Source organism: Pocillopora verrucosa, chromosome 3 (genome assembly GCF_036669915.1).
Source record: "Pocillopora verrucosa isolate sample1 chromosome 3, ASM3666991v2, whole genome shotgun sequence".
Taxonomy (NCBI): domain Eukaryota; kingdom Metazoa; phylum Cnidaria; class Anthozoa; order Scleractinia; family Pocilloporidae; genus Pocillopora; species Pocillopora verrucosa.
The window spans coordinates 19,833,712-20,113,186 of record NC_089314.1 but is presented as its reverse complement, the minus strand read 5'-3'; the positions used below and the strand labels follow the sequence as shown (position 1 = coordinate 20,113,186).

Sequence of the window (279,475 nt, the reverse complement as noted above, 5' to 3'; positions counted from 1 at the left end):
TGCAGTCTTTCCCTACGAAAACGCATTGCGAAACTTGAACGAGCTAACCTTAAACACATCTTGGGATTGTACAGGGCAATCCCTATGCAAAAACCTCTGGATGCTCTGTTAATTTTTTTCTAATTTGGATCCTAAGACGAAATCGAAACTTTAAACTACATTGATTTTGATTTTTCTTTTCAAACGTTGAAAATATCTGCAGTCATCAATGGTAAACTTCACAATACGTGTGATTGTGTTTCTCTGTCCAAAATACAGGTGAAGAATCACTAAAAGGCCCAGTTCCCCTAGGTATGGAAAGTGGAGTTATTACTGACTCGCAGATCAGTGCATCGTCTGTGTTCAGTAATAAACATGTCCCACAAAATGCTAGGTTACATTTCAAGGGGGCCAAAGCTCCGTTGGCGTTTGTACCTGCTGGCTGGCGAGCTGGTGTGCGAAACACCAACCAGTGGCTGCAAGTGGATCTTCAGCAAACCACTAGGGTAATAGGCATAGCGACGCAGGGAGACATGATTTCGATCAGCGGATTATTAAATACAAGCTACAATATGGCGATGATGGACAAACTTACAGTGTCTACCGGCGAAACGGTGACACATCAGACACGGTATGAATACGAATGACTTTCTGAACGAGATGTTTTTTTTTCTTGCTGCGAGGGTGGGAAAACGAAAAACAATTAAGAGTTCCCATGAGTTATAGAACCTCAGAGATTCGAATTCTGCGCTTCAATGCCCTAACGCTACGCCACAGCGACTTTACGGGCAGCTGAGCCATTACGAGGTTCAGCTGAGCTATTACGAGGTCCATCATATGTTCAAACATGAGCTTTTTTCTTTTTGCTTTTTGTGAAGTCGAGATACTTGAGAACGCTAAAGAACGAGAATTTAGTAGAATTTAGTGATATCAAACTGTATTAGTTTATTTCTATATTTATGTTGCTGATAAACATGTAGAAAAGCATCAACTAAGGTTCTAGGTTTAGAGTTAGCGCTCCTGTGTAATGCATACCTTCGTCAACTTTACATCCCACAATATTCTACTCAGGTTTTCCCAGGAAACACTGACAGGGACACAGTTGTGTATCACGATATTAACCCGGTCATTGATGCTCGCTTCGTTCGAGTTCTTCCGATGGATTGGTTTGGCGCCATCGGAATGAGAATGGAGCTTTACTCTTGTCAAAGTAAGTTACTGGCTGGATTATTGTGCTTCACTCTAAGAAATGATCAACATAAAACTTCTCCCTTTAATATAAAGAAAAACACCATTTAACTTGGCGAAATGCGAGACAATAGCGCGCGTACACGACGCGTTCTATCCGCTTACGCAGGTTTCACGTGTTTCTTATAACATCCTCTTCAACTGTCCTATTACACTGTCCAATTACAAGCATGATGCGTACACTGTCCTCTAAGTGATCAAATAATGCTAGTGATAACGAAATACCTTCAAACATTTTTTTCATTCTTTTGATTACATACGTAATTGCAATATGGCAGTGAAGCTCAAACATTTTATATGGCATCCCCAACCCTAACCCTAAACCCTAAACCCTAAACCCTAGCCCTAACCCTAACCTAACCCTTACCCTGAGCAATTTTTTAAGTAATGAACATGTAACTTCTTTTTAGCGTTTATTTTCAGAATACGTCATCCAGCGAGCATACAGATGAAAAGATGAGATGAATCTATCAGCTGATAGGTACTTTTTCTGATAGAGCACCAAATTTTCTGAACTTGCACTATGTCTACTGGTAAACGTATAATAGCTGAAAGGATGAATTTTCAATAAAATCTTGAAAGTCTAACGGTTAAGGCGGGGGAACTGAAATAAATGGTATTGAACTATATTGTGCGTGCTCGCTTATGATGTTTTGTCTTCATATTTTCTTATTTGTAGACGAATAACAGAAGTTTACGAAGAATATCACTGTGATGTAATCCCTCCTTTGCTGACACGATGTAATCCTTGTTTGTGGGCTACAAAGTGCAACACCTACTTGACTGATGCACCAATTAATTATCGTTATTAATAACAGATTGAATAGTAGTTTAAGCGTATAAGTCATTATTATTAATGATGTGAGCGAAATGCACCAATGGCAGCACATAAAAACGCACCTGTGAAAACGAACGAACGAATATTCTCTTTTTGGAGCCTCATGTTCAATTAACCTCAGTGCCTGACGAAGACCAAAGGTGTGGTGTTCGAAATGTAGCTTATGTTTGGATGGCCTCGATGAAAACCAAGGTAGTGTCTTGTAATAAAATATGTAATTTTTCATGGTCTCTTAACTACTTCAACAAGGTAATTGGTTTTGTTTCGTTGGAAATGGAAACATAAGTCAGTGTTAATTATGAAAAGAGCGGCAAGGAACCTCTGATGAGTTGGCATGCCGTTAAAACGTGTTTACCAAGTGTTTTAGTTAAACCTGCCAAAATGCAAATGAATATCGCGTGTGAGTGTATACTCAGATAGCCAGAGATATTATGCTTTGGAATTGTTGAAAATTAATAGCACAATAAAAGAACTTTGTACAGCTGTAAAGGTTCAGAAACTGGTATTACACTTCTTAGGGCGAAACTGGTATTGATTAATAATTATAATAATAATGATAAAAATATTGATAATAATAATAATAACATGATTAAAAATTGGCATTGAACACCTTGGCTCTTCTGGTCCGCAACAGGAAAATATTGAAAGTCCTTAATTTTTCGCGACAGACGAATCTGAGATTAATATGATAAAAATACTTCATTTATATAATGCTATTTCTATCGCTATCCAATAGCGCTATGCAATTATTTGAAAATATCTCACGTAGAAATATCTAGAACATGAGTACGATAAACTAACTAATAAAATAACTAAGCTGTCAAAATTAGTATAAAAACTAAGAATAATAAAACCTCGTAATGAAATTTACTAACTAACTAACTACCTACCTACCTACCTACCTGAAGAACTATTTAACTGACGAACCAATAGTAAAATATCTGGTTAAAAAGCTTTCCTAAAAAGATGTGTTTTAAGATTGCGCTTGAATTGCAACAAATTGACGCTTGAACGGATTTCCAGCGGCAGCGCGTTCCAGAGTTTAGCCGAGGCTATAGAAAATGATCTTGAACCATATCTGGTAAGTTTGTAAACAACGTCAACCAAACGATGGCCATTAATTGATCTTAAATAGCGTCTGGGCACATATTTTGTTATAAGATCGCAGAGGAATGTTGACGCTAAGCGGTTCAAACATTTAAATGTCAATAAAAGAATCCTAAAACAATGCGCTCTTTCAATAGGCAACCAGTGGAGTTTACAAAGTACTGATGTTATATGATCACATTTACGCGTATGAGTAACAATCCTGGCTGCTGCATTTTGAACGCGCTATAGTTTCCTGAGTGATTCCTTTGGTAGACCATACAAATATAAGTTGTACAGATGATGTACTGATATATAATAATACTGATAAATATTGTAATAAAATACGGATACTGTATCAGTGTTCTCCCTTATTTTAAGCATGACAGGTAAAATAAATTTTCAAACCGGTAAAGCAATCCTTTTACTTGTTGAATTTCAAGAATTCCAAGCAATTCTAAACGGTACTAAGAGGCACTACAGGCGGTAAATGTTACCGGTTACCGCCTGAAAAGGAGAACACTGGATACTAAAATAGACTGACACTAAATTAAAGAATAGTTCCCTTGTTTAAAGTCCCTGAACTGACCTTAATGCTCACACTTAGCGATTATAGGAGTTCACGCATTTTACATCGCATAACTTAAACTTTTAGCAGTGATAAAAATGAAACTTATCCCTAGGTTCTTAATACATAACCTTAAAGCAGGCGAGAAAATGAGATGAATCTATCAGCTGATGGGTTTTGTATCTGATTGAGCATCAAATTATTTGAACCTGTTTACAAATAAAAGTATAGGAGCTGAAAGGAAGAATTTTCAATCGGATCCTGAGAGTCTAACGGTTAAGGTAGGAGAATTGAGAAAAACGGCCAAAACTATCTTGTACGTTCTTATTAATACTGTTTTTTTTCTTATTACTTTTGTAGCCGAATAACAGCACTTTAAAAAGAATGTCACGGTGATTTAATCCCTCCGTTACTGACACGATGTGATTGTTGATTTTGGTTTCCGAGAATAGCAGCTGCTGGACTGATTAGCTAGTTAATTATTGACAGTTTTAGCTTAATAGTCTTTCTGATTCATGATAGAAGCAAAACGCACCTGTGGCAGCACATTAAAACGCACCTGTAAAAACGAATGAAACGCTCTTTTGGAGTCTCGTATTCTGAATCGACATCAATTTCCAACTAAGACATCATTTCAGTCTTCTATTTTGCGCAGACATTAACCACTGTGTAGAAAACCCTTGTCTAAAGGGTGGATTGTGCAGGAATATTGCTGATGAGTACAAGTGCACCTGTTCTGATGGATACACCGGCAGCCATTGTGATCAAGGGGGATGGACGGCTTTTTTATACTAAACGGATATACTACCGCCATTAGAGCGACAACGTTAAGGACGCTAGATCGTTGTTTTATTTTTATCCATCCTTTTGTTTTTATCCGCTTCTGCAGAAATACCACAATATTCTCTGATATGCAGATGTTGTTGGGATATTTTCCGTATAGATCTAATCTTTTGAATGTGTTAGTTAGCAGCACGAACTGCTGCGCCATGTTCAACTTCTTGACAGCTTACATACTGTGATTGAAAATAACAACATTGCTTACATAAACTTTTTAAAATTAGTTCAGTTTCCGACTTGGGCATACAAAGGCGACTTCACTGAAAGCTAACCTAACCTAACTTCTTTGACATTGCAAACTCAGTTGGACGCTAAGCTTACAGAATGAAAGATTTGAAGGTGAATCCTGATAGTCGGCTAACATGTAAGTTAAAGCGATATGAGACAAAAGATTTTCATTTTCGGCAGATGTCGAGAGTTAAGAGAGATCAGCCACTTATTTTTGCAGAGTTTGATTGGGAGTAGAATCGCATTTATCCTCGACTCAAGTATGACTGGCTATGTGTAGTTTACTATAAAGTGTGTTTTATTTATGAGAATAAGTGTTGGTTACGTAGAGAGTTTTTATTTTAAGACAATAAGTGCTGAATAAATTATAAAGAAACTGCCGGATACCAATTATCATTCCAACAACTGCATCGAAGTTTCCATAGTTTACAACAACAGCATTTGAATGATAACAATTGATAAAGTGGATCTGAAATTTTAACCGGGTATCAATTATCATCTTCACAATGGCAGTAAGGCCTTTCGAGTTAACCAGAACATTTAAATGACAACAACTAATAAACTAGATTTGAATTTTAAGGGGAGGCGAAATTCACAGTTTTGTTTTGTTTTTGATTTCTTTCCTTGAATAAGATGATATATTTCAGTGTTTATTAAGACAGAAATGGCTGACGAAATTAACACTTCACACGGACAAATATATTTCTCTTTAACATTTACTTAACGATTACAATATTAATTATTCTGTTATTCAGCTCTCAGAGCATCCTTTCAATTAGCCCGTCCATTGTCATAATTGGAAAGAAATGTATTAAATAAACATCTATGGACTCCTTTTAAATTAATTAAAATCTTCCCGAAGCTGTTACAAAGTTGACTATATGCACCGAAGGCCGAATTATCGACCGAAAAAAATCTGAAATGAATTTTTTTCTGTGTGCTGTTTTAATTGTGTTATTATTGTCCGAGGTCATAGCATCTCAAGCATTTCTTTGTAAGGAAGCGTCTCTTTCTTGTCCTGTGATAACTCGCAATCATCGCCGACTCAAAGGCTTTACGCTCAAAACATTTCACTTTGCAAGCCTGATATCCTGTGGTTTGCTATGTCAGAGAAACCCTCGATGCGTTTCAACAAATTTCAGAAAAGTTTCCAAAACTGAGGGAACCTGTGAGCTGAACGACAGAGGAGTCTTCCCTCTTGAGGAAGGAAAAGAACTGGAATATGACGAAGAAGCTATTTACACTCAATTATATGTCAAAAAGGTAACAAAAATTTGTCTTATCTATTTTAAGTAATGATCCATGCAAGAGGTGGGCATCTTAAAAAAGTGTGTATGTGTCTATCTACTGGAACACATCTAAATAAAAGACGGACAAGCTACGATCTTCTCTTTGTCACGAGAAGGGAACTAGCTTACTGATGAATTCTCTGTTAGAGGAATATCAGAACACGAAAGCCTCTGACCTGAGATTTTATTTTATTCTTGACATCTCAGTCTGGTAAATACTTATCTTTTCGACGTTAGAAGTAAACATTTATCATCTGTCTCAGTAATGCGTCTATCCCTTGATCCCTGTCAAGTTATAGTATGGTGCAATGTCGGGTTTTCGTCTCTCTTTATAAATGCGAGTGGAGAATGATTAGCGGCGTTACTGCGAATGTTGACTTAAAAAAATAAAATAGGCTACTTTCCAAATTTTCTGTATCTTTAAAAAAATGATACTTGCAAAGTGTTCCGAAGCACTATAAGATTAATTGTGTTGAGTCTTCTCAAATAATTTTGTGGATTGAAAGAGGGTAACATTTATTTGAGACACAAAATTGTAGTTTTGGCTTTAGGCTAAAAATTTAAAGATGAGTTTCTATTTGATTATTAACAAGGATGACTAGTTGATTTCCTGATTAAAAAAAAATATATTTTCATGTCTGAGCAGCATAACTGTCAAGTTTTCAAGGAAGAGTTTAAAGTCGTCAGCTACAGATGTAAGTAAAGCTGAGTAGAAAAATAATCTTAAAATTAATGTCTAAGATCCTGTACTTACACCACTGAGGAGTTACTCGTCTCAGCTGCCTCTTGTCCTTGTGTCAAGAAGCCTCCCGTCAATGAGTGTCCCATCGTGATGAACCTCCCCGAACCATTTCTGGACCTTATCTGCTTCCTTCAAAAAAAAAAGGTTGAAAATAATAAGAAGCTGTCTAAGACGTTGAAGATCTGTATTTTCCCAATTAAGTCATTCATAATTTCAAATGCAATTTGTGCTTACGGCAACGCATTAAGCACATCTGGGGATTTTAAGAGACAATCCCTATCCAAAAACACCTCAGGATACTCCGAAGGCGCCGCGGTATTATATACCGTCCGGGGGTACGAGATGACCTTAACCATGACTTGAAGTTTAGAGACTTTTAACATACGGAGAGTTCTTACCTGTTAATTTTTTTCTTATTTAAATCCTTGAAAAGAAGTCGAAACTTTAAACTGCACTGATTTTTATATTTCTGTTCAAATGTTGAAAACATCTGTAATCAGCGGTAAACTTGTCAATATGTGATTATCTTTCTCTGTCTAAAATACATGTGTGGAATCACCAAAAGGCCCAGTTCCCTTAGGTATGGAAAATGGAGTTATTACTGACCCGCAGATCAATGCATCGTCCATGCATAATTATAAGCATGGCTCGCAAAATGCAAGGTTACATTTCAAGGGAGACCCGTTGACGTATGTATCTGCTGGCTGGGCAGCTCGTCTGCTAGACACCAAACAATGGCTGCAAGTAGATCTTCAGCATATCACAAGGGTAATAGGCATAGCGACGCAAGGGAGACATGATGCAAATCAGTGGGTTACTAAATACAAGCTACAATACGGCGACGATGGACAAACTTACAGTGTCTACAGTCGAAGCGGAGACACATCAGAAACGGTATGAATACTAATGACTTTTTGAACAAAATGTTTTTTTTTTTTTCTTCTTGCTGGGAGGGTGGGACAACGAAAGAAAATCAAGAGTCCCTAATAGAGCAATAGAACCTGAGACCTTAGAATTCTTCACTTCAATTCACTAACGCTACACCACAGCCACCTGACAGGCAGCTGGACTATTACGAGGTCCATCATATATTCAAATATGAGCTTTTCTTTTTTGCTTTTGGTGGGTCTGAGACGAAGTCGATTAGTAGAAATTAGTGAGATCAAACTCTGTTAGTTTATATCTATATTCATTTTTGATTGCTAATGAACATGTAGAAAAGCATCAACTAAGGTTCTCGGTTTAGAGTTACCGCTCCTGTGTAATGCATACATTCGTCAATTTTACATCCCATAATATTCTACTCAGGTTTTCCCAGGAAACACTGACAGAGACACAGTTGTGTATCACGATCTTTACCCGGTCATTTATGCTCGCTTCGTTCGAGTTCTCCCTATGAAATGGTCTCTTCACATCGCAATGAGAATGGAGCTTTACTCTTACTCTTGTCAAAGTAAGTTACTAGTTGAACATTTTATCCCTTGCTGGATTATTGTGCTTAACTCTCAGAAATGATCAACACGAAACTTCTCCCTTTAATATCCTTACATTATCCAGCAAACAGGCGATGAGAATATTCAAACTTATCAGGTAGAAGTTATCTTGATCTTACACCAACTTCTCATGACTAATTTACAAGGATATGTGTAGCTGCTAGAGGGGAGAATTAACAATCAGATCTTGGGTGTTAAACGGTTAACGGGTTTTACGCAGAGACGTTCAACCCTCACAACGACTCCTTCCAACAAGTGAAATCAAAGGATCAGTGTACCGGCAAGGGGGGGTGGGGGAGAGAAATGGAGGTGGGGCAAAGGGGAAACTCAGCGCAATGGACTGGTTTTCATTAAAGAGTAGTCCCCAGGTCTAAGGCCAGTTATAATGGTAATTGGACTGGGTGGAATTCAATACGGTCGCTAATCATACAGGTGATAATTAAAATCAGACGAACGCGAAGCAAGAGTTCGATTTGTCAATTACGAGTATCATTACCAGAAAGAATTGGACGACTCGAAGTCCTGTTACCAATTAATCAAAACATTTTGGAAAGAGACTGGACCTTTATATTAAAAACAACAGTTAAATCGGCGAAATGCGAGACAACAGCGCGCGCACATGACGCGCTTTGTACACTTACGCAGGCATGTCAAGTTAATTGTCCCTTTAACTGTCCCATTAAACTGTCCATTTACAAGCATGACGCGTACACTGTCCTTCAGTGCTCAAATCGGGTTGGTGATAACCAATCACGTTGGAGAATTTTGTTATGGTTTTGATTACATACGTAATTGCAATATGACAGTAAAGCTCAAACATTAAATATGTCATCCTTTCAATTTTTGCAGTAATGAGCATGTAACTTCTTTTTAGCGCTTATTTTTAAATACATTATCCAGCGAGCATGCAGATGAAAAGATGAGATAAATCTATCGGCTGATAAGTATTTTTTCTGATAGAGCACTAAATTTTCTGAACTTGCATGTTTACTGGTGGAAGTATAGGAGCTGAAAGGAAGAATTTTCAATCAGATCTTGGGAGTCTAACGGTTAAAGTAAGGGAATTGATTGGCATCGAGCTATATTTTGCGTGCTTGCTTATGTTGTTTTGTCTCCTTATTTTTCATTCTGTAGACGAGTAACAGAAGTTTACGAAGAATATTACAGTGATGTAATCCCTCCTTCGCTGACACGATGTAATCCTTGTTTGTGGGCTACAAAGTGGAACAGCTTCTTGACTGATGCACCAATTAATCATTATCATAACAGATTAAATAGTAGTTTAAGCATATTAGTCATTATTATTCATGATGTTAGCGAAATGCATTGATGACAGCCCATCAAAACGCACCTGTAATAAAAACGAACGAACGAATATTCTGTCGTTGGAGCCTCATGTTCAATTAACCTCACTGCCTGACGAAGACCAAAGGTGTGGTGTTCGAAATGTAGTTTATGTTTGAATGGCCTCAATCATACATGTCCAATAAATCCAAACCGCTACAATTCGTCTATGGTCGCTGACGAATCAACACACCGGAAGTCGAATCGTGCGTCAACATACTGGAAGTGGAGGGTGGCAAGCAATGTGTGAAAATGAGTAGCATGGTATACCGGAAGTCCAATCGTGCGTCAACATACCAGAAGTCAAGGGGCGTGAGCAATGTTTGAAAATGAGTAGTATGAAAAGAGAAAATGACAACATGAACCTTCCACGTTCTTAAAGCGTGAAACGGCCGGAGGTCCATTGTCAGAATATTATCAATATTAAAATGAACCTTCTTCCTTCCTAAAGCGTTAAATAGGGGCATTGAATGTTGACGAATCGACACGATTCGTACGGGTCGACACGACTCGTCATCAGTAAAGTCGATCCGTCTCACCGGAAGTCGATTCGCAAAAGAAGACAATACATACTTATGCGTTAAATTAGGGTATTCGTTCGATTCGAGAAAATCTGCAACCCCCTTTTGTAACCACTTGCGGAATATTTTCTAAGTATCTTGCAAATCGACTTCCGCTGTGACGGGTCGACATCAACTGTGACGAGTCGTTCGATTCGAGTCGAATCGAGTCGATGCGACAATATCTCCAACTTCCTGTCGTAGTTACTCGCCGAATATTTTCTAAGTGTCTTGCAAATCGACTTCCGGTATGACGGGTCGACATCAACCGTGACGAGTCGTTCGATTCGAGTCGATTCGACAATACTTGTAACCCCCTTTCGTGGCCACTTGCGGGAAATTTTCGAAGTGTCTTTCAAATCGACTTCCGGCATGACGGGTCGACATCAACTGTGACGAGTCGTTGGATTCGACAACATTTTCAACGACCCTTGGTAGTTACTTGCGGAATATTTTCTCAGTGTCTTACAAATCGACTTCCATTGAGACGGGTCGACTTTAACTGTGGCGAGTCGTTCGACTCTATTCGAACTTGAGATATATATGAGATATATATGGGTTATTAACAAGTGTGAGATTAACAGGGCCGGATATTGACTAATTTTCTTCTGTTGTATATTCGTTTTCGAACCTCAATTTCGTTTTAGTTCATAAAAATCCAAAAAGATTGAGAGCAGATTCAGTCACTTGGTAAGATTTCTTCCGTCGGAATGGCATTCTCACATAACTGTTACTGTTGAACTTTACATGTGTTATAATGAGAATCTTTAGTCTACTCTTTTACACTTTTAAAAGTTATTGGAAACTTTCGAGCCCCCATTTCCTAAAAGTTCAGTTGCGGTGTCTCTGTTTGACGGACTGACGATTTGGCAGGACAATTTTAAATAACAACTACGGTCCCGTGGTCCCCCTTCCATTATCGCCACTGGAGATCTGGGAACTAGGTTGAAAGGAGAGGTCACAGAAAGAAGACTGCTTATATAACTTAAGGGGTACTTCAAGCTGGAATTTGCAGATTGAGGAAACGGAAGGAGCGGGGGACAAGTTTCCTCTATTCCATGTTAAATTTAAAGTCCCTCCTTCTTAGTCACAGCTACTGAGATTAAAGTTATTTATCAAGCATCATCATAAACTCCACTGGTCATACAAACTGGTTTCATTTTCGGTAGGGATTGAAGGTCAGAGGTACCTGGGACAATTTAATCATCAATTCTGTTGGTACTTGATTAAGCGGGCAAGTTCGCGGAGGATGCAAGAGTATAGTCTCCTCTGAGCGACCGAGGAGATTGGTCCTTGAAGCTTAAGAAGAGCGACTGTTGTCAAAGGAGATTCGGATAGCTTCGTCACTTTTCAAGAGTTCTTACCAACCTTTAAACTGCGAATCAAAACAAATCGGGGAACATTTGTAACTCTAGTTTGTAAGATTTGTCATCGTAAGCAAATTCTAATGGTCATTTAGTCTCAGAGCGAACTGAAGAATTGTAACGAAAGCAGGACGGAAACTGTCAAAGGTTCAATTGCTAAAAGCCTGTTCCTGTTACACGAGATGGACGGCAATAATAGTGGGAAAGGTGTACTCTTAAAAGAATGTATATCAAGTAACAGTTGTTCGCCAAGTGTGAGGTTAACTATCGGGCATAATTGTAACAAACTGAAGATAAAATAAACACGCACTTTTTCTGAGAGGAATACCGGTTTTTAGATGCTAATTGAGAGAGAAATAATGACGCCCATAGTTTTCTTTTAAATAAAAAACTTCGTTTAGTATACTTAAAAATTCTGGGGCGTTTCCAGCTTTCTACTGTTGTCTCATGATGGGGTTTTTGTTTTCCATTTTTTTCCGGTCGAAAGTGGTAAGTGATTTGACCTGGGGGGTGCATCCCAGAATAACCCCTCCCCTGGCAGAACATCCCCAGAATACCCCTTCTCTCCTTGGGAATTAATCACTATCAAAATCTGAAGTGAACACACTTTACTGCGTGGCATTCGAGATAACACCACAGGAAAAATAACTTACAACAACCCTTCTATGTCGGCTAAGATCATAATCTCAGCCAGAGGGGCTAATTATCATGGCCGAATTTGAGAAGAATTTCTCCTATGAGGCTTCCAACAGCCGATCCTTCTGCGCTGGAGGAGTCCGACGGCAGTTCTTGCAGAACATGAATGAGTCTTTGCAAACTGTTTCCTTCCAAATAATTGCTCTGTATATTGGGAGAAACTAATCGTTTGATAATTCGTAAAAGCTGTTTTTGTTTCTTAACGTCAGCGGCGCTCAAAGCCTCCGCAAAGCACTCCATGTTTTCCGAGCTTAGAGAGTCCTCATAAATCCCTCCAAAAAGTTCCACCATTAGATACAAGCACCTACAAGAACTGTCTCTCACATCCAGGTCCTCGTGACAGAGAAAGTTGATAAGCAAGCCAGTCATGTCGACCAGCGGTTTACTCTCCACAAGGAGCTTCTCCGCCAGTTGCGTCTGAGCCTCGTTGTCTGGTCTCGCCTCAGTCTTCGCCTGCAGAGCTTTGCGTACTTCTCTGGAGACGAATTTCAACGTGTTATTCAAAGCATCGAAAAGGGGAAGCAACAGCGCCACTGAGGGGTCATTTCCAGTAAAATTTTCCTCGTTTTGTGCCGACGCAACGTCAACGAAAACGGAAACGAGGATATCGATTAAACCTTGGTCGTATAACAAAGAAACGTCAACATCTTTGGCAGAAACCAAACAGTCCAGTAAACCAACTGTACTCAGCACCATTCCCCTGTCGACTCGGTCGGTGTGGGACTGTAGGATCTGGGACATGGTAAGAAGAAGCTTTTGATCCACAACTGTGTGGATGATGTCGGGGCTTCTTTCCAAGAAAGATAGCAACAGTTTAAGACCATATGCTGGTAAAGGATCTTGGTCTTGCAGGATGAGATGATACTGAGGCAGTAAGTGATTATTAATAACCTACGAGAAATCAATGACAACAAGTACATTACCACTTAAAAAGAGGCCTTCTTTAAAAATGCCAGACGCAAAATGTTTCCACTAGATGAATTTAAGGCTTGGACTAAAAAAGGAAAGTAAAGTAATTAATTACAATAAAGAACTCTTCCATGCAGAAAAACTCTAAGGAAGAGAGAGCATCTCACCTCATTTAGTTTGCTGGTACTTTTCAACACATCTTCAACATCACTGGAGGAATTGTACACATTATGGTTATCAAGATACAGCGACGCTACATCGGCAAACATTCTGAAGCTTAACACTCGTGTATCTCCATTTGTACTGCTCATCAGAGCAGCCAGATGAGGCAGGATGTGTTGTGTGACAACAGCGTGATACTCCAGCAGTATAGGAGGGTGTTGCGTGATTGCTTCCGCAATAGACAACACCACGCTGATAAGGTCTTCTGCTGCGTTCGGTCCCGCTGCTGATCCAATGCTGGTGCTTCCAGAATCAATTGAAGTCACATGCGACAGAAGCAAGCCGACATTGACGAGAAATTCTTCATTTGTTACTTGAGAACGAAAAGCGTGACTTGTAACGAGGTGCAGAATGATGGACAACAGTGGAAGGTTTGTCCGCAGCTGCTTGGCGTGACTCGCCGAGGGGTGCTTCCTTCCTTGAACCGCATCCAGAGACGCCAACACATCCAACAGGATCCCGGGTACCGCTTCAACGATGGCGGACATGCAAATATTCTGACACTGCACAAGATAGTCTCGATTCTCCCGGCTCTCGCCTTTAATTGGGGTACCTCTCTTTAGCTGCCGCTCGATGTACACGACCAGCCGGGACTGGCAGCACATGAGGAGGGCTTCCGGGCTGGACTGGATCAAGGTTAGGACCAAAAGGAAGGCCTTTCCCCGGATAACCATGGATGGACTCTCAAATAGATGAAGACCCTTGGTAGCCAGGTCTCGTTCTTGAACAAGCCTTCGCATCTGAGGTCTGTTAGAAAGCAGCACAACGAACATTGTAACTAAACCTTGCTGGATCTTAGGAATGCTGCTGGCCAAGGCTGTGCTTACTGCTTTAAAACCTGCCTTCTCAATCACATGTTGGAAGACTGTAGGTGATTTAATTGTCAAGCGACTGAGCGCTGAAATCGCTGTTACCTTCTGAGCATCAATGGTACAGTGAGTGAAGAAATTCCAAAGAAGCTGCGCAAAGATAACGATAAAATAAGATATGATTTGTAAACCTCACTTCTATCAGGACAACACCATCTACCTGATTTTTTAGTTCATTCTCATGACCTCTTTGTTGATAACGCTCTATCATCATAACTATTTCTTTAAAGAAAATTCTCCCAATTGTACCTTTTTGCGATTAAATTGTTTTCTCTAGCAATTAACACAAAATTGCTCAATCGCCACTCAGTTCTCGAGGAGTAAATTAGTTAACTCCGAATCTTGATTGGCTTTCGTAATTACTTCGGTTCTGATTTATTCCGATGATCAGCCATGACTGGTTCTAATCCTCTTAGTTTCAACGTTTATTTAGTTTTTACCTGAGCCGTGTCATTTGTGGCAAATTTCGTGCAATGTCTGCCATGGGTTGACGCCACGTTCTCAATGGCTTTAGCAGCAAAGTGCTGCACCGCGATATCTTCTCCCTCATGTAGACATCTGGTGACAATAGTGAATGTGACTCCTAAAGGAAATACAACCAAGTTGTAATTGCAAAGTACATTTGCCGCCTCCATATATACCTGGAAGTAAAACTACGACATACTTCCAAGTTCCACTTCAAGGGCATCGTGAAAGAACTGAGTAATGAGTACAGCATGAGTTTCGCTCAGAACGATGGATGTCCATCCCAGAGGCTTAAAGTAAGTAAGTTGAGATTCATGTCCGTGTTTATGCGGGGTTGTTGTCTGCAGATTTCAACCACTAGACTATGTCCGTTAAGTTTCAAAATTTATTTATAGGCACTTGACGAACATCATGTAGAACAATACTACAAGATGAGAAAAGAACTATGAACATATGAAAATCATATAATTTATTTGAACTGCGGAATAATAAATGAAGATGAAAGTGATCTTCCCGCTAATGAACATTACTGAAGCAGTAGTGAAAATAAAAGCCTGAAAAAAAATTCAGACCAGTACGGGATTTAAACCCATGATCTCTGCAATAGCGTTGCAGTGCTCTACAACCTGAGATAACAAGCCAGCTGGGAGCTGGTCATTTTGTTGGTTTGTAATAAACCCCCGATGGAAGATTTGGTTTGTTTGCGTTGCATTCAATCGTTTGCCTACACATCCTTTCAAATTCTTTGTCCATCTGTATGTCATTATTTGAACACTGGACTAATAAAAGTGATTGCATTTCCATAATCAGACGTTTACACACATGTACCTGACAACTAAAAACTACAACACCTAAATGCTTAAAGAAGGCCTGTTGCAATTACCTTATCTGTATGAGGCTGACCCTCTGAACACATTACCTGGAACGTCCCATTGTGGAATTTCACCTCCTAAATTTTCCTCCTGAGTCGCAGCATAAAACAGAAACTCGCCCAGGGCAGGCAAAAGATGTTGCTTGAGCTTGGCATTCCGAAAGTTGTCTCTGATCACCTCTGTTAATACTGTGAACACTTCTGTCATGTTGAAGTCCTCAGAAATCATTGTAGCATTACCAGCTAAAAGACTGAGAGCATATCCTTTCAAATAACAATAAAAAATGATCAATTCATCATTTTAGGAGTTTTGATACCTTTTTCCATAAATGGCTGCCAATGATTTAATAGGTACCGATGCCCTACAAAGGCCCCAAAAGCAAAATGCAGGCATGAGAGCCTGCTTGCAAGCTAAACAGACCGCAGTAGGCGGGCTTACAGGCCAAGGAAGACACAGCCAGTAACCAGCTTTCATGGAGACCCCTGCATTTAGTGCAAATCCTAGGAATTTGGTGTGAACCCAAAAAATATCCACTGGCTTGAAATTTTTCTTATCTCTCTACCAGTCTGTTTGACATTGTACTACAATTCATTCATCCGATGCTATTGAAACTGGGGTTAAGTAATGCTTCAATAAACCACTTGGCATTGGGTACATAGACTAAAACTTTTAATCTCTGTTATGCAGAAAACTAACAACTGTATGCCTCTATTAGCTGATGGCCAGGGCAGGTTGTTCAAAGCTAGGCAGACAATCCTGGGTTAATGTTAGATCTTAATTCAGATCAGGAGGTTTTCAAAGAAAATTCAATACAATTCTTTTTGTCTAAACTTTCATTACAGTATTAGGTGCTTTAAAAGGAATACAGAAAAATATCCTGAAAAGGCTTTTGAACAAAGGAATAAAAGAAAGCTGAATGAAAATTTAACCTTGGCTTTGCCCCAATTGGCCTTTGAACAACTGGGCCCAGGAATATACTTGGCAGAGTTTACAGACCTTAGAAACATACTATCATACTCAAGATGGGGTATGGGTAGCACATGTTGTTCATGACACTTACCAAGTCTTGATTTGAAATCAGCTGAAAAACCAGACTTGATCTGTCTCAGCATCACTGGTATAAAATCTGAATCAAAGACTTCATTAACAATCTCTCCATCTCGGCACAGTGATGCCAAATAAGATGCTGTGTGTAATTTGCTTCGGTGAAGAGAGGCAACAGGGCCAGCATTTGCTCTGTCATTTTGACTCAACAAACTGCTAATGGAAGTTAAATGCTCTTCAAATTTTTCTCTTGGAAGGTCCACAAGCTCTCCTGGTTTTAGAGGTTGACAAGGTAGTGCCTTTGAATCCCATTTGGGAAGGGAAAATTTCTTTATGCGAGGGTTATCAGCAATTGGTGTCACGATAAAATCTGATGGATGACTCACTAAATCTGAAATTTTGTTATGAGTTGGACTTCTGTTGTCTTTAACCTGCTGATCCTGAAGTACTGAACTTGTAGATTCCTGAGCTTCACTTTGATTAAGTCCATTCTGTTTCAGCTTATTGAAGTCAGATTTTTTGAACGTTCGATTTTGTTTCACCAGGTTTGACTTATTGTTCTTTGATTCTGAAGTTCCAAAAACTACGTTTGTTGAATCTCTTTTTGCATTTTTAGTTGAGTTGGACTCACTCTCATCTTGATCATCTAATGTTTTTCTTCTGACCACTGTATGGGTTTTGCCTAGAGATTCATTTTCCTTACTACTTGAAGCAGGATCAGTCGTATGTGGCCTGCTGCTGAAGGTGTATGTTCCCTGCCTGACGATCTGTGCTGGCAGATGTAATTGATCACTCTTGGTTTTGACATGTTCTTTCTCTTCTCCAACATTTCCACAGTGTAACTCTTCACTCTTTCCTTCATCATTTAATTCTTGCTGATCTTCAGTTTCTGCTTCCCCTTTGATTCCATCAGCAGATTTAAACTGATTTTCTAATTCACCTTGCCAAAAGCTGTGTACTATCAAATCTTTCCAGTCTAAACGCTGTGTAGGATCTTTCTCTAACAGTCTTTTTATTACATTGTCAAGATCATGTAATGCCCCATTTTTTGCACCTTCCATGTCTAATCTCAGATGAGGGACATTTTCGTGAAAAATTTTTGTGACAAGTTCTGCAAAAGAATCTGCAACAAAAGGTTTTTCTCCTGAAAACAATTCATACAACACGCACCCAAATGACCACAGGTCACTTTCTTTAGAATGAGGACCCCCACTGAGTACTTCAGGGGCCATATAGTGGGGTGAAGGTTTGGGTCGCTGGCTTTGATCCTTCTCTGTATCTCTATAATTTTTGTCCTCGTCGTCAGAATTTTGTTCTTCTTGTAAACTGTCATAGAAGTCGTCCTCTCCTTCAACTCTGGCCAGTGCAAAGTTACTGAACTTCAAGACACCTGCTCCATCGAGCATTATCCTTGATGGTTTCAAATCACAATAAAGAATTCCAAGGGAGTGAATGTAGTACAATGCTTTTGCAATTTCAATTCCAAATTGCCTGACAGTTTCCACTGGTAGACATTTATCTTGAGACAGGACGGCGTCCAAACTGTCTCCTGTACATAACTCCACCACCATCCAGATGTGATTTGTTGTCTCGTACCATTCACGAAATTTGACAACATTTAGATGATCCATCTCGTGGGTCAGTCTGACAATGTTTCGAAGCTCCAGTCGCTTGCATTTTTCAACACAGTGTATCGCTACAAATTCAATTGTTCCTTTCTTACGACCTTTGTAAACCACAGAGTGTTCTCCTCTACCAACTTCGTCGTACAGTATGTAATTCTCCATGTTGATAAAGGTAGCAGATCCCGCCTTTTTAATATATTTGTCCCCTATAAATATTTTAAAATTTGTAAACAACCGTTCCCCGAATCGACCGCCATTTATTAACTCAATGATACTGTTGTACTATGGGTAATGCCGTGACCATTCTCCCTTCCTCTGGGGGGTGATGTGCAATTTTCAAGAAGAAAGCATGGCGGACGATCACGGGTAAAGTTGATGTAATTCAGCCAGGACAGTTTTTTGTCGACAATGTCGGAATTCGCGCAAATATCACGCTTTAAAGAAGAAAATAAAAGGGTAAGGACATAATTATAGACTGCAAAAGATAGATAATGCGTTCATTTTAAATAATTTTTCGAACTATCATTTTAGGCTTTGCTGGAACGCCAACAACGGCTGCTCACGTGGTATGGAATTTACAAGACACTTTCCTTATTCGGGACTCTTTTCACTGGTTTGACTTCTTCTACGCGATTTTGTGCATATATGTATCAGGGTTGTGATCAATTTTTTTTTTATATGTCATGCAGTGAGAGATTTAAGGAAGACTATGAAAAACTCGAGGCTCTATTGCAGACTCTTCCAAACAAAACATCCCACGAGGTTATGGTGAGTTTTGGTCGTGGGAGGGGAGGAAGCGTTTGAATATCGTAGTAAAGTTTTAAATTCTTTGAAACCACGGGAACAAGGATCTCTAGTCCATAAAGTACACACCTCATTGACTTGCACTCATACCTGTACCTTAAGCAAAATTTATAGAAACCTGAAGAAGCACTCTATATTTAACAAGGTAATTTGGTATTATCAACTAAGTTAATAACATAGATTGGCTATGGTTAAAAGTGTCAAAGCTGACTTTTCGAGCGTTAGCCCCATGTCTTTTGCTCTGATAAAGGGCTAATGCTTGAAACATCAGCTTTGAAAATCTTTACAGTTGCCAGTTTATGTTATTAACTCAGTTGATGAAACAAAATTACCTTGTTATACTCTCCCATCGATCAGCGCAACAGTCTTTTTAGGAACTTACCCCCTTTTTTACTTTATTTTTTGGTTTGCTCATGCTTTTCAGAGTGTATGAATTAGGCTATTCATAGAAGAGACATTCATTTTCTCAGCAGCTCTTAGGCTTCTAAGGGTATTGATGGGGTTAATGCATGCAAGTCCTGAGGTTACATTTACTCTGACAACAGAATGTTAGGTGAAAATGATATAGACTATGATGAATTTTAAAAAAAAAATAATTTTGTCATCAGGTTCCATTTGGATCTGTGGCTTTTATGCCAGGAAGACTTATTCACACTAATGAGATTATGGTGCTTCTTGGAGACAACTGGTTTGCTGAGCGTTCGGCTAGTCAAGCTCTTGAAATGGTGGAGAGACGAAAAAAATGTACTGTTTTTAACTTCATGTACATGGTAATGTTTTGTGATGACGGAGGACTTGTAGAAAATTGCATTTTGTTAGTCTTGCTTTTTATTTGGTCTGTATGTGAGCTGGGATGTTGCATGGATAGGTATATACTGTATTTCTCTTTAAACCCTTAAACTTCCAGAAGTGATTCACATGCAACTTCTCCCTAAAGTATCCATACAATACCCAGCAAGCGGGTAATGAGAATACTCAAACTGATCTAACACCAAACTTGATCTAACACCAAACTTGATCTAACACCAAATTCTTGTAACTAATTTATATGGAAATGTCTAGCAGCTAGAGGGGAGAATTAACAAACAGATCTGGTGAGTTAAAGGGTTAATGATTTTGTGGTGCAAAGGACTTGGTGCTATAAGGTCTTTATGGTTTGATGATGACTTTGTAAGGATTTAGCCAACAGAAGGTTTTGCACCTAATGATGTTTGGTCTGATGAACTGAAAACCATTCAACTTTATTGCTCAACTGAAAAGTGTCATTTTCTTATAAGGTTACATAAAGATACACAGTGCGTGAAATTAATTTTTTTTTCTGATAGCCACTTGACTCCTAAATTCTTCAAAGTGGTAGCCAATTCAAAAAAAGTTGGTCGCCATTTTCAAAGACAAACAAAATCTTTTTTACGCTGCGTTCTAGAGAGACCCTCCAAATTTAAGTTAGAGGAAAGATCTTTAATGTGCTACAAAGTGGACACTAGGAGGGATGATATACAACTCTCAAGCTCACCTAAATTCAAGATGGCGTCTAGTCATCGATCAAGATGCACGTGCTGCATTTTGGAAACAAACTTAACGAGGAAGTTTGCCACGGATTTATCTTTGAAAATCTTTTTAATTCATGATATCTCTTGGTAAGGTTATGATGAAACATTCTAGTCGCCAATTTGGCGACTAATTTTCAGGATTTGGTCGCCAAAGGGAAAAATTTAGTCGCATTGGCGCCTGTGTTAGGCGCAATTTTACGCCCTGATACATAAATGTGCCATCCAAGTGTGTTTTTAGTTCACAGTATTAGTGAAACCACTTTATACGCTTAACCCTTTAACTCCAGGAGTGACCAAGACAGAATTTCTCCCTACAATATTAATACAATATGAATCAGGCAAGGAATGAGAATAAAGAAAAATATCAATTAAGTGACTATATGTTAATCCAAATCCAAATTCTCCAAAGTAACATCATAAGTATTACATAACAGACAGTAAGGAGATTTTCTAATGAGATCATGGGTTAAAATTTCATATTATTTTTTTTTTAACTGGTCTATCTCAGAAGGAGAACAACACCACATTGTTTTGTTTCTTCTTCTGGTATATTTGTATCAGTTTGTTTAGATCAAGACCAAATGCCATGCAACTCCTAGAGGCTTCACTCGCATTGTATTTACGGTGATCTTTCCTTTGTTAGATCTGGAGAAAAATATTGCTGGGATCAAGGAAGACCTGAAGAATTTTGAATCAGCAGTAAACTTTGCCTCAGAAATTCAGTCCGTTGCAGAGGTAAAGTGCAATAATTTATACACTTTAAAATTACATTGAGATGTTATTTTATTGAGTAAATATTAAGATGCAGTGCTAATTCAGTGGAACTTGGATATGGTAAAGTCTTTGTGGGAAAATACATGTTTATTGCATACAGGTAGGTTGCATAATTTAATGATGACAAATATTTCCATGCTTATCCTGAAATTCAGTGTTGAACTGTTCACATTCTGAAAATTATGCAACATTGATACTTGCTGTTTTGCTCAAATAGCCATTCTATCTCTGTGAATAAACAATAAAAATAAATTAGTCTGAGGAAATTGTGCTAGAAATGCATGAAATTTTTCCTTTCACTTATTATGGTTTCTCAGGAAAATGCAGATGTAAGAGAAATCAAAGAAGAGCTTTCATCACAAGAGGAGGAGAGATTTTCAAGTGAGATTTTTTTCTTTTTTTTTTTCTCAAGAAACTTCTATATTCATTTTTAAACTTAACCCTTGAACTCTCAATGTGATTGTTAACCCTTTAACTCCTACGATCTCATTAGTAATTCTCCTTACTTTCTGCTATACAGTTCTTGTGATGTTAGTTTGGAGAATTTGATATTGGATCAACTTATAATCCCCCAATTGATATTTTTATTTATTTATTCTCATCACTTGTCTGCACAATATTGTGTTGATATTGTAACGAGAAATTCTCTCTTGGTCACTCATGGGAGTTCAAGGGTTAATCTCCCCTCTAGATGTTACACATTTCCTGTTGAATTAGCTATAAGAATTTAGTGTTAGATGATAGTAACACCTTCTATGTGATAAGTTTCAGTATTCTCATTAACTGTTTGGTGGATAATTTTTGGATCTTGTAGGGAGAAATTTCATCTTTTAAAATCAATTCTGGGAGTTAAAGGGTTAATTTGAGAGCTGTTGATAAAAATAAGTTTTGGTTATTTGATGGGGCTTGAATATTTGAATTCCACTGGTTCACATATTGGGATTACGAGAGGGGAGTCTATTTCAAATGCACCCCATGATACCTTCTCAGTTACACCTTTGATTAAGTGAAACTTGAAATAAGCTTCACTCTTTAACCCTCAGAAAGTGATCAACTTGTAACTTCTCTTTGCAATTCCAATATGTTACCTCGCAAACAGGTGAGGAGAGTAGCAGTGATTTCCAGCAAGAGGGTGCCATGTTATCATTACACCAAATTGTACTGTCTAATTTACAAGGAACTGTACAGTAGGTAGTAAGGAGACTTGAGGTGGATGACTTTATGATGAGGTTCTAAAGATTTAACCCAGAGGGCACAAATTGTACCCCATGTTGGTGTGGTCTGATGAACTGAAAGTCAGAAAATAAACCTGGATGAAAATTATTTATATCATGCCAGTAGGTGGGCAGGAACTTGTAATGTCATGGTTGACTCTTGCTTGCTGTTTGTTTAGAAGTCACTCTTTTATTTATTGGTAGCTCAGCATTTACGAAAGGCACACCCTAAGGCTGAAAGATTTGGTGGTACAAAGAAAGTTCAAGGACTTAAGAGTGATCAAAAGGATACAATAACAATGAAAGGAAATAAGGTACAAAAAGTGTCTTTAGAAGACTTGTCTTTGCTTGCAAGACTAGATGAACTGGAAGAAAAGGAAACTATGAATGCTGAACTAGACCAGGTCGGGAAGGATGATTCTGGTGATGAAAAAAGCATAACCACAGGCGAACACACAAACATACAAGGAGATGCAAGATGGGGACTTCATCATAAAGACAAAACAAATGAAACCAAAAAGAAAGTTACTTGGGAGATACATGATGTTAAGGATGAGACTGTCGTTAGCTCAACGGATTCCACTACAAGTGAGGATGATGATGAGAATCATGATAGTGATGATGTACAGACCATAATTTCAGTCAAGTTTAGCTCTTCATCAGAGCACTCACAAGGGCAGGTTAGTATAAGTTTTTATTGTACTGTGTTGATGTTTAAATACCTGTTATCACTTTCACTCCAGAGATCTAAATTTCAATTCTCTACATTGAGCTGTACATTCATACAATTTTAGCTCTGAGTATTGTGTTAAATCTGATGGTATGCACTACCTGATATGTTTCTTACTGCTCGACATCCTTCTGTCTGCAACTTTATCAAAATTGTAAGGGGAAATTCGGTTTTTGTTACACATGAAATTGAAAGGGTTAATATACGATGATAATGATAATGATGTACAGGTACAAGTACAGTGTAGCTCTCCGATTACAAGTACAGTGTAGTGCTCTAACCACACACTCATGTTGCCTCTTGAGTTGGTATTTGTGTTGAGAGGAAAAGATGTAAAAAATCTAGTTGTTCTGACCTTATGCTGTACTGGAGTTGGTGCTTTGACTTTGATTAAATTATTTTCTCATATCTTGCAGTCTCCAAAGGATTCTTGTGAACAACTTACTGTTACAAGCCCAGCAGACATCTACTCACAGTTTGCTTCTAAAAAAGAGTTAAAATCCATTTTGAGAAGGCCTTCTGCTGAAGAAAAAGACAAAAAAAACTTTGAAGAAGAGACATCTGTTACTACACAGCAATTTCCTTCTGATATTGTCAAAGATAACACGCAGGTAGCAGACTTTGACTCTCAGAAGGTTAGTTGGATCAATTGGAGCAGTTGGGAGGGTGTTAACTCTTTAGACTTAACATCATAATGCATATTCTCCATACTGTTCTCTATACATTTCCTTGGTTCTAACAAGGACAATTTGTTAAACCATCACAAGCTTTGTTAGTTGCCAATCATTTCCTTTAATTTGATACCTTAATTTGATTCAAGGGATAGATTGTAAAGAGAAATTAGAACCTTGTCACTCTGTGGGATTAAAGGGTTAAACTTTTAATGTTTTGTTGTTCAGTGGTAAATGAGCTCATACACTGGGAGATTGCACAGTTAATTCAGAAAAGGGTAGGAATACAGCCTACAGTGGTTGTGGTACATCTTTCATCAGTACATGATTCAATTTTCAAAAGGTTTACTGTTATGAAATTTCATTCCACTGTAAAAGGGCTGGGCAAATTGATGGATCCAGTCCCTTCACACCCTCAGTGTGAAGGGACTGGATTTACATGTGAACCTGTGCTGGGGCAGTTATGCGTGACACAATTTTCACAGTACCCTCTCCACCCAAGAGTATAAAATGGTATTGGTGAGAATGTGTGCATGTGTGTGTGAGATGGGGGAGGGGAGTGGAGGATGTAATGTTATTCCCAGTTGACTCATTCTACACCAAGTGAAAGAATCATCTACGGACTCTATGGGGTTAAGTTTTTACAGCTGGCACATGTAAGTGATGATGTGTACTTGCCTGGTTTAATGATGATTCAATTCCATGCTTATGCTGAGAACTTTGATATGAGTTCAAGGCAGATATTCTTGATTCTGAAAACCAAGCACCAGTGTTTCTAGAACCATGGTTTTGTGATGGATGACTAAAGAACTAAATCTTAATTTTCCTTGCCAATATGTTGGTTTGTTGAAGTGCATGTTTTTAAGTATGCATTGATACCAAATTTCTAACTTACTTTTTTTGCCTGTACCTTGATCAGGCATTTACAGGGAGTATAATTGAAAAGCCTGCTGTGCAGATGATCAGACAAGAGAGTTCTCACTTGCAGGTATGATAATATTCTTCTTTTGTCAGGAAGAATGGGTGAAATACTTCAGACTGTCCAATATATCTCTGAAGGAGATCAAATAATAACAGCAACAATTTTTGTTACTGTCAGTTAAGTTTAATCTACATATGGTTGCCAACATGATTTTATATGCAAGTCGATTTTGTAGACTTCCACTTACAGATCAATTTATATTTACTCTTCTTTTATGAACAGTCAGGCACATCCCAACCTGGAAAGAAGCTTTCAAGATTCAAAGCCACAAGACAGAAGCAACAATAACACATTCCTAATTGTGATAGCAGTCAAACTGTTTTTTTGCCTGACTTTCCCCAGATAAGGGGGAGGGGGGGAGGAGCTGGAAATACAGAGACCTCAATTCCTCCCTTCCATTATCTACCATGCTCTTTAAGAGTGCAATGCTGCCCTATAAAAATATTTGAAATAAATCCAATTTTGTGTATGTAGCCTTTGATTCCACCTTTGATGTGTCCAGTCAAGAACTATTAGTGATTAGGATGAAAACCACATGATCATAGTAATTTGATAACTAATATGATTAAAAGCTGCACAGCACCACCTTCTACCCTACTGGAAGTACATCTCAGGCTCTATGTAGCCCAAGCCATGCCATCTTTGCCCAGTGTAAAACAGACCCAACACTCTTTATGATCTCCTTATCAGTTCTGACAAAAGCCTGTAACCCTTGGTTATAAGGTCATAGGTCATAAGGTACTGGTTCCCACTAATTAAGCCCTTATCCAACTAACAATGTTTTTTGCTCCTCACCTTGCACTGATCTTTTTTTTCCTTGAAAATGCCATACAATTATGCCTGTTCAGCATGCTAAAGAAACAGTAGAGCAAAATGTGGAAGGTCTAGAATCAATAATAATACTACCAGGCACAGTCAAGCTTTTAGATTCTTAACCCTGTAACTTCCAGAGGTGACCAAAACAAAATTGCGTTTTAAGAAAAAAATGCATGAGTCATCAGAATAACACGAACTTTACTTCACATCCATTGTAAGCTGCTTTTGTATCAGTAACAGCACTATAAAAGTCACTTCAATCTATTACTGCAAGTAAACCAGCTAAAAACTCATTTAAAGGGTCTTAAAAGGTAAATCTAGTGTTAGAGGATGCTGGCAACTTTGAGAATCACAAGTCAAGGAGGAGGGGTGATCAAGTTTTTAGCGTGAAACCAAAATCAAAGGTGACAATTTGAGTAGGGCAAGTCGTCTCGCCCAAAGTCACGTAACCCAAAATTTTCAGTCCTGTTGGTTGAAATCCTTTGAGGAGCATGGTGGCCAAAGAAAAGGGAAACTGTGCACACAGGAGTGACAAATACGTTGAACACAAGTTACAACAAGGAAGATACTTCAAACTTCCTATCTTCAAAAACTTTATTTTCCATACTTTTTCCAACTATTAAAATTTACTCAGCAAATGTCAATAGGTCAATAGTTTTCCTAGAGGTCAAGAATTGGTAAAAACCCTGCACAGATCACACTTGCAGTTTTTTTTCATCCATGCTTGTATCATTCTTAATTGCAGTGACAAGGTGTTGTTTTTTCCTTCCCTCTGAATGAAAACCACACATAGACTAGGTAAACCACCTGTAAACTATAGTTGTATATCTTCAAGCATTTTCCTGTGCAGCTTCACTGGCTTGGTCCTGTTTTGTGAAAAATATTGTCTCATCAAACTGTTGTACATCATCTGCAAACATATCCTCAGGGAGGGGATCCTGGGGATCTGGGAAATAAGTAGGGAAGGGAGGAGGGTGTTCGTGTGGCTTGTAAGAATCCTGAATTGTAATGAAGCTTCCCTTTTTGCCTGGACAATTTCCCAGGAGGTAAAGGATGTTGTACTTGGTGTTGATACGAAGAATCTGGAACAAAAAAATGAAAAACTTCTTAACACAAGGCCTATGATTTGTTCAGTCATTGTACATTTTATTTGGATCTACAGCAAGGTACTATTTTAATTTTAATTTTAACAGTTTCCAAATGAACATTACTTGTTCAAATTACCTTGACAGCAAGGAATGTACAGCTATTATTTCCCATGTGACCAGGCATCCTCTTTCCTGGCCAGATTCTTCCAGGATCCTTATTTTAAAATCAGAAAAAAAAATGAATTATGGAAGAAAAATAGTTCACTGCTCCTTGCTGAGTGGTTACCGCTACCAACAAATGGTCACAAACATATCTTGTAAAAAAAAAGGCTTCAATGCCATCAGGGCATAACCTGATGGGAAACAACTAAATGTCAAGCTCTTCTATAATAGAGGAAACAGAAAAAGCAAGAGCAAGTTTCCTTCCCCAACACAGGCCATATTTGCTTGCTTCATTCTTTAATCCTCTTTACTAACAGCTGGCCCAGCTGTGATAGACTTGCCATGTTTTTATCCCAAAACTATCTGTATATTCAATGACCTAGATTACAGGATTTGTCCGTGTTTCATACCTGCCCCCCTCCTGTTGCTCCCATTTTCCTGTGTGTTTTTGAATGGCCATGAGAAGCTGGTTGGCCTTTCATCTTCCACCTTTTCATCACACCTTGAAATCCCCAGTCAATTCTTTGTTCATAAGAAAAAAAGAATGCATTATGTTACCAGAAACTGAAATCCAAGTAGTATTTGAAAGAGGATCACTAAGCAGCAGTTGCTAGCAAATTTCCTAAGCAGGGAAAGAGCACATAGACCACCAGAAAAATTTAAAGACCAATAAATAAATGCTGAAAGTTACATCTCTGGCTAACTCTTTAAAAAGTAAGTTATAGATGTTTTAATGGGTTCAAAATGAAGATGGAAGAAAGTAACCTACGTGACTCCTTGAATTTTAACATGCTGACCAGGATAGAAGTGAGCTGCATAAAGGGGTGTTCCTGTTAAAATTAAAACAAAATATAAACAAAACAACTCAAACCAAATATCAATTATGGAATAGCCTCATTTGCTTGCAGAGGGTAATTTTCACTTCCAGAAGGTGACTTTTCCTTGCTTTATCAGTATTTTATTATCTCAAAAACAGCATTGAAACCAGACAAATTAGTGATCAACTTTAAAGATCTATTTTCCTTTTTCATACCAGGATGAAGAAGACCATTTTCTGTAACAGGAAAACTTGCCACCTTTTTCTTTGGATTGATGCCATATTTCTTGAAGTGTCCATATTGAGATTTTCTGACCTATATGGCAAAAAAGGGGAAGATTAATTTGATAATACTGTAAAAGAGGGAGGTATGATGACCAAGACAGGGTCAGGGCAAAATTTTTCAGCAGTGAATGCCAGATGTTTAATTAATTACAATGAATCAAGAACACTAATTTTTGCAAGTGCTTGAGACAAAGTTAAAGCTGGAGTTGCAGTTGCTTTGGTGAGAGGCCTTACAATCTAGTGAAAATTGGACGCTGGAATGGTAAGTACCATCACAGACTCAAAATGACTGCAGTTAGAAATATGAGAATATTTCCATTGTCTCCCAGTTCTGCCTATGTTAATGCAACACCTATGATTTGGTGAATAATTCATTGTCAGAGTTGGAAGAAAAGGGAAAACCTGACCAGCCAGAAATGCAGTTCTTAAGGTTCTTGAAATCTTACAAGTCCAGCAATTCTGTTTTCACTAAATTTTAGGCCAAAGAGTCATCAAAAGTATTGGCATTCCACTTTCAGTTCTGTTAATTTGATTTGTACTTGATTGTATCATTCTGGGCCCGGTTGTATAAAGGGCAGATAATACTATCCAACAGATAAATAGCTCTCCAGCAGATAAGTGATAAAAAAATGTATAGTGTTATCCACTGGATAGAGATTTATCTAGAGGATAGAGTTATCCGACGTTCGAACAACAAGGGCCTGCACTCCTGACTACCAGTCCCAAACTTGAACTCCAACATAACCGAAAACCAGCCTTAAACAAAATTTGTCTATATTTAAGAACATTTTATCTAAATTTGCTGAATCACTAATCACTCACTAATCACTCACTCTTACAAGTGATTAAAAAGAAAAAAAAAAAGAGGAAAGAGAAATGTATCAGCTAGAGTAATAATTTAATACCAGATTTCTGAACTTAATTATAAGGAAATCTATGGCACCTTGAGGGAAGAATTAGGAACCAGCACATGGAGGTTTATTTTACTCACATTATACAACTGAGTTTCTTCCACTGCTCCAACCTGAAGCTCTGTTGAATCATCTCTGCCACCAAGTTCTCTGCTGATTCTTGTTGCAACAACTTGACAATCCTTAATCTAAGAATTAATTTTTATAACAGTTAACCTGTAACTGTTATAATGATGACCTCGGCATTGATAATTCATGATATCATGCTCCACTTTATCCAATAATTGCTCATTATCATCATTATTAATATTATTATTAATCAGTTCTAAGTATTTTCGAAAATAAAAGTCAGAGGGGTGAAAAAAAGTAATTTGAACTCCAATCTTAAGCCGTTATTACCTCAACCAGGGTGACAGGCTTCCTTGTTCCATCCTTGAGCCACAAACAACTCATTCCCAACTTGACTCCTACCAACCCAACCCGTTTAGATTCAGGAGTCCATTGAGCATCCACAGGATTTATACACACTGGAACTCTGGATCGGATTTTTCGTGATTTTTCAATTTCTTGCTCGACATAATCTTGAGAAATAGGCTTTTTCCTGGGACCTTGCAGTAAAGTAGGTTCCACCTCGTAAACTTCTAGTAGATTCCTAGGTGAATCTCCCTTTGTATCAACTTCTTCTGGCTGTGCTTCTGCGCTATAAAATCGTCTCTGTGTCGAAAGTATTACTCTGAAGGTATTTCTGTTGAAAGCTGAGGTACTTATCTTACGTAAAGCTGAATGAGTGTTGGACAAAACCCGTAGAGTCCATCCCAGGCGAAGCGGACCACGAGAGGTCGCCATGTTGGATCTCCTTTCCAGCCTCTTTCATTCGGACCATTGCGAAGCGGTTGTTGCTGTAAAAGAGGGGGGGAGGGTGGTCTGTGGGGTGGGTTGCCTGGGTTTTAACATATTAAAGCGCCCCTAAAATGTTAGTTTTCCTCGTTCCTCGGGTTATTATATTTTTCCATAATTTGTTTTCTTTGTGACTAAAATCTCATCGTAAGTTGTCCTTTAGACTGCGATGTCCATTTTGAAAAATAAATAATTTTATGAATTGTAATCTAAGGTAAATTAATAAGTTAATATTGGCGCGAAGTGCGGTTACTAAGCGACCGCAGAGTTTCTAAATAGATACAAAAGTCGCTTGATCAACGTTCCGTGACTGTGTGGTGCTATAGTTACTGATTTGAAAAGGTAATTCTGCTACTAGTTGTACACAGAGCTTTGAAACCAAGATGTCCGCTGTCTTAGATGAGTTTTTTGTTCGATATGGAAAGCTCCACTGGGCAATCACTAACAGGACAGTCGAATGTAACGGGTATCATTGATTCTGGAATTTCTGTAAACTTGCTTCTGCACGGCGAAAATTTGGTGGAAAAGGCTTTTGAAGAAGCCTTAGAAGTGGTTCGTGAATACAACTATAGCGAGGTAAGTTTCAATGGTGCAGGTAACTTTGTTTGTATTTTGTGGTCACTGAAGTTCATAAGAATGGAAAAGTGAAGTGAAGTCGTAAAGTTGTCATATCAACAGAAGCGACCATTGGAATCCAAGTGTTTAGTAAACAGAGTATGTTTGCCAAAGGGAATATATATACTTTAAGTTTTAAAAGTTCAAAAGGCTAGTTAGGAAACCAGACAAACTACGGATACTGTGAATGAAAAAGTGATCATTAACTTTTTTCAGCCCCTATGAATTAACGGCTTAAACTGAGTTTTAGGACAAAAAATTGAGAGGGAACATCAGATGTGTAATCTAATCTTCTCCTCATTTGTGTTTGTGATATTCTGCATATTAGCTAATTAAGCCTGTATCAAGCACATCAAAAGCTTTATTTTACCACTTTTTTGTGTTACATTGCTACAAATCATTATTCAAATGCTGTTGTTATTTGTGACTTTAGTTTTGTATTAACTTTAGCCAATTTCAGGCAAATTATTTAATTTGAGTTGTAATAAGGTCTATGCGAACAATTGATATTGTTACGACCATGTTGAATCACAGTTAAGTGGGTTTATATGCGTGAAAGAGTGGAGGGTGGGGGAGGGGGGTGGGTTGAAGAGGGGAAATTTTCAGCTGTAGTTGTAGTTGTTAGAAATCTAAGCCCTGGAGCATAGGATAAATTAGAGATCCAGGACCTAAACACTTTTTCTTTTTTTCTGTGAGGAAAAATATGTCCTTAAAATTGTTTCCAAACTGTGGAGTTTGCTTCTGTCTTGAAGGGAGGTACCACATTGTTAGAGTCTCTCCTAGATGTTAAGATCCTTCAATCTGTGAAAATGATCCAGAATTTGATTTAATAAGGTTTGCTCCACCTTGCTCTGTGATTGGTCAAGAAAACTTGTACCACCTTCTCTACCAGTCAGCTGCAAAACTAAAACCAATCATGGCTTGGACACTTTCTTTTCCTTTTTTTTACCTTGAGTTCTCTGTCTGAATTCCTTTGATATTTGCTGTAATGATTACATGTACTGTATACTTTGGTTTTTGTTTTGCCACACTCAGGCAATAAGTGCTTTCATCTCTAAAGTACTGATTAAGATGTTTATGAATGGGTATGACTCAGTTGACAATCCTTTTTCACCAGATGTCTTATTTGCTTTCAGGTTTTATCAAATACCAGTAAACAACTTAGAGACAGTGAAGTAAATAAATCAATTAATGAGCCTGGATTGAATATGGACAACTTTAACGTTGCACAGACAGAAGAACAGAGAAAGGAAGCTACTGATGATGAGTTTGATGTAGTTGATGCTGCACAAATTTCAAACTTTCCTGCAAGCAACATAAAGATAAGTGAGAGCCCTTGGACAGGAATGCAGGATCAGTCTAAGGATAAAAATATTAAGGGATCAGACTCCATCATTCCCCAAATAGAGGTTGACACTGTAACTACACTAAGTGGTTCAAGTGCTGAAGAGGGCAATGGCAAGGAAGAGAAAAAGAGGAAGAAATTAAGAAAGAAAAAACAAACAGGATCAGGAGGATCAGAGCAAGATGATGATGACAAAGATGAGCTGAAAGATCAAATTGATAAACTGAAAAAAGAAAATGAGAACATGAAAAAGGACATTGAAAGTTTGTCAAAGGAAAAATTGTCTTTAGAGGAGAGACTGGGGGAGGAAAGTAGCAAGAGGGCAAATGAAAATGAGGAGCTGAAAAATGAGCTAGATAAATTAAGGAGAGAGAATGAAAGAATGAAATGGGAAAAAGAAAGTTTGTCAAAGGAAAAATCATCATTGGAGGACAAACTTGGAGAGGAAGATAGCAAGAGAGCGGATGAAAAAGATGAGATGAAGGTTGAATTTGATAAACTAACGAGAGAACATGAAAACATGTCACAGCAAATTGAAAGTTTGTCAAAGGAAAAATCATCTTTGGAGGCAGAACTCAATGAGGAAAGGAGGAAGGAAGAGGATAAAGACAAAGTTATCAAGGAACTTGAAATTAAATTAGACAGCTTAAAAAAAGAGAATGAAAACCTGACAGAGAAAAACTTGTCCTTGGAGAAAGGCATAGAGGAAAAAAAGGATAAAGTAAAGGTAAATTTAATTAAAGCTGATCTAGAGGTCTGTTGATTATCTAAAATATACACAGCCCAATTACAGTAGACTTTGTCACAATAACAGGTCTACTATATTATTTTAAACAATCAACAAAATAAACTCTGTCACAAGAAAATACCTCAACTAGCCCAGGTCTCAATCTCTTTTTTGATAAGTGGCTGCTGATGGTGTGATATAGGCTGCTGCATTGTAAAGCAAAACTTGAACATGATAGCCCACTGACAAACACTGAACAGCTGGTGGTAAGAGGTTTTGCTTTTACTAAAACCACTTTACAACCCTCAAATATTAAACTTTTTGAGGCAGTGGCAGGAAATAACAGATACAGATGAATTAGGAATTGGAGCTTTCACTTTAAAATAGTTTAATTGAACCACAAATTTGATTTTAAAAAACATTTGCATTTAAATTATGTCTTTTATTCTTTAAGGCACTTACAGATCAACTACAACAAGAAAGAGAAGTCCATGAACAAGCTATTACAAACCAGACACCTGAAAAAGATCAGCTTGTTACTCAACTAAAAGAAGAAATTTCCAAACTTCAAGTCCGAATTACAGAACTAGAAAATGGCCTAGAAAATGCTCAAAAAGAAAAGGAAGAAACAATTTCTTCGTCAAAAGAGAAAGTTAAACAACTTGAAGCTGAGAACAGAAGTAAGGAACAACAGCTAGAGGGTGCCAAGGAGGATGTGAACAGGTCAATGACTTCTTTGCATGATCAAGAAGAGATGGCTAGTGGCCTGAAAGAAGAGAATGAATTTCTTAAGAGTCGAGTTTCTTCCCTGGAAGAAGAAATTAAAAAAAGCAAGGAAGAACTAGAAAAAGCGCAGGAAAAAGAACAAAAGGTTCTTCTACAAGAAAAATCCAAACTTCAGAAGGAGCTGAACAATGCTAAAACTCACAGTAGTCATCTAGAGAATGCTGTTCAGAAGCTCAAGAATGAGAAGACTGAGTTGCAAGAGAAGAATGGAAAACTGGAAGATGAGCAGAGATCATTAGCTGAGCAGAAAATTACGAAAGAATCTCAGAGAAAACTGCAGGAAAGGATCCATGAGCTGGAGGATAAGGTGATCAAAGTCAATGAAAATAAAAAAAAGGTCAAAGCAGATTATGACGAGGCTGTGAAAGCTTTGGAAGCTGTAGACAAAGTGGTAAGTTGTAAAAGTTGTAGAACCTTATTGTAAGTATTAACTCTTCACACCTGAACATCAGTTAATATATGCAAGTTGTCTATACTGCTGTCTAAGTATACAGCTATGAAGAGGTTGAAATAGCTTTGGAAGTTGTAAACAAAGTGATAAGTTGCAAAAGTTTTAGAACCTTATTGTAAGTATTAACCCTTTACATTAGTAACATTAGTATATATTTGCAAGTTGTCTATACTGCTGTCTAAGTACATGGCTATGAAGAGGTTGTAAAAGCTGTAGACAAAGTGGTAGGGTACAAAAAATATTGTAGAATTCTGAACCATCTTATAAGGAACCAACTCTAATTACACCTAACACCAGTATGCTAGTACTCTATACTGCTGTCTATACATTTTCTTTGGTATTTACAAAGAGAATTTGGCTAACAAACAAGAGGCTCTTACAACCTTAATTTTTGATTCAGGGGCCTTAAAATGGTAGGTGCATATTTGTGGTGGGCACTATTTTGAGGTTGGGGGCTAAATTGAGTAACTATTGTCACTTAGAGTAATTCAAGTGTTGTGTGAATCAATCTGTCAAGAATAAATGTGTTGTGCATTTGTAACACTACTTTTATATTTTTGCCACAGTATCGTGTCAGAGAGGATACTCTAGAGAAATACAAAGCCGACTATGAAGATGCCATGGACTTGATTAAAAAAAGTAAGCTCATACTGTAGCAGTAAATAAATATTATTTAGTACAAATATTTTATCAAATATGATATTTTTGACCAGAGAATGGTATTCAATTAATATTAATTTTTAATATGAAGTAATCTACATACAATCATGCTTGCTGTAACCCACTTATAAAAGCACATAATAGGTATATGTGACTGGTGTGGATAAATTTACAAGTTGATGTGGAAATTTAGTATAATTGTATTATGTGTTCAGAGCTTTCATAATGTAAAAGATCACAAAGTTAATGGTTCAATCAATGGTATCCCAATTACAGAGGAAAAAGAGAATGCTAAGCTGGAGAGTGATCTTTCAAAAAATAAAGAGAAGCTTACAAGAGCTCTGGAATACAGAGCAGATCGAGAAGAACTCAAAGATCAAATTAGGAGAAGTAAACAGGCAATCGAGTCACAGAAAGAGGAAGTAGAGCAGGCCAGGAAAGACTTAGATGAGGAAAGACACACATTGAGGATGGCACAGTGAGTAGGGCACAAGTCTGCATTGTCTCACAGTTGATCAAGATAATTTCTTTACTTTGTTTCTACGCTTTGGAGCACACTGGCTTTTTCTTCCCCCCTCCCCCTCGGGAATTTGAACTTTTGAAGGTTGGTTCATTGAAATTCCTGACCCATGGAGCCAAAATTGTGCTCAAATGCCCCACCCAAGTACTGGTTTCATCCTCAATTTTTTCTGTTTTTGTGAAAGGCAAATTATTAGCCCCTGTAACTCTCTTGTAGACCCTTCCTTCTGAGCCATCTGCCCACAATGACAGTTAAATGCTTGTGAGTTGCCTAGGAGGATGTTGAAGCTTCAAATTGAATGGTGTGAATCTACAAACTGAGTGAATTCAAAGTGTATATATATTAATAAGAAAAGGTGTTGCATGATCATGCAATTTTTTATTCTTTTTGTTAAATCAGGGCCAGAGCTCAGGAGAAGGGAAGAAAAATTCAAATTTTAAATCTGGAGCTCACTGAAGTCAAGGACACCTTGCAGGTTTGTTTCTATGGTATATTCCTATTTAGATGACTGTGTCAATATGAATAAATTTGTATCATGCTTTTTAGATGTCATTGAGTGATTATTTCCTTAAAATATTTCCCTTTTTATTTTCCATCCACATTACTCATGATGTTTGTGTCAATTTTAGATTGCCAGGAATGTTATTGATGAAAAAGAAAAGAACATGAAAAGTTTAAGGGAAAGTTTGGAAACTGAGAAAGAATTAAGGGTCAAGCTGGAAAAGGTAGGTCTGAGGCTGACAACGAATTTATTTTTAAGTTGTAACAATGATCAGTCAATTTTAGCATTGAAAGAATAAAGCATCAGACCTTAGAGGACCTTTCATTTATTAGAGGGGAGAAGGCTGGTGCAAAATGGGTGAAGGGTCAATTATATTTTATACAACCAAAAAGGGGAGGGTCATGGAATTATTCCATGACTTGAAAAACATTTTTCTCTATTTTGTTACCATGCTAAAAATTAACCATCTTTCTTATTCTATTTATCTAAATATTGTTTAATAAAATAGATACTTATATATGTGTATAAGTATGTATATACATACATATGTTTCTTATTGGGCTTTCTATAAATCCAGCTGTTGTGTAATTCACATGCAGCTGCATGCAGGTATTGTAAAAAATATGATTAGAAAATATGTTGATTCTTGTAAGAGATCATAAGTAAAGAAATTCTTTTTTGTGAACATAAGAAACTTAATAAATATCAGTAAATTTACAATATTTCATTTTCAACAGGAACTAGACATCAAGTCACATATTGAGAAGAAACTGAAATTTACAGAGGAGGAGAAACATAGAGTTGAATGTCGGCTGAAAAACACTGAACTGGAGTTAAAGGAAAGTGAGACAAGTCTGGAACACTCAAATAGCAAGAGAAAAGTAAGTTAAAAGTTAAGAGAGTGTATTGAGTACCAAAATTGAAAACAGCCCTACCCCACTCAACCCCCCTCTCTCTCCCCTCCCCCCCTCCAAAAAAAAAAATGGAAGAACAAAGTGTTATGCAGCAGCCTCACAAAGTGCACTGCCAAAAGGCCGTGATGATCCTGTTCCTTCCATTTCAGCCTATTGCCGGCAGAGGCTACCTTATTAACGGTGTGGCATGGGTATGGTATTGTATACAGTTTACGAACCAGAGACATTTCATATTTTTTGGGAACAAAAATATTCAGATTCAAATGATAGCAATTTCTGCAAGGAATTTAATTTTTGCGATATTCTGTTTAAGGAGTCGGACATTTAAAAGAAAAGAAGCGTAATATTTTTACAATTATAAATTGTCTAATTATACAGAGTGGGCCTTTACATGGTAGGTGATGTATAGATAGATATTACGAGTGAGTCGGAGTGTAAAGACAATGAAGAGACACTTGATTTGCCCGCTGAGCTTTTTCTTAATTGGGCTGTAGGTCGTACATTCTTTAAGCGTATAATGTTTTTCTGAAACTTACTGCGCGGATCGAAGTGTCTCTGAAATTGGGAGCCGCAATTGGTTTTTGCTATCCGGTATTTATTTACTTGGATTTCTCAGCTTCATCTTGCTGTTCAATTCCATCTGTACAAAAATCCTGACAATCTCTTCGTCTGAATCTCTACCTTGCAGGAACTGGACCAGAACATAGAGAACTTACAAAATGACAAAAAGCAACTCAACAGTCAACTTGAAGGAAAATCAGCTGAAATATCAACCTTGACTGGACGCATCAAAGAGCAAGAAAAAAACTTGGGTGAAAAGTTCATGGAAATAGTACGGCTTCAAAGTGTAGTTGATGACCTTAAAGACCAGCTTGAGGACGTGTTGATATCTTATCAGAATGACCGTGACTGGTGGAAGCACAGAGCTGACAAAGTGTTGGGGTAAGTGTGAAGGCATTATTTTGTATCGCACATTATCTAAAATAAAACCTGCTAGTAAAAATTAATTCGACCATAATCTTTGAGCAAGATTTTCAGAAGCAATCTGCCTACCTTAGCCGTTAGCCTTATTCACTGACCCATTTTCGCTGTGAAGATTACATTTCAATTTGAATAGCGCAAAAGCACCTTCTGTCTTAACAAAAAATAGTTATTTGAGTCATGGACGCCTTTTTCGTGGCTCCCAATCATTCCAAGAGAAAAAAAAAACTAGAAAAAAAGGGAGCGAGACTGATTAGGAATTGGTTAGCGGCCTAGTTTCGAGGCAATATTCAAAATGGCGGCATTCTTATTCTCAATTTTACCACATTTCAAGACAATTTCAGAACGATAAGTATCCTTGAGGTAGGAATTTAAAACCCGTATTATAATATCTTATATAATTTTTTAACACGTAGACAATACGTAAATGCTTTTGGGACAGACTAGTTTTGGATCGATGTCAGTGGGTGAGCAACTGCGCACGTACTCCTCCCCTACCCCAACAGCAGTCAACTGATAACAAGTTTGGTTCGATGTTGTATTAAGATTTACTGAAGTAATGGCTGAATTTGAAAAAAGGGAAAGATCCTCGACCCTTCACTGTGATATGTAAGTGTCTCAGGGGTGATTTTACAAAAACACCTTTCCTTGCAGGAAGAGACCTAAAAGCGCCCCACCCAAGAGGAGGCCAGGCAGTGAATTTCAAAGTGGTGGATCAAGTTTAGTACGTAGACGCCTTGCGCACAAAATGGGTCCACCGTGTTTGAACCAAAGTTACATTAATAGCTCGCATAAGGTAGACATACATCAATGTTACTCAGACTTATCTCAGTTTGGTGAGCCATAGCTTGTAAATTGTACTCAAACGCTTTCAGATTGGGTCTTGAAAATCAACTCAAAATAATCAAAACGGCCAATCGGAGCAAATGTAATAATTTCACAAGGATTCCGTAAGAGCTCAAAAAAAATATTTGTAGTCTGCCCATGGCACGGTGTAACGCAAGTGGCCAATAAGCGATTGGGGTTAGTTTTGCATTTGTTTGTAGTAGAAGGTATCGTTTTAGATTGCAACTTTTCTAGACTAAACAGAGAGTGAAATAAAACAAAACCAGATCGATCGCGCATTTCTTTCCACGCTTATTTGAAAATCGGGTATATTTAGTCGGTCTGCTTGATTTTATTTTGGTTTCCTTGTGATCTTTCCTTGTGATCTTTTCCTGTCATTTTATTTCTGACGTGGTTAGTTTGAATTTGGTTTTGCTACAATTAATAACCCTTTCACTCCCAAGATCTCATTAGTAATTCTCCTTACTGTCTGCCATACAGTTCTTATAATGTTAGTTCTGAGAATTTGATATTGAATCAACTAATAATCCTCTAACTGATATTTTTCTGTATTCTCATCACTTGCCTGTTTGATGTTGTATTGATTTACTAAGAAGAAATTCTGTCTTGGTCGCTTATGGGAGTTAAAAGGTTAAGGAACGCTCCATCACAAACTTCGAGTTAAATAGTTAATTTTGTGACGATAGATTGGACGGATGAGACCTGTACCCGCAGGAGAAGAACAAACACCTCAAGTCACAAACGGTGATCTTGCTGATGGCGGGCCAGGACATCATTCAGCACCGGAGACCACCCCTAGACCTCCAAGTGCTTCTCCTTCAGACAGGCCGAGACCGAAACGTCCCATGTCGTCATATGGTGTAAGGTCACACACACCTCTCCTGACTTGGTCACGTGATACAGCGGGATACCACAGCGACCTGGGTGGTATTTCGGAGGGAACCGGTCTTAATGGTTACGATGCTGATGATGAAGTTTTCTCTTCGGGTAGTGTCCATAAAGGAGACAAAGTTATGATACAAAGTAGAGTAACTGGTAAGTAGTGTAAGAGTTATCATCACTATTTTCTGTCCCATGCCTCGTGAGGTTTCGCCGTTCGTTTTCACGGTTCCGCCACTTGATGCATTAAAGCGCCCACAAAACCGCAAGCTACATGTGTTAAGACGTTAAGATTCAATAGTACATTACGATTAGGAGTTTAAGATTTTCATAGCAATGTTTTTGGCTGACAAAATGTCGATGGCTTCCTGAAGCGCTTAAGCTAAATTACGCGGATACCAGGGGCCTGAACAAGGATAAAAACACAATTTATCTCCATCAGATTTCGCGAAAAACAGACCCATAACGTTTGACGGATAAGCAGCTCTCCACTTGACTCTGATGATAGCTTCCGCTTAGGTTGTCGAAACGTCTATCACTACTACAAGCAACAGTCCTTTTCAATACTATTCCCACTCGGACGACCCGAGTTCACGATCAACTATTTACTTATTTGTCGTCTCTCTTTTTCCTCAAAGGAGAAGAAAAGATGAACTTGACAGGAATGGTGAAGTACGTCAGCAAATTTGATAGCGGTGGGAGTATATTTGTAGGACTCAAAATTGATCACCCAGGTAAAGAAGCAACCATGAGTAGGATGGCTCCCAGGCTCTCTCTTCTACCTTGGAGAACGAGGCTGGGTTAAATGGCCGCAACCAATAGATTAATACTATTAAGGATGTTGAAACTTTCAATATATTTCAATATATTTCAATTGACAGCTCATGAACTTCAAATCTGTCATTCAGTTTTGAGGACCCCCTTGAAATTCTAGTCTGTAATCTTGTCCTTTCTTCCCATCCACTAGACCTACATTTCATCTGTCCACCCCATTCCTCTTTAAGAGAGGCCGCTTTTGAAAATGAAACAGAACGCAAGATCTGAGGTTATTTCAGCTGGCCTAAGACTTTTATGAGCAGAACATTATTGCCAGTTTTGTCGAGATTCAATTGGTCACATGGTAGTCGCATGGATTGATGGAGTAGAAAAGCAATGCCTCCATGTTTTTTTGTTCTCTTACAAAATATTATTCGAGCTTTGCTTACTATTTCTCTAACCTTGTAACCTTTTATCTTCAGGAGCTTTTGGTGGTCAGGAATATAGCAGAGTGAAGCTGTCAGACATACATGCTGTTATGAATCCTCGTGTAGGTACTTTTAAGTTTTGTTTGTCCGTTTGTTTGCCATCGACGATTGATTTTGAACACCGTGACCAGCTACTCTTTAATCCGTACCACTACCTTGAACTGCGAAGAAATACGAGAAGGAGGCTATAATTCGTCAATAGTGAATGGATCAAAAAAGCTCTAGGAAATAGCATCAAGTTCGATTTAGCAGGATGTTCGAGTTTTAAAGATACATTCATCAATGGGCTATAATTAACTTATAGGGTATAATTTTCATGTGCTCTAAACACGACAACATTTTTCTTTTCTAACACTTGGGTGTTTTGCGCATGTATTTTGTATGCTAGATATGAAAATTAAACGCGCGCTTGACGCGCGTGTTATATACGATTTCAATGGGGTTAACCGATAGCCTTAAAACGGCCAAACCTTTAACCGTTAGGCGTATAAACTGTCAAATTTCAACCGTTAATTGTAAAAAAAAGGTAACCGTTCAAAAAAATTCTGGTGACAACAATGGGATGATCTCAACCGTTAGTCATAAAATGGCCGTAAAAGCCGTCACCCCATTGAGACCCTCGTAATGGCGCAATATACGTGTAAGCAATTCTGTATTAAAAAATTAGAACTCCTAGTTATATGAATATTTGTCCTTTTTGCAGACTCGTAACTTCTCTCGCATCAGACCTATGACATTTGACTAAATGCAATACCCACACTGACGGCCAGTCATGGAATACTATTTTGCAATTGATGCATGAAGTCCCATTGCAAGAGCGCAAGTCGACCGAAGGAATCATCTGCCATTCAAAATAGTTAGTGTTAACCCTTCACACCTTAACGTCAGTATCCATATTCTCCATACTCGTGTCTATACATTTCCTTAGAAACTGACAAGGAGAATTGGTTTAACAATCAAAGCTACTTAGTTTGGCGATCATTTCTTCAATTCTCATGATCCTAATGAATGATTCACCAGTATTATTGCAGAGAGAAATTATATGCTAGTCACTCGTAGAGTTTAAAGGATTTAAGAGGCATTTACTGCTCTTCTCCCATTTCACTTTGACCTTCTTTACAGACGCTAAGCAAACAATTGTGTTCATCAGTAGATCCCAATTATTTCTTATATAAGAATGTTCTAACTATTCATGCATTTGAATGTTTTCTCACAAAAAATATTTTTTTGGTAAATCAAATTTTATAAAATCGACAAATCATTTCAATATTATTATTTTTTTTTTGGTATCTGATATTTTTACTGTGATAGAGCTTTCAATTATGAAATGACCAACGATTTGAACGTTTTTTTCACCAACTATATAGAGTGTAGTATTAAAACGAAAATAGTGTTTAATTTGTACGTGTATATAGTGCCGGATAATTTGATGAACTTATATAGCCGTGTGACAGTTGCAAATGTGTAAAGTATTTTTCTAGCTATTACAATTAGATATGCCCATAAATTTACATTTAATCTTTAACTTGATTTTATAATACCCTAGACGTCTTACTCAATTAAAAGATACTAAAAATGTTTTACGTCACTTTTGTGTACTGTTTACTTAATAATTTCCAAGGGTATGGTAAATTGAAGGTAATCGTGTGTAATGATCAATTATATTGTGTTTGTATATATCAAAACACAAACCCACTAAACGCCAATCTATTCAACTCCAAAGAGGCTCCAGTGACAATAATTCCTTCACGAGCTTGTGTTACGATAGAAAACAACTTGGCAATAGTAGTATTTACGTCGAGGAACTGTGACGAATACTGAGGAGTAACTTAAGATATACTGAGAATCCGTCCACGGTGTAGAAGCAGTAATCCTTATCGCTTAATGCTTAGTAACCGGTATACGCTCCGCTATTTTGCCTACTTTTTCTAGCCATGTCTTGCCGATGTCAATCATTTATTAACTGCGGAACAGAGGAAAGACTTCTGTTTCTGACAGATGATGTAACTCTAACAGAACACTGACATTAAGCAGAGTTTGATACTTTAAAGACAATGACACAAATTTTATTGACAATATCGTTCAGCACATGTAAAGTTATGGAGTGACATAAACTTGATTTCTATTTCTGCTTTTCTTCTTGAAATTGGTAATGAAGTTTGGCCACATCTGTTTGAGAAACCTTGATCCATCCATTCTGTCTCATATGATACACTGTTGAAAAAGGAGAAGAAAAAGACAATTTACATAATTTTCTAAAACCAAACTATGTAAAAAATTTGTTTCCAAAGATTCTTCAGAGCTTTGAGATAGACAAAACTGTTGTTTCTTTTGTTTATTTTTTGTTTATTTTTTTAAATTTATTTTTATTTGTGGGAAGAGTGCAATTCTGGTGCAGTTTCCTTAAAGATTTTGTTAGCAATGCTTTGATAAGCAACTGGTTTAAAAAATGGATTGTGGTAGGGAGAGTGATAACATGCCAAAAGTAATGGTGTTCAGAGTCAATGCTTAAATTCCCGGGTTGGTGCATTTTGTATGAGGAACTTTCAAGCAGTATTTTATTTTCAAATCAGTACATCCTCTTCTGTATACTCACAGTTCACCACTCCCCCACTGTATGCATCTCTGTGAGTGGCATGGTAAATAGCTCTCTGACCCAGGTCATAAGCTTCTTCAACACTCAAATCATACTTATAGCCGCTGTCCAACACACCATAAGCATAGGTGGAACCAGAGCCAACAGAGAACATGTCATTGGACAGGCGAGTGCCATCACTATCAACATAGTACAGACCTGGCCCCTAAGATAATGAAGTAAAATGTTTATTTGTTTTTTTTTCCAGTGAGCATTGTAATTAATCTTGCAATCTGCTTAGTTCTTCAAATGGACTAGATTTCCTATTGCTGTCTAGTCATAGCAAAACTTTCATAAGTTTTTGTCCATGCCTCAAAAAAAAATTGAGACAGTTTCCTGTACCCAAATTTATGTTAAAGAGGATGAAATTATTTACTTCACGGAGTCATAAAGCCCTGACTAGCATAGCAGGGGTGAATCTTATAGTAAAGTTGTTATGGTTTACAAAATCCACAAAGCACAATGATTCAGAGATATTGAGGGACAGAAATAACGGAGAAACCACAGAAAATAGAGTACACCACTAACAAAAAAAACAATAAAAAAAATTCAATCAACTCACTCTTTTATCCCAGCCACATATCATGGTTCCCTGCAAAATGAAGATTTCATCAGAAAATGATACAGTTATGGAACTGAACCATGTTCAAACTTAAAAAAAAAATCTAGAGAGGCATCTAAAACATCAATGGTTAAAATAACTAATTTACAAGACCAGTAACTCAGCTGACCATTGCAAGCTGGCTAACACTCACCATAGAGAGCCCCATGCCTTTGTAGTTATACACCATGTTGGCAAGAAGTTTAGATGCAGCAGCCACTGAGATTCTCTCTTTATTGCGCAACTCATAAATCCTGCATGGTTTGTATGAATTAAAAAAAAAATTATCTCTATGTTTCAAGATAAAATCATTTGCTCAAAATTCAATCCCAAGCCACTTTGAAAATAAAATTATTCCCATGTGTTTTCAACCTTCTTCAAAGTAATTTGTTAAATCAGTGCACTGAAAGTCTCTTTTTGATTAAATTTCAAGTTTGAAAAAGGAGGTTTGGAGGCTTTAAGTATTTCAACATAAATGTGCCTTTCCTAAGACTATTTGATCAATGCTATTTAATTTACATGGAATAATGAGATTCCTGGCTATTCAAGAAAATAAGAAATACTACCCAAAACATATGGTACATGCTAGAGTTATCACCTGCTGTTTGACTAATAGAAACTCAATTTAACTTCCACAATCTGATTGTAAATTCTCCCCTCTAGCTGTTACATATTTCCTTATAAATTAGTTACAAGAATTTGGTGTTAGATCAAGTTATCACATTCTACCTGATATGTTAAAGCATTTTCATTACCGGTTTTCTGGATAGTGTTTGGATATCAAAGAGAAAAGTTACATGTTAATTACTTTTGGGAGTTAAAAGGTTAACTATTTAAAGAAGTCTTAACAAACCCAATTTGGAACAAGCTTTATTACCTGCATTGTTTGGCAAGAAGTCTCTCCCAGAAAGAGCAGTCAGCAGCTCCCCCAGCCATTGTCCCAAGAAGATATGGGTTGATTTCAATCACTTTTTTCACCGTCTGTGAGGCTACACAACAGTACAAGTAATCAGTTTATCAAGAATGTCGTAAATTCTATCATAAGGATTATTGAGAACCAAATACCTGTTATGATATCTATAGGTGGTAATTGAGAATCAGTAAATTTAATCACATGGGACCAAGTAAAGCTTAAGATTAATATCACATGTGTTTTCAGGAGTTGCAGAAATGATGAGGGGAATTTCTGCTACTACTAAAAACACAAGTGATAGTAATCCTTAATTTAACAGGGAAACAAGCAATTACTTGTTTTATGAAGAAGGTCAAAAATGCATGCCGTTATACACTTAAAGAAAGCCATTTCAGTGTTCAGTTGGTATCAATGAACTGTAAAATGCATGAATCAGCAGACTGAAATTTTATTTTCATACAACAATACTAAAGCAATGAAATCAGCCCTACTATAAAAACAAACGCTATCAGCAAAATAACAATATGTTTAGACAAAGTTAAGCCTTTTTAGATGTTTCCTAAATTTTGGTGATTGTCTGGGCAATTACCAAAATCAAAGAAAGTTCCTCTCTGTCTCAGCCAAAGAGCTTAGGTAATTTTGCCATCTATTTTATAACTCTTATAATAACACTTTACAATGACTGGCCATGACACCCACTCAAGAGAGAGTCTTCAACTTGTGGAAAACCAACTTACCAATGTAAGATCCAGCCGTTGCTCTTGAATCAACGGCTACAATGACACCATGTTGGAATTTGAAGGCCAAAGTAGTTGTTCCATGGTCAAAATGGATCTTAACATCACTTTCTCCATTAGCAAAAGGTCTTAAAAACTCTATGGGCTAAAAATCACAAGTAAAGACAGTTACATGTCAGACTGGTTTGACAGTTGCATCTCTTTCAATTTTTTGTTCAGGAGATAGATTAAAGCTTGTTTTTATTGTTGTGTACTTTATTGAAACGTAAGAATAGGTCCAATTTGTTCAACACTGCTGTTATCTTGTCTGGAGAGTATGTATGAATGATTTTTCATTTCTTACTACACATTTCACACAGCAGAATCATCTTTGAAGTCATCAGAACTTGTCTGCCATACTCTGCAGCCTGGGCTGCAATGAACCATATTTACCTATTGCAGAGATGCCAACCTGTGGAGATCTCAAATCTAGAGATTTTTTTTTGTACCAGCACATCCCCCCCCATGTGACTCCCCTCCAGAAAATTCTTTTTGGACCACATACCCCCCCCCCCCCCAGCAATTCTGCAGGAAAAACGTGGATCTATCTGTCAGGGACTTCAATTAGTTGAATATTTATTCAATCAGACTCCTGCTTATATAGGTGTAACAAAGAAAAAACTCTGTTCTTTTTGTTTGCAACAACAACCGCACAATCGTGCATCACACTAGAAAATGATGCCAGAAAACATAATAAAAGCATAAGAAGCCAGATGATTTTGGAATTTTGGAACTTATGGAGCTTAAATCCTAGTTTTTTGTGGGCAACTGATCCAAACTTCCTTTTAAGCAGGAGTTTTGGTTACCCATACAGGAGAGCAGAAGATTGGCTCTGTATCCGGGAGAGTTGGCATATGTGCTACTGCATTTTCAAGAAAAGAAAGACTTTACAAAAGCTGTATCTTTCATAACAAAATTGGATGTATATTAAGAGTTTTGCCGGTTAATCAGGTTCTAAATGACTCAGTCACTATCCACAACAGAGTTAACTGACTGAACTTAAAAATCCTACCCCGACAAAATGAAATGCCATTTCAGTAAGATGTAGTTGCAATTGACGTTGAACTGATCACTTATACGCTGCTTTTAGAAGCTAAATACTTATCAAACGCTATAAAAACTATAACAACAGCCATGTTTTATAAATTAATGTGACAAATTCCTCGAAACTGCTCTTTAACTTGCAAATAATTCGATTTTTATCACGTCCCTCCGGCACGTGGACTTATGTCAGAAAAAAGCCTCTTTTAATTACGGACGACTTAAAGTAGGTATACACATAAATCACGAAGGAAATACCAAACCTCCGAGTGTAATAATAATTTATCATTCTAGAAGCAAAAAAAATCGTTATGAAATGAGTATTTTCAGGGACCACATAGACATAAGCTGGGACCCGACATTGTCTGAAGTAGATGACGAAGCATTTTCAAGATTTGCCAAGAAGTAAGAAATTATGGACTTACATCGGTTCCAGGAGGAACTGCAAATCGGCATTCATTCAAAAAATTTCCTGATAGATCCCTGGTTAATTCTTCATCTCTTGATGCTCCCCTCCTTTGTCCAAAAATATCATTCAAAGACAGATTTCTGTAGCTTTGAGCTGCTGCTTGTACCGCCATTTTGATCTACCCGATATGCTTTGCAGCCTCTATTCCAGGTAACATTAATATCCGGTAGGGGGTGGTGTTCGTATACGTTTGTGCTCCGTTTTAAATAGGGAATGTAGAATGAAATTTTATGAAAAAACTTAAATGACAAAAAAAAACCAACCAAATTCATATGAAACACCACAAATGATCCATTTTTATTGCGAAAAATTTTCATAGAGTCGACATTAAATGAGAGTGTTTCAGTTAAAACGCGATACCTTTATCTTCCCTTCCCGCCCCCCGTCAATAAGAGGGAAATAAAAGAAAGAGAAATGTTTTATGTGACATCACTTGAAACTACATGAGTGCGGTGGGAATCATCATGGGAGACGGCAACAGTACCTTATGGCCGTTCAAAACTGTTTTCATAACAGGAGCCAATCGGGGAATCGGATTAGCACTCGTCAAGCGATTTTTAAGCCTTTGCCATCCTCCAGAATATGTCTTTGCCACTTATCGAACTTTAGAGACAGCCTCAGAGCTGAAATCGCTCAGCGAAGTGAACACGAATCTTCACATGTTAGAATTGGACGTCAACAACATCGAGAGCTTCGATAAAGTTGTTTCAGAAGTGGAAAGTAAATTAGAGAATCGCGGTTTAGATTTGTTGATAAACAACGCAGGAATTATGGACAGGAGTAAGTTGGATGCTGTAACCGCTGAGGGCATGATTCAAGTTTATAAAACCAACGTCGTGGCTCCGTTGATGTTGACTAAAGCGTTCTTGCCTCTTCTTCGCCGTTCTGTATCTCAAAGAAACAAGGACGATTCTTCTAAGACTTTCATTGTCAATATGTCATCTGGAGCTGGCTCCATAACAAATAACACGTGGAGTACGATGTACCCATATCGACCGAGCAAAGCGGCATTGAACATGATTACGAAATCTTTAAGCGTCGACCTAGCTGACGAGGGGATCATGGCAGTTGCGTTACATCCAGGATGGGTTCAAACGGACATGGGAGGTTCAAATGCTTCGCTAACGATTAAGGAATCGGTTGATGGGCTGATTACAGTCATCGGCTCTTTAGACGAGTCAAAGAATGGAGGATTCCTGGATTATACTGGCAAGACATTACCTTGGTAGGGCGATTTAGACAGGGCAGCCCTCCTGGGAATGAGTGTTGGTTAAACTACTAGACACAGGAGAGCCTTAAGGCGTCTTTAGGAGATGATGTATTTACCAGCCGAACCGACGAAGATACTTTCTTCTGGAACTCTAGGCGATAGCTAGATGATGAGAGGCTTCAATGATAGGCTTTGAGCCCTACTTTTATGTGAATTTAATCGCTCAATAAAATGATGGTCTCTCGATTTATATGAATCTCAACAGTTTATCCTTCCATCCTTCACACAGGATGGAAAAAGGGAGGGGTGGCTCTTTCGGGCATCACTTGAGGAATTTGTATGATCGTTAAAATGCTCTGTTTTTCTCTTAGTGATTGTGTAGTAAAAAACACGTAACTTGTGCAACCAGTCATGTGATAGACTATACCAATTGCAACAAAACCAAAACGTACTTAAATTTCCTGAGCTTCAAGTAGCTTGTTTGAAATTGTGAAACTCGTCTATTTTCAGATTGGCTGTTGAAACTTCTTGGTAAATTCATTCACCAAAGTTTGATATTTATCAGTGGTTACTCGTGAGTGGTGTGCAATTGTGCGAGGTGGTTAGGAAAGTCTTCAGAGTGTATCTGTATTAATGCCAACTGAGGAATTATAACTTTATAACCTGTGTCAAAAATTTCCCAGCATTTCTGAAATTTGTCATGATCGGGGAGAACTGGAATCTAGTCGCCAGACTCCTTCGAGTGTTACCCGGTTTCACTTTAGCGTTCTGACATGGCAAGTTCGGGAAACTACAGCGATCAGGAAAAGGCTCTAGAGTACGTTAAATCACTCATCAGACCTTTCCCAGACTTTCCTATACCTGGAATCATTTTTAGGTAAGTTTGTTCCTAAATTAAGATATGCAAATTTGCTGGGAGAAGATCACTCATGCGGCAAACAGCACATGTCTAACCCATTTGGTGATTGAAGAGTGGTACTGTTCTTTTAAATGTTGTCACGGATATTTCCACGTTTTGTTTCGTTGGTGTAGTATACCTCATGAGCTGAATTCTTTGCAGAATACGATGATTTAGCTACACAATCTTTAAATTGTCAGTCTCGAAACAAAATTTTAAACTTACTCTCGATTGTGTCCGACCCGCTCAAGACGGGCTTAAATTTGTTTAGTTAATGGCAGTAACATATATCACACATTTGACGTCATGCGATCTCCTCGTGTGACGTGTAGATGGGGTTTTCCGCGCAGGAAAAAAAATCACGGAAACATTTCCGAATAACATCATACTATTCCCAAACAAAGCCGTAATCTCAAAGGTAGTCTATTGTTTTCATTGTCGTTTTTGTTATCCAATAATAGTGTGCATAATGAAGAATGGGAATGAGCGGGAACCTAACGAAAATCACATTTAGTCTAATCCTGAATGTTTTTTTCCCTTCAGGGACATCTGCCCTGTTTTATACGATTGCAATGCATTAAGGACAGTTACTGACATCTTGACTGAGCACATAAAGGCAAACTTTGCAGGCGTTGATGCTATTGTGGGTTCGTGCAAAATCTTCTTATGTTAGAACTAAGTGGAAGTTTTTCCAGTGCTCTAATTGCACAGTGTCAGGTATCAGGGGATACATCACTTACAATATGGAAAGTTCAGACAAAAGACAATGGGTATTATGACGGTCAAGTGTCTTTCTGGCACACACTGAGAAAAGTAGCCTGTTAAGAGGACATTAGTATCTGGGATTGAAATTATATTCTGATATAAATCTCAGAGAATGATACAATGTTATTTATGTGTGATTTTATTTGTAATTTTGGTAATTTTGGCAATTTTAATTGTTTGTTGGGAGGCCAACCTGAAACTCATCAAGCCTCATGGTCCCTCAGCAAAGCAAGTAAACATGGAATAAAAAATTTGTTATTTCCTTTTTTTTTTTTGCAATGATCTAAATTGTCTTTATAAAGTTCTGTTGTAATGCTCTTAATTCTGGTTTATAAGGAGATGAGAACAAAAGGGAACTTCCAAGCCAAAATTTTTAGATTTTGTTATGCTCTTATAAACTTATCAGAGATATTTTCTGTTTATCTTTTTATGATTTTTGCGGCATATTTTGCAGGTCTTGATGCCAGAGGGTTTTTATTTGGGCCTATTTTGTCTCTGAATCTAAATTTGCCTTTTGTCCCAGTCCGTAAATCTGGGAAATTGCCTGGGCCAACAGTGAAGGTTTCTTCAACAAAAGAATATGGCAAAGTGAGAATTAAAAAAAAGAAATTTTAATGTGTGCTGTCAAAGGTTTTTGTAACCTATGTTGCTCATGACTGGTAGGACTAGTCTATGTGTCAGTAACACTAAGAAAAAAGAAAGAGAAAAGAAAAACATTGACATTTTTATTGTGAGTTGCTATTTCATCATAAGAGTTTGTAGGAGTCTTGCCGGGAACCAAACAAACTCACAAAGGCCTTAACAAAGATGTGTGTAGCAGAAGTCTGGAAAGCTAACCACCACACCACACTTCTTACACTAGACGTAAAGTGATTATCACTTTCCTATGATTGAGAAATTGTCATCCAACCAAATTCATGCTAATATGAATATTTATTTAATAATCAGTTTTCATTTTTAGGATGTTCTTGAGATGCAAGTTGATGGCATCCAGAAAGGCCAAAAAGTTGTCATAGTTGATGACCTGCTTGCCACAGGGGGTAAGGAATGAATATTTCATAAAGAGTACATTTGGAGTAAGTGTTGTATCACCAACACAAAGTAATCCGATAAAACCCTTAGGTGTGGGCAAACAAAAGTGACCATGCGGTGAAAGATCTAAGTTTTAATTCTGATTTTTTTGAGACTGGTAGATGAGTTTTTTCAGACCGACAGAATCATAGAGTTAACCCTTTAACTTCTACGAGTGACCAAGAGAGAATTTCTCTTGACATTGTCAGTGCAATATCAAGCACACAAGTGATGAGAATAACAAAAAATAGATATAAGGGCATTTTAGTTGATCCAATACCAAATTCTCCAAGCTAACATTGTATAAATTTTTATGGCAGATAGTAAGGAGAATTAATGGTTAGATCTCGGGAGTGAAAGGGTTAAGCATAGATTTCATTTGAGTGAAGAACCTTAACCAAAGTAAAACCACAACTGCCAATCAGAATGAAGGAAAATAGCACAAGGAGCCAATCAGAACTGAATTTGAAACAAGAAAACTGACCAAGTTGCAAATTAGTTTTAATTTTAAACCTGATTGTTTGAGAAAGTGGTGCAAGCCTTTTGGACCAATTACTGAGAAAAGTAAAGAAAAGCCAAAAGCAATCATGTTTGGTATTACTTTTGAATTGCTCTTGTAACTAAACAAGACAGTAAACAAATTGATATAAGAATTTTAAACATTGTTACAGGCACTCTACAAGCAGCTTGTCAACTGGTGAAAGATGCTGGTGGGGAAGTGTTAGAGTGTGTCTTGATCGTTGAACTGGAGGAACTGGATGGAAAAAGCAAGGTCCCTGCTCCTTGCTACTGTTTGTTGAAGTTCTAGAAAGCAATAATTGTGGAGAACAAGAGGTCAAATAGATTGTTTATATTCAAACTAGAGAACAGGATACCGTTTTTAGAAAACGAATGATTGATATAACAGGTATTCTCCAGTAATCACAGTGCACTTTTTTCCTATGGTTTGGTATGTTTGGTAATCATGTTCAAGAAAGGAAGTGAAAGGAAATGAGTAGTGAATAGAAACGTTATTAGAGATGAGGAATTGGATTTATTTCTAAGTATTTCAACAACGTTTTGTAACAAACCGTCCAAACGATAGGAAGAGGGACGGTACATCGTTAAGGCAATAAAAGGGAAGGACACACTTAACCTCCTCTGTGGACTTTTCAAATGAAAGAAAGGTTTCTCGTATCTGCCACAAAGAATAACTTGCTCTTCACATCAATTCCTGGAACTATTTTGTCTTTTCGCAGCGCAATTTTCTTTTTTTGGAAGGATTCAAGTCTGCACACAAATTTCGCGACACAAACACTTTCGTTAACTTCCACGGTAATTTAAAGTTAAAAAAGGTATTTTTTGGTCCTTAACTACCAATGATCGATATTTCCTTTGTTGTCACGTACCATTTTGTCCACTCTTTGTACATGATTGGGCAAGTCTTAACTTGTGATAAATGGTTTAACCCCAGGGGTAACATTTGATCGCATTGTTTGATTGTCTGGTGAGGGTGGTCCTGAGAAAGACGGTTGTCGGTAGTGATGACTGACGTTAAAACTAAAAGCCAACAAAATGATGACTTCGTTGACAGAAAATGCAATTGTTCTAGCTTGTATAGCTAAGGGTTTTGACTTTCATGGGATTTGCTCCTTGGATGTGCAACTTTAAGATAGAGAATTGCGCTTTAACAATCTTTGCAAGTCGCCCGAGAACTGCCTTGCTCTTCTTTGACACTTTATGTAAACGGTTTGGCCAAATTTTTACTTAAAGCGAACGATTCCAACAGTGACACACGGGCTATTAACGTTGTTACTTTTTTTCTTGACAGTAGAGGAGAACCGCTTTCCTTTCGAAGACTGCGTATGCACACTAACTATTTCAGTCGGTTGTCTCTGCCCCAAGTCCCTCGCTTAACTGAAATATGTGAATTTCGGATGGTAGCTACCGCCAGTCAGTTTTACTGTTAGGTCGATTTTCGATGATCTCTCGAGAAGCACCTTCGTTCCTTGTGGAAAATTGGTTGCAACTATTTTTTTTCTTTTGCGCACTTAATTTTTGTAACTGTCCGTCAGCTTCGCTTTTATTTTGTAATTAACTCCTCAGATTAATTTGCTCCTCTGTAATAATTAATTTCGGTCTGGAGCTTAATGTGATTTTAAAGAAGCGCTGCGGCTGCTTGAAACACAACTTGTTTGAACTTTTAATCAAATCGCAGAGAATTAAAAATCTGTAATAATGCTCTGTGCCAGAACAAAAGCCGAATGAAGCAATAAAATTCAAATTAGAGGTGGCTTTCAAAACTAGAGCCGACTCCATTTGACAGCTTCAAGATAATTTCTCTACACTTATCACTATTTTGCCCTATTTTGAAATTAAAGCATTCTTTAATGCTTGTGGGATCCTACGCTGTTGTGGAACTAAAACATGGTGCTGATGAAGTGTTTTGCAATCAGGCGAGGAGTCTTAAAAAAAGGATGTGAGTTCATATGGGCGACGAACTTGGCATTTGCTGTCATTTATATTTGTTCACTTAACAAACAACTCTTTTGATTTTTGTTTAAGGCTTTGTCAATCAATCAAAAGCGAACATTTACGCGCACAAAAGAGCAATGTGTTAATATATTCGAGAAAATCAGGGACAGTGTAAACTTGTGCATGGCTTTATTTCCGATAGCTACATTCTTCGAGTATTAATCACCTGATGTTGCTCGCGAACTAAGAAAAACTCCTTTGAATGTTCGCACTTGTCCATTCTGAGTTGCACCAACGACTTGTCCTTTTTGCCATCGCAGTGGATAAGATCGAACAGCTAGCTCGTTAATTTCCTGCGGCCAAACGAAACATGAAGTTCGAAGACGTTTACGAAATCAAGGAGCTCATCGGGAAAGGGTCGTTTGCTGAAGTGAAGAAATGCGTCAATCGTAAGACACTACAGCTGTACGCGGTGAAGGAAATTCATTATGAAGATGCAGAACACAGAGAGAAAGTAGAAAATGAGTCGGAGGTAAGAGTGTTTTAGGCTGTTCATTTATACTTCGCTTAGTAGACATTTATAGGTATCGACTTAAGAAATGGCATCAGTGTGATGCAATCACAGATAGTGGTTGATCGCGTAATAAACATAGTATTTCTCAGATAAAACTCAAAACTTAGATGGGATGCGGCAAAACTCTTAGCAATTCGTGCGCCCTCTTCGTTTCTGTTGTTTATTTTAGCGCTAAAATACCGTGTGAAATATTCAGTTGTATTTTGAGGTCTCTTACAGTTAACTGACACTGCTTTGTTGAGATTCCGTCCAATTTCTAGCCGTTAGCTCAGTTGAATAACTATGTACACTTGATTGATGTGTCTAAAAAACTTCACCATTTTTTTGCCTGTCAGCTAACGCATCATTAAATGTTTCTTGTGACAACAGCTTTTGCTTTCTACACCAACATTTTTTAAACCAACAGGCATCAGGTTGTTTTTCTCAGAGTGATGCTAAAAAATATATCAACTTGAAATACCATGAAACAAACGGAATATGACATTATTGAGACATCAAAAGTAGTCGCTTTTTTATGGTAAAATGTAAACTGAAAATGCAGCTGTTTCTCCACATTTTAAATTTTCTCTTATTTTTAATTTGGTTCTCTCTCATCAGTTGGCTCTCTTTGTGACTTACATTTTTTGGTGAGGCTGTTTAGATTTTGCTGTAAAGATTGCCAATTATTTTCTTAAGTTTATTACAAATAGGATTAAAACATTTGGAAAGCTTAAGTACGAGGAATTTATGTGAATTGCTCGGGAAAACAGGGTGTATTATAGATCGATTATTCAGAACCCAGGGAAAAAAGATGAAGATAGTTGATGTCAAAATACTAAAAAAATTCGCTAGAGTTTTTCATCGCCTTCGAAATAAGCCGATTTAAAAATCATTTGGATGTATACAAACATACTATGCTCCTCGCATTCAGAAATTTTCACTCCAAAAAATATTTACTCCAAGAAAATTTATCTTAAAGAGTTAATTGAATCGCGTGCGTTGCAGATCATATTCTTAATCGACGCAACCGCTGGACTCTCATGATACAATATTATTTGCAAAACGAGTGAAAGCAATCTTCATGTAATTTTAACCCAATTAGCACTAAACTATCAGTTATGGCACTGATAATTGTGGGTTTAATTTCTCCTATACTTTTAACGTTACAATTTTAATTATTTCTATTGTTCTTACTTCATCACGTTGTACAGAAACATTTATTGCTCGCCGCACATATCTGTTTTCAAAGTGTTCATACGTCCATGACGGATACCTCCCTTGTGCAATTTCATTCGGCGGTCTCTTTGTTGCGGCAGGCAGACGCCGCGTCAGGTGTGCCGCATTGAAAGACTGGACGATCATATTCTTTCTCGAGCTTATCCTATTTAAATACTGTGGCTTTTTCCTCTTCCTGTTAGTTTGTAGGGCCTTGCGAAAAAGCGGGGCGATCAAAAGAAAGATCGTAGATCTTTTACCACAGGATCTATCAGATCAATAGTAAAAACATTCGTGGACTCGTCTGGCAAGCTTCCGCTACTAAATGGCTGACTCGTATCCATAACCTTTTGTTTTTGTACGTATCTGACGACAGATCTTAGAAGAGCTAAATCACGTGAGCATAGTTCGTCTGGAAGAAGTGTTCTACGCTGATGGAAAAGTGCTCATGGTGCTGGAATACTTACCTGGAGGGGACCTTTTCGATGGACTCGTATCTAGACCCTTTTACAGCGAGAAGGACGCATGCGCTTGTGCCCAACAGATCATCAGAGCACTACACTATTTGTCAAGGAAAGGGATTATTCATCGGGTGAGGATTGTTATGATCTTGATTCTTTATGCCTTAAGATGAATCCCTAAAAGTTAAATATTCAACCTCTTTACACTAGATTCCATAAAAAGAAACAAAGAAGCTTAATTCATGTGTACGATATCTCTCGTGCAAAAATACTGTACAATATCAGTGGATTGCAGAGAAGGACTCAGGAAAAAATTATTACGATCTGCGTAAAGCGCTGGAAAGACGACATTCGCGGTTTGTTCCAAGTGCAATTGGCCAATGAGGTCACAGAAATTGTTAGCTGCTCAAAGGTTCTTTAAAACTATCCAGTTTGAGGATTAAAAGTTTAATATACGACCCGACCCCACCCTAAACTCTCTGTTTTCTTTTTTTAACTCCTCCGCTACAAAAACGCAGTTCACCATGGCGGTTTTTTTTACCAACCGAAGGCCTGGAACTTGCTTCAAGGCCTCGAGCTCTTAGTCGAATTGTTTCCCTCTTATTTTGTAGGATTTGAAACCAGAGAATCTCTTGTTGGCCGAGAAACCAGAAGTGGACCGTCCACCGATTATCAAACTCACAGACTTTGGAATTGCAAAAAGGATACAAGGTGAATTAAATATTGCTTTCATGAAATAGTAAATAAAAACTGTATTCTGTTATTGAAAACCGCAGTAAAACAAAACAGACCGCAATGAGAACAAAGAGCCAATCATAGATCAAAATACATAGATGCATATGGCCTAAAGCGCGGGAAATCGGGTGTGACCAAGTCGCGGTTGGTTTGATTTTTCTTCTGATTGGTTAATGGAATGCTTTCCTAGACCAATCACAGACGGTTCTGGGGTAAAACCAATGCAATCCCAGATTTCTTTGGACACTCAGTTGAATATAACTGCAAACTGTTTTTTAAATTTCTCTTTAGACGGAAGACAAATGGTTGATTGCCACGGTAGCGGCTCACCAATGTACCTTGCACCAGAGACTATAATGGAGAGGCCAGTAAATGGTGCTGTAGACATTTGGGCCTGCGGTGTCATCCTTTATTTACTACTTGTAAGTATCACGACCAGCAGAAATCACATAGTGGTCGAGAATTGACGCATTTCATTATAACAAACTAAGTTTTCAAGGTTCCTGAATATTGGCCTGGCTCTTCATCTACGTTTTCATGAACCAAGACTTGTTAGCTGTAAAAACACAGGGAAAAAAGAAATAGGCTTTATGCAGCCTGGATAAAGGACAGTAAAGAATTTTTGACATACTTTCACAAAATTTCCTTTTGTCACGTTTTTAGGTTGGGTATCCCCCATTCTGGAATCAGAGAGTCGAGTTTCTCCTTCTTAGCATTTTACAAGGGAACTACTCGTTTCCTTCTCCATACTGGGACTCAGTCTCCGACTCGGCCAAGGATCTCATAAGCAAAATGGTAAGACGGCTTCTGAAAAGCAAATCTGCTCATGCCAAGCACAGTGCATGTTTATTGATGTGCGGCTGTTCAAGACCTGGTCGTTCCGACATTAAACAGTCCGTTTAAGATGTACATGTAAGCTTTCGAGATTTAAGCGCGATATTCTGCCTCTTTGTAAAAACTTCAGATCCAGATAACTGCGAATTTTAGTATAGGGCCTGGCCTTGAACCTTGTATAGTAGAGCTCACCAGCAGGTTCTCATCGAACAAATTAAGGCGAAGTATAACAGGCGCGAAGAACTTAAGGCTTGATTACTCAATTTGTCTGTTTTTAACACTATATTCGTTCTAACATCTTGAATCCAGATTTGTCATTAAAATCAACTTGCCATCTTTCAGTTAACAGTGAATCCTGAGGACAGAATAACAGCTTCTCAAGCTCTTCGTCACGACTGGATTTCTCAAGGTGATTTCGTCCCTTCTCTTCATAAGGAAACGACATTCGTCCGACTCACAGCCTTTAATGCAAGAAGAAAACTCAAGGGAGTGGTGCTGGGGCTTATTGCCAGGAATAGGTAAGTCAGCAGTGGACCTTTTGTCGTCTGCATGCCAAATCTCTTCATAAGCTAGGTGCTTAGATCCACAATTTTGGGAATAAGGAACCAGTCTGAGGACGGGGGGGTGGGGAAGGAGGATTTTTAGAGGGATCATATGATCTTCAGGGGTGTAACTCATGAGTTTAGTTGATTCAATACTAAATTCTCCGAAATGACAACATGAGAATTGTATGGCAGACAGTAAGGAGAATTACTGATGAGATCTTGGGAGTGGAAGTGTTGAAGTTTTTTTGCAATCATGTTCTCTACTGCAGGCTAACTTTCACACCTAACCAAAACGTAGTTCGTTTAACGCGGAAGGTTTCATATACACCTGACCCAGAATTGGAACAAGAGGTGCAAGAAATGCTGTCAAATAAAGAACACGAGGAAGAAAGAAGACTTGAAAAAATTAACGAAACTGTTAATGGAGGCGACAATGATGTAGCTAAATCGCCAAAGGAATACCTTCTAACAGACTTGAAACCTAGAAGATCGCGAATGTTCAGAAGCTCTGTGTACATTAAAGTAAAAGCTGGAGAAGGAAGGGCAAGAGATAGAGTGGGGCGAAGAGTGTCTGATGACGATTCTTAGGGACGGTTTATTTGTTCGGACATAAAGAAATAGTTGAAGTATTTTTGTAATTGTAAACCTCTCAGGTCGATGTTTCGCCGAAGAACGTTTCTTAGACAAGAAAAGTGTCGACTATTAACCAAGAAGCCGTAGCTAACTACGTCGTCATAGACATTGTGATACAAACATATCTTTCCAATTTTTTAACTTAGTTAAAAGGTTTATTTTATTAATTGTTTTTAAGAAAACTCGTTGAAACCGTATCATTTTGCTAGGGAAGGATTTTCATAAATTAAACACAAATTAGTAAAAAGAGCTTGATTTCCGTGAAAAATATGCAGGCGATATGTGCGCGCATGGTTAGTGTAGAGAAAGATAGATTTAGGAACGCTCTATTTGACTCTAAATGAGATGGGGTTTGAACTATTTGTTTTGTAAATTTTCAACCCTTTCAATTTTCTAAACTTAGTAATGGAATGTACTCGTTTCTCTCTTTCTCTCTTTACCCTGCCTTACCTTTCTCCTCTTCCTTCTCAGAACTTTCTATCGGTTTTAATGGAAAAACACGAGAATCATTTGTAAATCACAGGGGTTTACCAGAGTAAAACGATGGGTTTTTTACCAATCAGGGCACTCGTAGAATCTCATTTTTTTTTTTTACATCATACTCGTATATACCCTTATACATGCCCTCAGAAACTTTCATATACTCATCTAGATGAACTTGTAAATACATGAATTTATTTGGCCCAGTGGAATAGTTAGTAGGGTGGTAAGAAATAGGAGCAAATGGCCTGTATGAGTGGCGGAGAATCTCACTTGTGGCAAATCTAGTCGTAATGGAACAATCATGAGAGCTATACAACTCTCAGAATTATTTAGTTTTCATAAAACAAAATTGGGCCATTACGTTGCATTGTTGTGTCTTCCGCACGTTTCGGGCCGGCTTTTCATCAATATTGTGTCAAGTTGATTACACTTACTGCGTAGTTAGTATACTGCATAGGTAAAAAAGTGAAATTCAAAAATTTTTCGCGCATCAAAATTCAAGTTTCGCGGATGATGACTGCAAAAAATGGATTTCATTTTTAACCTGTGAGAATGAGAACTGGCTCTGTAACTTCTAACGACGGCAAATATTAATTGTTCAGCAAAAGCTTATGAAAAAACTTGCCGTCGTGGAAACAAGATACACAATGACGCCATAAGACGTCACCAAATGATGTAAACCACGCGTGACACTCGTGCAACCTCGTTCCTTGAATCCTCTCTCTTCCTCCCTCGAGGAAGGGAGAGAGGGGACCATGGGAACGAGGTTAGCACTCGCGCGGATATGCAACAAGCGTAATATCAACTTGAAATTATCACTCAATATGTTCCTCCGATGATTGGAAAGAAACTATTTCAGGCCGCCCTACTTAGCTCGTTTTAATGAAAACCTGAGTAGATTTCTATTTGAAAAATACCACCTGCAGCGTCGGAGCTTCGACAACCAGCTATGTAAGCAGCAACCATCTATCATCTCAATAAAAACGAGCTGTTTATGCTAAGTTTAAAATTTCATTGTACTTAACTGGTGAACCAAATCAAATATTATTTAGTACTTCATTATGAGTTGTGGTTTGACATATGGTTTTTGAATGACTATTAAATTAGCTCGCTTTAACAAGTCTGTCGGCGGCGCACGTTCCTCCTTGGACGAACGATCGCAAGAGTTAATTCGATAGAAAGCAGAAACATTGCGAACCACAGTTTGTATTCTGCCTTCCATCGTTAAAAACAATAATCATAAGTTAATCTTCGAGTTTTCAATCTTGAATTAACCCGATAACATCCTTATGCATGGAATTCATTTGAGATGGAGCGACCGAATTGAAAGACTGCAAAAGGAGGCAAGTTATGGAATTCGTCTGTCAGTTTGATGTTAGGGAAATCTTGGGCCAGGGATCTTTTAGTGAAATCAAAAGATGCATCGATAAACGGACGAGACAAGCTTTCGCCGTGAAGGAAATTAGCTGTGACACGCAGGAACAGAGGGAGAGAATTGAACATGAAATCGAGGTGAGCATCAGAAGCGGTGCTTAACCGCGGTGAGTACAGAATCGACGCCTTCCTGGATATACTTACTTCGTTTATCGTAAGTGTAATCAGAAAGAATGTACGAGAGAGGGCCGCTTACAATGACAAAGGATAGCGAAAAAAAAAGAAAAGAATTTCTTCGAAGCTTTGAGTCTACGTAATTGTTCTGGCGGTTATACCTGAAGTGTTAGCCCTTCGCTCTGACGGATGGCTAACGCTCGAAACGTCATCTTTACAATATGTCCGCGGTGGCCAATTCTCATTTGATAAAACCAAATCATTTTACAATATCCCCCACCAATGCTACACCACAGTTTCTTATGAAAAAAAAACCTTTATTCCTGAGGTGCCAAATAGACTCAATTCGTTCAATTGTTGTACAAATTTATTTTTCTATGTTTGCATATCGATAAATGGTAAAGCCAGATTTCTTTGGGTTTAGTTATGACGTTTAGTTCTCATTCTTCTACGAACTCGTATGACTTTCGGGTTAGGATCGGACTTGTTCATAAAATACCTTGTATGGACCACAAACTTAAAAAGTTAATGCTTTAAAGCGGTAACTTAACAGAAGTTTTTCACCATGTCTTAGTGTAATTAGGTCTTATTGTAAAGAGCGCAATAATACTCACAAACAACATGCAAGGTCAATTCATATATTTTGGTTTGACGCACGGCACAAAACCGGAAAATAATTAACAGATGAGTGCAAATTTCCGCATACACTATTAAACTACATTTCAAACACTGCTAACTGATTTTATGATTGACAAGTACGTGAGCAATATCAGCAAATTAAACAGCGCGGAAACTTGGCCTTTTGAACTCGAGTGATCACTGCAGTCATTAAGAGTGAGTTGATGTTTATTACGTCTGACAAACCGGTAATCAAAATATGCTAACAAGATCCGCTTCATTTATGAAAAATAGTTCTCGGTCACGAAACGTGAGGAGGATCCAATTTGTGCGTAGAGCTTTGTACGACTGCTACCTTTTTTTTTTTTTTTAATGATAACGAGTGAAAACCACACCGCACTTAAAATCATGACAAAAACTAGTGCTGTGATGAATTTCAACAATCATATTTTTTTCACCTCTTGATGGCAAAACGCCAGTGAACGAATTGGCCGGATCTACTTGGATTAAAATGGTCTGTATTGGGCGGCTTTGTCAGTAATAACCACTATAAATTTAAGACCTCAGTAAATATAGAAATGTCGCTGATGACTCTTCTATCGGATACTGATGTCTTTGTACCGCTCAGAATCAGGAGTGGACGACATTGTTTTAATTAATAAAGGCTGCCGTCCCTGAAAAAAAGGTTGTATTATCAAGAGACACATGTAAGATAGATGCAGAATTTGGAGATGGAATGAGAAAAAAGAGTAAATGAGCCCCTCCTTCCTCTCTTAACTCTGACTTGTTTGTTTTTTAATTGAGTTAAAAAGCCAACAGACAAGAACAAAATATGAACAACTGCATTGGCTTCTCTGAACTTGTTCTTAAAGCTCGTTGCTGTTTCCAATACGGCCTTACACATGCCTTTTTACATATTTGGCGCTGTGGTAGTGTGCAGTTCCTTCTCTCTCCAGTTTAACGTGTTCATTATACACTTAATGTATAGTCCCGAGGGAAACATCTAGTTTTGTTTTCCCTCGAGTCCTGATGTTTCCCTCAACTTCGTCCCGGGAAACATCAGGACTCGAAGGAAAACAAAACTAACTGGTCTCCCTCGGGACTATACATTAATTGCTTCGCTATATATTTAGACTTTACCTTAAACAATCATGTGCTGTTGTATTCGGCGCGCGGCCAACAACTGCGCGATTGTATCCTGGTCGAGATACATTTGAATTTGATCAAGGGCACGTGACCAAGAATCAACCACTCACAGTGCTCGTTTTGTTTAGTGAAAGTCTAGGTATATAACAACAGCTCTTGTCTATAGATTTTATAGATTCTAGCCTCCTAGATTTTAAACCGATAAAGTTTTCAAGTTTTGTTCCTTTTTACTTAAAATCGAATTCTTTCGCAGATTCTCCATGAACTTAATCATCACAACATTCTTAAGCTTCATCACTGCTATCCTGCTTTTGACAAATACTACTTGGTCTTAGAACTGGCGTTTGGAGGAGAGCTTTTCGAGGACCTGGTATCCAGAAATGCCTTCTCAGAGAGCACGGCACGTGAGGCGATGCTACAGCTGTTTACTGCTGTGGAATACATCCACGGGCTCAGAATTGTACATAGGGTATGCCATTCAGTTTTCCGCCATCAACTTTTTTTTTTATTTTTTATTTTTTGTAAATGTTCTAAGTTGTGTGTATAGAGATGAAACCTTTTAAACAAGAACTTTCCTTGCAGAATATCAGACCTGAAAAACTTATTCTTACCTGGAGGTCAGCGGAAAACAACAATCATTTCCCTCCACTGAAGCTCAGCGGATTTGGTTTGGCCAAAAAACTACCAGGTGTGAGAAACAAAACCTGAAGAAGTGGATTAATCGCGATCGACTTGTATAGCTTACTGCCAAGAGAATTTAATCTCTTGTTACCACATAAGTTAAGTGAAGGACAACTCTTGTCACAGTTTGACAGAATGGCCTCGTGAAATTCTGTCTTGAGCATAATTTTATTGATTGTACGCCAAAGCTCGGGGTCATTGTGTTTTCCACTTTTAACGAAAAAAGGCAAAGTATAGGGTGACGTTTTTTCTCGAGTTGAGTAGAGATTTTGTCAACATTTTTAAAACGCATGAACCGACTATTCTCTTCTTGGACGAGGCGTCAATAAATCACTGATTGTAAGAGATGAGAAGCACTAAGCGTGTAAAATGTCTCAAGTAAGATCAAAACACAATGAGCCAAGCAGGGCTCGAGCCTGAATCTCCCAATCCAGAGTTTTACGCGTTTACCATCCAACTCCCTAATTTCCTTCAAGAGACTTGATCAACGTAGTATTTGGATGTCTGAGTCCCTGATACAAGCTAAATTCTTCAAAATTTGGTACACTTTCTCAGGTCCAATAGGCGTGTTCATTTTAATTTAGTCACTCGTAACTCTTTCTGTGCATCTGCACTCTCGTAGATATTAAGCCTCACATATTCAAAGCTAAACTTGATCTTCATTACATGACGTCCAAATATTAACGTGGTGCTTACTTTATTCAGTGTAGTACTGATTTTTTTGGTTGTTATTTTTTGCCTTCCAGAACATTCCGACATCATTTCTTGTCCAATAGAGGGATCTCCATTATATCTTGCCCCCGAAACAGTGACTAGACAACCAATTGGTAGGGAAGTAGACATTTGGGCTTGCGCTGTGATATTCTATACAATGCTGGTTAGTATTCGAACCTTAATCAGTACTTTAACAAAATTCTTGAACGTGATTGGATTGGTTATCACCAGCCCGATTTAAGCACTTCTAGGACAGTGTACGTGTCATGCTTGTAATTGGATAGTGCAGCAGGATAGTTGACACGTCATTTCTGTGTAAGTGGGCAGTGCGTGCGTCATGCTTACTCGTTGCCAATTTCGCCGAGTTAGCTGTCTTTGTTTATGAAAGCGTATGGCTGATGTCTTATATCTTTCTCATATTTCGCCAAAGTTTTGATTAATTGGTAGCAGGGCTTCATCTCGTCTATTTCTGTCTTTAATATTACTCGCAATTAACAAATCGGACTCCCGCTTCGCTGTCGCCCGATTTTGTCAATCATTCGTATGATTACAGACCAAATTGAACTCCATTTGTAGTCCTATTACCATTATAAATCGAGAGGAGTGTGGATGTGTAAGATTTCTTCTTATTTAGCTCGGTCATGAAAAGTTGAGCTTGTTCGATTCGTTGGACTAGAAGAAATCGTCTTTCATTTTAGACTGACTACTGTAAAATAGGAGGAAATGTTTATAAATAAAATATGATTTTATATAGTTTTTGGATAACACTTGTATGATTTGTAGCATTTCCTACTCCACGTATAGGCATACATTAAATCAGTAAAGATATCTTTGATAGTTTGTCAACTGATTAATGTAATTCCGTTGCCGTTGTCTTCAATATCTGGTTGACACTGCCCTGAACATATCTTAACTTATTTTAATACCAAAATGTTTCTTTGAAGGCTGGTTACCCTCCTTTCTGGAGCACAAATCGAGGTGAACTCTTCGGAGTTATTGCGCTTGGAAAATATAATTTTCCAGATCAAGAGTGGAAATCTATATCTGATGGTGCTAAGCGGCTGCTAAAAGGCATGGTAAGAGATCTTGATCGAATCTTGATTCCAAGCTTTGCGGTAATATGTGATGATTACTATTGCAATTTTTTTCGACGGCTTGCCGAACGGTTATTCACGTAATAATTACTAATGCCGGGCGATAGAATCTTAACTTCGACCTCTTGACATACGCTCTTACTTCTTTCTTAACAGCTCATGGTCGATCGAAATGAACGAGTGACAGCGACAGAACTTGTGAAAGATCCGTGGACCCAAAATAGAAAGTTATCTACGGCTCATCGGAAGGGGACTCTGGATCATCTAAGTGCTTTTAACGCCAAAAGGAAGCTCAGGGGGGCTGTGTACACAATCTTTGCCATGAAGAGAATGATGGAAAACCCAGAACCTTTGCCTCTGACAAATGGTGTCAAATCATAGAATAAGATTATTTAGATGTAAGCACAGTATTTTAAACTCAAAATATTTTCTCGTTGCAAATGGAAATGGACTTCATGAGTGATGTTAGTGCCTGGTTAGTTTGAAGATCTAGACTCCTAACAGTAGTCAGTATTTTGTTAGTTCTTGCGTCATTCTTACGATGTGCATTAATTTTGGCAATACATGGAAATTGCCACTTGAAGTAAGGTTCAATTTTGCCTCCCCTGATACCATTTAATTTAATGACTATGTAAACACCAAATACCCCAGTTTTAAGTTTATAAAGTTTGAAAAAGAGAAATCTTATGTCTCCTCTCGCAGTGGGGTGTGGAGAGGATTTTAGGGATGTTGAGGTGAAGGGCTAGTCTCGTCCCAGACCTTTCACGGTCAAGTGGTAGTTACACGGTAAGATCTGGGTACGAGATTAGAGAAGGGCTGTTCACTGGCGTTTTAATTTGGTTTTAAACGAGTTCTAAATTTTCGACTGTACCTGTTCTTTTCCTCGAGTTGTCGTTTTATTTTATTTCGTACAACTAGTATTTAAAGCTAAACAAATGGGAAATAGAAACGCTTTTCAGAGAATTTGATTGGAAATATTCGGTCTCTTTTTATCTAGTAGATGAGCAGAATTTTTTTCGTTTACAAATGAAAGAGAAGATTGTAGATTCTTGATAGAAGTGAAAACTTGCCGAATTGAAAAAGCTTTGTGGTATACAGTAAAGTTATTACTTAGAGGAGAGACGGAAATAAAAATAATTTAACAGTCTCGGCGTTTTACGTTTTGATCTGCGAGGACGGTTTAAATAGAAGAGTTGTTTAGTGTGTTAACCGAGAGTTTTATTGACCCTAAGTATGAGGAATTTGGTAAACATGACTCAAGTTGACAGATTCAATAAAAAAGTGTTTAATTTTCAGTCAAATAACCAGACTGTTAAAATAAGAGAATATCTGGATTAGTTATGAGGCTTTTGGTGTCCAGTCCTTGGGAAAGTTGCATTTTAAACAGTTAGTGGAGTTTTCCAGTTCTATTACATTGCTTTGGGACGACCAAGCGCAAATCTAATTGTTCGCAACAATCGTACCCGAAGGAACTGAGAACTAGTTTACGGCAAAGGCATATGGGTAATTAATCAATCAACATGGCGGCTGAGTTTATGTAAAACAATTTCCTTGGTTGCATTAGTTTGTTTCTATTTGTGAGCTCATTCTCAGACTTAATTGCGTAATTTGGAATTAATTGCTGATTGCAACAAGAACGGTCTGCAACCCTAAACGTAGTATAATGATAGAACGAGCAATCTAATCATTAAGATACCAGAGTTCGATATTGTTGACATTGTTGGCACATGGATTATAATTTCAAGACTTCGTAAAATACCTTAATGCATGAAAATGTGAAGTTTTTGGTGATTGCTGAACTAGCGTAATTTTAAAGTGGATTAGTTCTTTACTGCAAGACTTGACAAACATGTCAGCTATTTCGTCGATTACTGGAATCATTAAGAGACTTCCACGACCACCAGTCGTTCAACGTTCGAATTCGACGTATTTTTCAGAAGTCAAGAAGTCATTCTCTGGACATTTCAGTAGCATCAGAGTCGAAAGAAAAGCGAAGGATTTTTGGAGTCGAAGAGGACCAACTGTTCTTTCATATCGTGGGCTTGCTAATCATGGTGGTATAGCTTTATGGCAGTCTTCTTCGTGCATCAGACCTCAAGCCCACGCGAACTTCTTGAAAATGAATACTCGTAACAGTTACAAAGAACCGTGGATGATGTCTGATGAGGAAGTTAGGGATATCATAACAGAAAATGAATGTGCAGGTAAACTTCAGCTGGGAATTGTAAGCAAATTCGAATCAAACTTGTTGCCATCTAATAATCCAACAGAGGATCGAAGGTTTGTGACCAAATTACTGCAAGACAGAGATGCCTTTCTGTTTGGTGTTTTGGATGGCCACGGCGGAAGCAGCTGTGCTCATAATGTTTCTCAACGTCTCTCAGACTACATAGGACTGTCGCTGCTTCCGAATGAAATTCTTTTGGGACCAATGTTGAAGAAGTTTCTTTGCTCCGAGCACCTCCTTGCGTCAAACTCCCCAAGTAATTACCATTACAGGGAGGATCCTGTTTGTTATGAAAGCCTTAAAGCTTACTATTTGGAGCTGCGTAGGATACAAAAGAGACATGATGTCAGTGGAACCATGGCTCCTACTTTTGTGCACCTTCAGGAGACTTATGGACACAAGAGAGCAGTTGTAGATGCAAAAGAGGAACAAGTCTCTCAGACAATGGGGGCTATTTCTAGAGCTTTTCTGAGACTAGATGAAGATTTGAGTTATGAAGCATCGATTGAAGGGGAGAACAAAGAAGCAGAAGAACACAGATTTAAAGCAGCTACCTCAGGAGCTTGTGCTTTGGTGGCATATGTGAAGGGAACTGAACTTACTGTAGCCAACTGTGGAGACTGTCGTGCTGTACTTGGTGTACAAAGTGAGGATGGGCAGTGGTCAGCATTACAACTGTCTACTGATCATACAGCCCGTAAGTGTAATTTTGTTTTGTTGACAAGACTGCCATCCAGTCAGCTCATTGGCCTTTTTTGTCACTATGAGCTCTGAGATTACTTTAGTGATTAGGAGAGAGCCAGTCTGTGATGCAGAGTATCCATTGTAATGCTTTTTAATTTCATTATGGATCTCTGAGTGTGTTTTCTTTTTTTAGTCATTGACCCATGTTTGATGTGTGAAGGCCTGTTGCAATTGATTTGTATGGGTTAAACATTTCTTCTGTAGTTGTCTCTGAGAATTTGGTTTGAAATCAAACGATGTCCCCCAGATAACATTTGCACCTCATAATCTGCATGTATCTACTTGTTACTTCTAGGTCATTCATGCAGTGAAAGGGTTAAAGCCTTCTTTGCCTGAATGAATCACATTAGTACTCTATCAATAACTGTCTGGGTGATTAATATAGGACTTAACTTTTCATAATGCTAAATAATGAAAAAGTTTATTTGAGAGTATATAGGGTTGTCGTCTCTAACCCACTTGTTCCATCAGCTGGTCATAGAAACAGATGGTTTTTGGCCTTCTGTGCCAACAGCTCCCCAAAAGCAAACTACAATCTTGATTTTAAAGTGTTTTGTTGTACAGTTTGTTTAACCCTTTAACCTCAGAGAGTAATTAGCTTCTAACTTCTCACTAAGGTGTCACTGGAGAATCAAACTTAGGCTCATTAAAACTGAAGGTTAGAATGATTACAATTTTATACAGCTGGTGATTTTCAGCTTAGTTTTCCTTATCAGTGCTATAGGAAATGTGTAGAGAACAACATGGGGAATGCACATGCCGATATTAGGTTGTAAAAGCTTAATTCCTAAACATTAGGTAATTTTAGTCTGTAATTAATGATTTCACATTTGCTCTGTCAGGCAATCCGAGGGAAGTTCAACGAGTACTGAGTGAACACCCACCAGAAGAGGCTTCCACTGCTCTCAAATATGAAAGACTTTTAGGCCGCCTTGCTCCATTAAGAGCATTTGGTGATGTGAGATTCAAATGGAGCAAGGAAAAACAAGAGGAAATGTTTAATCCAAAAGGAGATAAATCATTTGCTGATATGGCAGAATTTCTTACTCCACCCTACCTTGCTGCTGAACCAGAAGTGACATCATACCAGCTACAACGCACAGACAAATTTCTTATTCTTGCCACTGATGGTTTATGGGATATGCTTAGCAATGAAGAAGCTGTGGAATTTGTAAAAGAAAATTTGCAAAAACACAATTTAGACCCTGAAATCCAAGACAGGGAACCAATCTTGGATTTGAAAAACTCAGCCTCTTGTTTGATCAAGGAAGCCCTTGGTGGTGAAGATCACTTTTCTGTGAGTATGAGCTTAAGTCTACCATACCCTGATGTGCGCAGTTACCGAGATGATATCACAGTTACCGTGGTGCATTTTGATTGGAGCAATGTTGCATTAGAGTAGGCATATGCTAAGGGACTGGGAACTGGGCTTCCAACAGGCACAGTAATTGAGCAGATAATAGGTGCTAGGTGTAATTTCAGGCAATTTACCTGTGAGCACTTATCATAAGTTGTGCAAACATCTTGAATTTCACAGTAATGACCTAATTACCTTGAATGTCTAAGATTTGATTGAAAATTCTCCTTTCTAGTGGCTGATTGTTTCAGTGTAAATTAGTAAAGAGAATTTGGTGTCATGTCTGAATAACACCTACCAGATGATCTGTTTGTTTTTCTCATCATCTGCCTGCCAAAATGTGTATTAGGAGATGTCTGGAGAAGATACATCTTGATCACAAACTGGAATGAAAAGGTTTAATAAGGACTTATAAAAAAAGGCAGTTCTGTTGTGGTCATGCAAATAATTTAATCAGAATGTTTGCTTCACCTCGGAAAGTTGGAAGAAGTTTGTGATGTTTTACAGATGTACTTCAAAATATTGAGAGAAAAATTTGATGTTGCAGACTTGCTGCTAAATTGTAAAGAAATTCTGGATTTATTTTCATGCTTGCTTGGAAAAATCAGAAAATGTTAATGATAACTTGAAACCAAGGAGAGCAGTTTTTTGCTCAAAGCTGTTTAAGAAGTTAAATCACTTATTTGCAGGTAGGGAATGTAATTTTTTGTATATACCTTGTACTCATCAATGATCACCAAGAACAGACAGGCAAACAAAGTTTTCGGTGGGTTCCAACAGATGGGACCAACGAAGAGGAGTATGGAAGAGTTTTAAGTAGTACATGTAACTGTAATCTTTTCATTAATAAAGGAAATGGAGATGAGAAAGAGAAAGGCAAGAAAGTCATGAAATTTCTTAGACGTGTTTATTTTATCATAGAAAAGTGGGATCAATATCAGTATCTGGGCAACTGCCCACCTACCCCTCCCGTAACTCAACAACAGTCAATTGATAACAAGTTAGGGTTAATGTTGGGTTAGGGGAGGGGTAGGTGGGCAGTTGCCCAGATACTGATATTGATCCGAAAAGTGTAGGAATTGTAGATTCATGTACCTGCAAGAACTTCAAACTTGACCTAACAGCGAGTCTGAGTCAATACTACAATTATATCATCTATTTCAGAAATCTTATCGGTCAATACAAAAGAGTTCCCTTTGTGGCAAAAACGTTTTAAAATTCAACATCAATTGTTGAGCAAAGATTCTTAGTTTAATTAATTAGTGTGAGTCAGACTCAATTCTACAATAACATTGTTATTTTACAAATGTTTATCAATACAAAACGATTCCCTTTCGATTGGGACAAAAACGTCGTGGTAGTCAACATCAACTGCTTATCTAAATGATGACCAGTTTGATTAATGAAAAGGTCAATTAATTTTTATCAATCAGATTAGGTTAGTTTATGTAACCATAGTACTATTACAGGTTTTAAAAGCAACTTTCTGTGGAAACTGCCGAGCTTCTCATTTCGCTGAAATGTGATTTTTACTATAAAGAACGAAAGGAAACTTGCGCGTAGTGTTCTATAGTGTGACAGAGTTGAGATCATTTTTACACATGTGAGGAAAAATTGCCCCAACTTACAATGTGTTGATAGTAAAGACAGCAAACTATTTGCATTGTTAGTTTATTTACTGTGCCCTATTCTACTACTTCAAGGTACTGGAGAAATCATTTCAAATCTTTAAAAACACAATTTCTTAGCCAGTCAGGTATAGTTGCGAGAACACAACTTTCCCCGTGCTTTCCATCTGTTGATATATTGTGCCTTTTTATGCGAGCTTCTTACAGGTCCCTTGTAAACTTTAGAAGTTGTCATCGAGACTTTGCCAGTAGGCTTTTAGGAAAATACGCTGATTAAAGAATAATGTGCACACTATGTACATTTTAAAAGACATTTTTGTGACGCTCAAATATCAAGCGTCAATTTTTGCTAAATGTTTTATTCAGAAGTGACGTGCGCAAAGATCAAATGTCGTTTGAGTTAACTTTCGCCGTGACTCCACCGAGTGCGTCTTTGCCTCTGCTGGCTTTGAAATCTTTTTTTTTTTCCCGTGGCTGTTTGTGACTCACAATTTGTGATTTTTAGTGTTGCCTAGTGATTTACAGCCATCTCACGATTGCACTATTTTCGTCCTAACTACCAATTATCGACAGCTGTTCAAAAAGTAAAAATCATGGACTACTTTGGGTCCTTGCCATTAAGTTTTGCATCTTAGCAAGATGTAAGTCACTATCAAAAATTTACTAAAATTATCGTTATTTACAACTTACTTTGCCAAATAAGTGCATTTCGACGTGGGGTAAAATCAATGGTTTAACCTTACTGCATAAAGTGAAAAACTGATCTATCGCCTCTTAAATTAAAATAAGTCAAGCATCCGTTGTAACCAAGCGTCTATTGAGACCATTTAAAAGAGCTCGGTTTTAACATAATCACAACTGTAACTACGCAAAATTGCATGTTAACAACACCGAAGTGTCTACAATTGTGTTTGTTCCATATTTAGGAACTGTTCGTACACCTCATCATCTTCTGTTTCGCTTTTCATTTTATCGATCATGTCGAGCAGCATTTCGTCGCTTCTAGCGTCATGTTTTTCGCTTTCCTCGACGAACGTCGTCAACTCGTCAAGGCGCTTGTTCAACGCCGACAGGGTACGAAAGACGTTTTGAGTTACGAGTTCAGTCGGGTGTAGTTCGGGTCCAGTCGGATACTCTTCGTCGTCGTATTCCATTTGGCTTTGCTCGGTGTTCTCCGAGACCGAGTCGTCTTCCCTGTGCTTGTAATCCGAAGGCGAGAACGGGGGAGATGACGGAAAACCCGAAGACGGATTCACGAACGGGCTCTTGCCAGCTCCGATTTTATTTCGATTCAGACCCAGATTCTCTTTAAATTTGGATAGGATGAATTCCACCATTTCGTACTCGTTGTCTTGCCCATCATTGGAGGACTTGACCTCCGAAAAGGTGTCGTTTATGATCGCCATAAACATGTTCAGCAGGTAGAAGACGCAGAAGTACATGAAAGTGAAGAAGTAGATGGGTCCGAGCAGAGGGTTTACACTCCGCATCTCATCGTAGTCGAAATCACCCAGAACGATGCTCATTTGAGTTTCAAGAACGCTGAAGAAGTTTCTAAATTTGTCGATTTGAAGACCAAACAACAGCCAAGCCATGAGTGCGAAGGCAATGAATACGATCATGAAACTGATGCAGAACATTCCAAGAGGCTTCGCAATTTCTCCGAGGGTTGATCCTAGCAGTGACATTCGCTTGTTGAATCTGAAAAGTTTCAGGAATCGGAGGGTCACAAGGAACACAAGAATACCCATAATTACAGAAAGCGACTCGTCCGCAGCCCCGGCATATTGGAAACTAACAAAATCCTTGGGGTTGTGGTGCAGCTTCATCAGATTCTTGTCCACCTCCCAGAGGCGTGCAAAGTACAGAATTACCATGGCAAACTCGCAAATGATCAGTGTCACCTCCATCCAGTTGAAAAATCCGCGGAAGTACGCCTTGCGTTGCTTGTACATCTTCTTCCCTTCGCGGTACATGAAATAAAGCATGAACAGAATCAGGAAGATTTGACATGCAAGAATGAAGTTGGCGAATGGTCCGACATAACTGTACAACCTCGCCACGGCAAAGTGCGCGTAAGGGAATCCTCCACCTGTCGGCAGGAACTCGACGAACATGAAGGCTATGCCAAATAAGTTGATGTTAGCGTTGTACACCGTAAATTCCACGAACACTGAACGCGTCTGTGGGTCCACCCAGTTATGTGAGTGAAGATCAGCAATTACTGTGAGTGCCGTAGGGTAATCGTATCCCAATTCCGCGGGATATCCACCTCCACCGTACAGGGTTAGTCGTCCCCAGAAGGGATACCCTCTGAGTTCTAACGCGCTTTTGTGCAACCAGCGGGAGGGACACGAAACAATTGATCCGTCGGGTAGAATAGCAGAGTTCAAAACGTAGTAATTTTTAGCTGTGCTACCGGGACGCTTCCGTTTTCTCTGCTGACGACCTGAAGTAGACGTATAAACGGGTTCGATTGTACGGCGGCGCCGAACTTTGGGTTGCTCTCCGAAGCCCTTGAGAATTTTATCCCCTTTGCGGAAGGCAAATTGTTCTTGAATGCTTCTTTTGCGGCGAGATTTCACATCGCCGGCACTTTTGTTTAGAAACTTCCAACCAATGTCGTAATCTTCTGTATCTTCATTTATTATTGAGTATTCTGCGAAGCATTTGTCAAAAAAGGACGTGAAGTGTTCGTCAACCTCGCAAGAATCTGTGAAAGGAATAAAGGAAGAAAGACATTAATTTTCAATTACGTCACATAAGAAGGGAATGTTCGTGTGTAGCTGCCCCTTGTAAAGATAATTTCCAGGCGATTCAGCGGGTATTTTTACCAGGGACTTTTACGTCAAGGCGGAAGTCTTACCTTTTTCTACGCGTGCCTGTCTTAACCTGGAGATTCCAACCAAGTAGTTATTTCTGTCATAGATGAACCCAGTGTACTTGTCCGATTTGTTGTTGTACAACAGCCCTGGGTACAAATTTGGTATCAGCGTCTCACGATTCCAATGCCAAAATAGCTCTAGATCACTCGCCTGAAAAGAAAGAGTAAAAAAGCTCTTGTAACATGAGGCTGGCTCGACGGATGGATTTTTGAAGGGATTCTTAGGTTATTTTCCCCTTAAGGAGAAGTGTACCTCAGTGTCCACATAATTTAAACTCAAACACCGAGAAGCATCATAAAGTTTTTTTAAGATTCCAAAGGGTGAACTGACCTTCCAAAAAATATCTTCAAATGTGCTTACAATTTGACCACAAACGCCGCTCGGCAACCTAGCTGCTTATTTTGAGTGAAAAGAGGCATTGTGCCAATAAAATGTCTCACTAGCTCAGAACGGCATGTCATTCATCCCGCTCGGTGCTCCCTAAGAATTGAGACCGTAGTATGTAAATACAGAATTATTTTTTAAACATACATCAGCCAAGTCCACACCGGTTTGGTCCAGGTCCACGAAAGTTTCATGGAGGGTCTTCCTCAGGAGGTACGTATTGGGGTCCTTGTTGCCATAGGCAACCAGCACGAGTAGCATGACGAACAAAAAGTAGGTGACGATTTCTTTTATGATTTCAGACATGCGCACTTCCTTCAGTCGTTGTGCTCGGGCAGCTTTTAAGAAATCCTCGTCCGGGGGCCTGAAGAACAATCGCAATGATAGAAAAAATATTAATTCAAAGATATTATTTCAATGGTCGATAATGTCTAATCAAGAATTCTATTATACATCCTATATGTCATTCGGACTGGTACTTTAGAGTCAGTTAATGTCAAGTGCATCTAGTGCAAATTGCCTCTGATAAAGGGAAAGAGTTGTATTTGACCAACAACAACCTCCATACTTTCCGATTCAGCCAGAAAGCCCCGAAAGCTATCTTAGTTTCTCTCCTCGTAGCATTGGATGGAATATGAGAGCATTACTGGTCAACTCAATGCAAATATTCGCCTCACAAACCCGGGATTAACTCCATTTTATTTTGAACAATGTATCCCTTGTTATTGCATTTCGTACCTGTATCTCTCGTCATCCTCATCGTAGTCAAGTAGAACGTCGTCCCCAGTCTCCTTACCGTCGGGACTTGCTTTGACTTCTTTTTTGTCGTGTCCCTCGTCACCTGAATCTATCGGCTTCCTGATAATCATCGCAAAAAGTAGGGCAACTAACACCACTTTCAAGGGCTGTATTATTAGTATTGACTGGAAGAATGACGTCACAAAGGCTAACAGCCATTTGTTTGCGATTTCTGGTCCCCAGGACAAACTGTAAAAGACCGTGAAAAGTGCTGAGGTGACAGACGACAAGAAGCATAGAACCCAAGCTACATAGACCAGCCAATGTGGAAGACCCTTTTTGGTCTTTTTCTTTTTGTCCTTGTCCTTTTTGCCGCCATCCTCTTTATCAATTATTTTCTCTTGACTAGACGCGTTCTGTAGCGTCTCTATGGAGGAACATCTGCTAATGTCAGCAAAATCTGTTTCTTGCTTTTCCACAGTCTCTATGTTTTTCTCTAGTTTAACTTGTTTCGGTCGCACGTTTCTGAAGATTTGAACCAATGCAAAGTTGACAGGGAACACAATGAAGCTCGCTTGTATTCCGATGATAAAGCCTCGGAGGTCAAACTCGAACGATCCTATTTGAATCATGGTCGCCTTTTCACCCTCTCCTCCCATCTGATAAAACATAGCGTTTGTGACCATCGTACAGCAGAGCAGCGAAAGACAACATGATACTCGCTGAACTCGTGTGAACGGGCTCGTTGCGGGGCGTGTCACGACTGAGAACCACAGATGACCATCGCCTAGTTCCCTTACGGTCTTACTCACAAAAAGATGTTGAAAATGAGTCAGCTCTTGTTCGCTTGCAACCGGAAGTACTCGCTCTACTTTCCCGTCATCCTCTTCAACAGCCAACCAACGTTCACAGATGAAATACCAGCGATCCTCCGTCCGGAGATCTTCCACAGACACGCGACTGAGGTACCAAGACGGATTGGTCCCTTAATACACAAAATAAGGTTCATAATGTGTAAGTGGGTTTTCAATTCCCGTGGTTTCTTTCGAGATTCAACAGACATTCTTGCAAACGAGTAAAGTAACTTGGATTAGTTGAACTTATCTTGGTTTCAAAGCATGACGGGACTTATCGCTACCCTCCACCCCTTCATAGACAGGATGCTTGCTCATTGCAGCTTACGTCCCAAAATTTCGTCAAGCTCTCCATAAAATCAGCTGGGACCTCTCTTTAACTGATTTAACCGTTTCCCTTTTCTTGGAAAAAGGCGGGTTCATCGATTTTTTTCTTCCACCAAGTCTTTTCTTATTGTCGAACAAGCAACTCATAAATCACCACCACCCTTTTATGATGAATTAGGTGTCTTCTAGGATTCAGTAAGTGTCTTTCTGCCTGTTATTTGTTTTTTTGTTTTTTTGCCCATTTATTTACCACCTTAAAAACCATTTATTATTTCACGTTTAACTATTCACATGTAATTGTTTATCTTTACCGTAGTTATCATGCCATATCCTGATATGGGAAAGGTTTCCAAGCCTTCTCGGAAGAGTAATCATGAAATTGTTTTCCTGGCCTCTCTGGAACACTTTTCGGTCTAAGTCTACCAGGGCCATCGGGGTGCTTTCCCACTCATCACCTGAGAGTACTATATAAACGCTGCTAGTGGTCCCTGCGTTTTGCCTCACTCCAGTGTGAACGCTTATCAAATATGGAAACGAAGCATCGTTTCTGTTCCTCACCGCTGTGGCCCCAAGCTGTGATGTCGATGAAATAAATTACTAATTAAAAATTCATTCGTTCTCAGGAAGATATTTCTAGCTTATAAATAACACTATTTTTACATGACTTGTACGGCTCTGTGCGCGATAACATAACTACCGACTGAATTCTTGGCAAATAAATCGTCATCGTTAGTCAAATTCGTTATTCGAATGATCCTTATGCAAATTTAAAGTTAGAACGATCAACTTCTCCCCATGTCTCACTTCCAAAAATTACTTGAGTGTGGTAACCGTGCGGTAAGCGTACGATTGCTATGCGGTATAGATGATAGACGGTAAATCTTTACAGTGACTAGATGTAATGTCATACCTTATCAAGGTCTCTCCTATCAAATCTTCGAGCAATGATGATAAGGACAAAGTACAATCCAAACAGGAGGCAAACCATTAACAAAACTGCAAAGTTCTTGCTAAGGTCAGCAGAAAAAACCTTATCAAAATCGATTGGATTTGGCGCCACAAGAAAATCACTGGCGAATGATGTGAGATGACTACACTTGCAGTGAACAAGTTCAGGTGTGGTTTCTTCTCCGACCTGTTAGGAAGTAATGATTCATCAAACATCATCGAAATCAACAGGTGAGCTGTCTCAAAAACTGACATCAAAGTTAAAGAAACAAAGAACAACGGATGGGCTGTCTTGAATGTGGGCATCAAAGTCAAAGAAACAAAGAAAATCAGATGAGCTTAAAAAATGGGCATCAAATTCGAAGAAACAAAGAACAACAGATGAGCTTAAAAGTGGACATCAAAGTCGAAGAAATAAAGAACAGCGGATGAACTGTCTTGAAAATGGACATCAAGGTCAAAGAAACAAAGAAAATCAGATGAGCTTAAAAGTGGATATAAAAGTCGAAGAAACAAAGAACAGCAGATGAACTGTCTTAAAAATGGACACAAAGCAAACAAAGAAAAACGGTTAACCTGTCCAAAAAAAGGGACCTCAAACTCAAAAGAAACAAATAAAAACGACAACAGAAACAAGTAAACGAAAGCAAAAACTCCAACTGGCGTTTGAAGGACCAGTCACTATCTATTGCTAATGTTGGGGAGGTGGAGGTGAGGGGGGGTGGTAAGGTGGTGGGGTGGGTAAAGGGGTCGGAGAAATTTATGGGCCATCACAAGGTTTTCAGAGGGGAACGGAAGGGGGATCAGTCGTCGCTAACAGAGTATAAAGGGTACTATAGAAAACTGACAGCCAATAAGGGGGATAAGATCACGAGCCCCCCCCCCCCTTCGAGACGATCCCTTAGCAGCCTGTAATCATGTACCTTGCATCCCTTGTTAATCCAGTTTTCACTTTTTTCATCCCAGAATAAACAATTGGATGAAAACACTCTCATCAAGTAATGCTCTGTGTCATTGGGGTTAAAGAGGTTCCCTTGGTAGTCGACATTTGCAGGTCTGGTTCCGGACAGCTGTGTGGAAGGAGTGGTTGGTTTTGGTGGGGGTGGTGGTATAATAACACATGACCTCTTCGTTCTCCCATGAGATCCCCTGCAGGCGATTGGAATATGTTCAACATCGATATCTCTTCGTCTGCGCTCAACATTTGGAGAGCTTGTTGCTTTCTCTGCCTCTGGCTCAGGTTCCTCGTAAACTATGGCTGGAAAAAAGGAAGTACGATTCCGTAGTAAGTTCGTTCCATTGTAAGGTATAGTGCACCTTCACAGCGTGCAATTTCCCCCACACTCAGACCCTGAATAGATAGTTTTTTTAAACGTACACTTACCAAGGTAATACTTGCCACTTTTAGTCACCACTTCATTACTGATAGAGACAGTATACGGATCTCTTTTGCAATCTCTTTCTACGTCAATTACAGTGATCTGTTCAATGCCAGATGAATTGCGCCCGGACGAGTTCGTGATGTTGCTTGCGGAACCTGGTAACGACGAATTGATAAGCCTGGAGACATTTTGATAGGAACAACTGCTGAGATCCGGTATTGTCCAGTTGTATTCAAAGTTTTCCAGGGTTGGTCTTTCGTTATACCGTAAAAGAACTGTAAGTTTTTCAAGAGACTCGTTTACGGGCCTCAGTTGGATGTGAACAGAGTAGTTTACAGAATTAACGTCAACTTGATGGTACTGAATGAATTTTCTGTCTCCAAATGGTTTCACATAGAAATCTTCATATTTAGCGAGGTTGCTTGCGTTGCGAGGTATGTAAAGTTCAGCGTCTCTAGAGAAGTTAGAGGTGTCGAGAGGCTTCCGACTTTCGTCCTTAATGTTGAGGCTGACCTGATAGGAATTGACTTGTTTGCTGGTGTTCGACCAAGTGTATAAGTTGTCTGGGATGGAGGTCATCTGAAAAAATAACATAAGAGTGTTCGCGATCAATCGGTACACGAAGAAAAAAACTCGAGTAAAGGAAAGGTATACGGATAAAAATTGCAGTGACGAGATGAATGCGTCGTTTTTTTTTTATTTCAATAACCGATGGAATAAGAGAAGGGATATATAAACTAAACTACTTATTTATATTTTTAATGGTATAAGTGACACGTGAACCGCATCTTGCCGGGATTAGCAATATATGTTGAGAGCTTCACGTGAGTGAATAAAATTGGAGTCCCTGGGATGGTCATGTTTGTAAAGCTTTTTCCCGCGTTTATATAACCTCATTTGAACACGTGATGGTTTGGGAGAGTTCTAGGCGATTGATGCAAGCCACAGACGCATTCGGGTGTTTGCATAACTTTCGAGAGATGTGAGGCTTTCTTGCAATATCATGCAGTACGTAATCCTTCCGTTATCAAACCGGTGATAAGGTTAGACTTATAAAACATTTAAATATAATCCCAATTACTTCAACTATGATTTTAAGGAATTCTAGAGTAATCTTATCTCAGAATTGAATGTTTTAAGGAGTATCGGGCGTTTCCTCTGTTTCTCCAACGACCATGGCCTACCTGTAATTCCACAGATGTGTACTGCCGTGATCCATTCTTATCAAGACCTAGCCCCATGTCCTCCAGAGATGGCAAGTTGAATTTAGCGTATTTGTCTGTGACACTGGTGTTACCCAAGTCTTGAAACAAGTCTTTCTTTACAGTTAGGTTGAAGTTGCGGGTTTTCATCACCAAGGAAGGCTCTCCAGCCACCATGTTTTCCATAACAGTATGTCCCAAGTCGTCAACTAACGAATAGAGTTTTGACGTTCGTTTTCGTGCCTTAAGTGAGGGGAAAAAGCGGAGGTTAAGAGCAGAGCGGAGTCAGTTCATACTTTCTTTTTTCAACAACCGAGAGACTTCTACAATTTTCCTCCGCGTGAAGGAAAATATGTATGAAATATCAGTTTGGTAGCTTCTCCAAAGATCAAAATTGAAATGATGAGCAAACACGGGACGAGAATGGTGGAGTGTTGAGAAGACTGACAAGAATTGCAAATGAAAAACTTTAATAAATGCTAACAAAGATGCAAAGAAGAGGAATAGGCTCGGTTAATTTTCTAAAAGTTGAACAACTCCCCACGATCGGGACATGCGCAAGCCTTAAAAGTGTTCGTCTTCAAAGGAGAAGCCAAGTTGCTCATAATTATCTGTGCTTTCACATATATCCCTGCACGGTTTTTGTTGCAAGGTGTAGTGCTACTCAGTTCTGGGTGGAATGCCAAACCATACGCTTTTTTTATTAAATTTTCAACTCCAGATATTGCTTTAGTAGAGTTCTGATTGGTTCACGTTCAGGATTTAGGGGCATTTCATTAAAAAATATATTTTCATTCGCGTTAGCTGGCTACGAGACTGGTCTTGGCCATCTCATATCTAACACACACTCATGGAACAATTGTTAAATTTTTAGTCTCATTTTACTGACAGTTTTCCGGTACCCACAGGGGCGTAGTCTTTGATTTTTCAAATGGGGGATTACACTGTGTCAAATAGAAGGTACTCACCAGTTTTCGCCACCTGAATATTGTAGGTTGTTTGTTTAAAGAAAGGCTTTCAAGGAGGGTGGGGGTCACGGGCACCCCTTGATCCCCCCCCCTAGCTAGGCCCTTGACTCATTCGTACTGAAGAAGTAAAGTATCATGCTAATCACGATACTTCCGGTAGGGATTGGATCCAGACCATTCCGATGAGTACTGGGTAACCGCGTCTCCCAATCACTCAGAACCAGTCCACTAGAATTTTGTCATTAAGCTAGTGGTCCTTGTGAGACATAATTTTCAGCACACTTTCATCGCTTACCTGTTTCTTGACAGAAACTGTTCCTCCAGTTGAATTTTTACCAGTAAAACCTGTTATGTTATCCCTTGAGTCCGCGTTTTCAACCTTCGCCAAGGAGGCCGAAGAAATAAGTACGTTTGCTAGTCCGCCTAGAAATGAGGTAACGGTTTCCTTAACAGCCTTGAATCCCGCGTTATTTTGCGATTCTTTAGTTAATACTAAGGCCATTTTCCGAAATGTGACCAAAGCCAGCTCCTAAAGAAAGAAGGATAGAAAACTTTTGAGACCCAGCGCCTTTAACCCTTTAACTCACATAAGCGACCAAGGCAAAATTTCTCTTTACTAAATAAATATAATATCAAACAGATAAGTGACGAGAATAAAGAAAAATATTAGTTAGGGGATTAATAGTTGATTCAATCAATATCAAATTCCCAGAACTAACATCATAAGAAGCGTATAGCCGACAGTAAGGAGAATTTCTCATGAGATCTTGGGAATGAAAGGGTTAACTATCTCACTCCAAAGAGTGACCAAAACATTCGCTTTCCCGGCCCGTACAAAATCAAGACTATAACACAATAAGAAGGAAGAAAAATTTCAACCAGCTGGGGACAGAGTCTGATTTAACACCAAATTTTTATATCTAAAGTTACAAGATATGCATTGCAATCATTATGGAGAATTGATGCTTAGATCTTTGTAATGAAATGGTTACACGATTAAAAGATTTGGTCTTATGAGCCTGATAGCACCTTAGTTTTCCTAGCAACTAACGACCAGGATAATGGTTACTTCACCCTGGATGGGACATGATGCTAGTTTGTCTCAATAAACCCTCAGCAATTCTGATTAAGGTAAGGTAGGAGATGCTTTTTAGAAGAACAAAGAAAAGGTCGAGAAAAATTTGTGGAGGGAAATTAAAGAAAGGGAGAAGGTGTTATGTACTGTCTGAACAAGCCAAGAAAATCAAAGAGAATCGTCTAGTTTACAAGAGTCTTTTAGTCGTAATAATCAATCTCACCTGAGATTTTGTATCTACTTCGTCTTTAACCTCAGTCGACACATCAATGGCTGATGCCAACAGTTTGACGTGACCCACTGTAGACATTTTAAACTCGGACAAATCTTTCAAAATTTCACGTCGAAGCTAGAAAACAAAGAAAAAAGAAATCAAGTTCCCTGGAGCGGCAATGAAAAATAAATTATCACTTCGCTCATAGCCGTTCAGACCGGCTTTGTTTTTATTTACTGGTATTGTAAGTGGTTATAGAACTGTAGATGGCATGCGTTATAAATTGGAAAAAAAAACTCGTGTTTAAAAGCTTCATGTAACTTAAAACATGTAACTTAAACAATCAAGGATCTTAGAGTGAAACTTGTCTGAGCGTCTGTTAACTTTTCTAAAAAGATGTTTGTGTTTGACCATAAAGGGAAGAAAGAAAGGAAAATAGAAAGTCTGAGTTTTCCGATTGGTCTTAAAGCAAACCAGTGGAAGGAAAATCAATGATCAGCGTCAAATATATTGTTTGAAAAAAGAGCGACCTTAAAATGGTCTTTGGCACGGCAGAAAAATGTCAGAGGCGAGGATGATACATAAAGAAAGTGACATGTGCGATTGATACTTTAGTATGAACGGAAGAATTGTTGAATCAGTCATACTTCTTTTCGAGCATCAACGCCTTTCTGATCTTCTGAAGTCATGTTTGCCCCGTCGTCGGCTTTCCTTCCTTGGTAGTTCAAAATCGAGCCAACAGCGTTAACAATTTCTACCATTTCCTGCAAGTTCCCTCTTTTCTTAGCTTCTTTCAACAAACCATCCTTGCCACCAATCAGCTCACCAAGTCTGTCACTGCTCAGGTCCGTAGGTTTTACCTTAAAAGAAAAAATAAGTCTTTTAGATTAGGTGTACGTTATAATTGAAGACTCTTGGTAAGCTGATTTATTAGGAGTAGGGAAGGTACAGTTGATAACAATAATAATAATAAAAACAACAATAGCAATAATAATGATAATAATAATACCAAGATGGGTAGAAATAATAATAAAGATACTGATAATGACAACGATGAAGATAATGATAATGAAATAGTGATATTGCTAATGATAATAGAATAGGTTCATGATGCGCACTTGGGAGTGCTAACATATGCGATGACCAGTTGTGCAAGGTTTTAAGGGAAATGAAAAATTTCACGCCGGTAGAGGGACAGGCCCTGCAGTACCCTAAAACGTAGAATAAATGATTTTAACATCACAAACTGAAACTGTTAATTCCCTTAACTTAACTTCACGTAGACCGTTCCTTTAACTTAGATGACTAACACCGATTTTTTTTTTCGCTATGAAATGTAAAGAGAGGGTATTAGAACAACGTGACATTGGAATCTGAAAGCAAAGCAAATTATTATGATTACAAATTATTACTTTTTAGTTAACAAGGTGGAGAACTAAACAGTCTCTGACCACCCCCCCCCCCCCACCCCCCATTAACGTTTTTGCAAGGTAAAATAGAACTAAAATGAATGTCTTCATTATGATGAATTAGCGCACTGCGTTATGGCTTCTTCGAAGCATTCCGTGTAATCTTATTTCAATCTGTTGTTGATGTGGCATCCTACCTGAATTGTAATTGGCCTAACGGTGGCAGCACCCAATCTGTCAATTATCTTAAGCCTCATTTCCAGGGTGAAATTATTAGATTCGTGTCCCATGGGAAGAAGTACTGACGACGAAGTGGGTTCATGCGACATGAAAAACACGTTGTCCTGGTAGTAGTTGACGTAAGCAAACTCGTAGGTCAGCGGTTGATCAGGATCCATCCAATCGGAGCAGTTTATCCTAAAGGACGTGTTCAGAGCATATCCTATCTTGGGGTATATTTCACAGGTTCCTTGGAAAAAAAAATAAGCCAGTAAACATTATCAAGGTAAACATATCATCAATACGGCGAGGCAAAGATGTCTCCTTGTTTAGCATTCGGAAAGTCTAAAACTCAAAATCCCGCTCACAAACATTCGATCCCCGTAGCTTTGAAGTTGCCCATGACTTTGGACTGTATATTTCAAATATAATAGATATTCGTTGCAAAGCACACAGGAATTGCTGTTATTAGTAAGAAAGAAAGATAAATCCAGTTTCCTGATTGTCTCTCGATTGAAAATATTTCAGTTGGGCGAGTCACTTCCGCTTCGGCTAAGCTTTGTCCAAAGGCGCGGTCCTCGTTATAAAATAAAATAAAAATTGTGCATTTAAGTGATTAGATACTATAGCTTAGATTTTTCTGCGGTACATCTAATTGTTCCATCGTAAGGAAGTTTCAACAACGTTAGAATTGATTAACTTACCATTTTCTGGTGGAGAATTCGTTACAAAAGTATGGATGTACTCCCCGTATTGCCCGCTAAGCCGATAAGCTCTGAATACAGCTGTAAATTCTTGATCTTTCGGTAGTATGTCTTTATTTAGTGCAAGATTGAGTGACGTATCACCCGTTGATGACTTTTCTTTGAGGTTCTCCACCAGCTCCATCTCTTCAGTCTTTGTAGGATCTGTATTTGGCTTCAAATGTCTAAACAGTTTCCATTCAAAATTCAGTTCCCCATAGCAATCTTTACAAGTACCCTTCAGGGGAAGTTTTTGGTCGATGTTTACTTTCGGCGGACAGACAGGACTGCATCTAATTGATTGAGTAACAAAAGAGACTCATTAGAAGTTAACTGGCTAAAGCAGGAGGTTTCCAAACTCCGTTGAAAACATCTACATAGACAACGGACCTAATTTTCTTAGATCCTGCTTCCTAATAATGGTTAACGGTGCAAATTTTGATCAAATCACGTGCATTAAAATTTAATAGAGGATTGATTAGCCGTCTGCCAGTTGGAGCCCAGTACCTTCAACAGTAAATGATCTTCCCTCGTGACAGGGAAAGCGTTGTACGTATCACTAGCTGAAGAAAGGAGGTGAATTTTCCATAAAAATGGTGTCTATTTTGGTTAAATACTGATATGACGAACAATCTTCACCATTATTCATATAAAACCGTGGAGAAATCTGTATAGATAACTAGAGGTGGATGAATGGAAAGAACCGGTTCTGCGTTACCTTTACTGAAGCCTATGTACTTGGAGATGCTTCCTCAAGAGGAAGGTATTCAAGTAGATATATAAATGATTAGATAAAGCTTTGAAGGTTCTTAATTTTTTCAACAAGAATATCTGATCGTCACTAGTAAATGACAAATACTTACTGCACTTCCACTTCTGGTGGGTCGCCAAAGACAATTTCCATCTTATGATTGAAGACAGCTCTGTTACTCCAAAAGGGGTTTTCGTCGATGACGACAAGTGTGATGAAGTACCTAGCAACACAATAGCTAGTTTTACGTCTCTATGCATCAGAGCTCTAAAAGTCGTTGACTTAGTAACTCGTACCTAGGCCTCGGCTGCATTGTTAGTCTGGTACTAGCGTTTTCTAGCATATAACGGTATCCTGCAGAAAAAGTCTCTATGCTTCAAGTAACCGCTGTGGCCAAAGAAGCGACACCTTATTTGATAGTCCTGGAATCTCCAAAAAAAAATTTCTATAAATAACTTAAGAAAGATTGTCCCTTACGAAAAATTCGCGACAGAAGAATGCCTCTTTTTGTCTTGATCATCCCCTATATTGGGGCTTTTTATTTGAGAGTTGTGACTGAAAGCGTTATTTTCAGAAGTAACTGAAATGTGAAGAGTGAGGTCGTCGTCCCCTCAACCGCACATATATTTCATAATCACCTCATGCCTGTTTTGTTATGCGCGGTTTATTCAATTCCATCATACTTACGTAGAATTTTCTGACATTCCCCGTCTGGAGTCAATGTACCCGACAGGACCCACGATATTGAGGCGACCTTTTCCAGTTTTAAAGCAGCCTCCACGGTTCTGAAATAAATCGACATAGAAGGTGATTATTAAAAATTAACAAGCCTCGGTGATCATCTTTTTAAGGTCTGCATTAAGACAAGAAATTTTTTTTTGGAATAAGGGTGCTCTTGAGAATACCAGCGACTTGAGGAAAAGATGATTTGATAGCCGTGGCTTGTCTGTCAGGAATGGTATGGGCAGCTTCATAAGAGCATGAATCTTCTCAACATCAAAAAAGTAAATTATTGGTTACCTCAGTTTTGTTTTGGCTGCCGCTACCATCAAGTTCTGGTACCTCAACAACTTGAATTTGGGTTAAATCTCCACTTGTGATAAATTCAGACTCCGAAGAGTTTCGACAAAGCCAATAATATTTCGGTGAAGCATCAGATAACCGCGGAAAATCTATATCTTTTGAAGACTCGGCGCTCACAGTAATCTAGCAAGAAAAGCAAGATAAATACACAAATAAACTTAAGAGAAGCTCTGGGTAAGTTTTTGGATTTTTTTCAAAAGTGTGAAATGCTGATTTAACTAGTAATTATCAACACGGTGTTTTTCACATCAAGTCACTTGAAGACGTCTTTGATCGTCTTCAATTTGGACTTCGATAGTAACTGATATTGATGAGGATTTAATTCAAAATATAACGATTTAAACATCGTGTCACCCAACTATATTACCTAAATTAATGGGGCCGAGGTTGATAGGTGAGCCGAGAAACTACTTATTTTAGGGTTTTTGAAACTGATGTGTTGTGCCTGTGAAAGATGATGATTTTGTTGTTCCTTCATTGACATCATCCTCCCCTTTCGGAATATTTTTTATCCTCCATCTTTGGGTTTGAATAAACTTACATTTTTCCCATACTTGTACCGTTTGTATGGTCCTCCATCGATGAAAGCCGTCAAAGAATTGTTGGTGGGAACCACTTGGATATACCCTTCCGCTAACCCAGAGACGCCTTCAATACCTCCCATGGAAATGGTGAACTCAAGTTTGTAGAAGCCGAAGTCAAGGCCAGTTTCAGGTATGTTTAATTCAGCCTGATCATCCACTGTTAAAGGTATCGGAATACCCTCGGCAAGTGGCGTGTAAACTTTTGGATCCGATGATATCTGGAAACATTTCCACTTAAAAAGAGTAGTTTTTGAAGCTTCACAATCAACCTCTGACTTGGTCCTTATTTGGATGGGTTCTGAACGTTTCTTCTCCGTAAACAGGCTCACGTTTGCACTCACATCTGATTAAAAATAACAACAACAAAACATTTTACGCTATTTAGATCCCTCCTGTCGCTCATCCGGGTGACATTTCCATCGAAGGGACACAGATTTTTGTGCCGGCTGGAAAAATTGCGCTCTAGCTACACTTCTTATCTAAAGTGAAGGTGAATCCTCCAATCAAGAGCTAATTTCTCTAGTTCCGTGGGTGTCACTAAAAACAAGGTTCCACTTTTATTCGTAAATGTAGTATAAATCCTCAAAGATAATTTTGATCTTCATTGGGGGAATTTGAAATTAAGCAAAACATAATTGTCCCGTGTCCAAACCTTCTTCCGAATGCTCAACGAATCTTTTCTAGGTATCCTCACCCTCCTGGCCTCTCTTTGTGACATGGTAGACATACTACCGCCCATTAGTTAGAATTTTTGGCTATTTTGTGTTCATTAGGATTGTTTGCGTCACAACATATCAGAATGCAAACGAGACTAAACCAACGCATGTCGTCGGAATCTCTTACACGCCACGTGAGCGTCAAGAACAGCAAAAAGGAAAGCAATGACCAGATTAACTGAAACAGTGACAGTAAAAGCAGCAAATCGACTCACCCAACATTGAGGCGTTAGGATAGAAGCATGAAAGTGCCACTATGACCGATTTGTACTCTAGCGTTTGGCGTGATACAGTGTTGGTGGCGTTGATTTTCACCCAGAATTCATCAATAGAGGAATAAATGTAGCTTTGAACATAGCTATTGGAGTTTTCATCTATGACATTTGCATTAGGCTGACAGTAACCCAACATGAATAAACCTTTGTTATCACCCATGTCCATACGGATACACGTTTTGGTTCCGAATTTGGAAAAACCAAGTTGGAAGGAAGTTGTTTGGTTGATCTTTACGGGACTGTTATCATCAATAGTGAGGCCCATGATACTCTTCTCGGTTTTGAGTAAAAACATCCTTGTCACGCTGCTGACAAGATTGAACACGGTTACGTTTGTCCAATACTCGCTCACACCCTCAGCGAACTTGTGGGTAATAAAAGCTTCACTAGTGTTTTGCTCGTTGTTATCATCGAACCTCCACCAGTAGGTCAGATTTGTTCCTCTATTTGGCGCAGCGGTAAAATTTACGGGGTACTCACAGGGAAATATGTTGTTATCGCTTCCAAATCCCGGAATGTTTGACCCATAGTCGCTGGTGGTTGTCCAAGTTTTGAACTCCACTTCTGTTACGTCAACTTGAATTATGAGGGTTATCGAGCGACTTGCCTCAGAAACTTTATTCTTGGCTCGAAGCTTGACGAGATAAACACCCGCTGTGCCTATGTGAGACGTGCTTGTGTTAAAAAAGTCTCCGGTATCCGTTTTGAACGAGGTATAACTAATTTTTGTTCCTTCTGCCTCTAAGACGAAGGTAACATTGGTACCGTTTGCCATTGTCCAATGGATAGGATTATAACGCCCAAGGATCTTAGGAGAAATCTCTGGTAGCACTAGTTCCTCTATTGGCTTTTGAACAACCGCAAAAGAAGTGAAGTTGATCTTACTCAATCTGTTTGAACAGTTAACATAAACTGTGTAGAATCCCACATCAGAGTAATTGTGTTTAGACTTGAACTCAAGGTTTATAAAAGGCGTTTTATCGGTGGTTACACCGTCTGCAAAGTATGTTTTATTATAGCAGTTCTTCCCGAAGAAGTCAAAACTGCCGTCTCCATAATTATAGACGCACTCGAAGTCGGAACCTTCTCCTAGATTAAGCGTGAACTCCACGTCATCGGTACGATTTGTTGGCGGGCTTGTAACACTGAGGTTGAAGAGGAGAACTACCGGTTTGCACACTGTTACTGTGCTAATCTTGACTACACTACTGATGCCATTAAAAGCTGTGATATTGAGTTTATAGTTCCCGTGAGTGATGTACGAGTGATTTCCAATAAGTTCACCCGAGGTCACGTTGTTTTTGTCGCCAAAATCGTAGATGAATCGAGGTTTGGACCCGTTTACGGTCAGATGGACCCTAAGTGTCCCATTTACTTCAAGACATGGGGTATCGTACTTTGGCTGTAAGAAAATAGTAATAGTAATAAAAGTTCACTTTTTACTTCAACTTCAACTTAATTTTGTCAAGCTTCTTTTTGCATTCGCGCTTCGACAGAGAAAATTTTCTTAATCAATGCATTTTTCGAATTATTTAATTACTTTTCATTAATTCTGTAAGCTTCATTTTACTTTCATTATTACTCATACATATATTTACCTCGATGGTAAGATTCCGTACAGGATCTTGTACCTCAGCTATGCTATTGGCTGTGACGGTGTTCAGTATATTCCATGCTTTGATACTGACATTGTAAAGACCGGCTGCACTGTAATTATGCCACAGGGAGATAACAAAGATATCTAGTACGTCGTCAATATTAACTATCCACATGGGTTCAGAACCGTCACCATAGTTAATGGAAACGTTTACACTACTTCCATTTCTTACTTCGATGCCAATATTTGTAGGATATCCTGTTTGCACTGTAGTAATATTTTTAACAAACCCAAAGCCATCTATAGCTGTTACAACCATCATTTTCAAACTGATTAGGGCCTCAGAGAAGAAGTTTGTCGCTGACAAGAGGACGCAATAATCGCCAGTGGAAGAAAACGTGTGAGTTATTGTTCGGTTGGTGCTGTTTTGGATGGTGGAATTGTCACCGAAATTCCATCTGTATCTGTAGAGCAGAAAGTGAATGGGAGAAAACATAAATTCGGCAAGTATTGATTTTTTTGGCACCTTGATGCTTCTTAGGGTCGGAAGGAAACTCGCCTCTTGAGGAGGATTATAAGCAAAACGCGCAGGGGAGAAGGAAAAGTAGGTAGGTCTGTTTAGAACTTGAAAATATTACTTGAAGAAGAATTTACAATACCGCTTTAAGTGCTTAAAAGACAGCATGAAAAAGTCCACCGGCGTAGAACTATTGATGCTCTTTATTCCAAGAGGAGCCTAGTTTACTGAATGTTATGTTTTTACGGTCATTTTTAAGAATCTAAGAAAGTGAACCTAAAATTCTACACGTCGTATCTCGTCAAAATCTCTTTCTACCTCGAGTTGTCGCTTTATGCGGACAGGGCTAGGGTTAGACTAATCAGACTACTGGTACTGAACAAGGGAACGAACAGATTGAGCGTATACTTACACGACACCATGCCCTTTGTGAGGTTCTATCACAAACTCGATCGGTTCGTTTTTTCCGCTGACATTTTTGTACGATACTTTGATGGGAGGCTCAACCGGTTCATACACTTTGATGTACTTCTGTAGGTGCGCTGCATGACCCTCCTGGTTGTAAATCCACAGTGTGACAAGATGACCTGGATCTGGGTTTGCTGTTGTGAAGATCTTCGAAATTGTTTTGTTGGGGCATCGAATGGATTCGTCTTCAAATTCCACGATGAACCTAAAAAGTTAGAATGCTGTTGATCTACCCTGAGCCTTTCTCCTTAGAGTGGGATCTGGGAGATAGGTTTATATTGAAGGACACGTGAAGATTCTTCTAATTTCAAGTTTGATGAAACTTTCAAGTCTAACGGGTTTAGGAATATTGGTTTCAGCAACCTTTATAGCATTTAGGATTTCAGTGAAAAGGCCGTCAAATCGATGGGTGTTTAAGATCATAAAGTACCAAAAAAGAGAATTAAATAGTTTCTCATTTCTGGCTAAAATAGAGCACAAACTATATTCATTTGTTACTGAGGAAGAGTCTGTTCTGTTCGTTCTTAAACCTAATAACTCATCAACAGATACAACTAAAATGAAATCAAAGACTGTAGAAATCATGAGATTAAGAGAAGTCTGTAGGTAGCATATCTCATCCCATGTTTTGAGTAAACTAGACTAATAAAGCCAATTTATTGTGGGAGTAGGTTCAAGCGTGAATGATGGTAAAAGATTTTTAATAGCGGCTTACGTGTAGTTTGTTTCATCCGAAATCTGTGCCACATCCGATCTCGTGATCTCCACGGTACTATTCAGAGCCCCAATCTCAGGATTGAAGGTAAAATTAAAATCAACAACTGAAAAGTAATGAAAATGGAAAAATGTAAGTAAACAAACAAACAAACAAACAAACAATATAAACCCATGCGTCTGAAAGCAAGATCATACTATACAACTTCATGCCAATACCTTACCAATGCGCCAGTGATAGCTGCAAGAGAAGATTAAATCTATAATCTCTTGATAGCTGCCATCCATAACAAGAATAAAATCATTGAAATCTCTCTCAATGCTTACATGATACCACGATATGATGCTGGGTTAAGAAGACGATTATACTGATGACATCAGTATATGTCATCATATTCCATTTTCTTGTAATGAATTCTGCACAGTGCAAAGTAAGCTGAGGTACGCAAAATTCCAATTCGTTCACGACCAGTGTGAAATAGAAAGTAGGTATTAATAATATTTTGATTTTACCTAATATCTCGTTGTAACACTCGCTGGATACTACACTGACAACATTTTCGACCATCACATGCATATCATGCCATCCCAGTTCTTTACACTCTAAGGGCCCCGATGTCCAGTTTTCTGTTTTGTTCCAGCGCCAGTAAACAGTGACCGGGGTGTCTGGGATGACTTCTACGCTGATATTCAGCTTTTGTCCAATTTTGCAGAGGGTACTGCTGACTTTTGCGGTCTAAAGGGTAAACAAAAAATATACAATCGACGCTTCCATAAGTAGATGCCATCACGAACAGGTTAATGTGATCGCGCGGAAAAGGTTCCGGCCGAGTACACATCTTGGCGTCGCACTATAGACTTATTCCACCCCCCGCCCTCTGACCGAAATGTAATTCTTATAAAGCTTCAAGTTTTACAGTATCATTCCCTCATGATCAGCGCCGTAATATACATGTCCTTTTAACACTGAAGAATGAATTTCGTACCATGTTTTTTATTGCATCCCTGACGGTCACAGACTTTGTAGATGACTGGCACGGTGCTGACTGATGGCTAGTCCCTGTTACTTGGATGGTATAGATTCCAGCGCTGGCATATTGGTACGATGCAATCTTTTGGGGACTGGACACATTTGTTTTTGCGCCATCTCCAAATGAAATTTCGTAATCACCATTACAAGAATCCCATACGGTTACATTTAGAGTCTGACCTGTTCTGAGGATGTCTGACGTTATGTTAAAGGAAGCTAGAAAATGGAAATAGCTAAAGTTACCATGTGCAGCAATAAGCGATTTTATGGCAGTAATGTAGCAAAACATTGAGACCTTCAGCCGATCTACACACCTCTTCTAGACACCATGACACCTCACTTCACTTCACGACTCTTATGAAATTCCCTCTATCAAGATCATTTTATTTACCTTTTTAACAATGCAAAAATAATCTATCTACAGAATTATAAGTTATAGAAGGCGAGAAGACCCAGAAAGCCACCTCGCTTATGAGAGAGGTCACCTCACTTATGGGAGAGGCCACCTTACGTATGAGAGAAGTCATCTCACTTATGGGAGAGGCCACCTCACTTATGAGAGAGGCCACCTCACTTATGAGAGAGGTCACGTCACTTATGAGAGAGACCACCTCACTTATGAGAGAGGTCACGTCACTTATGAAAGAGGCCACCTCACTTATGAGAGTGGTCACCTCACAACAATATGTTCAAAAAAGAATAGGCGCTGCGCGGCATTTAATTTCTATTTAGTAAACTTTGCCATCATGATGCACACTTAAAAACTCTCTTTACTGTAACGCTGCACAAAGCTCCATTGCTTGCACGATTATTGGGAAAACAAAACTTCAACACTGCATTACCCGGCTCTTTACCGAATCTCTTTATATTACTCTGAAATAACGGTTAGACCCTTTACGGAACATTTAACAAGACCAGACAGTTGAGGCATTTATCACCAAAAGCCTAGAAAGAAAAGACCATTACGGTGTCTGCAGTCGCTCTTTTTACCCAGCTGTTTGAATAACGACTTCTCTTTCATGAAGAAACATTACTCAGAAATAAAGCGACCTACAGACAATGTCCTAATCTCAGGGTTAAAGTTATCAGGTATTTTCAAACGGAAAAGTGGTAAATGAAGCCAAATTTCAACATGAATAGCGCTCATTAAGAAAAACTTTCATTCGTTACATCGAAGTTTCCATCCCTGCGCTCTCCTTGGGTGTTCTTGCGAACTCGTTTTGAAGTGCTTGACGAAGAAGTCAAATTAAAACGTGAGCGCGCAAACTATTCACGCGGCTTATTTAAAAATTACGTCTCCTTGAGGATATTTATTCGCTCTTCTTAGAACAATTCAAAAACCAGCCTGTTTGTAATTCATTATTTATGGAGAGACGACTTGCACATTATTATTATTTTCAAGTCGCTTTATTTTCTTCTATAATCAATAGACTCTTCAATTTTTAATTCGAAAAATTTGGAGCCAGTTCTCTTATTGTCTTTTCAATTGAAGGTGTAAATATTTCCTATTTAAAAGGCTTAATAGAGCCATGAGAAACGAGACTCTGATAGTATAAGTAGTAATAAATAAAAGTTTAAGTTCTGTATCAATGTTATATCGATTCTGAGAGGAAACAATTGTATAAGATTATATTAATGAATTGTATATTCATCGTTTTTAGTCTTGATTTTGCGCTCTATAAATTTTTTTTCCTATTTTCCTCTGCGCTTTTTATCATGAATAAGTATTTGCTTTTCTGCATTATAGAGTCTTTAGACCGTCCAAATTAGAGTTACAATATTGGTCACAGTTAACTACGCCTGCATATTCCATCTATTTATCGCTGGATCGAAAAGCAGTTTTTATCGCCCAACAATTAAGTTTTACCTTCAATGGTCGTTGTCCACTGCATTGCCTGTGGAAAAAAAACAAATAAAATGAAATGGAGACAGAATAAAAATGGAAGAAATTACTATCCCGTGAAGATATGATGAATACATTAGAATATTTTACATGAACTATATTTTGTAACCACAAATATCTCTTGATGAATAGTCAATAGAAAATGAAACTTCTGTCATCAGTAAATAACACAGCAGCTGCAATTCTGTTACGTAAGTTTGTATAAAGCGAATTGTAGATGAAAAGGAGCAATAGGAGTTTTTTAAATCCCCAGAACCGTTTGGATTAAGTAAAACATGAAGCTTGAAATTGTGGCTATTTACGATGCAAGTTTTTAGATTCCCATCACAAAACCCACATCAATTTGCTGCGATGATCCGTCATTGTCTATAGAATTTTTTGCCTGCTGCTTTGTTATGCAATTTTTATTAAGAGAAGATGAAACGAAAAGCTTCCTTAAAACTTCGCATTTATTGCGGAGGAAATTATTTTTAATGTATCTTTTAAGGTCGGTTTCCAAAATTACAGATTACGAAAAACTGCACAAAATAAACAGGACGTGTAAATGACAAGGCTCTGTCTCAATAATTTTACTCTGTGGCTAGATAGTTGAGGTTTGGCAGCCACAAGAGTTAGTTAACTTTTTACTTAAAACTGGATGTATTAAATGATGCATGAAGCTTTCAAAGACTGATTAAGGTAATGGAAGACGCGGACTCAAAATCGTTTTGAGAAACGATATAAAAAAGTTCAGCGCATTGGATGAAAACTCTTTGGCTTCTGAATGATTTTAAACACTATTCACAACTGATTAATTTCTTCCATATCCATGCAGTCAAACAATGATTTTCGTAATAATGCAACTAACGTTATTTGAACGTTCTGTTATATTGAAATTTCCAGTTATTTATCAAAACATCTATAGGTAAATTAGGACTGAAAGAAATCTGTAGATAAACTAAGTATTTCCAGGAAAAATGTCGAACAATTTCAAACACTGCGATGTAGACGTTTGGCATAAATTTTGTTGCATTTTGTATAAAGAAATCATGACTGGAAGTGTTTTTTGCAGGAGCCGAGAGTATCGTTTTATTTTGTGAATGTCGTGCCTTAAATACATTTTGTAAGGCTGTTAAATGACAGGTATCCCTCACTCTTAACTTTACCTTAGTGAAAAGAACAAAAATGTTAACTTACCAATAGACAAACGCATACTCTTACAATCAAGCTTCTTGCGATCCTCATTTTGCAGCGAAGGCTTTAAAATTCAGACGTTTTTAATTTCTTCCAGCATAACCTGAGGCAAAAATAGAGTATTGGAAAATTTTTAAATTGTAAAGACACTTGTATGGCACCACCCTAACGCAGCCAAATTCAATTCAGCGTGGAAGTGAGGAAATAATTTGTATTTTCGAGGCCCGATAATTAAACTGCATTCTGTAATGACTTTCTTTTGTGATTATAATAGCTCGATGCAGGTGGCTGCGAAAGAGAGGAATTCTAATTGACGGGATAAATAAGCAAAGAAACTTGCAAGGTATGTAAATTTTCTTATTGTCTTACGTTTCACTTTTGGGTAACTGAACTGACCCGAACTCATCGCAATGTTTGTGAAAAAGAAACACTCAAACCACCAGTAAAATTTAACCAAATAGCAATAGCCTATTCAAAGACCATTGCCCTTTCTTCTAGTCTGGATTTTAAAAAGGAAAAAAATATCACAACGTCATGGCAGAAAATTAAACATATATTACTAAAATGTTTTTAAACTTCTGGCGATTTTTTTTGAAGTGCAATCTTTCGTATTTGTGTTCACACATTATGAATGAATAAATCATTGACAAGTTGTAATGGTAAGTCAGTTCAAAATAACTTGAGTGCTAAAAAATATCATAAAGATACCTCTCGAGATTCCTAATCAACTACTTCTGCTGAATTTGCCTCTACAATGTTTTAGTAGGTCAAGATACTGTGATTGTCTATGAAGCAGGCGCTTGAAAACCAGTACTGCTGTTGGGCTCTTGTACTAGTTTCAATTTATCTTAACAAATCTACCATTTACACAACTCTTGTATCTAAATACTTACACTAGGCTCAACAATTGATTTATGGCTCACAGACAAGCTTCAGCACCGAATCAAGGCAGGAACAGCTGAACAGTTTAGGCAAATTTTCAAATTTGGAAGTATGATTTTACAATCATGTAATTTCATGTAACAAGCGTAGTTTCTCCTTTTGTCTGTAAAGTAGCTATGTTATCCCGAAAACCATACGAACCAGAATGGTCGACGAGGTTAGAATCTCCCCCAGGTCAAACTCATAATTGATCGTATCGCGCTATGTCCCGCTTAAACGTTTCTTTTGTCAATTTGTGAAATCAATAGATTCTGTTCTTGAGCCTCCAGTTTAACGAGCCTTCGCTAAATTGAACATGCCTTTATGGAAAAAAAAAATATATTACAATTTCCGCTGATTTCGCTGGTTTCGTTACCAGCAGGGATATCTTTATCGAATTGTTCATGAAATAATACTGGCAGTCGTTAGTGAAGTGACGAAACTCATCAAAATGAATTCACGAATTGTTTCAGAGTGAATTCATTTAAGTTGTCGGCGTCACTAAAAGCTGCGTTTTTTCAGTTTGAAATGATCCAAACTTTGCCACTATGAATATTATGAGTGCTTCAAGTAGCGTAAATGGATTTGGGCGACCGCTACACAACTTACAGAATTCAGTTGCACTTGATTACGTTTCTCTTAGCCAAAAGTCCTGCTCAAAATTTACTTTAGTAGGGGATCTGTGGTTAATTCCTTTATGTTAGAAGTTTTTAATCAACGAAAGAGCACAATTTCTGACTAAAATCGTTCGCGTTTATTGTCTCTAAGTCCACTGAATGGTTTATCTTTTCTGCTGATATGCTTAACCAGCCAAGAAGGAAACAATTAGAGAAGGATGCGCCACAAAAATTGCCGCGCATAACACCGATCAAATTAAGATTAATTGTTTGGTTAAAATTATTTGAAGAAAAAAAACATCATTCCCAAGTTCCACACACCACACTTACGACTTTGAAAGAAACAGAAACAGAGCATACAGTTCTTACCCTCAACAAAAGCGCTAGCAAGCCCTATCTCAACGAAACCACCTTTAATTGTCTCAATAAGAAAATATGTTATAATTGATCGCATGAATAATTATGAATGGAGATTTGCCATGTCCAGTTTCGCTGTTAAGCTGTTCAGAGCGGAATTCGAGCAGAATTTTTTCTTTACGAGTAGTAAACTTGTTTTGTATTAGTATTCTGTCGAGCGTCACGCATTAGTGAAAAAACACGGTGTAAACGTAAGTCTGTCGAATTTGATCGGGACTTACATCGAAAACTTTTTGCGAGTTTAAAACTTTTAAGAATACATTTGAAAAACTTTATATTATTATGAGAAGTGCAAACTTGCTACGATTAGCAGAAATGGTTGTGTTTGACTATGCATGTTTTTCAAATTATGTTTCTTTGTGAGCGATTCATTTATCATAGTTAGATATCATATATTCCTTGCAAGTTAAAATTGTCTTGGACCTTATGTTATATAGTGTTTAAAATCACGCATAGGCATGATAAGGGTGGATCTCCGACTGTTTAAATTCAGGGCAAAATTTTGTCCACAAATGAAACATGTTGCCTTGACATGTTGCAGAAAATTGCGTTTCTGTGGATAACGGAATAGAGGTGAATAATGCCCCAGAAGGCAGAATAGTTATGGTAGTAATTCATGTATATTATTTTTTTTTCTTCATAGTTTTTCAAGGCAGGAAATCCTACACCGTACAGTCAGTGCGCTCCTTCGTGCGCCTATATTGTCATAATCTGACCAACCTGGAATATTTCCAATTGCGCAAAAGATTGAAACGGAAGATGCTCTCTGTATCATACATAATTGAACAGAAAACAAACAGTGCAAATTATTTACTGGCTTCTGCTCAAATAGATCTAAATTTTTCTCGTTAAATTTTTTCTCATTTCGATGACTTTCGATGGGACGAAAGTTCATTAAAAAAAAAAAAAAGAATTAAAATACTTAACGAAGGGTTTAAGGTGATTTGCTTGTCTCAATTTGGCAAGTTTCGTCATAAGTTAAGTTCGAATTAAAGCCGAAGAGTTAAGGGTAATTTTAAGTCAGGAAATTTGGCAAATTAACGGCGCTGAAACCTTACGTGCGCGATGGTGTCAATATGAAATTTGACCTACTTGACAACATCAAGAGGAATTTCTAATTTCGTTAAGTATCAACTTCCATATCCCATCCGCAAACAATGAAACAGGAACACGAAAATCTTCAGCCGATCTCTACAACTTCTTTCTTAACCTTCTTTCTACCCATGGTATCGCGTAGAAATTCACTTTTTGAGCGCATTTACCTATGATTAGCATTTCATTATATCACAAGAGTTTAAAGGTTTTTAAGAGTCTCAACTATTCACAACCTATTCCGCTGGCCTATCAGATTTCTTGAGCTTCAAGAAAACGCACTCACCTGAAGTGGTTATTTAAAGCGTTCGTTTTGGCCAAAAACAACTTTCACCGCACCAGAAAGATTTTGAATATTTTCGAATGAAACATTTCCTTTATTGACCTCAGAGCGACGTGGGAAGCGCTTAAAACAGGGCAGTTGCTCCTGGAAACTGGTCGCAATAACCAATACATTATTGTTTTCTTAGAAGGAAGTGAATTTGCCTAAGGCCAAAAATATTATGACATAGTCAAACATGGGAACTGATCAATTTGATTCCTGGTGAGCCCCGAGTATATAAACAATTTTACGTTCTCTTTTTCATATTCACAGCTCAGTTAACTAAAAAAGAGGAAGCAAAACATGCATCGAAAGGTGAAGTCCTTATGCGCCCAGCTTTAAAATTATAGGAAACTTCTGAAACAATTAAGATTATGTGACATGAAGATGTTGTCTCAATGATAGGTATAAACCCCAACCTTTTTAGCGTATTTACAGGCCTCATCTTTCAAATTTTGGTATCCATACTAAGCGGGATCTTTACCAAACTATTGAAAACCGAAAAAGTCGTAATTTAATTTTCTTTGAAACAAATTTGTCTTGTGATAAACAAACATGACAGTTATTTCATATTCCTTCTTCTTTCGACAATGGAAAGCTCTGAGGATAGATTCCCTTTTAAGTCAGCGTAGTGAGTGAAGATTTTGCAACAAAAAGTATCTTTACCGTTTCTTTGTGGAAAAATATTTCCCTTTCAGGCTCCGCGATACATAACGAAAAGAATTCTTACATATTACGTAATACATTATACATGTCTTTTAAAATTTACCTCTAGGATAGAAGATATCTAAATTTTCTGTATTGTTAACCGCAGACTCAATTAGAGAAATTTTTTTCTCCAAAGATGTGTATATGAAAGTCATTTCATAACCCACCTTCGTAGACGCTGTGTTCAATTCTGCGGCAGTAGTGCACAAACGAAAAGCGCCATATAATAAGCGGAATCTCCTGCAAGTTTAGATCTGATTGCGCCTATATTTCAAAAAGTTGAAAGCAAGTTTTGTTGAAAAATTCATCCATTTTGGAAAGCATTTTAAACAGGATCTGAGAACATTTTCTGCCATACTTACTTAAGGTACAGTTTGCTCAGTTCAATGACTTAGCTCGTTCGTCGAAACAGATGTAGCATATGCCAAGAAATGTGATTTAAAAAAAACATTAAGAAGATATATTAACACCCTCCCCTGAATAAATAAGGTTGTTCGGTCCCTACAACCACGTGATTAAAATATATTGGTAAGTAAATGCTCCATGTCTTCTACCGCCCTGATGTACTCCAGGACTGATACGAGAGTCACTTATTTGGTTTCGTTGCAGATTCTGAAACAGATACATAAAGGTGTCTCCTTTGGGCAGATAGCGATAACGATAACATGCGATGTCTGACTGGTGGCTTCATACATACATCACAAGCCAATTTCATTACGTTGCAAATCGATATTTTGACAAACAATTAAAACCCGAGCGCGCTGCACAGTATGGCCTTTTACAGACTTATGCTTCAAAATAATGATTGCTAGTCGTCAAACGTAAATTTCAGTCAAAGAAAAATTAATGACACTGTAAAACTGACTGATAAATTGTCTCGTAACAATTGCACAATGACAATCGTTCGGATCATGCAAGGAACTGTTTGTTATTGCTTTCATTTGGATAGTTGGCTCAAATATTATTATATTGACATAGCTTTGTCATAAATTAGAACAACTAGTGTTCTTTCAATAAAAAAATAAGCACTTGCCTTTCTGGAAAAGCAAAACTGTTTTGAAATTTAACAATGAAATTCAACCTCTGATTCAGGCCTCTTCTTGGGTAATGAATGTTTTACTTCAAACCGATTCTCTCTTGTAAAATGTTCTGCCTCGCGGCGGAAAATTATTTCTAAATATTTATTGGGACGGTTTATACATGGATTGGAACTTGAATTTAATATTCTATCCTTTCGAATTTAGACCATGAATTTTCGGAAATCAAATCCAGCTCGGAGGATTTTAGTTGTGTCACGACTAAGTTTTAACTGATGTGCCCATGAGGCTTTATAAGCTAATAATAACAGTGATGGCAAAGCAAGCCCAAAACGGCAGAGATCACCAGAAACCACGACGGACACACAAAGAGTTTGTAAGTTTTGTTAATTTTACGTGTAGAACATTCACATATCGGAATATTCATCGTTGTAAATCGACCATGTTTCGCAGTTTCCTATACCATTTCTTATATAACGGGTTCAAATTGTCAGCGGTTCCTCGCGTAATCTAACACCACCTATCACAGCGCATGACTCTTTCATGAATAAATACATACGTATCCGATAGTTAATCGTTCGTTTTTCTAAGGACATGAACTTGGGACGTATGCTTAAACTCCCTTATTTCAAGCGCGACCTCGAGAAACTTCGTCTCAGCACCCCGGGGTTGTAAGACTGTTTGTAAACGCGGACAATTTCCGACCTCTGCTTGGCGGGTTACCTCGTTTACCTGAAGTTCCTCACCTCCATGTAAACAGGCCCTAATTCTTTACTCGCAGATTTTTCTTGGTAAAAAATTTACTCTGATTTTATTAAAAACAAAAATCGTAGGTGACGAACGCAGCCTTGATCTCCCGTAATTCGTTTCGTTTTGATTCCTATGACAGCTTTAAACTAACGAAAAGTGAAAAAGGATGTTTTTGGGTTCCCTCTTTTCGTAGTTTACTGTAACTGTTTAAGAATGAAAACATGCTGTGTGGGAACCCAAAACGTGTTTCTCATGAATAAAATCAAGTGATTTAGTCTTAAAAATCTAGATCATTTCTTTCTCATGGTGAAAGAAGGCAAGGAGAAAATTGCCAAAACCAACCCAGTGAACAAAGAAAAATGAATGTTTCCCAGGTGGTAATAAAAAACACTTTACTTTTTTTTAAACTAAGATGCTGATGATAAATGCCGTAATCAAGAAAAATACCCTGTAGAATGTACATGTTTGTACATATAAAACAAGAAAGGGGATTATCTACTTACATTACCCACCCTCATGTCTACTGTGGATGTCGACTCTGCGTTTCATTAAAAGTTATGTTTTTTCTAATGAGCTGTAAGTGATTCATACCGCGTAGATTCGAGCTTTTCATTCCCAGAATTTTTAAGTTGTTTATCTCAAAAGAGGAGTGGGCGTGGAGAACAGACAGTACAAGACCTTCCCAAGCTTTCCTCCAAGCTAACCCACTCTTTAGCCTTCCTTCGTTTTCATCACCGTCAAGACTGTTAAGTTCACAAACACTAATTTTAATTAACGGAATCTCTTAATTACTGATTCGGCTGTAACTCGTGATTTATTGCAAGAAAGCTTCATTCTTGACCCCCTTTTGATACTGAGGCGACAGTTTTGAGTTAAGCGTCGTCTTGGTTTGACGAGAAATATTTAGTAACTTAATTTAGGATTAGATGAAATTTACTCAAAAGATGAGAGGAAAGGTAATGTTCCTGTACGTTTATCAAACACTTATATGGTTTACGTAACGTACTCTACTCGATATAACATTTTTCATATGCAATTTTAAGTTTTCTGTTTAAGTTTCGTGCTCTACATATTGAACAAACGGAAGGTTAAATGCAGCCATTTTAATGCCGTGTAGCCATTCTGGCGTCTGTTATATATATATACACTGGAAAAAAAAGAAGTAATTCTGCAAAACTAATTAAACCTGACTTCCATTTATCAATGTGACTTCCAATTTAACCGGAAGATTTTTAAGGGATGAAGACGATTTTACCTTCAAAATGACCATACAATGCATTCTTTGGTTTAAGTTATTTTAACGTTTCAATCGAGTCCTTGACGATCTCATTTTTGTCGAACTCTTGTATATTATTTTAATGCCCTATAACATTTCTTAAATTTCTCAAAACACCTGCAAAAATTATTCACATTTTGGTGAGAGTCTTTTCGCCGAAAGTTAGCGTAAATTTGCAATTCTTTACGAAAATATTGTACAGCTCTCCTTTTCTGCGTTAGGCGTTCACAATTTCACGACTTCAAAAGAATTGAAATGTAGTTTTGGTAACGAATTTTACACTTCTGTTATTGTAGTCCCCCAGGAGGTTGAAAGTGAGTCAGCTAACAAGAACTCCTTGAAGAAATTATAAGACGAAATGCCAAGACAAATGAAAAGACGAAAATTGGCGGATCGATGTAGAATAAAAACTTACCAAATCGTTTAAAGTTTTTTTTTCCTTTTTTCTCTTAGCGAAGATGAACGTGAAAATTTTTAAATCTAGACGTCAAAATTGAGAAAACATTGTATCCAAAACAAATACTCACATTACTTAGTTTTTCCTCCCGCTTTCAACCTGCCTTAGATTTTGCACACCAGAAGTTAGAGTTACTTGTAAAGATAAGCCGTACCTTTTCTTTTGATACTCCGTGTCCCATGAATTTGAGTTTTTGGCTTTTCACTCAATCAAGCTTTCAGGATCACAACAATTTTGCATATATCTGTTGAAACATCTAGAATTGCAATTAACACCTGCGCTAGTTTGGCTATTGTGAGTGGCCAGATAAGACTCTACCAGATAACTCACAATAAACAACAAACAAAGGCGGATAATTTAAGTAATGGCTGCGTCAAGAGTGTCATGAAGCAAACGTTTAAACTCTACGAATCAAAAACTTAATGAAACAGTACATTTCCGTACGTGCTTCTCTGCCATCTTAACTAATGTACAAAGATCAACAATCGAACATAAAAAACGAACTTTACGTAACTAGCTACACTACAAAAGACTAACATGATAACTTTACGTGACAGGTTTGAATAAAAAACAAAAAACATGAAATAAACCAATGTGACAGGAACTAGTTGTAATATTGCGCAAGATAAATTTAAAAGGAATTAAAATGGTTCCTTAATATAACGTTCGATAATATCAAAATATCAAGAATTAAGGGATAGTTTTCCTGTTGTCTTCATTACGGAAAAACGTTGATAAATTTGCAATTTTCTTTTTTCGCACGAACTCCCGGAACCACTATAAGAATATCGATGTTGCATGCTATTCAGTCAAAAAAAATTGAAAGGAATATTATAGACTTAATGTTGTGGATGAACTGAAGAGAGCAAACACTGCATACATCAAAAACCCTACCATAAAATAAACAAAGAAAGAAAAGTTTTCTTTGTAGGGGAGAAATGCATTATGTGCATTTCAACTCGCAATCGTTGGTCATAAAGAAGGGACGAGCCTTAGGGGCATGCTGCGAGAAAGAAAGAAAATTAATTTTGAGTCAGATTTTGCGTTGAATGACTCGCCTAAAAGGAAGAAAAAGTGAAATAGAGGCAAACAGCACTTGTGTTCAAGAGTAATACACAAGACTAACCCTTGCATTTAACAGTCTTTTTAATATTTTCATTATTAGGCAATGCCGTTGTTTCTTCCTGTTTTTCTAAAAAAAAATATGTGTTTTGTTTCAGTCTTTTAATTGGAATCTTATAGTGCTTTACCCTCATCACTCTCTATCATAGATGTCTCAATCTCGACTTAGACCTCCGTAATAAAGCAATGTTTGGAATAGCCTTGTGCTGTAACAAATTACAATAAAGAAGAGTTTGTATGAGCCTTAGTGCAGTATAATATTCAATTCTGAGAAATGCGAGGGTAAGCCTGGCAACTTCAATCCTCTCCTATAAGGCAAAATAAAATGGTATTTATATCCATCGCGTACTGGGCAAGTGGTCACTCAGTCTACCAAGTCAGGAAATCAGGTTAAAAACAATCGACATAAACTACAATATTATTTATGTCTACTTGGATAATTTTTGTGGAAAAATAGAATTCATTTACTCGTCTATCTGTTTGCTTACAGATGACACGCAGAAGGCGTGAGAAAGTGGTGAGATACAAAAAAAGAGCTGACGGTCCGCTGGCGAATGGGCAACTAATATCATCAACTCTTTAACTCCCACAAGTGATCAACATGAAACTTCTCCCTACAATCTCCTTGCATCATCGATCCAGCAAACAGCTAATGAGAATATTCAAACTTACCAGGTAGAAATTGATGTCTTGATCTAGCATCAAATTCTCATGACTAAATTACAAGGATACGTGTTGCAGCTAGAGGGGAGAACTACCAATCAGATCTTGGGAGTTAAAGGTTAAGGACAGGTCATCACGGGGGGGGGAGGGGAAGATGGGGGTTTGAAGGAATTTGGAGGAATTTGGTTTTGTTACGACAAAATTTTCCTTATCTTCCCATAGGCTCTGTAATATTCGTATTTCGCCCCACCCCCCGTCCGTTCCCTCTGAAAGCATGTGACCCCCCCTCCCTCAAAGAAAAATTCCTACCCCCTCTTCCAAGGGGATAAATAAATAATGCCTGCTCCGTAACGTCTTTACCTTATTAGGGTGTTTCTTGTAAGTTAAGATGTGGAACTGGAATTTATCATATTTGTTTGATATTGCTGTTATATATAGGGAGGGCAGTCCCGAAAAGAACTCTTATCCGTACCAGAAGTTAGAGTTACTTGTAAAGATAAGCCGTACCTTTTCTTTTGATACTCCGTGTTCCATGAATTTGAGTTTTTGGCTTTTCACTGAATCAAGCTTTCAGGATCACAACAATTTTGCATATATCTGTTGAAAAATCTAGAATTGCAATTAACACCTGCGCTAGTTTGGCTATTGTGAGTGGTCAGATAAGACTCTACCAGATAACTCACAATAAACAACAAACAAAGGCGGATAATTTAAGTAATGTGTGCGTCAAGAGTGTCATGAAGCAAACGTTTAAACTCTACGAATCAAAAACTTAATGAAACAGTACATTTCCGTACGTGCTTCTCTGCCATCTTAACTAATGTACAAAGATCAACAATCGGACATATAAAACGAACTTTACGTAACTAGCTACACTGCAAAAGACTAACATGATAACTTTACGTGACAGGTTTGAATAAAAAACAAAAAACATGAAATGAACCAATGTGACAGGAGCTAGTTGTAATTTTGCGCAAGATAAATTTAAAAGGAATTAAAATGGTTCCTTAATATAACGTTCGATAATATCAAAATATCAAGAATTAAGGGATAGTTTTCCTGTTGTCTTCATTACGGAAAAACGTCGATAAATTTGCAATTTCCTTTTTTCGCACGAACTCCCGGAACCATTATAAGAATATCGATGTTGCATGCTATTCAGTCAAAAAAAATTGAAAGGAATATTATAGACTTAACGTTGGGAATGAACTGAAGAGAGCAAACACTGCATACATCAAAACCCTACCATAAAATAAACAAAGAAAGAAAAGTTTTCTTTGTAGGGGAGAAATGCATTATGTGCATTTCAACTCGCAATCGTTGGTCATAAAGAAGGGACGAGCCTTAGGGGCATGCTGCGAGAAAGAAAGAAAATTAATTTTGAGTCAGATTTTGCGTTGAATGACTCGCCTAAAAGGAAGAAAAAGTGAAATAGAGGCAAACAGCACTTGTGTTCAAGAGTAATACACAAGACTAACCCTTGCATTTAACAGTCTTTTTAATATTTTCATTATTAGGCAATGCCGTTGTTTCTTACTGTTTTGCTAAAAAAAATATGTGTTTTGTTTCAGTCTTTTAATTGGAATCTTATAGTGCTTTACCCTCATCACTCTCTATCATAGATGTCTCAATCTCGACTTAGACCTCCGTAATAAAGCAATGTTTGGAACAGCCTCGTGCTGTAACAAATTTTAATAAAGAAGAGTTTGTATGAGCCTTAGTGCAGTATCATATTCAATTCTGAGCAATGCGAGGGTAAGCCTGGCAACTTCAATCCTTTCCCATAAGGCAAAATAAAATTGTATTTATATCCATCGCGTACTGGGCAAGTGGTCACTCAGTCTACCAAGTCAGGAAATCAGGTTAAAAACAATCGACATAAACTACAATATTATTTATGTCTAATTGGATAATTTTTGTGGAAAAATAGAATTCATTTACTCGTCTTTCTGTTTGCTTACAGATGACACGCAGAAGGCGTGAGAAAGTGGTGAGATACAAAAAAAGAGCTGACGGTCCGCAGGCGAATGGGCAACTAATATCATCAACTCTTTAACTCCCACAAGTGATCAACATGAAACTTCTCCCGACAATCTCCTTGCATCATCGATCCAGCAAACAGCTAATGAGAATATTCAAACTTATCAGGTAGAAATTGATGTCTTGATCTAGCATCAAATTCTCATGACTAAATTACAAGGATACGTGTTTCAGCTAGAGGGGAGAACTACCAATCAGATCTTGGGAGTTAAAGGTTAAGGACAGGTCATCACGGGGGGGGGAGGGGAAGATGGGGGTTTGAAGGAATTTGGTTTTGTTACGACAAAATTTCCTTATCTTCTTATAGGCTCTGTAATATTCGTATTTCGCCCCCCCCCGTCCGTTCCATCTGAAAGTATGTAACCCCCCCTCCCTCAAAGAAAAATTCCCACCCCCTCTTCCAAGGTGATAAATAAATAATGCCTGCTCCGTAACGTCTTTACCTTATTAGGGTGTTTCTTGTAAGTTAAGATGTGGAACTGGAATTTATCATATTTGTTTGATATTGCTGTTATATATAGGGAGGGCAGTCCCGAAAAGGACTCTTATCCGTACCAATGATTGACACTGCGACGTTATCAGTAAAACTTCGCATGATAAGCTGAATTTGCAAGCTTTACATGATAAGCTGAATTTGCAAGCTTTACATGATAAGCTGAATTTGCAAACTTTACATGATAAGCTGAATTTGCAAACTTTACATGATAAGCTGAATTTGCAAACTTTACATGATAAGCTGAATTTGCAAGCTTTATGATTGTTTCTTACTTATGATCTACCGGAGGACAGACGCATCGATGACGTCACTGACCATTAACAACATTTTGCTTTTTTATCATATGAAACCAATAAAATCAATGTTACCGTGTGGCAGTTCAGTAATATATCACAGATGGCGTCAAAACGTGGTAAAAACGTCACCACTTTTTTGTTCTTACTATGTTCGGGCGTTATCTGTGATCTATTACTGCAAAGACGCAATGCAACATGAAATCTACAACAAGAGTTCTGATTTTGACGTGAACTATGCTGCTGTCTCCCCTATGTCAGAAGTAAAAACCAATCAAAATTCAGGTATGACTAACAAATTAATTCCAGGTCGCCGTGCTTCTGTCCAATAACAGATGACTGATGACGTCAACACGTAGCAAGAATAAAAAAAAAAGGCACACAAGGCGCATAATCTAAGTTTATACAGGGAGCGGAAATGGTGAGTGGTAACAGCGCTTACCCCTAACCCCTATGACTTGGCTCGATTCCCAGACCTAACGTCACAAGTCGGTTGATTTTGTTATTGGCTCTTGCCCTTGCTCCAAGGGTTTTTTCCCGGGCCCGAGGGTTTCCCTCCCTCCGAAAAGACCAAAACTCCAAATTCCAATTCAACCTGAAAAGCAGTGTATAAGAAGAGCCACCTTGTGGAGATTCCACCACTAAATTCTCATTATCAACATTGGTCAGTTAGTATTATTACAATGCGTGATGAGCGTCCTGCATACTGCTAGAACCCATCGAAAACATTCTTGACTGCAGAGCACAGGCCAAATCACCTTAAGTGATAGCTGTTGAACGAGAACCACCACCGATACCACTGAATGCTTCTCAGCTACTGATGGAGTAGACTGAAAGCAGCAGTCTTTACAACTACTTATTGCAGCTACCTGCTCCGAAAACGAGAGCTTTTATCTTATACATGTATATGAAAGGCCTGTGACTGATTTGTTACTTTTTTTAAATTTACCTTGCCATATGCAAGTGAGTTTCCAAGCTACGGCTAAGATCTTTAAAACCCTCACAGAGGTACGTAAAATCTCGTGGAATCGTGGAATCCTCTTAGGCAGAGAAACTTATTTATCATTTTTAACTCTAGCGTAATAACCATTGTAAAGAAAAATTTAGGGGTCATTCCAGCGTTAAAATGTTTCGTGAATTTTGATTAAGTAAGCAGGTATCGATTTTGAAATGCCTCGTCCCTGCGTGTTCCCGCCGCCATCTGCTTCATTTCATGACATTGTACTGATATGGTAAGGAGAAGCAATCTTTTAATCTTACTTAGCTTAATTAAAAGAAGGTAAAGTTGGCTTTCGAGGTTAGTGGCCTGTCAGTGTTGAGTAAGCTCAATTCACGTGTCGCGTGACGCGACTGCCTTATTATCTTACTCTCGTCTAATGAGATACGATTGCTAGTCTTCTGATTCATAACAGGTTACCCTCATGCATTTCGTGACATTTGCCTAATAATTCACCGGTCGCTATGGTTGAGCAAGATGCTCTGCGAGAGTAATGTGTCTTGTCTAAAAGTACAACGAAATTACGCAGCCAGAATTCGAATCCTAAATTCTCGACCGAGAGTCCGTGGTAAGGAGCCTCTCCCACGTATGCGTCCTTATAAAGCCGCGAAGTCGGGGGGCTGTTTTTAAACCTCTGCAGATTATTATTCAAACTTTTGGGTCATCTATAATTAAACAACTCGCTTCACTCCGACAGAAGGCTTGCCAGTGACAAATTATTTAAGAGTGCGTACCTTACTTTTTATCGTCGAAATAATGAAAGTTTTATCGAAAATAAACGAGTCATTGCGACGATTGAACAAAATACTAGGGAACAATTGCCACGTTTAGGAATACTTCTTGCGTTAAGTCAAATCCAAACACTTAATTCGGTTTGTAACAGCTGCTAGAAGTCTCGCTGTGCAACGCCTTTTAATTTCGAATTACTCAAAAAGAAATATGTTCATGTGATACAGTAAAGTTTACCATAGATGCTGTACTTTAGGTGAGTTTGAAACCAGAAATTAACGCGGTGAAACATTTTTCATCTATCTTCGCGCTTCAAATTTTAACTTACTTAACCTACATGTAAATCAAGAACGATTAAGTCCTTTTATGCTTTGCGAAGCGAACCATTAACACCAACATGGAAATCGCGAAGCGCAAGCGCATTGAGGCTTTAGCGAAAGGTGCAAATGGACCACAAAAAAGATGCGGCAGATTTAACGAAAGAACCTCAGATATTTTTTATGAGTCTGAATCTAAATATCTTGCTGATTGCTAAATGGGAAATTAAAAGATGAACAAAAGACTCGCTTATCTTGTGTGTTCCTAATTAGATCCTTCGAGTTCTTTTCAAGAGCTCTAGTGTGTAGCGGCCAATTACAACGTACCATTTACCTCAAAACCAAAAACAAATCCCAAACTGACAGGTGTTTCGCTAACCGAGGAAGAAAATAGAGCGTTTTCGAAATTTAAGACTTCATTTTAGTACAAATAAACCTCAAAGAAACGAGGGCGTTAAAAATCCTTGTGTTTGTCCAGTAAAATACGGTTTAAATAGAACTGCTTTTTGAGACAAAATTTGTGGAATGTGCGTTGCAGCGATTGCGCGAGGGAAGACATCTGCGAGAAGTTCTATTTGAAAGGGTAAGTAAACTAACTCAAGTATAGAATTATTGTTATGCGTAGGCGAGCACCTTCATTCGGTATTAACTTTCGTTATGTTCGCTTTTAAGAATTTGATTCATTTCATCTTTGAATGCATCGTAAGAAAAATTCGAGCTCTAATTCTTTCGAAAAATATAACTCAACGTTTAGAGTCATTTTTAAATTTCCGCGGCGTGATTTTACAACAAAGGTTGATACTTAAATTGAAGTAAAATTTTCATTTGAAAAATTTCGATCGAAATTTTTTTGAAGCTTCTGCTATACATCAGTCTCTTTTGCAGTCCGATGCCAACCTAATCAATACTAGGGTTTTTTTGGCATGTTTTTAAAATGGTGTTAATCAATAGTATTTAGTTTACAAATGATAAGAATTTCCTCGCTTGTCGACGCCAGACATGCCATGAAATACAGACGAATTTAGGTGTCCTTTAATGCACAGGGTTTTAACTAAGCAAACTATCTTAGAAACAATCTCTGCATTGTTAAAAATGTTTTTAGAAAGTACACAATCTTTCTTTATTTGCTCGGAACTCAAATATTTGAAAATCAGAGTACTTATGTAATTGAAAACTCACCCTGAGATATTCCGGCCTCAACAATAATTTCGCATAATCACAATAATAATTTGTACAAGAATCATAGTAGGATCTTAACATGAATGGTTGTTGCCAATGATTATTTCAGTTAACTCGGTGGCGAATTGAAAGATTCTGAGAGATTTTCCTCTTGTGATTGAAATCGGTTACAACATGCTGATCAGCCTCCGCTGTGTTTTCTGTCGACTTGGAAATAATTTCCCAAGACATGAAATACCATGGTGAAAGGTGACATAAAAATAAACAACATGGCTTGAATAACGTTCGATTTATGAATGGCGTCGTGTTAAAGTTATGAATTTACCTTTCACAACGGTTGAACGGAGTCCAAAATTTCAATCTTTACAATCTTAATTGATGGCGGCATTCGTCTGAAATTAGTCTCCAATTCCGACTTAACACGGCAAATCAGTAGATTGAATGCAAACCTTAGCCTACTTTGCTGGATATATTCTCCGTGAAAACCTTTTGTCAGCGAAGTCTCATTTTTCAATTAAAAAGATGCAACGCAGTTTCCGGTTCTGAAAATTATTTGTGCGCATTGTCGCATATTGTTGGTGAATCTTTTGGGATTCAAACCTAGATTTACTTAAATAAGTTAACAAAGGAATTGTTCGATTGTGGGAAATGGCTGTGAAACTAAATAAAATGCTGAACGGATTTAATTGCAGTTAAAGAATTTTAGTATCAAGGCGTCAGTTATTTTAATATGAGGCCTTCACGAGTAAAAGAGACAATGTAAAGGTGATGGAAAAAAACTGAGGTAATTAAGTTCAATTTTGTCTTGCTAAAATTTTTAACATTTGCCTTTATCATACTTCATGCTGAAGAAGCTTTTTTAATATTTAGATTTTTACAAATATTTCAATTAAATGTAAGTTCATTTGTATGTTGCCTATATTCACACCATTTTACAGTCATTTTTTAAAGAAAGTTTTATATTAGCAGTAGGCAATCGCTTCGAACGAGCCAGTAAAATTGAAATGTAAACACACGTGCCAAGCACGTGGACTTGCGGCTCAAACGGTTTTTTTTTCATCGGCTAAAGGGCAAATTACTTTGTAGCTACGTTAGTGTATGATGGTAGCCTTTTTCAGTCGCAAACAAAAGATGAAATTTAGCCAGCAATGCACACAAAATTACTCAATCTGGAACCAGCATCTCCTCAGCAGGATGGAAGCCATTGGTTCAGTTCCACACCATTCAAAGAGATCTTTATCTGAGATGTCATTAGGCCAGAGGGTGCGTAGGATACGCCGAGGGCTCTTGATGTCAAGTGTGGAGAGTTTTGATAAATCCCTAAGAGAAGACAATAGGAAAATTACGGAAAAGCAATGAAATCTCGACGACGGGCTTTTTTATCCATCTAACTGCCTGCTGATGAAAGTTTTAAAAACTTCCAATTGCCGTAATGAACAATTGTTGAACAAAGTTGGGCCAATCATAAATTTCTGAGTTAAATGCATAATTTTGCCGTTCGACCCTCGAGTTTGTTTTTCACGATTACTTTAGGGAAAATCGCCAACCGACAGCTGCAGAGAAGCGATCTGTTTCTTAGAGGAAAGATCAGACAATGAAATACATGCATGAGCATAATATTACTAATATTAGCATTAAAACACCTTTGAAGGAAAGAGGTGAAGGCATGAGTAGACCAATGTTTGTAAACAGTTATCGGTAGGTCACGTGGTGGGGACACGGCTATTAATGCAAAAAATACATCGAGTAATAACTGTAAAATATATTTTTATATAACCGACGGTATACCACCGATAACCAACTTTTTTAGACCATACCAGATGTAATGAAAAAACCTACGGATGAAGCCCTTGTACTGCCATTCATAGCGTGCTCAGGAGTTTTATAAACATAAATGAAAAATTAAGAGTAATGATGGATAGTTCTCCTCTTTTATCACTGCGATTTTGAAGGTCCTGAAAGAAGAAGCTGGCCACTGTTCCAAGCCAATCCCATCGGAGCTCAATTTAGTATAACGTTTTGTATCCATTATTCCGGTGTTCAATATCACATTCAGCATCTATTTAATATTCCTTTCATTCAGTGGGGCAACTTCTCAGGCACTCACGGCGACAGTTTATCGAGAATCTTATTTCCCTAGTGTAAAATGGAGAATTCCTCCCTGTCATTACAGTTCCTCATTCGCATGTTGTTTTTATTAAAAACAACAGCAGCAAAGGCATAATTTCAGGCATGCAAGGTCCTGTCCTGTTATAAAATCTAATGCTCCTTTCAAGATTTTACTTTTAGCCGCAAAGTTGCCGCAAGTTGGCCGCGTCTCAGTTCCTTATCCCTGTGTTACGATATAGAAAAAAAAGTGCGCTAATTCTTGCCTCATTGCATGTCTACTGACATCACCTCTGACCTCGGGCACCTTTCAAGAATGGATGTTTTTTTGCCAGAACCTTCTACAACTGATCAAGACAATTCAGAATTAGAAAGAAGACAGGTTTGCCCGGAGAATAAGCCACTCACTATTATTTAGCGACTTATTAAAACTCATAAAGCACCAGTTCATACAACTTTAATGACAAGGGATTGGGATTTTTTTATTATCAACATAGGCCCATTTATGGTAATCAAAACTTTACTTCCATAAAAAACATCAATAAAGTTTCATTATAGGGAAATGATAATGAACATTTCAAGGAAAACGACGAAGCGACAAACCGGTATCGTTCATAGCTAAGGGATTTGGTAGAATTAGCGATTTTAACTAACTGTGAAATGTTTTTCAACTAGATGGGAAAGGGATTACTTTTGTTTTGCTAAAATTTCTCCTCACAACGTAAGCTCTGATTAATGCAGATGTTGTTACCATCTCGTTTGTTTGAATTAACAGCATGTTCAGACGAAATTAAATAGCTCGCAAATCCCTGATAATAAGAAAAGCCGTTGAAATGAAGGAACGAACTTTGCTCTAAACTAAAACTGGTCCAAATAGAACCTTTTATAATGTAACCGCTAAACCTGAAAAACTACTCGTACGTGATGCACGAAGCTCGATTACAAATTTACATATAATGAGATTAGGAAATACATCAGAAATTATTGTGCATTAAACACAGGGTGCCTACTGATTAATAACTGCACCTGACAGAAGACTGCTGACTGAGTGAGTTTTCAGTCGAAGCCATTCTGTACTTTGATGGCTGTTTTCGACATTATGATTTGTTGTATTTTAAAGCCTTTCGTTCGTTCGCAGGTCTACGTCAACACTTGAAAGATGCCGAGTGCTTTAGGCAGTAGTCGAAAAACGCAGTAAGTAATTTTCTGATTTCAAACGAAATTGTGGGTTGCGTGTCAAATAAGTGGGTGTGAAATTTCACCTTGTTTAATGCACGCCGCCGTTCAAAATGTAAAATTTTAAATAATAGCGATTGTGTTAAATTTTATCTAAGTTGTAATTGGTCTTAAATGCTTACGCTACCGAATTTATTTTAGCCCTTTTTAAAATATCATATTTTTTAACTTCTCATGCTTGTATCGCATTCGCTTGGTAGTTCAACTTGATTGTAGCACATTTTGGAGAAGAAAAACCGATGATTGCTCGCGCATTAGCTACATACTCGGAGGCTATAAGATATGCTCTATCAATGGGTCTTTTAAATGTGAATTTTTAGAAGTCGTTGATGTTGATCGGTCGATTTAGAACAAAGACATGCGTCGTTTAAAAATAATATTGTATTTGCTTTGCTCTTCAAAATGTCTTCACCTTTCAACTGATAGAATAAAGTTATCAAATAATTTTCATAACATTATTTTTGTTGTATACATTTTAAGACACAATACGATTTATAGAAATCAGGTTGCGGTGCAGGTCTTTACCATAAAAATACCAAATACAGCATGTGTCAATATTCAAAACCCACTATTACAAGTCGGAGCTCTTGAAAACCATAACATAGAAATGATAGGCGGCAGACAAATATGTCAAACATTCATCGCTTTTGCCAATATCCCCGGGCGTTCTGACATTAAGGAGTTCACTGCGGAGGAAGGAAACATTGATGGAAACCTGCTTGGTAAGAGATTTTGCTATCTCAAAGTTATCGGTTATCAAAAAGTGGTGGTCTTTTATATAGGGTTTGATTTTAAAGCTTTCGTTTGTGTTCTTGAAATTACATGACGCCTCGTTGAGACATTTTTAATTTGATATATCGAGTTTAATAAATCATATTTTCAGTAAAACATTCGGTTGTTTACGATATTCATGAAGGTTATTCTATTGTAGCCTGGTAACATCAAAATACAAGGTTATACTCAAAATGCAGACATTTCGTTCAAAAGGACGCCGAAAAATATAGTAAAAGGTTTTGAGGGAAAAAATTCTGATTTCTTGGACAAAAGCCACATTTGAAAGAAACCCCATCGCGGCTCATGTATTGCCCCATGTAAGACAGGCTCGAGAAGGTTACAAATTTGATTCCCAACACTGAAAAATTAATGTCGAAGAGTTGAGAACCAACTTTGCATAACAATAACGCCTGGCGAAATTCCCGTTCGTCGACTTAAAGTAGATTTCAGGGTGATAGTTCACAAAGATCGCATTTAAGGCTGTCGGTATTTATCTATCTTTTGTAGAAAGCATCTGCACTTTACCTGAGACACCGCCGAGGTGATTTTCAAATCTGGATTGTTTGCTTTTTAGCCAACCTCCAGTGGAGTGACAAACTTATTAAAACTTATGCTTACCCATAATTCAAACATCACGTTTCATCTTCGCCGCCAGAGAAAATTACCATTTCTATTTTCCAAATTTTTAATTTCACTCATAAGGGTTTTTATCAGTTCAAATATAGGAGCATATCTAATAACGTTTGTAATAATCAAGACACTGAGTTATGAGATCTTTATGTAGTTTAAAAGCGCGCCCAGAACGGAGTAATTACTGTATTTTAGTTATTCTGATTGCGACAGATGCTTCTTTGCAAATTGTTTAAGCTTTATCTTCTTTATATCTTCAGTTACGTTTTCAGAGGCTAGGATATATCGATGTTCGTGCGCAAATCAATTTTCTTCACGCCGTCCCAATAATTGTGGTGCTCAAAATGTATCGACAATTGTCATACCGTATAGACATACTCTGTGCTGAAAAAAGCGATTAATTCCAAGTTAAGAAAAGCAATGCCTTATAAATATTTAAAGATTTACTATACCCCTGGGCAACTACGAAAAGGGAAAGTTACTCATTTTTTGGACTGTACCAAGGTGTTGCGAAAGTCACTTACAAAATGTAAGTATTGAGCTCAATCTCGTCTATTTTAATCTGCACAAAAGATGGCGAAATATAACTGTTACTTTCCTTTTTAAGGATAGGCGTAGATAACAATTGATAGGAGTTTTGAACAAGATTAGTGGTCTCGATCAATTCATCGCCAAATGAGGGCAATCGACGAAATGTTTTTTTCTTCGAAGATTCCAGCACGATTTCTCTTTTTTGTACAAGCAGAAGGGATACATACACTTTCATAGCAAATCGATTTGATAAGTGTCTGTGATTGTTAAATTTCATTTTTTTATGCATATTTCTCCATTTCCTTCGAAATAATTTTCAGTTCTACTTCTTTACTAGGAAAGATCTCGCCACCTCTACCGTTTTCTGCGTGAACTAGTTTTCAACTTTTTGTTGCAAAAACTAAGTATCGTGTTAAAAGCACCTTTCAATTTTTTTGGCTTTCAATTTAATTCTTAGTGCGAAATAATTATTTTTCCCAACGGACATTTCATCATTTTTGGCAAGAAATTAGGTAAAACGTCCAATTGACGAGATCTTATCATAAACGTATGGTTCAAAAGTGGAGTGATATTTCCATTTCTATAACTGCCATTTTCAAACACATTGTTTATCTCACTTAGGTCAGCGGATGATATCCGGCGCGCCTTGAGTGGTAGACTGAGCACTACAACAAACCTTGGAGGAATGACGAATAAGGGAGTCTCCCCCGGGATGGAACTACTTATCCCAAGCTCCACGCTGGAGAGAGCACCGTCTTCAACTGGGGGACTAAGTTCCAAGAGCTCAAGAGAAGTGTTAACCAATTCACTGCGAAAATTGACCAATCAGATAACAGAATTCAAGAGAAGCTTTACTCAGGAGCAACATCATTGCAATCATCGTCACGGGAGAACGCCGGAAGATAGAGACGGATGGAAAAATAGGACTGAGTTCATCTTGATGTTGATTGGTTATACGGTCGGACTTGGGAATGTTTGGAGGTTTCCTTACTTATGCCAAAAGAATGGTGGAGGTGAGACATTTTATCTAAAAAAAAATCAATATTTTCCAAGAGTCTAGGTCTAGAATTTGTTTCATATGATCGATTTTTTTCTCATACCTTGTGACCTCTAGGTCTTGAATTGGCGTAGAAAATATCTTTTAGTTGTCAAATATGCAACCCAACTGGTAGACCTATGATTTTTGTAAAGTCAGTGTAAATACAGATTTAATGCAAAAAAATCTAAGATTGAAGAGGTCGCGGACGTTCAAATTGTAAGGGGATAAACTGATCGAAGAAGTATTCATAGAAGCTGTTTTATCTTCTTATTTATAAAAGTATTCATTAGAGACAATCAAAAGTCACGATGATGGTTTTCTAAAGAACAGAGTCGCGTCCACCAGCGACTGAAAGGTTTCACGATGAAAATAGGGTACGGTGTCTTTTATCAGAGTTTTGAGAATTGAATTTGTGATCTGATTTTTTAGTAATACTTTGGTAATCATGTTTTAGTCCGTTATAGTGTTATGCTTTTAATTTTACCATAACCTGAAGAAGCAGTTTTTGCGTCCATCGTTATCTATACCTTTTCATTTCTCCTCAGCGTCTTTCCTTATTCCATATGGAATCATGCTAGCCTTAGAGGGCATACCATTGTATTACTTGGAACTCTGCATTGGTCAGCGGATGCGGAAAGGCTCAATAGGAGTATGGAACGAAATCTCGCCCTACCTTGGGGGACTAGGGCTGGCCTCTATAGTAGTATGCTTTTTAGTATCACTCTATTACAATGTCATCATTGCATGGTGCGTTTTTTACTTCTTCAAGTCGTTTCAAAATCCTTTACCTTGGACATCATGTCCACTCGAACCAGTGACTGTCGGTAATGTCACGACGATGGAGCCTGTGCACGAGTGTAAAATAACCTCACCAACTGAGTATTTTTGGTATCGAACTACATTGGGAATGTCTTCAAGCATTGAGGAAGGCGGCGGTATGAATTGGAAGCTTTGCGCATGTCTAGTTGGAATTTGGTTGGTGATTTGGCTATGTATGATGAAGGGAATCAAAATTACTGGAAAGGTAAATAGAGCCTTAGTTAATTTCAACGTCGAATATAATGTTGCAATGAAAACCAAGATTTCTATACAATGCAGCGCACTGATAGGCATAGCTGGAGAGGATATTCTTGTAATCTAACGGGATATCGTATTGGTGCAAAGTGTTTAGGTTAAAATTGCGATTTTAGAACTGACGATGTGTTTCACAAAAATTGAGTTCGAGGCATCTAATCATTTAATGAGAAGACTAACAAACTTACCTAAATGATTTCTTGATTCAACTCCTCGTCAGATAAGGAATTCACTTTTCAGTAATAACGTTAGACTTGAGGATTTCCAACCCAGTATGTTTCTCTTTTGTCTTTATTGCAGATTGTATACATGACTGCCACCTTGCCCCTGATCCTGTTGATAATATTTTTCTTCCGCGGAGTTCATCTCAAGGGATATCAAGAAGGATTAGCCTTACTTTTTATTCCGGAGGTTAGCAAATCTGTCGAAGGGCTAACGCTCGAAATGTCAGCTTTGAAACTCTTTACGATGGCCAATTTACGTTATCAACTCAGTTGAACCAGTCAGTCAGAGTCACCCAGTCTGTCAATCAGTCAGTCCACCAGTTAATCAGTCAGTTACATCAGTAGGTAACTAGAAAAAAGTCCGTCCATAAAAAAACCAAACTCTTAGTCAGTACATCACTTAGCCAATTGATCAATCTGCAAAGGGCTCACGCTCGAAACGTCAGCTTAGAAACTCTTTACAGTGACCAATTTCCATCATCAACTCAATTGATAAATCCAAATTATCTTGTAACACGCCACATCGATGCAGCACCACCTTTTTTTTTTTTAGAAAGTAATCCCCTTCCTTTAGTCAGTGTATTATAGTCAAATAATCAGTGAGTCAGTCAGTAAGGTAAATGGCATATTACTCAAACACTAGTTTGAGGTTTCTTCTGCATTTTTTTCACTAGTTTGACCGGCTAAAAGATCCTCTGGTGTGGTTGGATGCCGCAGTACAGATCTTTTACTCGCTGGGTGTGGCTTATGGATCCTTGATAGCCTTTTCCAGTTACATGCCGATCAAGAACGATTCGACAAGAGACGCAATCACAGTTTGCCTTATCAACTGTGCAACGTCCATTTACGCCAGTGTTGTTGTCTTTTGCTTTATTGGTTTTCAGGTATTTTTAGCGATTTTTAATATTTAGTTTCGCGGTATTGGTGCATATTTTTATTACCCTTTACGCTCATGCATCAGTATGCATATTCTCCATACTGTTCTCGATACATTTCCTAAGGTGCTAAGCAGGTGAATTTGTTCAACAATCAAGGCTTGTTTAGCTGGTGATCATTTTCTTTCTTCTCGTGGCCTTAATGTTTGACTAAGGCCGGGGTGATACAGCAAGAGGAAAGTAGATGCCAGTCACTCTCTTCCCTGTTGGAAAGGAGACATTGCGCCAATAAAATGTTTTACTGACCAATAAAACACAATGACTCTTACGAGAGGAGCGCGAACCCGCCTTTGCCACGACGACGAGCCGACCATCTCTGAAGGGCACAATTTGAATATTCCAGGAGCTTTTCAGCCCTATTTTACTCTGTTCCTTTGTTAAATCTTACTCTTCTAGCAGATAAGCATCTCTGTTCTCATCACCTGTTTGTTTGCGGATATAACAAAAATGTAAGGAAAAATCACATTCCCATCACTATTGAGAATTGAGGTTTCATCAAGTCTGTACTATATTTTTCAGGCTGAAGACAGAATGGAGCATTGTCTAGAAGATCAAGCTAAACAGGCTATGCGCCTGTTGAATGGTACAGGTGTCAGCGGTGCGGAAACGCTGGACCAAGCAACATACAACGAACGTCTTCAAAGAGCCTCGATTTTCTTCAATGAAACGCTTATTACGTGCGTCAAATCAAAGTTTTTAACGGTTAGTTGTTGACCAAAGAAAGCGTATGCCTTATGTTCATCTTACAAGGACAGTTTTAACTGTATTCACGGTATGGCACATTCCCCGACGGGTGGGCAGTGGAGGTACACCTTAAATAGGCCATACATGTTCAACGTTTACTTGTAAATACATGAAAGTGTTTATATTTCCCTATTTCGAAATTTTTCCCTATTGTATTTCGCTTATTGCTTTTAAAATTCACCACGAGCCTTGCGCTTAAACCTCATCCAATATATATTCATCCAATATCTATTGTTATACAGGATATAGAGCTACCATTCTTGTGGAATTGGAGCAAGTTTTTCAAGTCCCTACATAGACACTTGAAAAACCTGGCCTCCACTAGTTTCGCCAAACTAGAATCACCTACGGTCCAATATGGGCCCCATGCTTACGTTACCACTGCTTGGCCTAAATTTTCTCGATAGTCTTATTCTGGGTGTCTATTATTAACCTATTTTGTGGGAGCTTGATAATAGCGTGGTCTTTCGGTTGCGATTTACGCTATTCCGATTAAAAGATTCTATTTTACTTTTTTAGATCCCATCTGGCCAAGGATTAGCCTTTATAGTATTCACAGATGCGATCAACAAGATGCCTTTCGCGCAACTCTGGGCGGTCATGTTCTTCCTCATGCTGATTACGGTTGGACTTGATACGGAGTTTGGAATGTTAGAAGGCGTGGTCACACCTGTGGTTGATATGAAATTATTTCCGAAACTGAAGAAGGAATATATATCAGGTAAATTAAGCGATCGAACAAGCATAGAAGATAAATTGCGATCTCTGTTTCGATTTCTATTCGTATTTGCATTTGTTCATACACAAGACAGGATGAGGTGGGAGAAGTTGATTCGTGAAAAATTTTTGAAACTGTTTCGCACCACGCTGTGGAGATATTTAGTCCACTGCACCAGTCTTGACTTCTCTCGTTAAGTTTCCGTCTGGTAAGAGTATCAGCCGAAAGAGTTGGGTTTTGCCCTCGAGCGAAAGTGTCACTTGATTTCTAGTAGGATTATGTATTTTTTTCCTTTTTTTACCTAAAGGAATTCTTTGTCTGGTGTCCTGTCTGATGGGTCTGCCTTTGGTTCAGTATTCAGGAGAGTACTGGGTTCAACTTATCGTCGCTTATTGTTCTGGTATTCCTTTACTGATTATCGCCTTAGTGGAATGCATCGCTATTTGCTACATCTACGGTATTGACAGGTAAAGCAGAAAAATGTTCTTGCTTTAGCAAGTATCAATCTACCAGTCATTCACTTTGAGACGTTAAGTCTAATGACTGAATGCTTGTTCGTAATATAAACAGGATTTATAATGGTAATTGGACTGAGTGGAGTCCGAATGGAGTTTTTGACCAATCGGAATTCCGCTTCGCGGTCATCGATTTTTTTATCACTCTTATGATTACGGACCAAAATGGACGACATGACGTCCTGCTTCCAATTGATCATAACCATTACAATTTCCGAGAAGAACAAAACAATTTATTGGGAAAAATATATCCGCTAGAGATATTTTCTAAACCAATAAAATACCCCAAATTTTGAAATTCCCCAGTTCTGTTGCGTAATTGGTTGTTGCTATGGAAATTGTTATCGATTCTGTGTTTGGTGGACTTGGTATGATTGGCTGCTTCAACTGTCTGATTACAGGTATCTGATTACAGCCTGACTGTCCGATCACACTATCCGAACTGAGGAATTTTTTTACTTTATACGTTGTCTCTAGATTTTGTGATGACATAAAGTACATGACGAATAAACCTCCACGTTTTATTTGGAAATGGTGTTGGAAAATCATCTCTCCGGTCACCATTTTCCTTGTGCTTTCCATGAGCATCAAGAGCATGTCGGAGACTACACCGCAGTACTCAGTCTGGGACGCCAGTAAGGTACTAGTCTTACCTTATAAACTTAGTCATTTCCAACGTTACAAGCCCTATTACCAAAGGAATGAAACATATCTTAAAGCATACTTGGATTATTTTTCGTATGACCCTCACCAAAGTAATGACAAATGCCCGTCAGACCCACAAGGGGTCACAGATCTCAAAGCGAAAGTGAGTACACGGCCTTAAAAGATCGCGAAAGACCTTGGTCACAATAGTTAGTTTTGATCTTACACCTGATGGGTTTAGGAAGTGATGTGAGTTTTCTACACTGTCACTGATGATCTTTTCATTCAAATTTCTAAAGTTTGAAACTTCATTATGCTGAAGTGTTTTTTTTGTTTTTTATTTGTTTGTTTTTTTTTTTTGTAGGGTAAAGTTGTTTGGACTACGTATCCTCCATGGGCGAAATTCCTGGCCATAATGATCACTCTCGTGTCAATAATATTTATCCCTGGAGTGGCATTGTTACGCTACTTCCGAGTTATCGGAATGGGAACACCCGAGCTTCCCACGGTGATACTGGACGCTGATGTTGACACTGACCTGAATTCTTCGGAATTGCAACCACTTCACAACGGCAAGCCAACGAAGAACAAGAAAAGGAGAAAGCTCAGTCGTGCCAGAAGAAAGTTCATGCTTGAAGAGAAAGAAACAGAAAGAACGGAAGGGAACAAAAATGGTCCTTTAAACAGAGTTATCACTGCTAATGGTCAGACATATCAGCTTGTGAACCAGCACAACGGCGCGGCTATGTTTATCTAGCATTATGTTCAGAATACTTATAGCATGCACTTTAATTTAACACGAGACGATTTTCGGCCTCTGGGCTACTTTAGAATCGCCAGTTAACGTATTTATACTTTTATTTCTACGTTAAAGGGTTTCTAATGGTCAATGTCGGGCATAGCCAGTGAATGAATAACCCTGACAGAGACGTATTCCTCGAGAACACGGGTATGTCCTTCCCTTGCTGTGGGGCAAGGTGGAATTCCAGAGTATCACTCTTTCTGTCTCGTAGTTCAATACTGGAACATTTATATTGTAACAGCCGGAATTTTCCAAATGAAATATACCGTAAATTTCAGTGAAATAGTTTTTATAGAAATTTGCTGAAATTAATTCAGAATGCTGATCACTTTTGCAGTAGTAACTCTGTATAGTATGTCCGCAGACACAATTCACCCTGGAAAAAAATCTAAGGAAAATCACCCAAAGTAGTGAACTGGAGCACCAGATTTTTCTTTGATTAGTGGAGCATACAAGCAACGCCATGTTGACTGGTTAGGTTTTGTAACAGTCGTTTACAAATTATTACTTGAAATCCTGGCTTCGGCTAAGAGTAGAAACCATAATAATAGTTTCGCATATTTAATCATTTTTATTCAATATGGCTTACTGTATGGGTTATTTACACCAATTTTGAACTTAGTAATATGGTGTTTTGTATTTATTTGTCTCATTTCCTAATGTTCAGTTTTCTAACTCCTAGCTTTGAAGGAAGTGGGGTTTTAGATCGACTTAGGGGCTTTCAGTTGACAATCAAGAAGCTGGAATCAAAGCTGGAGTCAGAAACTGGAACTCCAATCAGTCATGAATATCATAATTACAGTAATTGACAATCGTAAATTTCACTCGTTGAGCAATAAACGCAGGCGTTTTTAACAAACGAGTAAATAAACAATAGCTTTTAAATTTGCTAGTTACAACTGTTAATCGTCATCAATAGATCCCTCTTCTCTCTCAGCAACATCGCGTGACAGTAGAGACTGTCTTCTCCTGGCATGTTATTTCAACGCTCAACTACTGTGCAAGGTCAACTCCCTTTTAGACACAACCAAGCATCATGGGAACAGTTTCTTAGTGTCAACCTTTGGGATTACTCAGCCTTTTTGAGAGTCGAAATAATCTGATCAAACTAATCTAAAACAGAATCTAAGTACAGTAAAATACAATTCAAGCTGCGGCGCTGGACCGTTTTACAAACTTCGGGTGTCTATTTCGACGACGTTACTGCTATTCAAGTTTCTTACACAGTTCCTTTTGTCTACAAAATTCACCTATCGCTTTTGAGGAAACAAACAACAATTCCCACTTAATTCAATTGTGGTGATCACTCAGAGTTGAGGACCAGAGCAAGTTAAGATCACAAAGAAGATAAACGGAATTCATCGCTCGTTCCCCGTAACAGGATTGGTTAGTTAAGCGTAAGTGACCGCGGTAACAGAAGTCATTTTTTTTCTTTCTACGGAATAAACTTGATCGCAACAAGGCTCTGGTGAATACTTCGTTTGCACTATGGACCTAGATTGTATGGTACCGATTACTTCATATCATTCGAATTCTATGAGGTAACAAAAAAAACTCTTCAGAAATAAAACAATTCAGACAACGAACAAACATTCTGACAGGGAACTAAGTGCTGTTTTATTGTGACTCTCAACTCGAAATGTAATATTTTTCAATGTCATTTTTATCCCATATATCTGCCTTAGAACCAAATTGGTTTAAGTGAGGGCTTTTTAGCTTGTCAATGGTTGCCTCTTAAAAGTCTATGTGATTATTTTTATCTATGGTTAGATCTGCCGAAAGTCCTTTTGTTTTGACGATTCAATTATGCAAATTTGGCTCGATAAAATTTCGTTGCTCGTTTGTTGTATAATTCAGGTAATTCTATTGTTTCAAATGTTGTTCGTCTGCGTGGAAAAACTCACAAGCTTTGTCAAATCCGTTCAAAATGTCCGCTACACTTGGTTTATGCCACCTTTTTGTGGACGAACCCTAAATTAAAAACGCAAATTTAAAAACTATCATTGAGAATTTATTGATTTCAAAGGTTAAAATCCCAAACTTACAAATTGAACAATTTATTTAACAAAGTGAAATTTTTCTGGGGGCGGTCCGTCTCCATAAAAACAAGAAGTTGTATCCAAGGGTCAACTGTCAGGAATATGGAACTTTCTCGTCGAGTTTGTGTCAATTCCCTTGTTTAATCGTTTAGTTCTACTTATGGTTAACGCTCAACACTAATTCTATTAAACTGAGAAAGTAAATGTTTGCCTCGCCGGCAGGTAGCTCTCAAAGGAAAGGCATCGGGATGCATTTTTGAAAAACACGTCAACTGAACGCTGGCGGTGGCTGCGGCGAAAACAAGTAAGGCAACGTTGTTACTGTATAACTCGATAGTTATTTGAAATGATCTGGGGGAAAAAAAGCTGTCCATAGGAGCAGCTGAAAATGTTTTCAGTGTTATGGAGGATAGAATGGTTGTACTGCTGATTAGACTTTTTGGCAATTTTTTGATCGCAACTCTAGCATCTACCCACATTCATTCCTTAGTCCTGGACCACGTTTAGAAACTAGTGGCCATGCTCTAAAAAAAACTAGTTTTGCTCTATATACGAAACGTTAGGAGTATCATTATTTGCGCTTCGGAAGTTGCTAAAGAAATTTAAAATTGATCAGGTTTTGATCGTGTTCCAAAAAGCATACTTGTTCTCGTACGAGCTCTGACAAGATTATGATGCTTTCAAGACTTTTTACAGCATGAGTATTGAATACAGATTTGCATGTTTGACAAACTCCCTCAAAACTGTTGAAATGCTTAACGGATTCTCAGGGCACTAATTTGGGGCAGGTTTTCAATGGCTCCATTATAATTAAGATTCTTTTTGCCTAAAGGGTGCATATCAGCCACAAAGCCGCAAATTGTGTTTTTCAAGAAGCTTTTAATTTATCCTTGGGAGCTGTGCTCAGCTTTTCGCTTGTTTGATTCCAAACATAATTTAGTGGAAGGATAACGAGTAAATTCTGTACGATTTGTGTGTTCATGAGCACATATTATAAATAATATATAATTGTGAAAGTACAGTGACAGTTATTTCTCCATCAATTTCACTGTAAATAAGTGGCCGTTGTTGTGATATGTTTGCTATGTTTATCGAACGGAGCGGACGCCTACCGCAATTAAAATTAATTCGTTAACAATTTTATGCAATTATAGTTTTTCCTCGAAAAAAGCACGTAACGAATATTAGTTCTTGAAAAACTGTTCAGTAATTAAAATGAAGGGGAAGAGACTTTTTTTTAACTGTAAAAGCACAAGAAGAGTAATTTCGTAATTAACACGGTCGGGAAATTGTTAATAAATAGAATTCGTAAAAGAAATTCATTTCCTCAAGGTTGATTTTAGACTTAACACAGGGATCCATTTCGCCAACTTGCTAGAATTGTATCTTATGTAAACTTGCTAATGCGTGACTCGGCTAATTCCAATTCTGCTAACGATATCAACTTTTAAATAATTAAATCGCACTGCAATAATTCTCAGGCTGTTGACGATATCAACTTTTAAATAATTAAATCGCGCTGTAATAATGATCTTGCTGCCCTATGCGTCATGTTGTTCAGATGCACGAACTGTGAGTTGAGAGCATAAATCATCTACAAGAGTGTTTAGCAAGGTAGGCCACTTTTTTTCATCCGTTTCAGTTTTCGTACCTTCATGACAAATGTTTAGTTGATTAACGATATGTTGATTGGCAGCGATAAAAATCATGAAAAGATAACCTTTTTTCTAGAAAAGATAGAAACGAGCATAGCAACAATATTCTGTTCTTCGCGTTTAAAAACAACTGCTGTGCTTCTGAAATCATATTTATTTTGTATACGGTTAAGAGGTCAGGATTACAAAAAATATATATATTGAGATTGCATCTATTCTCGTGTTTAAGATTGGACGATGTATTGAACGCTCGCCGTGGGATTTTTTTCTTTTTTGCTTCCAAATTCTGCAGGTCTCAGAACATTTAAAAAATATAATACATGCACGCGCAGTACGAAATTGTGAAATATCACTTTAAAACATGTTAACAGGTGGCAGTATAAAAAGTGACATTTTCCTGAGTACATTAACAGTTGAGAGAGCAGTTATAAATCATAAATTTGGCAGAAGTTTCAGTGAACAATGCTCCTTTATTTTCATCGCGACAAACACTGATGTTTTCTTTCGTGAGAGAAAACCATAGTCAACAATCAACAAAATTCTAATGAAAACGTAATGATCACTTTCTATCAGATGTGCATATGGTAACAGCTACAAATTTGCAAGTTTGCAGAAGCGTTGTTTAACCAAAAGGAACACGGAATTGCTCTGTTAGTTGTAACTTCTCTTAGAGAGAAAATTCCTTATGTATATATTATTGAATTCAGTGAACATAAAGTTTGAAATGCAAAGCCGTTTTAACTACATATTTGTCTTTAGAATGAACACGTCGAATGGTTCAATAAAATTCATGACTACCACTGATGTGAAATAATCTAGCTCAGGGCTCACGAAAGTTGCCGTGACCAAAACTATCACTTCGAATTGCACGCTATTTGTTCACTAAGCAACCGTCTTTGTCATGATGATGAAAACATTGCGAGGATGATGTATGCTTTAGCGGTCCAAATGTTTTCCAAACTTAAGCAGCCATCTGAATTAACACTTTTTAAAAGTTTCCTACAAACAAGAAATTTCACTCCTCCGAGAGAGCCCGAGGGGATTACAAAAATTGTCCTAGTGGTGTGGAAACTCTTCCAATTACTGGACTTACCCGCTAGATTTACTTTGCTCGTTGCTAATGAGACATACGTTGTACTTAATAAAACATTGGCACGAGTTACTTCTTACGAGAGGGCCCGAGAGGGTTAAAATTATTGTCCTGGTGGGGTCGGTAGTGAAAAAGTAAAGGGGTTTTAACTGTTATGCATATTTTAATTTTTCTGTATTAAAGCCGAATAACTTGCGTCGATTACATGCGCAGCTTACCACTATTGTTGCGTAATAACCGTACATGAGCCACCCAACCGGTATAAATCCTCATTGCAAATAGTTCATCTTTAAAAATGAAAAAAAAAAAAAAATAGATTTGATGACGGTTTCTACAGTGACTAGCTGATATATTGACAAGTGAATGCCCTATTTTCTGTTTTCTTAGGATTTGAATGAGCTGATTTTCATGTAGATTAAAAAGCATTGTTGGGGAGGGCCTTGACAGTTTCCATTCAGTGTTTTACATATGAACTAAGCCTTGTCGTCATTTCAAAATTTTTCCAGCATACAATAAACAAAAGAAACCTTCGGCAACAGTCCAATTCCAATTAAAAACCTTTACACGAGATGAAATTAGTGGCCTAAAGATTTATTTATTTTCCCTGACTACTTCAGGGGGGTTCTTCACGTGGTATTTTCCCTTAAAAATCATGGATATCTTCCAGTTGAAGTCCAGCCAATTGTAAAATTGTGACGGTCAACAGGAACTTGGTGGCTTATTCCTGCAGAGCTACCGAATAGTATGTCCTTGTGTATGACTGGGCTTAAAATTTTTCTTACATAATTTTGACAAAAAAAATTAACATTGGGAGAACTGCCTTTCTTTAAAGATGTATTTAAATATTTTCATTGTCAAAATTTGCTTGTCAAGTGACAGGTTATCATTTAGTTATGACGGGCGGATTGCACTGTTTTGTAAACATAATTAGTACGGCGTTTTGGTTCGAAATTGCTTTACAACGAGTAGGTGTGTTTTTTGTATTAACAAGGACAGAGCTCAGTACATAGATAATCAAAACAATCTCTCTTGTGCGACGAAATTGTCAGACATTGTCTTAAATTGCTGGTACAAGACCACTGCGGGAGTCTGTAGCCATTTCAGCCCTAAACGAGGAATTGTAAATATACAAAAAAACATTTTTAAATATCTTTTCCCCTGTACAGGAAACTCTTTCAGACAAATTCTCACTTTCATCATGTGATTTTTATTCGGAAAGAGTAATATGAACTTGAAATACTTCCATTCTAGCTCCTAAATAAACGTTCGCTAGAATCCCTGGCTATGATCCAAAACTATACCCTAATTGACGTTTAGTAACAATTAAGTTTATTCATTTGTCAGTGGTTAGGATGTGAGTGTTTGGAACCCGGCCCATTAATTACAATTTATTTTCAATGGAGAGGACGGCGTACCTCAACCAAGCAGGTACATGCAACAAACTATTATATTTCATATTTCAGGAACCACGGTACAAATTTAAAATTATTACCCAATTGGAAGAGTTTGCATGATGAAAAAATTTAAAGAAATCAAGTGAAATACGTCTTCAATTCGGTAAGTTTGCTGTCTTTCGTGTAGATATAGTTACTTAAAATCTATGACTGCTACGATAATGAAGCTAAAACGCGATGCTCTGAAGTTTAAATACGATCGATATGCCTTGCCGGCGTTCGATTTCTTTCACTTCTTTTCAGCCAATGCGAGCGAATCTATAATTTTTCTTAGAATATGTGTGTCTTACAATGAAAAAATTATTTATTATCACCAATTATAGTCGCTGATGCCGTGTAATGTCACCTTAACTGATTCGCGTTATTCCAATTTTGGGACGTTCACAGTCTTTTTTTATTAAGCCAAATCGACCTTAACGCGTCACTACCAAGATGAAATATGTCAAACAACTCAGATATTTTGAGATAAACCTAGGTATAAAGAATATTTTGATTAAAAATAAACAATATTGTTGAAAATTCTCTTTTTTTCTTTTTAAACTTGCTCTTTTAAAGAAGCTTGACACGCTGGTAATGCAACAAAACAAAATGTGCCGTTGCTCCTTTTGTCTATAAAGCTTTCTTTCTGTACTGAGTATGTCATGTCCAGTAGGTAAATACTGAAGACACTTGGATGTTAATACTAGTACACGTATACAAATAGTCCCATTTTATGTCAGTGCAAGAAATGTCGCCTGTTTACCGAGAGAACATATCTGTTTACTTAATGCAGGGAGCCTTAATCGACTTTTACTTAAATTACTCTTTCACCAGTTCTCTTTTATCTTTATTTTCGAAATTTTGACGTTATGGTGAAGTGTACGTTTCCATCTGTTTTGTCCTCATCAAATATGTAATAATTATGAAAATGTTGTGAACTTTTCAATTATGGCAAACAAGTGTGGGAAGGAAAATTTGTTACACGCTGGGTGATCACATTTATTTATATGTAACTGAAAACGGTTTCTTTCTCAGCTCTTTACATCGGTGTTACTGACAATTTAGGTTTTAAATGATTCTGTCGTTTCAACACCTGATCGATTATCAAAATCTTAACTCTTCTTGCTTGGAAAAGGAGAATACGTAATGTCATCATTCTTCCACAAAATATCATATTATATAACTATAAGTCATCATTATTTGTTAACAACACTGATTTCGTGCACATTGTGACTCTGTTTTCATGCTGTTGAAGTGCAATGCTTTTTATCTAGAATTGACTTTCTTCCGCCACTTTGCAGAAAAAGCAGTTGTTAACTAATTCAATTTTACATAGAAAAGCTAATTTATTTCATGCTGTTCCAAAAGCTGGTTTTCAAAATCTTCTTTAAGTCTGAAATTTAGGACAATACCATCAGTAATTATGTAGACTAACACACGAAATGTAATAATGATAGTACAAAATTAGACTTTGTAACCGCAATGTCACGTATTTATTGACTCAACAGCCAGTTTTATTACACTGGCGGATATTACAAGATACTAAACTAATTCCCGATTGGAGTGTAGTGTTTACCGCAGAAAAATAGGGAGGTTTTATTTCTTTCCATCTTCCTTTCTCTGCGGGAAACGACTAAGATTCGTGTTTTTTTTTTATCTGCGAATAGACACACAAAAAAATAGGAAGTTGCCGATAAGTACTTACAATGAATATCATGCAGAGATACAGAACCCTCGTTGAAGTCGCGTGGTATGGTCTGGCTGATGACATGCAATTTAGTTCCTAACTTACAAAAACAGCTGTAATGCCAATCAATATTACATCCTGCTTCGCACAAATCAAAACAGACCGTCCGCTAACATCTTGCCGACTTATGACCAAGGGAAGGCCTCACTTGAATCGTGGGAGGGTAAGTCTTTGGAGAGCCTAGCTCAATGGCTGAGGACATGAAACCTAGTTAAGTTTCAATCCAGGTATTCAGCACGTTTGAACTGTTCGTCACCGGCAGGAGCAAACTGCTGATACAATGGCGGACAAAACAGGAAACTCAAAGCAAAGTGCATCTCTGTGATATTTACATCAAGAAACGCTGACAGTGAAAACGATACACATTATACTCACTTTTTTTCAGTCGATAAAGGCAAATTTATCCGTGTGATGGTCTTCGTAATCTTTTTGGTGAATTGAGGGACACAATTCTGCCCATATTTTTTCTTCAAAATTCAATCACTTTATATGGCTAGGAGTGCTAATTCATGATGTTTACCTAAAAAGGTAGTTTCACCGGTGGGGTCATTTGGTAATGTAAAATGAAACATGCTAAACAGATGACCATGCAGTAAACAAAGTTCTTCATGTCTTAAGTGACAAGTAACTATCGGTTTCAGCAACGAATCCAAATTCTTGAGGAACATTTGTACGTACGTAAAACTGTCGATTGGGAAAAAAAGTTTTCCTTTCTTTCTTCTTGTTAAACGTGCGTTTGATTAGCAAGGCGTTAGTAGTCGATTCTTCGGGAAAATTATGAGGCAGAAATTCTGATTTGGTTAAACGCTTTTCGTAGTGTCGCATCGGTTTTCTTTTTAGAATTCTTCCCCATAATGCATGGGTTGTTGTTGTTGTTTTTAGATAAATGTCTAGATGTTGTTCGTAGATAAATTATCTACGCTTCTCTGAAAACCAGGTTTTCCTGAAATTAACGAACGATTCGGACAGGCTGACTGCCTCTTTCTCTCGGCTATTTTCAAATTAAACGTATCTTTGTATGTAACTACATAGATAAGTGCATTCGTCGGAGAAAATCAAAGTCGTAGAGGAAAAAACTATACTGTGTACTGAATGTATGAATGTTTACCGTTTTACTCCCTAGATATTGTTAGTAATTCTTCTCATTGTCATCCACACGATTCTCGCGATGTTAGGTCAGAGAATTTAGTATTTGATCAACTGTTAATCCCGGCCCTGATTGATATTTTTCCTTATTCTCGTCACTTTTCTGCTCGATATTGTATTGATATTGTAAAGAGAAATTCTGTCTTGGTCACTGATGGGAGTTAAATAGTTAATGCCTCCCTATAAACAAATCATGTCTGCATGGAAATCAATCGTGGTACTGAGAAACTTGCCTAGAATCAGCACTTAGCAAAAGTTCTACACCTATTAAGAAAACAAAAAAATTAAAGTCGGAAAAAAATGGCTTTGCGGGGAGTGACTGTTTTCCAATGTGTCAATGTCGGCAGTGGCTTTTTGCGCATGAGCAGAGTGCCATTTGAAACAAATGCGCATGTAGTAGAGGATCTGCAGGCGTTTAAGATTCTACTTGCAGATTAGGCATGCGCATTGTTTTCTTGATTGATGAGTTGTACTAAACGTTCAAATACATAGGCACAAGAGTAAACAATCTGATATCGGTAATAATTAGAAAAAAAGTGATCTTCGAATAGTGGTTGCGAACATTGAGAGGACGTTAGCACCAAGACTAGAACGGGTAATGGAAATTTTACAAAGATCTTCCAACTTCTTCCGACTAAGCTGCAAGATGATTGAAAATTTCAGATAACAGAACCGACACTGATGACAGGCCACGATAACGCGTGTATGATAGATTAGACCATAAGAAAGAAAATCCTTAGTTTCTGTTTACTTTTGAGAATTTTTTAGTTGAATTATCAGACAGTATTTTGAAGCGAGAAATTATTTGCGAGTTTTTTGAGCGGTCATTTGAATATTCGGTGTTTTGATGAGATATTTTCTTTATTTGATTACGGGCTTTGCTGCTGGTTTCGAGTTAATATTCCTGCCACAATTCTGAATCTCGTAAATTATTTTCTAGTGAGCTATGATCAGTAATATCTATCACATTTTTGAGTAAACAATTTTTTGAAAGCTGTTTGTAGACGACACTTATGAATTATTTAAATCATATCTCAAAAAAAAAACAAGCCTCTGATCTCCATACTTATATACCCTGAGGTCATGCAGGTTACTGGTGAGATTGAATGTTTTCCCATATTTATATCAGCTGAAAAAAAAATGTTATAGTGCTCACTGTAAATTGACAAATCATTCCTTGTTGGTGCAAAATTATTGATGATAACATATTTGCGAAATTTATGGTAATATTTACTAGTAAGGGCAAAGATTTAAGAAAGTGTGCATCGATTTAGACTAAACATTTAGTTCTCGCAGTAGCTAAACTGTTCGCAGCTGTTCAGCAACCTTGAGCCTCTTCGATTTTAGAAGCTCATATTCCGAAATAATTGTTGCTAGTCTTTTGGTATTTGTGGTTACCCATGCCACTATAAACCGAGATATTCTCGATTTTTTAAACGCCATTTCTTAAACGAATGAAACGCATATCTAAAAATGCCCTCTGCTCAAAACAGCTAAAAGTTGACTGGTTAACTGAAAGTCACATTTGCCTTATTCTTGTTTTAAGCGGGTAAAAAAAAAATGGAAAATTTGTGTGTTTATTGATAAACTGAACTTGGAGAGAGCTAAAGACTCAAAAAAACGCCTTTGTAACCTTTCGTTTACTTTCCGGTTTTGAATTTTATCTGGTTGGTCAAACATAGGGCGCTAAGCAGCTGTGTTCTTAAAGTCCACGGTGAAAGCTGTATTATTTCGCAAACAATGCACCAGCGATTCTTTTTGACATGTTCTTCGTAGCATTAATTACATTTACCAGAGCTAAATTTTAAACAATTTTCGTGTCTTCTATTGTATTCGAGGAGTTATTACCCAAAAAGTCAACCCGAAGAAATGTTTAATTATTTCCACCCAATCAAAATCCACCAAGGAGGATGGCTTGCAAAAAAAAAAAACCAAAAAAACGAAGAGGTGAGAAGATCCGTGATCGCGTGTTTGACAGTGTTAATTTAAATATATCAAACACGAATTATGCCCAGACTAGCTTTGGGTCTCGAACTGTGAGCACAGCTTCAACTTGCTTCAGGGTTTATCTACATATTGCAATTTCAAAAGATCATCCCTAAAAAAAACAGGTAACTTTCTACATTGTTTGGTTGATAGGAAAAAAACTAGTACATCTTGAATAAGTTATGAAAAATTACTTATTGGTATGGACTGTTGCTCTTAGCTTTAGAAACTCCATTTCAAGAAAATGCTTTTCAATGAATATGCTGAGGGTAGTCGTACTACAATAATTTCGATTCTTCATCAATCGGCAGGGATAGACCTTTCTTTCTGAATAGTTTTCAATGTCGTTTATTAATTTTTTTCTGATCTCGCTTTAACTCTTCTCTATAATGAAAACCCAATTTGAAGCTTTAGCTAAAAATGAAGACATTTTATTGGGAATTGCATTGCAATTACGTGTCGGGTTTCTTTGAAGATGGTAGCTTATTATATCCAAAACAATGTTTTCACTACAGAATCATAATTACGCGCGCGGGAAATTATTGATTCGGAAACTGAGAATCATTTGGCATCTTGAAATTTAGAAATGCCAATAGAACGTGAAAAGGCAAATCAGCTTTCTGCGTTTTTTGAAACGTAATAAAGCTTAAACATGAAGCAATTAGAAGTTTTGTTTCGTAAACACAATAACTGCTCTTTCAGCATTATGCTTTGTTTGGCTGATGTTGACATTTCACTCCAAGTTTGCGACCATAGTTTGATCGATTTCTGTCGATCTTAATTGCGTTCTTCTAAACTGCACTCATTTGAAAAGAAATGCGTTTTCTTCAACTCTTTTTTAAAAAGGAGCTGCGCCTTAAGATTCTACGGCAGAAGTTGAAAAGAGACAAAGACATTTCCTTATTCTTGTATCGTAACCAGAAACGTAATCATCCAAACATTTCTACGAAAGCGATAATTACTATTCAGAAATTTTAATGAAACATATGCCCCTAACGCCATACTTATATTGTAGCTGAGTGAAATGTAATGGCAGAGTGAAGATTTTGGCAAAACAAACAAATTGTTTCACAGTGAAGTCAGACACAACAGAGTGTCAATGATTGAAGTGAAAAAAAGTAATAAAATAATCATGAAGAAACTATTGCAGACATCAAAATTTGGCTCTACAGCGCTTAAAATGTCTCGCACTAACAACAGACTAATTTGAATTTAATTAGGACAGGTCTATATCAGAAAATTAATCATTCGGAGAAGCCGCGCAGCTGAGTAGCGTCAGAACCTTGTTTTTTGCACCTTGCACAATTCTATAGTTCACCTCTATGCGCCTGTTATAAAATCAAACTTTCGTAAAATCTTTTAAAATAAGAAGTTTGTCGTCTCATATGTATCAGGTGTTACGTGTCATCCAAGTTATGTCTGTTGCTTTTTCTGAACTGTTGTGAAGATCCCATGCAGACGAGCACCAGAACTGTGACTATTCATTTCGTTTTCCTGCTGACTTCTTGTAAAGAAAATAAGACTTCTCTCTAACAAAATCATGATGTGCACTGCATTTCGCAAATTCAGAAGCACGGCTGATCACAAACGATAATCAGAACAGAGCGAGTTATGACAAGAAGCTGATGAACGCTTAAAGTAAAGATAACCAAACATGCTCGGTGGCGGAAAAAAGCGTATTTTCAAATGACTCATTCGATGGTTTAGTTTAAATCGCTACTGATTGGCTGAAAGATTTTATGAATGTCTATTCCTCAGAAAGATGGGTAGTTTTGCAATTCAAAGGATAGAAAATACTGTAGAGGTAATTCCAATGAGACTACGCGGTGATGATGCTCTGTCTACAACAAAAGACGAAATAAAACGGAAGGAATCCAACAGTATAAGCCATTCAAACAACATCCGCAAAGCATCCTGGGCGAAGCGGAACCCGCAACATTCGAGCATTCTTAGCAGCGGATTATCTGACGAAATTGTCTGTCAAACTTGCACGGACACGACACGTAACACATCTATGTTAAATCATAGTGGTAGAATGAGTCTTCCAATGAATGGAAAATACGCTAATAATCATATTCACTGGAAGCGTAATGGAGTACCAGACAAAGCCACGAGTCAGCAACGTTTTCCAGGCAAGGCAAATGGCTCGTCGTCGCAGCTTAGCAAGCAACACAACTCCCACTCAGGGAATGTAACCTGCTGTGGATCAACCCGTAGCCGAACTTTTCAAGAGAAAGGCCCTGATAAACCTTGGAAAAGCAGAGGGGATTATTTTGTAGCGATGCTAACATATCTTCTGGGAGTAGGAAATGTTATCAGATTTCCTCAGCTGTGCTTCAAACATGGAGGAGGTAAGGATGTTGTAATTTTTTTTTTCATTCAGTTACATTATTGCGAAATGTCTGATAAAAAACGATTCAGGTATTCTTTTGCGAACATAAAGAGACACTTTGATCTCAAAAGTAACCGTCGCAGCGGATATAACGTTACCTTCCTTTATTTGATAAATCGCAAAGTAGAGAGTGATAAGATTTCAAAACCAACATCAAATTTATATTTTTGGATCTTGAATTTGAAAGGCGAGGATTCAGTGCAATCATAAGATTTTTATGATAAAACAGTGCCTATCTACCGTATCAGTCTTCAGTATCATTGAAATAACACAAATAAATCAAGCTCTCGCGGATTATCATGGGAGGCGAGGTGGCCAAATGGTTGTGGTCATGCTGGATTCTGGATTCTGGTCTGGGTTCGTGTTCTGGTCCAATCAGAGTCTTTTACTCTTGAACAAGAAAGTTTACCTTCACGATGCTTCCCTTCACTTGACTAGGAGTAAAAAGAGGCTGTTGGGGACTGTCTATAAAATTATTACGCCTAAAATTTTATCGTTTGTCCTATTCGGAGTGAATAACAATGCTCCTAGTCACCTTCTGGCAACGAAAATTTAGGTAATCTCCGGCAGATGGGCAACCCAACTTAAAACCTGACTACAGGTGCTGATCACTTTATTATGATTATTTTCATAAAATCATTGTTGCTGCTGATGTTATCACCTTTACTTTCACAATAACTAAAGCATTTTTTATTTACTTAGTGATATAATTTGTTCACTTTTGTAGGTGCATTCTTCATCCCGTACTTCATCATGTTAATCTTAGAAGGAATTCCCCTCATTTGCCTTGAGATGGCTGTTGGACAGAGACTGGGGAGGAACTCTGTCATGAAATCCTGGAAGGATCTCAGTCCAAGTCTCAGAGGAATTGGTATGGCCGCGACCATCGAAAGCCTGGTGACGTGCTTTTATTACAATTACATTGTGGCCTGGTGCCTTTATTATTTTATTCATTCCATGAGAAGTTCACTATTATGGACTACCTGTCCCACTATAAATGACACCGTAAATGGAACTTTGGTCCCAGAGTGTTCACGAACTAATCCAGCCGAGTATTATTGGTATAGAGAAACATTAGACGTTGCTGAAGATATCAACAAAAGCACAGGTAAGAAATGACGCATTTGAATTGAGATGTGTGAAATGGTGATACTGCTGAAAGTATCTGAGATGGATTTATTTGAAATATTTTATATGCCTATGGGTATTAATGTTCGGCTCTTATTTTGAAGACGAATCTAAGTTTGTGTTTTTGATTTTGGGGGGATAAGTGGATAGTGGAATAACTGCTATTGCAGGAATTGCTGATAAAAATTAAATTTGATTATTGATTTCGAAACCAAGAGAAAATGAGGGGAGAGAGAGGGAGGCGTTAGATATATCAGGCCTTGGATTATTTCAACTCCAGTAGGTTATTTTTAGAGAGTTTCTTGAGACAAATCTGTCTTCTGCAACGTCCGCTTCGAGGCTAACTTTGATCTCATATTCTGATTAAAATCAAAGTAACAACAGACAGCCTAGGTATTACTTTCGTCTATCAAAACGACCTTTAAAAATACTTCTTTCCCGCCTAAAACCAACGCCCTGATGAACCATTTGTGTCCCCTTCATGATGTTAACAAAGTTGCCCTTGAATTATGCAACAGACGAACCAAACATCTTATGAAATTTGGTTTGATGTGATTCAATAAATCAATAGAGCTCTTTTCAACTGAATGACAAAAGTAATCCGACATTTTATTGGTTTTTCTTTAATTTGCGCTATGATTGGTCCAAAAAACTTACGCCATACTCTTAACGTATCAGAAGCAAACTTAAACCACGACTCGGTTACCCACGTTCCCCCGAGCTTAAGACAGTTCGCTTGATTTCACTTTGAGTTCACATTGGTTCTTAAGGGTATTTTCCTTTCTCTTGATCGGCCGATCGTCTTATTACCATGATATCAACAGGAATCAACATGTATCTGTTCTTGTTTGTTGTGATCTCCTGGACGGTGTCGTTCTTACTAACCATGCGTGGCTTGCGAGCAGTGTCAAAGGTGAGTAAGGCAATAAAATTATTTTGATGTATTCGTAATGTATTCCTGGTCTTGGGGAATGAATGGCAAAGTACTTCGTATTGAGCCCGTTTCGTTCACCTTTTGATTGTGGATTGGGTCGAGGGTGGTCCTGAAAAGGACTGTTGTCGATAACAGAGACCGTCATTTAAACAACCTGAGCGGACTTTATTATCAGAGTCAAGTGAGGAGTTGTTTGACAGTTTGCCAACTATAAGTTGTTCTGGGGAAACAGATTGCTCATCCACTGTTTTACATGCAGAGCAGTTTTTAATGAGTGTCTAAAGTAATCCGAGATTGGTTTGGCTTTTGATTTTGCTCTGTGATTGGTCCAGAAAACTCGCGCAATCCCCTCAACCAATCAGATGCAAAACTAAGAGCAATCGCGACTTTGTCACTCGCGTTTTCCCGCGCTTCAAGCAGTTAACTTGTTTTTAACCGGACGTTTTTCATTGGTTAATGATAATGTATACCTTTTCTCTCGTTGGTCACTGTGATCATTACTTTGTTTTGGACTCTTCGAATTCAGTGTTATCAGCTTTAAAGTAGCGTGCGGGAAGAAATTATAATATTTTGCGTAAATCAATGGTAATTCATCATTTTTGTCTTTTTATTAATTTATTTAAACTACTTACTTTTTCAGGTTTTGCTTGTGGCTCTCATTTTAATCGTTGTCAGTCTCGTTACATTTTTCTTTGTCAGCGTACATCATGACGGCTGGGCTCAAGGACTTGCAAGGCTTTTCATCCCGGAGGTAGGTAACTTCTAATTTTAGAATAACGTTTGCTTTGATTTGAAGAACTTGTCCTGTCAAGACTCTTTTGGAAACTGATTTTAAGAGGATCAATCCTTGATCTTCCATGTGCAATTTAATCTTTCTTTTACAAAAAATTTGCAACAAAGAAAACAAAACAAAACCATAGGTGATTGCGATGAAGTCAAACAGAAAAAAAGCTAAGTAGTGTAAATATGATGCACCCTCCCAAATTCAGTTAAGCTGGTTCGGTTGATTGTTAATTGTAAAACGTCGTTCTTTAAATCTTAACAACAGTAATACGTAGATGATTTTTTTGCTATATTCTCAGTGGGAAAGACTCAAAGACCCAGTAGTGTGGATGGACGCCGCCGGGCAAATTTTCTTCTCTCTGGGGGTTGGACTCGGCAGCGTTACCTTGTTTTCTACAGGGAACCAACCAAAAAACAGCTTCATAATGGACGCTATCATGTGTGCGTTGGGAAACTGTGCAACCTCTTTATGGGCAAGCATTATTATGTTCTCGTTCTTTGGCTTCAAGGCTCGCAAAAAATTTCTCAAATGTGAGGATAGACTCGCCGCACTCCAAGATAACGACTCCTTGTCCAACACCACCAAAACAATGACATGTAGCTATCAAGAGATATTTAATCAAGTAAGTATGAATACTTCTCTGTTTTAAGGGAAAACTAATGATCATAATGTACATTAGACTAACGGCCATTTGCGGTCATTAAGCTCCGGTTTGAAAGTGAGGCTTAGTGTTTTGTGACAGAGCCCCACTGATCAGGGAAAAAGTAATAATACACATGTACGTTTGCCAAAGGGACAGTGAAGAAAGTGATCAAACAATCATGTTTAGGCTCTTCCTGAATCAAAGTTGCACTCTGTCATGCGCTTTTAATAAATCATGTCTTGATCTGATTCCCGAACATTGCAACGAAGTATTCGGTCCAATTATAAACATTTACACAATGCTGAAGGGCTTCATTGTTCCATATCACTATCTTCAATTATACAACAGCGATTCTGTTTGCGTTTGTTTCGTGCAAAACCTTTTGAATAATGTTTTATTGATCATTTCAGCTTCCTCCAGGGATGTCCCTCGGGTTTGCGGGACTTAGCGAGGTGTTTACTCAGATGTCCCTTTCTCCACCACTTTGGTCTTCTCTCTTCTACTTTCTTTTGTTCTTACTAAGCTCCTCCAGTATGGTGGGCATGATTGAGATCGTAATTACAACTTGCAAGGAGATCACATTTTTCCCTCGAACGTGGAGAAATGAAGTCATTTGTGGTGAGTCTGTGTCGTGTCATTTGCTGGATTTGAGTCGTGTTATTTGCTAGATTTATTATGGCTTATGAAGCTTTCACCCCACCGTAGGTTCGTTCCCTACCACCGTGTTTTCGCCCCTGAGTGGTTTGTGAATAAGACTCCATTGGAAGGAGAGGGTAGAGGATAACGGAAATCTCTCCAAGGGAGAGTTCTCTTAGACGCTTCATGTCAGTGAAACCAGCAGAATGGGGTTAAACTTGCGACGGATTAGCATACCATCTGGGGGAAAGTGGCGCAAACATGTTATCGCTACACTCTACTGATATCGGGATAAGCTGAATCAGGAAAGGTTACCTGGCTCGTAAACTAATTTCGCCTTTATCTTTTGTAGGAATATTCTGTCTCACTATGTGTATTAGTAACCTATTATTCGTGCAATCAACTGGTTTTTACTTGCTGGAAGTTATCGGCAACGCTAGTTCCATTCCTCTTCTCCTCATCGGTCTTGCAGAGTGTATAGGTGTAGCTTTTGTCTATGGAATGGAAAGGTCAGTGTTTTTAAGTTATAGCCGGCTCTATTTGAATAAGTGTATGACATTTAGGACTTAAGTAATCATAACGGCCAATCGGACACAGATAAATATCACAAGGAGTGAAGTATTCGCGAATGACCGAGTTGCGATTGGTCTTTGTTTTTACTTAATTATTTGAGACTTACGAGAACAGCACGAGTTCTTTCAAGGGTATAGTAGTTTGCAATAAAAAGAGACGAACGTAAGGCAAACCCATATATGCCCGTGCGCTTCCCTCGAAGTGGACCGGGGGCGAGTCAATATGTTCAATCCTAACCAATCACCTGGAATAAGCAAAATCACAGCTGAATGACGCTACACGAGTTTGACAGCCAATATACCTCGGCAAACTGACCAATCAATTTTCATATCACTTGACATGAGAAATAAATCCTCTCTTGACTATGATGCACTCAGGCTGTCGTCAGTCAACATTAGCAACAACAGTCCTTCTCGGGTACTACTTTCGTGCACCCGGACGCGGCCGAACCACACGAACAGCTGTTACACCAGGTCTTGGGCTGTAGAAGCTAGTTAGCCCTAAAATATCCGAGCTCTTCATCAAGTCTTGGGCTGTAAAATTCCTTACTTTATCCTGCAGGTTTTCAAAAGATCTTAGTTCAAGAACTGGAAAACAAGTGAAGAGTAGATGGAAGCTTTGTTGGAAGTTTATTTCTCCCCTAATAATTTTCAGCGTCATAGTTGGAGGAATTGTCCAAATGATAAGAAATGGAGAGTTCACATATACTGCGTGGGACCGAACTGAGGTAATTTCAAGAATGTTATGTTTTACACTGTTTCATTGCGGTCGGTGGGGTGATTCGCTGTCGTGTGATATGGAAATCAATGCCACCAGTACAGATCTTCATCAAACTTTGACAGACTAAATAATCGCTCATCGAATAGCTTTTGATGCCTGTTGTAGTGTCTTGGTGGTTAGCCTGTGAGCATGTCCTCATAATTAACGCTACAAGACGCGCCTTTTACCACCTGCGGAAAGATTTGAGACGAGCTAGGGAGAGGTCTGCCGGGGGTGCCGACTCTAATAATGAGGCCTTTTATCAGTACTAGACTCCTTGCAGACCTCTCGGTGGCTTGTGCTGCTCAAGGTTTTAAACTGTCCCGCGGACGAAGAAATGCTTATATCGCGGGCTAGTATCTCCGTAATTCCGACCCATGCACGTGCGCGTTTGTCATATTCAGCTTAAACTTATTATTGGTTTTTACAGTATTCCGATTTTTAAACGCATTTTCACATGCAGCATATGCATCATTTTATGAATTTCTCTTCCAGGCAAAAGTCAAGGCACTACCTTATCCTCCATGGGCGTATATAATCTATCTGTTTTTCGTCTTGATTCCATCGGTGTGCCTAATTTATCCTCCCATAATGGACCGTTTAACACGCGGTAGACGAGGGCCGGATATAATGCAGTCTCCGAGTGACAACAGTTCAGTTGCAAGCACTAACTGTGCCCCGCCCTGTTGTATTGGAAGATCAAGGTCGTACAGTATCGATATCCCTCCTGTTAGTCATATCTGTGTTAACGGACATGTGAACCGAACAGTTGACGAGAATGATTGATGTTGCGAAGATATTACAAGTAAATACCGCAGATATTACAAGTAAATACCGCAGTTTATGGCTCAACACATTTGGAATCAAAGAGGGAGAACAAGCGGATGAGTTCAAAGAGAAGTTAAATCTCATACTTAGCGAAGAAGAGCACGCGATACTCTGGTCAGCGATAAATATGCGCATGCTTGTTTCGATCGCTCCAGCTGACCAGATACATGCTCTTGTGAAACTTACTGGACCAGTAAAAAAACTCAGCTTTCAAAACTCGCAACATTTTGTTTCAGAAGTGCTGATTTTAAAATAAAATGGTTAGAAACTAAGCTTTTTTGTGGTTGTAACGGAGATGAGCCGGAAGCACTGTTTCTGGGGGGTACGGGGGACGAGGTCGGCTTTTGTTCAGTGTCTTGCCAAGGCACTTCAGGGAGGTTTAATTCTATGAGATGCACCCTGGCTGATGCGTCAAGCTGCAACTAGCTTGCGAACAGACCCTAATTATCATCACTTCGGGACGAGGGTTTCTTCACCCGGGGGAAGGTATGATGTCTTGAGCAATGCAAGCCAGCGAGAGGTCTGCAAAGGCTTTAGCATTTAGTGTTAGACCCCTGACAAACCTCTCCCCGATTCGTCTCAATGTTCCTGCGGGCGGAGAGACGCGCGTCCTGCATGAACATTTTTGAGACGCGTACGGTAGCCAGAAGTTAAAAGTTCTCATTCCTGATGTTCACTACACCTTTTTTCGGTCAGCAAAGCTTAGCTTAAAATGCTAAAACGACGACCTCACCATCGATGTATTGGCGTCAATGTACGTCAGAATTAGTTGTTCTCTATCAATGAGAGCCTGCCGCAAGCTAAGCTGCAACTGACTATAAGAGCAGCTCGGAGGTTCCGAGGGAGCCTTGCAGCACAAGAGCTAGAGATAATGATACATACCCCCTAGGTTAGAAAGCGTTTCATATATTGTCATGTCCAGGTTGAATTTCCTACTGACTACAGTACTCGTGCGACACTTCAACAATAATTATATCTTATTAGGCATTTTTGTGTGTAGTATCGCTGAGTATTTTTTAAGAGTTGCGCAGTATTTTGACGAGCCAGTAGAGTAATAGATTTTTTTCCGCCAAGTGTTTCTGTTCATTTCTCGTAAGGTGGGAAAACCATAGCGGATGGAGAAGCGTTGCGCGCGCAGCCGACCGGTAAAACAGGCTTTTTTCTCACAGTACAAAATAACCAATCCTACAATATCGCAGGATATTTGAACTCTATTCGCCCCTTATTTTTACTCTACTTTGTGCAACTGGATAATAACTTATTGTTATCGTGTGTCTATCGGAGGTTCCTCCGGACCCTAATCAACAAAAAGGCCAGAAGCCTGATTGCCTCTATTGATAAAATAAAAATCCTTGTGTGTACCCTTCGCTTTTGAAGGGAAAGACAGTAATGTCAGAAGAAGGAGAAACCGCATAAAATTCTCAAAAATCGCTCGGGGACACACAAATGGTTACGTTCGGAGTCAGCCGAGTGGGTTAAACTTTAATGAAATTCGGCATCTTAACCAGTAAATTCGCGCGAGCCAATCGTTTTTTATGCGTTATTTTCTGTTTTCTTCTTCTCGATTTTTTAATTTTTTTGCGTTGTTACGGGGTGACATACTGTTCTGCGACGTTCTTATTTTTCTGATCTCTCTGTGATCTGTGCTCCGCTGCTCCCTGTTTAAGCACGTCCAATGTCGCAACTTTGTCATTACGTAATATAACTAAGTAACGTCACGCAATGAAATCTATTCAGTCTTCTGAGCTCACAAACGACGAATACATTTACATGTTCAACAGGTTTTACCATCATAATTCCAATGCAACACAGTATATTTGTATGAAGGAGAGATCACGTTTCTCAGAATTAATCGCAACTTTGAACTGTCTGCTCTAACACAGTCTCATCACCACATGATTCGATCGAGCAATACGCACGTGATCAGTTATTTTCCATCCATACAGTCGACAAGTAATTTTCCCATGCCATCAAACATCGTTGTGACCGTGGTTACTGTTTAACTACCTTCCTTAGATTTTTGAAGTATAATTTTCAACATAGAGCTCTTCCTAGCTGTTTGAATCATGTTAATTTGTTTCTTTACGCATCTGAAATAGTTTAAAAGCGAAAATTCTGAGTAAAATTGGTTCAAATCGATATAAATTCATTACAAACATGTTAATGTTTTACGAAACAACCCCCATTCATTGCCCGAATAGCCAATCACCATCGAACATTCCAAATATGGCGGGTGTAGGTATAAAAACTTATTTCAGCCCTTTTCTCGTCCTCTTTTAACTCCGTACGATAGAAAGTGATTTAGTGGTCTCTTGGTGGTAGTTGTATCCTCAACCAATTCAAGGTCATCATGCAGAACGGTGGAAAGCTCCAGTACAAAGTCGGTGAGTTTGAAGGCAATCGAAGCTTGTGATTTTAATTGACACGTGTGATGATTTTGGCTGCTGAAGTGGCATCGACATGTTGGTAGTTTCGGCTTGCAATGGAAGTTAAGATTTCGTAATTCGATTAAACTAATATATAAAAGTTATTTCTTATAATACAGATACTATGAATTCTGTAGTGCTTTGGATGAAAGTTTTTTTGATCGGTTTTGGAAATTTTAAATTCTTGCTTAAGAAAGTTCAAGGAGCTATGTGCATTATTACCTCGTACAGCTTTCACGTGTGTATGTCGGGGCGACATGAACGCAATTGATTTCATAACAAGATTCTGTTATAGAGAGTGAATGCCATAACCAAATTTCCATAAACTGAAAAGTAAGAAATCCTCCGTCTTGAGGTCAGTAAATCCTATCGGGGTTGTTTCAAAGTTGCGCAATTTTGCTTGAGGCAGTTACAGTACAGTACTCCAGCAAATGGTGTTTTCGATATAAGTTTTCGATAAGAATTGAGTTCACTTTCTCTACAATACGTGTCTGGTGTTTTGATTTAAGAAAACCGCGATATTGCACTCGTTTCCGAATCAAACGCAGAACGAATCGTCTCAGGAACCAGTCAGTTTAGTTTGGCTGTCTCCATAGCAGTTCAACTAGTTGATGCAACTAAGAAGGCACTAGTTTGCCTCAGATAATCTTCATGGCAGTCATATAATTACCCATGATTTCAAACCTCTCGTTTACATGGTTTCTTGTCTGTAAGAAATAAAGTACCTACCCATAGGGAGTGTGCACCAAACTGTGTTTGATTACAAGCGCCCATTAACCGCATTCCTCTTCTAGATTCAATCATTGTGGTACTGATGTGATTTTTTTTCTTAGAGGGCATGGTAACGAATCTTGCAATTCCAATTGGCCCCTAGTGTGTTCTAGATTTTCTTATCTCTGCCCGCAGGGCATGCATCAGTGATTCGCAAAATACATCCTTAGCTTTGTTGCAGTTATTCATAATTATATTCAGTTTTACCGGCTGGGCAGTATTTTTGAGCAAATCAAGCTTTTCAATAACTTATTAATCCTGTCTTTTCTCTTTCTCTCTCAAATCACTTTAGTTACCAGCAAATTACTGACTTTGAAATGAATTCGTGACAGCAAATTTGTCATTAAGGTATCAGAGAAGGAGAAAAAATATTAAGAGAAGTTATATGTTGATCTCTTGTGGTAGTGTTTAAAGAGGGTTAAAGAGGAAATTAGACATGAGAAGTAGTGACAAACACAATTATCATTGTCATCATCATCTCATTATAACTGGGGGAACAAAGCAAGTGTTCTGGCTAGTCATCATTAAGTTGTGTCTTATTGCCTCCCAGCTGACATCAGCCTGGCTGATTGGGGTCGTAAAGAGATCATCATGGCTGAGAATGAAATGCCTGGTTTGATGGAGATGCGAAAGAAATATGGTCCCACAAAGCCTCTCACAGGAGCTAAAATTGCAGGCTGTCTGCACATGACAATCCAAACTGCTGTTCTTATTGAAACTTTGACTGAATTGGGAGCTGAGGTATTTGTAAATACTGTTTCTTACATATGGATTGTAGAGCGAATGTTAAATTTTGATATAACTGAGCAAAACAATTTCAGGTGCACTGGAACATATAATCTACTATAAATCCTGGTCATTGTTGACTTATTCTGCGTCTAGTTGAAGACACTTGAGCAAGGGAAACATCTCAATGTAGATCCACTCAAACAATAGCCAAAAAGCAAGCTAGAGAAGTGCTATTTTTATCATTATTTCTTTTGTATTTAAGAATTGGTTCATACTTACGTTGCACATATTGAGTCATGAATACCCATGGCAAGTTTGGAGAGCATGAAACAAGTGCAAGAGTCAGAAAGCTTAGTTTTCTGCATTGCTTTAGGAATGAATTATCATAAACTCTTAGGCTAATTTCGTCTCTTAAAACTCTTAAAAGACGTATATGGTCATTAAAAGCTAAGTTTTTTGTTTTTCTCACGATGCAGTCATGTGTGATGAAGATCATGATGTTTCGACTAAACGAAATGTTGCGATCTACATCAGGTGTGACTACATCATGATATACCTCTTTTAAAAGAGGTATATCTTTCAAAAAACTTGGCTTCTATTGTTATTCACCACAATGAATAACCATGACCTTTTCTCTATGGTCATTTATTTTTGTAACAAGTATTGATTAGCAAATTTACTTTCATTTTGAGCTTCAAAAGGTCTATCTCAATTGGAATGGAACGGAAAACTATCTGGAGATGGGAACTTGCAGTTAATGTGAAACCTAGTGTGTCGTGTTATGTATGCATGGCTGTGCTTACATTCCTCTTAGGAATCGGGTAGGACTTGCAGGTGTGTTATGTTGGTCAAGATTTATACTGACAATACAGGTCTTTGCTGTCACAGGTTCAGTGGTCTTCTTGTAATATCTTCTCCACCCAAGACCATGCTGCAGCAGCTATCGCTAAGACAGGTGTTCCAGTGTATGCCTGGAAGGGAGAGACTGATGAGGAGTATGTCTGGTGTATTGAGCAGACCCTTGTCTTCCCTGATGGAGAGCCACTGAACATGATCCTTGATGATGGTGGTGACCTCACCAACCTTGTTCATGACAAATATCCCCAGTTTTTGCCAAGTATGTTAGAGGTTGATTCATGCTTCTTGATAGATATGTAATGGATAAAATTGCTACTTAGCACTGCATGAATATTTTCATTTTGTCGGGTAATATTTTGGTAAATTGATGACTTAATGATTTGCCCATAATTGGACCTAAATTGAACACCCTAATATCAGAATGCATATTCTCCATAATGTTTTCTATACATTTCCTAAGGTGCTGACAAAGAGAATTTGTTTAAAAAATCAAGAGCTTTTTTAGTTAGTGATCATTTCCTCTGTTCTCATAACCTTTGTGGGTGATTCATGGGTGGTATTGTAAGGAGAAGTTAGATGCTAATCATTCTAAGTGGTCAAGGGGATAAGCTCTGGCTTTGAACAAGGTAGTTTTACAGCCCCTCCCCACATGAAAGAGTGTGAATGAGCACCAACAAATTTTTAGGGAAATCTATCAAAATTCTGGGAATAAAGTGTTCTGATATTTTCTAGAAGCCAGCATCGAATGAACAGTACCTGGCAAAGGTTAAAATTTATGTCAGATCACCATAGGCTTTTATTGCTTTGTCTGCTTCAAGTAGCCAGCAAAAACACTGGCTGCTGATGCTTCTGAAGACCACTGGGTAACCTTTGATAGACTAAAATCTCACTCAGAGTATGTAACAATCCTGCCAGTTTCCATGTGTAACTTGACCCTTTCATTCCCAAGATTACGATATATTTTTTCTCTGAACTGTTTGTAATAGATTTCTGATAATTTTTGTATGAATAATTTGGTGCTAATACAAATAATATTCCTTAATTTTTTTTCTCTCTGCCTCTCTGTTTGTATAAATATTTACACACTGTAAAGAGAAATTCCTCCTTCTGTCACTCTGGGGAGTGAAAGGATTTAGTTGGAAAAACTCCAGTAAAGAGACTTGCTAAGCTCCTGTGCTGATTCTTATCTCTGTTTGTGTGATTAAACTATTAATTGTTTTACTTTAGAAAAGTTAACTTACATGATATACAATTTTTATATTCCAGAAATCAAGGGACTTTCAGAAGAGACCACGACTGGTGTACATAACTTGTACAAAATGCTTGAGCAAGGCAAACTGAAGGTGCCAGCCATTAATGTCAATGACTCTGTTACCAAGAGCAAATTTGACAACCTGTATGGAATCCGTGAATCTCTTGTTGACGGTCTGAAGAGAGCAACAGACATCATGCTTGCTGGAAAAGTCTGTGTTGTAGCTGGATATGGAGATGTTGGCAAAGGATCAGTACAGTCTCTCCGTGGTTTTGGTGCTCGTGTTCTGGTCACTGAAATTGATCCCATCAATGCCCTTCAAGCTGCCATGGAAGGTAAAGTATGCAAAAGATATGCAACTTGTCAGCTTTCTGTAAAGAAAAGAGAGTACTCACTGGGTGTTGTGTTATATTGGAAATTGCGGCTGAAGTTTTATTAAACTGAAAGAAACCACAATAAATAAAAATTTTCATTTGAATACAGTGTAATTCAACATTAGAAAGTTCTGTAAGAATGCTTGTCAGCCTAGATTTAAGAGCTAAGGTGTTGTGGTTTTTTTAGTGTTAAAGCTGTTAGCAAGAGTTTAAACGTGGAGATGCAGGTAGAATGCTCATACTAATAAAGAATAACAATGATTAAGTGTTTTGATATGCTTTGTGTTGCCCTTGTTTGATTAACAGGATACGAAGTTGTTACCATGGAAGAAGCTGCCTCACAGGGACAGATCTTTGTCACATCAACAGGATGTAGTGGAATCGTCACTTCAGAACACTTCTTGAAGATGAAGGATGATGCCATCATCTGCAATGTTGGCCATTTTGATTGTGAAATTGATGTTGCATGGCTCAATGAAAACTGTAAAAAGGACAACATCAAACCTCAGGTACAAAGCATCTTCTGTGACTCTCTTCATAACTAAGATGCAAAGCCAGATTTACCAGTAATGTTAAAAAAAAAGAAAGAAAAAGACATGAAAAAACCGTATCACTCCCAAGGTCTGATGAGTAATTATCCTTGCTGTCTACCATTTAATTCTTATGATACTACTTCAGAGAATTTAGTTGTCAATCAACTATTGATTCTCCAATTTATGTTTTCATTTATTCTGTCACTTGTCTGCTTGATATTGTACCGATATAGTAAGGAGAAATTCTGTCTTGGTCACTTTTGGAGGGAAAGGCTTAACTGATGAACCATGGTGGAAATGGAAATCACACTGATATGAACACAGCTCCAATTTAGGTTTCCTAGTTTGAACTGTTGACCCAAGATTCAAGATTTCATTTAATTTTACATTAGGTTGACCGTTACGCCCTCCCCAATGGTCGTCACATCATCCTACTTGCTGAGGGCCGTCTAGTAAATCTTGGCTGTGCCATGGGACATCCATCATTTGTCATGAGCAACTCTTTCACAAACCAGGTCATGGCTCAGATTGAACTTTGGGAGAAGACAAGTGAATACAAAATTGGTGTTTACATGCTGCCCAAGAAGGTGAGAGAATCTCTGGAAAGATACTTGATGATGAGCTTTAAAGGTCCACAATTGGTGATTCTTTGAAAGGCAGAACCACTCTTGTTATGATATTATTTATTTCCCTGATAATTTTGCATCCCTTTTGCATCAAAGATCTGCAAGCCACATGAAATTCTCCCAACATTTATTTATCGGGTCTCTTTGTACACACATGTGAATGCTACATATGTATCTCTTGGCTGTTGTCCTGACTTGTATGACCAATATTGTTGACAAGGTTGTAAAAATGGAATATTGTCAAGAAAGCTGGATTGCTGATTGCATCTGGGTTGAGAGATTTCTAAGTTTTGAGAGTTATGAAAAGTAGTTGAGCTCACTTACATTAATTGAACTGCAAAAGGAAATGTAGGTGTGGAAATGTCTGATTTATCAGATTTGGAACTCTCATTCCCATGGTTAAGTGGCATAAAATAACCCACACAAGTCTTAGGAGAATGCTAAAAAAGTTTGTACAATACTCTTTTCCGAAGAGTGATGCATAAACTTTTTCTGTGTTCTTCCAACATCTTGCCAAGAGTTACTACATTGGTTAATGGAATGGAAAGGGCAGTCTGTTGCTTTTATAACTACTATAGGACAGGTTTTTGACCAATGAGAGTGCCTGTAGTATCTCAGTTATACAATAATAATTTTTAAATGCATACATTTTAATTGTCTTTCTAGCTCGATGAAGAAGTTGCCAGGTTGCATTTGGACCATCTTGGAGTTAAGATGACCAAGCTTAGTGACAAACAAGCCAATTACTTGGGAATACCCTCTGATGGACCTTACAAACCCTCTCACTACCGCTACTAAATACCCCTTTTTGGGATTGGACAAGACAGTGGACTTTTAACAACAAATTAATTTCCTTACATGTGTTTGTGGAGATGTTTATTCCTCTATGTCGTAAACTTTGGTGTCAGTGGCGCTATTTATTATAATTGTGTTGCTTAAATAAACAAATAAGCCTACTGATTGGGAATACTTTGGTAAGTTGTTCTACTATGTAAAATTGCCCCATTTCCACCTCAAGCTGTCAAATACCTCAAAATGGGAATCTGGGAATAATGAGCAAGTCTGTACTGGAGCCCAGTGTCCCACCTTGCCGGAGCTCACCTGGTTTCCCTAGTATGAAGCAGCTATGAGTGTTATTATTGGATGAAATGCTTTTATGATGCAAGGTTACCCCCCTCTCTCTCTCTCCCCCCCCCCCCCCCCCACAACATTTCATCAGTCTTTCCCAATAGTTAGCCAGTACCCATATGTACTCCTGGGTGGAGGGTGGAACTGTGCAAGTAAACTGTCTTGCCCAAGGACACAACACATTGACCAGCCAGGTCTTGGACCTAGAGCTCAGTGCACAGATCATTTAGCCACTGCTTTGCAGTCTGATGAACAAGTGTGCCAACGTTTTTCTTTGGAGACATGGAGTGATTCTTGGTGTTTTGCATCATTTCAAGATTTGATCTTTAACACAGGTTTTGAAAGCCTCTTGTAAGGAGCAAGGGAGGATCAAACCCCAATGAAGCCTTTACACCCTAACATCAGTATGCATATTCTCCATACTATTCTCCATACATTTTCAAAGAGGCAGACAAAGAGAATCTGTTCAATAATCGAGAGCAGCTTTAGTTAATGGTCATCTCCTCTACTCTCATGACTTTCATATTTGATTCAGGGGTGTTAGAGTAAGGAGAAGTTAGATGCTAGTCACTCTAAGGGGCCATAGGTTGAGAAGTTTTCTTAATTAGCAATTGTCACCCTGGTAATTGGTTACATACGATATGAATGATTTGCAAAGATTTGCTCGCTAGTAATAAGCAAGATATTTCTCCCCCTTGAAATATTTGCAAGTATATTTCCTCTCCAGACTGAAAAGCTGCATTGAAAAATTTTGTGATACTTTGTTTCTGGGCGATTGACTCGAACCGTTTCTTATGGAAAGAAGAGTTTAAAACATAATATGGGGTGGTAAATAGCGGATGATGATGAGCTACAACCACTGTTTTGCATGTGTGGTTCACTCCCAGGAATCATATTAGATTGTGTGACTCATTTTGATCTAATTCAATCACACCTTGTACCACTTAGAGTTACTGAATTTCGGTTCACTTTATTTTGCTTGGAGTTAAGATTTTAAAAGTGCTGCTTCCGGTAACGGTACTTGCTCTCTTGACAGTGAGAGGCACACGATACTGGAAAGAAAATAACCAGGAAGACAAAAAATAAAACTCTCTCAACAATTTCAAAAAAATTCCAGCGAAAAAATTGACGATAATACGCGAACCTCGTTTTATTGGTGTAAAATTAAATTCGTGTAAGAAATTAGATCTTGAGAGGTAAGGGTCGCGGGTCTAAAGAAACATTCACACTTCAGTCTTGGAGCTTTGGATCGTCACTTAAACGATTTATCGAAAGAATTGATATTCGACTTGATTGAGTCTGTTGCGTTTAATTTTGTAATGGACGAGCTATTGTCGATTGTCTCATAGGACAAAAAGGACTGTGTTTCCTTTGCCTCTGCGTTTGTGATCTCTTTCACTCTTGACGTCATGTCTTCGTCGTTCGATTCACTTGGTCCCAGTTTCCCCTCGTCATGTGAAAGCCTGTCACTTAAAACTCAATATTCAGACTGTGTGGAAGAGGCTGTGAATTATATTTACACCAAACGAGCGAATGATTTTTTGCACTTTACAGGGGTAAAAGTCTACGTCTGCAGTGAATCCCAACATGTTGGTTCCTCTCTATTATTTAGAGGAGGAATACTGCATACAATTTTGGTAAAAATTGGTTGTTCTTGGAAGTTAACCATAGGAATTCGACCTGCGAACAACAGTGAGCCTTGATGTTATATATTAGATGGCTAATTTTCATAAACCTGGCCGGGAGGTGATTTGAAGTGAAATTGCTGAAGACTGATGATTTTTCCTCTCGGAATAATGAGGACGTCAAATGCTCTCGTATGCGCAGGATTTTTAAAGAGAGGGGCGATTTTTGCTGTTTGCCTATTCGTGTTTTGCGAATGGTTTATCTACTACATGGTGATACTTCAATGTTCGTGGCCGGTATTTACTATCGAGGAACATGCAAAGTCCTCCGAACCTCTCAGGACCATGTTACTGACCGATACACACTTGCTAGGGTCGAAAGATGGCCATTGGTTTGACAAACTGCGGAGAGAATGGCAAATGGAAAGAGCTTTTCAAACAGCTGTGTCCTATTTCAAACCAGATGTCATCTTTTTACTTGGGGATCTGTTCGATGAGGGTATGAAATGTAGTGATGAGGTAAGGCTGCCTAGATAGGTGCAGAGGATTTCTCTGTATGATTTTTTTTAATGCAAAATATTTATTTTAAAGCGTAAAAATCCTGTGAAAAACCTACACGAGCAGGCAAAAGCGTTGACTGGTACACAAACACATAAGCTGATGACAGATGTGCAGTTGAAGGAGTTACTTGTCTCCATTTAGATTAAAACATTTCAGCTTGCCAGAACTCACCAACATCGTGGTCTCATTATTTTATAAATAAGAAATTTGTAATTTAACTCAGAAATATAGATCTGATGAGTAGTAATCTGGGTCCTATCAGAAAAACCACTCCTTCTTTGTTATTCCCTCAATTTTTTGCTGTTGAATTTCCAAACCTTTTCAAATTTTTATCTTGAATGTAAAGAAGTAGCTTATTTTGTGACTGGTGAGGCTTAAAACTTTAGCAAGACAGGTCTGTAAAATGTTCATGTTTGGAATTGTTGTGGAGATCAGGCAGTGACAGATACTCTGGACAGACATCAATGTTTGCACTAAGGTAGGAATTGCCAGGTGAGATCTCAGAAACCAGGCCTGTCAGGTTTACCTTGTTCACAGAAAGAGGCACTAAAATAAAACACAGCTCAATGACTTGAAGTTTGTGAAGGAATATGGGATAATTTTCACACATACCAGTAGCCACCAGTAAATTAAATTAATGAAACAGAATATTTCACTGTAAAACAGGAATGGAATAAGTACATCCAGCGTTTTCACAAGATGTTTCGTCATTCAACTCATACCAAATTTTATGTTGTGGTGGGGAATCATGACATTGGATTTCACTATGAGTAAGTGTAGAAGAATATATTCATAAACTTTATTCCATGAGTGCATGTTGGTATGAGTTGACTATAACCAAAACTTGTATCCAACAAGCACAAATGGAATAATTGTTTCATTAAATTTCATGAAATCCTGAATGTTTGGATGTTTGGAGCTTTTGTCAGCCCTGCTACAGTTGGTGCAATGCATTTAAGGTGACTCAGAAGTTGAGTTGAGTGAACCAACAGAACACTAGAAATGTTATATTCGGGATTGAAATTGTCAAATTGTCTGTCTTGGTAGCTCATGGGAGTTTAAAGTTAAGGAGTGTGCTTGTCGAGGTTTTTACTTGACATTTTTTTTTTTGCGTTTGTCTTTAAAGGGCATCTGGTGATCAGCATCTCTTTCAACGATTTTCAGCTGAGTTTGACTCTCCCTCAGTAAAACTACTGAACATTAGAGGAAACTTGTAAGTACTGTTGTTGTCTTTTTTTGGTTTTTTAGCCTTAAGTAAACTTCACAGTCCATTAGAAATCTACTTTTCCATGATAGTACTTGTTTCAGGGGTTTCATGAAAAGTCAGTTACTAGCAGTGTGCTGTGGCCTATAAGACCTCTTACTGTCATCTGTTTAATCTCTAACCTGGGTTTCCCCTTACGGTCCCTTTCCAGTCACAGCTGCCTATAACCTCATCAGCAGCTGCATGTGGAAAAAATTAACTGTCATTGAAAACCCTGTTTGTTTGCTTTTAAACTTTCTACTTTGGAGACTTCCCCTCAAATAGGTATTTTCCCAATATGATAAACCTTGGGGAAGGTAATGAATATTTTTTTGATGCTGTGTAGTTTCACATTCTAATTGTTTTATTGCATTTAATGCAGTTAAATGCAATTTAACAGAATTAACAACAAAGAGCATCAGCATTCTCTTGTAGTCAACGGTTTTTGCACATGTGCATACATCAGATTTCCATGTGCCCTTTGGTTGAGGCATTCTTGCATGTGATTCAAGCATGAACTTGCAGCATCGCGAGGGGTAGCAGCTCATTGTTTTCCCCACCCCTTCCCTCCTTCCCTTTCCTGTGTGGGGGCTCATGGCTGGGTTGCCAGGATTTGTCAGCCATAGGGGAAGTCTCCATCTAGGAGCTGGCTGCCAGTAGTGGAAGCTCCTGGATGTTTCAGGCACCCAACCTCCACCTAGTGATGCAGTTGTTAATTATTAATTTTCACTGTAGGTTTGTCCTAGTGAACTCCATAGCACTGCAAGGTGATGAATGTTCCATGTGTTCTGAGGCTATGACTCAACTAATGAATGTGGCTAACAAACTGAACTGTCACAGAGAGAGGTCTAGTAAAAAAGTTTATGAAGATGTGATCAAAAAAGAGAAGAAAACATGTGATCTACCCAAGGATTCTCCAGCCCCTATACTTATTCAGGTATTAGACATTTTTAGTACCTCAAGTTGTTGTGATGATATCTTAAGGCATTATGTTTATACTAGTTAAATCGAGGAGGTCCATGCCTTTGGTAAAATAGTGAGATAACATGTGCATTTATCCATGGTAAAAGCAAAATACATTCCATTTATTACCATCACAGAGTAATGAAGTGACACAATGGCCTCTGGTGTACTACTCTCGAAAGCTTTCTAGAAAACTTTCAGAGTGACTCAGAGAACTATGTGTTGGTTATTTTGATGTGAAATATCTTTATGGTGATTAATGAAGCTACACACTTTACCTCTGGCATTTCATTTCAGTTGTTAGAGACACTGACTAATGTTGGAGTAGCATAAGTTCAATCTTCTTCAAAATCTGAATAATTTTTAGGCTTTCTTTTTCCATAACTCTCTCAATTGAAAGTTGTGTTTAAATCAACTTGATACATATCATTCACTCACCAAGTATTTTTCATTTTCCAAATTTGGGATAAAATTCCTTTCTTTGCAGAGAAAGAATGACTCACTGAAATTTTCTTCCTCCATGACTTAATCCGCTTTTTAGGTCTTACTTACTGAAAATTTTAGTCCCTAGTGTCAGTTTACTTATTCTTCATGCTATTCTTTCTGCATTTCCTGTGGTACTGATAAGGAGAATTCATCTAACAATTAACCCTTTCACTCCCAAGATCTGATTAGTAATTCTCCTTACTATCTGCCATACAATTCTTATGATGTTAGTTTAGAGAATTTGGTATTGGATCAACTAATAATCCCATGATCAATATTCTTCTCTATTCTCATCACCTACCTGCTTGAAATTGTATTGATTTTGTAAGGAGAAATTCTGTCTTGGTCACTTGTGGGAGTGAAAGGGTTAAGAGCTTGACTAGGCGGTGATCATTTCCTTTATTGAATTTTTGGTTCAGCTGTCATAAGGTAGGAAGAAATTAGATGCTTATCACTCTTAGGGGGTCAAAGGCCTTACCACAGTTCAGCTGTGATGATAGACTTGACACAGCTGACATTGTCATAAATATATCTCTTTTGCAGCATTTTCCGTTGTACCGTAGAAATGAAGTGAGATGTACAGGAGTTGATGCCCCTCCTGACGAGGAAAAGCGCTCCAAAAACAGAGAGAAATGGGAAGTGGTTTCCAAGGAGATGTCTCAAAAGCTTTTGTCATTACTACGTCCACGCCTAGTACTGAGTGGCCACACCCATCATGGCTGCTATCTGTTGCACGATGATGGTACCCCTGAAATGACGATTCCTTCGTTCAGCTGGAGGAATAGAAATAATCCTAGTTTTGTTTTGGTAAGTTTATCAGATAGAATAGCTGTGAATTAAGTGTTGAGAGGATTCCAGGGTTGTGTTGGTTCTGCTTCAATACGCCGGGATGTGATTGTTGTTAATAACTAGCGTCACCCTCTCAACTCATTAGAAAAGCTACAACAACGACCTTCCGATTAGTACTTCGGATGCTCTACCGAGTGTTCCCGATTAGAGTCGAACCTATGACCTTCCGATTAGTATTTCAGATGCTCTATCGAGTGTTCCCGATAAGAATCGAACCTAAGACCTTCCGATTAGTACTTCGGATGCTCAACCACTGAGCTAAAGATGACTCGTAATGTCCATTCTTCTCATTGTTTTTGCCGCTCTATTGAATATTCCTTGCCACAATTATTTTCCTCCAAGGTGTGTCCGTGGAGAATTTTAGGCAACAGAAGCTTCAAAGAGTTAACTTTGGTGTTTATTTTCCTTTTTTAGAGCGTCATTTCCCCGGAAAAGTTCGCTCTGTCAAAATGTTTTATTCCTCGGGAGAGCACGGTAATTGCAGTGTATATCATTGGAGGAATCGTGTTTGTTGTAATGAACTTTGGACTTACATATACATCCCTTAGAACTCGTAGAAAATTCAACTCTTGTGTTAGATGACACAGGGTCTATTAATGCAAAATGTCTGTGGTTTATTTTTCCTGTCCTGAACAAAGATATGTTGCAAATGAATTGTAAATGAATTTCAGTGAGTCCTTAATTTATAGTAAATACATAAGAAAATTGTCTCGAGACCATTTTAAGCTATGGAAGGGGAAACGAAATAAAACTGCGATAGAATTACGACGTGTTTGCTGGACTTGCATCGTTTTGCATCTGCATAATGATAGACAAAAGTATCTTATTTACAGAAAAGTATTTTATCAAGCACATTTTGGATTCTCATGAGTGCGATTTCCGTGGGGGGATTTTTCTTGTCGGAGTTGAGAAATGTTGCCTAATTTAAAGACATGGATTTCTTTTGGTAATTTTTCGAACGATTTGAAGGCTAGGAAACAATCAGCAATAAACAATCACAATGGTAATTGAAATTTGGTTGAATACCACTCTAGTGGAAATATGAAGTGAATGGTCCTCTCTGGCCGGAGGGGACTGGAAGAGAAAGAGAGAACCTAGGTAACTTTGATCAACAGTTGGTGCAATTTGTTGCTAAACGCTGTTACTGCTCAAGTTGTAAACGAGAACCAAAGTGTGGAAAAAAAAAGAAGCACAAGCAATTTTGATGTTAGAACTTCCTACCAGGTGGCAATTTGGAACGTTTACGTCTCAAGCAGTGGATACTATTTTGTCCAACAATACCTCCACCTCGTTCCCAGATTCGACGAAGTGAGAGGACCCTGGAAAAGAGGATGGCAACAATTCTTCTGATTTGTTCCCATGATCCTTAGGACAAGTGATGCCGAAAGGCGGAACACACGTATTGCCAATTTCCAAATGGCTGATGTCTCTTTCTGCTTGTTTCTTTCACTAAAAGCTTTTACCGTTTAAGTAAACAAACTTAAACTTGGCAGCACATTACGGACAATTAAACGAAAATTTGTTCTGAGTGGAGACTTCTTTAAGTAGATGCTCAATCTGCTCAAAAACGTTCACCAACCATACATTCTCTTAAAATTTGGGTTTTGTTTCTCCAGAATTGAGTGGCAATCTGGGCCGAAGTCTTCTGTGATCTGCCTGTGCGAGGGTCGCTTCTTTTGTGGCTTTGACAGACGACTCAGGGCGTGAAATTAATTTTTTTTTCTGATAGCCACCTGGTTCCTAAATTCTTCAAAGTGGTAGCCAATTCAAAAAAAGTTGGTCGCCATTTTCAAAGACAAACAAAATCTTTCTTTACGCTGTCAGCGTTTTAGATAGACCCTCCAAAATTAAGTTAGGGAAAAGATCTTTAACGTGCTACAAAGAGGACACTAGGATGGATGATATACAAAGTTCAGGCTCATCAAGTTGTAAACGAGAACCAAAGTGTGGAAAAAAAAAAGAAGCACAAGCAATCCAAGATGGCGTCTAGTTATCGCTCGAGATGCATGTGCTACGTTTTGGAAACAAACTTAACGAGGAAGTTTGTAAGGATTTATCTTTGCAAATCTTTTTAATTCACTATATCTCTTGGTAAGGTTATGATGAAACGTTCTGGTCGCCAATTTGGCGACTAACTTTCAGGATTTTGTCGCCAAAGTGAAAAATTTAGGCGCATTGGCGCCTGTATTAGGCGCAATTTCACGCCCTGCCGACTTCCGTATGCTTTAAGAGAAAACAATGTTAACAGCTGCAGTTTGCCTGTATGCTCGCTTTTTGAAACAACGTAGATGCCGGTTTAACGTATAAAAATACAGGCGATTTTCAAGTTGGTAAACAAAATTATTGAAAAGCACAGGATCGAAAAAGCCTTAAGATTAATCTCACTAACTGTCAAAGGCAACAAAAAAAAAACCGCACACTGTTTGATTTTGTTTGAATACTCCTGTCTTGATCTTGACAATACTTTAAGTGGCCTAGAGGCAAATATGTACTCCACAAGACACTGTCAAATTAATTTATTTTGTGCAAGATTAGTTAAGATTTCTTTGTTAGATTCGACGAGTCATAATGCTCTTGTGATATTCAGCTGGTCATGGGTCCTTTAGACCAATCAATTGGCAGGCACAAATCTTCCATCATTTCTAGTTAAAAGTGTTTTATTGCTGTTATTAAGAAAACGTTTGATGTTCACCGCAATTTGACAGCTGTTCATTTTAATTTCACTGAATTTATTTTGTCTTTGGAATAATTTATTTGATATCTCGTTTCCTTTACCGGCCCCGGCTTTCTTTTGTTTTCTTTCTCCACCTAAACCCTTTCTTTTGGGTTGTGTGAATTGAATTGAGACAAGGCACAATATTTGTGGCGAATTAAGTGAGTAAAATCCCTTTTTCTTGATAACCCTGTTTGAGTGTTTTACCAAGCTGATGGTTATTGCGAGCCATTATTTTGCACTTATGGGAAAACTTTCCAACTACGTACGTCAGAAGAGAGGGACGGAGTTTATTTACAAGTGTGAGAAAGAACAAAAAAATTGTCTTTACAAATTGAAATTGACTTTTGCGCCGTTGTTGAGGTGATAACTCGATAGCATTCACTAGCTTTATTACCATCGACATTAAATTATGATTATAGTTAACGACTTTAAATGCATTTCGACTTTAGATTAAATATAACATGGACAAAGTGCTTAGGAGAAGACAGCCCTTGTTCAAAGCGTTTTAATGGTCGCATCAAGTGTTCCTTCTTTCATGAACTCTTGGGATTTAAATTCATTAATGTAGCCAGCTTTACCTTGCGCTTTTGAAAAACAAGTCAAATTTTTTTTTTTTCATTTTCAAATTAAAAAGAGGCACGCCCCCGAATGAAAAATAATAATTTTTTGTAATAAGAACTCATGCATGACAATCAAGTTTTTTCTTCAAGAGGCTCAAGTATGTGCATTTACGTTTTAATTTTGATCAGTTCAAGAAAGTGACTGTATTCTATCGTCTTCAAGATCTAAACTTTTGTCTTACAGTCTGTTGATTAAAACTATTGAGACAAAGATGATAAGAACCACGATTTCGCTTACGGCTTTAGTACAAATTTGATCCATGTAAGCCTTTCTTGTTTATATTTTCCTCGAAAACCACGAACCAAGATTCCTTTTTTTTTAGGTTCAACTTGCTTTGTGTCAGCTCCGGCACCTGCTAAAAAGTAGGCGAGATCTGTCCATGTACAAAACAAAGCAGGTGAAAATTTTGCTCCTTTTTTTCTGATTATTTTTCTTCTTTATGACAAACGTGACTGCCTTGAATCAAAATTTCGGCTTAGGCGTGGGTTCCACTGATGCATGCAGATTAAATATAGTACCCTGGCAATTTAAAGGGAACTGAAACATTTGCTCTTTCCATTTTTTTTTTTTTTTGTTTCATTAGAGACGCTATGTTGATTATTTTTCTTCTTTGCGACAAACGTGACTGCTTTGAATCAAAATTTTGGCTCAGGCGTCGTGATCCACTAATGCATCCAGATTAAATATAATACCCTGGTAATTTAAAGGGAACTGAAAAACATGACCGCCATTCCTAGGATGTTATGTCTATGAAAGTATATCGCTTTGAAAAACAAACTAACTTTTGGCTCCAATTTTCTAAAGTTTTCCTTATTCATTCATGGCGATTTATTTTCATGGGTTTTTTTTTTCGTTTTACAGATATTTTGACGTTTTGTTCCGTAAACGCACCTTAAGACGCATCCTATGAAATCTGAAATTATTTTCAGGTGTCACGTTAATCAATGAAATAGGATGACTTCTGTGGGAGTTTTGCAATTATCTTACAGTAGTAAACTGGGTGCACAAGATGTGTCCTTTGTTTGAACGTATCTTTGTTTGACACATGAATTAACATACAAAAAATAAATAGACAAAATAAACAGTGAATACCCAGGAACTTTTAAAGAGAGAACTATAATTGTTTGTGTTGTTCTCTATATGAACACTATGTATTGAGGACTTGAAAATTGAATATTGAAAAATCTTTGTGGGTGACTGTTTCGTCTTGATTCTTTCTGCACTTTAAACGCCGTTTTAGTGCTTTGAAGATGATTTTTTTCTCGTTCTAAATCATTTACATTTGAGAGATCATCTCAAGCTGTAGGATAGTCAAGCTCATGAATACAGATCAAAAGAAGGCGCTCTTAAAGCTGTAAACCCGTTAGCAAGAGCCTCTTAGAAATTAACTTCTGTTTCCAAGGACCCATTTTTACGCGCATGAAAAAATTAGTATATTCTGTGACAGTTTTTCTTTTTGTTTCAATAAAAGTTGTTCCAGGAGGTGTGTTTTCATAGCTACGAATAGTTTATGGTTTCCTTTTCATTGCTATTCATACAACTCTGTCGTCTAGGTCGACCGCATTTTCATTGTGCCCTCCCATTTCCAGCTCTTGGCAATTCAAAAGACTTTTGAACTCGTCTCTATATCTTCTGTTAAAAACTGTGTAAACGATGGGATCTGCAGCACTGTTAGCAAACACAAACATGTTAGCCAAGATAACCCACGTATTGCACTGTGCACATTTGTTATCGCTGAAGAAATCGAGTACTAACCAGGCAATATGGTTTGGTAACGCGCATACGGCAAATACTATAGTTATAACAATCGACATTTTCAGCACTTTTTCTGAGTCTTTTATCTGATCTGGCTGTGCGACTGGTACTCGATCTCCGTTTAACCGTAGTTCGCGACAAATTTTGAGGTATGAAACAAAGACAACAGGCAGTGGTATTGCGTAGTCCGCAAAGAATATTGTAAACGAGTAGATACGACTGTATGTTTGCTTTGGTTCCGGCCAACCCTCTTCGCAATAACCAGTTAAAGGGTTTACTCTGAGGACCAACACGTAGGGAAATACCAAGACCAGTGAAGCGAGCCATATGAGATATATGGACTTTTTTGCGTCAGCGAGACCGATTTGAGTCTTCAAAGGATGAACTATAGCGCGATACCGACTGTAACCGATCGCCGTCAACGTGAAAACGGACGCGCTAGCGCACAATGTTTGTAATGGAAAGAGTACCTTACATAATGCGCCGAAGTATGGCCAGATGCAAGACTTCTCTTGAACGGGAAGATCAAATGGTATACATATTAGCGTGAACGCCAGATCGGCTGCGGCTAAATTGACCAAATAATAATTCATCACTGTTCGCATGCGAAGTCTTTTCCAAACTACCCAGCACACAAAGCAATTCCCACTCAGGCTCACGGCAAAAATTGCGCCAAAGATAAAGTACTTTAGGATCTTCACCACTAATTCATGCCTTGGAGGAGGACAAATCTGTATGGACTGATTTGACTGCGCAATTGTTTCCCCGATAGTTGCATTCAAAGCCGACATGTTTCAGGCGGTAGAAGCGATTCCGCCTCTTGACCAAAACCGAGTTTATCAGCGAAGATATGATATTAATTTATATCGCTGAAATTTAATCGCAGTGGACATTTGGCTAAACGTCAAACACTCAATGGACTTTAGATGTCTTGGCCAGTAGGCATCGACCTCTTGAGGCAGGTGATGCAACAAATCCTAACTAACAATGTGCAAATATATTTACTTTTCCCGCACCGTACGATGCGTCTTTCGTTAACGAAGCTGACTTATAGAAAACCTGCGTCGCTGGTCAAGCAGTTTGGGAGATGAGAAATTTCGTGTTGGAGTGTGAGCCTGCGTTTGCATAAGTCACGGAAAATTGATCCACTGTCAATGTATCTGCATTGCTCACAACCTGATGCAAATTCGACTTGAATTTCCACGCGCACCGAATGTTTCTTATCTTTTTTTATACGGCTAGCATCAATGGTCAACACAGTTTTAGGGTTAGGGTTAGGAGTGCCGGACGGGATTATTATTATCAATCTCACAATAATTGAAAGGAGGGCAATTCACCAGGAATCGGAGATGCGGTTATTACATCCCCACCGCAGTGGGCTTTATTTTGGCAAATGCGCAGTTGCCTAGGGGCACGACATAAAGTACGCTCGAGGCAATCGAGGCAAAAAGTGGCCATCTGGCCAAGAAAAGGCAATTTTTGAAAACAAAGATAAATTTCTGTGACTTTTTTCTAAAAAATGTCCTGGTAAATATCTGCCCATTGAACACGCTCTAGTTCAATTCCCTCCTGATCTAACATATATTTCTTCATGACTTCAATTCAATTGTCAACTTCTTTTTCAAATTCACTTTGAAAACATCATATCCGGAATACGCATTATAGAAAATAAAACTGGATTTTCCCATTCTACTCGCTTTACGTTTATGGAAGAGAGACAACACACTGTTCTATGCACCCAAAGGCACATATAAAGAGGATCGAAATTGCTCTAAGTTGTTACAACAGCTGGCGCAAGGTTTGCAAGGAAGGATGACTCCATTTGAGTTTTTCCACCCACGCAAGTTGAGTTGTTAATACTTGGCGTTCATAATTTAGACATATCTCTTTCATTTTATACACACCATAAACTGAAATTCACAGTGTGTTATTTCAGATAAGACTAAACATAGATTTTTTTTTTCTGAAGCGGTGTGACACTGAAAAGCTTGTGTATGTGTAATAGAAAATGGTGTAGTCAAAAGTCAAAGTCAGTCAAAAGTGTCCGTAAAGGCCTATTTACACGGTACGACTTTGTCGCATGCGACAAGCTTACGACAGGCCTACGACACGAATTGTATCGTGTAAATCAAACCTACCACTCGCTTACGACTGTCGTGCACGTCACGAAAAATGTCGTAGGATTTTAAAACATGTTTTAAAACGCTGCGACAATCGTAGCCGAAATTGATGGAAAATGACGTATTTTGTGACAAATTTCTACTGAGTAGGGGAGGAAGGTGAAATTTTCTTGCGTCAAAATGGCAGAGGAAGTCGCCTCCGGAAAGTCGAAGACTGCTTCCAAAGCGAAAAATACATTCTCAGATGAGGAAACAGAGAATGTGATATCACTGTGGAGCGAGGAAGAGGTTCTTTTCCTTCTCTTGCAAATTATTGAAACAATGACCGCGGCCGAAACGAGTGGAATTGCACGCGATTTTGGCATGTCGTAGGTGAAAATGTCGTGCGCGTGTAAATTGTCCTAAGTCATGTCGTAGGCCTGTCGTAAGCGTGTCGCATGCGACAAAGTCGTACCGTGTAAATAGGCCTTAAGAAGTCTGTGGTGTTTTACGTTAATGACTCGGGAAATCCGCTTAAATGACCTACCTTGCCTGTATTACCGGTGATAAAATTTCAAGGGGAGACGACACCTCCGGGTAAAATTGAAAGGCAGATCTGTCAATCGGCGAAGAAAGTGCCCATTAACTCATTAAGTTCGCTCAATTTACATCAAAGGGAGCAAAGGCTTTACTTTCCGGAGGCAATACGAGGCTGGGAAGGTAGTAAAACATCCTTTCATAATGAACGCTGGAAATCGAACTGTGTAGTTAACGGCGTTGTCACGAGTAGGATTATGGAGTGGCAGCGAATGTCTCGATTTCGCACCTTTTCAATCTTCTCGCCGCTGAAGTTTGTCTTCAGTATCAAGGTGAAGTTTCAAGATTCCACGCAGCCCACTACTGCTGTTTACAATGTTTCGATTTCAGTGGCAGTAAGCAACGAGGAGTATCCTCTCCTCTTCTATTACACGCCTTAAGAGTCAATCCCCCCATGGAATTTTGTCAGCTTTCCGTCGTCATGTCATCCTACGTTTCAATTCAGACGCGAGTGAAGCGTTTAGCATTGGCCACGATGCACTGATCCGGCGGGGAAATAAGTTCCATTCGTCTCAAATTTCGTCAAGTTAAGTTCACACATCACACAGTTGGGACCATAAATGTCTCACTATGGGTATCAGTCTTTAGGAGTTACCTTTTTCTTCAAAAGGGGGGGGGGGGGGTGTTTGTCGATCCTTCGATTGGAAATATAAACGACAAACTACGCCATTTAAACTATATTTTATTTCATTTTCATCTTTTTCTTCCATAGACGTCCGTTTATATCACTGTTTTTCAGGAGCATAAGCTAATCGACGGAAGCAAAGAAAAGTAACAGTTTCGGCAGATTCTTAACAAATGTTAAGGAAGAGTGTCTGATACAAATTCGCTCAGAAAATTGGAGGGAACTTAGGATGACGGATGTGTCACGGCAACAAAACAACACTTCCATAAAGCCATATCCTCACTTGCTTTAGATCGTATATTATCTTGCACATTATACAAAAACTTGTGGGAAACCAACAGCAATTTCCCTTATTGTTTCACCGACTTATTTACAAATAGTGACTCGTTAAAAATTAGAACCTGCTCGTCTGATTCGTCAAACAGAAATATCAAGACATTCAGAAAAGAAAGACTGGTCATTTTCAAAACGTGGATGGTTGCAACGGCTTCACCATCGACACTGCCTGAGGAAACATGCTGTGGTAGTTTGCGAGAGGAACTGCTCTTGCAATAATTTGCTTCCCTATCAATGATAAAGAAAAAGAACTTTAGTATTCTATGATAAAAACCCGCATGGTTTTGACGTCGGGTGCTGGACTGATTTTTTTCTTCTTGCGCATAAATGATTAAGGTAGTTCTCTGAGAAATTTAACCTTTCTGACCGAATGCATTTGTTGAAGAATTGAAAACGCCTCATGAGAATACCTTACTAATAGATTTCAATGGAATAGCGACCCCTCTAAGACACTATCCATCGATACTTATCCGAGATAACAAGTTGAGGGAAGAAAATTTTTCATTTTGCTTCGATCTACACAAAGATGCTGAAGCGTGAAAATCTAAGAGACACTATAGGGATCAGTTTCTTTACAACTGACAAACCAACAGACACTTTCTGTTCGTATGCATGGACACAAGTAAGCCTTTTCGCCGACGTGAAACCTTCCTGATTCCGCTACTTCTTCCATAGCCAGTGCACATATCAGCACACAGCTACTATTTTTGCTGCTTTGACGCTAGTTGAAGAAGTTAATTATTCGAATCTACTGCAACGGTTTCTTTGCTATAAACCAGGAAATAGCTCAGCCAACACGATCTATACTAAAACGTTCACACCAGTAACATTACTTTAGTATCACTTACCAGCAAACCATCTGCCATGGAGGGCTTTTGAAGCACTGGCAGCAACTTCAGCATTACTACATTTCACATACACAACTCCCTGCGAAATAAATGCAAATATCAGCTTAAAGAGACGGTTAATAATTCAAGAGCCTTGCTCGCACTTGGACCACTTGGAAGGGGCAAGGAAGTTCTTTAACATTTTTCCATTTTTATAAGATTTGAAAAAAAAATTACACATAACGAGCCCTTGCTGCAGTGGTGAAGAATGCAACTAAGACCAGTCTAAGTCCATGCACAGCTGCTCTATGCACATATTATTTGCTTCAAACAAACCTGGGTAGAGGTCTTGTCCACATGAATGTGATACACATGACCATATTTTGTGCATTCTTCCAATACATCATCTTGAATGTCAGCATCCCAATCAGGGTCTTTCTCTCTATTGAAACAAATAAAATCACTCTGATCTTCTTTCCAGAATAAAAACTTTTTCAAGATTAATAACCACTACCAAAGGTAAATGCTTTCACAGAAAATTGACGATGGCTAACGCCTCAGACCATGTGAAGGCTTTCCTACTCAAACTATGGTAACTATCCCTCTCACATAAGAGTGACATCCAGGAACTTCCAGCTGTACTCTCCTACAAAACATGCATACACATATGCATGTACAGTACAAGGACTGGAGTACAACATGAAAAGTTTAAGAGGGAAGCTGCTACTTACTTGGTAGGGTCAAACATGTTTAGCAGCATGATACAGGGTGTAGGAAGGGGAATGGCTACAGGTGCTGTCATAGCTTGTTGTACACCAACAACAGCAGGGGGAACACCTGGCACTTGAAGACCTACAAAGGCAAAATAAATCAATAAATCTTGTTTTGAAGGGCTCATCCACAAGTATTAGCTACTTTATTTAATTGAGAGAAAATTCCTTCCAAGATCAAACACCCCCAGAAGTCTTGCCTTGCTCACATCACAGCCTCTTCACTCATTTTGTACTAGTGCACAACTTCATTCCGAGAGGCACAGGTTGGAATCACTTCCTTTCTTGCAGTTTACAGATGAGAATCATTTCTTCATTTGCATCTCATGAAAAAAGTGAGTTGTTTAAGACTTCAATTGTACAGTTCTTACAACAAACAATAATTAAAATTCCACTAAATGTAGAACTAGTAGCCACTTCAGGAAAACTTTAGTGAAATCTCAGAATGGTGGTGGCATAATGCAGGAAGAGATTCTTTTCCATTTTTATTGCCAGGTGCACTTACCAGCAGAATGACCCTGAGATAATTTAGCCATGAGAGCAGCCCTCGCAGTGGAGTTTAATTCAACACCACCCTTTTCATACTCCTCATCATCCAGGAAGGAATAGGAAGATGAGTCCCCTCGCTCTGTTACGGGCCCAACCTTCATAGGCCTTCCAGCAAGTTCAAAACCATTCATCTGATCCATGGCTTGCCTTGCAGCATCAGCATCTCTGAACTGTAAGAAACCATAGCCTTTCGACCTTCCTGTTTCAGAGTCATAAATAAGCTGTACACTATCGACAATTCCAAAGGGTTCAAATATTGCCTTTATCATTTGTTCTGTGATGTTAAAGTGAAGGGATCCAACATATAGTCTTGTAGGTCCTGGTGGAGCCTTGAGCTTTTCAGCTTCTGCTGCTGCTCTGTTCTTCTCTGCTTGGGTAGGCATCACCATAATTGGGGCTCCTAAGAGTTTCTGACCAGACAGGTTTATTGCCTATGAAAATGAAAAGTTCATGCACACAAACAAGACTCAGCATCAACACTGCAACAACATAAAAAAACAATAGAAAACAAAGGCAGGCAAAGACACCCTCAACTATTAGTTTGATGCCCTGTTCAGTGACCAGGTTAAATCAAGCAGGGCGTGAAATTGCGCCTAATACAGGCGCCAATGCGACTAAATTTTTCACTTTGGCAACCAAATCCTGAAAGTTAGTCACCAAATTGGCGACTAAAACGTTTCATCATAACCTTACCAAGAGATATAGTGAATTGAATAAATTTGCAAAGATAAATCCGCGGCAAACTTCTTTGTTTAGTTTGTTTCCAAAACGTAGCACATGCATCTCGATCGTTAACTAGATGCCATCTTGGATTTAGATGAGCCTGAACGTTGTATATCATACATCCTAGTGTCCACTTTGTAGCACGTTAAAGATCTTTTCCCTAACTTAATTTTGGAGGGTCTATCTAGAATGCTGACAGCATAAAGAAAGATTTTGTTGTCTTTGAAAATGGCGACCAACATTTTTTGAATTGGCTACCACTTTGAAGAATTTAGGAGCCAAGTGGCTGTCAGAAAAAAAAGTTAATTTCAAGTTGGTTTTGTTGTTTTGTTGTGGAGTCAACTTCAGCAACATTACTGCACTTCACACCACTACGGTGGATGGACATTTCTTTCATCCAAAAACTCACCAGAGGCACAGCTGATCTGTCAGTGAACTCCACATAAGCAATTCCTTTTGACCGTCTTGAGTTACGATCTGATATAATCCGCACATCAGCAACCTAAGATAATAAAGTAAATAAATTACCTATAGCATTACTAACCCCAAAACAGGACAAAATGGAATGCAATGCAACATATACAAGTGGATGAATATAAGCAACCCTTCCTCTCACTGCTTACCTGGCCCACTTTTGAAAAAAATTCTTCCAGATCTCTAGGTCTGATATTTCTTGCCAGCTGCATGCAGAATGCTGTTCTAGCATCCCTCTCCTCTGGTGTTATATCCTCTGCAGGCTTTAGCTCCCTCCTAAAAGAAAAGTCATAATACTACTGAGCTTCAGTTTCTCCTCTGTAGAAATGGTTGAACTGAAACTATACTATATTTCTGATGATATGGTCACTGAAGGAAGAAAGCCAATCCACTCTTCCTGAGTTTAGCACTATTTAACAAATATAAAACAACACTAATCGAGATTTTCAAGGAAATTATGTTACCTTTCAAGACGCTGTACAATAGTGCCACTATTGCCTCCATCTGCTTCATCCCTCTTCTTACGACTTGATGGACTTGGACTACGACTTGCACTTCTTTTTCTATCACGTCTTTCTCTCTGATCATGGCTAGAATGTAAGAGTGAAGGACAAGGTTCATACACATCTTAATAAATTATATTCATGATATTTTACCCCCAAATTTCCTCTCAAAAAAAGGTCACCATGGTACATAACCAACAAAAACAAAAACAAGGTCAATCAAAATTTTCTGCTTTTTTATTTAACAAAGGGTTCACCTAACTACATGTACAATGCAGGTTAAAAGTCTTTGGTCACTTGACATGATTTTGCAAAAATCAAATTATTCCACCCCACCCACCTCTCCCCCAAACAATATTACCATGCTTATATTGTACAAGCATCCTTGAACTCAACTCAGGAAAAGTGATACCTAACCCTAACCCATTAAGCCATTTTTAAAACCTAAATTCAGCTTGGAATTACCTCCTCTTTTCACTAATAAACTATTACATGAAATTTCCAGCCATCCAAGGAGTAGACCAAACAAAACCTTCATTTGGCCGAGTATTGTCTGTTAACCAGCCCTTATTTCACACCCTGCAGCAATCATGAACCTTTGACCCATTACAGAAACTGATTAACAAAAGAAAACTAGTTCAGGACCTTCCCTGTTTGCAGAACTAAACAACTAGTAATGGAACAGCTTAAGGACTTGATTAAAACATTTCTTCCACAAGTTATTTGACTAGGCTTTACCAACCTTTTGCGCCTTCTGTCTGGGCTTCTTGAACGGCTTCTACTCCCGCTACTGCTCTGGCGTCTACGCCTTCTGAAACCAGGCAACAAGAAAGAAAGTCATAGTTGACAAATGATGGAAATTATAAAGAATCTGGTAGACTTAAATGTCAAACAATTGACCATCCATTAGCAATAAGAAAAAAGTTCAAAAAGTATATCTGTACCTGTCACGATCTCTTGAACGACTCCGACCTCTCCGAGCTCTAAAACATTAAAAAGTGACCATAGTTTCAATATCTATTTGAAAAAACTTTCCCTTGAATAATAATAACAATGATATTAATTAAAAGATGAAATGAGCTATATGCCCCTTTACATGCAGTCACATGGAAAGCATTGGTGAAAGCTGACAAGTGTATACATTGGGCCAGATGGGTTGACATGAGCTGTGTGGAAAAGCCATCATCTAGTCTCATTCAATCTTCCAAACAATACAGTTAGTTCCCACAAACTCCTAAATTAACAGTTGAACTAGATACAAACACCAAAAAGGGTTAATAAGTTCTATTGAATAGAACAGGTCTTACTTCTCCTGGCTTCTGCTACGGCTACGACGTCTCCGACTCCTGAAATTATCAAACCTAACAATAAGTTACAATTCTAACACAAGTTCATTAGAGAAGAAAAATCAAATGATTAAATTCCAAACAGAGAACAGAAGAGTTACCTTCCGGTGCTTCTACTGCGACTCCGATTTCGATGACTACTGTTGACAAAAGTACCGAGAAAAACAGTCAGAACAGTTTGATAAATATTTTGAGACAACTATGGGCTTTTAAGCCTATACCCCTTGGGATATATTGAAACTTTTTGCAGTACTTTTACAAGATTTTTGCCCTCTTACCCAAGATTGGCAAAAAGTAGGCAATAAAGGTTATTAACAAGATGCTTTCCTTCTGGTGGCCAGGATTTTTGCAGCGTAACACTGACGTTGTAGATAATACAATACCTTTATTTGCTCTTAGTGGATCATGTTCAGATGCAAACAACTGTTTGAAATGAGAGAAAACATGTTATGGCACATCTGAAGCTACACTGTAGAAGGAAAATGTTAACTTAGGGAGATGAAGCAAATGTAGCTTATTCAGAGCAAGTAAAAAAAATTTTGATCAGTCCCAAATGTCTAAGTTTAGTGCAGCTCTATAATGGGGACCAAGGAATGAATAAGACTGTTGCTATTACAACTTAATCAGCAAAAACTATGGTGCATTTAATTCCAACCTATGAAACAAAAGATTAACTTTGGCTTTTAAAATTCTATTGGGTATTCCCTGTAAATGTCAACCAAGCTATCAACATCAATATGTCAACTCACAATCAATGCAACTTCAATCAACAACATTAGTTTGCTACACTCAGGAATTATGTACTATAAAGGTATAAAAAAGACTTTACTTTTTTCTAATTTTCTCTCAATCAGATGATCAGCAACCATCTACGCATAGAGGCATCTCTACCATTTACTTTTGCCAGGTGATAATAACTTGGCAATTATAGAAAAGTGTAGAAATTGTATAATGTTTTCAGAGTATGGTTTTCCTGACTAGTAGTCCTGCTTTTTTAACTTCTGCTTTGTTACAAATTTAGGCTGAAATCTAAAAAAGAGTACACTCCAACCCTCCCCTGAATGGCCATTTACTTCAACCTGTTAACATCAAAAACCAGACATCTTGTAGTCCAGTGATCATCCGCTGTAATTATGCCTTGCATAACCTAAAATTTCTACCTAGGGCGAAAACAGAAATATTCGCTCAGATTTCACATTGCTTGGTTGTCATGAGGTGCTGCAAAACTGAAGAAGCTTGTTAGGTGTACATGTATCTTCACCTTGAGCACTGATCAAGTGGTCTGATAAATTGACTTCGCATCCTTTATGTCCCTTTGCAACCCTTCCGCCATGTATGGAATTACATGAGCTGAATAAAAACCTGACGGTGTTTTGGTGTCTGTTTCTAGAGTTCAACTGGATAAGCGAATGCAAAGGCTTTACATTTTAGAGATAAGACTCCTTGAGTAAGGAGAACACCCTTCTTGTAATCTTACCGTTTTCTTCTCTCTTCCCCATCACTATTTGTCCGGTTTGAGTCACCCTTCCCATTTGCTTGAGAGGGAGGAGTCTAAAAGAAAGAAGACAATCTCTCTTCATAAAAGAGACACCAAACATACATCCAGTAGATTATCCTGGTTCATGATTTCCAAGATAATCTTGCTACGAACCACAGATTTTACATAAGTCTACCCCTGGGGAGAACCTTGGTAAACAGAAATATGGTCGTTTGCTTTGCTATGTTACAATTATATTACTATGTTATTGATGGTACGACTGCTGGCACAGTAACTGATGCATGATGACAACACTGCAGTGAATGTGAATGCTAAAAGAATCTGAGCACCACATACCCACCTCAACAGATCATCTCAAAAGCTAGGAAGAAGGCACTCAGTCTAATCAGAAAAATGTACAGTGTGTAAATTTTTTTTAAACACAGCCTTCTTGTAGAAAATTAATAATGCATCTGAAAGCTTTGAAAGTTCATGACCTCATCCTTTTAGTGAAAGGATCTGAAAAATACTTGCCTTAAAATTTTTGTTAAGAAATTTAATTCAAATGGGAGAATGAAGTTTTATTTATTTTCAATAAAATCAGAACAAAAATGACACAAAAGGTTAGCCCAGTATAGCGCAGTTCATAAATACAACGATTGTGTCAGTCGAGGTGGTCTGTAACTACCTCAAAGGGCTGGTTGTGCTGTAATTTCAAGTCTACAAAACAGAAAATAAGATACTGGGGTCAGATGACTGGGCAAGAAAGAAGCTAGCTCAAAGATATACTGACTGCCACAATCTAAAATTTCAGTAAACTTTTGGGGAAAAGTTATAATAATAACGAGAAAAAAATCATATCCTACAAATTTCATATAAAGACAAGGCTGTGCTCTAAGGAAAATTTCAGGGAGCCCTTCGGGCTCCCAAGCGTTTTAGCTTGGGTGCCCAGGCCTAAAAGATGGTTGCCCAAATCAAAATTTCGGGGAGCCCTTTGGGCTCCCAAACATTTTAGCTGAGGTGCCCGGGTCTCCTAGTTGGTCGCCCAAATTAATAAATCAGTCAGTTAATTATTAAAAATGCGTGATACGTAATAACTTGTCATGACACCAAGGACAATGCGGGACTTATAGAGTTTATACCCGTTTCTAAAACAATCACAACAAAAATGTATCTTTTCTTTTTTATACATCGTGTTTTACTGGAAAAACAATCTTAAGTTATGTTTTTGCCTCGCAGACACGGCAGTAAAAAGGCGGCTAAAATATTAAATTAGCATAGAAGAGCGACTCCCGTGTTTATTCAGCGATTTATTAATCGCCGACCGTACTTTACGCCTATCAGAGCAGAAGTAACAACTTCTTTTGAAAAACTAACTAACGAGCCATCCTAATTTAAAGGAAAAATTATAATACTATTTGGAAAAGCGGTTAAAATCGAAAACTGTGCAGCTTGTCACGATCAAAGTCGATGATTATGTTACACGTAAATTCACGTGGAACGACCTTTGAATATCAACGCGCGCCCGATTGAACAACATTTTCTTTTTTTTTTTGACTGTAAATCAAGAAACCAACACCAGCCAGTCGCCCGGCCAGGCGACCAAGAAAATATTTTCAGTCGCCCGAGGCCAAATGTTAGTCGCCTCAGGCGACCGGGCGCCGTTAGAGCACAGCCTTGAAAGAGTTTTGACCAGAATACAGATTTTTAAGCCAGTTTCCATTTCTTTTACTTTTGTCCAATATGACAGAAAATTATAAGTCACTTCAAATCTCCATTACCAAGTTGTTCATATCTCATTGCTAATAATGACTGTCTGGGTTTGAAATGCCTTCAGAAACCTGCTTTTAACTTTTTCATTATGATTTGCTTCAGACCTTATTGAAAAACCATGGATGAAAAGCATGAGCAAGGCCACCCATTCAAGACATCAGTGGTTTTTACTACATGTAAGTGCTTTGACTAAATTTCACCAAAACCCTATATCAACTCACCTCTTTTCTGTATGGTGCTTCAAGCATTGCTTCTACATCAAAGTCATCAGCCATGATTGATGATGCTGAAGATAAAATTTCTACATATGAACATGAAAAATGAGACAGACATGTTAGGACCATATGGAGTGATGCAAGTCGAAGTCTTCTCTGCACTGAGGTCAGGGATTTTAGTAGTATTTTGAAATTTAGTCAAGGAGGTGAGGAGCCTTCCATGAGATGACGAGTATTTGGTTTGAGTCTGTTTTTGGCAAAACTGCTGACCAGAAAACTATCACACAATATCATACTGCTGATGGAATAAGTATCATACCCTATCATCTGTGAATTCAAATGATAAAAACTATCATTGACTATTATGTGGAATTTGAGCATGTCCAAATTGCATGATAAGAAATGATAGTTGATGATGATGCATGATAATAGTGCATGTTCAAAAGCGCATGGTCGCACTATCATCAACTATCATAACTGCTTGTACGGGGCTTAGAAGACAGTTTTTCCGTGGTAACAGTCACCCTTGAGAGTCCTTACACCGCATTGTCACTTGTTTCGTGGTAACAATTATACTATAATTCGCATAAATTAGAAGTTAGACACATTTTGAGTGCTTGCAAGCAGTGAACTAATTCAAAGGACAATATTTCGATTGCAGATCATTAAAAGTTGCGGACCACGATGGGAGAGAATCGTCAAAAAAAATTTTCATTGCCAGTCGAAAAGTCACATATCTACGTAGTGGACGCGAGCAAAATTTGCAAACAGGACTTTCTTTGGCTTATCGTAGTGGAACATTAGGTCACTAAAGGACTCGCAAAAAAAATTTTGGGTTTATAATAGTTACGTCGCCTAACAAAAACCATTGAAATTTTCCTCAAGGGAAAAACTGACACTAAAGTGATACATATCAAAGAGTGCTTAGTTAACCAAGCTTAAATAGTACTTACCGGATTTTCTTCGTCAAACACTCAAATGTGATTTATAAAATTCACAGAAACGAAATTCCACTATTCTTTCACAAAATGGCGAAACACGAGTTGCATCACGTTAGATCGCGGGGGGACCCAGCCAGAAAATCAAGGCGTTGCTAGCCTTATTTAGAAAACATTACCTTATAGGGTTATGATGCTCTGACGACATTCATTTGACGTGAGGGATTGGGGTTAGTTTATTTTTGATATTTCCGTAATGGTGGACGTGAACTTGTAAACTCGACGATATTCTTTCATATAAACGTCATTTTTACTCGGAGAGAATCATCGGAAAGTTTCAAGATGCCGTCAGTAGAAGGTAGGAGATGAATGCCTAATTTTTAAGAAAAGTATATGTAATGATTTTTGGCTGATTGTTTTTTTTTTCGATTGTTTTACAGACACCCTGTTCCAGTTGAAGGTAAGCCAGTGTTGCATGGTTGCATTGAACTGTTGGCTTACTTTGCAAGATTACTGACTATTTAACTGCCTACTAGTAATCCGTATTATTCGTGAGGTCGTAACGGTCGTCTTCGTCTCTTTTAAGTTCACATGCAAACAGTTAGAAAGATCCTCAAAGAAATGCGAGAAGGAGGAGAAGGCACAACAAGCTAAAGTGAAAAAGGTATCTAGTGCATATGTTTTGGGGTAAAACGAATTTCGGGTCGAAATGATTTCAAAATGCAAAAAGTTTGGCTAAACTTCAGAATACCCCGCAACTTTGGTCCGCCTCACTTACATGTGTCGGGAGGCTTTGAAGTTTTAATACCAAGTATGAGGTTAAACACACCTAATTATAGTAACCACCGTTAGTTTTCTCAAGTTATTTAACTGGACAACTGGACAATGCCATTTTTCATTTTGATCAAGATTGTTTAGTTACAGTTCTACAAATCTTAAGTACAATCGAACCTGCATTGAGTGGCCACCCATGGGGAATGGAGAGGTGACTGGCTAGTTGCTTAACATAGGTTCCAAGGAATAGGGGTATTATTAAAAACAATAAAAACACCATTTTATGCAATTATGACCTCTTAATGTACAAAGCCTCATTCAAAAAATAATTATTGGGAGATGAACAAGGATGAAATTTTACTTGAGAGATTGTTCTTAGTTTTATTTAAATGGTTCCACTTGAACTGATGGTTCAATACGGATAGAAGATTAAAAAAAAAGGTCATTGGGAGTCAGTAAAGGGTGTCCAAGACTGCTCAGTGGGGGTGAACATTACAGTAATTAAGGGGAAAAAATTTGGGGCAGTTGACAACCAACAGCTTAATACAGGGTGGCTGCTTAATATAGTGCTGTATAATACAGGTTTGACTGTACATAATTCATTTATTATTAATTTAATTGTACATTGTAATTGGTCCCTGTTTTGCCCTTGATCAGAAAAACAATTTGGTAGTTATGTTAATAGGACTGAGTGGAGTCCAATTCATTTTGTAATCATGCAAGTGATTCACAAAATGAGACAAATGCGAAGTGGGAGTCTGTTTTTTAATCACTAGTAAAAGTATTGACTGAATTGGATGACATAAAGTTCTTTTACCAATTAATGAACACTAAGACAAAATCTGAGAAATATACTGGCCATTAAAATATCAATAACAACAACAACACTTACAAGTGACTTGGCAAAATCCACATCAACTTTCCCAGGATGTGATGGTAGTTCATAACAAATTTCCCCCTCCTTCTCTCAAAGCATTGTTTACTATCCATTGAATACTTAAACATGAGTTCCAATGTACCATTCATGAGTGAGTGATGTAACAGCAAATAAATGCCTGTTATAGATGTAGAGAAAATGAGAAGTATTCTTCACATATTGCTTGAGATACACACACACACACACACCTTAACTATGCTTATTTTAAAATTGATCACTTATAAGTATATTTTTAATTTAAGTAACCACAGATGATAATCACATCAAATACAAGCATCTCTTTGCTTTCATCTTGTAGGCTCTACAACAAAAAAATATTGAAGGAGCGAAGATTTATGCAGAAAATGCAATCAGAAAGAAAAATGAAGGGTTGAATTATCTAAGACTTGCTTCTCGTGTAGATGCAGTGTCATCAAAAGTTCAGAGTGCCATGATGATGAAACAGGTACATGTTACACTTTTTAAGTGATTCCCTGCCTTCTTTCTGCATGACAGGCTGTTCAAAACCACGATATTGTTTTGTTTTCCATCATTTTCTCTCTTGTGTCAGTGGGTTGGTCAGTTGGGCATTTAAAAGGAAAGAAAACTTAAAGGAAAAAGTTAACTGAGGGGGCCTGGTTGTGTTTGAGCATTTGTGTGTTCATTTTCATTCTGAGTTAAGCATTTCCTATTTTATTTATTTATTAAATGGCTTAAAAATTAGGAATTAATGATAACTGATCAAAATAAGACTTGTCACATGCTTTTCTATTATTGCTTTTCAAAGTAAAGTCATGATCATGTGTTTTACCCCTTTCACTCCCAGGATTTCATTAGTAATTCTCTTTACAGTCTGCCATACAATTCCTATGATGTTAGTTTGGAGAATTTGTATTGAATCAACTAATAATCCCCCAATTGATATTTTTTCTTTATTCTTATCACTATTCTGCTTCACTTAGCAGTAATAATGTAAGGAGAAATTCTGTCTTGGTCACTCATGGGAGTTAAAGGGTTAATAAATAGGGAATGTAGATTGAACTCAGTGGTGATCTTGGGATAGTGTATAGTATCTTGGATTATTATCTTTTTTCATGGAGGAGGGGGGATGTTGGTCAGACAAAAAGAGACATGATGGTTTATGGCATTGGTAAGATGTAATAACACACACTAATGAGTCAGCATTCATGAAACTATATTGTATTGATCAGGAAGGATGAATACCTTTGAATCACTTCATGCAAGGTGTGTGCACAAGGCTGTACTAAACACTTGGAAAAAAAGCTCCAAGAAAATTCACCATGCAGCAAATTGCATGGTATGGTCCTAATGTGTAATATTTTTCTCAGGTTACTAAGAGCATGGATGGTGTGGTTAAAGGGTTAGATAAAGCTATGGCATCCATGGACTTGGAAAAGGTACTTTATTTACATTTTTTTAAAACATATGGTCACTCAAGGCTCCAAGGTCCCTTTTTCGAAAAGTTACATTTTGGCAACCTTCATCTGCAAAATGGTTGCCATAGATAACTATTTGGTTGCCAAAAAAAAATTGTGATATCAGTGGGAGTACACTTCATGCTGTGTGATAATTCAACCAATCATCAATAGATTTTTCAAATTTTTTTTCAAATTTTTTTTCAAATCTGTTAGTTGCCAATTGGCAACTTTCACTGCAGTTTTGGGCAACAAATATATTTTTTCTCGCCATGGTGACCAAACTGGTCCCAACTTGGAGGGCTACCCAAGGTATTTTCATGCAAGTTACAGTACACTTTTGTTAAAGTGTAATATTTCTGTGTGAGCCCCCTGTTGGATTGTGTGAATATGGAGAATGTTTTAAAGAAGAAAATGCACCTTTACCGCTTAAATGCCATAATACTCGTGTGAAAATGTTGAGAAAAAACAAGCTATAAGCTAAACTGTACCCCCAAGTAGTCAGCAATTTCCATCATTTTCCTCTTTGTTCTCAGAAGTCTCTTTCTCTACCTATATCTGAAGTGTTAACTCTTCTCACGTAATCGATTGTTATGGTTGTGTTGGCTTCAGCTGAAGATCATCCACATGAATGCTGTCTAGTCATAATATCATGATAACATTTGCAAGTATTACACCTCAAGTTCACATTACATCTTAAAACTAGTTCATCAGGATTTAATCTGCAATAAGTCTGATTTTAAGTGTTTCAATTTTTTGATCATGTAGATTTCAGCTACCATGGAGAAGTTTGAGGGCATGTTTGAAGATCTTGATGTTAATACTCAGGTACAATTGAAATGTTTTCTATTGCTCCATTTTTCTTCTTTTTAATATTTCATCGTTAAAAGAAGTTCTAGACTGAAAGACAATCATATTTGTTTCATATTACATGTGATACTGTTTTTCCAGGTTTTGGAAAATGCAATGGGAGAAGCAACTACATTGTCCACTCCTCAAGATCAGGTACTTCACATGTAGGCTGCAGAGAAAGAATTTTTATTGCAAATTTGACCATGTAGTGTTTGATAAAATTACATTTTGTGTTGAAGCATGCAAAAGGTAAAGAGATGTCATAAACACTCTTATGAGCTCCCCAGTGGTTACTAACCATTAAACATTCTAATTTCTTTGTATAGTGTCATAGGGGTATCAAACTTTTTGCTGGATCCCAACTAAATGAGCTCTTGATGGTTTTATTGAATTCTCATAGTCAATTAGATTGGAATGTGTAAAGAACAGCTTGGAGATTATGCCTACTGATGTTAGGGTGTTAAGATTTAATGACGATCAGCCAAGTTTGATCACCTAGTCCCTGTATTAAACATCTCCACGTACATTTACTGTTGTTGATCAGGTTGAAGCACTTATTCAGCAAGTTGCAGAAGAAAATGGTCTTGAGATAATGAGTCAGTTGGAGGCTGTACAGCCTGGTACATCATCATTGAGAACTCAAGAGTCACAAAGAAGTCAAGGAGAGGAGGACCAGCTTAGTAAAAGGTGAGAAATGTTGTTATACTGGGTCATTTTGTGCAGCTTTGAGCTTTAGTTGGGTTTTTGTGTTGCATTGACGACAAGGAGGGTATGAGGTTGGTGAAGTGGGTCTGTGATACAAGCTACAGTACCTCTATTTGCCAAGGAATGTTAAGTGTTGAGTAAGTTGTCAAGGGAACCTTGGTACTAATGTGCAGAGGCAAGAATTTTACCAGAAAGATCAGCAATTATTCAGTCTTTGTGTTGTTAAATAAACTCTTGCTGTGTCTGTGCCCCCCCCCTCTCCCCCCCTTACTTGGCAAAGTAAATGCCATTCACTAAACAATGTGAATCATAAATGCAAGCCTGTCTGGAAGATACATTGCATTACATAACTGCACAATAGTCTAATATCAAATTTGCCTTGCTCCCAAAGTGTGGCTTTGTAGCTCAGTTGGCAATAGTGCTCAACTTGTATTTAGGAGGCATGGGTTTGAATCCTACCAAAGCCTGGATTTTTCAGGCGTCCTTTCTTCAATAGCTGTAAAGATCAGTAGCACGATCCAGGGTGGCAAAGCATGTTTACGAAAACCATATTGAGCAAAAAAATATATATTTCAAACAAAACACTTTAAAACTTATATATCCTGTTAGATATAGTTAACCTCTTTGTATTAAACCAAAAATCGTGGTAATAGAGGAAGAATTTATTTTTTTATGGATTTTAGTATTCAGAAAAGTGAGGCGAATTCTTATGTAACGCGTAACATAATCTGACAAAGCATCAAACATATTCAAAAATTTCTTACTTAAAAATTTAAAATTTCAAAATAATTTTGACTTAGAAATACACTAGAAACATAGACTTTTCAATAAAATAGTTAAAATTGGAACACTGAATTGTAATATTCGCGCTACGAAACAATTTTCTCGGCGACCGAACATGTAACGCTGTTTATACAATATTGTACTATACTTCATAGTCACCAAGATTTTGTCGCAAAAAAAGCTCAAATCAGTTTAAAAAAATACATACAATAATTCTCAGATGATTTATTTTCTGTATACAAATTTTTATTCCATTTAATTCAAAGACAGCGTAAAAAATCCAAAAAGTCTGAATCGCGAACACATAAAATGCATAGAAAATTTACCTTAAAATTATTTATCCTCATCTCCAAAAAGGTCTGTGATAGCCGCGCTTAAAATGAAATTGCTCTTCAACTAGCAGATCTGTCATTCTCAAATTCTAAACTTTCTATCGGTACCAAATGTTCACGAATCTAACTCAATTTAACATCTAAATTTATGTCTTTTTTGAATCGCGAACATATTCGATCTTGGAACAGTATTGTTTGCATTGGTGTATCAGTTTACACGCGCAAAATAGTGGCAGTTTTAGAAATCTTCGCATCTAAACTTCGCTTCTTCCTCGCTTACAACAACCTTGTACATTACATCTAGAGGGGGTATACAACAATTAATTGATATACACCCATGAACAAACGATCGTTTGAGACTGGAAATTACTAGAGAACGTGACTTCCCTAGCGTGACTTCTTCCGTCGAGAATTTACACGCTTCGCTTGCGAAATATTCAATGGAAAACAAAAAATATTCTGCTGATCAATGGAGAAAAGAAAAAGAAGAAAAAAAGCTTAAACAACAAAGGGAATACTATGAAAGAAACAAAGAAGTTCTTGCACAAAAAGCAAGAGAAAGAATGCGCTTGCTTCGAAGCAAGAAAAAAAACGCGACAGTCGCCGCAGTGAAAACACGCACATCTGCACAAAAGGCTGATGACAAAAGAGCCAACCGTGAGCGGAATGCTGCATCAGCTACCAAGAAGAAGGTTTTGAAGCAAAGAGAAAAAGAGAGGGAAGAGAAAAAGCGACAGCAAACTCGAGAAAGGGTTCGAAAACTTCGTCAGAATAGAAAAGAGTCATCATTTGCGCAACCGAAACCTGAAGTCAACATCACCACACCAGCTTTTAGTTCAATGATGGCAAAAAAACGTGCAAAGGACAAGGTGTCCCCTGCCTTACCTCAAACCCCCGCAAAAAAGGCTGAAATTCTTCAAAACCTTGCAAGTACTCCTCGCACAAGGAAGATTCTTGAAAAAAAGAAGTTCGTGAGACCAGTTGAGGAGCAACAAAATATCGAAGCAATGGAGTGTTTGGTAGAAGATTTGGCAGAAGGATTGTCCAAAGTCAAAAAAGCTAAGTCGACTGATGAAAGAGCAGCTTATAACTGTACGCGCTCTTTGGCTTTTGGATCTTCTGTCAAAAAAAACAAGCACCAAACACGGATTGCCAAGATGATGGGAGTAAAAAGAAGCCAGGTGTCCAAAGCTATCAAACATAGAGAAAGAGTTTTGAAGGGTGATGAGGCCTGCTGGTTGAGCACAAAAAGAAATGTCAGGTGTGACGCGATTAAAGAAGAAGATAAGCGTGTTATCTACGATTTTTGGACCCTACAAGCAAGTCGACCCACTGGATCCAAAAGAGACAAGATGCGGCAACGAATTGGCAAAAAGGAGTATGTGGAGCACGCAAAGCATATCCTTGAAAAGACTCAAACAGAGTGTTTCAAAGAATTCCAGGAGCTACATCCCGACATAAAAGTGAAACAACGAAGATTTGAGCAGTTGAAGCCTTTCTTTGTTACTGGAGCTAGAGAGAGAGATAGACAATCTTGCTTGTGTAGGAAGCATGTAGAATGCAAAATTGTATTTGATTCTTGCATGAAATATCGAAAATCCATACAAAATAATGAAGTTCAAGCCTTTAATTTTCTCACTGAAGCTGTGGAATCCACATTGTGTGAAAAGCCAGAAGACTCCAGCTATTCCTCTCTAGACTGCCTGACAAGGAGCTGTGACAAGTGTGGGGTGAAGAACTTCAAGACAGCAGCTGAAGAAATGTCTGAAACTGAAGTCAAGTGGAAACGATATGAATACATAACGTACAAAGATAACAATGGCGAGGAAAAAAGGAAAATCCACTTGGTCCAAAAAGAAACTCCTGTCAAAGAGATGTTTGACTATTTCCAGCAACTCCTGAAAGATTATCCCTACCATTCATTTATGGCCAAATGGCAAAAAGAACAGTTTGATCATTTAATGACAAACCTGCCTCTCAACCATATCATCTGTGTGCATGATTTTTCTGAGAATTACACTTGCAGATCACAAGATGAAATTCAATCAGAGTATTTCGATCCTGTGAAAGTCAGCATTCATGTGTCAATTGTCTATCGCCATGCTGATATTGACATTGATGGCAAAGCAAGTACAGAACAAGACCCTGTCCTCATCAAAGAGCACATCTTTGCCCTTTCAGAAGACAACACTCAAGACTACCATTTTGTACACCACACCCAAGGCCTAATACTGACGTACCTTAGGAATGAGGTCAAAGTGAAAGTAGACAAAGTTCATGAATTCACTGATGGGTGTGCTGGACAATACAAATCTAAGCACACTTTTGGTGATTTGTCATGTTCTTTGTCTGACTTTGGGTGTCAGGTGGACCGGCATTTCTTTGAAACCTCTCATGCAAAAGGAGAGCAAGATGCAGCAGGTGCTAATGTCAAACAACGTGCTACTCTTGCTGTGATTCGAAGAGAAGCATCCATCAAGTCTGCAAAGGAGCTCTATGAGTATCTGAAGGACAAGTTCTCTTTGCCATCTTCAACCAACAGCAAAACCACCTTAAACAAGAGAGTATACTTCTACATTCCACTAAATGGAGAAGGAGCTGTTGACAGAAACAGAATTGGCCGCACTTTTAAAGAGCTAAAAGGGATTAGAAAAATCCACTCTGTAAAAACAACTTCTCAGCAATGTAAGGTGAAGACAAGGCTAAGAAGCTGTATGTGCATTGGTTGTTTAACTGACATGGACTGTGAAAATGAGGAGTATGTTGATAAGTGGAGAGAGGTTGAGATGTCAAGAGAAGGAGATGTTGCAGTCACAAGGCAGAATCAAGACTCAGTCAATGTCAGTAAAACAGTCAATGCACTCACTGATCTTGTTGAAGAAGGAAGTACTGTCGCCATTGCAGCAGCTGATGACGCCATATATGATTACTACCTCTTCAAAGTTACAAGCAGTGGTGCCATAATTTTGGGTGAAGATGAAGTTGATGACTATAGTGCTGCTTATCAGAAAGGTTCCTTTGTCTTCAAGGGTAACTTTTTCCTAAGGGACAATATTATAGACATGACCTACAAGCTTGACAATAAACAAGCTATTGTGTATGCAAACACTGTCAGGACTATCTGTGGAGAACTCAAGAAATTAAATAGGCGTAGAAATGTATTATTCCAGCTTTTACCCAACCAGCATGAGGAAATTATGTCTTCTTTTTAGTTATGTAAATAAAACTGTGTTATTTCTAAACAGAATCGTGAATTTAAGCCTGCAAATGTGTAAATAGAATATATGACCACGCCTGCTATGCATTCTGGGTATTAAGTAATGAGGATAATTTAACAGATAACATCAAATATTTTCTCAAAAAGTAGTTCTTACAATAAAAGTTTATGAATAATCTATGTTTTGATGATTTTTTGGTAATTTTATGAAGTTGCTAGTTTTTCCCTAATGTTACGCATTTGTACCCCTGGATCTTGCAACTGATCAAAGTTAGTCCATCAGTGAGGATCATTTCTCTGCTTAATTTTCATATGTAGGTCAAACAGAATTTATTGTTTTAAAAATTGTGATTGATATCATAGCGATATACAGAATGCTTATCTCATGAACCTAGTTCAATGAACCTCGAAGTCTACTGTACCTCAGAGATAGAGAATATTAATTTCTTATGGGAAGGTTAAGTTAACTGTGACTTTTTTATAATATCCTAGACTGGCTTCTCTACGCAGTTAATGGATATCTGAAGGAAGAACACATGACTAGTAATCTCAATTTATACCCTTCAAGTGTATACAAGCAGAAGAAGTTAGTTAAAGGCGTCACAGACTCGAGGACACTGTCTAGGTAATCACAGCGGTCAATTGTCTACGCATGTGCATACGATGACTTTCTTGGTGAAGCTCAAAGCGAAATTGTAATGTTCAGAGAAAATCCAAGCATTACTTTTCCCTACTTTTGTCTCTTTACGGGCTTCCAAAGTCTTTTTTTTTCTTTTTTGGTTAGTTTTTCGTGGTACGAGCCCTTTCTTGTGTTTTCCTTGAAGATTTTACGCGGGAAGTTGATACGCGGCTGACCAGAAGTGATTCATTTATACGTGCTCGACGCTTGACCGCTGTGTTGCTGTGTTGTCTAAGCAAGATGTACATATGTTCCTTGGAAATGTATCAAAGTTTTATAAGGTGCTGAATGATTTAAGAAAGTTGTTGGTCTACACAGTTTTGAAACCTTTTTGATGTAGCTCGATAGTTACTAAATAATATTTAATTAACTTTGAATTCAAAGACGTGTAATGTTCCTTCTACAACTCTAGAAAACTTATAAGCACGGTAGATGGGGAATCAGAATTAAGTAAATCTTTTACCTAAATGAGGTATTTTCTTGATGTGAAAAAACCCTCATAACTGTTATGCAAGGACATGTATTACATAGAGATGAGAGAATTCAAATAATGAGATTTTACTGGACAAAGGGATGAGAGATTATGATCCAACGGAGAGGAGTTAAGGGACGAATTTGAAGTCCACATCATAGATGGATTCCATACTGTCACACTAATAGTCCATTTTACAGTTGTGTGCTTGGTTGCCAAGCCTTTGAACAGGAGTGAGGCTAAGGATGACCTTGTTATGATACAAACCTAGCTGCTTTTCACATGAAAATTACTGTTATCACGCTAACTAGATACTGGTCTCTATCACAATAAGGTCACCTTCAGCCTCACTTCAAATCAAAGGCTTGGCAACTAAGTACACAACTGTAAAATGGCCTATTGAGCTCCAGCTTCTCCCTAAAATAATAATGTACAATCTAACAACTTCCCTCGTGTACTAACTCTGTGTGGATACTCTGTTGATACTCGGCGCTTTTATGGCCTGAAATGAGTTACGTCACTAAAAACCAAAAGAATGGTGGAGAGTGGAAAAGAGTAACAGCAAATTACAATAAGGAAACATTAGAAATAAACTTTTTGAGATGTACACCTTGTGACTTAACAAGAATTGCTTCTCAGCTTTTGAATTACCTGGTTATACTCAAAACAAAGAGTCGTCGTTTATCGTAACTTAAGTAACACCATAAAACCGGAATGATGAAGTCGAAGCTGTCTTCATTCACCTCAGTTACTCATCTATTCCGCTTGGAGTGTTTAAAAATACCTTAATCTTTCTTGGCTGCGCCCCGCCTTTTCTCGCCATTTTCTTGAAACCATTTTTCTGCTTAAACGAGCTCTTTCATGTCACTGAGCATCAATGACTTTCCAATATTTTAGATGGTTTGGTTTTATCAACTGAGCCGATAATGTTAATTGGCCACCGTAAAGAGTTTTTTAAGCTTGCGTCTCGAGCGTCAGCCTTTCGTCAGAGCGATTGGGAGAATTGAGAGTTTTGTAGTTCTAGAATTTAACATACTTGTGGAATTTAAAAACCTAGAGGTTAGAAAGTAAGGCACTGGTACTGGCTAATTCTTTTCTTTTTTTTTTTTTTACCGTGTTTACGGTCAGGTCAACCAACTTTTAGTCACCGTTCTGCAGATAAGTTCATGCGCTTTTTTTACTCCAGTTAATTTGGCTGCTAATTCTCAACTGATGACGAAGGAGAAGCATTAAGAGGGATTTCTGAGATATTCAACGAATCTTTGTGAAAGAGAGATACGTAGAATAGTTTTAATGACACTTGCGGAAAGTGCTCGTTGCTGTTACATTTTTAGCAGAGCTACTTCATTCTGTTAAAATAAAACTATAAAATTCAAAGAATTTGCTGATTCGCTTTTTGTCAGTTATATTTCAACACGTCACGGTGAGTAAGTACCAAGCAAGTCTTCTAGATTTCCTTGTTGTGCGAAATATCAGACTTGCACGTGAATAACACAGTGATATCAATTTTATTTTTGCAGACTGATACAAAGGTCAGAGTACAATTTTAAATTAAATTAACACGCATTGGACACACTAAATAATCTTCTATGTGTTATTTCATGATTATTTAAGTCTTGTGAAGTGTAACAGTTATTAAGGTTTAAGGTTAATGGCTGCACCTCTAACCAAAATAGCCAATAGAGCTTCACATCATTAGTTATTGTCGATAGTTCAAGCAATATCGCTCTAGGTATCTAGCCAGAGCTACTTCATTGTTGTTGGGTTTTCACTGTTGTTACCCTAGTCCAAAAATCTTTTAGTTGACTTTTCAATGACTTAAGCACTCGATCGTTGAATGTTATGTTATTATCATTCATTCCATCATCGGCCAACAATTATAGAAGATAGTAACAGTAAAGTGTAGTAATGTTTTGTGCAAATTCTTAATGAACTTACAATAAACGATCAAGTTTGAAGTGTTGATAAACGAAAAAAACCCATATTTAGGTTTAAAATGTATGTGAAAAGTTGTTCTATAGAGGGTTACCTCAGTGGTGTAATTCGTCAAAAGCACACAACAAAGTAGGAATTAAAGATTGGTGTGGGTGATTTCACGGAAAATTGATAAACTTTTTGACTAAAAAATGAGCGAAGAATTCAAATGCTGCAGGAGGCGTAACTAAGTGCTGCGTGAAAATTCTGGATTGCTCTTTTAGTTCAAGCTAAGTGCTGACATTACATGGCGACGAACTTTGAAAGATCAACGACAGCAGTAGCGTAAAACTGAAGTAATAGTTATCATGTATGTGTCTTTGGGACAGCGCTCGATGACAAGCCGCTGTTTGGGGATAAGCCTACGATCTTGATCGAAAAGCGGCGAAAATTTAGTTTTCTCTGAAGTAACAGTCCAAAGTTCATGTGCTTTGGAGGTAAAAAAGGAGCAAGCCTTGTTGTAATGTTTCACTGTCTCAGATCATTGACGTAAAGGAAATGTCATGTCAGAGTAACAGAAACAGGAAGGTAATTAACTAAACGCACTTTGCAGCGTACGTCGTAAGTGCCTCCAAATTTCCTGAAACGTTATCTGTTTTGCCTAATTTTTTTGTATATTTGAGTGGGTTGTTCAGATCTATTTTTGAAATCCCCTTCCGCCACGTGGCTGGTGAAGCTTTTCCTATTTCGTTAACAATTTCCATGAGAAATTACCCTGTAAAGCAAACACGTCAGCTGGTCAGTTATCGAAGTTGCCCCAAGACAGATAAAGTTGTTTTTTTCGAATTTTATTCATTTCTTAATTTGGAAGATCGAAAATTAAGAGAGTTCTCCCATCATCACCTTAGATAAACACCTTTTTCATTCCAAGAAATTTCGATCCGGCAAACCCTTTAAAAAGATCACTGTAAGAACCAGCATCCACAGATCCACGTGTAGTTAACTAGAGATCTTGAATATAAGAGTGATAGGGTAATATTGCAGTTAAATGTGGTTAACCTCAACAATTTTCCACTAATCTTTCAATAAATATCATTAGGAAATTAGCCCCGACCAGTTGGTTGTAGACCAGAGTTCAATTAAGTAACTCAAAATTTTTCTTCCCCGAATTTTCATCACATTTTTCCTACTTACCCTTCTTTTTCCCTTCTTTAAGGACACGTCACTGACTTGGAATCTTTAAATTCTTGCTTAAAGTTTGCTCTTCCTGTTACATTATTTTGCTGCGTTACTATACCAACCTTAAACATAACTTCCGGTATACGGAACTAAACGCTTGAGCAGTAACGGTCCTTTCCAATTTCAATTGAGTGGGAGAGCATAACAGGGTAATTTAGTATTATCAACTGAGTTGAAAACGTAAATTGGCCACCGTAAAGAGTTTCAAAGCTGACGTTTCGAGCGTCAGTCCTTCGTCAGAGCGAATGACGAAGGGCTAACGGTAAAAACGTCAGCTTTGAAACTCTTTTCGGTGGGCAATTTACGATATCAACTCAGTTGATATTACTAAATTACCCTTTTATATTTGAGACAGTCATTCCATAGCACTCGAGAAAAAAACCTGCCTCTGACAACAGATTTGTGGTCAGCCTCGAGGGGGCAGTTTAATGACTTCCACGTTTTCAGATCGAGCAACAATGACACTCTTTGAAAGCGATCATGTTTGTCTGAATCGATTTCGAATGACAAAAATAACAGATTTTAAGGGGGGTCAGTTTTTAAAGAAACTTTTATGCTGCGTCGGTGTAAATTCTTCGTTCTGACGAAGGGCTAACTCTCGAAACGTTAGCTTCGAAATTCTTATGGTAGCCAATTTACGTTGACAACTCTGTTGATAATCCCAAATTACGTCAGAGAAAAATTTAGCCTAATTTTTTCACGATCTTTAACCGTGACGTAGCTCAGCGAAGTGCTAATTGTAATATTGTGTGAAGACTGTTAATATAAACCTAGTAAAGGTAAACCATGGATCATTTTGCTAAACGACCATTCATCACTCTTGCCATTTACTTGATAAGTGATGATAAATTCTCAATTGTAAACCACGAGAGTGAAACCTGTGAAACAATTTCCTGTTTATAAGTGATATTGTGAAAACTTTCGATTAGTTTCGAGTTCAATCAATACTTTACAAGTGGAGGAACCTGTCTTTTAATCTTCATCCGCTCCGTTTTAAAAATTGATCTCAGTCTTCCACCACGGATCTCCAAGTCGGCCTTTTTTCCTATTTCTGTCCTATTCCAAATGCAGCTTCCTACTTAGTCCTTTTCCAATAACCTTCAAAAACTGTTCAATCTCCTTCGGAAACAAACAAAAGAAAACAAAAACGGGAGAGAGCACTTTTATTCCAAAGAATCCTCTTATCCTAAATGCGCGTGTGATTATCTTGGAAATGTAAATCACTTCTAATGCAGAAGGTAACAAGAAATATTTTGAGTGGACGTATGGTCCTAGTCTCGTGCCAAGACCCTACACAGCCAAGCGTCGCGTACCTAGACCTTCCACGGCCTAGCGGTCGTAAGGTCTCTACATTTCAGTCGCAGTTAAACAGTAGGATCTTGGTAGGAGATTAGTATAGTCCTTAAATGTACGGGTGGGTGGATGGTTCAGTCCTTTGCCACCTCTCCAGCTCCTCCCCTCCGTTTTCTTCATCCTCTGGCATACAAACAACCAAAACACGTTACTGATTGTGAGGGGTAAGATCTTTTAATGAAATTATTGCAAATGCACACCTCCAGGATTTTGAAAATATCCCTCTTATTCTTCACATTTCTTGATAAATTATGAGAAATTGTCATAGTTATTCTTATTCACAGCGGGGCCGGCTCCTGTCTTAATGCCTTAGTTTGTTATAGGTACTCTTCAAATTTTTTTTTGCGACAACATTTTGCGGCCAGTAAGAGGAAAGGGAGACAAATCTAGGAAAATAGGATTATCCCATAGTTTTTATCGAGGCATTTATGCATGCCTTCTCAGCCTGTAAGAATGTTCTGGCGAAGTTTCAGACTTCCGCACATTTCTACAGTCTCTCCTTTGCCAAATCCGCTGAGAAGAAGAGAGATCCTGGGAACCAAGACAGCGAAGTTGCATTCCTCTAACGGTCTGATCGAAGTCGTGCTTGGTTAGAAGCGTCAAACGAATTCCATGTGACGCAGTTTGAGCCTCTTCCTATCCAGCCACATATCTGCCTTGCTTTTGACGTTGTTAGCTTGGTTACAAAATTAAAGTGCTTCTTGCCGTCGGGAAGCTTGACGATTCCAGACCCCGAAAGAACACCTACTATCACACGGTCTTTCCCAGACCCCTTTAGCTTGGTTCTAACGTAAGTCCCAGCCCCCGAACTTCCTCTAGCGGCGTCGCATCTACAAATTAGCAAATTGGCATTCGCCCGCGTATTACAGTGACTATACCACATTGTGTTTGATTTCTTGTCACCGGGAAAACTTGCGAAGTGAATCTTGTATTGTGGACCTGCCCTATTAATCACTCCGAGCTTGAAAAAGGGTCGTTTGTGAGGTTTAATCAACTTAATTACTGCATAGTCAAAGTTTGATGAATCGGAATTACGGCGCCAGCTTTCCGGAAAATTGACTTTAACCACACGAATCCAACGGAATTTTCCATTGCGTCGCAGAACTCCTACTCTCAGATTGGCCATGTCTGTCAGCGGCCGTTGACCATCGTGAACGCAGTGCGCTGACGTCAGAACGTGAAACGGAGAAATCAGTGACCCTGAACATTCGAAAGAACCTGCTGCAATTTTGACATATGGCGAAAAAGGAAATTTCTGAGCGAGAGTAGAGGTGTTTAATCTAATGCGACCGTCACGCCCAAAGATAATTCTCTTGAAGCGACGTTGCTCAAAAGTTCGGGAAAAGTTTTGATAACTTTCCTCCAGAGATGAGGACAAAAGTTCGGGCTCACCAATTACTGAGTCATCTCCTAACACGTGTTGAGTTTCAGATCTGTTACCTGAGTTGAAATGATCTAAATCATGAACAGAGAAATTTGTAAATGTTACCGAGCCATTGTGCCAAATCGTTTGGTAGCTAAAGTCGGTGAGGTCTTCTTCGGGATCATCGAAGGACACTGTAAAAGGGACATTTTTCAAGAAACCGTTGCTGATGGTTTTCGTTTCGGAAATCGTGGTGGTCTTGTTGCCACCAAAGTTGCCGCCTGATTTCTTTGAGCTAAGAAATCTTATGGCTTTTTGAGGCTCCTTCGTTTTTTCCGGGCGTTCCAACGCAGCAATAACTTCCTCGGCCAAATAAACTCTCAGCAACAACGCAACAATTATGACAGTTTTCCAAGAAACGAAGCTCCTCATTTTCCCTATCTCTTGTCTCTTTGAGGTATTCTTCCAAGTGAGCTGTTAGAGTCTGTGTCTGTGATCTTGTTTTGATGTTTTTATATGCATATGATTGCGGTTGTTACGCAAAATTTTTTCCTTAAAAAGCACAAAGAACAGGCTCAATCTCGTCAGTCCGATATTCGAGAGACTTCACGGAGATCGCAGGTGAAAGAGCGAAAGAATTACTAAATATTCCAAAATAACGCACACGCGTCTAAGAGCCTTCTTAAAAAATCTATACCGTAACAGTTTCGCACATACGTAAACTCATGAGTAGAGAATTGTTTTTGGTAAGAAACAACTTGTTTTTCAAAGGTTCATGTCGGCTCTTTAGATCTTGATAACTTTTTAAAAAAATGCTCAGTTTCCTAAAAAGTACACACTAACCATTTATTAAAAAAATATTCGTGAGAATTTAACCTAAAAGCTTCCTCCATCTGCTCTCTCACGGTGCTCGGTTTAATTCTCTTGTTCCACAGGCGTGGGTTTGTAGGTCTACGGACCAAATCAGCGCCTGTTTAAGTGAAACCGCAGCGTCCAATTTGCGACTTCGGTGTGGGCTGCAATTGTGTGATGAAACAAAAAAGAAAGTTCTTTTTAACCTCAAATGAAATATGTAACAGGAATAAATTAACAAAGGGAGCTGGAAAAGTATTGTTTCTAAAGGCGTTTTTTTTTTTCACGGCTCAGCTCTTTTAGAAAAGGAAAAAAAATTAGTCTTTTATTGTACCGCGTTTTATCTTTGTAACAACTTAAAAAACCTTGAAACGCCTGACTGGCTTAGCTCAAGTATTTTGTTATTATTTGGCAAGAGAGGACTTTTCAAAGAAAAACAACGGATGATTATTGCTATGATGTCAAATTCCAGAACATTTCCAAAGGAATTTTGGTTGTCGTACTACCTAATGTGGACGAGGAAAGAAACAAAAGTTATGAAAATATGAAACTTCCCATTGCCCTTCAGATGTGCTTAAATATCAGTGCTCGACTAATACATGATTTACTTCGTTAATTTTGACATAATGCCAATGGAATATTAAACTGTGGGAACTGTGTTACGCACAAAATATATATCAGTAGTCTCTGATTTTTTCTCCTGGATATGTAATTTCCGGAGTCTTAAAGACTAACCTCAAACAATATGACGCATCATAATGTCAGCTATTCAGTTAATGCTATTTTAATTTTGTGCTGCGTCAATACCTTTAACAAGCAGTAAACTGAAATTACGTCTGAATAGAAACGGAGGTACTAAATTTTTTTTTTCACTTAATCATAATTGATAACTTCCATGTGTGAATTTCGTGATTTGAAAAAAATAGCTGAGTCGCCCACGACGGTGAGAATGAAATTCATTCAAGCCACAATAAAAGAAATATAAATAACGAAATGATAAACGTTAACAATAATCCAATGGATTGTCTAGACCCGCTCTTGATAATCTTGAAAAGATTGAGCCTTCTTCGAAAGGGAGTATATCAGAAAGTTATGTCTAGATTTCTGTGTCACCTAGAAACTCTTTGTTTACGGCTAACATTTCCTAGAGATCGCAAAGAAAGTTTTTCTGTAGGAGCAAGTTCCTTTATCCCGCCCGCTATTTCCCGCTTATTGTCTGTGTAATGTTTACAAATTAGTCTAAGAGAGCGTTAGTTTTCTCTGACAGTAATAGGAGGTAATCCTTAGCGAGTGTGTGTCGCCATGTTGCCGCTTGATCCAATACATGAGTGGACCAAACGACTTTGGAGAAAGCTGTGGCACTCAAAACAAATTGCGGTGTCCTCTTTCTCTTGTTAAACCTGACCAGTTTTATCTAACGATTGTCCTTTGACGTCATAAAAGAAACTCAGTGGCTTAAAAACAGACGAACTTGGAATTCACTGTAAACATTCCTGTCCGGCAAAAAAAATTAGAGGCTAAATTCATCTTTCAAGAATACTTCGACCCCATGCTTGCGTCATTTTTCAAATGGCTAACACCCTTAGTTCTTCATTAAAATTATGTCTCCTTCGTGGAGATAGAATTTTCTTACATCAAGATTATATTTCTTTTTCTTTTTGTATCACTTATTACGTGCGCGGATGAGAAAACATATTCGACGAGGAATTCAAAATTGTTCTAGAAAACTTCCAAACTGAGATCAGAAGTGTTGATAAGAAAGCACTCCTTGTTGTCAAGATCTACATGCACAAAGTTCAAGTGGTCAGTTTTCGCCCAATCTTGATCAATGAGTTAGAAAGTGGGTTAATGGTGTATATACCTTAAGTCAGAGACACTCTTAATCGTCAGGTCACCACGCATTTACGAAAGAATCGATGTTGGTCATGATCATTTAAGGAAAGATATGTCACTTGGGAATAAGTACATGTGACTGCGCCAAAATATGGAAACATGTATTCATGGAAAAATCCTAGATATATGGTGATTTCACTCCTAGTGTTTCCTTTTTTAATGGAGTTCAACTGTTTTTAACGACCTCGAGCTCTTGCTCATGCCTTGACTGAAAAAGTAACTCTGAGTTGTAACGTTTGTTATATAAGCTATTAAGCCCTCGCTTTATAACATGATAAAAAGTGATGCTATATCAAACGCACTCCCCAATTGATTACACTCTATGCCTTCAGATATCAGCCTCATTCGTTTGCTAAGTTCAGTCACCCAACACCATTCACCACCATTTCTCGTCGTCCTTGAAGCACAGATGAAAAATAGATAAGCTCATAGATATTAGTTATATTAACTGATTGTAACGTTTACTACGGTTTCAAAACTTGCGATTCGAACACGACTTGCTGGGAAGACAACGTTCATTCCTAGTGTTCACGGTCTAAAAGGCTTTACTGAGGGTGCTCTATAACTTTTTGCGGCTGCGCGGGTATCCAACGCTCTTGAATTTAAACCCACAATCGATGTTTAATTACCTTCTATAGATAACATTAAGATGCATTCTAAAACCCCTTGATAGCACACTGAAGTAAACAACATGCTCTATCTCAGACCTGCTATTTTCAAAAAGTCTCTGATTATTATCGCATACCAAGTTACGAAATTGAAGTCACGATATCATTAACTTTTTTTAGCGTCCCCTAGTAGGGGGTATACCTCAAAATAGAGCCAGACTTTAAAATATCACTCTGTTAGAGCTATAGCTAGAGTAGACTGCCCCTAAGGTCGAAATAATTTTTATATTCTATACTTTTATCATCTTCGGGATCATTTACTTTCAAGGCCGGCGACCTTGACTTTTAGAAATTCACAGCTACATATTCCTGTGGTTGTTTTCAGGTGAGCTACTATTTGGTGATTTATAAGATATCGTTTGATAAATCTAAGAACGAACTGATTCATTTACCATCGCAATTTTTCTCAATTTAAGCGGTTAATAACCAGCATCTGGTTTGTTGAGTTCAAGGTCTGTCTCTCAAGTCAGAATTGTTGCGAAATCGTGGTTTTATCTACGCTCTCCATCGCACCATGTCCGGAAATGTTTACAACATCTGTCGCGTACCCTCGCTTGCCCCTGGAAACATCGCCGGAAGAGATAGAATGTATCTAACAAGTCAATCCAACACTGACCACCTCCTACATGCGTGAGCTGCTGTTACTAATAACTTATGTTATGTTCAGATTTCCGCCGGTATCAAGAAATCGTGGCGAGCACCGAAAAAGCTCCTCTTTAAAATAACAGTTGCAGGAGTTTCAAGAAAAACGCTTTGATTGTACTCTACTTCCCATTAAAACGTGATTTACATTGGGTGCAAGTTAATTAATCCACGCATAACTTTCACAACGAGCTTTCAAACTTTAAAATGGTCTTACATCGACAAATATTACAGTTTTCAATCTAGCGTAAAAACTTACGATCTGTTGCTCCCTCCGATTTGCCCGCCTACGCGATCGTGCTTTCTTTAAGTTACAGCCATGGAAATTTTATCAGCCCCTCGGGAGCTTATTAAAATATTTACAACATGTTTACGTTTTGAATTTCGTCTCTGACCGCTAATTTCAGTCGCCAGTCTGTCTCTGTACTTAACATCTCTCCTTGAGGAGTTTTCACAATACAATCACTAAACTCTGTTAGGGCCCGTTACACTCTAAGAATCCTTAATGATGTAAATCGATTAACTTTCTCTCGTTTACCGTCAAGAAAGTTTTGTTCCGCAACAGTTTAGCCAACAGTAAAAACAAATATAGAGAGAGAAGTTTGGAGCAGATTTAGCATTGTCTGATTACTTTTTGTCAGTTTGTGGAGCTAAAAAATAACGAAAACAAAAATAGCATAACAAGAACCAAAGGTAAAGCCGACCAAACAAAACAGCCTCACGATTTTGGCGTATCATAAACTTATCGGCAGTTATTTACTGCTTTTTGCTCCGTTAGATGTGTGTAATTGAAAAATTTAGTTTAGTTTCCAGATATTAAGAAAGTTGTCCACACAAACTAATTATGAAGCTAGATATTTATAACGAAGAACAAAGCGCAACTCAAATGCAATTCATAACACCACTTGAAAATTGACATTGATAATAAGTCTTACACAAGAAACTGCAAATGTCTCTAATGCAAACTTCAAATCACAATCGCAATCAATATTAAGTTATTTGTCTTTTAAATACTTTCAGAGGTTCATTACTTGGATTCCTAATTTCGTAGATCTGTGCATTTAGAGTTCTTTCCAGATACGTGTTACAATTTTTAAGTGACATCGTTTGGGCTGTTTTCAGAGGCATCATTGCAGAAAATTGCCGTGTATACACGTGTCGCCTGTATACACGTTCCTGTCGTTTGGTAATCATTGTGTGTGTCATTGTCAATTGAGTGTCCAAAGTAATCCGAGATTGCATTGGTCTTGCTTTACTTTGCTCTGCGATTGGTCCAGAAAACTCGAGCCACCCTCTCCATTAATCAGTTGCAAAACCAAAAACAATTATGACTTAGTCACCCGCGTTTTCCCGCCCTTTACGAACTTTGCGTTCTCATTGGTTTCTTCTGATCGGCTGTTGTGATTACTTTGGTTTTAGTTTTGTTTCGAAAAGCGCATTATTTTCGATACTTGCTTGAAAATGGATGTGTGTCAACGTGCCCTCTTGATATCAACAAGAGAAAATAAGGGTCCCCTTAATATATTCGTTTGGTGTCATATATGATTCCGGCACAAGCGAAGTTTAGTATTACTGGTCGGAGTTCAGTTTGTCGCTGGATATTTATCGAGCTCCGAAAAAAGAACCAGCAAACATCGACAATTTAATTTTTTAAGGGAATGGTTGGCTTGTTATCCGTAAATTGGGCGCTTTCTTCTAATTGAGTAGGTTTTAGACGAACAATACTAGAAACTCACTATTGCGTTATTATTAGCTCTGGTTAGATTTGTCGAGTCTTAATCCAACTAAACTCAAGCTCAATCTCTCACTTTTCAGAAATATTGTTTAACAATAGAATATAAGCTGCTTGTGCCATGCAGACGACTCACAGCATTTCAAATATTAAAATACCACTGTATGACAAACGACCCCGCTCCATTTTTTTATTTCATGTTTTTTTTTTCGTATTTTTGAGTTAAGGAAAGTTTATCTTTGGAAACATTGGCCTATTTCCATGCTTTTCTCCAGACGACCGATACTATTTCAAGTCATAGTTACCAGTGGATATCTAGATATACACAAGAATAATTTTTTTGACATCTCTACCTATGTCAAATATTGAAAGTATTAATAAATTCGTCCGATAGTTCTTGACATGTTGCCAATTAATTGTCACTAATAGGGCGCAGGAACTCAGTAATGGAAATATTTCGGAGGTGTTTTGACAAACTTTCTTTCTGTTAAGGAACCAACGCACTTCTCGGGAATATAGGAATATAGTAGGGAATATAGGTTCTTTTGTTGTCGTCTGGCCTTGTTATTTTTTACGCAGGCCTCCATTTAAACCAGATTTAAAGCTGAGCCGGGCCTGCCTGTATAAATATCACAAATGAATAAATAAATAGATAAATAAATTATCTATTTCTTCTTCATTTGTTTAGAACTGCATTTATTGCATTGTTAATTTAAGTCTGGCTTTTATATTATTTCCTAACTCTCTAAATCAGTGGTGTCAGATTAGTTATAATGCATTGGTCCTCTTCCCTCCTAAATTCAGTCATTCCTCAATATTGAGTCGAAAAACCTCCCCACTTATTTGTTAATTTGCTTTAATTTGGGTTATGAATTGTCTTGTCCGATGTGTCATACGAAAAACGTCTTTTGATCTAACGGGTCTAAACAGACAGTTTGGTCTTGCAATATCCAATTAGCTCATGAGTCAAGGCTGTCAACAACCAATCAGATTCGCATATTTTGGTGTTGACGCAATTATGAAGAAATCGGTATTTATATACAGTGCTTACAGCTCAAGGGCCTGTGTGACCGGGAAAATTAGTGAAACAAAGAGTTCAAGTGGAAGATTACAAGGCTAAAAGTCATAAGTAGCAGAGCGCAAACCAGTCGGCCAATGAACAGCGTGGGTCAGGACCCGAAATATACCCCGCAATGCGGGTGTCGTACCAGGGCGAGTTAACGTTACGAGCGCACGATCATTATCTGGGATGCCATGTTTGATTAAGAGTTAGAGTGGATGGTGGGGGGAGGGGGAGGGGGCAAGAATTTCTATCACCCCATCCCTCCTCTCTCCTTCGTTTTGACCGTTGCTCGCCCTCTTGGTACAGATTTCTTTCTCCTCCCAGCCTTCCCAGCCTGTAAAAAGCAGAGAGGGCGGCTATGATTTTCACTAAGAAAATACTGAACACTTGCCTGCCAAAATTATGCCAGCACCGCAAGCTACTCGAAATCGAGATCTCCTGGACGACAGTCGTATTCTCTGTAAATAATTCGGTCACGCCATCTCCTTAGCAAGGAGGAAGCTAATCTTACTATTCAGTCACAAACCTTTGTCTGGTTTTTCCAAACAGATTACAAAACCCTGCCGTAGCGCTGTACGTAAGCAAGATTAAGATAACATCCAGGGGAAGGAGAGAAAAGGCTACTACCCGCGAGTGTTCTCGCCGGTATCTTTCGTCGCAAACGCGCTTTGAAACTCGCACCCACGCTTGATACGGGGGCCGTGAAGCATAATACTAATATAATAAATTTGTATGGTGCGCTGACTAGTTGACTGTGACGTAACCCATTAGTTTTCTAACAAAAAAAGAATTAAATGTAACAGAACAAAAGCAACAGTTTCTCATATAATGAATGAATTAATAACTTGTCGAATGGGATTATTTAAAACAACGATATTTTGAGAGGAATGATGCGGCGTGAGAGTTCTTGCATATGTCATCTAACACTTTCTGAAAGTGTTTATATGAAAAGACCCGTCCCAAGCCCTTCGTAAGATGAGTGAGTAAGAGAAAAACCTGAAAGACTGGGTGAATTTCTCTCATTAACCTCATTAACCGAGAACCTGAGCCATTTTATTGTTTATATTTATTAGCAAAGTATGTTGTTATATGAATACAACTTATTTGCCATTCATTTTGACTAAGTTAAATTCAGTTAAATAAGCTAATATAATATTATTCTTGCCCTGAATCTTCCTCGTGGGAGCAGCCGATAGTATAAAAAGAGAAGTCTGTTATATAAGTTAAAGAAAATCTAACCAATATTTGAGTTAACGATTGGGAGTTACATAACAACAGTTAAAGATTGATAACTAGCTCGTAGGAATTGACAAAGTCCTTTCCGCGTAAATGCATGTTGAACGTATATGAAACGTTCAAAGCAGAAGTTCATTGACTCTTAAACCTCAAAATGCTGAGCTTCCGCGGACAATAATTACGAAACGTTTTTCTTAAAGCTTAAATGCAGTGGATGCCCTAAAATCAGGTGTCTGTTGGGGGACCACTATTACACGTGCCTTGAGTTTGCGTATTGCTATGAGTTATACCACAGTGCTCAAGACACCTGCGAGAGTCATAATATCATCCTCTTTTTCCCTAGAACAACGTGGAACATATGCGGTGGCTACGTTAGCTTTGTTGTGAAACCCATGGAATTTAGGCACGAAGATTACATCACATTCCGAAATGGAATTTAACCATGCAGATGGAAAGAAGATTAAAAAAAACACGCAACCGGAATGTATTAAAGGAGTTTGGTCCCAATCTACTCGCGTACATCTGATTTTAGAATATCTAATTCATATAAATTGCCTTCGTTTGACACATGCGTGTTTGGATGTCCGAAGTCGAGGCTCGCTGGTAAATATTTCCCGTACAAATAAGTAGTCTTTTTAGACGTCTGTCCTTTAGATGTTCCATTGCACAACTGAAAGATTTTCAAAAGAATAGCTGATTGATAACGTGGGGTATCACAACCCTATTGCCCTGTACAAAGAAAAAATTTCGTGACTACAATTTCCACGAAAACGGCCGTTACTTTAAAGTTTCCATAGCTTCTCCTTTGAGTTGATTAAGAGCTTTCTTTGTTTCTAATGGTTGGGAGAGACAGGCATTTTGGCTTTTTGGTCGATTGAACCTTTATGTCTTCTTGGAGGCAGACCCATCCAGGCACGAATTTGCGCTAGCTTTAGAGGTGTAATCTTCGTGCCTATGTTCATGAGACGCATTTTTCCACGAAACCGTACGCGGCTTCCCAAACCAGTAAATACTCCGAACACGAACCGTTCTTCTACTTTACCTTTCCTCATCAGGGCGTAGATTCCTGCACCAGAGCTTCCGGCGTTAGAATCGCAGCGATTGATGATGGCATGATTACGACAATGAGCTGCACAATTCGAGTACCACAGAGTATTTTGTTCTTTGTCGAAGGGAAAAGAAGCGAACTGGATTTTTATTCGAATGTCCAGGGCGGCAGGAATTTCATACATGCCTAGGAATTCATTGTTGTGCGCCCGTTTGAGTCTTATGACGGAATAGTCGTAACGGTAATCGCGAGAGAGAGTCCATCCTCGCGGAACTTTGACGAAGTCGACTCCAATTTTGATGACCTTTCCTTGATGCCTCAAGACGAGCACCTTCAAGTGCTTTACATCGACGAGGTAATTCATGCCATCGTGAACGCAATGTGCCGCTGTCAGCACATGGTATTCTGAGATAAGGGTGCCTGTGCAGCCAGTAGATATCCTCACCACCGCAGAGTATGGAAGCCGTCTCGAATCGTCATAGCGGACTTTAATTCGTTCATCTGGACCAAATACAGCTCTTTTTCGCCGATGACGCCCCATGTTAGGAGGATCGTTGACAACGTCAAAGTCACTGGGAACCACATCGGATACTTCTAGCTCAAAGTCTGCCATCTTGCTCCATACGTCGTGAGTTGCGTTTCCCATCCCCTCGACCTTTTTAAGCTCCACTAAGGTGAGCGTTAAACTTCCATTGGACCAAAAGGTTTCATAGTTGAGCCTTGGTAAGCTGTCTTTAATGGAGTCATTGGCTGATACAGTTAATCCGTCGAAATCCAGCTCATTAGAATTAGTATAGTTCCACCCAAGTGAGCTGGTTTGGTTTGTTCTCTGCAAAGAGGTGATGTTCACGTCTTGGATGTAAAAGCTAAGAGGTGGAAAATCGTCGTCCATCACGTCCTCTGGTATTTTGTGTGCTTGTTTGTACGACACATTATCACCTCCTTTTGGAGAAGAAGTGAATGGCACACGCTTAATCCTTTGTCGAGACGAGAAAACAAGATCAGGAAATTGTAGAGCTGAACACAGCAAACTCGCGACAGCGAAATATTTTACCAAAGTCATTTTGCCCGCGCTTCGACTGATTTGGTGAGAGGTGAAGAACGTTGTATTCAAAGCTTGATACTAGAGAAATCTGCCAATGAAATAAAACCGATTAAATAAATTTTAGTACCACGTAAATTTTATACCCACGTAAAACCACAAAACGAGAACGGTCTCTTTTATGAATATTTAAAACAACCAACCCAGAACGCGACAGCTGGGGAAAGCTGAAATGTCTACCGCTGTGAAATTTCTGAGTATCACATATTGAATTTTCTACACTTGAAACGATGATCCATGGAATTATCCGAACAATGTTGGATAACCTCCTTGTAAGGGGATTTCCTTTTCTTTTGTTTTAAATCAGAGAAATAGAAATTATTTGTTGTTGCTTTATATCCTCCGTTCAGCCTAGTTTACGCTAGCCAACTTCCTGTAATTAACGTTAGCTTATCAATTTGCACCAAAAATAGAAGTCGTACAGATAGAATCTCGATATCTCGATATATCAGAAAAAGTTTTTAATAAACTGACTTATCTCAATTATTCATCTAAGGAACTAAAAATGAATTATTGAAGTGGTCTACTTCCTTTTCCCATACAGCTACATAAGAAAGTACGAGAGAAATTCTGTTCAAATTTTTTTTTCTTTTTTCGATTGTGGTGACGTGCGCGCTTTACGTTCATGAATGAGATATTTGTTGCGGACTCCTGGTTGTGGGCATTTATAAATACATCTATAACTTCCATAACATTTTTTTTTTCTTCAACCCAAGGCAACTACAATCTTATTTGATTTGCCGTTAAGATTCTGTCTTCATTCTGAGATAATTTGGTACTCATAATGAAAGCAACAGGAGTCAAAAATCGTAATAGCTGTGACATAAGTAGACCACTTTTCTAATTTATTAACACAACAAGAACATTTGCGTGAAGTATCCACTATTTGATATCAGTGGACTGGTACTGATCACAAATAACTTGCCTGACTGATGCTATTGTAACTACAACGCTTCCAATAGACCATCATATCGTATATTCAGTTCTCCGGCTTTGAAATCCTAATGTAATTGCAATTTCTCGGCCTTAACAACAAAACCTAAATAATGTGGGTTGATTTCTGTTTGTGGTGATTTCAGCCCGCGTGCGTAAATCATTCATGTTCACATAGTTGAACTGAAGTGTAAGAATCTCCCCTCCGATTACTTTCCAAAACGAAAACATACTCTAGTGTGGCCAACTGGGGTTAAAAAGTCAGTATTTGCCATCGAAGCTTGCCATGAAACAGAGGACGACAGCTAGTTTTCTGCGATGCTTCATTTGTGATGGTGGCAGATTATTGTGCGTTCACCGGTATGAATTTTATCTACTTCAGAGAGAGGAGCATATCGCGTCTCGTACATTTCGTCAAAATAATTCTGTTTTGTCTTTGCAATCCGTTTTGACCTCGGCTCTATCCCTGTGGCCATAAATATATATATATATTTTTTTTTTCATCGTTTGCTTTCTTTAGTGGATTACTTTTACTTACTTTCAGACTCGTCGCTTGATGCACCAATCCACAAAATTTGGAGGTAAAAGGAGATTTATAAGGAGAGTTATTTCTTTCTCAGGAATGAAGGAGTGCTTACGATGTCGTTCGTATCACGCCAATGTGGAAAAGAAATGACATCAAAGAATGCATCCTTGGGAATTCAATAGTCTATAGACACGTTTGAAAGTGTCAACATTTCCTGTTTTGTTAACAATTACTGAAATAGACAAACTATTTGACACTTCTTAAAAATGTCCCCTAAAAATACAATCGAACCGTATTTATGGAACGCTGCCACTTGCAACGTGTGAGAGCATTCGCATCAAAAGTCCATTTAAGACTAAAACGAGAGCACTTCTAAGATATTCAGGGAATAACAAACAAACCCCTTTTGTCTCGCCATCGTTATTGCAAGGTATCAAATTGTTCATGGTCAGCTTTTCCTTCTACCCCTCAGGGCTGAGGAGCCCAGGGCTGGAGGGAGGGGTGGGGGGGGGGGAAGAATGTATTGAAGTACAACTTGGTTAATGTCATACAAATGATAAGCTAGCACATTCTTCCAAGATTTAACTCAAACTTTTTTTTTTTTGGCATACCATTTTGAACACGATAATCGAGAGATTTCAGTAGAGGGGTAACAATAAGATTAACCGTTAGCCGTAAAATGGCATAAAAAGAGGAAAAAATAGCCGTGAGGCGTAAAATTGACAACTCTTGGCCGCTAGTCGTTAAAAATGTAAACTGTAAAAATTAATATTTTAAAATAACAGAAGGAAATTAACTGTTAGCCGTAAAATGGCAAAAATTTTAACCGTTGGTCGTAAAAACCATCACCTCAGGAGGAGGTTTTGATATACATTTCATCTCGGAATAGTTGGAGGAACACTCGAACCAAAACTCATAACGAAGAAAATAAAGCGCTCAACAAATCTTATACTTTCTGTTTGTTTCTGCCAATTGTTTGTTTGTTTTTCGTTTACATTTTTGCATGAAATTAAAGCAAAAACATTGGTCTTTACTAGTTCTTGATTCCACGATGAAGAACGTCAGCCAATTTCCAATTTCATGCAGATTTTTATTTCATCCTTCAATCCTGACCCTCAGAACTTCACTATCTAATTATGTTAATTTTGACCCGAAAAATAAACAAACAGATAGCAGTACATAAAGATAAATCAATGTCAAATTCTGGCCATAAGAAGCTTCATGACCTCAACCTAAAGCTACCAGCTTGTGGTTCAATACCTTGAGTTATCCGCATTCAGGACAGATTATCTGATAATTAGGCTAACTTGCGTTGGTGTGGGACGGACGGCTTAATAAAAGTAGGATTACGTGTGAGAAGCCAGCCCCCACTCAAAATTTTCATTCAGTTATGTAACAAGTTTAGCTCCACAACCTAAGATAGGTCTAGAATATGTAGCCGTTACGTCACGGTCTAGTTTTATCTTTTGGCTTTCTTCGTTTTTGTTTTTTTCAATTTTGCAATCAACGCCATTTTCATATTTTCCGTCAATATTGGCTATCTCCTTTCCAATTTCGCTCATCCTTTCCTCTTAAATGTTCATCGACTTTGGAAAACCTTCAATAGTTGATTACTTAAGTTTCCATTTCAACTAAAAACAAGTTTAAGCAACCTGAAAAGCCCTGAAATTAAAACATCTTGACGCACGAAATCTTTTTAACGTGAACTTCATGCGAAGTGCCATGAAAGGTACTTTGAATGTAATGTTTGGTTGCTTTCCTGATATCATCTGTCATTTTTCCGCTTTGAAGATTTACATCACCGCTCAGTCGTAAAAGAAAAATCTAAAACGAACTGGAGGATGGCAAAGAAACAAGTCCCAGGAAAGGAACAACAACACAGAAAGGTCATTTTAGCAGTTTGAGTTCAAAATTGTTTAGACTTTTTACAATTTGTTTCCCGTATCAACTAACATTCCCCCCACGTTGTTTCAATGTCCGTCTCTAACACTGTATAAAGACTAGATTTTAGAATTTCTGACAGGGTTCTTAGAAGTTGATAAACATTATGTTAGTAACGGTTGAATCTCAGTTGATCATTAGAGCAATAAAAGCCACTTTAAACAATAACTCCCAGCAAGTACTATTAATCACGTTCTGCTTTTGCTGATGGACTCGTTTTACCGCGCGACAATTGCTAATCAGATGACTGAAACACGGTTATTGCTGACGAACAAACTAAATTTGAATGAGAAATTCGCATGTAAAATACTTGGAAACTCAATGTGTTACTTACCGACTTGACTAACTGAAGAACACCACAAAGCGAAGCTCGAACTTTGTTTTCCGTTTCTCTGCGTGATAAGACGGCCCTCGCATTAAACGTAGATGAAAAGTAATCAAAATAAACCAAACCATGCTATCACACAGCAGGGAATCGACTTGTAATGAACACAATTTTTGGGATAGGTCATTTCAGCTACAAGGGGCTCACTCATGTTTTTTTTTAAAAGAACAAACTTAAACGTCGTTTGCAATCAGTTCTCTGTTTCCGGTGTAGAAAGAAAAAGAACTTGCTTATTCTGCTATTGCTGCGATGACGCAAAAAAAATTGCAACTAAAAAACAAAATCGCGTGTTTGATCTAATTTTTTTTACGCTGCGACACATTAACTCCCATAGACGAGCCGCCACAAGACGAAAAAAGAATTGTAGTAAATTGAATTTAGCTTTAATTTCGTCTAGTAACTGACATTTTTAGCATTTTGTGGGTGAAACTTTATCAAGGAAGAACTTTGCATGACGCAACAAAGCGATTTGGTAATGAGAGCATAACAGGGATTGCATAGAATTTATTGCGCCGAAACAGCACGTGAATTAATTGTGCTTGCGAAATGCTACCATTTCTAAATCCGAACTGAATGTTTCTTTGAAACAATAAAAGCAAGGTGCGTCATATTTCCATGTGTTCACTACAACCTTTATTCCCTCACAATTCACTTGCGTTCAGCCGTTGTGTCAATTTCCTTCAATGGATTTATGCCTATCGCACACGCTTGTTAGCAGTCTCTTGTTCAACGTTTGTAAAAGTAGTAGTGGATCAGTTCCTTGCAAAGATGTCATAGGGAATTAACCGAACATCAATTAGTTAATCGTGTCTGCAAGATTTTTGCAGCTCGGTCCGTTGGTTCACCGAGAAAAGATGATTAGTCGACGTAGACGTTTCTCTTTGAGATGCCGCAACATCAAAGAAAACCTACTGTTAAAAAGTTTTCTTTGTTGTTCCTTCGACGAAATTATAATCGGTTCAGAATCTTTTGAATTCCTCTCTGCTTAAATTGTCGCGTTTACTTATAAGGATAAAATCTCATGCAACCGTACATTTGTACATACTTAGGGGGGTCATCGCTATATCACTGCCCGTCTCACAACATGCAGAAAGTTTATCTGGAGTTGCGTGTAACAAGTAACAGATTCACAAAGACATTTTCCCTGTTATGCTGTATTCAACTGTAACCTCACGTGGTGCGTTTGACTTAAACATTCTGCCAAAACTTTGAAAAAAATTATTGAAGTTCTTACTTACCGGTGTGAAGAAGAACAGTTAGATTTAACACCAAAAGCATAAGCCGGTCTTTTTACCTCATGGCACTCCTAATTTAAACCCGTTAATTTGCGTCAAAAATACTCAAAAAGTTTGTATTGTTCAAACGCAATCAAATTATGCTAATTGCTAGCTTTGACCGCAGAACATACTACTAAAAGGTAAAAGGCGGGCAGGAAGAATTTTCCAGTCAATATTTCTCGATACTCTATGATGAGATTAAGAGAGCAATGCAACGTTACATTAACTTTGGTGACTTTTGAGGTCGCTGTATGATGTAACTCGCTGCTTGGTCAGTGAACCGAAAAATTCTAGATCGTGGTCGTTTCTCTAGTGCAAGTATGGTAAAAAAAAAAATAGAGAACTTGCTAGAAACTTCGCAAGCAATCCTCCTGTTTCTGCAAGAACGGTATATCTTTTTCAAACACACAGCTCTGATATTGTTTGATACAAAAAAACTCTCTTCCTCTATTCATAAAGACTAAGGAAAGGTATTGAAAACTTGCATAAACGCAATGAACCTGTAGAGTTTATCATCAAAACAATGTGAATTGAGGCGCAAAATGTCTTAAAATCTTTTGTCAAGTTTCAAATACTTTATCTTCAATTATATTCTACCAGTTTCCTGTTGAATTATCCATCGGCAATATTTCTTGAATCGTGAGCAACCAATATTATCTGATGGAGTTTGTTCCGGAAATTTGACTGATGAATGAAATGTTTCCGAAAGAGGTTCCAAGTCTTGTTTATCGTGTATGGACAATTCGTCCATTGCAAATATCGCTTTCGACCGTGTACTGCATGCGATGGCCGGCGATAAGTTGTTAAACAAATTAAACATTGTCTGATAAATGTTCTCTCCACAGGACTGCATTAAAAAATCCATTGACTAAACAAGATTACCAGCAAAACAAATTTTCAGCTCAATTCAGCAGACTTGAAAACATCAACTAAAGTATTTCAATTAGGTCAGCAGAGACACTTTCAATCATCAAATTGCTTTTTCCACACATTAAAAGTTATTACTATATTTGGAACAACTGGCAAATTTGAGGATATTGGATAAACCAGTTAGTTTTGTCAGTGAATTGAACAAAACAGACCCACTGACTGCTTGCTTGGAAGAAAAAAAAGTTATGATGTTCTGAATCTCAAGTTATGCTATCATACAAATGAGCTAAAGTAGTTAGGTACGTGCATGTGAACAAAAGGCATCAAATTTCCCCCATTTTATTTTCGTCAAGTTACTTTCCAAACACAGTTTGTGTGGGAGTTTGTACAGTTCAAGTGTTGCTGTTTGTTTTTCTTGTGGTAATAAGAAGGAAATTCAATTTATGTTACTTTATTTAGCTGTTTTGTCCGAGGGGATTACTGTTTTGCGAATTAGAGGTTTTTCTTATCTTAATGGAACAACTTTTCGTAGTCCGTCACAACTGCAAATGCTAATTCCTTACGATTTTATAGTCAAGCAGCAAAAGATATTCAAGGAAGGAACGATATTTTCAAGTTTCTAATTGTAGCGTTGGATCAAGAGAGAAGCTGTGTGGAAGATAATTCCCTGGCCCAGTTGTATAAGGGGTGGATAACTCTATCTAACGGATAAATCGATATCCAGCGGATAAGTGGTAAGTGCAGTACAACACGTACTGCGCTATCCACCGGATAGAGATTTATCCAATGAATAGCGTTATCCAAGCTTCGAATAACCGGGGCCAGATGCTTATAATTCGAGTAAGTCCGATCGCGAATGCTAACAAGACAAACTGTAACTGAATTTACATGCAAGTACTTTCACTGGTATGAAATTATCAAACTTTACTTAGCGGCGAAGTATTTCGCCGAATATTTTTTCTGCGTTAACTTATTTTTCAAAAATGAGAACAATCCGCAAAAATTGCCGTAATGTACTGCAGTTTTGGAAAAGAGTAATAGTCAAAAAACCTTACCTTACAGGACGAATGTTGCTGACTAAAGCCTAAAGCTTTGCTTGTTTTCAAAATGCAGCCAACGAATTTATCTTTGCACGTTTTTGCATACCATCACTTCTTAAGCGATCGTTCCTATGACACGGAAATAACATTCCCTTGACCTTTCATATGGGTGCGTCCCAGAGACGCTTTTTAACTTCAAGTGAAACTTCCGGAAAACTGAACAGGGTCTCAGATATTCGTACGAATCATAAATGATTGTTGAAACTCCCACAGGTACCCGAAAATACCGCGAAACGCAGAGCTCACGGCTTTGGAAAAGAAAGATAATCTTGAAAGATAAGAGACATCTAGAGTATAAAACTGACATACGGCCATGTGAGTGGGAGGTCTAGGTATCGCACTGGAAAGGAATGATTAAAGGAAACCCGTAATAAGCCCAACGAATGATTGATCTCATCCAAAAGTGACGGGAAAAGTCACGGGAAAGCTATTCCGATTTTCGTTAAACACGAATCGTCTTGCTATATTTTAAAATGACATTTAACGAGGTAATACAAAAACTTGAGACTTACTTGTAACTTACTGCCGCTTTCAACACAGATCTTGCTTTGTTCATGGGATGGAGGGACGACCTTGTCCTGATTCTGTACGTGCCGAAGCAAAGGATGTATATTTGCTAGCAACTTCCGTCTAATAGAAGTGGCAACAAGATCATCTGATATTACATAACCTGTACACGAAAACCGCCAAATGAGGAAATTTTTGCTGTCAACAGACGGAGTCAGGTGATAAATTAATGAAGGGAGTTGTGCTGGGTTTTGGCTGTCAGCCATCAAGTTATGTTAGGTTCACATTGACTGAGAATTTAAAATCAGTCGACACGATGCTATTTTAGGACGCTCTTCTCGTGTGTGGTCTGTAATCGAGATTTGGCTATTTTTCCAAAGTGGAGATTTGGAGATGTTGTTCAGAATATTACAATATCTCTAGTGAATGACCAAGCAGCTATGATTAAACGAGATGTCCAAGTTGTGGTCAACATGTTTCTACCCATTTGTTACCTGCATGCAGGGTGTATAAACCGGTAAACTGCAAGCTTGAAACATATCGAACCTTCGGCTTCTCAGTCTATCGTAATGGCTCTGCGTGTGACTTACCGTGAGTGAAATTTGAAGTTAAGAAGTTTGAGATTTTATGTCAAGTGATTTTGCTTATAAAAGGATACAATGTCAAAATTTGAAGATTTGGCGGTTCATGTTTACTTGACATTATGATATCGTTGTGAGAAACTCAAAATCTTTAATATTCAAGATTCGGCCGCATACCGAAGAAATTATAGAAAATTTGATATCATGCATGTAATTCAGGGCTTGGAATGCTAACAGGCGATTCAGTCGACTGATCTTAGCTACTCGAAGTCAAAGCGTAGTTTGGTTTCGCACCCTTCGTTTTCCTGTAAGTATAGGCGCAAGAAAGCCGCAATAAGTAAGTAGTCATAGCAGGCTCTAATGTCTTTTACTAAGCAGTGGAACAAAGCGTGCGTTTTCGTATTTCGGAAGGGCCTGAGGAAATAAGAGATTTTTTTTATCTAAGTGTTGAACATAACAGACTTTACTATGGACCACTTAGGACTGTTAAAGTGAAGAATGTAAACGCTGCCTAATTATACTGGACAAATCAGGATTTTGATGATTTCGTATGACAGTCAAATCTGTAACCGTCGAGACTCAGAGAAATCCTCTTAGTCTAAGGATTTATTTAAATACGAGAACCAGCTTTACGATGTCTATCTGCCTCAACAAGTCCGATAACATCAAAGATAAAGATGATTGAAGTTAAAAGCTATCCTGATTCAGTGATAATTTATCAACTCTGAGTGATTGGGGTCAAAAGTGGCAAATAGGGGTAGTAAAGCAGAATACTGTATGAGAAGAAACTTCCAATACTCTCAGAGTGAATTAGACGAACGAGTCAGTTCACCCTCACGAGCCAAGTGACGCCCTAGTAATGGCCCTGTGTGGCTTTGTGGCAATGCATTGGAGCGCGAAATCGTAAATTTAGGATGCAATTCCTCGTCAAGAGATATGTATTTCCATGTTCCATTCTCCTAAGTCGTAGTCTCCTTGACTCGTTTTACGGTGCTCCTGAGGGGTGTGGAGGAGGATCTTCCTGTCAACTAATTAAATCTGCCTTCAGCCTTGCACCTTTTCTCAGAGGCATTATTTTAAGGCTACAGTCCAAGTCATCTTACAGTGTGATTTAGTGTTTAGGCCGTATAGAGAGAACCGGAAAACAAATTTTTAAGAAAACGATTTCCTCGTTAGCTCTGCTGCCAGAAAATCACATAAGAGTATAGAAAATAGTTTAAATTTGCGCAGAGGTATAATACATGCTAGAATGAAAATACATCAGACTTTTGCTTTAATTTCCTCTCGTGCTAAAAGTTGAGATAAAGTCTGTCTTTCTATAGCCTCCAGGTGTGGGCGTCTTTTAGGCGCGGTTTGGCTCACAAGCCAAAAGCGTGTGAATCAAAAAACCGAAAAACGTATATTTTGCCCAGGGCAAATGATTAGACCGCTATGGTTGTATCAGTTACTGATACAATCATAGTTGATACTGACAGCTACAGGGAGGAAACACCACCACACCGCAATTAAATTTGAGTTTGACACAAGGCAAAGCTTGTGCATGTTGACATATTCAAGACTCCGCTCCCTCTCAGTTCGTGTTTGCGTCGACTTTTCATACTTCCTGACGATAATTATCTTTAAAAACATTTGATTCAATAGGCGTGAGAACTACTTGTCCAGCCAAAAAATTAAGCGGCTTGTTGTCTTATTTGCGGTCAGCTGGGAAGTATCACCGCAAGGGATTCAGAAGCAATTTGCCGGATCACGATACTGCTGAGAAGCTTTGTTGTTTCTTTTAAGCTATTCTCTACTACTTTACTCCACAGGAAGGCGACAAAATCCAGGAAAAGGAAGTCACAATTCCGTGAAGCAACGAAAGCAGCCAAATCACGAGAGAGCAGATTTGGGATCAGATCAACGCCACTCCAAGAGCATGGATTAAGAAAGATCAAAAATACACTTGCATACGTTTTAATCCACTTAAACAAATAACTCTGCTGAAAAAAAAATTGGAAGACGAAAACCCTCCAAAGAGATTAAAACCTCTTCCATCCCATACGAGTCAAAATTTGCCTTTCGTTCTTTGTTCTACTCGTTGTTATGATTGGTTTTCTGGAAACGCCCAAACTTTCCTTTGATTCTGATCAATTCATCATCATCATCCCAGATTCCCTCCATGCTGCAACACAGACGTAAAAATAGTCTATAAGTTTGATGAGTCCATGTGGTCGCATTCTAAAGATAAACAGTTGACTAAGATCATCTAAGGACTTCCCCGAATTTAAGCCGAGACTCTGAAAGAGAGAGGAACGTGTCACGTCACTCTTATCCACATCAATTGAGAGGGGGTCGCACGGCGTAATCATAAGGGAGAACAGTACAGCAGGGGAAAAAAAAAGGACTCGGGTTTTAATATTTTTTCCCGTTGGGAACCTTGTAAGTGTCATGCTCTTTCCCCTTTGGGGTGAAATGATGGCTAGTGGAAGGGAGGGGGGTTGTTAGGGTCCCCTTAACTTTGCCTTAATAGGTATGTGCTGTCAAATAGTGCTTGGTTCTACTTTCCTTGGCTTTTAAACACGATAGACAGTTTCACTATTTAGCGTCTTGAATTGGATATCAAACCAGACCCGAGGTCTTAAATTGGTCGTGGATGTTACCGTGTGTGATATTAGCATTATTTTATATGCGTTTCTGAATACTCTGTCTGAAAATGATAGACGTTGAATTATAGGGTTGACCTACAACAGCTATCTCAGTTCATGTCTCTTTTAATTTTTAAACTACAAAGCACCCTGGATTGATTTTATATGGACAAAAACTACATACAACTTGAAGGAAATTAACACTTGAAAAGTGTAAAGCTCTCAACTGTTTTAACTTAAAAATGCATCACTCAAAAAGTTTACACTACGAGTAAATGTCAAGTCTTCAGCCCTTGTAATGAAAACTTCAAATATTGTTTGTGAAGTCATCATTCTATTAATAAAGAAAAATATTTAACCCTCTAACCCCAGAAGTGATTAACATGTAACTTCTCCCAATAATATCCATACACTATCCAGCAAAAAGGTAAAGAGAATACTCAAACTTATCCGGTAGAAGTTGTTATCTTGATCTAACACCAAATTCTCATAATTAATTTATGAGGAAATGTGTAAGTGGCTGAAGGGGAGAATTAACAATCAGATCTCTGGAGTTCATGGGTTAAAGTAGAACTAGGCTTAAATTAGGATAAACCTAGCTGCTAATCTTTGTTCTGCTAGCTTTGAATAAGAAATGAATGCATTTCCTTCAGAAGGATGAATCGTTTTTCCTAAACGGCTATTCTTTCCATTTTAATTGCAGCTTGGTAATGTTTGTGAACCAGAATTCGCTCATCAACTGATCTCTTGCTCTTTCTTTGGCAGTTTTGTGGAATCCAGAACATTTCCATCTTCATCTCTTGCTTCCCCTGCTCTCTCCACCTCATTCAAATACGTTAAGATTTGATGCTGGAATAAAGCAAAAATGAATAAACTTCTGTTCCAGAAAGTAGCTGTCAATCACATTTACATTGATTAATCAATAGGGACCTTACACAAACCACAACGGCGACAGCAATGAGGACATGGAAAAACAATGAATCTAATTGGCAGAGCAATAACTCTGCACGTGTGTTTTGAAACTTTGTACATTTCTTAGCCATCCCATGCAAAACAGCAATGTGAAATCACCACAATTTGCATCATCTACGAACTGAAATCATGACGGCAAATTATTTTAATTTCCATTTGGAACTCAATGCTTCTTTTATACGTTATGCTGAAGTGGAGGTGTGGTGCGGTATGAGATGGTAAACAAATGGAGCCAATGTTTGAAATTCTAATTAAAGGCAGAAATTCATTTTTTAATCGAAGTCTCCCTTGGCATTGCTGTCCTGATTGCTTAAGGTCCCTATTTACACCCTAACATCAGTATGCATATGTGACCCTCCACGGGAAAACGGACACTAACGCTTTTCCGTTAAACGGTCTCGAAAAACGGTTGTAAACGGATAGTAAACGGTTAACTCGAGCGTTTAAACGGATGCCATAACCGCTTAAACGGATGGCAAAAAATTTAAACGGTTGACCAAAGTCCAAAAACGGATAGCTTAGGCCTTCAAACGGTTGACCAAAAATAAAAACGGATAGCACGAAACGTTAAACGGTTGACCAAAGTTCAAAAACGGATGGCTCACACTTTTAAACGGTTGACCAAAAATAAAAACGGTCAGCCCGAAACGTTAAACAGTTGACCAAAGTCCAAAAACGGATGGCTTAAACCGAGAAACGGTTGACCAAAATCGACAAACGATGAGCTTAAAATTAATGTTTAACGGCTGTGGTTGAGCCGGCGAGATCTTCTGCGGAAAAACTTTCAGAGTGACAACGGATAATTATCCTTTAAAGCGAAAATATTTAGCATGATAATTTGAAAAGTAATAACTAGCATATACTTGCGCATTTTATTTCTGGGTTAATTACTGCCGCTTTCGTGTGACATTCATGAAATAAGCGCAATTTACTGAGAATAGTTTCGCTGCCGAATATCCTGAACGGCTTCCGCGAGAAACTCATAATCTTCTCCTTTGTTTATTCTTATTAGTATTGAAAATGAACTTCATTTCTTCCTGTTCGGAAGAAACAAATTTGCATATGCAATGCCGCCACCTTGTCTGAAGCCGAGACCTTTCAAGGTCAAATAACGCAATGAAGTTCCATTGCAAATAAAAGGTCGAATCGGTGTCACGCACCAAGCGGGGCCGTTAAAATGATTGTCAATAAAACCAAGAATGATGAATCAAGATGATATAAACAGAAAGAGAGTAGCCGATTTAACTTGTTTGTCAAAGGATGCGACGGAACTCGCTTACTATGATCACGCAATAGATAAAACCAAAATAAGATACGGTCTTTCTGTATTTCAAGAACCGGCGAGTATCGAGCGAACGTAAGATTGATACTTCGAACTGCCTATTACAGAATGATAGGCAAACAGTCCAAAGCTTTCCGTGGAACTTTAAACGGATAGCTTTTTTTTTTTAAACGGGTAAGCAAACCGTTTAAATGTTTTTGCTAGAGCGTCGAACGGATGCAAATTTTTTTAAACGGATGCAAATTTTTTTAAACGGATGAGCAAACCGCTTAAACGTTTTGGCAAAAGCGTTAAACGGATGCAAATTTTTTTAAACGGATGAGCAAACCGCTTAAACGTTTTAGCTAAAGCATTAAACGGATGCAAATTTTTTTAAACGGATAAGCAAACCGTTTAAACGCTTTCATGAACCGTTTAAACGGATATAAACGGATAGTAAACGGTTTTGCAGCTTAAACGGAAAAGCGTTAGTGTCCGTTTTCCCGTGGAGGGTCACATATTCTCCACACTGTACATTTCCTGAGATGCTGATAAGGAAAAACTTGTTTAACATTCAAGAGCTTCTTTAGTTGGTTATCATTTCATTCATTCCCTTAACCTCAATGTGTGATGCACAGGTCATATTTTAATAAGAAACCTCATCAATTTCCATAAAAATCAATGTATTGAACATGGCAAAAGGAAAATCAAGTATAACGCTTATTGGTTATGCATTCAGTAACTACTCTTTGAATAGCACTGTTTACAACTTACGGCCACATCCATTCTTTTCAACCTTCTTGTTCTTCTTCTTTTTGTCTCTGGTGCTGGGGTCCCATCTGATAATTCAAAAGCAAAATGATCAATACAAAGAATGAATTTTTACAAACACTTCTGTGGTCCCTGAAATGAGAAGTAATTAATATGTATTTGACAGTCAAAGCCATTAAAAATAGGGCACAAACTTTAAAGAAAAGCAAAAATCTCTGGATGCTGACTAACTTATCAATCAATGGTAAGCCCTCAATCTAGATACATTCAGTGAGTATAATTGCTCCAGTGAATAAAGAAATGTGCATGCTCTGATCAGTGGAGGATTGCATCATATCTCACAATAATCAACTCCTGCCAAGTGTCTTTTTCTTGGGGATTATTCAACAATTTTTACTGCTTTGCCTGAGGCAAATAAGTGTTGTGTGTGTTAATAGACAAGATACAGCTAAATAACAATTAGATTAGAGATGCTTAAATTTGTCTTGACAAAGTTAAGGTAAGTTGACATTGAAGTGTGGACATCTTGTATTCTGCAGCATACACCTTTATTGATATCTGACAGGCTATACCAGCAACTAAACTACTCTCTACATCTAGTTACAAGCTCGGCTTATATAGGTATGGTTGAGGATCCAGAACGTTCCGTTACATCACAACAGATTCTATTTGTACATTGATTGATGGCTCAGCATGACACAACTACTTCTAGAACATTCTTGAAGGTCACACAACAGACCTTATCTAATTCTTCCTGCAGGTAATTATCTTAACTATCATTTGATTCAATAGGAATTAGAATTTATCTAAAATTATAAATCAGTGGTAAGCTCTCATTTTATATATATCCAGTCAAAAGCCTTGTGTGTGCTGATAGACAACACACAGCTAAATAACAATTAGATTACAAAAGCCGGATTTCTCTTGCGTAATACTCTATGAGCGCAAACCCAGATTAACTATTACACAATAAGGAAAAAAGTGAATAAGCATGAATAGGGCGAGTGCAATTTGTAATCTTTGAAAGATATATGAGTGCTAATTAACACCAAATTGCACAGGAAATCGCGTTAAAACCTATCATTAGTTTACATGAAAAAATGTATCACAGAAGGTCAAGACAGACAAAATTTTGACATGGTGCATGCTATTTGTAATTTGCACTCATGTAACAACTTTGCATTTTTGTTAATGAAAAATGTGCTTGTTTTCAGGCAATCAGAAGTGTGTAATGTTTTCATGCATATTACTATGATTACAACTAGATAATGTCAGGCTTCTCATATCATTTACCATCTATCATGGATTATATAATAAGTTGAAGTACTAAATAAACAATGAAATTTTAATTGGTTCTTACTTATCATCTACAGAGGATGGATACATAAATTGCATCACCATTAACAAAAATTTGCTTTTTTTGATCAGATAAAAAATGGAGATTCCATATCCCATGGGTCTATACAATAATAGACTGGGCTTTGAATACCACTTCTTCATCACCACATTTTAAAGTCATCTGTGATCCATTAATGAACAGATACACAGCAGCATGGAATCTAATTGTCAAATAGATAGCAAGTAGCATAGCCAGTCATACTGAATAATTCGTGATACAAGGCAAACATGATTTACTCCAATTTTGTTTAGAAGTCTACCTGCAAAACTCCAGTCTGGTAGGTCAGTGAGAGGTCCATAAGCTATTCCATCGCGTGCTTGACCTCGGCTAGGGATTAAAAATTTGCGAAAAATAGTTAAAATGCAACTATTCCTAGCTGCTAACATCGCTTCATTATCCAGAAACAGTTGACTACAATAGGTAAAATTATCAGCTAAAGGGACCACTATTAACCCGATATAGCACCACACTCCCTAATCGCATTCACAAACACATGTAAAGAAGCTAACAAGGAAAATTGTAAAAGAGATTCTGAAATTTCAAGAGGTATTTTATCATGTATCTGACGTACGTACCTCAATCTCATTTTTTGCCCTGCATGAAGTGTTGGAAAAGTACTCCAATGTCTAATGCAATTCATAGACATCGCTGATGGTCTTGTCAACACTGGAAACAAAATCAGACGAGACAGGAAAACTTCTGCATAAACGTAACATCAAAATCAGTGAAGAACCATACATATAATTTCGGAGAATTCGTACCTGCAATTCGATTTCGAATTAAGGCCGCCATCTTTGATTGAGCGTTCTCATAGTTCATGTAACATAACTTCTAGTATCACAAGGACAGAGCGGTGTCTAGGAATCTGGGTACTGGGTAGGATAACCCTAGTTACCAGCTCACCTTCTTCATTCACTAAACAGCAACATCGCAGCAATGGTGGTTCCAAATCGAGATCTCCCGAAACGCCTTCCATTGCTCATCCTCAAAGACAAAGTCCTTTTACCGGGCTCGTCCATGAGGATTGCTGTACGAGACAATGCCAGGTAAGAAAAAAGCCTCAACTTTTCGCGCGTTCTTTTCCGCTGCACTGCATAACTTTTATATTGCATAAGCTCAACCATGTTATGTGTTTTGATCTTTTTGATCGTCACAGCCTTCGTATGATCGATACAAGACTTCTTCGAAAAGACACCCTAAGCAGTGTGATCATAGGTGTGGTACCACGACGATCAGAGAAAGAGGTAAGTTGCATAAAATTATTTTATTTCTATTTTAATTTCTGTCCCGCTAATATTCGATTTTATGTAGTGTCCTAGCGAACGTGTTGTCGTGACATTGAGCTGCACGTACAATCTCATTGGACCGGAAGTTCGTCATTAGCAGAATGACTGTGTGTTTGCAGTTTGTTTTTCGTGTGATAAATAATACTTCCAATAGAGTAGAAGTGATTTTTTTGGGTAAACCAGTTCAATCTTCCCTCAAACAGAAAACAAAAAATAAATTTATATCAGAAGCAGACCTAACTACTAACAATAACTTTAGTTCCAGTTTCAAGTAAGATAATGCAATGTGACCCTTGATATTAAAAATAACAAACTTGAGCAACATCTGTGTTGTGGTCGAATATACATGTAGTGTAATGAAATAGATGAATCATTTTAAAAATGACAACTACTATTGGATTCAATCATTTTTTTTCTGTGTAGGTAGAATTTATTGATCCATTCTTCAATTGAGCGAAATTGTTTGATTGAATTTAGAAGCAAAGTAAACCAGTTTCATATTTTTTACAAATGTTTTGGCAGTTTTTGCATCTTCAAATCCCCTCACAATTGAACTATTTACAATCTACAGGATGAAGAATCATTGTTACATGCCTTTGGAACAGCATCTGTAGTAGTTCAGGTAACAGGTACCAACTGGCCAAAGCCCCTGTACACCCTGCTAGTTACTGGATTGTGCAGATTTAGAATTGATAAAATAGTCATGGAGGAACCTTATTTGATAGCAGAGGTGACACAGTTGGACAGGCCCTCCGAACAAGGTAGTTATATGGTAAACATTATCAACATTAAACTTCTCAAAACAGTATCACTGTAACAAATGTGTGTCTTTAAATAGAAAACTATTTACAAACGTGATGCTATTAACCTTGCTGATCCTAGCGATATACAGGACATGTGTTATATGAACTTCATAATAAACCTCGCTTATGGTAAAGTCTCTGGGACTCAGTGGTAGAGCCACAGAGGTCTGTGGTTCAATTCCTTACTGGGACTTGTAATCTTTTCCTTTGTCCCACACTCGTGACAAGACAAAAAACATCTTTCTCTAAATGTGTGTCTGTTGAGTTACGCATCACAGATGATTTCAAAATTTGGTATTGGTGAAAAGTATTTTTATCGGTCTAAAAAATATTTGCTGTGTAATTATTCACTGATTGAATAATCTGCAGCTGTAAAAGTAAAGTATTCTGATGTATTCGGATTACAGAGGCAGAAATAAGGAAAAATGCTGATTTAACAATGCTAGCTGAAGAGTTTCGACTGTGTTCAAATGAGTTGGTGGACATGTTGGATGGGAGAGTACCATTTGTTTCCAGGCTAAAGGTAATAATTCAAAAGTCATGAAGCTCCTGGTTTATAAAATGGAAATATGATGCTTGGTGTCTTGTTTCAATACCCAATGTTATACAATGTATGCCTGGTGAGCTCTGTAAAAAGGGAGCCCAATTGGCAACCCTCTAGGCAAGATTGCAATCTTGCCATCCAGAGATTACCTGATTTAATTTTGCAAACTGAAAAAAACAATTATCTTATGTGAACCCTTTAACTCCCAGCATCTGATTCTTTATTCTCCCTTCTATCTGCTACACATTTCCTTGTTAATTAGTTGTGAGAACTTGGTGTAAGATTGATTTAACAACTTCTACTGGATGAGTTTGAGTATTCTCATTACCTGTTTGCTAGATAATGTATGGATATTATTGGGAGAAGTTAGATATAAATCACTTCCTGGAGTCAAAGAGTTAAGTGGTTACTTATAGCAGACTATTTGTCTGCCATAAGAAAAATCTTTTTAATCAGTTTTACAACTACATTTAGAATCACAAACCATATCTTGAAGACCATAAAACAAAGGAACTGAGGGGGGTTTGTGAATTTATATGGGGATTCTCAAGTTTAATCTTTTTGTCATTTGATAAATCCTTTATCGACCAAACGTGTTTTTTTCTAGATGGCATAATCTGGGCCATGTTCTTTTTTTACATATTTTTACGGATCATGGTAAACTTGGGAAATACATGTATCAAGTTGTGTTGACCTCATCCTTGAACAATAACACTTATCTTTGTTCTATAGGACATGTTGAGTGGAATACCAGATGGGAGTCTTCCTGACACGTTGGCATCCATTGTAAAAGCCTCTTACTTAGAGAAACTAGAGGTATAATGCTGAACTGCGTAAATGACTTGATCTTTTAACCTTTTCAATCCTAAGAATGATAAAGAAGTTATAGTTTCCTCACGCGATATCAATGTAGGACATTTATTTTCAATGGAAATGATCTTCTTGTATCCATCTGTGTAGATCCTGAATACAGTAGATTTGATTGAAAGGTTCAAGAAATCTCTTCTTTTGCTACGGAGACAAAAAGAGGTAGAGTACATCTTTCAGTTTATTATTGAATAATTTTATTAAATTAGTAAGTCAGGATCATGGAAGTGGTGTTTAAATTTAGTTGCTGGATCATTTTGGAAAGTATATCAGTCACTTAGTAAGATGGGAGTTATTATGTTATATTACATAATAGATTTGATTAATTATATTACAATGATTATTTGACTGCATTCACAATTCTGTCTCAATTTTATTTTTGTAAATTGGGACAATCTTTCTCTCTTACTTTATCCATCAATACGAATGCACTTTTTTGTTTGGAATTGAGACATTCCTTAGTGAACAAACTGAAAAAGGATTAGCATAGGACATGATTGCTTTTGAAAGTAAAACTAAATTTAGAAACTAACCTGATTGTTTGGCAAAATTGACTTATTGTTTTTGCTTAATTAGATTTAGGAGGGCACACCAGGTTAATACCTAATTATTACTTGTTACTTTTATCTTTGAAAATATGAGTCAAAGTGTTTCCTGCTCAGACGAGAAATGTTTCATTCTATAACATGCTTAAAGTAGCAAGTAGGGCTCTTAAACAGGTCGCCCTTTATTATTTGCTGGTACCTGTTAATTAGTATATGCAGGTTATGAGAGGCACTTTGTTCATAGGAATACTTTTATAAATGTCTTGCCCTTTCAAAGATTTAAAAAAAAAATGAATTAAATAAATCATTCCACTTTCACCCATTCTTTCCAGGTGATGGTTGGGAAATCTTTCTATTTTCATCAACTAAAATTTCTTTAAATTTCAGGGAATGAGAGGTAGCCACCCGCTGAAGGGTGGCTCAGAATTTAACAGAAGGATGTGGAAAAATAATACAAAGGTATTTTAACCTTTAGATGCTCTATTGATGAGATCCTTAGACTATTAATTGAAATGTGTCCAAAGAGTTTTGAAATCCACCAAAAAGAAGGTGCATTTATGCTGTGGATTCACTTCTGGAGTAAATACTGATCAGTTTAAAAACATCTTGCTGGAGATCTTAAGTAAAGTACAACAATTAATGGGATGCAAAATGATATAAGAGTTAAATGTAACTAATGTGGCAATAAAATAATAGTACAGTTTCAATTGAATGGAAATCTATTTATCACTAACATTTTGATTTTTCAGATTGACTTTTCTTGGCTGTGGCCTTGCTTTATGAGTGTATGTATCAAATGTATTTATGTATCTCAATTTCTATTTTGTTGTCAATTTAAGCGTGGCAGCATACTCATTTCTAAGGAACCCAAAAGGATTTCCAAAGGTTTAGATGATGAGGACGACAATAATGATGAAGATGACGTGGAGGAACTTGAAAGGAAAATTAGGTATGGTAATTTCTTTTAAAATGTTTGTAATTTAGTTCTACAACTGTGTGATTAATTTGGGTACATTGACTTGTAACATTCTGAAATTCATATCAGATTCTGTTTTTGATTATCAACTTAGAAGGAAAAAAAGTAGTTGATCCAGTTGTTCCTTTATTCTGTTTCCCCTGTGCATTTAAAATGTAACTTTGAACCCTTTATCTTCCAAGATCTGATTTAGGTCCAACACGACAGGTAGGTTTAGTTCCTCCCAAGATCTCATTATTAATTCTCCCCTGTAGCTGCTACACATTTCCTTCTAAACTAGGTACGAGAATTTAATGCATTTCTAGATAACAACTTCTACCTGACCTGACCTAAAATAGTAGATAAAATATCAAAGTTAAGATAAAAAGAAATGTCTTACTCGGCCGCAGAACGTTTGAATGTTTTCACTCTTCACAATGTTTAAAGGCACAGAAATTTTTAATAAACTCCCTTTAAACATTGTGAAGAGTGAAAACATTCAAACGTTCTGCGGCCGAGTAACACATTTCTTTTTATATTAACTTTCAATTGATATTTTATCTACTATTTTAGGTCTTAATTGTGTTTTGGCTTTGTAGTCTTAGGCTGTTAATGTAGTTTTAAAATTCTAGTCATGTATATATATAATTGAGAATTTTGATGTAAATTATTTTTAAGAAACAGGGCCCCTATGGATACCAGCCTTAGAGCTGAATGAGCTACCCTGTGTGAATAAAGTTTTAACTTTTTTACTTTTCTTTTTACTTTACCTTATAAAAGTTTGAGTACTCTCAATACAAGATTGTGGGATAATGTATGGAAACTACAGGAGAAGTTACATGTTAATCATTTCTAAGAGTTGAAGGGTCGTGGCATTATTTTTGAGTTTCTATTCTTTATTTCTGAAGTGATCACTTTCATTGTAAAAATTGTTGTTGAATGGATGCTAGAAGAGTATTAGGGTTGAAACTTTATTGTTTTCATTTGATTTCTGTGCTAATTTGGAGTTATCATTTGAATGTTATAATTTGCCCAAAATCACCTCAAAAAACACTTTTTGAGGTCCATAAATGTTAACAGAACTGGAAAGAGCTGCTCAGCTTGGTGTACAGCCCTATGAGATTTTGTGGTGTAAGATGGTAACTGACTGAGTTACGTCGACCTGAATGGGAAGATATTTAGCTCATAGGGTAATATTAAGAACTTGGCTCAGTCTTTATTAGGTACTTATTTCTTGTTTATGTTTTGCCAGGTCTGCTGACCTTCCAGAACATGCTTTCAAAGTAGCTATGAAGGAGTTGAAGGTAGTTATATGTCCTATATATCATTTATTTAAGGTATAAAGTCTCTCATAGGACCAAATGTCCTTGTAACCTGTTATTTGTGGGCAGCATAGACTGTTGGGAAGGCAAAGTTAAACTGAGCTATTGACTAAGTGGGGGGGGCCAGATGGGAAAATAAGAGGCTCAAGATTATAATGTATGGACCAAGCCCAGCAAGGTTTGTACACTGTGACCGAAGCCAAATATTTTCCTGTCTGGCCTGACCATACTCAGTCAAGAGGCTTTTTATTATACAAGCATGAATTGTTGAAAATTTTGTTTCAACCTAAAAGAGCACAATGGACAGGAACACAGGAGAACCTAAAAAGGATTCTACAAATATGAAAACTTTTCCTTTGTTTTTTTCAAATCAAAAAAAGAAACTTTTGCTTTAAATTTTTGCAACAAAGATGTGTGAGTGCTGGGCCAGAAGGCTTTACCCAGACAGGGTCAGGTCAACCTGTTAGCTACACATGTCAGCTTTTACCGTGGTTTTCTATGGAATGCAAACAAGCGGCATTATGGATCATATGTTAATCATTATTTTTGAACTTATGGATGATAATTTCCTTTCTATAAACGTAATTTTAAGCGCTTGAAGAAGATGCCCCCACAGTTCCCAGAGCATGCTACAGCAAGGTACTTTGATTTTATTTGTTATATAATTAATGAACTCCATCTTACGTAGTTACTTGTACTTGGTATGTTACAAATGCAAGCCCTTGCTCATTAAGAGAAGGTGTTATTAATGATGTGTCATTTTTTTTTTTAAGAAATTATCTGGAGTGGATGGTTGACCTCCCATGGAGCAAAGAAACTACCGACAAGTTAGACATATCCCAAGCAAGGTAACAGTGAGTGGAAATTACAGCAATTTTTTAGTTGCTTTTCTTAAGAATGCTTTGCTTCACATCTCTTGCAGTGATTGGTACAGCAAACTCACACCACTTGTTGGAAGAAAATGTTTGTTCTAACAGCTAGTTTAATGTTGTTTGTAATGCCATTTTAGAGCGGATCTGGATCATGACCATTATGGCTTGGAGAAACTGAAGAAGAGAGTCATTGAGTATCTGGCTGTTCGAAAATTGAAAAACAGTTTGAAAGGTAAAGCTGCATTTTGAAAATGTACAGAACACCTCAGTCTATGTTTATCTTTGGTCAACTCCTCTCTCTCCCCATAATTTTTCTTCCTATAATAGGTCAGTTGGTCATTTGGCCAGCAGTCAGTTGCCAGACTATTTGTAATTTTATTCAATATGTTTATGGGTGCTTACATTTACTAACATTGTCTTGTATGTGTAGGTCCTATTTTATGCTTTGTTGGTCCCCCCGGGGTTGGAAAGACAAGTGTTGGAAGATCTATTGCAAACACTCTTGGCAGAGAATTTCAGAGGTACAACAAGTATTAATTAGATTAGAGTAGTTGTATTTTTCCTTGCTGATTAAGTTTTTATTAAAAAAAAACCAATTAATTCTATATTAATATTTGGAAACACTGTGTAATGTTCAGTTAGGTTACTGTTGCTTGTTTACCTCAAGAAAATAGGGCTTAATAAGGGTGGATTAGTAACATGTAATAGTTCCAGGTACAGGTAATCAAATGCATATAACTTGTACAGTGCCGGAAATATTTTCTTTCCAGTACTTTTCAACTGATGGAACAATTGTAGGAAAACTCATGGTCATGAATAATTATTCTCCATCAATTTCTTTTTTTGTGTGTGTTAGTTCTGTTAGCATGATGTTTCCTGAAACTGTACTTGTTTACTAATGATACTTCTTTAATAATTATTTTCCAGAATATCACTTGGTGGAATTTGTGACCAGTCGGATATCAGAGGACATCGGTAAGATTTTATCATCTTGGAGGATAGCCTTTTTTTGGAATTCTTTTTTTTCACTAGGGCAGTGCTTTGATGGTATCAAATTCTTGCAGAAATTATTTCTTATACAGACATGGATCCACCTATATATTCTACAACATACATGTAATCTCCATACCATGGAATTAAGTGTGCTTCTGTTATTTACACCTTTGACACCCTAGCATCAGTATGGATGTTTGCCATACTGTTCTTTATACATTGCTCATGGTGCTGACCAGGAGCATCTGTTTCTCATTGAAAGCTTCTTTGGTTGGTAATCAATTCCTTTATTCTCCTGGGCCCAGTTTTTTGAAAGCCGATTAGTGCCAACCCAGGGTTAAATTTTAATCTGGGTTTTTATATTTCTTTGTTCGAGAGCCTTTTTGGGATCATTTTCTCTACTCTATATGGAGCATCCAATCATCAAACTGTTGACAAAAAGAATTCTAATGAATTTTCCTTAAAAGCTTCCAGAGCTGAAATCCGATTTCACACTAACCCTGGGTTATCTAAACCCAGCTTTGAACAACCCAGCCCTGACCCTATTGTTTGATTTAGCATTTTTTAACTGTAAGGAGAAATTACAGATGCTTGGCTCTAAGAGGAAACAGGGGCAAGTATGATGCAATCCTAAGCTCAATAGCTGACTTTTTCTGTCTAAGGAGGTTATCATGTAATCACTGTGACTCATCTTTGAGTGCATACATGTATGTGTTTTTATAGGCGAACATACATAGGATCAATGCCTGGAAGGATCTTAAATGCCTTGAAAACAGTTGGAGCAAAGAATCCTGTTATCTTGTTGGATGAAGTGGACAAGATGGTATTGATAAACTTGATTTCATTGGATGTAATTTAAGTTGCACCAAATTTTCCTTCCTTTCTCTCACTCCTTTCAACCTTCTTGCTTCTTTCTTTTCTCAATTTGCCTGAGATTGATATCTTTAAAAGCCCTGGACCAGAAAAAGAGACTCCTTTGATTAATTGTTTACCTTTTCACAGGGCAAGAGTCTTCATGGTGACCCCGCTGCTGCCCTATTGGAAGTGTTGGACCCTGAACAGAATTGGACATTTGTAGACCAGTATCTTTTTTGATCAAGTCTTTTATTTAATACCATTTGACATATACCATGGGTTTGATGATTGTTTGTTACAGTTAACCCCCCCCCCCCTTCATATTTAATTTAGGTTGAACCATTTGCATGACAATTTACTAGCACTCATTTACTACTCTCAGGTTGAGGTGAAAACTGTTCATTCTTGCCATAGATGAAGAATCAATTAAATCATATGCTGATAATTATTCAGTCAAAAATTTCAAGTGAGCTCATTGAATAGATGGGTTGATCATGTGGCAAAGAGCCAGAGGGAGGGAATAGAGAGAGTTCAAAGAGGAGAAAAGGATGGAAGGGGAGGGTGGGCTGGTAAAAAAGAAAATTAATCCTTAATAAGTGCTTTGTTCATGAACCTTTCATTGAGTGTCTTTTTTTTTCACTCTAAAAATGTATTTTGGTTTATTGTGTCCTTAACACAGACTTCTATGTAGCTACCTCAATATTCCATTTGATCTTTCACAAGTGAGTATTGTCTGAGCTTTTGAAATTGATATATCGTTTTTCTAATTTTCCTCTTATCTGCCTTTGTTTACTTATTTGCCCATTTTGGTTCCTATTATCCTACAGGTGCTGTTTATAGCCACTGCAAATACTGTTAGCACCATACCTCCTGCTTTGCTTGATCGAATGGAGGTGAGAGATGTTCAGTTGTAAATGAGAAGGACGAGGCAGTCAAACCCCCGCTGTTTTCTCGTAATATGTTGTTATTATGAACAAGTGTGGTGTACTATTTAGCCTCCTTACCTTTCCCCCTTTGTCATCCTGTTTCCAGGTAGGGGGGTTGGAAAGGGTGGGATGGGGGGGGGGGGGGTGTAAATGAAGGGACAGGAAGGGGAGGGTAGAGGGGATGACATAATGTAGCCCACGAGAGGTCGTTATAATTATGTGACAACAAGTTTGTCTTGTTGTATGACTGTATTGGATTTTTTAACTGTTTTTTTTTCTTCTTTAAATTTCAGTTGATCATGGTTCCAGGTTACACTCAGGAAGAGAAGATCGCTATTACTAAGCGGCATCTTTTGCCAAAACAGCTGAAGGTTCGGAAATTGTTTTAAAAAGACAATTTTTAACCGCTAGGGTTACAGAATAATAAAGAAGTAACAACTTTTTGTTTCTTTTTTCTCATTTAGGAACATGGACTTGCTGAACAAGACATGGAATTTCCTGAGGATTCTATGAAGGCAATAAGTAAGTAAAATAACTTATTGGCGGGTGGGCGCTTATCAACTTTTCCTACCAACAGGGGGCCCTTTTCGAGGTGGGAGGTGGCTGCTCTTTCGAGGTTAAGCGCTCAACCCTTTAACTCCCAGGATCTGATTGTTAATTCTCCCTTCTAGTTGCTATACATTTCCTTGTAAACTAGTTACGAGAATTTGGTGTTAAATCAAGATGACAACTTCTGCCTGATAAGTCTGAGTATTCTCATTACCTTTTTGCAGGATAATTTATGGATATTATAGGGAGAATTTACGTGTTAATCATTCCTGGAAGTTAAAGGGTTGATTTAATAAGTACGGTAATCAGCTTTCACGACCTAAACAGGTCGCGTTCGATTGGCATCCAACTACACACTCGATGCTGAATTCTGCTTAGGTTGTGGTAACGTCAGTCTTTTTTTAACGCCGTTAGTCGTTGTCCGAATTAACTACGGATGATCTCATTTCACCTCGGAATCTCTCTCATATTCGTTACCAATGCTAGGATTTGTTTCATTGATGGCTGTTTACATTTTTCTCTTCTTTAGAAGTGCTATTGACTCAGTTTTCGGTGATCTTTTTTCAGTCTCTAATTACACCCGGGAAGCTGGAGTGAGGTCACTGGAGCGCAAGATTGGTGGCGTGTGTCGGGCTGTGGCCGTGCAGGTATGGATTTGAAGAGTAGCTCTTCTGGTAACCAGCGGTAACAGGTAATAATGTAACCAGCGCCGGACTGAGAAGTCAGAAATGCGATCGTGGGGAAGACACACGCAAGGGCGGTGACGTCTGAGGCATGGACGAGAGAAGGGGGAGAGAGGGGTTCTTCCATCTTTTTCAAGAATCTTAAGCATTCAACCCGTGTCATGTCGCACTGTAACACGGTCAATATTTATTTGGGAGTTTTTGTTTATTTCGCTAAACTATTCATATTTAGGTTGTGGCAGTTCCTTTACTATAAACACTGACTTATTTATTAGAAGACATCGTAAAACACTGCGAAGTCGTTCCTAACCGATCTTACACTCAGAAAAGTGATCAACAGGCAGCCTTGGCAGTATTAAATTATTGCATTGAAAGGCAATCAGAGGATAAGGATTGAAAAAGCTCAAGAAAGTTGAATGAGCGGAACACAAATTCTGCAAACTAACATATGATTAAACGCAAGACGCTAACCAAGGAGAATATAACTTAATCTCTGGTAGCGAAAGGATTCAAAAGAGTCACGGTAGAAGGGCGGTATTGGCTAATTACTGTTATGACTTTTTACATTTTTGCGTGCTCTGCTATCACTCCTGTAGGTGGCTGAAGCAACGAGAGGTGCTTCAGGGCAAGCTGAAGAAAGTAGCGGACAAGAATCCAAAGAAGGGGAAGCCGAAAAACCCAAGGGCGAAACTGATAAACCCGCTGACCGAGAGGCGTTTTTGATCACTGAGAAATTCTTGACTGAAGCATTAGGGGTAAGATACTCAGTAAATGTGTCACTCCTGGCACTCAGGGAAATTGTTTTTTCTCTCAAGGAATTTATTCCCAGTGGTTGAGGATGTTTCTTTTTCTTTTTTTTTTTCACTGACGTTTGCAAATTGATTTTTATTTTTTAGCCTCCTGTATTTGAATCTGAAGTGGCTCAAAGACTGTCAACTCCAGGCGTGGCAGTAGGTAAGTCGAATTTAAGACAAGATCAAGCAAAGAGACTGAATCTTCACTGTTTTATTTAAGATTACAGGAGTGTGGACTCCAGAGAATAGAGCAATTTTAATTGAGTGTCGAAAATAATTCGGGATTGTATTGATTTGGCTTTGCTTTGCGATTGGTCCAGAAAATTCGCTTACCAAATCAGAGGCAATCCTTAAACCAACTGCGACTTGGTCCCCCGCGTTTTCCCGCGCTTCAAGCAGCTCGCCTGTTTTACTTTCACTTCATATAGGCTCAAGACTTGGAATGATGCTAACCTTTGCCCTGATTGGCTGTTTTAAATCGAAGTACGTAATAATGTCGCGGCTACTTTTCGCGTTTCTGGTGTGTTTCGTTAAGAACGAGCTGACTTGAAATTTGCAATTCTCGTGTCTTTGGTTGAGTACATATCCTTAGTTCTCTGAATGCGCATGATTCTTTCCCCCCACCCCTCCCTTGCAGACATCTTCTCAATGCCAGGCTTGCTAAAAGCTCAGTTCTGATGTGCGGATAATACTGGAGACTAAAATACCATTGTGAAGACAGTTGAAACAGATGATTATTTGTTTCGCTAGGTTTGGCGTGGACTGCAATGGGTGGTGAAATCATGTTTGTGGAGGCGACGCGAATGGGAGGAGAGGGAAAAATCACTTTGACTGGACAGTTGGGTAAGTTCACTGATTTATAGGTATATTGTTTGATGGCCAAAAATCGGCCACGTCCAAGCACGTTTCCTCGACAGAAAGCAAACTTGAGTCTTTTATCGCTTTCCAATTGACAGAACTGGCCAGTTCAATTGTCATGTCCGTAATTAAGACTGGTCAGTCACTTCTGCGTCTTGAGATAACTGGTCGTCTCAGTTAGTTTTAAAGCTCTTGTGTGGACTACCCACGAAACGCATAGGGTCTTTGTCTCATGTTTTCGACAAGAGTACAAACTTACTTCCAGTAACATTGGCATTGAAAACAAACAAGACAGTGTACTCTCGTGCAGCTTACAGGTCAGCTTCTCCTGTGCGCTGGCAATAATTACTTATTTCCCTGCGGAATCTGATGCTAAAATTGCCCTCACTGTGAACAAACTTTCACCTGGAACAGTTCACAGCATCATCTCAAACGTTTACATTTCCAACTTCAGGGGATGTCATGAAAGAATCCGCACAGTTGGCGTTGAGCTGGCTTAGAAGTCGCTCAACTGAGGTAAGTTTTTTGCTTTTTACACCATGTGGCTTGGTTATTTGAGACAAGTGACGTACCATTGTTGTCTTAAGCTTATAAATGATGATGGCTGTGATTACTATGCACATCCTGTACTGCGTATAATAATCCCGTAATAAGGCGAATAAGCGCGCGGGCATTCCGAGAACACGGTATTGTTTTTCAATCCATGGAACAAGTAAAGAGGAACGAGGGTCTTTTGCTTTTGAACAATCATGGTGATCTATAAATTTCTTATTGCATAATTTTGGTGTACAAATTATCTCCTTTAAATTGGAGAAATCAAAACATTCAAGGAAAGCGTTAAAAAAAGTTGTTTGATATAATTTTTTTTTCTGAGGAATCACCTTAATCAAACCTATGGTTTATGCTCTGACCTCATCCTTCATCCTTTAGAGTATTTTCAAAGGTTTTATGTAAAAGAATCAAAAACAACCCTGTTCTCACTACGCTTCTGTTTCAAATTGGTGGTGATTCAGGTATTGTGGTTTGGAAGAATTCGATCCTATGCTCAACGAATAGTCATAACTCTGTAGGCCTTTTGGAAAGTATCGAGGAATTGGGATCATTCAACTACGTTTTAACTTCTCATGCATATTGTATTTGTCAGACAGTAACTGAGTGTTTTATCCTTTTCTCCCGGTCACTGCAGTACTGTCTGACATCAGAGGACGGCGTGGATCTACTTGAGCGCACAGATGTACATATTCATTTCCCAGCAGGCGCCGTTGGCAAAGACGGCCCATCAGCTGGAGTTACCATTGTTACCGTTCTTGTATCGCTTTTCAGGTAAATAGGACAATATTTCACTAAATGTCGAATTTACTCCGGATTGCGTTAGTTCTGACCTTTTACCTTTTGTATTGGTCTCGTAAACTCGCAATGCACTCCCAACGAATCATCGGCTCAACTCAAACCAGTCGCAACTTATTGGGTGCTCGCGCTTTCTCTCTCGTTTGAATACTTTGAGTTCCAATTGGCACCTGATAATAGTAGCCTGTGTTCTTATTGGCCATCTTAAGAACCTTGGTTTCGTTTTACGGCAATGGATCGAAGAGCAGAAGGAATTGGGAAGAGAAAAAACCTTGAGTCTGCGAGGATGTGAACCTCAGATCTTCGGATTTCATGATCTCATGGTCTACCAATGAACTACAGGGAGTCTATAGGTTCTCGCTTCTTTCAAAGATCGAGATAAAAGTTTATCATCCTTAACTTTCACCACACACAATTTCCTTACATGTTCAAGAAATAGAACGAAAAGGTTGTGAGAGAGCAGAGATGGAATCGGTTGAGTAGAGCTATGAAAACTTTCCCTCTCTATAAACTCTTAACTCTTTGTGGGTTCTCACCATCTTAGTATTAAAAATCTTCTAGCTTATTAAATCACGCTCTGGAAAACAATAGCGTTTGGAAATGAATCGTACTTTATATGGCATCGATCCCTTTGATTTTGTATGTAAATTAATGCTGCATTTGCTCTAATTTCGCATCCTACTCTTGCTTTTACAGCGGCCGATGTACCCGTTCAGACACAGCCATGACCGGAGAAATAACCTTGAGGGGGCTTGTTTTACCGGTATGGTTTGTTGTGTAGTGCACCTTTTTAGCGATAATATGAACCCCAAAGGGTTGACACGGTTGTGTCATTTGTACACAGATAATTTATTAGCGGAGAAACTTATTTGCTGATGTATTCTTGTAGGTCGGTGGAATCAAGGAAAAAGTGTTGGCTGCCCACAGGGCTGGACTAAAGAGGGTGATACTACCGAAAAGAAACGAAAAGGTGGGTCAAATTGGGACAGAGTGATTCAACAATTAGTGGACGAGTTTGGACTTAAATGGGAGGGTTCAGTAGAGAAGAGGTGGTTACTTTATAGAGAAGGGGGGGGGGGGAGGGAAGGGGTCTCATCAGAGACGGGGAGGGAGCAAATTAGAGAGGTGGTATAGGGGTGTATTAGTGTGGGATAGGAAGCTTATCAAAGAGGGATAGGGGCCTATTAGAGTGGAGTGTAGTGGGCATATTAGAGATGGGGTGGGTAGTTTTATCGATGAGGGGTTAGGATGCTTATCAAAGTGGGAACGGGACGAGGCTAATGAGATAGCAGGTGGAGGCACAATGGGGAGGGGTAGGGGCCTTTTAGAGGGAAGGTTGGAGACTATTAGAGAAGGGCGGAGGCTCATTGAAGAGGGGCTGCATGGAGCTTATTAGAGAGGGAATGAGCTGTTACTAGAGCGTTTGTAGTCTCTACAGAATAATTTCAAACTATATCAAAATGAGCCTATTGATATTTGCTATTGTCGTTTTTTTCACTACTGTCCAGGATCTTTCAGAGCTGCCGGATAACGTGAAGGTAAGAGATTTGAAAAATTGAAAGGAGTACTTTGTTTGTCCTCGTCATAGAGACATTTTTTAACGCAACATAAATCCTTTACTTCTTCTTACTTGTGATCAAAGAGCACGTCGCCGGGACTGCCATTTATCAGAATATTACAGATTAAAAAATTGTCTTTCAATACGTTTGCTACGCGAAGTGAGGTGCATGGGATTCACTTATTTTTAGGAACTAAAATGAAAAATATTTTTCCCTCAATATGTTCTTAGTCATCATTTCTTATGCTTTTCTTCTTTCTTTTTTTTCAAGGATGAGATGAACTTTATCTTGGTCAACCGGGTGGAGGATGTTTTACGCGCTGCGTTTGATGATGAATCTCCAGGAATGGCACAAGCTATCAGTAGCAAGCTATAGAGATTACCTGTTACCGCAAAACTTTTAAGACAGTTCGTAGGCAACATCGTAAAAACCTAACTTGCCTAGCACTGAGATGGCAGGATTCAAAGGAGAATTGATTCTTGCGAAAGGACTGGTTTTAACTTGGGCTGAACTTGAAAGTTCCGTAATGTTTCAAAACCATCAATAACCCTTAACCCCTAAGAGTGACTGCCATCATATTTCTCCATGCCAGATCTCAATCAAACCCGAAGGTCATGAGAATAAAAGGAATGATCGGTAATTAATGAAGCTCTTAATTGTTTGAAAAATTTTCCTAGTTAACACCACAGGAAATGTGCAGAGAAAAGTGTGGAGTATATGCATACTGATGTTACGGTTTAAAGGCTTAAGGAGATACAAAACCACGGTTTAATTAGCATTGTGATTAATGTTTTTGCATAGTGAGGGTTGTTCGTGTTGTGTAGAATCTGTGAATTCGTTTTGTCCCTTTCTGTTTGGATTGATGATCACAAAAACTGAATCAAAATAAACCATAAAAAAGCAAACAAAAACTTGAAAAGGATTCATGTTATAAAAATAATGATATTGATAGTGTTTTCAGGTTAAGAAAGAAGTAGAGAAATATAGATTGTTTTCGCTGAAATACCAGTTTCAGACTCTTGAAACACAAGATCTTAAAAGTACATGATTTCACTAGAAATGCAGTTTATAAAAATTATTTATTGATCGACGTTTTTTACAAGAAAGAATTCATGTCGAGATTTTTCCGTTTTCTTTTGCGTGGCTAATACTGAGACAGTTCACAGGTGCACCTATTGGCTTCACTATCTTCAATTCACAACAAGCCAAGCGTAATGAAAAGTGCAGTATACTTAAAGAACAACCTCTCTTCTCAGCTGAATTCATGAGGGTTGATAAAGTGAGTTTGTGTAATCCTTTCGTTATAAGTTAATGAGTCTATCACTGAGAAGATCAATAAAAAACAGTTGTGAACACCTATTCATATACATTTTGACCGCTGAATTTTCTCCAAAAAGATTCCGAAAAAACTGATGCTACAAAGGATAATGATTTTCGTCGTGTGGTTGCGGCTGTAAGGTAAAAAAAGTCAAGTAAGTTCAAAATTGCTACACTTAATCATGCATCCCCATGGTCTTTGGGCTCCAATAATATTTTGGCTAAGGCAACTACCATTTGTTTTGAACAGTCTAGTACAGTCCGATGAATGTACTGGAAGAGTTATACGAATTTAGTCTAATATCTAAAATTAAAAGTTTTACTTCCTATTCATCACACTTTGCACTCCCATCCTGCCCGTGTCGGTCACACGCGCTTTGAATACAACTTGGAACGAGTCAGTGGCTCACTTCAACACTTAATCAAACTATTTCTACGGAAGAGTGAAAATTCTTGACCCATGTTCTTTCCCCCAGTTCATCTCTTTATTTTAACTTCTGCCAACAACTTCGTTCCTTTCTTTTTAACGATATTACTTTTTTCCTATTCTTTCACCATGAAGTGCTTGAATTTCCTCTTCGAGTGCACTCTGGATCGCTTCTTTTGAAAGTGTGTCTCTAGTATGACTCTCTCTTAGTAACTTCTGTGTGGCTCTTTCCGCAGCTTCTTTCAAGACGCTAACCTTAAACCAGCTGAATTTTGCCTTTAACTCTCCAAGTGCACTTTCTGTGCTCTCGACAGCCATCCTTACGTGTTCTTCCCTAAGGTATTTCATCGCTCTTGAACAAAGAATCGACCGAGATGGCTCCATTCCGTTTTTCGCGCTGTGGAAGAAGGCGAGGGACTGAGCAACGAAATCGCCATCTAAAGAAAGGCCCTTCACTTCCTCGCGTACAAATGACGTAAACTCATCCTCTTCCTTCTCTCCGTCTTTGGTGTCTTCATCCTTGGTCATTAAGAACCACAGCTTGTACAAATTTCTGGCAAGTATCGACTGGTAAGCATACAAAGCAACGTTCAACAGATTTTCTACTCCTTTGCCTTTGTCAGGTTCAAGCGTGGTTCTCCGCAAACTCTTGATGACATCTTTGCATTTGCCCACAAAAAGTGAAAGCAGAGCAGTCAGCAGTTTTCCATGATCATCCTCTGACAGATGTCTGTCCTGCATCTTAAGAAGATGATCCTTCAGTGGTACGCCAACATCTCGCAAGTAGGTGTTTGACTGAAACGTTAGTGACTGAAGCCTCTTTAACAGACTGACCGTCTTCGGTAGTATCTCTCTCCTCACCTCGGCGACAACACTAGCAGCTTCTTTGAGATTAGCGGTGTCTTCATATTGAAGAAGGTTGCTTTGAGGCATGAAGTAATATGGAAGATCTGAGGTCTCTAAGCACTCGTGTAGACGATCCAGCATAGACAACAGGCACTTAGCGAAGTTGTCCTCTCTCCAAAAGGCTTCTCCTTTACTCTCGCATTCCCAGAACAGCAGGTTCTTCAAATAATACGTCGAAATAACATCTGGAAAGTAAGCTTTTTTGATCATCTTCAGCAAAACCATAACGTGCCGTTGAACGGGTGAAACACTCCGTCCGAGCTTGTTTTCCGCCAGTGAAAATGAAATTCTCCACTCAGTTTCTTCCATGGCCCATTTCCCCTCTGCATCAGCCATTGCGGAATTTGTCGCTGACTGTTCTGGATTTCGGTAATACTCAAAGGTATCGATGGGCTCGTACAGGCGCTTTCCTCTACCAACAGGTGCTAAAAGACAACCACTGTCGAACACCTCTTGAACAAGCTCTGAAGAGGGCCAACCACAAGGGCGTGATCGGACCAACCATTCCATAGCAGGCTCAGGCCATGCGATTGGAAACTTGAAAACATCCGTTCGATCCTCTTCGTGGCATGGAAAATCGGCTTTCATGAGTTTGCGTACCGGACCGTGCACGTCGTTCGACCACACACCCTTTTCATCATTAACCATGGGGTGATCTGCGTCAGGAAGCAGGTACGAGTGATGGAGGTAGGGAGCATTCTTAAATCGCGAATCATGCTCCTTGAACTCGTCAGTCAACCTCAACTTTACATACTTTGGATCGTCTTCCAAATGCTCAACAGTGAATATTGGTATCCGGCTCTTTTCATTTGTTTCAACAAATGAATCAACAACTTTCATTAAGTCAAGATCAGGGAGCCACTGTTCTTTGAAATCAAGAGCACGTGCGTTCACTTGATCAATGTCACTATTCCTGAGGATGAACTGGGGAATGCAAAACCCTTCAACGCGACTTCCAGCCTCAAAACAGTCTCCAGGTAAGCTGCCGGGAAATTCTGGATCTCTGCGTTGAGCCTCAATGTTTGCTTGCCATTGAAACCAATCGGAATACACATATTCCAGTGGGAAAATGCAATTGATTAGGGTGGAGAAGGGCTCGGGCCATAAATTGGATGTCTCATCAAAGCGGATTAAGGCTGGTTCCTGAAAAAAAACACATGCCGCATTTATTTAGGAATTTTGAGTTACATTTTACGGAGGCCTGGTGACTGTCATTTACAATCAGAGTAATTTAGTGTTATCGACTGAGTTGAAAACATAAATTGGCCTTCGTGAAGAGTTTAAAGGCTAACGTCCTTCGTCAGAGGGAAAAGCTAACGAAGGGCGAACGCCCGTAACGTCAGTCTTCAAACTCTTTACGGTGGCCAATCTACGTTTTAACACAGCTGATAACACTCCATAATCATGTTGTACTCTCCCACCGACGCAGCACCGCAGTTTCTTTAGAAACTTACCCCTTTATTTACAATCAGAGCAGATGAGACCACGGCTGTTGTAACCTCATAGTCATTAAATGGCGTTTTACAACATACAACATGCTTAATCGGCGTGCCTCTCCTCCCACTCATTGTTTTCTTGCAAAGGAGTTCAGTATCACCATCCAATTCAGGAATTGGTAATACTGTGCTCAAGTGACCTGGAGGCCCACCCAGCCTGAGCGTATCTCAGTTTCTTTAGCATGAAGCAACTAGTAGTATCACTACTGAAGAGGGTATAAATGAGAGAAAAAAATTACCCTAACGTTTACACTACCCAAGAAGGTATAGGAGAGTATACACTACCCAAGAGGGTATAGAAGAGACTAAAAATAACCTCCATTTATACACTACCCAAGAGGGTATAGGACAGAATAAATGTAAACCTCAGGTATACACTACCCAAGAGAGTATAGAAGAGATTAAAAATAACCCTTGGGTATACACTACCCAAGAGGGTATAGAAGAGATTAAAAATAACCCTCAGGTATACACTACTCAAGAGGGTAAAGGAGAGAATAAATTTAAACCTCAGGTATACACTTACCAAGAGGGTATAGGAGAGAAGAAATATAAACCTCAGGTATACATTACCCAAGAGGGTATAGAAAGGAATAAAGGATACCCTCAGGTATACACTACTGAAGAGGGTATAAATGAGAGTAAAAGTTACCCTGAGGTTGACACTACCCAAGAGGGTATAGGAGAGATTAAAAGTTAACCTCAAGTATACACTACCCAAGAGGGTATACACTGCCCAGGTGGATATAGAAGAGATTAAAAATAACCCCCAGGTATAGACTAATCAAGAGGGTATAGAAGAGATTAAAAATAACCCTTGGGTTTCCACTACCCAAAAGGGTTTGGAAAAGATTAAAAATAATCCCCAGGTATATACTACCCAGGAGGGTATTGGTAATACTGTGCTCAAGTGACCTGGAGGCCCACCCAGCCTGAGCGTATCTCAGTTTCTTTAGCATGAAGCAACTAGTAGTATCACTACTGAAGAGGATATAAATGAGAGAAAAAAATTACCCTTACGTTTACACTACCCAAGAGGGTAAAGGAGAGAAAAAATTTAAACCTCAGTTATACACTAAGGGCATTAAAGAAATTAAAAATAACCCTAAGGTATACCCTACTCAAGAGGGTATAGAGGAGATTAAAAATAACCCCCAGGTGTACACTACCCAAGTGGGTATAAAGATATTAAAAAAAATCCTCAGGTATACACTACCCAAGAGGGTATAAAAGAGATTAAAAAAAAATCCTCAGGTACACACTACTGAAATGGGTATAAATGAGAGTAAGCATTACCCTCGAGTATACAATACCCAAGAGAGTATACACTGCCCAGGTGGGCATAGAAGAGATTAAAAATAACCTCTAGGTATACAATACTCAAGAGGGTATAGAAGAGATTAAAAATAACTATAATAAATATAAACCTCAGGTTTACACTACCCAAAAGGGTATAGGAGAGATTAAAAATAACCTCCAGGTATACCCTACCCAAGAGGGTAAAGGAGAGAAAAAATTTAAACCTCAGTTATACACTACCCAAAAGGGCGTGGAAGAGATTAAAAGTACCCCCCAGATATACACTAACCAAGAGGGTATAGGAGTGAATAAATATAAACCTCAGGTATACACTACCCATGAGGACATAGAAGGGATTAAATATTACCCTCAGGTATACACTACTGAAGAAGGTATAAATGAGAGTAAAAATTACCCTGAGGTTTACACTACCCAAGAGGGTATAGAAGAGATTGAAAGTTAACCTCAAGTTTACACTACCCAAGAGGGAATACACTACCCAGGTGGATATAGAAGAGATTAAAAATAACCCCCAGGTATACACTTATCAAGAGGGTATAGAAGAGATTAAAAGTAACCCTTGGGTTTCCACTACCCAAAAGGGTTTGGAAAAGATTAAAATCCCCAGGTATATACTACCCAGGAGGGTATAGAAGAGATTAAAAGTAACCCTCAGGTGTACACTACCCAGGAGGGTATAGAAGAGATTAAAAATAACCCTCAGGTATATACTATGCAGGCAGGTATAGAAGAGATTAAAAGTAACCCTCAGGTATATACTACGCAGGCAGGTATAGAAGAGATTAAAAGTAACCCTCAGGTATATACTACGCAGGCAGGTATAGAAGAGATTAAAAGTAACCCTCAGGTATATACTACGCAGGCAGGTATAGAAGAGATTAAAAGTAACCCTCAGGTATATACTACTCAAGCAGTTATAGAAGAAATTAAAAGTAACCCTCAGGTGTACACTACCCAGGAGGGTATAGAAGAGATTAAAAATAACCCTCAGGTGTTCACTACCCAAGAGGGTATAGGGAAGAATAAATATAAACCTCAGGTATACAGTACCCAAGAGGGTATAGAAGAGATTGAAAATAACCCTCAGGTATTCCCTACCCAAGTGGGTATAGAAGAGATTAAAAATAACCCCAGGTGTACACTACCTAAGTGGGTATAAAAGATATTGAAAAAAATAACCCTCAGGTATACACTATCCTACCCAAGAGGGTATAGGAGAGAATAAATATAAACCTCAGGTATACACTACCCAAAAGGGCGTGGAAGAGATTAAAAGTAAACCTCAGGTATACACTACCCAAGAGGGTATAGAAGAGATTAAAAATTACCCTCAGGTACACACTACTGAAAAGGGTATAAGTGAGAGTAAAAATTACCCTTAGGTTTACACTACCCAAGAGGGTTAAGGAGAGATTTAAAGTTAACCTCAAGTATATACTACCCAAGAAGGTATACACTGCCCAGGTGGGTATAGAACAGATTAAAAATAACCTCCAGGTATACACTAATCAAGAGGGTATAGAAGAGATTAAAATTAACCCTTGTGTTTACACCACCCAAAAGGGTTTCGAAGAGATTAAAAATAATCCCCAGGTATATACTACCCAGGTGGGTATAGAAGAGTTGAAAAATAACCTTCAGGTGTACACTACCCAGGAGGGTATAGAAGAGATTTAAAATAACCCTCAGGTATACCCTACCCAAGAGGGTAAAGGGAAAAATAAATATAAACCTCAGGTATACCCTACCCAAGAGGGTATAGAAGAGATTAAAAATAACCCCCAGATGTTCACCACCCAAGTGAGTATAAAGTATATTTAAAAAAAGGGCCCTCAGGTATACACTACCCAAGAGGGTGTAGGAGAGAATAAATATAAACCTCAGTTATACACTACCCATGAGGACATAGAAGGGATTAAAAATTACCCTCAGGCATACACTAATAAAGAGGGTATAAATGAGAGTAAAAATTACCCTAAGGTATACACTACCCAAGAGGGTATAGGAGAGAATAAATTTAAACTTCAGGTATACACTACTTACAAGGGTTTGGAAGAGATTAAAGTAACTCTAAGGTATACACTACCCAAGAGGGTATAGGAAAGAGTAAATATAAACCTCAGGTATACACTACCCAAAAGGGTTTGGAAGAGATTAAAAGTAAACCTCAGGTATACACTACCCAAGAGGGTAAAGGAAAGAGTAAATATAAACCTCAGGTATACACTACCCAAAAGGGTTTGGAAGAGATTAAAAGTAAACCTCAGGTATACACTACCCAAGAAGGTATAGGAGAGAATAAATATAAACCTCAGGTATACACTACCTAAAAGAGTATAGAAGAGATTAAAAATAACCCTCAGGTATACACTACCCAACAGGGAATAGGAGAGAATAACTATAAACCTCAGGTATATACTACCTATGAGGGCATCGAAGAAATTAAAAATTACCCTCAGGTATACACTACTGAAGACGGTATAAATGAAAATAAAAATTACCCTGAGGTTTACACTACCCAAGAAGGTATATGGTTAAAGAAATCCCCCTACATTGAGAACAGAAATGATAGCGCCTCTAAAGAATGCAAGCTGCGAATGTTTTTTGGGGCCAAAGCTACTCAGCGAGTGAGCGAACTCTGTCAGTCGCCCGAGAATCTGTTCGAGAATTTGTTCGAACTTTAGCCTCTATGACTTGAGATAACCCTTACATAATGACAGCTATGTTAGAAATAAAACAGGAGGGAAAACTTTCGATCATCTAACAATCGTATTTGATGTGTTTGTTTCGTTCCGGCAGATTAGTTCCCTACGTATTCAACCGGAAGGAGTAAGCCATCTAAAATTAACTGAAATGACAATATCAAATTTCTATTTGTAGCATGACTTCCTACATTTTCATCGACAGCGATGAGTTTTTCGAGAAATTAAGGAAAACTACCTTAGATTTGAGTTTTACTCACCGATTTCCTTGTAGCCATGTTTTTTTTGTTGACGATCTCGACTCGGCTCGTCGGTAGCCCACGGCGCTATCACGTGAGTGGCCGAGAACTAGCGTGGTTAAGACTCTCGGTCATCACTAAAAATAAAACTTTGATAAGAATTATTAAAATTATCTGCTAAGTCACTAAAAAGGTGAGAATGCTCTATTTTAGGGAGTTTGCAATACAGGTTAGTTCCGAGTATAAAAACTCACTAAAGAGGTGCGCTAAAATGGAAAAATATAGGACAGTATTAAATCAAGCCTATTTTGGGGGAGCACTGCAAAAAAAATATTTTTTATAATTTTGACTTCAGTCGATAAAAAAGTTTCTGTGATATTTTGTCTGATTTAGATGACGCGATGTAGGCTTGCAAATTCCTCTTCGGGGAAGGAATGAACGTCCGCAACTGCTCCGGTGTCGCAGCAGATTTAATTTGGACTCTCCGCGGATTTGGACCCCGGTCCAAATCCGGATCCGCCCCGTCCAAATCCACCGGCGGATATGGACACACTTCGCAGATTTGGACCCCCCCCCCCCACCCCCACCAAACTTTCCTTGAAAAAATCGTTTGTATCATATTTGGTAACTAATTCTATTTGCAAGCTTTTTGTCGATAAAGATAAAGAAAAACAGCCATTTCGTTCCAATTCTGCCGCATTTATTATAGCAAGTCGTACAGTATACGCAAGAATTAAATGCGAGCAACAGAATTTCGTTGTGGAATACGAACGATGGATTCCCGATTTTTCGAGCCTCCATGGGGAATAAAAATCAGTTGGAGTAATTGGGTTGACTGGGGGAAGGGGAACGACTTTTGCTTCGAGTTTTTGAGAGTTACGACAAATCGAGGACCCGAGCAATCAGAATTCTATTAAAGTGAAAAGGCGTTTCAGCGGCTTACTGTTAGCATATCCATCATTTCATGTTTCACATCTTCTTCAAGAGAATAACGAAAAATCAGACGTTATCAAGTCGCTAACTACAACATACGCTAAGAGGAGGATTAAGAAAGTGGGCCTATTGTCGATGAAACATAACCTAAAGCTCTTTGAAACGTATTTTTAGTTGTTTTAAAAGCCTTATGTGCTGTTTTAGGTGAACCTTGATACATGGCTCATCAAATAAAGCACAGATGTTTCTGTGTTGAGATAAGTTAATCGTCAAATATCTTCCTGTTACCACTGCCTCTTGCCCGGAAACGTGCTTACATGTGATTTTCCCATTCTTTGTCAGTTTTTTGTTTGTTTTTTGATAGTTGGAACTTGTGTTCTCTTGCTTCTAGAGCTGTTTACATCAAATGCACTTCTTTGTGCAACTTTTTTGTCACTTGTTCGTACAGCTCAGCGTATACAATTTTAGGGGAAACAATCAAAGACTAAGAAAAAGTTCACTTCAATTGAGATATTATTGCTGCAAAGATTACGTCAACTTTTTTTTCAGCAAATGGTAACTTCGTTTCTCTCCTAAAGAGGAGGTGTCCTTCGAAAGAGAGGTGCTAAAAAGGGTGTTTAAATGTGGTAGTGCAAGATGTTTCCACTTCATTAACCCTTTAACTTCCAAGATCTGATTGTTAATTCTCCCTTCTAAATGCCATACATTTCCTTGTAAATTAGTCATGAGAACTTGGTGCTAGATCAAGATAGCAGCTTTTACCTGATAAGTTTGAGTATTCTCATTTCTCATGACCTGTTTGCTGAATATTGTATGGATATTATAGGGAGAAGGTTCATGTCAATCACCACTGGGAGTTAAAGGGTTAGAAACTAGACACGACAATGTTAGTTTACAGTCCAGAGCTCATAACAGCCGCTTCTTGACTGCACATATGAAATCTTAATAATAATGATTTACCTCCTTGCACTATTTCCTGTGAACTTCATGTTCTGAGACTCAAATAAGTGTTTTCACCAATAAAATTAAATGTAGGACTGATATCTAGCAAATTCAAATTTGAATTCAAATGCACATACAACTAAGGTATGCCATCTTGAAAGATTTGTAACAGAACCTTTCAGAAGTTTTGTTGATGCTAAGCCCAATGTATGCCAATAATGATTGGTAATTGACATAATTCTTGAAAAAATTCTCTATGTTTTCTTTACAATCATTAATAGTCAAATGAATTTATTGTAATTGCAGACGTGAAGCACATGGGGTCATGTATTTTATTTGAGTTAAATCTAACGAGTGACAATTCGTCTTTTGTACTATCCTCTATGTTTTAATTCATCAGCCAGGATAGCCCTTAACATCAGTCTGGGTGACGCAGTTGTTAAGTTTGTTTTTTCATTTGGGGAATATCATGAAAATGTTGTTTATCAAGTAAAAAGATTCAGCAGGATTTTTCAAAAGATCAGGTGCTTAAAAGATGCATGCTAAAGTAAATCATCAACGAGGTTTTGTAGTTGAGACATGCATGTTTACAATTAACTTTGCAATGGTTGTGATTAAAATGGTAATGAATAAAAAATATATTTGAATGAGAAAAAAGTCTTCCAAATATTAGTAATAATTCGTGTCCAATGCGTGAAGAAGTCTGACACCAGAATGGTGCTCATTATTATTTTCAAACACTCATTTTCCACTTTTACCCTGGTAATATTTTCGTGCAAAAATTTCATGGATAACATGTCCTGCGGATGCGTTCAAGTCAGTTCTAGTTTCCATCCTTTAAAATTTAAAGTTACTGTTTGCCAATTTATAACCCATGTTACCTTTGAGAGTGCGTATTTTAATTGATAAACAAACAAACAAAAAGGTTAAGTAATTGTTTATTGAAGGCAGATATAGTTGATTGTATCAACTATATCAGCCTTGCTATTAATCTCTCTGCGACTCAGATGTGGTATCTATTTAGAGGCCTAATCACAAGATAATATACATATAAAACAGAAACAAGTCTAATATATCAAGCACTCTGTTGTTTGTTTGGGAAAAATGGGCTCGCCGTTAACATCAGCTTGCTTTATCTTTGCAAAAGTTTCAGTGTCATTGCCCCTTTGGTAATACGAGTTTAAGACTTGACTGGGAAAGAATTTCTAAAAAAGGACAATGCTTGTCCTAAAACGTTCCCAAGTTTTTTTCTTTTCGAGAGAAAGGTATTCCCTACCTGTGCCTTACGAATTTCTTGCTCTAAAGTGAGGTGCTTATATGGGGCTGCTTACGATAATATTTTACCGGTTATCTCGAGTTAGGTGCCATATTGTCTATAAAATCTTTAGGTACCTTAACGCGGCGCGCTCGTTCGTCTGATTTTATTATATTTTAAAGAAAGGCGATCATGCAATTTTTATGCGAATTTCTTGCTTTAAAGTGAGGCGCTCATGTGGTGCGGCTTTCGGTAATATTTTACCGCCTATCTCGAGTTAGGTGCCGTATTGTCTATATAATATAGGTATCCCAACGCGGCGCGCTCGTTCGTCTGACTTAATTAAATTTTAAACAAAGATGATTCTGCGATTTAGATAGTGGCAAATTTGCGCAAAAACCATGGATCTGGAAAAGCAAAGATGAAGTTTGACGAAAAAAAAAGTAGTTTCATGAATTACAGTGAAGTAATTCAGAGAAATTATCAGTGGTAGTTAACAAAGGTCACTGCAATTTAAGGAAAAAGAAAGTGATTTCTTGAAATAGTTCATAGCATTTATAAGTGATTTTAAAAAAGGTTGTTCGTTAGTGCTGTTTCATAACTTGCCTATTAAAACCGTGGAGGAAAGGAGAAAAGGGTGCCTATTCGAGGGGGATGCTTATTTAAAGGTTTGGTCAATCGGAGAGGTGCTCATTCGAAGGGGTGCATACTCGAGTTGAGGCGCTAATTCAAGCATTAACGGTAATCTATTCTTTGTGCTCTTCGAAAACGATTGTCATGTTCTGACAGTCTCTTGGCTAATATCAATAGCGGTAATTGCAATAATCAATGGTGGTAATTGAACTGGGTGGAGTGCAATTTGGTCTGAAATCATGATGTTGATCGCGACGTTTCCACTGCAATACTGCTAGTCTTCATCAAGCGATGAGGTTGATTGTTTACGTGTCGCTATTTGTAGCACGTTGGTTGGCTGCCACAATGTTGGTACATTTCGATCCTCATTATTATTCTGGTCGTTAGATGGTGTTCCCTCATAGGTCCGCATTGATCGGCTGTAGCGTTGTTCGATCGTGGGTATCCAAGCTTCGGGAATTTCGATTCCACTATCCCTATTGATGTTTTTGGGATGAAATCTTATATTAATATACTCTTTGACCTTACGTGTGCACCAGTGAGGGTCACGATCAATAAAATTAACCTTGCTCCAAATAGAAATATGCCCCGTTTCGTTAGCGTGCTCCGAAACCGCAGAGGTCTGAGTACGAGCAAACCGTGTGTCTCTGTCATTTTCTTTTATCCTTTCTCGCATTTATCTCCCTGTTTCACCGATAAACTCTGCCGAAATCATCTTGTAAACGACACCGTTTTGTTTCGTTGGTTTTAAGGCGTCTCTAGGTCGCACTAAGAATCTCTGATACACCCTTTATGTAAAGGAGAACGGTCATAGATTTAAATAACTGACAGTTTCGTTGGGAAGTGTTTAGCTCGGTCGTACAGACACTTAACAATACCACGCTTCATTGACCGAGGAATGAATCATAGGCTAGATAATGGTCAGTGTGGGTTGGCTTTCTGTAGACAGTGGTGTTGAGAAGACCGTCTGAGTCCCTTGCAACTGTTGTGTCGAGAAAAGGAAGGGGGTTATCTTTCTCGATTTCCATGGTGAAACGAAGATGTTGTAAGATGTTGTAAGATGTTGTAAAAAGCCGTTGACATGGTCCCGGTCTTAGACTGCGAAAGTGTCATCTACATACCGGCAATTTGTGTAGGTGTTAAGTTTGTGCGGTTAGCAAGGTCGCTGTCTTCCTCCAGTTTTCACAATACGACTTGAACTGCACCCTCGATCGGTACGTTTGTAAACAAAGATTCAACGATTCAACGTCAAAGGGTACCAAGACCTCGTTATCATGTACTTTCTCGTGACTGATGGTTGAGTTAATAACTGAGTTAATAACTGAGTAGTCTGATTTGCCTGTCAAGGGGGATAGGATATTAGCTCGGTGAGCCGACAAATCGTAATTAAAAGTGTTGAGGCGGAAACGTGGTGATTAAACTGAGACAATTAAAAGTTGGTTTCTATACAACTCCTTTGTACTCTTATCTTTATATATATACTCCCCGTCGTTGAAAGCGTGTATGAAAAATAGACACTTAAAAGGGAGACTCTAGCTTTAGTCTACAGATGGGTTAGCACGCGTATAGAAAAATAAACGAGAATGGAACGTGTGCGTCAGCTTCCTGTCACAGAGAAGAACACAAGGACCCTCTTCCCCCTCCCAGTGAATTTTCTTATCCTTTCCTTGACATAACACTTTTGTCTAGCGTCGAGCGTGGGACAAAGTTACCAGTGAACGGAAACTTAAGTTTGATAAATCAGACTTTCAAGCAATCGCTTTAATTAAACAGGCATGCACTCATATAAATGGAGCGTTGACTAAAAAAAAAAAAATAGGCTTGACATGGCAAAATGATGCAAGTCGCACATGGATTGTAAGCGGTAAAGTTAGCCGGACATTTTTCAAGTTTAATCCAACTTGTGTGGGTTATTTCATGCTCGCAAATTTTCCTTGTTTTATATATAGCGGGAATGTTGCCAATAAAGATGCTGTTTCTCTGCCATGTGTTAATTCATAAAATGTAGACATAGACTGAACTGCCTAAGGCACCATATCCAAGGCTCCTAGGTGCGTATTTACAGCATTGATGCGTGGGTCGGGAGATATCGGAAGAAAAAAAATTCCTGTTCGTATGGGGGAGGTTCATTTGTTTAAGATCTACATGGCTAAAAATTGCAACTTTCCGTTTCGATGGTTAAATTTACATCCGTCGTAATACGTGTTGGAAAATTAGAATGCATGCTAAAATTTGGCTCTGCACTCTTGGTATAGGTTTGTTTACAGCGTGTTTTATTTAGTTTTAATATACTCTCAAATGCATTCAGAAAAAGGACCAATGCATATATAAGTAACTTAAAACACGTGCTGGCTCATGTGCTCATGTGCTCATGTCTTACTACTTATTCGTACAACTTCCGCGGGCTCAGTAGCACGTGATGAGATAATAACATAGGTCTTTTATTATTTGTAGCGTTTATGTGCAACACTCGCTACAGCGCGTTGATACTTGAGTACTTCTTGAAGATAGAGAGACCATTTTATCAAGTGTTTATGGATCTCTGCCTCAGGGATGAAGATATAACACAGGTATAAATGTAAATTTACGCGTGATCGTATTTTGTATATTTACGCAGCAGTCGTCCTTTGGCTAAAGGGCATTGACACGTTTCCTCAGAGTACAGTAGTTGTTGGCAGTCTAAGGGCACTAGTTAGATAGACATGTACGTAGCCACACTGTTGGGGTGAGCGAAATTTATTTCATTCGTATGTACCTTCTGTGAGTAAACACCAGTGTGCTCTGTTATCCTTTGATTTTCTAGATTTTAGCCCAATCAACGACCGACTGCAGTCTTTCTGGCTATTATGAGATGGATAATTATGTAACTCGAAATAATTTTTTAGACTTAGCAGAGGACGTTCGGCTTTTAGCATTCCTTGAGTTTTCTCGTCGAATACGTCGAATGCTGTCGGTGGGGAAACATTTTGGTTTCGATATGCTGTCTTCATTTGTCGCGCGTGCTCTTTTGATTTTAATTTTTTCTCGGTTATGCCGTTGTTACATGATCCTGCTGTGGTTGCGATGCCATTTGGAGATAGAACTACTTACATGGTTTTCCACTGTCTGAGAAAGCATAGATCAGAGTTTGCACAAAATAATTGACTCCTCTCTGTTGTGAATACTTTTATTTCGATCCTATCTGCCCCGATTTATTTTCGAGATGGTCTTACACTTCGTATTCTTGGTGAGTGTCATAATTATGCGGCAAAACCTCTCTCTCCTTCTTTTAAGCCCTTTTGATTTCAAGTCAGCCTTCCCTTTGTGGTACCTGTCATGATTTCGAATATGTAATAATATACACGAATTCACTTAGCTATATTTCACTTGTTGTTTGTCTCTGATGAAACGTAGTTTACGATTACAAGCGGAAGTTACGTTGTCAGCTGACCGGACTTACGTTAAAGTTTTGGTCAGTTAAAAACGTGGACTACGGACTACGAACTTCGCTAAATCGCTTTACATTTTGTACCTTAGTCCGCGTGATACCCGCTCTATAGGGTAAATTCTGCGTTTATTTAACTCACTCCGAGTTTCGCCCTCACGTTCGTGTTAGAGGCGTGCTTTGTTTTATCTTTCTGTTATGACTAAAATAGAGACATTGACAACACTGAACGATCAAGTCGCCGAGTATCAAAAGTTTTGGTTGATAATCGCCTTGATCTCGTTCTCCTTGTTGTTTTGATAATTCTGTGTCTCAATTTAAAGATGCCACCTGTATCCTTAACCATACATAACCACATGTGCTTGACGGCAACATTGCACCAATTATGCTCGTCGTTGGGTGGAGATTTCAGTTCGCATACGGTTGATATTTACAAGGAAATTTTATCTGTTCAATCCCTACGTATGTACACGAGTTTCGCTCTATTTTTACCATGTCAGATATCCTTTCAAGTGCAAGTGTTGCAGTGATCTCCTTAATGGTAAAATTACAGAGAACCTTTTTTAGTGCTTTGAGACTTGCTCTTATGTATTCATTTCATGGCGTTACTAAGATTTGCCAAGAGTGACATGTATATTTTCCTTTTGAAAAGTGTTTTGTCTAATATTCCCCAAGAGTTATTCGGCACTGATGAACTTAAATGGAATCATTCGCCGGACTTGTCAACATATCGTTCCACTCTGGACCTCAGTTTCCGCAACTTGTAAAAACAAACATTTGTCTCAGATTTGTGACCATTTTGATTTAAAAATAGACTTGAACTGCTTTTTCATTTGCCGAACAGGAAACCATTTCCTATTTACAAAAAAATTAAATCGTCAGACATGACAGCTGAATATTTCCCAGTCAAAAGTTGTGGTTATAAGAAATTCCTTCGGCTTTTTCGTGATGATCAAAGGTTTACGCCTGTGGTGCAAATGTGCCATACCTGTGGGTCAATATGACGTGAAAACGGACAGAACTCTGTCCGTTGATAAGATTCCACAATATTGCTACATTTCCTGCTAAAGTGAATGGCAATAAATACCCTATGGCATAAAAGTTTTGTGCAGGGTTTTAACTCTTGCTCTTGATTTGCAGAAATAAGTCTTAGCAGAAAAAAGAAAGAGCACTATCGTCAGTTCAATGACGAACTCCAGGGGAGAATGCGGGGGTCATGGGTTGCCTCTTTTCTTTATTTTGTTTTTGATGGTGTTAGTCGTTTTCGGCAACAAGGTTCATGTTGATATTGAACTCCCTCGTTTAGGCGGGTGAGTAATTGTATTTCGTTCGTATCCATTGCACGAAATGTTGTTACGTGCGAACATGTGATAAAATGCAACGTTATTCTTCATAGGTTTTTTTTGTGTTAATTACTTTGGGTTTTATTTTTACGACACTCAATCGATGAGCGCTCCGATGGTTTTAGACTTTCTTTTTTTAAGCATTCTAACAGATGCAATTATTTAAATCATTGAAAATTGAACCGTGTACACTCCGTTTGAGCAACGATTACCGACGCTCATGCGAGGACACAAGATCACATCTCCATCTTGATGCAGTCATCTTGAAAGAGACAAGGGAAGATCATACCAAGATATTGCGAATTTGATCAGTACGGCTCTTCTCGAGCCTATGCAAAATTACAGCCCACTTTTTAAGTCTGCCCTTAGTCGCACATGACACTGATGTTCTAAAGCTCAGTGCATATGACGTCTGCTCAGCGTTATTTGCGCTGAATTCCCGAAAGGCAAGTAGCTCTGATTGCCTTTTAATTAACTTCTCTGCGACTTTGCTGTTTTCCTCGCTCATCCTGTTTGCGACTTACCGACCACCCCTGCCACTACCATCCGTGCTGACGTAGTCCTTCTGCTCGAGGAGAAACCAGTCACTGTTATTACCTAGCATATAGGACCCATCTCGATAACCCCAGCCTTGCCAAAGTTGTCCGAGGATTTTGCCCCAAGTATCTACGTAGGCCCAGCTATCCTTGAGAAGATCGATCCGAACCAATTTGGCGTTATTCCAAAAGGTACTGGAAGTGTAATCCAAAGCGCTGCAACAGCAGTGGAGCAGTGGTCTGCAAACAACAACTCTTCAGATGAACCCAAATAAGTGCAAAGAATTTATTGTTGACTGCAAGAGAACCAAATACTAATAAGGCGCTGTAATGGTCAACTCAAAATTTTAAGGATAACCATATCTAATATCCTTCAATGGAATTTTGATGTCTCTGATGTAATCAAAAAGGCCTATAAGCGCAAACATTTCTTTACCCTGCTGAAACGGGCAAATGTTCCGGCTCATGAAATATAGGTTAGAGTAGCGCGCGCCCTTATATGAACATGTATTGCTTGCTTATTTAAGCGAAGACCTAGAGCCTGTTCAGAAAGGCGGGCTTTCCGTAATTGCTCCTGGCCCATCTGTCTATCCAAGAATTCGTCCGTCCGTCCGTCCGTCCATCCGTCCGTCCATCAATCCATCCATCTGTCTCTATCCATCTGTGTATTTATCTATATAGATATCTATCTATATATCTATATATCTGTCTATGTATCTGTCTATCTGTCCATCTGTCCATTTCAAATTCTTTATGGTAGCCAATTTATGTTATCAACCGGGTTAATAATTCTAAATTACCCTGTTATACTCTCCCACTGACGCGGCACCACAGTTCCTTTAGAAACCTACCCCCTTTATTCATCTGTCTCTCTCTGTCTGTCTCTATCTATCATATTGATAAAGCGACCAGCCTAACATTCCCCTCCCCTCTTGGGTCTTTGTTCTTTGAGCTGAGATTTATTTGGAATTGAGAATCGTATCAGTGACTCAACTGCCTGCTACCGTTCACTGGTCCAGTCGTAAGAGGTAACAAGCAATTGTGTCAGAAGATTTAACAACCATGCAGCCATTACGTATTTGCGACAAAAAGATGGAATGAACTGGATAGTCGAGTCACCTCAGCGTTATCACCGTACAGATTTACATGTTGTAAATAAGAGATACTACAAATCAAATTTGGAAGTTTTTTTTTAAACCATAAAAAAATAAAAACTGTTTCGATAAATTTGTGAAGGCTTCGCACCCGCACTTTTCGTCTTTTTTATCTTCCATCAAAAGCTATTGACCCTTTTGACGTTCTAGTTATGCAAATGCACTCTAATTGGAGGAAAATTGAGTGAAAGTAATATTTCGTTCCCGTTTTTTGACTTCCGCTCAGGGTACTCTTCCCACTCCTCCGATTATCAAGTGTGGTACTCACAAAGGGAAGCCAGAGATTTAACAACACGAAGAACCGTAGAACGGTAAGTGATTCATTTGTGTGGTTTATAGCTTGTTTGGCTAATGGTGCTATTATGCAGACACGCTTCCACTTTGTTATCTTGAGCAACACTCTTTTAAAATCCCCCAAAACAACAATTACGGGGGTATCAACGAGCATCCTGATAGGGAATGTCTTCATGTAATTCTGTTCTAAGAGATCAAATCAAAATGTTTGTTGTACGACCCCACCGATTCCGTTTAACTCGGAACTGTTGCTTCAAATCGAAGGAGAATAGCAAGACGCTGAAAACTTCACGTACTCGGACCCAGTTCAAAGCGCCGTCCCACAAGCAATTCAGTGTGCATGTATTTCGATAGTAATTGATTTTAAGTAACACACTCTAGAATAGTGGTAGGCAATCATTGGTTGATGGTTACTTATACCAGAGAAAACTTAAAAAAAACGACAAAAAGATAATGCTAAAAGTCAGCTGTAATGTAGTGGTGGGAGCTGGGTTGTTAGGGAGTTTATTGCCATTTCCTTGAATTTTTTTTTTTTCAAAAAAGATAGATCCCCACCGATTTGAACAACTGTTGCAAAGGCCAAAATGATTGGTCTGTGAACGACCCATCGGCGTCTATGAAGCTTCAAGCTGAAGTCGTCGCTTTTAAGGGACTGATACATGTGACTGAAAAGCAAGTGGCACCTTCTCCAAAATCTAAACTCGTTTATTTCTTTGCTTATTCATTTATTACAAAACGCATCATGGGAAAGTTGTTAAGATACTTATACTTATTGGAAGCAAGAAAATGTCCTCAAACAGTTCAGAATTAATATGTTACATCAATGAGATAACTGACTTTCCCCCCCCTTTTTGCTGTATGGGTACTTCACTAGAGTGGAGGTGACGTTAATTACGCTTTGCATTTATACTGAAAATTGAAGGAAGTGAAATATGTGCTTTGTGTACTTATAGATCAAACCATCCATGAGTGGAGTACAAAAATATAGTCTGATTAATAAATAACTAGCTTCAGTTATTCCTATGGTTTAACCTTACTTCAAAATTTTCTCAACTTTTAGAAACATAAAAATTTTCCAACCGTGGTAAGTCTACCACTAAGGTGACTTGCACTACTTCAAACATCTTAAATGTTAGCCTTTTTAAATTCAACTGGGACATTAAAACTGTAATCATAGCAACTGAAATCACAAACGTGATTACACTTGTAAAACATTTGTTTGCCTCTTTGCTGATAAGTGAAGCGAAGACAAGTTCTTGTTAGTTAAATGGCAAAGGGTCACAGCTACCACTTATTTCTTCGAAAAGAGTTTTGGCAGTTCTTAACCCTTTGATCGAACTTGTTTTACGAATGTCTGAACATTTCACTTGTTTTGCCATCTTAAATGATTTGCTTTACTATAAAAGCATTCATTGTCATTAAATTAGTACAAAAATAAATATGAGATGCCCGAACAATACAACTGTTACAGCTTGTCATATGGATCAATTACCAGTTTAAAATCAAGCAGCCCTGCAAAGGTAAATCGCATGGACTTTTCCGATTTTAGAATTGGGTTACAAGGAGTTTTTCAAACATTTGAATCGTTACATTAAATCTCTTTTTTCAACCCTTTATATTCGGTTGCTGCAATAGTCCAATGCAGCAGCAGATTACAGCGATTCCTGTGGATCAAACAACAGATGGAAGTGTTACCTATTTGTTATCTCAATGGACTGTTTTATAACAGGTTTCATTTTACTGTGATTAGGACATGACTGAGCTGTACAATTGTTTTCCCATGTTCTTGATGCATGCGCAAAGCTGCAATGTGCTTAAAAGGCCATGGATTTTCTAAGACATTTGTTAGGTTGACGAGAGATTATTCTTTGGAATCTGATAAGTCTCATTATTCAGAGTGGGGAAAGTAACCCAAAAGTTTCTAGACATGCTTGATATAACGTAACATTGAGTTGAGTATTAACTGCAATGACATTAACTCACCGAATATTCATTTAGAATCCCAAACTCTTCCAGGTTAATATCATTTGATCTGCACAAACAAACAAAAAAACTAAGGTGAGGTCGTAATGTTGCATTACGAAAGACTGTCATATCTACAAAAGGGAAAGTGAGGATCCTGCCACAATTCTTGGTACATTTTTAAGCCTTTAAGATAACTTAGTGGTGTGATGGGAAAGAAAGCTGGATCCCATAAGTTAAGGAGTCAGTTAAAATGTTGAGGAACGTAAAGTGTGTTCTAAATGGAAATGTTGTCCCAAACAATGGTCATGTGTCCTCGATACAGAAGGTCATTCCAACTTCCGATCATGCTCTATGGTTTGCCACACCACACAGAGATGTGCTACCAGAATTATTTAATTTGGAAAACTGAAACCACGGATATAGAAATAATAAAGGCAGAGTGATTTTGATTCTGAACTTTTTGTGGCAGCCATACATGTATTATTGAGAAGCCAGAACAGTCCAAATGGAGTCAATTGTGTTAAGCTTTGATGTAAGGCTAAAAAAGGTGCAGAGATAATGCCGTATTTGCCAGAGGCTTTATGTATCGCTGCAAATGCCATTTGGACATTCAGTGGTCTTTCTACATCACTGCATATTTTCTTAAAGGTGTATTGTAGATAGGTATTGAATTAATTTCTCTAGTAAAAATATGAAATTATGTGATGTTATTCAAGCTACGAAACGTCGGATCAGTTTTCTCGGCTCTATAGTTTCGAAACAGTTAAGGTTACAGGTTAGTGACCAGAGGAGTTTTCACCATTGTTGTATTGGCGTCCCTGACCAAGAGCACCACATTATGTCGAACAGTAAGTAAAGCCATTGGCATGGTGCAGGTGTAGCAGAATTACAATTATTTTGTTCTAACAACCTTTATCTTCAACTGCTTCCTTTTTCTTAAGTCTATGCTATAACTGGCTTCAAACTGGAGAAATGCTATGCGAAACAACATGTTGGTCTTGAGGTACCATAACAAATTATAACAGTGGCCAAAATCATGTAAACTTGAAATAACATTGTGGAATCTTTGTTAAAAGTTGAGAGAAAGGCAGCATTTTATGGTATTCACGTATTCTATTGTGATAGAGTTCACGCCTATTTGTTTGAAGAGGTCTAAACATTGATGATATTCGGTTTATTTTCATTTGGTGGAGATGTTTTGAATGTTCCCATCCGTGGAGTAATTCTGTTAATTACCTTGTGAACTGTGAGGCCTGTGGTTTCCACTTGGCTGTGAACACCTTTAAGAATTGCAGCAACATTTGTACTCTTTGCTCAAACGTTGTGACATGTCGCTGTAAATTGGACAGGAGGACATTGCAAAACATAAATTTCCAAGTTGCAAAACAAGTCGAACAAGCTTAAGTCCTGATATAATGGAATATCTGATGAAGAAGTTCTCGTTCCTTTTGATGGAGGTCAAGGAAAATTCAGGGAATTTCCCTTTGAATCAGGGTAAATTGACCTCTTTCAGAGAAGTCAAGGAAAGTTAAAGGAAATACAAAGTTGTTCATCTTTTCTTGGCACTGTTCATGATGAAAATTGGGGGCGCTTAACCTAAGTGCTGTCATTCTTATTAGTCTTAGCTCCACTTACCGTGGAAAATTGTGTCCATCCTCCGTCACGATACATACTATAACAAAAAAGAAAGTATTACGCTTTGACTGTAGGAATAGATCATATCATGACTCTTCTTCCAGCACTTTGTATGCAACCTCTCAACATATTTGCTTTGAGTTCTTCATTACTCTTATTCAGACCACCTAGAGGACAAATATTTATTTACCTTGAAAATGTCCTCATTCTTGTTGAATTGTTTAAAAGTAAATACGTCCAAAGGTTTTGAGCGAGATTTATCAAGTTCTTGCGTGTTAAGGTCTCTCTCCCTTGGCGATGATCTTCCTGAAAAAAGAAGATTGAGAAAAAATATACTTTTGTTTTCTGTCTGTTCGATTTCTCATGTTTATCAAAAGATTAAAAATTCTTTCTAAGCACTTACTTGCAGCATTATATTTTGTTGTCTAAGGCATACAGTGACTGAATTAAATTCTTCGTGACCTGGATTTTCCTACCAATATTGAGGAGAAGAAAATGAATCTTATTAAAGCTGAAGGTTTTATCGTCTATAACAAAGGCTGACTCAGTGGTACAGATTTTTATGTTGTCCCACGTAATTGGTCAATAGAAGAGTTAAGAATTGAGCGTACTCATTCTTCTGTTTAACGAGTCCCTGCCATCTCAACCAGCACACCTATACCTATGCGAGCACTCATTATTAGCTATAATTTGTGGAATAGAAAAATTTTTCAGGGTAAAATAAATTAAGCTCAGGCAGTTTTCTTCTCTTTTAGGGTACCTTATTTCTTTTATCAATAGCAGATTTGTTACTAAGGCAATTCCAGTCCTGCGTTACACTGATGTCTTGGATATGATTGATTTCTCACCCCAGTCTTACCTCTTAATGTAGGTTTACTGAATCCTACTTTCTGTCACATACCTTAGTGGAATTTTTCTTTTTGCATATATTTATATATTTATCCTTTGTGAATTATTGTCCAACGCTTCACCGAATTAATAGGTGTTTTTCTGTGCTACAAGAGTCGCGTTAGCCTCTGCCCTTCCACAGGCTAGTGCATTTTTTTAAGGAGTAGTAACGCTCTAAAATTGCTTGATAAACACTTACCCAGTTAAGTTGTCCCCATCTTTCATTAATCTCTTCCCTGGCAATAAAAAGTAATAAAAATAAAGATTAATAAAAACATGGCTTGGTTGAATTTGTGTTTTGTGAGTTGTAAGCGTTGCTTTTGCCTTCCATCTCAAAACAGTCTTTGATCACTTATTTACTGCATTTGACAGTGACAAACTTAAAGAGCCTAGGTGGCTTAAAATTGTATTTGAATATTTTTTAATAGTAACGTAAATCGAATTATCTTATTGAATGCCATTACTTATCAGGGAGAACACTGAACCTAAGGTCCTGCTTCAGTTTGACAATGAAGCTACAAATAGCTTCAAATTGAGGCTTCGTGAATTCCTAGTTTGAAATTGACCAAGAAACATATATCAGCACCAAAAACAAGGGCTCCATTTGGAAATGTTACAAAATGAAATATCACAGGTACTTGTTTTGTAGACTATGCTAGATATGAACAACGTCACTACGACTTATCTTCAATGAACTGAGTCATAATGAATAATTGACTTTCGCTAGTCAAACCTCGCCGAGCCTGCTAATTTTATTGTACTTCTTTTTTTATGTTAGATGTTTCTTTTACTACCCTTCAAAAGAAGTCGTGTACAGGTACTTCATCACTGAGCGCATTAAAGTGCCAAAAGCTCGGTGTAACGGAATCATGCTTTCTAGAACCAGCTGTTAAAAAAGAAGAGAAAAAGAACCAATTCATTTAAATGAGCAGTCAGGTAGTTTCGACTATTTCCTAATATGCCTAGCTAAAGTTTAGGTTGTCACGAAGAACTCTTCATAGTGTGTAACTTTTGACGACAATTTTTCAAAATCACGCAAAAATAAATCGTAGTAGATTAAATGGTGAAAGGGTCGCTAGTTAGACGAGAAACCCAACTCTTAACTCGTTTATCAAAACCTGCGGTACCTTTAGTTCCTTCTCTCTTGTGCTTTGTACGTAACTTTTCCATTTCGTGAAGCAATAAATCGTTTACTTACCCCGAAATCTCGCTCCTGTGGACGACTCATAGATGTACGCACTGGCAAACGAAGCTATCGTGTTTTTGTTGTGATGTGGCCTTTGTTGCCTTCCTCCAGTTGCTTTTTGTTCTTTACGGAGTTTGCGTCCGAGACGAAGTTGCAGACCTAAAAGTACCTTGGGCCCCGGATGCGGCAAACGGGGCCACCCGGGATAACAATAGGTAGGGGAATCAGTCATGGAGGGGGGGGCGGGGGTGGTCATGTTCCTGTTCCTATGCTAATGGCTTCATTAGAAACATACTCTTCACATTTTTGCTTTGCTTGGTCCATTCTTCAGTTGACTTGTCCTGTACATTTTCATATCATGCGAAAATGCATTACCCCATCTCAAAGGTGATCTGAAACTGAAGATCGTATCCATGCACAGTCCTTCTTGAGTCTCGCGACTTTCCGTATAAAATTGAAAGTTGATAAATCTCTTTGCCTCATTTGCTTTGTGCTCATCTAGCTTCTCGTGAACTCTTAATCCGTTTCGGATGTTTCATGGAATTGTTTTCATTACGATGATCTGAATTCTGTGTTTTCGGTAAGTTACGTGAATTGAAGTTCACTCCAAAGTGACCTTCGCCAACCTTGAACATTGCAAAACGTTTCTCTGAATAGGAATATCGGAAATATTATTGCGTGCTTTCACGCGTTCCTTCAGTCATGTGATTAACCTTTCAGTGACCTCAAACAATACAGCTAACATTAAAAATCGTCCCTTCTCTGGCGTCAAGCCAGACTCTCAGTCTTCAATAATATCTTTCTCTTTTAATCCCTCATAAATCCATTAGTAAGGCATTTTGGACATCATGACTGTAATTGAAATTTGGAAATTGCTGAGTAAATGCTGATTTCCTCTTATGCTTGCTTGACGCGCGTAAGTTATTTTCTTTTTCATTTTGCTCATCCACCCTTGTCGACATTGACGTCTCCGATTGCTGCCTTCAAAAGCGTATTAAACACCCCGCTTTGTGTGGGATATTTTTATTACAGCAATTATTTGGTGTCCATGGTATGATCAAGTCAACGGGAAGACTTGAGGCTTAGGCTTCCTAACCCTGGATAACGGGGAAACACTTTTTCACAAATATCAGCTGGGATGCAGTATCGCTGCAACCTTAATTCTGATGATAGAAGTAGTTTCAAAACTTTCTGCTATATTAACAAACAGTTCTTGACCTCTACCGTTGTTGTTTAAGTGTTGAGAAAACATTCCATCACGTTCACAAACCCGCAACGCTGAACCGTTCATCGTCAGAGGTAAATGTAGTTGAACCCCAACCGATGTAATTTGGCCAGTAAACACCACTGACAGTTAATGGAGCATATTTTTATCTTTTACTCGTTACTTTAACTTAGTTTGATACGAGGAACCCTAGCCGCGTCTTCTAATCTTCGTTATACCCTGAATCAATTAATTCTGTGGTGAACGTACTCATTTTGCTGTAAAACCACCTAGAAATTGAAATACATTAGTGCGATATCATTACTCTGTGAATGGCTAGTCAGTTAGTCATGTTCGTGTTTACGACATAACTGAATCAAAATTAACTTTTGACACCTATGATATTCGACGCCGAACTCCTTCTTGTTGAAATGACCGAAATATGTCTCGTTCTGAAATATTTCCGTCATTGTATTTCATTTGCGGGTGACGGTACCCCGGAAGCCGAGGGATAATAAGCAGATTCCTTACGGGGCCTTAAGGTTAACTTGCGCTGTTTTCGTTCATGAATTACAGGGGTTATCTTTGCCTCTGTTCCAACCTGAGGCTATCGTAGAATCGAATGCTAGTTCGTCTAGTACTGGGCACTAGTATACTATTGCGCATTGATACAAATGATTTGCTGGTTTAGTTTTACCTCACCGATTACAGATATCGTTTTGTTTTTCTTTACACGCCACAATGGTAAAGTATGAAGGAATTCGTTGCATATTGAATGATGCCAGAGTAGGTAACTTCATAAACCTAAACCTAAAACCCTAACCCTAACGCTTTATAGCTATTGAACGCGCCACATCAATCACCCAGATCTCTACATCCAACAACTTAGATCTAGAGAGTCAGGAGCATCTCACTGGTCTTAAATGGTCGAAAATATTTTCTGATTTCGACGTCTACCATTTTAACATCGTTCCTGAATACTGTTCCCAAACACTTTGCAAAGACGCTGCATCTTGGTCATCCCGAAATATGCTTTAAATTGCGGTGGTTTCACCAATAAAATTTTAGAATCCGCCAGCATCTTTTTTTTTTTGCTTATTTTTTCTAAACAAATCTTGCAATTTAGCAATGGTCGGCGTATGGAAAACTCACCCGTTAGTCGTTGTCAGATGTCTTCCGACATACTGTTATTTACATATCCAAACTTTGTGAGAAATGTTGGGAAGAAAACATTTGGAAAAATAGGAGTGAGCAGGGAAGTGTGTGGGGTGCAGTTCGGTAAACGAGAGATTTGATACAATTCTTCTAGAGTAATTTTCTTAAAAGAGAACTTTGTTCACCCCTTGATATAATGATACATGGTATAATGCCATGGGATATCCTTCAACGTAAGAGCTTTTTAGAGAAACTCAGTCAGCTAGGTTGCAAGAGAGAAGTAAATTTAATTCATTTACAAAAATGGAATTAAAGGCGTGGGTGCACAACCCGACGTTTAAGCTTCGTAACGGGGTGTTCATGAACAATCTGTGCGCACCAACAACGGTAATAAAGGTCCTGAAAATTTTTTGTAGTAGTTTCTGACGAAGGTATCCAAAATGAATTTCACTAAACATTACGTTTTCTAATTCATAAAATTTTCATTTTTTTTCTTAAATATATTTTGAGTGTTCCTTATCTGTTTCTCATTTTTGTTGCGATGGTTTTCCGATAAGGCTACTCTAATTAAATTTTGACGTGAGCAGTGACTTGAACCATCAAGTGATCGTTAGCAATATAGATAAGGATTGACGTTCGAGTAGACACTGAAAAGATGTCTTGGGAACTCTTATTACCTTGATGTACGAGGTTAGCCGATAGTACTTGACAGTCAAACCATTCTCTCCTTTCATACATCAGTTGTTATCTATAGTGCGAATCACCTAAACCGGAAGGCTCATTCTTTTCAGTTAGAGGTTTTTTAAAGCAGCCCTCCGCAATATATGCAGCGGAAAACCTTTGAAAGTAACCGCGATATGGCTGTTATTGCAGTAACTTATGAAGCTGGCATTTTCCTCTCTGGTCGCAAGAGAAGAGGGAATGAAACGAATTGTAACAATGTTAGGAAAGCTTATTTCACAAACAATTGAAGAATGCGTGGAAACTATTAAAGAGGTTTATCAAGTAATACATTACTGCCTTACCTCTCTTAAATCTATTATTTGTCGCGAGGCATTATGGGGCATGAATATTGATCGACCTCTCAGGATGGATAACATACAGTATTTACAAGAATATAATATCGGGCCCCCTCGAACAGCTTTCATCAACAGAGAAAATATTTGCTTTGGAAGTTTGAAATGCAAGTAATTACATCGAAAATGTTTTGTCCCGACAGGGAAAGGAGTTCAGTCTTCGAGCTGTTCGACGGTCTAGCAACGGAGATGTCTGATGGAGTTTGAAGGGTCCACTCGTTTTGAGATGGTAAAGATGAAGAACACTGGATTACGAAGAATCATATCTCATGTGAGTACGAAAGGAAAACACCATATGATGGCTGCGTTGATGATGTATGTTGATACCAAAATTGGTTGTTCATGATCACATTTCCTCAAGTTGAGAGAGTAAGATTTTTCCTTGAATATGAAAGCGAATGGTTTTGCCGTACAAATTATCAAAGGCATATTTTTAACAAGAAAATGACGCACCTTCGTATTCTAACTCTACATTTTATTTATTGTTCCAGCGTGAATTATTCTTTTTTATCTGTAATTGAACTTTGTATTATGTTTGTCATTTAGTGGTTTGCTTACATCATGTATCTCGATTTTGGTTGCCAAATTATGCCTTCATAAAATTGCTGAAAAGCCCACAATGTCTATAGTTTTCTTTTAAATAACCAGATTTTTAAAGGGGCAAGCAGGCAGCTCAGTGCCTAGAACTTAAAGAGGACTTCTTTCAATTCGATTTTTTTCAATTTTCCTGCGCACGTTTTTTCGTCCTTCACTGCTGGCGATGAAATTTAACTACTTATGAGACACAAATTGTACACGGTTTTAGTTTTCAATTTTGACAAACTTTCTTTGCCCTGATGTATGTTTAATCAGGTTTACTTAATGAAAATATTAACTGTTGGTCGCCAGTATTGCACGCTGTTATATTCTCTTGATGTTTCTGCTCACTTGCTATACAAGTGAAAACCAACAAAAGACACATTAAAGTGATCACCAACACAACCAATTTTTGTCGTTGGTTGTTCGAGTGTCTTTGCGACGTTATTTTGAGAATACTAGAGAAAAGCTTTAAATTAAAAAAAGGTTTTACTTTCTCCTTTCACTGGAATGAAATGACGTCTTTTATTTTGTCGTAACACGAAATATCTCTAATGTCAAGAAAAAAACAATGTAAAAGTTCTAGAGGTCAGTAAGAGCAGGTGTTATATTAGAAATTCCCACGTGGAGTAAACAAAACCGTTCTTTGACTTTGATGGGGCCATTATTCGAAAATAAAATGCGATGCTTTTCATGCTTGAATCGTTACAATTTACCTCTTTGTAGAGGGTGACAATGGGAAAGGAAATGTTTTTATTTCCAACCTCTGCGCTCAAGTGAAGTCTACGAAAATCATCGGTGAATGTGTCACAACACATACTGATATTTGACTCTTTCATGTTCTAACATTTCTTTTACGTCAGTCAACTTGGACGCTTTAAGTTGTCATTTGAACTTATTAGGAATGCATTTAACTAAATTGTGGGACTCGATGGTTGGTTTAATTTATCATCTGATAACGTCTGCATTGGAAATTGTAGTATCTATTTTTGGCGATGTGTGTTATCTTGAGGTTATGCAAATTGTACTTGTGCAAATTAAGTTCTACACTGCTATTGAGTTGGCGTAGTGACTTCTTCAATTAGACTTTGGAGCTTCCGTTCAATCACTATGGTGTTGTCTGATTTGATTTGCTGATTACATTTCTCTATCCCTTTCGGGCGACTTACTGTTATTACCTTTTGTTAACCTTTGTTTGAAGCGGAATTTCTGGTATCAACGTGTGGATGTGGTCGCCGACACAGTTTGACTGTATTATATGTGCTCTCCGCAATAGGCCGCGGCATGCATTGCATTTTCATAAGTGGGTTTGATATAGGGTTATCGAGTTTTCGAGTAGTGAAATATGTAAACGGTCAGCCTTTCGAGCCATTATAAAATTTTATATGGAACCCTCGTGTGTTTAAATTTTTCATTCACTGAATTTCAACAAAAAGTACTTTGCTGTTTAAATAACGTTCACCTTCTTGTTATCAAGCCTTGTCCATGATCTCCATTCTCTTTAATTATCTCCATTCTCTTTGCTTCGTGAACATGTCGTTCAACTGACTGACCTGACAAAAGGCCCATGATACAAAGTTGCCAGGGGACACAATAGGATGCCTTCCGTCTTACCAATTTTGTCGCTCTGTGAGACTTAGATAGATAATGATTCAATATGATTTAATTAATCCTTTAACCCCGAAGAGTGACTAGCATATAATTTCTCCCTAAAATATCACCTCATATTTAAACATTAAGATCATAAAAATTAAGGAAATGATCATCAACTGAAGACGCCCTTGATTGTTATACAAATTCTCCTTGTAAGCAACTTAGAAAATGTATAGAGAACAGTATGGAGAATGTGGATAATAATGTTAGGGTGTAAAGGGTTAAAAGTAAGTTGACTAAACAGACATGCAACAGGCTAGGTATACTTTGCCCACGTATTGCTATAAACCTGGACGGGTTACGGGGGGGTTGAGAGGGGCGAGGGAGGAGGGGTAGGCTGAAAATTACCAGGGAAGGATTTTGTGTTTAACTGAGTTCTGTGTGGTTTGACAGTAACTTGAAGAAGGTATCTAACTCGACGCTATTCGAGAGTTCTTGCATAGCGTGAAAATACCTTTAAGTTACAGGAGGGGCGAAGTTGTATCACCAAATTACTCTTTCAACCCGAAAGCGGAATTTCGATTTTGCGTCAGATATTTCCATTAGAAACAGAAACCGGAATATTGTAATTTTGTTATTTTTGTTCGTTTAGGTACTAGGAGAGAGTGCAAGATCAACTCAAGTAGCAAAAGAAATAGTCTTTGTCAGCAAGTTGTGCCTTAAAAAGTTTGTGTTCGCCTCAACACCAATTGGCTCGCGTGAAAGCCTTGTACAAGTGATTGATGGTTGGCGTGACGTCAATAAATTAAAGACAAAGAAAGGTAAGTGTTATTAATGACAGGGATCGTTATATGCGGAATATGTAAATTTTTTAAGCCTCTCGAAGCACAATTCTAAATTAATGAAAGAGGTGAACGTAAAAGACTGTTAGCTGTAATCTATCCTGGTACTGAGATGCAGCGAGTTTAATCAGCTTGAGTATTACGAAAACTTTTGGTTAGAAGGAAAACTCATGACCCAAGCCTTTCAAGCTGTCCTACACCGAAAAATTCACAGAAATAGCTTATAATTATATTTTTCCTTGATTCAGATAAGAATAGCGATTTATCAAACTTAGGATATCTATTAGAGGCGACCCCCTATTACTAAAGCCGATTACAGGCCTACTAAACATTTTCTTCGATAAGTGCCGCTCTGAAAATGAAAATAAGGGCTAATTGAGATGTAGACCTGAACGAAACGCCCCCTTCCCTTGCCCTTCGGTCGCCTCGAAGTTAAATTTAGCGAGTCAGCGTGACCGAATGGTAAGCTAGGCGGACTTGCAATCAGTCTAGAGGTCCTCAACATGAGTCCCTGGCTCTCCGGTACCAAGCAATTTTTTCCAGCTTTTCGGAGAGGCCTTTTATAGAAAATGAAAGCTCTATACAGCTTAACAATTTAACCTCTAAGCCTATAATAAGCCAAAATAAAACCAGTTACTTAGAGACCTCTCTGCCGGGCGTTACCATTGTTGAATTCCTTAAAAATAAAAATAATTCTTATAAGTTACTGTTGGTTTTTTGTTTGTTCGTGTGTTAGTATGAATGGAATAAATCAGTAAAAAGTGCAAACAGGAAGACAAGTATTCGTGAAATTAATTTTTATTTACTTTTTCATGCGAAAATTACATTCCTGGTATCCAAGAACAATACAACCACGTTTTTTATTTCTTACGAAATGTGAAATTACAAGAGGAAATAGTAAAACTTTTATGACTCAATAAATAGTTATGGTTAAACGATTTTTATTTAAATTTTTCGACATTATTTTGGTCTCTCCCTTTATTGTTTCAGATTTTTTGACATATAAATTAATTTTTTTTAAAGAACATCAGGAACCTATGAGATAAAGAAGAGATTCATAGTTTAGAGAGCTAAGAAATTATCCTATTTAATTATAAATGACTTAAACCATCCTTTACTCCAAGACTGTTGTGACCTTCATTTTACATCCCCACTTGATATTACCATTATCTTCTTCACCAAAATATTAATGATATTACTAAAAGAAGTGATGATAATAATGGTAATAGTAGCAATTTTTATCAATGTAACAATATTTAAATGATAGAAATGATGGTGATTCTAATTTTTCCCGATACAAACTTTCATTAAAACAAAATAGATTCACTATACATGCCTATACTGCAATTTCATGGTTGGTTCCATTTAATTTTCTTTATCTTTGGACATGGTAAAAGATAAATGAGTTTGTAAGAAAAAAAATTTGAACCACGGATGAAACTAAACAACAGATAATAGTGTAAACTAATTGATATCTCAAATTATTGTTAACTGAATTTAAAAAAACAGAAATATTTTGAGATTTTTTGCCTACATTAGTTAAATGTCAACTTAAAACATTATGTCCTTTAAAACTAAAGTGGAAGAGTTAACTCAGCCCCCTTTCTAATTGATTTGTGATGGCAATTCGTTCTGTATTTCATGACTAATGTAAGATTGACATGGTTAGGCAACATGATCTGCTGACTTTTGAGAGGGTTGAAGGTACTTAATATGTGAGTAACCAGAAAACGCTTCAGTTTTCATGGCTTTCAACAGTGCAGCTACTGTCATTACTATCTCTCTGTGGAAATACCCCGAGTCAGGGACAACTTCCATGCAAGGGAAGTCAATAGAATTCCAAATGGAGATTCTATTAAACACATGATTTCCTTTTAACATGTATTTGCAATAAAAATGCAATTTTCCAACTAACTTTGCACTTACATAGTCCTGAATGGCAGCTAATTCCAAGCATATCCTGTGCAAAGAGAGTATGAAAATAAAAAGGGTAAATAATTTTCTTTAATGGAATGAGTCAGTCAATATTCGGTGAGGTGCTTTGTAAACGAAGAGCTCCATGCTGTGATGTTTATTTCTAATCATTTAAAACGTTTAAATGATACAGCTTCACCAGACCCTACACTGATAAATAGTATGAATAGAATATTGCATCAAAATCGAATTGAGTAGAAAGAATATAAGCTCGAAGCTGATTAGGCCCCGTCTCATCTGACTTCGTAAAATGTATCCTCTCAACTCAGACAAATAAAATTGTGGTATCCTGATTTCATACTTTTTTTGTAGTATTTAAGCATATACTCCTCCGTAATTTATATCTTTTAATAACACTTTTTGCTATATGTGTATCCTAGTGTGTAAACCCCGCTTAGAAAGAATTAAATCATATATTAGGTAATAACTAACATTTCGTCTTGAACTCAGTTAACAACCACTTGCTCGTTTAAAATGTTTTGTTGTTAACGTGTGGGTATGACGTGTGTTGACATGGCAATGGAACAGGAAGAAGGTGAGCGGAAATTGATTGATAATAATTGACCTTTACTAAATGTTTTTTATGCAACGTTAACCTAAGACGACAGCAATGGGAATGGGTCTTTTTAGCTCAGTAAAAACGCGAAAACTACTCAAGGAACTCACAGAATGAATGGCAAACAAAAAATTGGTCATCGAATTCGACGAAACCTTGACTTTTCACGTTTGAAAGAATTGATCATGAATGCTAGTAAAAGGAGGCCTAAAAGTTTTAATCTACCTCAAAATTAAATATATGAAGCATATTGTAGTCCTTCGTTGTCTTCTATTTCTCATGAGGAGGAGAACGACCAATAAGACAGACATGTCCATCTTACTCTAATGAAAATAAAAGTATGCATTACAGATATGATTAAAATATATTAATTAGAGAAACGTTAGTTGTAGTTTTCTTTGTAGTGTTAGGCTTGTTATTTCTTCGTTAACTCTGGAAGCCATTTCAAGAAAAATAATAATAATAATAATAATAATAATTTCCAGGAGCTGAATTCATGCAAATGATACTGCATCTCTCATTTGAATATTAGCAAAATACACCACACATAAAGATTTCACAACACCGTGTATCTGTGTCGTCTGTTTGGATACTTACTTCGGTATATAGGCGGTTCTACTGCTATCCTAATTTCTACTTTGGTTCGTAACTGCAAATCTATGAAATAAGAACAAAATTGTACCATGGTTATCATATCTTTAGTCAGCTGTCTCTTGAATTCGAAAGCCGATTTCAACACATGCGTTGGACAGTCGCAATGACTTTCATTTTAGGGTAATGCCTGACATAAAATAAAACAGAGGAGCAATTCAATGATACCTGCAAAGCCCAGCGGTAAGCGTGGCAAAAGGTTTGTTTTTGTTTTCAAATAAGTTCTAATTTTAAGTAACAAGGAAGATTTTACTATCACAACCACTCATCGAATTTATCCAGGCAACTCCTATCGCCAAGACCTCGTGCTAAACCGAATTATTGTTAAATCAGTTTTCATCTGGAATATGAATGTGTTACATGAAGTCGCTACATACCCAATAAATCTTCTTACAATCTCAAGCTTTCTGGTGTAAGTTTTTCACCCACGCAAATTCGAAGGGACACCCCTGATATTGTCTTTCATTTTATTTTTGGAATCATGCCCAGTCTCTTGCCTTTCTACTCGCATATTGTTTTGCATTGGGTGACTCCCAATGAACGCTGTGACTGATATTGTTGATTCAAGTGAATATAGTTCTGGTAAATGGGTAGCCTTCGTGATCCACTTACTTCCCATTGATTGAACTCCTCTGCAGAGTTTTTTTCACTGTGGTTGATAAATCTATTGAATTAATCTATCCATCCTGACATTAGACCACCGTTACGTTGATACTGTAGTTGCCACGAAGACGTTTCTTTTCGAAGCCTCTGTTCGTGGCGATCAGTGCAGTATGCTATGAATGTTCACCGATCTTTACGCCCAGTGGTATGTAGGACAGCAACGAAGGTCTTACGCCGTTGTTTTTCTCTGACCCGCTTTTTACTGGTGCTCCAGCCGTATTTAAGCCTTTCATTTCCGTCTCTGTAGTTAGGACGTCCTTAAATCTTAGACAGGTCTTTGAACGTGCGAATCTTTGACTCTTTTGAAGGCGTCTAGATCACAAACTTGAGCAGCGAACGGAGGAGATTGAAGCATGTAGTGTTGACTGCATGCGGAAACAAAAGCATTGGAGCTGAACTCTGTTGTTGTTTCGCAGAATTCACTTAATGATCCATGGAGATCTCGGGATCCATATCTGCATAAGATGGTCTATTCAAAGTCAGTACGATTTGTACTCAGTGTGAATTGTCTTGTCCAACTTAGAAAGGCCCTCGAATTCCCAACTTTACGCCTATGAGATTTGCAAGAGAATTGATAAAGAAATAGTAATTTACGTGACTTTCGTACCTTTTTCTGAGGATAATGTCTGTGCTAAGCAACCGTGAAAGTAGAGTTAGTTATTATTAATGAAGTCTTATTTGCATTTAAAGCTTTTCAAACGGTTTACATATCAAAATCAGTTCTACTCTATTTTTATTTTTATCGCCATGCGGTCACGCCACTTCATACCCAGGTCACGCGATTTTAATCCAAGGTAGCCCTCCTTAAGTCTTACATAACAAGCCTTAAACTTGAACAAAACGGAATAACTTGGCTCAACGAAATGCCCATTATTCATAATTAAAATACTAAAGACAAAATTGAATAGGATTTAAGCGCGCTATTACCTTGATAACAGCGTGACGATAGTCTTGACGTTTTCAAGAAACTATTTTTGTAACCTTTTGTAGGCTCCTATAAATAGTGGCATTTGATAACATTCGTGTGGTCGTCAAAGTTCATCCGGTTTCTGTGAGTAAAGAAGGAAATGTGAAAATCTAAAAAGATTGTGCTCATTTGAAATTATTAGCAATCATTGCCTCAAGTAAGATGATCTGACCTGGCAATTTTCGTCCGGCTCTCGTTACCTTGTTCATTATTTGCACCTCACTGTCACCAAAACTTTGTCAGAACTTACCAAACAGTCGTGTGAATAGTGGTATGGCTTTGCTTTTTCAATTTAGTAACGATTTAATAATCCTCCGAGGTTTTCGTGGATAATTCTCTCATTTTGAAACCAGAATGTGATGCTAAACCAGAGAACATAATCGATGGGATGATACTTATCTAGACAAAAGCACCAACCACTAACATCAAATAAAACAGAAGCATTTTATTAACGTTAATGTAACTTGTATTGTAACTTTTAACAATCTTGTAAGAATAATAAGATAAGATAATAATAATAAGAAAGACTTTCTATTGTCTTTCCTCACAAGCATGTCCATTTATCTTAAATTTTACTCAATTGATCAAATAGTTATCATTATTATTAGGTATTATAAATGAATTACTATTTCGACTTAAATACATAACATAACGAGTCTTGGGCATACCAAACAATTAAATAGTATTTATTGTATTATGACAGCACACCTAAATTGCGGCTGAAGCTTGCAGCTGGTGATTGTCGCTCTGATGTTCACTGATTTGGTATGTGCTCAATCACTATCCATTTTCATTTCTCAAAAAGCTCCTTGCAAAATCCTCTTATACTTTATATTAGTATTTTATGAATTAATTACTATTTCGACTTAAATACATAACAATACGAGTCTTGGGCATACCAAACAATTAAATAGTATTTATTGTATTATGACAGCACACCTAAATTGCGGCTGCAGCTTACAGCTGGTGATTGTCGCTCTGATGTTCACTGATTTGGTATGTGCTCAATCACTATCCATTTTCATTTTTCAAAAAGCTCCCTGCAAAATCCTCTTATACTTTATATTAGTATTTTATAAATTAATTACTATTTCTAATTAAATACATAACAATACGAGTCTTGGGCATACCAAACAATTAAATAGTATTTATTGTATTATTTTAAATAGATCTTTGCTGGTTTCTTCTTCAACTCCCATGGGAGATGTTATACTGCGAAAAAAATTGATTAAAAAATATATTGATAAATAGGAGAAAGTGAGTGTAGAGCATAGCAAGCAGATAGTTACGGTATGACTTTCTGTTAATTAAATATTTTTCTATGAAGGAAGGAGAAAGCCTCTTGGTAGAACCTGAAGACAAATCGATTTGACACAGGTTATATTGTTGCTGTGGTAGCAAAAAATACAACAGGCAACCAATGCTTAAGTATTTTTCATCAGCAATATTATTTTAAAAAAGCTGGTCTAGAATGATTGGTCAAAGTAACTGGTTTGTAAACTGTACTAAAGCTCTTAAAGGGACTAAATATGTAAGATAGGTTTACAAGAACTCCTTAAAGGCTTTGCGGGTTTTTTTGCTAATTTATTAGACCTATCGATAAACCGATACAGCAGTCTAGTCCCCAGTCTTCAACCTAATTTGATTTATCCTTACAGATTAAGAAAGTCACTGAGAGTAGTACAGTTACAGCAATGTGAAGGATGACGAGAAGCGATTTACACTCGTTGCACTTTATTGCAGAAGCAACATGGAAGCAAGTGATGTTAAATGTTGCTACTAACGCAATAAAAGCAAAAAAAGAGAGAATGGCTCTGACCAAAGCTGACTGTCTCTTGCTCTAATGTTTGACAATTTCTTTTTGTGTTGTATTTTGTTTGATTGCGCGTTTCTTTTTCACAATTTTTTTGTTTTCATCAAAATAATGCCCATTTGTTATTACTCAGTTGTACCATATTGAGCAATGAAGGGAAAATAAACCAAATAAATTGGACTTGCGAAAGAAATATATTTGCAATAATCTCGTTAGTGTGTGATTTGCTACAAAGCTTGGTGCTAGTTGAGTTGGTGGATAATTGATCGTTGGGATCTTAGGATGTGGTTAGTTTACTTACTAGTTTCTCAGCCAACAATCTTGCGTCGCATTTTTGCTGCTTCATCCTGGAAAAAAGTTCAACAACTCTATTGTCTCTGGAGGATTCTTAGTGCATTAAGACAAGAATATGGGTTGAGGTAAGCCGCAATGGGTGGCGAACTACAGTTGTAATGTGCTAAACGACAGTGGGACACTGCTAGATACAGCATTTCAATGTGTGAACATACCTTTACAGTGGTCATCATCTCTTCATACACCCTGTATTGTGAAAGAATTTAGTTAATGTGATATTTGGAAAAGCAATGGTACTTCATGGTTATGGGCATTATTCCCTGGACCAAGAAACCAACTGATTACGTATGGAATGTCTTTAAGAAATGATGTGAGAGCAGGGTTTGATGGATGCTTCTCTTGATGTATCCTTTATATGGATAATCTTCCTGGACAACTTCAAATAATTAGAAGTTTCAAATAAATTTTGTTGGAAGTGGAGTGATGAGATATTGAAAATATGCTCCCATTTTCAATTAGATGGAACATCATTGGGGCATTTAACACTCCCAAGTTGCTGGGATAATTTTTTCCTATTTCAGGGAAGGATAAAAAGGAGACATACCTATGTCTTCGTTCATCAGTCACAAAAGTCCTCATAACAACCTTTTAAGAGGCAAAGAAATGGCGGAGAAAAATAAGCAATGATCAGTCAAAAAACATTGTTTAAAGATGGAATTGGCGAACAGGTGCAAAACAAATGTATGGTGGTGAGGTACTTACAGCAGAGTAACCCAACATGAGTAGGCTGTAAATGTCACTGCAAGATACGAATACAACGGCACTGACATATCAACATTAAACTTGTAAAGGCCAAAGGACCAAAGGGCCATAGGCCATTAAAATTCAAGACCATTTCATTTCAGGTATTGACGGAGAGGTGAGACATTTAGTAAATGATAACAGGTTTCCGGCTGGTGATGAGGCGTGCAATATATCACTTATATTCGTATCTCCTGGCTAAAAAGTGAAGAAAAACAAGGCATACCGTTGTCTGTCGCCATTCATTACTGTGCTCCTAATAGACAGCATTTCATTCTGTGAAACAAACGAGATCGTAGATATGTGAACTGGATACAGACCTGGAAGTATTTACTTGGTGCAGAATAAGGTGTCTGATTGTGATTAGTAATTGTACTTACATTGTTTCCAATTATTGTCGAGCTTTCTGTGTCTCTGCAAGAAAGGAATATTACAAGATTGGTATTGGGATTGGCAGGATTGGGTATTACGGATAAAGACCTCTTAATACAACTTGACAGGTCTAAGGAAGTAATGGTGAAGACAGGTTGAATTTGTTTTTGCTTCAAGTTAATTTTTAGTGCCATGTAGAGGTGAACAGGGAAGTTCGTCGTTGTTTTGGGATATTCTTTGGGAAAAAATGATGTAGGAATTTGAAGACGGGAACTTCGTTATTGAGTTTAGATATTCTGGGGGAATAAATGATGTAAGAAGTTGGAAAAAAGTATATTTTTTAATTTAAACAACTAAACATATCAACTGCCAGATTTCAACATGACCTCTAACCTACTAATCGTAATAGAGTACAATGTAATGATATTATGTATGGCATTGCTGCGATATGTTAAATAATACTGTGCTATTAGAAATAATTATCTTTACCTCAGAAGGAAGTTCCTTAGAGTAATGCAACTGTCCTGTAAATATGTGAATGATACAATAGCCTGTTATTCCTAAGAGAACTGTTGAAACTGCGTTTTGCTGCTGTGATTATATTGACCGTAACATGTGTTATTTGTAACGATAACAGTGATTTCTATAACAGCCTATTAATTTTACTGGTAGGTGGTATAATGGAGATAAGAAAACTTTACATTTAGGAAACAGAATTACAATCGTGATAGGTAATTTCTCCATTTCCTGTAAGAATTGAATGAGGTCTCACCTCGAGTCTTTGTCGATGACAGTTCATCTAGGACATCAAATGACGTAAAGTTAGTGCAGAATATACTTTTGATAAGGTTGAAATAATGATCCATTCACGATTGCAGATACTCTAATGGGGAATAGAGTTTAATATAACTCGAAAAAAATTGACGACTCACAGTCACAAACAAGAAAGTTCTCTTACCTTTAGACCAAATGCTTGACCACTTATTTTTGGCCTTTCGGTTTTGGAAATATGGCTTTGCACTATTAAGCATGCGTGACTGCGGTGACGTCAAAGTGGAACTTAGTCGATGCGCGATCCAAATTCGATCTCTTATCTCAAATTTTTGGCTCATTGGTAGGCTCCTTTTTGTTTCTGGTTCTCTTTGGTTGGTTAGTTAAATACTCCATCCATCTTGTTTTCCTCTCTACTTGACCTCTAGTAGATTGATGACGTTTCGAATTCGTTCTTCTTTGCCGCTTCGATCTGTCTCTATTGCCCATACTCAATCTTCTTCGGATGGTCGATTCGTTTGACTTTTTCGTAGTGACTTAATGCAAAAGTTTTTCTGTACCAGAGACAATAAGTCTTCACTAGACATCTCGCTGTTTGATATCCTGACTCTTGCGCTTTTGTACGTTGTAAGAATCGATCGAAGTAATTCATGCCGCACGCTTGCTACGAAAGAATGACCTCAGCAGGAAATCGTATACCTTTTAATTCTGGAATCTGGCATGACGAGTCATGCGCTAATGCCGTTAAGGCACTGTGGTTTATGAGGTCAGCTATTCGTTTATCACGCAAATTAGGCAGTCTGTCTCCGCTTGTTATTACAAGGATGTTTTTCCTACAAACGCTTATAGGGAATAACTTTTGAGTACGTTTTCCTTATCCTGTCGCCTGCACGTTCGCATGTCGATTCATGATTATTTTATTCCCTCCCCAAACAAAGGTATGTGATTTCTAATGTGATTTGTTCATAGTATTTTCTGACCCTAAGTCATGGTAAGGTAAGCCTTGAGAATCCATCAATCATGTTCAGTTCATGCCTGAAAGGAAGTGGATGCCACCTTGTTCCAATTGGGTGAACCTTTGTATATTATAACCAATCTTTGACCACACATTCTTATTTTTTCACTACCTGCATGGTTGACATATCAATCCTTTTCCTCCTGAGATCTTGTTAAGTCTCTACACTTCATGCCATACATTTCATAGGATGGTAGCTAAAGGGATTTAGTATCTACAACACGGCTAAGGTGATTTTTTGCATTAATCTCATCAACCATGACAACGTAGTGATATTGGAGGAAATTACTAATTATTGGTCTCTCCTGAGTGAGAGGTGATTGGAATTAGTTAGGGAGTGAAAGAGCTCAGTATTTCATCAACTCCATTCAAATTACTTATATTGCAATTATATCGCTAAAAGTGAAATGTTCCTGAGTTATATGAGCGGGATATCTCGTGAGCCCCTGAATAACTACAAACTACTTTTCAGCCTCATTCTATTATTAAATAGATTGCTGGAACACATACCGGAACTTACCGTCGGTGCGTATGAGGGAAATGTGTTTCAGGCAATGAAAAACAGGTCTAGAAAATTTGTAGGTCGTAAATTTTGCTTCTATATATTCTCAAATCACTTGTTTTACTTTTTTCCCTAATTTGTTTCAGGAGAAGATAGAAAATTTTCGACCATCTTCATATTTCGAATTGATGTCTCCCTCCTAACTCGTTCAAGCTCACGAAACTTCAACTGAGCACAAATAACTGTTCTGTTTGCCCTTTGTTCAGGTGTTAATTTTTCGCACTCTGGCCCCACGCGCGTATACAGCCCCATCAACTCGAGTAGCGCATCCCAGTGCCTCAGGCTGAAAGAAAACGAGAGTTGCGGCAAGAATGAGATCTGTATCGCTCTTAATTGTTCAAACAGGTCGTCGAGAGATGCTAGAAGCTCGGATAATGAATTGTGCCGGGGTCAGATGACAAGTCTACTGAAATGAAGTTGTATTTTAAAACTTTTTGTCTCTATGGCCTAATCTTGGATGGCACGTTCTCATTAGCTCTGTACGCTTTGAGCGAGTAGTCCCGGAATCGATCCCAGTCGGTAGCAATGAAGTTTTCAAATTCCTCTCTTTTTCTTTTTCCTCTTCTAATTCAAGAGTATGTTTTTTCCATTTCACCTGGAACGTAACCATTAACTGCCTAATACTCAGAATTTAAGGAAGCAGTTACCAAAGAGGAGCGTTTGTCTTTCCTTTTCCTGTTTTTTTTCTGCTTTTTTTAAAGAAGTGAAAGATTCGTTCTTTCCAAAATGCATGTCATCGATTTTGTGTTCTCCACAGTTTTTAGCAAATTCGGGATCAGCAAAAACCTATAAATACGCAAATTTAATATGGCTTGTCGACCTCAAATATAATTTTTATGTACTACTACAATTAGAAGTGTTTGGAAACTACTGAAATGAGTAGATAAGGAGTGTCTGGGGGTTGTTTAGGCCCGTTAGATTATCTTTAAATCCTTGTGCGAGTCTTGTGAGCATTGGTTTGTCATGTAAGTGCTGGAAGACTAAACATTTATCTTTACCTTTTCAGTGTCCTTGACCTTTGTAATAGGGCTAAAAACAAGTAGAAACGATTAGTAAGGCTTCCCTTACGACCCTCGCAATAGACAAAGTTGCTGAGCAAGATTGAAATGTCAGTGTCTGTCACTGGTTGCCCTTTTAGTAGTTTGGTTTCCTTTTGGAATTATTATTGGTAGCTTCAAAGATTCGCTTGACTCATCGACTTTCTCGTTCTTTAGAAACGCCCCTGTCGTAGGGCTTATAATAAGGACCTGTTCGTAGGCTAATAAATTTGAATTATCGATGCTTTTCTCTTCTAAACTGAAGATGTTTTTCTTGGAATTTACGCCTCGATTAATATGCATGGGTTCTTTTTGACAAACAGAAAAAAAAAATCAGTGAAGAGAACTGAAATGCATTCCAAGTGTGATGCAACATTATTTCAACAATGATGTTTTTCATTTTGTCATCCGACAAAATACCACTTGCACATTACTGCCGGTAACTCTCAATTCGCATTTATGAAATTGAATGTTAAAAAAAAACACAAGCAGAAACTTTGCACAACGAGTTCAGGCATAAAAACGCCTCACCGAAAATTGTTATGTTATCCTCAAAATGATGTCGCTCCGGCTCATTAAAATTTAGGGTTGTATGTTTGAGAAGTGACATTGAATGCAGCTGGGATTAAAAATAGGCTTCTATTAGCAAATACAAGTTTGTTTAGAGGTGCACGTAGTATTATTATTATATTTTTTTTGTGAATTGAATGAACAACCTAGAAATTAAATGAGTAAAAACACATCGCCAAGAGTTTGTACACATTTTACACTAAAAACGGATTAAAGTGGTGTGGAAGTAGCTGTTAAACAAGTTGATTCTTTTATCGAGGTGAATCTCCTTAAGACAAGCTTATCTTGTATGCCCAAATGTCAGAGATTTAAGTACGCGGTTGGCATCTCATGTAAGCGACCTGTTTCAACAGTCGATTTTCTGGAAAACAAGAGCAGATCAATCGTTGTGTTTCGTTATTCTTTGTAGTTATGGTAAGTGTTGTTGAGTTTAGGTTGTTTCATTCATAAAGAAGGGCAGGAGAAACTAAAATAAGCATTTAGACCAACAAAAGATCTTTCCAACTAAGTTGAAGCGTCAATTTGATATCGCTACACGGAAAATTAGTCGATATCACTGACTTTCTAATAATTCAGTTTCCATGAAAATACATAAAAAATTAATGTCATGCTAATTTTTTTGAAAGGATTTCTAAGAAATTCAGCTCGGAAAAGAATGGCAGCTGTGATGAGAAACATTCCAAGAAAACAGGTTGAATTTATGTTTATACGCTTAATGGGGTATGACTTGCTTTAGAGAGAGAACGTTGGTTTCTTTTTTCAGATACGTTTAGCAACCCCTGCTCGTACCCTATTGATTCATTGCTATTAATACATGGATGGCTTTGATAGTCCTAAATATGAGATCTGACTAGCTCACTGAGCGGCTAAGGTGGACTCATTCTGCTTGTTTAGAGGCTTACTTGCCGCGTTAACCCGCTGTAAATGAGCAAAAATATGATTTAACCGCGGTTCTCTTTTTAAAAATACTTCTGAACTTGTGAGGAATTTTTTTCTTTTCTTTTGTTAGTGACCAAAAGATAAGGTCCTCCTGAGACAATGACGACGTGAATTTGTAGATCGTGCTGCTCGTGTAATTTCTGCTATCAAAAGTTAGGGTCGTATGTTTGAGAAGTGCCGTTGAATGTAGCTGGGATTTTAGAAATAGGCTTCTATCAGCATATACGGGTTTGTTTAGTGGTGCACGTATCATAATTTTCTTTTGTGAAATGTTATTGAATGAACAACCTACAAATCAAATTAGTAGAAACACACCGCCATGATCTTGCTCATATTTTACACTAAAAACGGATTAAAGTGGTGTGGAAGTAGCTCCTAAATAACGTTGATTTTGTCATCTAGGTGAATATCCTCAGGACAGGCTTACCTTGTATGCCCAAATGTAGGTGATTTTAGTACGTGGCTGGCGTCTGATGTAAGCGAACGGTTTCATTTTCTGGAAAACAGGGGCAGAGTAATTGTTGTCACTCTTTATCCTTTGTAGTTATGGTAGGTGTTGTTGGGTTTTAGTTGTTTCATTGATATAAAAAAGCAGGAGAAACCAAAATAAACATTTGGACCAGCAGAACATCTTTCCAACTAAGTTGAAGCGTCAATTTGATTTCGCTGCTCGGAAAAGTAGTCGATATCACTGACTTTCTCATAATTCAGTTTCAATGAAAACACATAAAAAATTGATTTTATGCTAATTTTGTTAAAAGGATTTCTGAGAAATTCAGCTCGGAAAAGAATGGCTGCTGTGATGAGAAAATTCCAAGAAAATAGGCTGAATTTACACGCTTAATGAGGTATGACTTGCTTTAGAGAGATAACGTTGGTTTCCTTTTTCAGATACATTTAGCAACCCCTGCTCGTAAAATCATTTCAATTATATATTGATGGCTTCGATAATTCTTATCGAATCTGTGATCTGATTGGCTAACCAAGGTGGTTAAGGAGGGCTCACTCAGCTCGTTTAGGGGCTTTTTGGCCCACGTTGACCCGCTGTAAATGAGCAAAAATATGATTTAAAGGCGATTTATTTTTAAAAATACTTCGCAACTTATGAGAAATTTTTCATTTCCATTTTTTAGGGACCATAAAGAAGGTTTCCCTAAGACAATGATGACGTGAATTTGCAGATCGTGCTGCACGTGTAAAACTCACATTTAATTTGCTAGTTTTAAGCTCGCCAACACATATCTTAATAATAAAGTTTTGCATTGGCTCCAATTCGTTTTTGGTGATGGAAAATATTTTGTTTATGGTACCTCAAAAGATCTTCATGGCCACAAGTTGTTTACGTGGAAACGCGTGATGATCCACGAGGGTTTTTCCTGAGGTGTTGTCACATTGCAATAAAGATGACGTCACCAAATAAAAGGTTGCATATTTTGTATAAATGTGGAAAAGTTTTTACTCATTGCGATTGATGACATCGAGGTCTACTGTTCCGATATCTCTCTGCTTTGTTTGCCTAATCATGAGTCACTTTCGACAAGAAAGTCCGTTGGATGAAGAGTTCGATGAAATCATGAGGGAAAGCGATATATCTCAAACTGTGTCTGAAGCAAAAGTTATGGCAATAGTAAACAAGATTCATCATAGTATTGCTGACAAAATTGTTGTTCTCTGCAAAATACCTAGGTCGCTGATGGAAGCTAGGGACGAACTTTTCAAATACATCGCAGAGATGTTGGAAAAGTACTGACTTGTAGGAGAACGATGAAGAATTGATTTTTACTGATTCATCATACGAAAAACTAGAGGTCTCGCAATCATTTTGTAAATTAGTTACAAACACGACTGAACTGAAAATAGAGAAAACTCCTGAAAGGTAGCAGACTTGACAGGTGAGGCGAGTTTCAACTCAGCGACAACCTATGACTTCGTGTGTTTTACCCCTTATGGACCCTTATAGAAATGCGCCAGCATAATTTTGCACAATTGGCTATTTTTTGTCCCCCTTCCACCACTTTTTAAGTCATTCTTCATCTCATTAGTAGACTAATATCTTACTCTCAAAAATATTTTCGAATTCCTGAATTATCTCAGTGACGATAGTACTTTAACAATGCCAGTTTGTACCAATGGTGAGAATGAAAGGAATATAAATTGAATGCGTAATAATCACTACCACGATGTAATCACACGGAGGTGGTAGCGTGTGATTACAAACAAAAGTTACGAAAACCCCGGTTTTGGTAACAACGATCTGCGATTGCTGATTATATAGCACCAAGCGTTTACGAAAATATCTACATACATTTCCATTACGAGAGAGAATCATAAGTAATTTGTTGTTTAAGTTGCAAGTCCTTCGCTACGTCGCTGTATAAAGATAACAAAACTTCTCTCTTAAACAAAATAAGTGATGATCGTGTGGGCTCAACCATTTGAAGTTTAACCTCAAAATGTGTAACGTCAAAAAGTCAAACAAGGCAAGCTTCATACTTCGCAGCTGTCAGGTAAGCAAACCAACAACACCTGTAACAGTATTATTCCACTAACAGATATTCCCGTGTCCAATCCAGGGCGAGACCGGAATTAATTATTCCCAGAGAAAGAGCCTTGAATAGGAAAGAAAATCTACAAATTTTCCGTCTGTATCTAGTCTAGACAAAGTGTGAGACTTAAGGTCAATCTTACTTGGCATGCGCACTTTCTATGCGTGCCCGATTGAGAGCGAGACTTGAGGCAATCTTACCAAACATGTTCGTTTTCTATGCGCGCCAAATAGAGTGCGAAACTTGAGACAATCTTCCTTGACATCTTCGTTTTCTATGCGCGCCAGATAGAGTCCAAAACTTAAGGTAATCTTCCTTGACATGCTCATTTTCTACGCGCGACAAATAAAGTCCGAGACTTGACGTCAATCTTACTTAACATGTGCATTTTCTGTGCGTGCCGAATAGAGCGCAAAACTTGAAGGAAATCTTGCTTAACATATGAGTCTTCTGCGCTGGCCGAATAGAGTGCGAGACTTGAGGTCAATCGTGCTTGATACGTGTGTTTTCTTTGTGTACTGAATAGATTGTAAGTTTTGAGGCAATCGTACTTGACATGTACGTTTTCTGTGCGTGCTGAATCGAGTGTTAGACTTGAAGCAATCTTACTTAACACATGGGTTTTCTGAGCGTGCTGAATAGAGTACGACAATTGAGGTCAGCCTTACTTGACGTGTGCATTTTCTCTGCGTATTGAATAGATTGCGAGAATTGAGGCAATCCTACTTAACTTGTGCGTTTTCTCTGCGCGCCGATTAGAAAATAAGACTCGATCAATCATAGATGACATATAAATCACCCCACATGTCATCAACAGTTTATATGCTTAAGTCACATGACGAATCGTTTAAATTTAACCAATCAGCAAGTGGAAGATGCTGGTATCTTACAGTTGTGTAAGGACAGAAAGTATAGTATGTACTGAATAGATTGTAAGTTTTGAGGCAATCGTACTTGACATGTACGTTTTCTGTGCGTGCTGAATCGAGTGTTAGACTTGAAGCAATCTTACTTAACACATGGGTTTTCTGAGCGCGCAGAATAGAGTGCGACAAGTCATTCTTACTTAACATGTGAGTCTTCTGTGCGAGCCGAATAGAAGCGAGACTTGAATTCAATC

General features: G+C 38.0%; 28 protein-coding genes, 1 long non-coding RNA gene and 1 pseudogene across 61 annotated transcripts; 17 read left to right on the top strand and 13 right to left on the bottom strand.

Annotated features, from left to right (window-relative positions):
- LOC131770094 (EGF-like repeat and discoidin I-like domain-containing protein 3) overlaps window positions 1-1,914 on the top strand; it is a 6,774-nt pseudogene extending 4,860 nt beyond the window's left edge.
- A 3,750-nt stretch (window positions 1,915-5,664) lies between these two features.
- On the top strand, window positions 5,665-9,654 carry LOC131770100 (retinoschisin). Its single transcript, XM_059085813.2, has 5 exons — window positions 5,665-6,050; window positions 6,723-6,771; window positions 7,384-7,712; window positions 8,127-8,271; window positions 9,446-9,654. Exons 1-5 carry the CDS (start codon window positions 5,709-5,711, stop codon window positions 9,451-9,453), a joined length of 873 nt encoding a protein of 290 aa, XP_058941796.2. The 5' UTR covers window positions 5,665-5,708; the 3' UTR covers window positions 9,454-9,654.
- A 2,518-nt stretch (window positions 9,655-12,172) lies between these two features.
- Window positions 12,173-18,515, bottom strand: LOC131770098 (serine/threonine-protein kinase ULK4). Its single transcript, XM_059085810.2, has 5 exons — window positions 16,673-18,515; window positions 15,660-15,875; window positions 14,716-14,858; window positions 13,352-14,365; window positions 12,173-13,166 (listed from the first exon to the last, which is right to left on the bottom strand). Exons 1-5 carry the CDS (start codon window positions 18,441-18,443, stop codon window positions 12,279-12,281), a joined length of 4,032 nt encoding a protein of 1,343 aa, XP_058941793.2. The 5' UTR covers window positions 18,444-18,515; the 3' UTR covers window positions 12,173-12,278.
- Window positions 18,516-18,605: 90 nt separating this feature from the next.
- LOC131770093 (unconventional prefoldin RPB5 interactor 1) lies at window positions 18,606-25,479 on the top strand. Its single transcript, XM_066163780.1, has 10 exons — window positions 18,606-18,737; window positions 18,813-18,847; window positions 18,971-19,049; window positions 19,694-19,829; window positions 21,279-21,370; window positions 21,727-21,790; window positions 22,828-23,303; window positions 23,770-23,988; window positions 24,944-25,012; window positions 25,229-25,479. The coding sequence occupies exons 1-10, from the start codon at window positions 18,690-18,692 to the stop codon at window positions 25,292-25,294; spliced, it is 1,284 nt and encodes a 427-aa protein (XP_066019877.1). The 5' UTR covers window positions 18,606-18,689; the 3' UTR covers window positions 25,295-25,479.
- An 894-nt stretch (window positions 25,480-26,373) lies between these two features.
- LOC131770097 (large ribosomal subunit protein uL3-like) lies at window positions 26,374-29,941 on the bottom strand. Its single transcript, XM_059085809.2, has 7 exons — window positions 29,485-29,941; window positions 29,166-29,273; window positions 28,106-28,205; window positions 27,842-27,902; window positions 27,483-27,594; window positions 27,047-27,124; window positions 26,374-26,904 (listed from the first exon to the last, which is right to left on the bottom strand). The coding sequence occupies exons 1-7, from the start codon at window positions 29,929-29,931 to the stop codon at window positions 26,653-26,655; spliced, it is 1,158 nt and encodes a 385-aa protein (XP_058941792.2). The 5' UTR covers window positions 29,932-29,941; the 3' UTR covers window positions 26,374-26,652.
- A 321-nt stretch (window positions 29,942-30,262) lies between these two features.
- Window positions 30,263-42,047, top strand: LOC131794357 (golgin subfamily A member 6-like protein 25). 2 transcript variants are annotated; one of them, XM_066163774.1, is made up of 14 exons: window positions 30,263-30,558; window positions 31,734-32,669; window positions 33,124-33,846; window positions 34,473-34,545; window positions 34,843-35,044; window positions 35,486-35,561; window positions 35,716-35,811; window positions 36,326-36,469; window positions 37,191-37,444; window positions 38,138-38,279; window positions 39,016-39,364; window positions 39,847-39,942; window positions 40,447-40,514; window positions 41,156-42,047. In XM_066163774.1, the coding sequence occupies exons 1-14, from the start codon at window positions 30,382-30,384 to the stop codon at window positions 41,195-41,197; spliced, it is 3,378 nt and encodes a 1,125-aa protein (XP_066019871.1). In that variant the 5' UTR covers window positions 30,263-30,381; the 3' UTR covers window positions 41,198-42,047. The 2 variants fall into 2 exon arrangements, with proteins under 2 accessions (XP_066019871.1, XP_066019872.1); XM_066163775.1 differs by having other exon boundaries at window positions 40,447-40,518.
- Window positions 42,048-42,496: 449 nt separating this feature from the next.
- Window positions 42,497-47,013, bottom strand: LOC131794278 (proteasome subunit beta type-5). The gene is made up of 7 exons (XM_059111790.2): window positions 46,844-47,013; window positions 45,339-45,483; window positions 44,566-44,677; window positions 43,843-43,942; window positions 43,650-43,679; window positions 43,049-43,253; window positions 42,497-42,666 (listed from the first exon to the last, which is right to left on the bottom strand). The coding sequence occupies exons 1-7, from the start codon at window positions 46,997-46,999 to the stop codon at window positions 42,575-42,577; spliced, it is 840 nt and encodes a 279-aa protein (XP_058967773.2). The 5' UTR covers window positions 47,000-47,013; the 3' UTR covers window positions 42,497-42,574.
- A 290-nt stretch (window positions 47,014-47,303) lies between these two features.
- Window positions 47,304-48,347, top strand: LOC131794319 (C-signal). The gene has a single exon (XM_059111836.2). The coding sequence runs from the start codon at window positions 47,331-47,333 to the stop codon at window positions 48,114-48,116; it is 786 nt and encodes a 261-aa protein (XP_058967819.2). The 5' UTR covers window positions 47,304-47,330; the 3' UTR covers window positions 48,117-48,347.
- A 474-nt stretch (window positions 48,348-48,821) lies between these two features.
- Window positions 48,822-51,965, top strand: LOC131794283 (adenine phosphoribosyltransferase-like). Its single transcript, XM_059111794.2, has 5 exons — window positions 48,822-48,974; window positions 49,539-49,642; window positions 50,215-50,348; window positions 50,722-50,800; window positions 51,503-51,965. The coding sequence occupies exons 1-5, from the start codon at window positions 48,871-48,873 to the stop codon at window positions 51,637-51,639; spliced, it is 558 nt and encodes a 185-aa protein (XP_058967777.1). The 5' UTR covers window positions 48,822-48,870; the 3' UTR covers window positions 51,640-51,965.
- Window positions 51,966-52,115: 150 nt separating this feature from the next.
- LOC131794281 (calcium/calmodulin-dependent protein kinase type II delta chain) lies at window positions 52,116-58,814 on the top strand. Its single transcript, XM_059111792.2, has 7 exons — window positions 52,116-53,817; window positions 55,430-55,645; window positions 56,126-56,225; window positions 56,541-56,671; window positions 56,913-57,044; window positions 57,426-57,601; window positions 57,898-58,814. The coding sequence occupies exons 1-7, from the start codon at window positions 53,656-53,658 to the stop codon at window positions 58,214-58,216; spliced, it is 1,236 nt and encodes a 411-aa protein (XP_058967775.2). The 5' UTR covers window positions 52,116-53,655; the 3' UTR covers window positions 58,217-58,814.
- A 1,040-nt stretch (window positions 58,815-59,854) lies between these two features.
- LOC131794282 (calcium/calmodulin-dependent protein kinase type II alpha chain-like) lies at window positions 59,855-65,692 on the top strand. Its single transcript, XM_059111793.2, has 6 exons — window positions 59,855-60,256; window positions 62,310-62,525; window positions 62,639-62,744; window positions 63,484-63,614; window positions 64,396-64,527; window positions 64,702-65,692. Exons 1-6 carry the CDS (start codon window positions 60,095-60,097, stop codon window positions 64,924-64,926), a joined length of 972 nt encoding a protein of 323 aa, XP_058967776.1. The 5' UTR covers window positions 59,855-60,094; the 3' UTR covers window positions 64,927-65,692.
- Window positions 65,693-66,073: 381 nt separating this feature from the next.
- Window positions 66,074-69,812, top strand: LOC131794279 (pyruvate dehydrogenase [acetyl-transferring]-phosphatase 1, mitochondrial-like). Its single transcript, XM_059111791.2, has 2 exons — window positions 66,074-67,469; window positions 68,359-69,812. Exons 1-2 carry the CDS (start codon window positions 66,395-66,397, stop codon window positions 68,916-68,918), a joined length of 1,635 nt encoding a protein of 544 aa, XP_058967774.2. The 5' UTR covers window positions 66,074-66,394; the 3' UTR covers window positions 68,919-69,812.
- Window positions 69,813-69,944: 132 nt separating this feature from the next.
- On the bottom strand, window positions 69,945-102,524 carry LOC131794368 (polycystin family receptor for egg jelly). Of its 3 annotated transcripts, none has more exons than XM_066163793.1 (27): window positions 102,412-102,524; window positions 94,664-94,763; window positions 93,452-93,479; window positions 91,541-91,800; window positions 91,068-91,290; window positions 90,556-90,661; window positions 89,785-90,045; window positions 88,857-89,319; window positions 87,199-88,660; window positions 86,225-86,610; window positions 85,621-85,806; window positions 85,288-85,385; window positions 84,713-84,823; window positions 83,811-84,142; window positions 83,085-83,356; window positions 82,126-82,338; window positions 81,488-81,613; window positions 80,485-80,718; window positions 79,204-79,464; window positions 78,022-78,598; window positions 77,561-77,895; window positions 76,600-76,824; window positions 76,001-76,262; window positions 74,509-75,493; window positions 73,918-74,134; window positions 73,368-73,536; window positions 69,945-73,214 (listed from the first exon to the last, which is right to left on the bottom strand). In XM_066163793.1, exons 2-27 carry the CDS (start codon window positions 94,709-94,711, stop codon window positions 71,401-71,403), a joined length of 9,654 nt encoding a protein of 3,217 aa, XP_066019890.1. In that variant the 5' UTR covers window positions 94,712-94,763; window positions 102,412-102,524; the 3' UTR covers window positions 69,945-71,400. The 3 variants fall into 3 exon arrangements, with proteins under 3 accessions (XP_066019890.1, XP_066019892.1, XP_066019891.1); XM_066163795.1 differs by lacking the exon at window positions 102,412-102,524 and adding an exon at window positions 97,994-98,116; XM_066163794.1 differs by lacking the exon at window positions 102,412-102,524 and having other exon boundaries at window positions 94,664-94,835.
- A 6,811-nt stretch (window positions 102,525-109,335) lies between these two features.
- On the top strand, window positions 109,336-122,954 carry LOC131794346 (sodium- and chloride-dependent transporter XTRP3-like). 4 transcript variants are annotated; one of them, XM_059111867.2, is made up of 11 exons: window positions 109,336-109,497; window positions 113,338-113,393; window positions 115,992-116,383; window positions 116,955-117,433; window positions 117,784-117,894; window positions 118,382-118,591; window positions 119,162-119,344; window positions 119,906-120,107; window positions 120,412-120,571; window positions 121,097-121,259; window positions 121,629-122,954. In XM_059111867.2, the coding sequence occupies exons 2-11, from the start codon at window positions 113,359-113,361 to the stop codon at window positions 122,019-122,021; spliced, it is 2,328 nt and encodes a 775-aa protein (XP_058967850.1). In that variant the 5' UTR covers window positions 109,336-109,497; window positions 113,338-113,358; the 3' UTR covers window positions 122,022-122,954. The 4 variants fall into 4 exon arrangements, with proteins under 4 accessions (XP_058967850.1, XP_066020464.1, XP_058967851.1 ...); XM_066164367.1 differs by lacking the exon at window positions 109,336-109,497 and adding an exon at window positions 112,762-112,804; XM_059111868.2 differs by lacking the exon at window positions 109,336-109,497 and adding an exon at window positions 112,998-113,247.
- A 1,309-nt stretch (window positions 122,955-124,263) lies between these two features.
- LOC131794149 (sodium- and chloride-dependent transporter XTRP3-like) lies at window positions 124,264-142,077 on the top strand. 6 transcript variants are annotated; one of them, XM_066163007.1, is made up of 11 exons: window positions 124,264-124,409; window positions 129,951-130,193; window positions 134,925-135,513; window positions 136,282-136,662; window positions 137,507-137,595; window positions 138,257-138,367; window positions 138,699-139,022; window positions 139,454-139,661; window positions 140,032-140,188; window positions 140,814-140,979; window positions 141,507-142,077. In XM_066163007.1, exons 2-11 carry the CDS (start codon window positions 130,089-130,091, stop codon window positions 141,795-141,797), a joined length of 2,421 nt encoding a protein of 806 aa, XP_066019104.1. In that variant the 5' UTR covers window positions 124,264-124,409; window positions 129,951-130,088; the 3' UTR covers window positions 141,798-142,077. The 6 variants fall into 6 exon arrangements, with proteins under 6 accessions (XP_066019104.1, XP_066019105.1, XP_058967651.2 ...); XM_066163008.1 differs by lacking the exon at window positions 124,264-124,409 and adding an exon at window positions 125,673-125,719; XM_059111668.2 differs by lacking the exon at window positions 124,264-124,409 and adding an exon at window positions 128,271-128,407.
- A 1,985-nt stretch (window positions 142,078-144,062) lies between these two features.
- LOC131794150 (adenosylhomocysteinase B-like) lies at window positions 144,063-150,375 on the top strand. Its single transcript, XM_059111673.2, has 7 exons — window positions 144,063-144,223; window positions 145,587-145,777; window positions 146,654-146,882; window positions 147,890-148,210; window positions 148,556-148,758; window positions 149,175-149,369; window positions 150,075-150,375. Exons 1-7 carry the CDS (start codon window positions 144,190-144,192, stop codon window positions 150,204-150,206), a joined length of 1,305 nt encoding a protein of 434 aa, XP_058967656.1. The 5' UTR covers window positions 144,063-144,189; the 3' UTR covers window positions 150,207-150,375.
- Window positions 150,376-152,012: 1,637 nt separating this feature from the next.
- Window positions 152,013-157,031, top strand: LOC131794271 (metallophosphoesterase 1). The gene is made up of 6 exons (XM_059111782.2): window positions 152,013-152,680; window positions 153,389-153,492; window positions 153,849-153,935; window positions 154,701-154,902; window positions 155,958-156,221; window positions 156,678-157,031. Exons 1-6 carry the CDS (start codon window positions 152,312-152,314, stop codon window positions 156,843-156,845), a joined length of 1,194 nt encoding a protein of 397 aa, XP_058967765.2. The 5' UTR covers window positions 152,013-152,311; the 3' UTR covers window positions 156,846-157,031.
- A 3,731-nt stretch (window positions 157,032-160,762) lies between these two features.
- Window positions 160,763-162,426, bottom strand: LOC131794337 (orexin receptor type 2-like). The gene has a single exon (XM_059111859.2). The coding sequence runs from the start codon at window positions 162,144-162,146 to the stop codon at window positions 161,133-161,135; it is 1,014 nt and encodes a 337-aa protein (XP_058967842.1). The 5' UTR covers window positions 162,147-162,426; the 3' UTR covers window positions 160,763-161,132.
- Window positions 162,427-164,717: 2,291 nt separating this feature from the next.
- LOC131794140 (RNA-binding protein 39-like) lies at window positions 164,718-174,735 on the bottom strand. 11 transcript variants are annotated; one of them, XM_066164242.1, is made up of 17 exons: window positions 174,623-174,683; window positions 173,676-173,755; window positions 172,370-172,401; window positions 171,682-171,755; window positions 171,284-171,364; window positions 170,306-170,344; window positions 170,166-170,219; window positions 169,803-169,841; window positions 169,601-169,669; window positions 168,820-168,945; window positions 168,505-168,631; window positions 168,291-168,383; window positions 167,115-167,589; window positions 166,571-166,691; window positions 166,176-166,281; window positions 165,861-165,939; window positions 164,718-165,240 (listed from the first exon to the last, which is right to left on the bottom strand). In XM_066164242.1, exons 5-17 carry the CDS (start codon window positions 171,346-171,348, stop codon window positions 165,140-165,142), a joined length of 1,494 nt encoding a protein of 497 aa, XP_066020339.1. In that variant the 5' UTR covers window positions 171,349-171,364; window positions 171,682-171,755; window positions 172,370-172,401; window positions 173,676-173,755; window positions 174,623-174,683; the 3' UTR covers window positions 164,718-165,139. The 11 variants fall into 11 exon arrangements, with proteins under 11 accessions (XP_066020339.1, XP_066020343.1, XP_058967637.2 ...); XM_066164246.1 differs by having other exon boundaries at window positions 170,166-170,204; XM_059111654.2 differs by lacking the exons at window positions 171,284-171,364; window positions 172,370-172,401 and having other exon boundaries at window positions 174,623-174,735.
- Window positions 174,736-174,831: 96 nt separating this feature from the next.
- Window positions 174,832-185,380, top strand: LOC131794321 (charged multivesicular body protein 1a). The gene is made up of 9 exons (XM_059111837.2): window positions 174,832-174,965; window positions 175,048-175,067; window positions 175,194-175,271; window positions 176,617-176,763; window positions 177,647-177,715; window positions 178,502-178,561; window positions 178,685-178,738; window positions 179,130-179,272; window positions 184,115-185,380. The coding sequence occupies exons 1-9, from the start codon at window positions 174,950-174,952 to the stop codon at window positions 184,134-184,136; spliced, it is 609 nt and encodes a 202-aa protein (XP_058967820.1). The 5' UTR covers window positions 174,832-174,949; the 3' UTR covers window positions 184,137-185,380.
- On the top strand, window positions 180,250-183,800 carry LOC131794238 (uncharacterized). Its single transcript, XM_059111749.2, has one exon. The coding sequence runs from the start codon at window positions 180,846-180,848 to the stop codon at window positions 183,615-183,617; it is 2,772 nt and encodes a 923-aa protein (XP_058967732.2). The 5' UTR covers window positions 180,250-180,845; the 3' UTR covers window positions 183,618-183,800.
- A 4,107-nt stretch (window positions 185,381-189,487) lies between the features above and the next one.
- LOC131794183 (serine protease 23-like) lies at window positions 189,488-191,110 on the bottom strand. The gene has a single exon (XM_059111704.2). It carries the CDS (start codon window positions 191,072-191,074, stop codon window positions 189,842-189,844), a length of 1,233 nt encoding a protein of 410 aa, XP_058967687.1. The 5' UTR covers window positions 191,075-191,110; the 3' UTR covers window positions 189,488-189,841.
- Window positions 191,111-198,540: 7,430 nt separating this feature from the next.
- Window positions 198,541-208,555, bottom strand: LOC131794350 (serine protease 23-like). Of its 5 annotated transcripts, none has more exons than XM_059111873.2 (2): window positions 208,423-208,555; window positions 198,541-200,909 (listed from the first exon to the last, which is right to left on the bottom strand). In XM_059111873.2, exon 2 carries the CDS (start codon window positions 200,837-200,839, stop codon window positions 199,562-199,564), a length of 1,278 nt encoding a protein of 425 aa, XP_058967856.2. In that variant the 5' UTR covers window positions 200,840-200,909; window positions 208,423-208,555; the 3' UTR covers window positions 198,541-199,561. The 5 variants fall into 5 exon arrangements, with proteins under 5 accessions (XP_058967856.2, XP_058967855.2, XP_058967859.2 ...); XM_059111872.2 differs by lacking the exon at window positions 208,423-208,555 and adding an exon at window positions 207,866-208,022; XM_059111876.2 differs by lacking the exon at window positions 208,423-208,555 and adding an exon at window positions 205,902-206,013.
- A 3,177-nt stretch (window positions 208,556-211,732) lies between these two features.
- LOC131794137 (large ribosomal subunit protein mL52-like) lies at window positions 211,733-216,839 on the bottom strand. The gene is made up of 5 exons (XM_059111652.2): window positions 216,787-216,839; window positions 216,601-216,691; window positions 216,285-216,352; window positions 214,630-214,694; window positions 211,733-212,471 (listed from the first exon to the last, which is right to left on the bottom strand). The coding sequence occupies exons 1-5, from the start codon at window positions 216,815-216,817 to the stop codon at window positions 212,358-212,360; spliced, it is 369 nt and encodes a 122-aa protein (XP_058967635.1). The 5' UTR covers window positions 216,818-216,839; the 3' UTR covers window positions 211,733-212,357.
- Window positions 216,840-216,912: 73 nt separating this feature from the next.
- On the top strand, window positions 216,913-233,150 carry LOC131794138 (lon protease homolog 2, peroxisomal). The gene is made up of 30 exons (XM_066163088.1): window positions 216,913-217,071; window positions 217,182-217,269; window positions 217,883-218,072; window positions 218,522-218,637; window positions 219,391-219,474; window positions 219,619-219,687; window positions 220,458-220,529; window positions 220,910-221,019; window positions 222,278-222,329; window positions 222,940-222,986; window positions 223,121-223,195; window positions 223,357-223,451; window positions 223,650-223,740; window positions 224,147-224,194; window positions 224,936-225,035; window positions 225,215-225,294; window positions 225,759-225,789; window positions 225,895-225,960; window positions 226,287-226,364; window positions 226,458-226,515; window positions 227,110-227,189; window positions 227,822-227,980; window positions 228,122-228,179; window positions 228,770-228,862; window positions 229,332-229,393; window positions 230,064-230,200; window positions 230,921-230,987; window positions 231,114-231,194; window positions 231,733-231,762; window positions 232,054-233,150. Exons 1-30 carry the CDS (start codon window positions 216,962-216,964, stop codon window positions 232,156-232,158), a joined length of 2,532 nt encoding a protein of 843 aa, XP_066019185.1. The 5' UTR covers window positions 216,913-216,961; the 3' UTR covers window positions 232,159-233,150.
- LOC131794136 (uncharacterized) lies at window positions 232,892-240,262 on the bottom strand. The gene is made up of 2 exons (XM_059111651.2): window positions 240,212-240,262; window positions 232,892-235,576 (listed from the first exon to the last, which is right to left on the bottom strand). Exons 1-2 carry the CDS (start codon window positions 240,227-240,229, stop codon window positions 233,633-233,635), a joined length of 1,962 nt encoding a protein of 653 aa, XP_058967634.2. The 5' UTR covers window positions 240,230-240,262; the 3' UTR covers window positions 232,892-233,632.
- A 6,133-nt stretch (window positions 240,263-246,395) lies between these two features.
- Window positions 246,396-277,177, top strand: LOC131794171 (uncharacterized). Of its 5 annotated transcripts, XR_010716840.1 has the most exons (7): window positions 246,396-246,523; window positions 250,637-250,721; window positions 259,957-260,084; window positions 262,635-262,803; window positions 276,212-276,358; window positions 276,571-276,657; window positions 276,943-277,177. XR_010716840.1 is itself a non-coding variant. In XM_066163107.1 (6 exons), exons 3-6 carry the CDS (start codon window positions 260,010-260,012, stop codon window positions 269,333-269,335), a joined length of 348 nt encoding a protein of 115 aa, XP_066019204.1. In that variant the 5' UTR covers window positions 246,396-246,523; window positions 250,637-250,721; window positions 259,957-260,009; the 3' UTR covers window positions 269,336-269,641. The 5 variants fall into 5 exon arrangements, 1 of the variants encoding a protein (XP_066019204.1); XR_010716841.1 differs by lacking the exon at window positions 276,571-276,657; XR_010716842.1 differs by lacking the exons at window positions 276,212-276,358; window positions 276,571-276,657; window positions 276,943-277,177 and adding exons at window positions 268,339-268,400; window positions 269,294-269,641.
- Window positions 251,389-257,079, bottom strand: LOC131794170 (uncharacterized). Of its 2 annotated transcripts, XM_059111698.2 has the most exons (9): window positions 256,391-257,074; window positions 255,987-256,078; window positions 255,392-255,428; window positions 254,708-254,776; window positions 254,495-254,610; window positions 254,305-254,341; window positions 253,906-254,003; window positions 252,688-252,736; window positions 251,389-252,368 (listed from the first exon to the last, which is right to left on the bottom strand). In XM_059111698.2, the coding sequence occupies exons 1-9, from the start codon at window positions 256,418-256,420 to the stop codon at window positions 252,357-252,359; spliced, it is 540 nt and encodes a 179-aa protein (XP_058967681.2). In that variant the 5' UTR covers window positions 256,421-257,074; the 3' UTR covers window positions 251,389-252,356. The 2 variants fall into 2 exon arrangements, with proteins under 2 accessions (XP_058967681.2, XP_066019202.1); XM_066163105.1 differs by lacking the exon at window positions 252,688-252,736 and having other exon boundaries at window positions 256,391-257,079.
- LOC131794173 (uncharacterized) lies at window positions 263,234-267,607 on the bottom strand. Of its 2 annotated transcripts, XR_009340947.2 has the most exons (5): window positions 266,618-267,607; window positions 265,952-266,011; window positions 265,580-265,677; window positions 264,751-264,784; window positions 263,234-263,859 (listed from the first exon to the last, which is right to left on the bottom strand). It is a non-coding gene; the product is annotated as an uncharacterized lncRNA (long non-coding RNA). The 2 variants fall into 2 exon arrangements; XR_010716843.1 differs by having other exon boundaries at window positions 263,234-264,784.
- On the bottom strand, window positions 268,247-272,511 carry LOC131794167 (uncharacterized). Of its 2 annotated transcripts, XM_066163106.1 has the most exons (10): window positions 271,874-272,511; window positions 271,688-271,714; window positions 271,405-271,439; window positions 270,924-270,957; window positions 270,770-270,819; window positions 270,505-270,541; window positions 270,347-270,387; window positions 269,958-269,988; window positions 269,750-269,795; window positions 268,247-268,847 (listed from the first exon to the last, which is right to left on the bottom strand). In XM_066163106.1, the coding sequence occupies exons 2-9, from the start codon at window positions 271,712-271,714 to the stop codon at window positions 269,757-269,759; spliced, it is 294 nt and encodes a 97-aa protein (XP_066019203.1). In that variant the 5' UTR covers window positions 271,874-272,511; the 3' UTR covers window positions 268,247-268,847; window positions 269,750-269,756. The 2 variants fall into 2 exon arrangements, with proteins under 2 accessions (XP_066019203.1, XP_058967673.1); XM_059111690.2 differs by lacking the exons at window positions 271,405-271,439; window positions 271,688-271,714; window positions 271,874-272,511 and having other exon boundaries at window positions 270,924-271,310.
- Window positions 277,178-279,475: the final 2,298 nt, after the last annotated feature.

Bases quoted from the DNA above. Each gene is read 5' to 3' on its own strand.
- LOC131770100 (XM_059085813.2), top strand. From the start codon at position 5,709: ATGAATTTTTTTCTGTGTGCTGTTTTAATTGTGTTATTATTGTCCGAG. The intron at 6,772-7,383 runs GTAAGTAAAGCT...AATCACCAAAAG, and splicing joins TAAAGTCGTCAGCTACAGAT to GCCCAGTTCCCTTAGGTATG. The intron at 7,713-8,126 runs GTATGAATACTA...TATTCTACTCAG, and splicing joins GCGGAGACACATCAGAAACG to GTTTTCCCAGGAAACACTGA.
- LOC131770098 (XM_059085810.2), bottom strand. From the start codon at position 18,443: ATGGAGAATTACATACTGTACGACGAAGTTGGTAGAGGAGAACACTCT. The intron at 15,876-16,672 runs GTAAGTGTCATG...GTTATTTGAAAG, and splicing joins TGATTTCAAATCAAGACTTG to GATATGCTCTCAGTCTTTTA. The intron at 13,167-13,351 runs GTGAGATGCTCT...GATTTCTCGTAG, and splicing joins GTACCAGCAAACTAAATGAG to GTTATTAATAATCACTTACT.
- LOC131770093 (XM_066163780.1), top strand. From the start codon at position 18,690: ATGTCGGAATTCGCGCAAATATCACGCTTTAAAGAAGAAAATAAAAGG. The intron at 21,791-22,827 runs GTGAGATTTTTT...ATTTATTGGTAG, and splicing joins AGAGGAGGAGAGATTTTCAA to CTCAGCATTTACGAAAGGCA. The intron at 23,989-24,943 runs GTTAGTTGGATC...TACCTTGATCAG, and splicing joins CAGACTTTGACTCTCAGAAG to GCATTTACAGGGAGTATAAT.
- LOC131770097 (XM_059085809.2), bottom strand. From the start codon at position 29,931: ATGGCGACCTCTCGTGGTCCGCTTCGCCTGGGATGGACTCTACGGGTT. The intron at 29,274-29,484 runs GTAATAACGGCT...ATTAATTCTTAG, and splicing joins AGCCTGTCACCCTGGTTGAG to ATTAAGGATTGTCAAGTTGT. The intron at 27,903-28,105 runs GTATGAAAAAGG...TAATTTTAACAG, and splicing joins AAATGGTCTTCTTCATCCTG to GAACACCCCTTTATGCAGCT.
- LOC131794357 (XM_066163774.1), top strand. From the start codon at position 30,382: ATGAGTTTTTTGTTCGATATGGAAAGCTCCACTGGGCAATCACTAACA. The intron at 33,847-34,472 runs GTAAGTTGTAAA...TTTTTGCCACAG, and splicing joins TGGAAGCTGTAGACAAAGTG to TATCGTGTCAGAGAGGATAC. The intron at 38,280-39,015 runs GTAGACATACAT...TTGTGACGATAG, and splicing joins ACATTAATAGCTCGCATAAG to ATTGGACGGATGAGACCTGT.
- LOC131794278 (XM_059111790.2), bottom strand. From the start codon at position 46,999: ATGGCGGTACAAGCAGCAGCTCAAAGCTACAGAAATCTGTCTTTGAAT. The intron at 44,678-45,338 runs GTAAGTTGGTTT...ACTGTTGTGTAG, and splicing joins AACGGCTGGATCTTACATTG to CCTCACAGACGGTGAAAAAA. The intron at 43,680-43,842 runs GTGAGTGTTAGC...TTCATTTTGCAG, and splicing joins AAGGCATGGGGCTCTCTATG to GGAACCATGATATGTGGCTG.
- LOC131794319 (XM_059111836.2), top strand. From the start codon at position 47,331: ATGAGTGCGGTGGGAATCATCATGGGAGACGGCAACAGTACCTTATGG.
- LOC131794283 (XM_059111794.2), top strand. From the start codon at position 48,871: ATGGCAAGTTCGGGAAACTACAGCGATCAGGAAAAGGCTCTAGAGTAC. The intron at 50,349-50,721 runs GTGAGAATTAAA...TTTCATTTTTAG, and splicing joins CAACAAAAGAATATGGCAAA to GATGTTCTTGAGATGCAAGT. The intron at 50,801-51,502 runs GTAAGGAATGAA...ACATTGTTACAG, and splicing joins TGACCTGCTTGCCACAGGGG to GCACTCTACAAGCAGCTTGT.
- LOC131794281 (XM_059111792.2), top strand. From the start codon at position 53,656: ATGAAGTTCGAAGACGTTTACGAAATCAAGGAGCTCATCGGGAAAGGG. The intron at 55,646-56,125 runs GTGAGGATTGTT...CTTATTTTGTAG, and splicing joins GGAAAGGGATTATTCATCGG to GATTTGAAACCAGAGAATCT. The intron at 57,602-57,897 runs GTAAGTCAGCAG...TCTCTACTGCAG, and splicing joins GGGCTTATTGCCAGGAATAG to GCTAACTTTCACACCTAACC.
- LOC131794282 (XM_059111793.2), top strand. From the start codon at position 60,095: ATGGAATTCGTCTGTCAGTTTGATGTTAGGGAAATCTTGGGCCAGGGA. The intron at 60,257-62,309 runs GTGAGCATCAGA...ATTCTTTCGCAG, and splicing joins GAATTGAACATGAAATCGAG to ATTCTCCATGAACTTAATCA. The intron at 62,526-62,638 runs GTATGCCATTCA...CTTTCCTTGCAG, and splicing joins GGCTCAGAATTGTACATAGG to AATATCAGACCTGAAAAACT.
- LOC131794279 (XM_059111791.2), top strand. From the start codon at position 66,395: ATGTCAGCTATTTCGTCGATTACTGGAATCATTAAGAGACTTCCACGA. The intron at 67,470-68,358 runs GTAAGTGTAATT...TTGCTCTGTCAG, and splicing joins GTCTACTGATCATACAGCCC to GCAATCCGAGGGAAGTTCAA.
- LOC131794368 (XM_066163793.1), bottom strand. From the start codon at position 94,711: ATGAGGATCGCAAGAAGCTTGATTGTAAGAGTATGCGTTTGTCTATTG. The intron at 90,662-91,067 runs GTAAAATCAAAA...ATTACTTTTCAG, and splicing joins GTGTTACAACGAGATATTAG to TTGTTGATTTTAATTTTACC. The intron at 73,537-73,917 runs GTATGTTTAAAA...CTTTCTTTTCAG, and splicing joins CCGGTGTGGACTTGGCTGAT to GCGAGTGATCTAGAGCTATT.
- LOC131794346 (XM_059111867.2), top strand. From the start codon at position 113,359: ATGCCGAGTGCTTTAGGCAGTAGTCGAAAAACGCA. The intron at 117,895-118,381 runs GTTAGCAAATCT...TTTTTTCACTAG, and splicing joins CCTTACTTTTTATTCCGGAG to TTTGACCGGCTAAAAGATCC. The intron at 120,108-120,411 runs GTAAATTAAGCG...TTTTACCTAAAG, and splicing joins GAAGAAGGAATATATATCAG to GAATTCTTTGTCTGGTGTCC.
- LOC131794149 (XM_066163007.1), top strand. From the start codon at position 130,089: ATGCCAATCAATATTACATCCTGCTTCGCACAAATCAAAACAGACCGT. The intron at 130,194-134,924 runs GTAAGTCTTTGG...TTCCTCAGAAAG, and splicing joins CTCACTTGAATCGTGGGAGG to ATGGGTAGTTTTGCAATTCA. The intron at 140,980-141,506 runs GTAATTTCAAGA...TTTCTCTTCCAG, and splicing joins CTGCGTGGGACCGAACTGAG to GCAAAAGTCAAGGCACTACC.
- LOC131794150 (XM_059111673.2), top strand. From the start codon at position 144,190: ATGCAGAACGGTGGAAAGCTCCAGTACAAAGTCG. The intron at 144,224-145,586 runs GTGAGTTTGAAG...ATTGCCTCCCAG, and splicing joins AAAGCTCCAGTACAAAGTCG to CTGACATCAGCCTGGCTGAT. The intron at 148,759-149,174 runs GTACAAAGCATC...ATTTTACATTAG, and splicing joins AGGACAACATCAAACCTCAG to GTTGACCGTTACGCCCTCCC.
- LOC131794271 (XM_059111782.2), top strand. From the start codon at position 152,312: ATGATTTTTCCTCTCGGAATAATGAGGACGTCAAATGCTCTCGTATGC. The intron at 153,936-154,700 runs GTAAGTACTGTT...TTTTCACTGTAG, and splicing joins CTGAACATTAGAGGAAACTT to GTTTGTCCTAGTGAACTCCA. The intron at 154,903-155,957 runs GTATTAGACATT...TCTCTTTTGCAG, and splicing joins CAGCCCCTATACTTATTCAG to CATTTTCCGTTGTACCGTAG.
- LOC131794337 (XM_059111859.2), bottom strand. From the start codon at position 162,146: ATGTCGGCTTTGAATGCAACTATCGGGGAAACAATTGCGCAGTCAAAT.
- LOC131794140 (XM_059111654.2), bottom strand. From the start codon at position 173,729: ATGGCTGATGACTTTGATGTAGAAGCAATGCTTGAAGCACCATACAGA. The intron at 168,384-168,504 runs GTAAGCAGTGAG...TTATTATCTTAG, and splicing joins TTTTTTCAAAAGTGGGCCAG to GTTGCTGATGTGCGGATTAT. The intron at 165,940-166,175 runs GTTTGTTTGAAG...TTTATTTCGCAG, and splicing joins TGGACAAGACCTCTACCCAG to GGAGTTGTGTATGTGAAATG.
- LOC131794321 (XM_059111837.2), top strand. The intron at 178,739-179,129 runs GTACTTCACATG...GTTGTTGATCAG, and splicing joins TGTCCACTCCTCAAGATCAG to GTTGAAGCACTTATTCAGCA. The intron at 179,273-184,114 runs GTGAGAAATGTT...ATAATATCCTAG, and splicing joins GAGGACCAGCTTAGTAAAAG to ACTGGCTTCTCTACGCAGTT.
- LOC131794238 (XM_059111749.2), top strand. From the start codon at position 180,846: ATGGAAAACAAAAAATATTCTGCTGATCAATGGAGAAAAGAAAAAGAA.
- LOC131794183 (XM_059111704.2), bottom strand. From the start codon at position 191,074: ATGAGGAGCTTCGTTTCTTGGAAAACTGTCATAATTGTTGCGTTGTTG.
- LOC131794350 (XM_059111873.2), bottom strand. From the start codon at position 200,839: ATGACTTTGGTAAAATATTTCGCTGTCGCGAGTTTGCTGTGTTCAGCT.
- LOC131794137 (XM_059111652.2), bottom strand. From the start codon at position 216,817: ATGGCGGCCTTAATTCGAAATCGAATTGCAG. The intron at 214,695-216,284 runs GTAGACTTCTAA...TTGAATTATCAG, and splicing joins ACCAGACTGGAGTTTTGCAG to ATGGGACCCCAGCACCAGAG. The intron at 212,472-214,629 runs GTAAGTTGTAAA...GCTTTATTCCAG, and splicing joins TGAAAAGAATGGATGTGGCC to CATCAAATCTTAACGTATTT.
- LOC131794138 (XM_066163088.1), top strand. From the start codon at position 216,962: ATGGTGGTTCCAAATCGAGATCTCCCGAAACGCCTTCCATTGCTCATC. The intron at 226,516-227,109 runs GTAAGTAAAATA...ATCTTTTTTCAG, and splicing joins GGATTCTATGAAGGCAATAA to TCTCTAATTACACCCGGGAA. The intron at 227,981-228,121 runs GTAAGATACTCA...TTTATTTTTTAG, and splicing joins TCTTGACTGAAGCATTAGGG to CCTCCTGTATTTGAATCTGA.
- LOC131794170 (XM_066163105.1), bottom strand. From the start codon at position 256,420: ATGAGTCGTCCACAGGAGCGAGATTTCGGG. The intron at 254,611-254,707 runs GTAAGTGCTTAG...TTCTTTTTTCAG, and splicing joins AACAAAATATAATGCTGCAA to GAAGATCATCGCCAAGGGAG. The intron at 252,369-253,905 runs GTAATTAACAGA...TTTGATCCACAG, and splicing joins CAGGCCTCACAGTTCACAAG to GAATCGCTGTAATCTGCTGC.
- LOC131794171 (XM_066163107.1), top strand. From the start codon at position 260,010: ATGGAGTTTGAAGGGTCCACTCGTTTTGAGATGGTAAAGATGAAGAAC. The intron at 262,804-268,569 runs GTAAGTGTTATT...GTATTATGACAG, and splicing joins TAAATTAAAGACAAAGAAAG to CACACCTAAATTGCGGCTGC. The intron at 268,632-269,293 runs GTATGTGCTCAA...TTATCCTTACAG, and splicing joins CTCTGATGTTCACTGATTTG to ATTAAGAAAGTCACTGAGAG.
- LOC131794167 (XM_059111690.2), bottom strand. From the start codon at position 271,109: ATGGCACTAAAAATTAACTTGAAGCAAAAACAAATTCAACCTGTCTTC. The intron at 270,820-270,923 runs GTAAGTACAATT...TTTGTTTCACAG, and splicing joins CGACAATAATTGGAAACAAT to AATGAAATGCTGTCTATTAG. The intron at 270,388-270,504 runs GTAAGTACCTCA...GCCTCTTAAAAG, and splicing joins TCATGTTGGGTTACTCTGCT to GTTGTTATGAGGACTTTTGT.